Source organism: Nymphalis io, chromosome 9 (genome assembly GCF_905147045.1).
Source record: "Nymphalis io chromosome 9, ilAglIoxx1.1, whole genome shotgun sequence".
Classification (NCBI taxonomy): Eukaryota; Metazoa; Arthropoda; class Insecta; order Lepidoptera; family Nymphalidae; genus Nymphalis; species Nymphalis io.
In genome coordinates, this window is record NC_065896.1 from 2,552,351 (window position 1) to 2,777,840 (window position 225,490).

Below are 225,490 nucleotides of genomic sequence, written 5' to 3' on the forward strand. Positions count from 1 at the left end.
TAACCATTATTTAAAGTAATGCTTAATAAAAAAAACATACGTTTGCAGAGTTGATGATTTCCGTGTAAAATGTTTATTTTATAGTCTTAAAAACTATGAATAATTGGCAACAAGCACGAATTACTTTAAAAAAAAGCTATATTTATATCAGGCTAGGTCGTTGAGAAGCCATTTAAATTGAAGTTTATTGTAAGTGACATAAGTGCACAAAAATTATTAAAGAATATTCGAAGTACGCTGTTATATACTCACAACCATAATGTCTTTTTTAATGCTTGTTTTGTGGTGATGACAAACGGAATAACACCTGCCAACTGCTTATTAGTCTTAATGCTAGCTCGTGTGCCAACGCTCATTACAAAGATATGAGCTTCCATTAAATGATATTATGTCATATCCATATTTCTGCATTGACGATGTCGTTAAAAATGTAATACTCATATAACTAATTAATGACCAACGATTTAAATTATATTTTTTTGTTACAAAGCTGAATAGAACCGAAGTGTTTTTTTTTTGTTTGTTTTTTGAACTGCGGTTCTAATTAATTGGATTTTAATATTTGGTAACTTATTAAATATACACTAACTATATTTGTCTTATTTAAATAAATTAAGAAATGGAACATTTAAATCAAATGTTTCTTGATAGTATCAAATGACAATACCTTTACGTGCAATAGACATCAACGCGTCCACGTGTCACGGAGAATAAGTAGCGAGTTGGAAATAAATGCGATCGCCTTCAAGATTACAGAGGAAGGAATTGGACAGACATTTAGACTAATTTTATTTTAAACATCGCTCACGTGAGCTGTCTCGTATTTCTAGAGATTTTATTAATTTACATTATAAAATAGTACTTGTAACTTTTATTGTCCGACGAATTCATCTTTGACGTGGCATGAAATTTAAATATCTAAAAATGGATGCTGCGCATATTATGTGGTACATGATATCTGCCTAAATAGAAACAAATTTCCGGTTATAGTTTATGTTGTATTTGTTCTGTTAAGTTTTTGTAAAATTCAACATAAACACCAATTGTGTAGACCTGAATATATTTAGTAACAATATAATTTATACGAGTCAATTTCACTACAAATTTGGGGATTTTGTGCTTAAATCGACTTTTTAAAGATATTGATCGAATCTCTGAAATAACTTATGTCGAACATATAATATAATGCAACATAACTCCATCCCCAGACTTATATTATATATAAATATTGCTATGTGATGTTCTCAATTGGATCATCCCAGTAATTTACGAATGGTCATCATTGGTCATGTAACTGCAGTATCTATAACGTACTTACCATGTGTCGACCATAAAACCTTAACGACTAGTATTAGTGGAAGTGTTAGAATCTGTTCAGGGTAAATTGCTCGCACTTAAATTATTATAAACTAGTAACATTTTTGCTCTCTTAAAAGGCATATAAATAATAAAAATAATTTATAAAAAAATAATAATTGCAAGGAATATTTTTAAACTCTCCTATTTTCTCGATTATGTTCTCAATAATACGGTTTCTCCTTTTACAATTCACTTGAAGTCGGTATACTTTGTCTTAGTCTGTCCGTGCGTCCGTGTTGTGTCGTGATCTACAAAACAATAGTCTTGTTGGGCCAGCGGCGACTTCAAAGCCTACCTCTCTAATTTAAACTACAATGACAGTTATAGAGTACAATTAATAACTGAATCGCAATATTAACATACAAATAAATATCAGAATATATGTACATAATTGTATCAACCAAAATATTGTAGCCAAAAACATTATATATAATTTATTAAAAATGTGCGCCCGTCAAAAATGTCTTATTTGAAAAAGGAACAAGATTTATGTGTATTTATAAGTTAAGCATGTAATGTATGAAAATTGTGTATTTCTTATTTGTTGTTTGATTTCCTAGAAATGTTATCATAATAATTGAACCCAGTTGTGCTAAAATGTACACCACCCTAACTGATTGTGGAAATATAAAATTTAATTTTTTGAAAAAAAAATTTTTTTTTTCACGATATTTTATTCATGAATCTAACTTGGTATAGTTTGCAGCTCGGTGCATTCTGGTATCTCTGAGTTCAATAATCTTGATAGGTAATAATAATTATCAAAGGGCTCACAAAACCATTCGCTGAATAAACGTTCGAAGAAGAAATGAAGAATGTCGCCGTATTGCTGGGGTTTCCTAGCGGCATGTGCCTTCTATCATGCAATGCCCTTGGAAATCCCAAACGTGCAGGCGTCAATGTCGACAATTGAACTACGATAGAAGAAAATGAAGCCTGAACGAATATTTTTGTTAATATTCACCTATTTTTATGTATTATATCATAGTGCATTGATTTATAAGAAATTAAGTTTTTATATAGCCTGTTGTTATTTTTATATTAATTTTGTGTTGAATACTCCCACTCAATATCTCGATTAATCAAATGAATGCTTATTTTGTTGTTTGGCCTTTTATATTTTACAATTTCCCATTATTTATACAAAATTACAACAATGCTATTTTATTCCTTTTCATGTATTTTTCTTTTGTTTATCCCGTATTTTTAAAGTATGTTTACAATTTGACGTTGAATTGTAAACATACTTTAAAAATATTTATAGGTATTACTCATTTGTGTAATATGTGCGTGTTTATGCCAGTTATGACATTTACTCGTATATACATCATTTTTATATGTGTACTCAAATGGACATATATATTTAGAATTAAAAAAATAGTTAAATAGTATTTAAAATTTGCATTACGTAACTATTATGCATGGTGCATATCAATTTAAATTTAATTATATTTTCAACTTTTGTTTTTGAGTTTCATTTGTTTTTTCTCTTATATGTATAAAATACAATAATAAATATTTCAAACGTTTTATTAAAAAAAAATATTATTGTCTTGTTTTGTTGAAATCATTGGATAAATTGAAATAAACATATATTATCTCATCGATGCTCCAGTTTGCGAGGCGTAACTTCAATTGAAAATAATAACAATTTTTTGCAATGTTAATCGATACCGGCAGACGTTACACGAGAATGAAAGGGCGAGGTCGCCAATAAATATAACGAGGGACGATTCATTGTGAACACGGGGCTAAGAAATCATACTTCGTCTTCTGAAGTAAGCAACAAAACCATAAGACTAGATAACTGGAATAGCATACTTGCTTGCCACGTGTCGAAAACCTTTATTTACCATTGGTCGAACAGCTCGGTCCAATTTGTCTTGCTCACAAAGAAACTGGAATAATGATAAAGAATAATCTTGTGATAGATGAAATAGGGCCGTTATCTTGTTCAATCTTCCACAAAATATTGTCCACTTTTTTTTTTTTAATCTTTTTAAAAAATATCTTTATAAAGTAGATAGGCGACCCAGCAGATGGGCCACCTGATGGTGAATGGTCACCACTATCCACCCATGCGCCCATAGTACCCTGCACTGTAAGAAATATTAACCGTGCGATTGGTGGCGCGTCACCAATGCGCCACCAGTCTTGGGGACTAAGATGTTTTGCCTGTAGTTACACCGGATAATTTATTAGCCTTCAAACCGGAACACTATAATACTTAGTGTTGCTAATTGGCGGTAGAATATCTAATGATTGGGTGGTACCTGGGTAGATGGGCTTGCACAAAGCCCTACCACCCAAAAGATTAATAAATATTGCGTTGTCTTCTTAATTTTTTATCGGATGTTTCCAGAACACTGATCTGATTAATAAGGAATAATTATTTGTTATAATATGTTTTATCTTTTGTCTTGAAGTATTCGTTTTCTCCATTGACTTACTTGGTTAAGTAAGAAATTTGGTGTTATGTATTTTTTAAATATGATAATTATATAACATTAATTTATTAATGCGGCGCTAACAGTATTTTCATTGAAGAATCCCACTTGTTTTAAGCCAGAAATGATCAATATATGGATAACCCAGAGAACGATACACCCAATGTAACATCGAGGTTTAAGATAGTTTGGGTCAGTATTGGGCATTTGCAATGCAAAGTAGCACATACGTGCTAACTAGTAGCACGATACGTAACGGACGTTTTAGAACAGATCCGTGTTTATTTTTCTTATATTGATTGTTGCCTCGAAAAGATCTCTATGTAGCGATAAGGCCGTCAAACTAGTATGCTAATTAGGTTTTATCCATATGTTATGTAATTCTTTTTTAATATTTGTCGTGTACAATAAAGTATTTTCTGTCTATAGTATAAAGATAATTTTGTCATGATAACCTCCATATATTACATTTCATTTTGAAATAACTAAATCTGAGATACCGAGGTCCTGGGTTCAAGCCTCGGGTTGGGCCAATTAATTGTAATTGTCAATTTTTTTCAAGAAACGTGAGTAACAGGACAGGATTGCCATCCCATCGGCTTATGTGAGAAATAAAACGCACATATATGATCGCGCACACATTTATATACTTTAATATATCTTATCGAATTTGGTTATTGTCCAACAAGAATGGCCATCGTGATCGTTTAGAATATCATATTCGTTTTATACATATATTGTACGTTAAGCTGATATGCATAATTTTCATGATATTATATTAAACAAGGTTTATTTTATTCTATTTTTATTTATTTAATACCTTATTTCACAGAATGTATTTTTATAACACAAGTGTAATTGTAAACATTTACAAGACCATGAATAGTATTTCTAAAATTGATGTTACTTATTTTAAATATTAATAAAATCCGAAAATATTTTATAGATTTATAAATTGAGTTTAATTAATCTTAAATAGTGATATTATAATATCCTATTTATTTATTGATGACATTATTAAATATGAAAATGAACAACGCTGCATGTATATAGACATTTTCAATAAAAAATATTTACAAGAAAATCAATCTATAACATTTAAAGCGTCTATTAAGATTATGCTCTTTATTGAAATTCAATTGAATATACAAGAAAAATATTGAAATTAAGTATATTGCCTCTTAATTTCAATATTTTTCCTAACAACATTTACGTTTTTCAAATATTATCTGTACCACACACACATTATTACTACCACACATATGTGCGATTAAATAAAACAAATTTTCACATCAACATCAATTAAATTTATTAATCCCAACTGTCAATTTCCTTGAACGCTTTCACGCATTCCACTTTGCTTTCACTGTCACTGTCAAATCTGTCAATAACCACATTCGTCTCTTTCCTTTTGGATATTGTTGTTTCTTTCGCACAATCACTGTGTTTTCTTCGTCCGTTCGAGACGACGAGCTCAGCTTTTTTTGAAGGCGGTTCCACTTCATCGATCTAAAACATTGATTACAGTTAATGGTACAATGTAAATTTTTTTTTTATAAAGTAGGAAGGCGGACGAGCATATGGGCCACCTGATGGTAAGTGGTCACCAACGCCCTTAGACATTGGTATTGTAAGAAATGTCAACCATCGCTTACATAGCCATTGCGCCAACAACCTTGGAAACTAAGATTTTATGTCCCTTGTGCCTGTAACTACACTGGCTCACTCACTCTTCAAACCGGAAAACAACAATATCAAGTACTGCTGTTTTGCGGTAGAATATCTGATGAGTGGATGGTACCTACCCAGACGAGCTTGCACAAAGCCCTATCACCAGTGAAATTACTTCTTAGTTAATTAAAATAATAACATTTATTATCTATATCTTGCTCTATAGTATAAATGTACACTGGTCAAAATAAATTTTTACTTGAAGATTTTTTAAGAATTTTAGTTACGTCCAATCCAGTTGTAAAGTTACGAAGGTAAATTTTGCAACAGATGTTTCGATTTTAAAATTCCATTTTTTTATTTAATGATGTGACAAGCCTGTTTTTCATGTAATACCTGTCGATGGAAATAATACGGTGAGAACCAGTCGTAACTATTGAATAAATTTGCGCGCAGAAATCTTTTTTGTATTCGACGTTTTTACAGTTTCGTTTGAGAATTATAAGTGCTTTATACCTCACACCTGTTTCTCTCAACGACACATACGCTACGATTCAAACCTCCTATAAGCCTAATATCATAAAAAAAATATTCAGACGTTTTCAATGAATAGAGAACACTTTCGTGTTTGTAAAGTCGTTGTCGTTTTAAAGTAAAGTAAATAATATAAATGCGACACAGCTAGACTTAGGTGTCTCTCCTTTAGAGAAAAAGGCGTAAAACTTGTTACGATTCAAAAAATCGTATATAATTTCATTACGCCGCTATACTTACACGCAAGATCTTTCTCTCAAAATAGTAGTATTACCATAAAACCACTTCCGACTTGACGAAGGTGTTGATCTCAGAATCGATTATATACTTTTAAAAATATCAAGGAATACGTATTTATTTTTTAATTTGTATCAGTGTCCAAACTCTCAAAATAATCTCATTATTCCCTCTATCGCAAACGAAGACAATCGAAAGACGTAAGAAGTGTTAAAGAGTTTTATTAAGTTACATCGACTTCTCAAAACCCTAATTTTACATTACGTTTTAGAAGAAACAATGAATTTTGCAAATAATTCATATACGGTACACGAAACATGACAATAACACTGAAATTTATATCATCTTTCTTATGTTTCCTTGACATTTTTGGTTCAAAAAGCTACGATTACTTCCTCATGATTACCAAGAGGCTTCACGCGTAATCGCGCCTCGTGAAATAATATTGCATATTTGCATAGTTGTGTAACTCAATACCCAGAGCCGTACTTGAACAGAGAACAGAGTAGAATGTATTATGTGTGCTTACCTGAAACACGCCGGAAGCGCACCTCTTGCGAGCCGGCTGCGCGTCTGCTAACGATATACTGTTCGACCGCCCTCGACTCTTCTCCGGCGACCGGGCCGCATTAGGTTCGCTGCCAGTATCTAATTATTATAATAAATATAAATAATCAATTAATATTTAAACACAAATAATACAATATAATAAAACAAAAGATTACATCGCGTCTAGTTCAGATGTCGTTTTTTAATTTAATTTAATTTTCTTTTATATGACATTTCAAAAACACAAAAACGATTTGTTCACAAATAATAAAATCACTAATAATTACAATTATATAATTAAATGTATTTTTGAACTCTGTCAATATGTCCTTATCATAATTTATATTTCTAATGTAAAGCCACAAAAAAGAAAATAAATACTTTAACGGTTATACGAAAGGTGATCCAAAAGTAATTATAATCGTGCGTGTGTATGTGTTTGTGTGGTGTGTGTGTGTGGTGTGTGTGTGGTGTGTGTGTGGTGTGTGTGTGGTGTGTGTGTGGTGTGTGTGTGGTGTGTGTGTGGTGTGTGTGTGGTGTGTGTGTGTGTGTGAGGAATAATCAAAATTACATTAATCATAATTATTAGATTAATTTGTCGAAGTGATGATGAAGCGAAAATGTACACACAAAATTTAGTTAATTTTAAAATTCTAAGGATATACATAATAGCTTAGTGGAAACACTACGTCACCCCGGTCCAACTGGAGGTGTAACTGGACAGAACAACCAGAATTACAACGACAAAGGTGAACATCGTGAAGGCCGCCCATTGCAGTCCCTCGTGACCGTTATGAGTTATATGGCAACATTTAGCAGATTTTATGCAACGAACTACATATAAAAGATAACCTTGACGTTTGATGGAAAGTCCATACGTAACTCGGCACTAAACATACTTATCATTTTATTTCCAAGACCAAACAAAAATCTTACTACACAAATCAAATAAGAAAAGTCTGCTCGAACAAATGATGAAAAAAAAAATGAGGCAAAGACTGAATTAAAGTCCAGTTTCATCAAGACAATGCACCTGCACACTAGACTATAGTTACGATGGCTATCATCCTAGAAACAGGCTTCGAACAGCTTGATCACCTACTCTATTTTCTAGATCATTTATTTTTATCTCGGCAAGAAATTTAAAACAAGGCATTTAAACACCATAGGTGATGACCGCCGTGTATTGATAATATTAAAACAAGTACAAAAAGTATTCTAGGGCAAGAAAAAAGGCAAGTGAGATGTATCGAATCGTTTGGAGACATTATTCTACATCCTCAGTATCATTATTCATTACATTTGAATCACCCCTCCTAAATATCTATTAAACATCAAAATGCATCAACTAGATATTTATTATATTATTAATTATAATATATTATGTAACTAATAAACAAAAATGAAATCTGATTATTCTTAATTATATTATAATTAGTAATATATTTATATCAGAGTATAATCTACATGTACGTATAGAAAACGTTATCTAATTTATACTTACAAATGGATTTCCCTTAAGTGTTAATTTTGAATGCAAATAAAAAGCACATAATTAAGATTAAATATCACAAAGACTTTATTGGGACCAAAAATCCTTTTTGGGATCGAATTATAGTAATTGTGACTTTTTTAAATTTAGAATCTATAACGGAATTTAAAACTTTTTTTCCTGAATTTTAAAGTTAACAAAACGATAAAATACCTTTAGAATGAATAAATGAATAACAAGCTTACAAAATGCAAATGTATTTTCTTTTTATGAATTTATTAAAAAATGAAATGTACATACCTCGCCGGGCTAACGCGTTGTCCGGTGAATACCTGTAAAAAATTAAATTTTCGGATAAAAACTTAATAAAAATGATAATGTAATTTCAGTGTCAGACCATAAACGAAAATAAAAAAGGAAGTATTCCCGTGGTTAATTCTTTTTTTTTTGTGCCTAATTCGATTACATTAATGGGTTTTGGAGGTAGGCTTTAAGGCAATGTGAGCAATTAGTTTTGTTTTTGTAGTTAAAGAAATACAATAAAAATATGAAAATAGATATGAATTTAATATTCTGGTATTAATGGTTGTTTGTAATAGAAATTGTTAGCTGGAACAGGCGTAGGAATGGCAGCTTCGTTTTTGTGTAATCGCACATACGAGTATGGTCATTGTTTTTTATAATATTTCTGAAGTCTTATAATATATGCAATTATTTGCGTACTTCCATTTAATATTTTCCATACATAGTGTCTACATAAATTTACGACAATTTATATCTAAATACGTTATAAGTACTCGAGAAACATCTTATAGAAGACAAGACGAGTGTTTCTTATTCTTTAAGGGGCATTTGATACTATAGCGAAATTACCTAATAGCTGAGTTTCATATCCATCTTATAGTGTGTTATGTGTGTAGTACGAGATTGACACGGTTACCAAGATCAAGATCAACATAAGAAAAACAATGTATATTACAATATAACATCAATTAATTAACCCGTCAGTCTATGCGATCGTTTTTGCCTAAAAAAACGTTAGAATCAGTTAGCACTTAGCAATCACATAATATTTATAGTATTCGAATACCATAGTTTCATTCTAACATACTTTGATTTAAAAAAATATAATAAAGCACTGCTTTCCATGTAATTTCTTTAAATATAATTATTTGCACGATTACTATGACAGAGCAAAAAAAAAAAATAAGACAAAATTTTAAAATATATATATTGCATAAAGTATAAAAAAAGACGCACATATACATAACAATTTTATATATATTAACTATAAAAGAGTGTGAAATTCGGGCTTTAAAAAATATAAATTATACTAACAATTAAAAAGGACAAACTGAAATGTACTATTTTACTACCGACATAATGGTACCATTAAATTTTTCTTTGAATACAATTACAGATATGTAATACGTAATTACTTGTTGGTTACACGATTATAATTATCGACTATATTGAATAGAATGTAATTATGGTGCGATAAATTTTTATGATAAGTTTCGCGCCATAAAGCGAATCCATAGACTCGTATCGAATATATTTTATTGGCGTACTATCGATATCAACAACGTCTCGCAAATAATACGTGTGGTTATTTTTAATCTATATTATAACTACAAAGGTAGCTGTCATCCAGTTTTAATGTTGCAAAATTAAATCGAACGAATCCCTTACAATGTACGTAATTATTTTAACTACTTATCCAAAGATCAAATCGAAATAGTATCGTCAAAACCGCCATTTGATGCCCATAAACATGGGAACATTGAGAAGAATGTATGTTGCAGAGTTAAAAAGCTCTACCACCAGTACAATGCTTTACTCCAGTTTATATAGTTACCATCAATATTCATGGTAATAATATTGTTTCGGTTATATATCATAACTATATGCAGAGTCAATTTTACTATTTGAATAGTAAAATTTTTAGTAAAAAATATTTAATGTAAAATAAAATCACAATTCTTAATTTTAATTTTATTTATGACATTATATGGAAATTAAATTCAATATTTGTAAATATTAAACGAAAATTATAATAATTCGATGTGCACACCTTAAATATATGTATATCTGGAGTACACTACATTTAAGTAATTTCAAATCGATTTTATTAACACAACTCCAATCAATATATGTATTATTATAAAATATACACAAATCTTATCATCTACGAAAGAATTATTTATTTAGAGGGTTTTCTTGTTTAGTGTACTTTTTTAACTTTAAACTCTAAAGCATCACAGTATTCAGTTGCTGGAAATAATTTAACCTAAGTGAACCTCGTTTTTTTCTGTTGATCATAGATACACATATGTATTCGTGTTCGAAGTGTGAAGCACAAGACGAAGATTTATGATTAATACAATTATCTAAATAATTATAAAACGAATATAAGAAAATTTCATTACTTTTTTTTTCATCTAGTAGTGTGTGGTTAAATAAAAATCTACCAGAACATTATATTTATATACAAAAAAATAAATACAGAAGAAATAACAGATGCTCATTTTCAAATATATTATACATTTTAACGTTTTTTTGAAAGTTTCATCGTTTATAGATTTTAATTTCGTTTATAGTTTTTAATTTCGTTTATAGTATTTAATTTAATTTAATTTAATGTGATTGATTCTTTTGATTGGTGTGAATTTGAATTGATTTGATTTAATTCAGATTTTTATTATTGTATTTTTTGTCTTTTTACTATTTATTTATATTTATGATCCTTGTTTGGTCGAAATAAATGATTTTATTTATTATTAATATAGTCGCTTTAATCGTAAGACTAAATGAAAATGGCCGACTTTAATAAATAATTAAGGATTATAAGTAAAGTTCCGGGTAACAACAGTCGAGCGTTTGATTGTGCTCTTTATCAAATGTCAATTAATTTATACTTACAAGAATTGTTATAAAAAACTGCATATGGTATCGCTATGTATTTCAATATAACATTTTTTTATTATATTTTACGTAATTAATTCAAAAACTTTGAATATTTTAATATTCAAAAACTTGGTATGAAATGTCATACATTGTTTAGCTTATAATATTATTCATATCGTTCAAAAAAACTCCTTATGAAAGTCGGAATGTTCAGAAAAAAGTTCGATACGATGTACAAATTGTATTGTTAACCCACAGTCCTATAGCTCATATTTATGTAAACTAGACTAGAATTCCACAGAGTATGAACACATTAAACAAAAACTCTTTCAACCTTTATAAATTCTTAAGCACTTCGGAAGTGCTTCAATTCCAGACTATAAAAAATATTGAAGTTGGTTTTCTTTTTATTTCGAACCGACATTGAGAGTTTACGCTTTAATTTTTCAAGGAATAGAAAACGTGTCGATGTTGGTTTAATTGGTACCAGAACGCATTGGCTAATTGTGGTGTTGGACACACTAGCGCCTCGCATTCACCTGTCACGATACAGGGACATACCACCAGTGAGCCAAATTACTTCGCTTCGGTCACGACCACAGCGCTGATTCAATGTTAAGAATCTAATAAAAGTCCATTTAAAAGTAACGTATCGTTTGAAAAAGTTTTACGTGTGTTCAAGTTATTTTCTATTCGAATTATTATTGCTTTATCTACGTCTTATTCTCCTTACAAGAGATAATAAGGCAGTCAACGATAAATCGCAAAATTAGATACTTATCGAGACAGTTTATAAGTTGCAATTTAAAATGAATGGTTCATTGTTAATACTCGAGTAATAATCAATCCATATGGAGAGGATGTAATGAGAAAAATTATGTTGAGCAAATAAAATATGAGTTTTTTCTTATATTAGCAACTGTACTTATCACGATCGTTGCGTTCTTACAATTAGCAATTAAAGGTACTGTGTTCTCTCACATAAAATCATCGAGACATTGGATATCGTCTCAAAGCTCAACGGGATGGTTCATTTATCAAACATTGGACCAAATAAGGATTGTGGCGCGCCTGCGCGGTGACACGCGGTGAAGCGGCAATTGACTTGTAACTGCACTTTTTGTTTGAATCTACTAATAAAATATATTCAAGAGTGACGTTCGTATATTTATTTCGAAATATACCTTCTCCGGTTTCTATTAAATGACAATGAAACGGCAGCGCAATAAATGATAAATGACAATATCTCGTAATGTGAATTTTTCTTGATATCTCGTATTATAATTTGCAATAATGTTTTATACGCTAATTTAAATAATCTTTTAATATCTTAACATACAAAAGCAAATAGCAAAATCGGAAAAACTGATCGATTTTACTTTATCAGAAAAAGCGCCACAACATAATGTGTATTCGAATGAATTCTAAATTCGAACTTCACTAGGCTCACCTAATTGTAAGCTCCATTGACATGTGCGCGCCATACTTTTGTTTTCTGATGAACCACGGCCACATTATACTCGCTAACGCCAGTGCTAACACCGCATTAGTCCGTGTTATCTGTCACCGTGTGACGCCCGGGTACACTGTTTACGTAACTTATGCACATACATCAGTTTCAAAACAATACCCGTTTGACGTTTGTCGGTATATTAACCACGACGCCATTAGATCGCTTTTCAGACTGAATATGGTATGTTTCGTAGATACCTCATTTAATGGCACTTTTAATGGTGAAATGTATGACTTTGCTGGACATGTTTGAACATGTTTCTATAATAATATTATCTTTTTTATCTTCCTTTTAGAATTCTGATAGGTGTTTTAGTTAAAATAATTGAATATGTTCTTCAGTGCTCTTTGTGTTATTATATAAGCTGACCTAACCGTTCAAAGAATACACTTGTTAACATTCTTTTTGAAATACAAAACGAATATCTAATTGATTTTGTATTACTAACTTTAAGAATATTAATTAAGATAATTTAGTTTTTTCATTATATTAATTATAGCATTTTCTATATATTAGCATTATCTATATAATACACTCAATTATATTGTATAAAAAATAAAATTATACATACAAACTCTAACAGCCCGCGCTAATAGCTAGGTTTCCTGTTACTGCATTCTTTACAATGAGCCAAAAGGAGAAAAAAAGAAGAATCAAAATTAATCACTTTTATCAAACAGTAGTGTTTCAATCCTACGACTTTTTTAAAAAAAGCAACAATTTATTAGTTACAAATATTCTACAAACTCAATAAGTCATAAAGTGATATTAGTTTCTATTTTTTTTTATTCATCCGATGCCAAATAACATTTATTCGATACTTAAATATTAACAGCGTAGATAATATGAAATGGAACCACATTTGATTTATATTAAAAATACACATACAAGGTATGTTGATAGAAACTTAAATATAAAATTATAAATCGCACTCAAAATACCACTCCAATAGATGTTGATCTAATAAATAGACGCCTACGCTCCAAAATTACGATATCCAATACTCCCAGAGCGTTCGCGACACAACAGGAAGAGTTTAAAAACATCGTTGTAATCCAATACGAAATTAGTTAGGCAAAACGCCCGTTAACGTTTACGATGGGTCTTTTAATTCGCTACCAGTATTTATTGTTACCGTGGCTACAGGGATATCGCAGCAGTTAAATCACAGCTAACAACGGTGAAGGTCGGGCTTACATGGACGCAATTCCAATTTTGGCACCAAATAAAAGGACTAAAGGTAATATGGTAATACCGTGGTGTTAGTGATATTGCTATTATGGAGTACAGGTCGTACTTCATCCCTTTCTGAGCATTCACGATTCGCTTGTTGCGCCCAACACAATAATAGGTGGACTTTCTTATCTCAGTTCATGGAATGTTCGAAAAGAGAACGACAGATTTAGTGCATAATCCAACATTTGCATAATAATAATTCTCTTGAAATTATACTTTCTAAGACTCATAAATTAAAAATACACTTCGCACTTGACAATAAATATTAATCTCAAACCGGAATACGTCAATTACGTTTGATGGTAGAATAATTAATTAATGGTGGTGGTTGTGGTGTGGTTTTAAAATATGACAACTATTGCAGTGTTTTTTACCTCGTTCAACTTGCTATTGACAAGAAAAAAATATATTACTTAAAACAATTTTAATACTGAATGACATAATATTAAATATATTCCAATTCAATTAAATTAATAACTTAAATCATCCTAACTTAATCTTTTATTTAATTATCGCGACAAAAAATCATCTAATTTCATACATAGAATACTTGGGACCTTTTTGGTAATGAATGTCAGTTACAATCGTTCAAATTCAATGTTTCTTTTAATTCTACGCACGCGTAGAATGTAGGTCTATATAACACGCTTATATCGTAATACATACACCTCTATTGGATTACCCGGCGAACGCCAGTAAAACTCCCAGTTGGCAAGATTTTTTACGCCATCTTCAACAATGATAGTTATATTTGAAAAAGTATAGTAATTCGGGTATTTATTTTGTCGGCATATAGCCTCCGCTGGATGCTAGTGTCGCGTGCTCTCAGTCGATCATGGCAACTTTACATCTTACAGAGTTAGCGTTACCTAACTCGTTTATTTTTTACGCGAATTTTAATGCGACAAACCGGACTCTTTAATGATTTTCGCCTTATTCATCAGGAGGCTTATTAGAACAGCTCGAAAAGGGTAAACTTTGTTTTTCTAACCGAGGATTGTGATGTCTCTGTCGTATCAATTACACTTAATTTATGGCCAATCTCCCTATTACTAGTTTACACTGCGGTGACGCAATAGGGCGTCCATAGTAAGAAGGTTTTTTTTAGATACCCGATACGTATAGGAAAATTCTTAATTGCGCCAAATATGTCTCAGAAGTGTTTTTGTCTCATACCATAATAAACGAATATCCGTTTCGCCTATGGACACTGCATCACTAATTAGATTAGTTACAGAATAAAAATAGTTCTTAATGAAAAACTACCAATAAAATGAATGAAGAATCAATTGGACGTCTGAAAAAACATTCCCAATGAAATATTCGCTTAATACCTAATGTTTTACTCTTAGTAGATATTATATGGCCATTAGCCAATCTAATGTAATGGAAGTAATGGACTAATATAGGAGAATACAAGTATATGGCCGTATAAGCTACAAGTAAATACAGTAGTAAATTCATCCGTTACTCGTTGTCGGAGAGGCCGCGCCTTATACGCACAGATCAGACGCAATAGGCAAGACGTCGGCATGTCGAATAGTTTCACACGTCTCGACACAGACATCGTTGAATCTCAAATCCGTTTCGTGTTGTCGCCTGCCTGCTGTCATCGTCTGGTACCTAACGGAGCGAGCTATCCTCGAGAATATTCACTTTGCACAAACGCCGACCAGATCCTATCGCAAGATCTCATTAGCTAATGGCGGCCTACAGCCAATTACACTGAGTGACGTGTCCGGGGCAAATTGTGCGCCGACGCCGCGTATTTGGGCCTTCGGAGAGCTATTCCATCTGTCAATTCCGAGCAGGCAATTATCACCCGTAATAGTTTCCTTGATAGCACAAAATACTATGAATAAAGACGCTCGTGGCTTACTCTCAATGTACCATCTCAAGCGAACACGAATCTGTCCTACGTCAATTAAATACCACGTGTCAGTGCAAAGAGGTTTTGCCCTGTCCTGTCGTAGTCCATCTGTAGATCCAAGCACGCGTTAGTGATATCACGAGTCTCATCTGTTACTTACGAACGATGGAAATAAAATATAATTGGCTGAGACATTACGATTCATCTACAACGTCAGCCAATATAATAACGGACGTTATATAAAAAACTTGGTATTAATAAAAACGTGTTCTATTCCGCAAGAGCGCAGACGTATGTTCGTATTATAAAGAGGTGGCTCGAGTACGGGACACTATCAACGGTGAACATCCAAAGTAAGATACAAAGTCAAGTTAAATAAATAAGTTTTGCGTGAAGCCCTCCCAGTTTCTATTCAATCGAGTCTAAAAACAGGCGTGCGGTCACAAAGGCGTGAAACTGATGGTGCGTCGTTAAGATGCAGTCTTATAACACTAAATCGCGGGCGTTGTCGGGTGGCGCTATTAGTACTCCGTCAAGTATAAAGAACCTGTACAAAGCTGGTGCAATGCGCAACCGCAGGGTTATCTTCACCTTTCGTCTTCACGCAGGCGAAATACCTCGCCTCTCTTTGAGAAATTAGCTACTTTGTTAGAACTTAGAAAAGCTTAATGGTTTTGTATGCAAATGTTGTAACGTAATGGAATCGAATTTTTTATCTAAAACGTAGTAAGATTTATCTTGCAAAATAAACTATTTTAAGAAGAACAAAAGCTTTAGCATATTTATACAAATATTAGTAGCAACCAGTACCAATTTCTATAAGCATGAAGATATTTAACGATAATTAAATATAACACATTTAAATAAAACCTACAAAGACATACATCGAAAACAACATAGGATATTTTAAACCAAAAGCGCGACGAAAAAGATTAAATACACCAAAAAATTGTCACCAACGAAAGTCATGTATCAATAGACGGTCTGACAAAAGTTCCACCAACCAATAGCGGTAGACCTAACGACAAAACACACGCATCCATCACGGCAATCCGATATTTACCGTCACCAGACCACGGATTATTCATATTTGAGTTCAGCAATAATTTCAGTGAATGCTATCTGCGGTGTGTTAATCCGACACGACAGAAAGCACAGCGGAACGTACTGGGTTTCTCAATGCCTTGCCTCAATAATATTCAAGTGAATAACTGGACTGGAAGAACTAAGCGATACCTATCATTGTAACTGTTAATGCTTTATTTGACTCGACAAATTTTAACGCTCTTATATCGAATGCAATGCTATTACATCTGCCGGTGATATCGAGTACGAACTTCCAACCAAAAGAAATTTAACGTGGATTTATTTAAAAATATTTCAACATATTTTTAATAGCGCTTGTGTTCGCTTAGTGGTCGAAGATCGACCACTGAGCGATAGAAAATTTGTTTTGTTCTCATGTTTCGAACATATTTCTTTATAGAGAGGAGATTTTTTTTTATATTCATCAAATTTGTGATTATATATTCATCTCGTGCTTGAAGGTGAAGGAAAACATCGTGAGGAAACCTGCATGTGTCAAATTTCACTGAAATTCTGGATGACTGAAATGCGGGTTGTGGACACATGTGTGGCACATGTGACCACAACCCGCATTGGAGCAGTGCGGTGGAGTAAGCTCCAAACCTTCTCCTCAAAAAAATGGGACCGGAGGCCTTAGCCCAGCAGTGGGACATAATAAAACACAATCAAATTTGCAATAATATCTTTCCGCGAAATATTAAAAACAATATTATGACACTAATAGATTATATCAACTTTAGAAATAGTTTATAATCGAACCCAAACAAAAAAACAAAACCAGGTACCTTGAAAGATGATGTTAAGAGTTGTGACATATTAATTTCCAGTTTCCACCTGCGACTTCGCAAGTTTGTTAGGGTATAAAAAAGAAGTCTGTATCCTTCCTTGTTCCTACCAAATTCCTACCAAATTTCATCAAAATCGTTTCAGTAATTTAGCCGTGAAAGCACAACAGACAAACATATAACAGTATTGATAGAAGTAGTTCAAGTGGTACATAACTAACTTTATCTCATATGATAGTGTTAAATTATCAAAATAAAACCTCGTAATTTCATATGTAATAAAATTTACATCATAAGAAATTATTTATAAAGTTTTTATATAAATTTAATCATGGCGGTTGGTACTTTATGCGTGCCTAGGAAATATATTGTATAGTATTATACCATTTTCAAATGTAAATACTAAGATGGTACTTTAAAAAATTTATAACCAGCTACAAGTTTGTACTGGAAATAAATTATTGAACACCTTTATATAACAGATACGGTATGAAGTAAATGCTGTTTTATTCAATACATTGCAAAGCTACTCCCACACGTGGCGCGCGCATAATACGAGGGGTATATCGCGATGACTCAACGTGCAGGGAGCGGACAGTATTTCACATAAGATCATGCGCGTCACGAAGGCTTAAATCAGTGACTGTTACTACCGCAAACAGCTATCGGAGGCTGGAGGCGAGAATCGCGACCCAGTTCGCGGCGCGTGCGCACCCTTACACAGAGCAGTGAGTAACGCAGACCGTACGCAACAAATTATTATTTATGCAAACATATGTACATATATTTTATTTCATATATATTGGCAGTAGTCATCGAGTATAAAGTTTTACGAAACACTTTTTTTTTAATTATAATTATATCTCCACGGACGTGCGTTCCTTTTTTATATTGTCTATAAATTAATTTGCGATATTTTAATGTGCCTGCACATTTCTATTATCAGGCATCATAATCGAAGTTTAAGGATTACAAATTGATGACAATATAACAGTAACAGGATCTTGTATTTACACGATTTTTTTATCATTACATATCAAAACATAATTCACATCCAGGCAACTTGTTTCTATACCAAGTTACTCTGTACCCTAAACAAGGTAACCGCGAGATAGCATCGGCACGAGCGATGCCGATGAAACTCGAGTGTTTACGAGCGATCGACGCGTGCCACAATTGTTTCTTTAACCGCTCCTTTTATTTATATGCGCCGTGCCAAACTTTGATATGCCAGTCGCCAGTCGCTAATGCATTGCGGACTGCCAATAAATCTTATAAAGGTCGGAAAAGATAGGGATAAAGTGAAATTGCAACTCGAGATTTACTGTAGTGACATTTAATTACGATTAAAACTAAAGCCGAGTACAAATGTACCAGTGGTCTAGTTGTATGTTATTGCAATATTTATTATGGGTAAAATTATAGCTTCCCCACTGATTTTGCTAAAACTTAAAAGTTTTTTTTTAATAATTGTATTTAAATACTACCTCTATCATGAGTATAAAACAAAAATCGGGAGTCACTGGCTGGGCTTTAATTTTCTCATTTCACATTAAGTTTATTAACATTGTTATGTTTTGATAACTCAATAGAGAAACTTAGATTTTTTGGAAGTATTCCATTTCTAAGCGAAATAAGTTTAATACAGAGATTTAGCAAAACAATTCTCCTCAGAGGTAGCACAAAGTAAATGAGAATGGAATATCATCGCACGTGTCGCTCTATGCAAATGCGGTGCGCGCATTAAAATGCAAGATGGCGGAAGCGCGCACGCGAGGTCGCGGGGTCGCGTACCACGCGCCATTGTCCAGGCCGATGGTGACCACGTAGTTTTGTGCACACGGGTCATGTTTTTAAAAATGAACATTATTAAATGTTTAGCTTTTCATTACTCGAAGTCAAATGTATTATAAATAAAATTTTAGCTTTCAGGCGCAATCACGGCACATCATCGTCATCCTCAAAATTAATATACAAGTGAATGATTTTATCAAGTAAATTAACTTAAATGAAAGCCATAATATAAATAAAAAGTATTTTCCTCTTGGTATAGAACCAATCATCTATATCAAAGTCGCGTCAACTTTTATAACTATCATACTATGGAAAAAAAATACTACACACTATATTAAACTATAATTTACGTAATGCTGCGAAGAAAAAATATCATCTAGTCTTACTGTTAGAATTGTGTGTAACACATACTAAATTATAACATAAATAATATAATTTTCTATTTGTTATAAACATTTTAATTTTTAAAATTATTATTTTTGTTAACTCGTAATATTGATATATTTTGCAACACCTATAATTAAGGAGACACTCGATTTGTATAACGTCATGTTTAAAGACTCATTTGTATTTATTAGTGTACTTCTTGTTGGTCTTGATATTATATTAAATAAATAACTAAAATTAGAGCAATGAATAATTAGTAAATAACGCAACAATCAATATTTTCACTCTCCACCTAAAATATATCTGCAATCAGTAACAGCCTGTTAATGTCCCACTGCTGGGCTAAGGCCTCCTCTCCCTTTTGAGGAGAAGGTTTGGAGCTTATTCCACCACGCTGCTCCAATGCGGGTTGGTAGAATACACATGTGGCAGAATTTCAATGAAATTAGACACATGCAGGTTTCCTCACGATGTTTTCCTTCACCTTCAACCGTTAAGCACGAGATGAATTATAAACACAAATTAAGCACATGAAAATTCAGTGGTGCTTGCCCGGGTTTGAACCCGCGATCATCGGTTAAGATTCACGCGTTCTTACCACTAGGCCATCTGCAATCAATATGTCCCAAATAGCTGTTAAGCGTGACCACCCTACAGATATCCTCTCACGATCCGTTAAACCAAGGCTTACAATAGCTTCAAGTAGAAAGCTCAGTGAAACAAACCCAATCGAAATGCGACCGAATATATTATATCGCTCAGTAATTATGTATTTATATACGTCCCATAAAAAGCATTCTTAATTTATTTAAGTTTATTTCATTTCCTTGATCTCTTCAAGGGAAAAAATCATGATAGTGAAATTAATTATTTAATAGATTCATAAACATGACTTGAATTCCGATTATGTGAAAATTCAGTAACAATCCCACAGTTGGACATCTTTTCTTTAGGAAATACTTTTGTTTATATATATATCTGTACAAATACAATTTTTTTTTTGACTAACGATATCAATTTATTGAAAATTTTGAAGAAGCCTTAAATTTCATTTAGTATAAGTTATTTATCTGATTGATATATATAATATTTACTTAATCATGTCAGATATATATTATCCAAACATTTATCAACAACTTGCTATATATTTTGACCTGAAAACAGACTATAACATCTGATGGGTGCCTGCATAACATATTCATGCAATTGGATTACATCAGCGACACAACATCACGCTCACAGATAATAAAAAGAGTAGTAAACTAAATTCACAAATTAATATGACGTAGGAAAAGAAACGAATTCAGTTGAGGCGATAGTGCGGTGCAAATTTTATTACAGGCGCCTATTTTTGAACGTAGCAAAACCAGTCGAATGGTTTAGCTATATTCACAACACAGGCGTACCAGACACCTTTTATACCTGAGACTTTGAGTAACACGATACCATCTACGAGACACCTACGAGACTACAATACAGACAGTATCGTCTTTACCCAGTGCCGCCGATCTCACGGGACCCTAAAGTAAAATTAGCTTACATTAATAAAAATAATAATATCCTGGGACATTTTTCACACACGGCCATCTTATCCCAAATTAAGCTTGTACAGAGCTTGTACTATGCAAACCAGACAACTGATATACTACATATACTATTTTTCTTTTGTAAATACATACTAATATAGATAATTACACCCAGACTCAGAACAAACAGACATGTTCATGCACACAAATATCTGTCCTGAGTGGGAATCGAACCCACAACCTTCGGCGTGAAAGGCAAGCATCCACCAACCACGCCAACCGGTTCGTCAAAAAGCTTACATTAAAAATAATTTCATTTCTTTTCTATTCTTAGGTAAATATATATATATGCAAAAAATTACTGTGAATATTATTAAATTGAAATGGTAATCGAACACCTGCTTAAATTATTTTAGTTATCTTTTTTCGAAACGGTGAAAATTTTAATAATAAAAATACCTATCAATATTACACCATCTAGCGGTCGCCTACACAAACTACGCTGTACTTCCGTAGGTATGTAGAACTATTACACACTATACTATTCCTACCAAAAAAAGTCGACGCTACTTGTTGGGGGGGGTACCTCGGATGTGTCAAAGATAAAGAAAGCCGATCGGATAGTGATGAGTGTGTGAGAATTTTATTTATTTACCATAGATAATCAGGTGTTAACGGTTCGTTAGTGTTTTAATTAAAAGTATATTTGGCATCAGACCGAATACAGAAGATTCAGTCAAATTATTCGGCTTGATAAATGCACGTTCGAAAACTAGCACACAAACCGCAAAAATGCAGAAAAAATTAAATTTTTGTAAATCATAACCAAGCACTCATTAACTTCGGTCATAATATATATATATTTTTTTTATTTTAATATATTTTTTGGTTTGCAAATAATGAGTAAGTGTTAGTCAAGTTGATAAAGATTATTAAGTCGTGGAAAAACTACATAACAAGTCGTTGATATTAATTTTATTAGTTACCTGATTTTGGTTTCATATAAAAAATACATATGTTACTTATCATTAAACTTTCAGATAAATAAATAGTGTAATTATTACAAGTACGAGGATAATAAGCATTCTTACCTGCCTTCATATCGTTTGTTTAATCCATTTCTCATGAGGTACGAGTGTTTCTCAATATCATATATGGACTAGTAAAATATGGATATTCTATGGGTGTATCACACAATTTCTTAAACAAAGCAAAACAAACCAAGAGAAAATAAATGTCACTCATACCTCGGATCTATATACCTTGATACATGAAGCTTTATTTACCTAAAATGAACGTTCTTCCTTCTTGTTTTAAATATTTTAATTGTATCGGGCTTGCATCAGTAAGTTATCTAGTGCTTGAAAGCAAACTAGGGCTATGAGTAAAGGCCATTAAAATATGTTTGAAATAATTGCCATGGCAGCCGAAAGGATTCTCGCAGACCGCCTGCACAATTTTAATGTGCTAGTAATATAAAATTTACACTCCGGAAGGTTATAATGAACGAATGGTGTAATTATTATAATTTAATAGTGCCCATAAGGAATGATTAATGATAACGATTTTAATGTCCATGTTTGACTATTATTCTTAATGAGTCCGTGCAACTTTCAAGTCGCAAGACAAATCAATATGAATAGTTAGTTTTTTATGATCTCGTCATATAAATTCGCCATTGTAAATTACGAATGCGATGTTTGAATTTAATGTATCTTTCGATTTATAGAACAAAACAAGTTTAAATTTTCGTTTTATTATGCATCGATGACACTTACTATCTTCTAAATTACATAAATTGCAATCAACTTCGTTTTAATATATAAATACATAGAATCAAAGTTTTTAAGTAAACACAAAGTAAAAATATAGTTTTTTTTTTTAAGTAACAATTGTAAGGCTTAACTATGAAAAAAAATTCCTTTTAGTTGACAAATTAAAAACGACACATGACACTCATAAGCGACACACATGCATTACGTATTAATTTATTTAAGGCGAAAAATTAAAACAAACTACTGCCAACTCAATACTACAGTGTTTTATGGTAACAATAATGTCCTCCAGACCGATTTCGGCCACGGCGGCCAATCTCAAGAGAAATTAGCTAACTGCGCAGGAGACATTATAGTGCACAAGTGTGTGCGCGAACACAGGTGCACTCCCTATTCCCTAACTCTCATAATCCAATAGGACGGCAATCCGACACGACCGGAAAGAGTTCAGGCGCAGGACCAACGGCTTTACGTGCTTTCCGAGGCACGGGAATGAACAAACTTACAACTTCCAGACTCCGGGCTGCTACTGAAAATTTCCTAACAGAAAAAACCCAATAACGTTTTACTAGCCCGACCTGGGAATTGAACCCAGGACCTCCGGGTCTGCGGCCTTACACCGAGCCACTAGACCAACGAGGCAGTCAAATTATTTTATTAGTGACCAATATTTAGTAATAAAGTAGTTTACCAATTATCTTCTATATTGAAATAAAAATGATTCAAATATTACATGTGGTATAAAAATAAAATCGTTTTAAGTTAATAAATTATTATAAAACAGAAAAAATACAGATCAAGTAGTATAAAGAGATATCAAAGAGTATAAACAGGAACGTTTTATTGATAATACTGGTCGAAGTAAAATTATCAGTTCACTGGTGGAGAAGTAAAATTATCAGTTGCAAGTATTTATTTTATGATTTTAATGGGATGAAATAAAATGGGATTAGAATGATATACGTTGGAATTTACTATCAATTAATAAATATTAAATTTTATTGAAATACCAAAATGACGGGTAACTGTTTATTAAAATACACTTAAGTTCACCATGAGAAAGCGATTCGATTGAAATAATAAATAAAAACAGATAACACGATTGAAAAAATTACTACGTACAGTCTCATAACCTTCTCCGACGTCTCCTCGCGACGCTCGCTCTGCTGCTGCGGACGACAAAGACACTGCTATACATGTTTATTTCACAAACAACAGTAATATCCGTTAACGAGATAAAATTTAATATAAATGTACAGCCATTTGATATATTAATGTCCATATCCACAGTATTAGATGCCATATTCGCAATTGTCTATGGCCAATGACAATATACTTTTTTATTTAAAGTTAGGCAGTCTAATGAATAAAAAAAAATATTTTTTTATGATATATAGTTTCTTCTTTCATTAATTAAATACTTACATAGCATATATCATTATAACATACAAATATACGAAATGCTCAGGACTCTTATTAACTAAGGCAGATAGGTAAAGAATGACATGTCACGATTGCTTAAATTAAACATCTCCAAAAAGACGGAAATTTTCTCAAACAAATATTCAAAGTACAAATGAATATAAATTTTGCAGCTAATATAATATAGCTCAAAGTACCTTGTTATTGAGCAGCTTGTACGTGAAGTAAGGCATGATGGAAATCCTGTTGTTGCTGGCGAACACCCGGGTGACTGTCTTCGCAAGGTCTCTTCTAGATAATGCAACTAGTGCTGACGTCTCATCCAAGAATTGAACTGTGATTTGGCCTATTTTTTTTTTTGGAAAATTTAAAATATATTTAATAAGTAATATCTCTAACAAATACTTATTACCGTTTAAAAAAAACTTATAATTATAAATTTTAATTCAGAACAGAAAATTTACTGGTGGCGGGGCTTTGTGCACGCTCGTCTCGGTAGGTAGGTAGGTACCTCTCATTCATCAGATATTCTACCGCAAAACAGCAGTACTTGGTATTGTCGTGTTCCGGTTTGAAGGGTGAGTGAACCAGTGCAATTACAGGCACAAGGGGCATAACATCTTAGTTCCCAAGGTTGGTGGCGCATTGGCTATGTAAGCGATAGCTAACATTTCTTACAATGCCAATGTCTATGGGCGTTGGTGACCGCTTACCATCAGGTGACCCATATGCTCGTCCATCTTCGTATTCTATAAAAAAAAATAACGCAATTCTTATGGATTTTGCTGAGTATTGTAGTTTAGGAGCTGGCTTATAATCACTTCTGTTAACATTGATTTTAGGTGAAACCTGTATATCATTTTGTATATTCGGAACCGAACATTCTACAATACGTGTATCGGAATTTTATCAATTATCCAACGTTCAAATGAGGTAAGACTTTCTTCGCATTGTTTTGTTTCGTGCGCCTCTTTACGTTAAATATGTTATATATATACGATTCATCTTTTATGGCTCCGTTACTTTCATATCAATAATGATATTACCTTATATCATATAGTATATATATACATGTCAGAGATAATAAATTGAAGCGGGTATACGACGTCACTAATTAGAATAGCAACACCACACAACGTGATGTATGTTATGCAGGTTGGTCGGTTGTCAGACGTCAAGTGTGAAAAATATAAGACGGGTGCCTATTTTATTACAAATTATTTTTTAAAGACTAGTCCTTCAGACCGATTTCGGCCACGGCGGTTACATCTAACCACTAGACCAACGATGCAGGCTATATTAATTACTAACACACTTTGTCATCGTTGTAATGTTCACGTAAAAACTGCCAACGATACTTGCGGTAGAAGTTTGAAGCAACCCGAGATATGGGAGGACCTCCTCAAGCACCGTCGCATCCCTGTTTTAATGGCCATTCTCAAGTCGCAGTCACGTATAGCGTTGCTTGTATGTGAGCAGTATCGGCCTTCCGGATGAAAGAAAAATAATATCTTACCGAAAGCGCTAAAAAGTTGATTAATGTCATTCCTCTGCCACTCCTTCGGGAACGTTAAATGAAACACGTGGTCCCTGGACGGCGTCGCTGTAACAAAGATACGAATTGAAATATATATACATTTACATAATTAAATTTATTTTAAGCTACATGTGAAATATATATATCAAATCTGATCTGACGTTTTATTTATCTTTTCATTGAAATAAATGATAGATTTTAGGTACGTTTTACGCACACGCACACGAAGATACGATGGGTATATATACGTACGGTCGGGGCCCGCGAGGTTGATGTAGGGCGAGTCCTGGTGCGCGGTCTTGGCCAGGAACAGCTTGTTGAGGAACGGGCGCAGCGGCGGCGCGTCGGCCGCGTGCACGCGCGCGCCGCGCTCGCCGCGCATGCGCGCCAGGTGCGCCGCCATCGACAGGAAGCACAGCCCCGTCACGTACGCGTCGAAGCCCGCCTCGTGCGCCTTGTTCTGCGCGCACGTGTAGCCGCGCCCCTCCGCGCACTCTGCCGGTCGTTGTATGGAAGATCAGTACGTTCAAGTAGCGGCCAGTAAACGTCCCCCTGCTGGCTAAAGTAATCCTCCCCACCTTGTATTACTCTCCACCTCCCCCGCTCAGGTCTAATGCCAAAACTTCATCCCACATACGCAGGTTTCCTAGGAATATTTTCCTTCCTCGCCGAACACGAGACGAATTTTAACACAAACTAAGCACATGAAACAGTGCCACCTGAATTCGCTACCGCCCATATATGAACTACGAGCGTATGGTAGGATGATACGATTTGATTTTAACTAAGTAATTTTTTTTTATGGTATGGCGGACGAGCATATGTTCCACCTGATGGTAAGTGGTCACCAACGCTCATAGACATTGGCATTGTAAGAAATGTTAACCATTGCTTACATCGCCAATGCGCCACCAACCTAACTACTAACTAAGAAACTAAGATATTATGTCCCTTGTGCCTGTAATTACACTGACTCACTCACCCTTCAAACCGGAACACAACAACAACAAGTACTGCTGTTTTGCGGTAGAATATCTGTTGAGTGGGTGGTACCTACCCAGACGGGCTAACATAAAGCCGTGCCACCAGGTAATTGCTCGCGTCTTTATATATTATTAAATATTTACACAATGTATGCCTACACCCTTAAATTCATGATCAACGCAACAATACATTTTGATCAACAAAACTAATTACGAAAATGGTAATCCTATAAAAAATACATTACGAAAATACGTCAAAGTTTCGATGGAACTGTATGCCCAAGTTCAAAATTTGTAAACAACAACTATTGTGAACACAAATAAAATTGTAAATAATTAAAATATACTTTTTTTTTTAATTCGATTATTTTTATTGAGTACTGGCCAAAAATAAAATAATCAAAAGCAAACAACTTACCGACTTTTGGCAGTGCGAAAGGTGGTTCTGAGAGCGTTGACAGTAAATGCTGTAGAACACTAGAATTCACCTTGTCTTTGAATGGAGGCAGACTACACATATACTTAGTGTCTAATATCCTGAAACATTATACAATTGGAAATTATTACGAATTATTATAATATCTGTATTTAAAACTAAATGTTTAAACAAATATTTTCATCAATAATTCATTTGTCATTAAAAAAACAAAGGGAATCAATAGTTCTGATGAGAATATAATAATCAGAGTAAGCTAACATTATTATTAATATTGCTAGATAACATCTCGTTACCTACATTTGCCAAATAAATTTACCTTGGGAACATACAATGCGTGAACTCTTTAAAGGATGAGTAATCAGAAGGCAGCGGTTGGAAGAAATGGTTCAGTGTATGCAGGACATCCAGTAACATGTTGTGGCCTATCACCAACTTTTCCTGAAATAATATACACTTGTAATTATAACATAAAAATATTACTTCATTCAGACGTCTGTAATTTAAATTATTATTTCACTTCTGATTCGAGTTGGTTTAACATGAACTGATGGTAGGTCTGAATATGAGATCTTTTAGAGGAGAAGTATCTCGTTTAGAGTAATTTAGCCTCTTTGTCATTCTGCAACATTTACTAATTTGCTTTGCTTACTTTTGTTTTTTCATATATAATTCAAAATCTTTAATATTATTTATAACAATCAACTACACTTCTGAAAGAAATACCTCAGACCTGAGAACTGGCAAAAAAATAAGTTTTTTTTTATACATATGTATGTTTACAATAATTATTATTTATTACTTTAATGTTCCCGTTGGCGATCGTCACTTCTCCACATTTCTCCAGATGATGGGAGACATGGACAAAGTATTTGTATTTTATTTGCAAATATAACTTGTTATTATATAAAATTATGTTTTTCAACAGCTCTGCTTCTTTTGCTGCGTTATTAAAAAAAACACGATTAAGATATAAATCGCAATACATCCAGCTTACCGACTGACTAATCATTCTAGCAACCTTCGAAAAACCAACCGCTTCTTCAAATTCCTCCCACTCCTTCTCCTTTTTCTGTAAGTTTCGATTTTCACCCATATTATCGGGTGTTAACCGGCATACTCTTAACACCCTGCAGGAAAGTGTTTCTCTCTTAGTTTATGTGATATTATCAAAAAGAATTATTTTTAAAAAAACATAACAATATAACAGGTACAATACATTTTTATGAAATTTATTTTAGTGTCCTGTTTAGGCTTTTGTGAATAAGTCACTACTTGTGTATTATAATTACTGTAAAAATAAAGATAAACTTTAGATTTTAATATTCCATGCCTTTTGATATACTATATACTCAAAAATAATTCTTGATATATCTTTATTTATAACACAAAACAATACAACTTAACTACTTATATCCACTAAATTTTACTTCCAAAGTTGAGACAGCAACTTAGCCAACATTCATCAAAACGCCATTATTCATGAATCCATAATGAATATAGTTTATGTTAGTATTATATACTAAATAATAAATGTTTATAAGGATTGTTTTTTTTTATTAAATATATTTGTGTTTAAAAAAACAATTACCTGTCCTTATTTTCTAACACCTTTGTCTCAACAAATGCCTCGTTTTTGAACCTTGCCCCGAGCTCTTGGAACAGCAATCGCCTGATGAATGCATTGCATCTATCAATCTCCATTTCATCTGATGTGTTGTTGTCTAAAAATTCCCGGACTTTTTTGCTGTGAAATAAAACATCACATTATAACAATTTGTATTTATTTTCTTTTTTTTCTAAGCATCAAAGTATAAATTTACATCTGCACACAGATCATATTGTATAAACCCAATGTGCACTGTTTAAATTTGGAAAGTAGTAGAAGTAGAAATCTATACTCTAGTATCAGTGTTGTCAATAATTTGGACATTTACACAACTTTCGCAAGCCTATTGTCAATTTAACAAAATGACAACTGTCAGCATTGCACCACATAACTAATAGATTACATAGGAAACCCGACAAATATGATAAATAAACTATGAAACATATAGTGCTGGTATATGCGAGCAAACATATATTTATAAATTATAAATACATTATATATTAAACATTATAAATGAACTCATATTTAACTCGGCAATCGCTTTTGTGGCAGAAGGCCACTGGAATTCTAAACATAGTAAAGCTTTTAGCAAGTTGGCGTCCAAGACAGGTGGTAGACCGTTGAGGCTAAGCCAACACGCCTATCATCTTTGTACAGTTCTAACTATAGCACCATCAGGTATGATGGTGGGGTAAACCCGGTAGGGTTAGTAATCCAAATATAGTACCTAATTTTTTAGATTTTCTTGACATAAAAAAACTTTCTAAACACAAAACCGGAAACATGCTAAGACCAGTTTTGTTTGCAATAAGTTTAAAATTACAAACTGTTTACAAATTTACTAATAAACAAGGCAATACCTCCTCAAAATTTAATCTTATAGTATTCCTCAAAGATCTGTGTTAAGTCCATTATTCTTTATCATTTTCATGGCTAATCTAGCCACAGACATTTACTACACTGTATCACTTGATGCATCAAATAAAAACTATAAGTTAAAAGTATTTCACTTACCAAATCTCTTCAATCTGATTTCTCTGCTCAACAGGAATAGTGATGGATTCCTGCTCAGAATTATTCCTGTTTTGTCTCTCAGTCAAGTTCTCTCGCAACCTTGATTCTATAGGTTCTGTCATATATGAAATGCCTGAAAAGGGTTTATCACAATATTATTTACAAAAATTTTATAATATAAGTAACACTTTGGCTGCCTTGAACTTGAACTGCTACAGTTAATTAATTTCTAATAAAACATCATGACAGCGTTCAAGATATTCATAATTTAGTTTGGATGAAATTATTTTTGTTGCTAACATTGATAATATTGATAATTGTAGAAGTTCGAAACAAAGAAACAAATTTCGTACATTTAATCATCATAACAAGTCTCTATTGTTCACATATGAATATGTTACCATTACAAATTTACACAGGTTTAGTAAACATCATCATGATGAAGATTTTAAATCTTTAGTCTTTAAACAAAAAGTTCTATTGGTGTTCTTTGTTGTCTTCGATAATTGTTACCATTTTCCAAAAAATTTTTTATTCCATTCTGTATTTGTATGAGTGAGGGATTACTTGATACTATATTGTTTTTGAGGTTAAGGTTGTTTGTTTTATTTTCCTTTATTATAAAAAACTGTGTCGAAATGGAATCGTTAGGAATACATAAGACACTATTTACATATCCACTAATAAACAGAATAATGATTTAATGTGGGTCTTGGTTTCTTTCTTTACTTTTCAAAAACTTTTAAATGATGGGCTGTATCCAAAAAAGGTCAATGTTCGAAATTCTTATTACTCTCTAACCAGACCTTAACTAAAACATAAGTAAATAAGGGCCGAAACTCTGCTTTCATTTATAATAGCAATGATATACTCCCTTTACTTATAAATATAGTAAAACTCAAATATTTGCTGTATATCCGTTTATAAAAGAATCCAATAAGTGTTTTTAAATTCCAATGAATATATCGATGTAGTTTGTCCTCTCAAAATTGGTACAAAATATAATGGAAGATTCATAAATTAATATATTTTAGAAATAGTAGTAGTAAGTAATTATACCTTCTTTGATAAGTTTGTTAAAATCAAATCCCTGTGCCGCCAAAAAGTCCAAGCTAGAACTTTGACACAAAAACATTTTTTCGGGACCAGGGCGACCGCGTGGAAACAAATAGAAGTTATAGGCATCATTCTTGTAGTGTTTTTCCTGTTCATCCCAGAAGAAAGCGCAAAGACCGTACTGTATTAATAAAAAATCGGTTGACCCATTCAATAGTGTTGTATAGTACTCTTGAGGGGAATCAAATATAGAAACATCTCGACCGTTAATTAAGCCTGTAAATTCTGTATCTATCACCAAAAAATCGGCTTTATTTATAGATTCGCTTATTAGAGGTAATGTTTCTTTGAAATCTGAAAAAAAGTGTTTACTGTGCGATCAAATATATAATAATAAATAAAAGGTACTTTATTTAAACTACTCACTTTTTCTAGTAACCTCCATTGTTATGAGTTATATTTTAAAAACATAGATATAAATGTAATTCTGATATTATAAGCGATTGATTATATTATATTGTAAATAATATTGAGCGTATACAAACGAATTGTCGTCCCAAGTCCTAACACACTGCACAAGTGCGCTAAATACAGGTAGCACAATACTCTTTGACAAATCACAAATGTCAATTATTGACACTTCGCACCTAAAGCCTCCATTATACGCTGTTCCTCATTGGGACAATCTCGTCAGTACAACAACAATATAAATTAAAAAATGTTATTTCAACAATTATTTTAGTTAAAATAAAAATATCAAATTCTAATTTTTTTTATTCTAACCTAAATAAAATTTTATTCAAATAAGTTCCATCCATATTTGAAAGAAATTCATATTTGAAAGAAATATACAAATTATCATATACTAAGTAGATTACACTACTATTGAAAATTTAAATAATTTCCCCTTTTGAATATATTCTAATTATCAACTATCCAGCTATTATTTTAAGCTCAATCTAAAGTTTAACATCTTTATAAAGTAGTCGATAAAATAAATAAAACTAACAAATGATTTATTCTGAACTTTGAAATAACTTGTAAATACATCAAATTATTTCCTTCCATCGTTATACTTTATTAAAGAATTTTGAGCATATGAAATAGTGTAAGTATATAGTTTAAATATCTAAATTTTCTAAAATTTCATCTTCATTGCAGTTTAGGTGGCTTGCATAATAAAATTGTTGTCAAGCATTCACGTACTCAGGAAATAAGTTCAAAAGTTTTAAGTCAAGTCAAAGATTAAATAAATAATTTACAAGACAATAGAAAGTACCTGTGATCAAGATTAGTGATGTCGGTCGAACTGACGAAAAGTGCAATATATCAATATATCAGTCCATTCGTGACTAATGTCATCCAGACCTTGCCATGAAGAAGTAAATATTTGTTTCGTAGACAGAGAAACTTTTTTTAGCAAATTACATACAATCTTAATCAATGATTATGAACAAACTAAATTCTGCAACTGTAAACTAAAACCAGAGTTACCAAATTGAACCGTTCTATTTTAACAGTGGATTTACTTTTTTCACCTGGATATCAGTGTTTAACGTTTCATTTTTTTTTTAATTACATACAGCCATTTTTTTTTCTGGTGTATATCTACGCTAGTTGAGTGCAAATTAATATTTTTCCAATGTCACGTATAAGAGAGATGACACATAATAAGAGATCAATCGTTTTTATATGTTGAAGTGTTTAATGATGATGAGTAGAAACTATGTAATACTACAGTAGACATCTAGAACAACATTATAAATAAATACCTCCTTTTTTTTTCTTTTTTTTTATAGAATAGGAAGGCGGACGAGCATATGGGCCACCTGATGGTAAGTGGTCACCAAACGCCCTTAGACATTGGCATTGTAAGAAATGTCAACCATCGCTTATAGCCAATGCGCCACCAACCTTGGGAACTAAGATTTTATGTCCCTTGTGCCTGTAATTACACTGGCTCACTCACCCTTCAAACCGGAACACAACAATATCAAGTATTGCTGTTTTGCGGTAGAATATCTGATGAGTGGGTGGTACCTACCCAGACGAGCTTGCACAAAGCCCTACCAGCAGTCACAAGCAAATATTATTCGATAAGTAGAGCGTCATAGACCTTAAGTTATTAATAATTTATATCGCATTTTACGAAATGGGTAACCATAAAAATACGAGTTTATACATTTTTAATATTTCTTTATTACTTAAATAATATTTAAACATAACATTAATGCAACCAATTTTCAAGTTAAAATAAAAATAAACTTAAGCTTTTAGGCACTCTGTGCTGTGACGTTTGTTTTAAACAATCTCTTTTCATTGGTCTACTATTATAACGACAGGTCCTAAACACGTCTTGAATGAAACACTACGTATGAAAAAGGGATCCAAGTCCTTCAGTTCAAATAGAGATTGTATAAAACGTAGTGTGCACCAATATTATGAACAATAATAATAATAATAATATTGACTAGATAATTATTTATTGCATATTTTGTTCAATGTGTCGAGTAAGTCGCTCGTAAGCTGCTTTATTTCTATATAAATGTATATTTGATTTAACCTTCTTCAACAATAGTTGAGGGTCTATATCACTTAATGTTATTAGTGCATCTGAAACAAAAAAATATCTCATTTAGATATAAAATAATATGAAGAATAATTAATAAATTAATTTAGTATCTTATAAAAAATCATATAAGTTAAATTTATAGCAATAAACTAGTATACATTAATTAAACTGATAACCACTTTTTAATCTATGCCACTAAATAATTATAGTACTTTTTTAAACAATGCGCAAAGTTTGATGCGTCATCTGTACTTGAAACTTTACAGACGTCCTTAAATACTCCATTTATAATGTAGTTAGTTAGTGTGTATATATTATAAGTTTAAAGTGTAATAATACTAAAAATGAAGGGCAAAACAATTTTGAAAAGAAAGAGAAACCTTATCCTCTTTTATTTAAAAAATAATAATTATGTTAACAGATTTTTTTTCTGATGAAAGACAGACAGAAGTTTCTACATTACGTAGTTGGATATAGATAAGGTGTATGCTATGGGCAGATATCTCTTACCCAGCACTTCCTTCTGAAATGTTTCGTCGTTATCGTCGAGGTGTATGAGCAAAGCGCTGTACGAAGCGTCGATGTGAGCTCCGAACACGGCGGCGTCGTAGAGCTCCGGACGAGACTCGAACAGCGTGCACAGCGTTTGGACGGCGTAGGATCGAACCTTGTCACTGCTATCGTCGAGTCGTTTGATCACCACTGAAATATTTTAAGTAATTATGTTATAATTCGTATGTGTATAGTGATATTATAAAAAACAAAAGTATCATAGAAGTAGTCTGGGAGCCGGACAAGGATATATAAATAACGGGATTTAAGGAAAAACGTTGATGCGGATGATGTCAAGGCAATCAGCTCGCCTTTAATACTATAGACAATTTCACCATTTTTTGCTGAGGTATTTCTTCCGAAACAGTGTTAAATTGTCAATCAATAAGCTAGTGCAAGGGTTCTGAGACTTTGCGCCACGCAGCATGCGAAAGCGATCCCGTGGCGCTCCTCGTTAAGACGGAAAGGGTACCGCTGGTTTTTCGATGTTCGGGGCGCGCTCGACGCCTTGGACACCGGCGAGCCCCACATATCCCCCCACTAAGGTAAGGCGTTTCTCCAGCGTTAAAAAAAAGGCTTCTGAGATGAGGAAAGATTTTGATTTCGGCAATAAAATTCATACAAATGCTTGGCTCACGACTAGTGACCACTGTCATCACAAACTATACAAACGGCAAAACACACTCGTATGGGTGTGTTCTGTCATAGTCCGTGTATTTTGTTATGTAGATTTTATAGTTCTCAGGCAAATAGTATTAGAGACGTCAGTCCACGTCTATCATACCAGTTATAAGCGGTCGAAACCGGCTTGAAACAAACAGACGAAACAAAACACAACCCGATAAATACATAAAATGCTAGCATATTTTTATTTTTCCACATCAGTCATTTCACTCATTGGATAGTTTCAAATTAATTTTTGTTATTTTATTTAAAAAAAAAAAAAAAAAAACAAATTTATTTATGCGCTGCAGTAGCACTACACTTATTCATAATCAAAGTAAAAACTGAAATTCTGCCATATATGTATTTTCCGCATTGGAGCAGCGTGGTGGAATAAGCTCCAAACTAACTCCTCAGCAGTGAGACATTCACAGGCTGTTACTGTAAAGTAAAAACTACAACTGGTGTAAAAAAATACTCTAGACTTGAAATAACCGGCGAAACGAACTGAGCTAGTTTTCTTTGTCTTACCAAAATATAGTTTATGTAGTATTTCAGCGGTGAAGCGATTTCGCGGACGCGCCAACGTGACGAGGCAGCGGATAGCGCGCAACGCGTGTTGTCTGGTCAGCGACGAGTTGTCGTCCGTCAGGCTCACGAGCAACGGGACCAATTGGTCTAGGAAAGGCACCAGAGACTCTTCGTTTGGGAACAAATCTATTTTCTGAAACGAGTTAATTATTTTGTATTAATTAAATTAAGCGAGTGTCTTTTAAGATTCAAATGATAATATAAAATATTATAAGAGACTCCTTGAATGAAATTTCTTATGAAATTAATATCTCATACGATATAGTCCATATATGTATATGGGATACTCAACACAAGATTATATAAATGATAAAAAGCGTAGAGTCAGTATTTGTTAATTTCCAAGTAGGATATGCATACATTTCATTGCATTTCTTTGACTCATAATTAAAAGCGTGAAAGAGAGTAAAAACTACTAAGTTTCTTGCTAATTCCGAACCGGTTTGATGTGATAAATCTTTTAAACTATACTAATATTCTAAATGCGTAAGTAACTCTGCCTGTCTGTCCGTTACGCTTTACCACTGAACCGATATAGATAAAATTTAGTATAAAGCATGAGTGAACTTCAAGGGTACTTTTTTACATAAAACCTGCCGCTCTGCCCCTAGCACGCAGGCGAAACCACAGGCTGATACTAGCTAGAAATATTTGATGAACGGTCTAATATAACGAGCATGAGTGTACCTCGTCCGTGTGGGGCCCCGCGTCCTGCAGCGCGGCGCACAGGCACGCCGCGCCCGCCGTGCGGATGGCCTCCGCCGTCCTACCCGGGGACCAGACGAGGTTTGGCAGAATCACTTCTGCAATGTTAAGTACCGGTGTACGGCAAACCGTGGAAATGTATTCATTTTTTTTGGATTGTCATTTAATCCTTAGCTTTATTCTAAATATCAAGTCACTCATCATGATGTTAGTTAAAAATCAATTGCAAAATTCTAACTTCACAGACTCGACATAAATGACAGTTAGACTATTGCTCTTAAAAGTAATGTTGCCGATATCGCTTCCAAGATGGAGATATGTCATACCATATAACATTTTCTTATGTTATAGGTATAATCGGACGAGCAAATGGCCTGATGTGAGGTGGTCACCAATGTCCATAGACATTAGCGATGTAAAAAAATTTAACCATTGCCTCAAACTAACCTTGGAAACGAAAATGTTATGTCCCTTGTGCCTGCAGTTACACTGGCTCACTCACCCTTCACATCGGAACGCAACAATAATAAGTTTTGCTGTTTAGTGGTAGAATATCTTATGAGTGGGTGGCACCTACCTAGGCGGGCATGCACAAAGCCCTACCACCTAAAACGCCAATTATTAATTACGCAAACTTAATTAACACCATTAACGTAAAGACGAAATAATTATAATATATAATAAATTTATTTATTCTCTCCCACAGACAATAATGTTTAGATTTTTTTTATATATACATATATAAATACAGTTATATGTGGGAGACAGGACCCCAAACTAGGTTGCCCTGTACTAAGGGCAACCTAGTTTGGGCTGTATTTTATAGAAAACAGGAGAAACACTAAAGCTTTTATAATATATTATATAGTAAATGAAATTAAAGGCACATACCATCAATAACAATCTTCAAAAATGCTTCCAACTTGTCCTGATCGCATTTACTGAAGTTGGTCTGTCGTTGCAGCAGCACGGTCGAGAGCGCGGTGAAAATTTTCAACTTCACTTCCGGATCCAGTTTCGGCGGAGCGAGGCATTCCTTTAAAAGAGGAGCGATGAGGTGCAGCTGGGTTCCCATCGCCGAACCTGTTTCAATAACATATAAAACCAATTAACTTACTTTTGTTGTGGGTATGACATGATCATTTTTTATAATCTGTTACTATTTTAAATTTGAATAAAATAAAAATCATTATAAATATATAGTCTCACTGTTAAAGTCAAAATAACGTTCGAAAAATAACGATCTAAAAAATATCCTTCAAATGGGAATCCAAATGTTTAAATTGGGAGATTATTTTATCGTGCAACTGACTGATACAAAAAGTCGCGCTAATCTGAATTATTGTTTTTCTTTTAATCTAATTCACTGCTGGACGCTAAATATATAGTAATTTCCTTTTACTGTGAAGTGCCAACTTTAGATTTGAAATGCAAATGTTCCTTTAATACGACGCGGCTCTTACTATTAAGCACATCGAGTTCATGTTCAGTGTGGACCTTGAGGACTAACAAAGTGTTAATAAAAAAATCATATCTAACAAGACATCTAACGTAAGACAAACCATATCCAACAGTAGTAATGGGATATAAGCAATGGGAATATTCCCGACAATATTGTCTTTGAACGAATTAACAGAAATCGATGTTACAACTTAAAAAAAATCAAAGCTTTAAAATGTATATTTAAAATAAGTTATATAGAGGAGAAGAGGACAAAGGAATTATAACTTGTAATTCCTTAAGTACGTTTTTTAAATTATAAGTAACGCACCAGCGTGCAACATCACGCACTCCAGCAGACAACGGTCCGGGGTGAGAAGGTTCCAGGTGGAGGCGTCGCTGGTGATGTCGGCTAACACACGCTGAATATGCTTCTCGTATAGAGAAACGATTGTACTTCCACATTTTTCAATGCAGCGAAGTTTATCCAAGTTTGCTGAAATAAAACATTTTTTAATAATAATAATAATGATATCCTGGGACATTTTTCACACAAGACGATCTGATCCCAAATTAAGCTTGTACAAAGCTTGTGCTATGGAAACCAGTCAATTAATATACTACATATACTATTTTTCTTTTGTAAATACATACTTATATAGATAATTACACCCAGATTCAGGACTCAGGTCTGTCCTGGGTGGGAATCGAATCCCCAAACTTCGGCGTGAAAGGCAAGTATCTACCAACCACGCCAACCGGCCCGTCTAAACATTTAATGCTATGCCATAGACAATAAGCAAAGCTTTTTAAAGTATCGTGTTGTTTCTGATTGATTTAAACAATAGAGTATTAATCATTTTTACAAAAAAAACTATCAACCTTATTTATGATTTTTTTTTAAATCTCTAAAAATCCTAATCCGCGAGAATAGTAAGTAAGTACATAAATATTTGTACTTTTCACACAGTGATATATTAGTTAACTTCATACAGGAGTTTTTGTTCCATATTTCGAATAGTTGATCAGATTAGAGACTTTGTGTATGGAAAAATGTTTTTTAACAGAAATATATCATAATAACATATCGAGTATATTTTACAGGAATTAACTTCTACGTCACAATCGTATAAAATAAACCTAGCCATAATTCTATGAACCTTTAAGCATCGGCATTCGGCAGTCGAAATCCGTGAACATTTTCAAACATCTATTATTGGTCTACAAAATTTATCTGACACTGATTATGTCTAAAACGTGTTCTCACGCCTCGAGCCAATCAATTATTCGATTTAGCGAATTTAAATAAAACTTGGTGCTCAATATAATAATTACCTTCTGAGTATTATATACTTACATAATGCCATCAATTGTATTTTATCATCGCAAGGCATCGCATACACGGTGAAGTTTATAATAAATAGCTGTTCGGCTACTGACTTGCAGTCGTCTTTACAAAGGTCCATTAACGCTTCGGTAACGAAGATCAAGTTCGTCTGATATTTTGGCTGAAATTTAAAATAAAATTTTAAGCAAAAACATAAATAATTTTATTACAAAATACATTGAGAGCATTCGATCCTACAAAATATATAGACTGAATTTATACTCTCTACTCTTTTTTTTTTTAATTAATAATAATTAGAATAAATGGTTTATATGATATGACAGCCTCGATATGATTTATTTGGCAAGCTGACACTGACACTATATATAGCATCCAAATTTTGAATTTACTTTTTAAATAAAAAAAAAAAATCATTCTTAGCATATTAAAATGTCATGTAATTTAGAAAATTAATGTAGGAAGAGAATGTCCCTCACCTTCCTGACCCGACACCTGTCAGGATCTGCCAATTCCTTACACAACTCAAACATAACTTTCTCCTTAACCAATTCTGCCCGGGATCCTTTCAAAATATTGGCGATTATGAAGAGAGCGCTCCACGAATCCACCTCGCCTTCGACGAGGGGCCACCAAGTGTCCGGTGTCATGAAGTATCCAAATAATTCAGATGCACGTTTTACCTGCAAATTATAATTGTACTTGTTTTATTGACAAGCAAATTGTCCCACATTTGATAATATTTTCAAACACTATAAATATAGTCATAATTATCATAATCATCCGCAAGCTGAGACCTACTGCTTGGTATGTCATCTTGCCCGAAACACTTACACACTATCCAGAAACAAGAAATGCGATAAACAATAATCTTAATAACTCATAAATATCCACTTTCTGAAAAAAGGTATCCTATCTAAAGGTTTTAAGGTTTACTGGTGGTAGGGCTTAGTGCAAGCTCGTCTGGGTAGGTACCACCCACTCATCAGATATTCTACCGCAAAACAGCAATACTTGATATTGTTGTGTTCCGGTTTGAAGGGTGAGTGAGCCAGTGTAATTACAGGCACAAGGGACATAAAATCTTAGTTCCCAAGGTTGGTGGCGCATTGGATATGTAAGCGATGGTTGACATTTCTTACAATGCCAATGTCTAAGAGCGTTGGTGACCACTTACCATCAGGTGGCCCATATGCTCGTCCGCCTTCCTATTATATAAAAAAAAAAAAAATCTCCTAAAGTGATGCGGAGCTCGTCGCTGGATACAGGGACTGAGGAAATCCCTGGGTTTAATTGACTGAATACATTGGCCGCTATATCCGACGGTAGATCGAAAACTCATGTGTCAATCGGGATATGATTTGTTCATGTTACATATAGATAGCGATTACAGTTAAGATCAATGTGAATTTATATGGTACAGTCACAGTCAATAAAGGTTGATTTTTTAAAGTTACAACCCTACAAATGTGTGTGTATGTATGGCTTCTAAATTATTTGCTTATGTCTGTCTCTGATGATAAAAATTATCCTGAAAACTAAGAAATTCCAAGTGCCAGTCGTCAAAAAATTATAAAATATAAAATTGCTTTAGCTCATGGTTTCTAGTTGTGTCTATTAAATTTTTTAGAAATCATATAGATATTTTACCTCCCAGGTCCTTAAGTATTTTTGCTACTCACTTCAAGTACGACCCTCTGATCGTCGTCTGCGGCCCCACGATGCAGCACGCGCAACACTGTGCATGCATGCTGCGTACTGCCCCCCTCCGCGCAAAGCACCAGCCAGCACAACAACTGAGCACAGCGCAGTCGTGCGTCGGCTTGCCAGCCCTCCATCTCTATTGTTTATATATACATAAGCTCACAGGTTACGTAAAGTGATGGAGATGTTACACATAATAATAATAATAAAATCATTTATTTCGACCAAACAATGATCATAAATACAAATAAATAGTAAAAAGACAAAAATTACAATAATAAAAATCTGAATTAAATTAATTTAATTTTAATTAACATAATGAAACTCCAGAAATTAATATTTAAGGATATACTAAAATAGTAGTAGTTCCAACACAACATGCACTAACTTACCTCGACATATAGCTGGGACTATCTTTCCAATATTGCTCTGGACCAAGGTTCTACATCCAAGATTAGGACGTTTAACATCAGGGTAATGTGTTGGTATGTCCTTAAGGAAATCAGTTTTCTTTTTCAGCTCCTCTTCATTCTCATCCAAATACTGTAGGCCTATGTCATTCCATAATTTACTTGCAGTCTCTCTAATAACAGTCATGACATCACTCAAACTGGAATATAATTACAATAATTATTGATAGATAGGAAATTGCAAAGTTAACTAAGTTACTGCTGTACATTTACTTTATTATTTATTTATATTTATAGTTATATTATAAATATATAAATAATATATATATATATATATATATATATATATATATAATACATTAATTATATTACCCATCTAACACAAACCTGGTTAGCAGCAAAGGTATCATGCGATGCCAAAAGGAATAACGATCTTTATAAGATACCATCCAGTTACCAACTTCCATAGTAACTTGCAGTCTCACTTGAGTATTCTCATCAAAAAGTTTCTCGGCCAGGGGAGTGATAGATAGCTCAAAACATTTTACATTGCCCGCCATAACAACAGCTCCTATTGAATAAAATTACTACATGACATGATTTTTTTTTAATAATAAATATTTCATAATCAAATGAAGTATTAAATATACTATACCAATAGCTTTAATAGCTCCAACACGCACTCTAAAGTGTTGATGAGCAAAATTTGATAACAAAGGCTTAACATAACTCTCAGATTGGAAATGAAAATCTCTCTGTAGAATTTTTGTAAGCATTATTATACATTCAGATGCTTCCAACTTTACTTTAGGAAACGTATCGGTACAAGTTTTAGTTAGAATACTTGTAAAATCATTCATAAAGGGCCCAAGAAGACATGTTCCTTTGTATTTTTCCAATATCTTATGAACAAGTTCAATTAAAACTAATCGAATCTCTTCTGCATCTTCTATGGTCTCTGCAGAGCCGATACGGCGCACAATTACAGGGAGTATATAGGTTAAATAATAATCATTCAATGGCAACTTGTCTATAAAATTGGACATGATTAATATTGCTTTCTCCCTGCACGATTCAGAAGCATCTGAGAAACTTTTTAATACATAAGCATAAATTTCCGAAAAAACAACTATCAGATCGCAATCCTCATTCAACGGATTTTCAAAAATCTCTTCATTGATTTTTATTAATGCCTGCCTTCGTGCAATTTTCGAGTCGCTTTGAAGTGTGGTTATATATGGTTCTAATGCGCCTCTAGGATTATCCTGTAGTATTGGTTTTATTTCCGTCATTTTTTTGACAATTTCAATATAGTCCTATCTCTCTTTTATATTTAGCAACTAAATAAATGAAATGAACTTTTCAATTCGAAAATTAATGAGGTATTGACAAACAAATACATGTTACCATGACAACACAATGTCAAATGTCAATATTAAAACGAACTGTAAATGATAACATATCTAATTGGAAATCCTAAACACCCATCCATAATAATTATTGTACAAATTTTTATGAAAGCGTTGACGATGTAACTTTGGGCTAAAGATTATTATAAATATTTTGTACATTGTTCACCCGAATTCATTCGAGAGGAGAGAGACCACAGTTCAGTCGCAGCCATTGCGGTTTATGTCTGTCCACAGTCCGCTATACCACGTTTTGATCTGGATTCAGTTGCCATCCATACTCGTTTGTTATCGTTATTATATATGGGCGTTTTGTTTTTGTTTCAATACTTGAAATAGTATCGTATCGTACTTATCGCTAATGACAGGCAATCCTGGATTTACTACCAGGCTAAGTAGGCTTGAGCTTTCAAGACATGTTTCCAGTTCTTTGGTTTATCCTTTCATTGTAATTTGTACATTCTTCATTTTAAATGGATCAAGTGATTTCAGATCAAATAATTTTATCGTTTTTAATCTAGTATGTTGACTAGCGCTTGTTAAAAATGATGAAAATTGGTAAATATTCATACATGCGGGCTTATAACAATAAGGGTGAGGTTTCATTTTGATCTCGACGTGCAGTGGGTAATTGAGTGAAATAAAGTCAGGCTTGGGCAAAATGTAATCAGATTAATAATTAACGATTACAAGTACGATGTGTAATCGTCAATCAAAATTAGAGATTAAATTTGATTAATTGAGAACAGGATGCACTGGGATACACTGAGTTACTTGACAGACTCACTCACTAACTATATCTACTTTTTTGATTACTTTCGTTATACTGTAATAAAATGAAGTAGTAGTTGCCTCTTCTGTCCTAAATGTCAACTATACTATAAACACTTACGAGGGATAAACAAAAAAGTGTTGTTTTAAACGGGGTAAAAAGGTCAAAATATTTTAATTATATCATATTTTAGCTGTGATAAAGCGTGAACATAACTCATATTAACAACACACAACCTTTAAGATACTAGTCTAATTATATTAATATATATTAATTATATTATATATATTTTTCTAGTAATATAAATAAATATACTAAATTATTGTAATACTTCCTTATATACTATATATATGGTGTAGTATTTCCATTTGCTAAAACAACGATATATTTGGCATGATTTACACGTGAATATGCTACATATAGTTGCAATTAGGTAAAGCAGCAGTAAGTAATAAAATAAAATTACAACCCTTCTTATCTAATATAAGTATTAAATGATAAAGAAAACATTGGTTAATAGTTATAGCTATTAAGTAACCCTTTTTCATTTATCTATATATCTATACATATAAATAAAATTGAAGTGTATGCTGTGATTTCAAAATAACTGCTTCTTTTAATTAAAGGCTATTTGCGAAACCTAAACAAGTATTTTTGAAATTTTTGTCTGTCTCTCTGTCTGTTGGTCAAGGCTAAGCTATGAAATGGCTAAATATTACAAATTAAAATAACTGAATTATTATAAGAAATATTTCAAGGTTCCGTTTAATCTTTATTCATCAAAATCGACAACCGTCTATCAAAAGTTGTAAGAACATACGTATTTTTGTTGTTATTTATACACATATAATGACTTGTGTACAATAAATATATAATATTAGTTAACATTCAGCTAAAAATACATATACGAGTTAATAAAAATCGTATTATATGTGTGCATGAAATGAAACTTATTCGTAACACGAAAACGTGCACCAATCATAAGTCGCCAAGTAAAGCTGTCAACGTCTTTAAATGAATGGACGAGTCTTCTGGCATATCACATCAGTTTAATTTTACTATTTTACTACCTTGCATTTTGTGAAAGTTGTATTTAATATTTTGAGTTGTAATTTTTTTTTACAATGAATAAATTCAGTGTATTTTATTCATTACTCTTTGTAGGAGTTCTACAAACAGTTTTAGCATTAAAAGAAGGCGAATGCGAAGTCTGTGTGAAAACTATTGATAAATTTGCAGCCACGTTATCAGATGACGTTAAAAAGGAACCAAAACGTATCGAAGTTGAGTTCAAGAAATTTTGTAAAGGTTCAAAGAATAAGGAGAATCGGTTTTGTTACTATTTAGGAGGATTAGAAGAATCGGCGACCGGTATACTCGGCGAACTTTCGAAACCCCTCAGTTGGTCCATGCCTTCTGATAAAATCTGTGAAAAACTGAGAAAAAAAGATGCTCAAATTTGTGACCTTAGATTCGATAAGCAAATTGACTTGAACAATGTTGATCTTAAGAAATTGAAGGTTCGAGACCTTAAAAAAATTTTGAATGATTGGGATGAAGTCTGTGATGGATGTATTGAAAAAACTGATTTTATCAAAAGAATAGAGGAACTTAAACCTCAGTACATGGGTAGATCTGACTTGTAGTAGGACAATTCAATTTATAGGTAAGATTCAATATTAAATCTGTTTTTGTCTTTCAAAGAATCCCAGTAATTTAAGTGGAAATTAAAAGTAGATTTACAATTTTTCACTATATTGATTTTTATCATACAGAAGTATTTATACATATTTTTTCATCATCATTACATCATATGATATATTCATAATTAATTGAAATTAGTATATGTGGATATATATTAGTGATCATAAATATAATTTTGTTTTATTATTATTTATTGTTTCAGAGTAATAAACAGTTTTGGACATGTGATACCTCATTTGGGTGTGTAAATCAGCATAGGAAGTCCAAGTGAATAATAAATTATTGCATAAGACGTGATTCTGTGGGTGTATGCATGAGTGTTGTATGCATTTATGGTAGCATAAATTACCAATAAAACTAAGTAAATATTTTTTTCATATACCTTTGTTTTATTCAATCCCAAAAAAAAAAAATGTATTGTATTTTTAATACCTTTTTTCTATTTATTTTTTACTTTGTAGGTATACTAGCTTTCACCCATGTGTGAAGGGGCTTATGACGTTTTTTGTATCCCTGACAAAGTGTGAAAATTCAACAATGTTTGTTTAAGTCATTAAGATGTGAAATCATAATAATACAATTTGTATATTCTTATTTGTATCACTTTCACATTTATATTACTAAAGATTGATAAGTCATTAAATTAAATACATTTTATCTGGATTAAAAAAGGCAAATAAGCCTTAATACCAAAAAAGACTGTTAGGTTTAAATATGTAGTTAAGAACTTTATAAAAAGATAGTTGCAACATCTAAATAATAAAATTACTGATGATATTCATTTGGTATAACATGAGGTAATTGTGTTGTATTGTGTTTTTTCTTGGGTATAATATTATAATCGGTTGCATACCTATGTACTGCAAATAATGATTGGAAATTATTATTTGGTTAAATATACAATTAAAACAGAACTTCGATAAATTTTTAATGTAATTTATCACATAATATTATAATGAGGGAAGGTTTTTTTCCAGATTCATTGAAAAACCACTAATTTAATTTGTTCCTCAGGAAACACTATTCTAATGTCCAATAAAATCGATGATTGAGACGACAGTCACATCATTCGTTTTTGGCAGTGTCAGTCACTTAACAGTAGAATATACTTTTGATAAGCCACTAGAAACCTTAACAGTATGCTCCTGTGAAATCTGGGTCGTTCTAAGCCGGAAAACATTTTTTTTTGCAAAATTTTTCATAACAGTTCATTACTTTGCAGAAATGTTTCAATAAAATAAAATTTGATGGTAAAATTCTTTATTTTAGCATTTAAAATTTGATCAGTAGTGGTTCAGGTTTAAAAGAAAAAATAGTTTGAATCTAATTTTATTGTTTTTAATATTAGCATCCTAGATTTCCTTCATGCACATTCTTTAATTTAAACATAAATATAACAAATATTGCATGGCATAATATTGTTGTTTAATAGTTTAGTGGTACTTGTAGTTCCTGTGGTGCTCTGAAATAAAAAAAATATATAAGTTACATCACATAAAACACAAATATCATTAAAAACACTTGTTGTAAGTTGTTTACTATGCTTTATAAAAAAAATATTTAAACAAATTAATTTAAGCATTATTAACAATGCGAATATGGCGTAACTGAAGCTTTCATATAGAGGCCAAGGATACAACTTTAAGTTAAATTTCAGTCAGCTGGATAAAAATATCTCGCAGGTACTTCAATCGACATATAGTAGGCAGGCAGTGATTTTTTCAATGATAAATAATTATTTCATTTTTTTTTAGTATACTATGATGTAGTCTTAGGCAGTATAAAATTCAAAATATATTACTTACTCATTTTGCCGTAGTTGATAACATAGAAGAAAGTCATTGATCCAACTAGCAGCTGGAAAAATGGAGCAATACCGACTCTCTTGGGCTGAACATACTTATGTTGCCACCTCCACCAAGCTTAAACAAAGTACTATCAATTAATATCATACCAATGTGCATTACGATGGTATGGAAGAATAAAATTTATAACCTTGAAATTATCAAAATATAAAAAATATATAATTAATACCTCTACTGCAAGCTCCCATAAATGCTGAAGGAGTCTTGCTCCGACGACCAAACCATGCTCCTACTTCATTCAACTTAAGTTGTCCGAAAGGAGTATCAGCTGAAAACAAGACAAAATTACATAATCGACATTAAGTACGCAAAGAAATATTATTTAATTTAATACTTACGCTTTCCATAAAACCGGGCCGGATCGTAAGGCCCATGGACGCTTGGATTGTATTCTTTAGGATAATCACCGAAAGCCATCGTTATTCGGGTGTAAACCGAATTCGATTTATCGTGGAAAAATGTATTGCAGTATTCCTAATTTGACTGCACAGATGTGATTATGACAATTGACAAATAGATAGACTTTGTCTATAGATGTTATACTATTTAAATAAATTTCTTCAAAACTAGTTAAATGAAATTGTCGTATATTTATATACGGCAAAAGTATTTTTCTTTGTTTATATTATTATTTATAAATATCACTAAACATAATGAATAATATAAATATAATTGTAACATAACTATACTCAATATGTATGTCATTTAACTGGCAAGTTTGTGTTAAAATATTTTTTGATTATCTGTTCCAATAATTATTTAGCAGATTTCATTCTTCGTGATTGTGATATTTCAAAAAATATTATTTACATTAATAAATAATATCAAAATGGTTTTGGAAAGTACTATGATTTGTGTGGACAACAGTGATTATATGAGAAATGGAGATTTCCTTCCTACAAGATTACAAGCTCAACAAGATGCTGTTAATTTGGTATGTCACTCCAAAACAAGATCAAATCCAGAAAATAATGTTGGATTGCTGACTTTAGCAAATGTGGAAGTTCTGGCCACATTAACAAGCGACGTTGGTCGAATATTATCTAAGCTTCACCGTGTTCAGCCTAACGGAGATATAAATATTTTGACTGGCATAAGGATTGCCCACTTAGCACTTAAACACCGTCAAGGAAAAAATCATAAAATGCGCATTGTAGTTTTCGTTGGTTCACCAATAAATACTGATGAGAAGGAACTTGTCAAGTTAGCTAAAAGACTAAAGAAAGAAAAAGTCAACTGTGACGTCATCTCTTTCGGTGAGGATGCTGATAACAATCCTCTTTTAACTTCCTTTGTAAATACTTTGAATGGCAAAGATAATACATCTGGTGGAAGTCATTTAGTTTCTGTACCTGCCGGTGGTTGTGTTGTTCTCTCAGAGGCTTTGATCTCTAGTGCTGTTATTGGTGGGGATGGTGCTGGACCATCAGGTTCTGGTTTGTCACCTTTCGAATTTGGTGTGGATCCTAACGAAGATCCAGAACTTGCTCTTGCTCTAAGAGTTTCCATGGAAGAGCAAAGACAACGTCAAGAAGAAGAGTCTCGACGTCAACAGGCAAATGTTGAGGGTGAAGAGGGTAAAACTGCTGAAGCTCCAAATACAGGAATGGAAAGAGCTATGCCTCTAGGACGAGAAGCTATGGAATTGTCTGAAGAGGAACAGATTGCTCTTGCTATGCAAATGAGCATGCAACAAGAAGCACCTCAGACTGAGGAGAGCATGGATGTGTCTGAAGAATATGCAGAAGTAATGAATGATCCAGCATTTCTGCAAAGTGTATTAGAGAACCTTCCTGGAGTTGACCCACAGAGTGAGGCCATACGAAATGCTATGTCTACCATCAAAAAGGACAAAGATGAAAAAGATGATAAAGATCAAAAAGAAAAAGATGGAAAAGGCTCAGGTTCAAAAGAAAACTAAAGATACTTTTCGATTTTTTTATTTATACAAAGTGCTGTTGGTAATTTTCAGAGCCCACTGTAATATCATTGTCACTTTTTAAGTTTAGAACATAAATATATTGATTTACAATAAAAATGTTTATTTCCATGTTATCCAGTTTAGTCCCTCTATTTTGTCATATTCTGTAAGGAATTTCAATATTAATTAAAATAAAAATATTGCATATGGATATTACTATTATTCTTTATTCATAAAACTTTATATCATACTTGAATCATTCCAATATTTTTTAGTCTTAAATTTCTTCATTGCTTCTAATAATTTCTCATTTCTTTGTTTTTCTCTCGTTGGTTGCAACTTTGACAAAAACATTTTATCAAATTCTGTTGAAGTAACAATTAACACTTATATGTATGACATGTCATAAAAGGCTTATTTCTATTAGCTTGTGTGAAAATGGGACTGAGGCATTCATTTTTAACATTTGTTTGACTTTTAAATCGAGCTAATAGCCTGAAACCCTTCCGAATTCATGAGAATGTGGTCTCAGCCCATATTTCACAAAAAGAATAGAAAATAATTTTAATCATGAAATTCAATATAATTACTGCCTCAATCACATGGGTATATATTATATTGCTACAAATTGAGTAGGTACCATTGTTTTCTTGAGCATCTTTATTTTTGTTAAGTAACAAAAATGAACTCTTGATATCTTCTAACTGTGGCTTAAAACTTTTACTGCTGTGATTTGCAACTGAAATTGATTTATTAAATATACCAATTATATATATAAAAAAAGAAATCCAAACACTAATTTAATTTTAAAATAATCATGATGTGTAGGAACATTTTCAAAAAAGAATGTAAATATTTAGCACAATTGGTTAAAAGGAACAAATAAAAGCATGTAACAAAGTATTATGTGCAATATCACACAAATAAAGAAAAATTAAACTTACATTTTTTCCCATTAATTGGCGAAGGCTTACCATCTCTGCTAACCGAGGACGTCCTTCCTCTTGCATGTAAACTTTCGCGAGATGAAGATGTTGATTTCATAACAGCTAGAAATAAGAATTACAATAATTAGATAATATAATTCCCTTTCTTAAGATTTCTTGTGGTCTTGTTTACATAGTGGTGGAATTAGACAAAGAGAGAAGATAATATGAACTGAATATATTGTACCTATTACAATCGGAATCATTTTTTTTGTACTACATCTACGAAATGGTAATCTAAAATTTCTTTTACATATTTGTTACCTTCAATATTTTTATCATTTTCCCTTGATGAACTACGCTTTTGAACAACTGGTAGTCGACTGTTGCTTAATTGCCTCTTTGACGTAGGTGTCTCTAAAAGTTTAATACTGGTATATATATATATATATATATATATATATATATGCGTCTTCGATATATATCACTACCTGCTCGTTTCGATTTCATACTGTACAACTAAGAATTTTATTTATTGAATAAAAAAAAAAGAATACAGCGCCACCTATCGAGTCTAAACCATCCAGGCTGGGTACCTGGATTATTAATTATCAGAACCAAAAGACAATCCTACACATGAGAAAGGAAAGGGATATAAAAATTTTCAGTCTAGTAAACTAATTTGTAGTTTAACTTAGAGATGTAAACGGAATTGGTGCTATTTATATATTTATATATTACATTACGATAGAATTTTATCTTTACAATATAAATGTAGTTAGTTATTAATAAAGTAAATAAAAAATATTACTATACGTATAATTTAAGATATACCTATGTATGTATGTATAAATAAGCTGTATTTTATATTTTTATTACCACCATCTTTTCTGTCTAACGATTGTCTTCTTGAACTTGAGCTACTCCTTTGTTGCGTTATTGGTTGTTTAAGAGCTATGCAAAAACAGAAAATGATTAAATGTTATTTTAAATTTTAGATTGTCCGGCACGAAGGACCATCGTAAGTAAAGTTTTTTATTATGATCGACTCAATGTAGTTACATGAATTATAAATAAGTATAATGATATCGCGTAGTTTTTAGACCATCAGAAAATAATAACAATAAGATAATTATTAAGAAAAAATAAACATTTTTAGAATACGTAATCCAATCTTAATATATTGATTGTTAAATTTATTACTTTTAATAAAGTATGATCTCTTTTACAAAAATCTCTAAGTTTTAATTATATTAAGATATCCTTACGTTTGGTCAGAGGCATCGTTTTCGTAATTGAGCTCTTTGGATTGGATCTCGAGTTGGAACTAGTAGAAATACCAGGGTTTTTTTCCCTACTTCCGGATACAGTATTAATAGCTGTCCAAAACAAATAACCAACTGCGATTATTGTTATCATTAACTGCCATTGCAAATGCGAGAGACAGGCGACGACGTGATGGAGCTTCCAAAAAAGTAAATGGTACAATATACTCGTCATAATGTCTAGCATTCGAATGTTTACTGAAATAAAAACGTCGATATTTGGTATTTTTTTATAATTCTTACTTATTCAATTATTTTGTAATGAACCTTCTAATTACCATACATTAAACAGAAGATATGAACACGGCTAACCTCCAGTTTCTGAAACGCTGGTCAAAGTCAAATGAACTAAATTAGGTTTAATCTGAATGGTCATTGATCGACGGCAACCGATGCTGCAGTGAACGATGCGAGATTAGCAAATCTGACTACACATCATTTCAGAAACTGACGGTACCAGAGTCTTTAATAAAAACTTTTGTGCTATACAGTCTAAATTAAAACAATAATAAAAAAATAATTGAGTTATTATTATTATTTGTAATTTTATAAATTATTCAGTCATTCGACATTCGACATTCGACAATTGCAAACGGCTGTATGTAATCGCTACGCAAATAATTATTATAAAACAGTATATAAGTCGATAATCGGGAGTGAACTTTTGAAAAATAGTTAAAGTTTGTGTTAATGACAATAATTTTATGTGTTAAATTATATCTAAATGTGAATTATATAAATTAAAACTACAAATTTCAAATTTTATTTGTTAAATTGCAATAGTAGTGTGCAGTGTTTGAAGTGAACGCGTAAGCGACGCTTATTTCCCGGCGCTTATGACCTTTTGGTCGCTGGTTTGACTGCAATTCAACAATCGGTCTGTTAAGCAGAGTTACTCTTAGCTTTTTTTCTACCTACATTTTTTGTGATAATAATATATATGCAAAATGGATTGTAAACATTGTTCAGAGATCGTAAGACCAGAAGAAATGATTAGATGTACGGCTTGTCAAAGTATGTATCATTACTCATGTGTTGGTATAAATGAAAGCGACTTTAAAAAGATTCTGCCTATGAATAAAGCTAAATGGAAATGTCCAGTTTGCAAAATATCTAAGAAAAATAATATAAGTCCAAAATTAAATATGATCTCTGATAAAATAAATACAAATCAAGCCCAAATCATAGATATTAAATCGTTGATTGCACATTTTGATGAGCGCTTCAATAGTTTGCATTACACAATGGAGTCATTCAAATCTTTTATTACTGATGAATTTAAAAAGCTCTCAGAATCTGTTACTTTTTGGTCTACAAAAATTAATACGATCGAGTCTTCCATTAATTCTGTTGTTGATCGAATGAATGATCTAGATAAGGAAGTTACTAAAATAGAAAATTATGAAACAGAACTCGTGGAGTTGAAACTTAAGCTTAGAGAATTATCGGAAAACACTAACAGTAATGAACAGTGGGTGCGTCGCTCTAATATTCAAATAAATGGTATTCCACAAAATAAGGGCGAAAACTTAGTCCATATTATTAAGACCCTTGCTGAAAAAAGTGGTTACCCCATAAATTTTAATACCGATGTTGATTTTGTAACAAGGGTAGCGGTAAGGAATGATTCGTCTGAAAATAAATCGCGTCCCATTATTTTAAAAATGCAAGCACGTTACAAAAAGGATGATTTTCTTTCATCGTTAAGGAAGTTAAAAAATCTGAAAGCATGCGACATTGGTTTTTCAGGCAGAAATAATCCTATTTACATAAATGACCACCTGTCCACTTACAACAAGGCTCTTTTGAATGAAGCTCGACGAAAATGCAAAGAGAAAAGTTACTTATTCTGCTGGGTTCGAAATTGCACTGTTATGGTTCGTAAGACTAACAATTCACCAGTTATTCACATTACTTCCAAAGAGTGTTTAAACAAAATTTTATAAGCGTTATTAATTTGTTGGTTTATAATATTAAAGTATGTTACTTTGTTCAGTTTTTTAAGAATATTTTTTGTAGTTTTATATTTTTACTTGTTTTCGTTAATATTTTAATTATATTTATTAAGAAAATTAGGCTGATATTGTATTGTTTTATGGACTTGAAGGTATGTTTTAATTCTTATCTGGCATCTAGGTGCATTGAAAAGCTATTTCTCTTTAATATTATTACTCACAATAATTATAATTTAAAATATATATTACTATGTACTTAAATATTTATTATCAAAATGTTAGAGGATTGCGCACTAAAACTTTACAGTTCTATTTTAATTTGTTAAATTCCAATTATGACGTAATTTGTCTAAGCGAGACCTGGTTACTTCCTAATATCTTTGATGAAGAACTCTTCGATTCACGCTATAACGTATACCGGAATGATCGTGACTATGCACTTCTAGGGGTAAGTAAGGGTGGTGGTACACTTATAGCAGTACGTCGTGGCATCTATGTCGACATGCAACACTCTAGGACACCAATGTCTCTTCCAGGTGCTGATATAACTTTTGTTAATATAGTGGTCGGACAGGGTTTAAGTAAACAAAAACTACGACTTTTCTGTTGCTATTTCCCTCAAAATCAACACCAGAGCGATTCTGAAGCCACATTTTTTGAGTTCTTATCGGATTTAAATTTGAATAACCCTTTTGATAAATATATTGTTGTAGGAGATTTCAACATGGGAGATATTGTGTGGTCACATAACTCTGAAAATACGCTAGCTATCCAAAACCCATCCGAAAATAATTTAATTATGCAACTATTTGCTTTTATGTGCTTCTCTGGCTGGTGTCAGTATAATGGGATTTTTAATGGTAATAATAGACTATTGGATCTCGTTCTGTCTAACTGTAGTTGTTCGGTCGATAGAACAACACCATTATCTTTGCCTGAAGACGTTCATCATCCGTCTCTCTCTGTGTTGACGGATATTATGTTGAATGATTCAAATTTACGTTATGCTCCTCGAATTGTTCGTCGCTTTCATGTTGCTGACTACAACGCAATTAACAATGAGCTAAATAATATTGATTGGGTGGAACAATTCGAAACATGTGATATAATTAACGCAGTAGATAAGTTTTATTTAATAGTTAATAATATTGTGGATCGCTTTGTACCAGCTAAAACAGTATACGATATCAATAAATATCCTGTATGGTTTAGCAAGTTTTTAATTAAATTGATTAAAAAGAAATTACAAGTGCATAAACGATGGAAAATTTATGGTCATAATAGTGACTATGACAAATTTGCTGACCTTCGACACAGAACTAAATTGATGGAAAGAGAGTGTTATAATGTCTTTATTGCTAGGGCTGAAGATAATATTCATCACAGTTCTCGGAAATTCTGGTCATTTATAAAATCAAAGAAAGGTAGTAATAATATACCTGACACCATGTTTCATGACAATACGGTTGGCTCCAACGGCCCATCGATCTCTAATCTATTTAGTAACTACTTTAAATCAGTTTTTGAAGTAGAAGTGAATCAACCCGAGGTTGATTATTTAAACAAGCATAGTAGTCAGTCCTTAATTAGTACTATTAATGTATCATGCCGTACCATTGAAAGATATCTCTCAAAACTTGACTCGTCTAAAGGCAGTGGCCCAGATGGATTACATCCTATGTTTTTAAAACGATGCAGTAAATCTTTATCAATCCCTTTACATTTACTCTTTAACAAATCCATATATTCAGGCATACTACCACCTGTTTGGAAAAAATCGCTTGTTGTTCCCATTTTTAAAAATGGAGATAAGCATATTGTCAAAAATTATCGTGGAATATCAATGTTATCTATCATACCTAAATTATTTGAGAAGATTATTTACGATACTTTGTTTCCTTTAATAAAACCTCTGCTCATTACCCAACAACATGGATTCGTAAATAAAAGATCAGTTGAGTCTAATCTTGTTGAGTTTCTCGATGTTGTTCTTTCAGCCATGGAGAGAGGACATCAGGTTGACACTGTGTATACCGATTACTCAAAAGCATTTGATAAAATTCCACATACGCTATTAATTAAAAAACTTGCATATACTGGTATACACGGCGATTTGCTAAGATGGATAACGTCGTATCTCCGTGACAGAACTCAAGCAGTCGCTGTCAAGGGACACATTTCTAGTTTTGTCCCCATAACATCTGGGGTTCCTCAGGGCTCTCACCTCGGTCCCCTATTGTTTAACATTTTCATTAATGATATACTAAAAAATTTTCAAAATCCTGACATACTTCTATATGCCGATGATACAAAACTATTTAAAATCATAAAAAGAAGTGATGACTGCTCAAACTTGCAAAATGATTTGGATATTTTAGTGCAATATTGTTCATCTAATGGCCTACATCTTAACTTTGAAAAATGCAATGTAATAACATTTTCTAGAAAAAAAAATCCAATTTTATTTGATTACACAATTTCCAATCATTTAATTAAGAGGGTAACCGAGGTTAGGGACCTAGGAGTGCTTCTAGATTCTAATTTATTATTTGACAGGCATGTGAATAAAATTATCGCAAAAGCTTACAGTATGATGGGTTTCATATTTCGCCAGGGAAGAGACTTTAAGCATATCAATACATATAATGTGTTGTATAACTCGTATGTAAGATCTAATTTGGAATTCGCTTCAACGGTTTGGAATCCACAATACTCTAAGTATGTTATGGCTATCGAAAATGTTCAGAATAAATTTATTAGAAGATTAACGCGTAAATTTGGGTCCAATGCTATTAATAAGCTTAATATTTTGTCGCTTGAGAAACGCAGGGAATGCAAAGATCAGGTTTTTCTTTACAAAATTGTAAATAATTTTGTCGATTCAATGTACTTAGTCAACAACATTTATATCAAGTGCTCACATTCCATTGCCCGTTCAAAACATACCTTTTATGTCCCAATGTGTAGAACGAACTATGCTAAAAATCGCTTTTTAGTAAGAGCATGTGACAATCATAATAAACGCTACACTAGTATAGATATATTTAACGAAAATTTATTTAAGTTCAAAGAAGCTCTAAAAGACTGTATTTGTCAGTAATATACTTATCGTTTTTTTTTTTTTTTTTCTGTTTTAAATTATTTTTAATACTTTATTCATATATCTTAATAAATTGTTAAATAACTTGTTATCGTTAGGTTCACTCCATGATTGTTTGTATAAGTGGAAACTTTGTTGGCTTAAGTGAAATTTATTTTGTTACTAAATTTTATGTATTATATTATGCTGTATGTTTCCCAAATAAATAAAATAAAATAAATAAAATATTTTAATTTTTATCAATTGTATGGTATTACTATAAATTTCATACGCGAAAAATTACTGAACTTAAGATGGTAGAATATTAGTAATTGTAGTTGCAGATAAAATAAGAAAGTCGAAGAAAATTTACGTACATTGATTTGCAAATCAATCTAAGACGACGGATTTTTAAACCACTCCTTAGTTATTTCTACCCATGCATATTAAGATTACTTAAACATACATACATTACAGTGCCTTAAAATTAAGTATTTTTTTTAAAAAAATCAAGAATAAAAGAAATCAAATACTAACACGCTCTTTGTTGATGTATGACTCGTGTATTTGAAGAAGCTGCATTTAATGTGGGTCTGTTTTCTGTTAAAAATATCAATTTAAATTCTTTTATTTTGTAATCTACGTAGTAACAAACAAAGAACAAATGCTTAAACAAGTTATAATCACTTTATATTACATATAAAATAATTAATTGTTTGAAAATTGTAGTATATCAGTTGTCTGGTTTCCATAGCACAAGCTCTGTACAAGCTTAATTTGGGATCAGATGGCCGTGTGTGAAAAATGTCCCAGGATATTATTATTATTATATTATTTTTTATAAATAATAATTATTAACTCAGTCTTATGTTCTTACAGCGTGTTTTTTTTAGATACTTGTCGTGCAAATTTTCTCAAACATTCACGCAACAAGACTATGTAAAAGCAACAACAAAAACGGGACAACTAGTTTTATGTGTAAACTTATGTAATGTTTTATTGGAAATTTATGATAACTTCGATCACCAATTTATAAAATATCACTGTATTTTAAATAAAATCAATTTTGTTTTATGACAAACGTTAGGTATTTTCGTACCTTTGCCCAACGTAGGAGTTCGAGATCTCGTTAGACGGGAGGGTGATTTGTCGTCGCTTGCTGTTTTAAAAGTTATAAATATAATGAAAGATAATGTAAAGTATTAAATAGATTATTACCAGTTTACCATGTTAGATTACACACGCAACAGTTCAATTACCGCTCTTCTTATTCTCTTATGTTTGGTAGGTGAGTGAGCCAGAGTTATCATAGACATAAGAGACAATCTTAGATCCAATAGATAGCGGTAGCGCGCATTGATGGATCTTGCAGATTACAACGCCACTATATTGTATTAGATGCGGGGATTTTACTTGGTGGTAGGGCTTCGCACAAGCCCGTTTTGGTAGGTACCACACACTCGTCACATATTCCTTCGCCGAGCAGCAATATTTAGTATTGTTGTGAGTGTAACAACAAGCACAAGGGACATAACATTTTCGTTTCCAAGGTTGGTGCCGCATTGGCAATGTAAGGAATGGTTAACATTTTTTACATCGCCAATGTCTATGGGCGTTGGTGACCACTTCACATCAGGTGGCCCATTTATGTATTATTTAGTGGCATGGCCAGTCCGCCTAACTATTACATAAAAAAGTCTTACATAGTTAAGCAGATAATTTACTGGATGAATTTAATATGCCTCGTAATTTTCACAAACAAAGTACTAAAATAATTTTTACATTTGGAGTTTTTGAACTTATAAGTTGCCTTATAAACTAACACGAAAAATTCTTATTGATATATATACCCGACGAAGTTCTTGAGCAGAGTTCTTGACGGAGAATCAGCTTTTTATGGATAGGAGTCATCAAAGGTTTTCCGTAACCGGAATTAGGTTTCGTTTCTGTGTTGTTACAATTTTACAAATTAGGACAAACCAGTAGCGGATTTACATATTTTCCAAGTATAGGCTATACTTGAGATTGATATTTTGTTCCTTTATTTAGATTCCACAAAAAAAAAACTTATATTGGTCGCATGTACAGTGAAAAGGATATAGGAAAAATCATTGGTAAGCTCTTAAGATTGGTTACGCTGCCTCAATTGTAACAAAAATAATTAAAAAAATGGAGATCCCTAAATTTGCCGACCCTCAAATCTGCCACCTTAAGCTCAAGCCTACTCAGCCTGCTAGTAAAACCATCACTGGGACAAATCAAACTAATGCTATTATTACTCTGGTAACGTAGAGTAAACTATAATTTTTAATGATATTACTTGTATGGTAAATAATTGGATAATTTCGGTCAACTTAACGTATAATCAATATATCATTTGCTCAAAAAAAGATAACTTACCCGGACAAGAAAAAGAAAGGGCCTTCTTGTGCTTATTCAAATTTTTATTAGTTTTATTGTTACTGGCATCAACTAGGGAGAATCCAATTGTGGGAACCTTATTGCGCGTCTTAGAATTTGCTAAAAAGGCGGTTAAAAATTATTACCAATATAAATTGTTTTTTTAGTATGAATATAATAATAAATATAGATATGCTTATATTTTTTTACTAAAAATTTTGCTGTATAATCTCACTTTACTTATAAACCTTGTTTAGCGGGCGATCAGTTAAACCATGCTGTGCTGTTTCTTCGAATGACAAATAAATAAAGAAAGGGAGAAATTTGTATTTTAGTTCATAATTAAAAAGTCGCTAACGATAAGCAAAGTTTATAATCATCATCAGATTACAAGATTAATCATCATCATCAGCTAACTATTACGATAACTAGGTGCACTTTTGTTACAAAATTAAATTACATTATTAAAATATTACACATACTATCCGCGTGATTATTATTGGATGATGTTTTATGATTTTTTTTGACATCTTTACATAAATTCGACGATTGACTTGCTGTCCGAGCTGTGAAGTGGATAATATAAGATATAAATATAAGAAGTGTTTATTTATTTTTATATTGTTAGAAATATACCGAACTAGTTAAAAAAGACAGTATCGTCTTTGTAAGATAACCCTTATTCATAATTTCATATTTTCTCTTTATATATTATTTGACAAATTACAAATAAGACTTACATTATGTAAATTGAATGGTATTAAATGTTTTTACAAAGTTTTATTTAACTTAAAATGTTGGTTTAATTTGGTCAAATCTTGCAAGCTGAATTAGTATCTTCCTCTTACCGTACGGCGTTGAAAATATACATTTTGGTTCAGTTTCGATGACAATTAAATTATATATTAAGCATGAATGATTGACGGTGGATTGGCTTTAGACGAAGGAGCTTCTCAACGGTCAATAGCACAGACAACAAATGTGGTATACAAAAGTTAATTAAAAATTTAGCAATAATTATTTTATTATATACTTACGTGTGGCATCTGAACCTCTTTCAGGAGACTGTGGAGCACTATCCTTTGATAGAAGTTCTGTTTATTTAAAAATTATAGTATATAAATATTGTTGAAAACAACACATATATTTTGATAATTTGAATCGGAAAAAGAGGAATAAAAAAATATTAACTCTAGTCTGTGCATGCATTTCCTAGAACTGTTATTATTTATTATTAATGCGATAAAATTGCCCGTGGTTGGCGTTCAAATAGTTTTTGGACATCTTTGCACCCATTGCCTCCTGGCGCCTACAGCGACCTCTCCTCTAGCTCTACTCGAACTGCGCTGTACGACACGTAATACACGAAATCCATAACTATGTATACTAATATTATAATAGCGAAAGTAACTCTGCCTGTCTGTTAGATTTTCACGGCTATACCACTGAACCGATTTGAATAATGTTCGATATGAAGATACATCTTACTACGCTCCTCCCCCTAGCACGCGGAAGCCGCAGGCAAACAATAGTAATACATAAAAAGGCTTACGTTTAGGCAAGAAACTTCTTGTAAAATTTTTAGTCGGCGAACCGGATGTACTCCGTTGTCCTCTCTTTCGGTCATCAGATAAGCTACGGTACCTTTCTTGTCTTAAGCCTATACGTGATATAGTAATTAAATTTATTAATAAATATTAATTTATTTATGTAATACATACTTTAATACATAAGGCATTTTAGTCAATCAACATATAGATTACTATTATAATAAGTAAAAAAGCTCTAAAGCTCACATAAAAAAGGAAATATTTTTAATAATTTAAATCCCATTAAAAATGTAAAGATTAATTAACATGATAATGTCTATGGACGGTGACCACTGAACAACAGCTAACGTCGAATTTGACACTTAATTTATTTTTAGAAACATAAAGAACTAACGAGATGCGTGACTCTCTCTGTACTGTGCAGGAACGCGGGAACCACAAGATGGTGATCTCTTCCGTTTAACTGCGAATTTATTTTGTTATATATTATATACAATTTAATAGTAATATAAGGTGAATTACGGGAAATTAAGTGAAATCTATAATGAAATTAGATGATTGTCAATATTTCTATAAAAAATAGGAAGTAATTTAGAGCATCGAGAACGCTCAAGACGTCAATACAATTTGATATATAGGAAAATGCGTATATACGCATGTAGTATGAATGTATGTATAGTATGAACTCACGAAGCATTCCTATGAACGCACGCAGCATATGCGAGACAGCTGTTTCAAAAGTGCACGATTTGTTTGGGTGCGCAAACACGGCGAAACTTGGCGGGAGACGATCGCATATCGCCATTGGTTACTTACGATCGATCGAGTATTACTTATGGCCTACTAATCTTTTAAAAAATCGCCTGTCTTGCACTATATAAATTAACTGACGTCAATATCTAGTATGTGTTGCTACATCGAAAACCAAAGACAAAATGGCGAAATGACAAAGAGTCACCCCGTCCGCACCTCGCACGGAAACCGCACTCGCGAACCAACCGCTAATTATGCGGGCGACGGTCGCCAAGTCAGTGAGTTCATAGCCTTAATTGGTTTCTACACGTCGTGTGTTTATTAGGACACTTATACACTATTTTATAAAAGACATTTTAACTCAACATTTAAAAATATTTATTTCTGGTTTTTATATGACAGCCATTTTTTGTAACACTACTGACGTTTTTAAATGATTTAATCTATTATATATAATGTTATGATGACAAATATTTTTTTAATGCACTATTGAATGAGATAATATAAATAATTCATTATTTTAACAAAGCGATACTAAATCAAATCAACTTCAACGTGAACAAGTACAAGAATAAAGTTTTCATTTAAGCTGCTAATGTAAAACTAGCTAACTTTAAAACTTAAAAAAAAAACTAAACCCTAGCTGATAATATTACGATCGTTATCTGTAATATTTTCACCATTGCTCTGATGGTCTGTGTTCATATTGTCTGTGGTTCCATTTTGTATGTTCACATTCGTGTCTTTTTCTTTATGGTTGTATGTTGAATAATTTCGTTTAGAATCCAACGTGGGTGGGGTGGGGGATAATCTCTGCCTCTCCTCTTTCCGCGCTCGATTAGCCGCTTTCAATTCTAGCTCTACACAGTGTTCGGCGAACATCAGCTGTAGTGGGGCGTACATGTGTGGAAGGAGTTCTAAGTCGTCCATTGTTATCTGAAAATATATAAATAATAATGTTTTGTTTATGTTTATTTTCCTTTCGTAAATTTTTCATTTCTAAACAGAGAATGGTATTGGCATTGGTAATTTCAGCGATATTAAAGGCAGCCTCGGATTAATGCCTAACCCTGAAAGGCAACGGCATACTTACTCCCAACCAAAAATAATATAACCGCTTTGGAATGGGATGAGGGGTGCCTCAAATGTCAAAGTCCCTTGGATGTCTGTATTCAGGCTTGATAAAAGGACGATAGCTATTATAACGAATGAAATGAATGGTATTTACTATTAATATATAATACGAACCTGCATATTATCAAAAGCTATCCCGACGGTGTTGTTATCGTTCAATATATGCGCATTGAGTCTGGGCAGTCGCGCGTATCTCTGACTAAAGTGCGTTAAAATTGTGTACTTGGCGTTCATTTCCCTCCCGATGTTTATGGCCTGGGAAGTAGTTGAGTGCATCTTTATACGCGCTTCCCCCGCTAGTTCGTCTTCCATTGTCGCCTCGTGGATTAAAAGTGTTGAGTTTTTACCTACAATCATGTTACATTACTAACCAAATTATAATTTATTCGAGTAGGCTTTTACATGCACTTTTGAATCGTCATTATATGTCGGTATGTACGTAGATTCTACCGAGCATAACCGGTAAGTAACTCAGTAGTTACGAGTAAAAAAAGCATTGGGAAATTATAAGTTGTTTTTTTTTAGTGTGTTTACGAAATTTTTTATACTATTAGATCGATTCACTGATGACTTAAGCCTTCATCAATATATTTTCTACACTTGATTCCTAGAACATATATATAATACTTAATATAGCATTACATTAGGTTTGATATATGTATGTCAAAGTTTTGATAAGGATTAAGCAATGTGTGCTATTCCACATGTGATATTTTACATAGAAAGGAGAATATCTTACACCAAAATTATGAAACCTCATCAAAATTCGACTACAGTACTCCGTTATACAGACAGACGTTAATTTATAGAAATGTAGAGATGATTAACACAAATATAAAAATGTCTCATGTGAAAATTAGGTTATGTCAATTGGCTTCACCGATTTCAACGAGTTCCGGGCAGGGGATGGTGTCCCCGGAGTAGGTGATCTTGTACTGCTGGTCCACGTCGATGGCCACTCCGAAGGCGTTGGGGCAGTGCGCCACGTAGCACGTGCGGATGTACTGCACGCCGATGCTGGCCAGCACGGCTGACGTCATGTTGCTCGTCGCCGCATTCGTCTCCGAGCATTTTCCTTCCAGCTTTTTTTTAAACAAAAACATCAAGTAAATTATTTCTTTAAAGTCTTTAATGGGTGGAGGTTTGTGAGAGCCAGTCTTTTTGTTATTCTACCAGCAAACATCAACTTTCTATTGGTATTACTGGTTTGAAGGTTGAGTGAACCACGTGTACCTTTTATTTAATTAGATACACAGTAACAGCCTGTTAATGTCCCACTGCTGGGCTAAGGCCTCTTCTCCCTTTTGAGGAGGTTTGGAGCTTATTCCACCATGCTGCTCCAATGCGGGTTGGTCGAATACACATGTGGCAGAATTTCAATGAAATCAGACACATGTAGGTTTCCTCACGATGATTTCCTTCACCGTCAAGCACGAGATGAATTATAAACACAAATTAAACATGAAAATTCACTGGTGCTTACCCGGGTTTGAACCTACGATCATCGGTTAAGAATCACGCGTTCTAACCACTATGCCATCTCGACTCTAATTAGATATACAACAGATAAAAACATCTTAGTGCCCAAGGCAACACATTTACGGTGTAAATAATCGTTTCTAACTTTTACAGTGAGTGTCAGTGAATGGCGACGATCCCTACATCAAGTTTACCTGCCAATTTAAATCTAATGCTTCCACTTACCAAATCCTGATTAGGTATCAGTGTAAATTCATCGCGAATCCTCTCGAACTCCTGGTCGTATATGGACAGCCAGGAGACGATCTGTCCAGGAGCTAGAAGGTACACAGGAGTTCCTTCTTTGTTCACTTCTTCTAAGGCCTGACGACGCGCTTGAAGCAAGTCTATTAGACCTGAAACAAAAAATAAATGTGACCGAATATAAGATAAATTACCATAATATTATATAAATATAAAATATAAATTTGACGAGCCGGTTGGTGTGGTTGGTAGAACACTTGCCTTTCACGCCGAAGGTTGTGAGTTCGATTCCCACCCAGGACAGACATTTGTGTGCATGAACATGTCTGTTTGTCCCGAGTCTGGGTGTAATTATCTATATAAGTATGTATTTACAAAAAGAAAAGTAGTATATGTAGTATATCAGTTGTCTGGTTTCCATAGCACAAGCTCTGTAGAAGCTTAATTTGAGATCAGATGGCCGTGTGTGAAAAATGTCCCAGGATATTATTATATTATTATTATTATAATAATAAATAGAAATGTATGTATTTATGTTTGTATTGTTTTATGCGTTTGAAAACTTTTCGATTATGATGAAGCTCAGGTAAGGTATACAGAAGTTCACGTAAAAGTGTAGTATATAAATATATTCAATATTGTATATAAAATATTACATAAATTATTTATTTTCTATTCATTATGGACTTTTGACTGTGTAATCGAATTGAAATATTAGAAGGCAAATGTAATTATTACCGATATGGTGGTCTGCGTGTAGGTGAGAAATATATATTGCCTTCAGTGTTCTCAGGAACGCGTTGACTTTCTTCGGTCCAAAGAAGCGGACCAGTTGTCCGAATGTGCCTTCGCCACAATCCATCAACATTGACCTTTGTTCACTGGATAGAAGAAAATTACCAATAAGAATATAATATATGTCATCCTTGTAACAAAATGATAACTAATTTCGACCACACTTTACACTTGCCTCGTAAAAATTAATAACAACAAATATTTTTTAGTATTTTTCAATAATAAAATTATATAAAAAAGAACTAACTCAATTTGTAGAACAATTGCGCTCGTATTCCTCGTCTTGCTGGGTATACAGGAACCGGTTCCCAGGAAAACGACCTTCGGATACTCCTTATGAGCGCCGTTTTTCTCGTATCGTATTTTTTCAACTAGTTTTCGGAATTTTTCTAGACTCTCGACGAATCCGTCCACATCCATCGCCTCCTGGATATACTCTTGGATATGAAGCTTCGGCTCCGCTGATCTATCGGACAGAACTTATTAATATCACAAATCGAGGGGGCGGCGGGGGGGAGGGTGCGCGTACCGGTCGAGCTGCCGGCGCGGGCGCAGGTGCAGCGCCGTGAGCGTGCGCGCGCCGAGCGGGGCGCGCGGCGCGGGGGCGGCGTCCCCGCTCCAGCCCTCCATGCTGATGATGTTCTGGAACTGCGCCTCGGCGATCTACAAACCGCTTCACTATTCCACACCCATCATGCAAACTGACCTCCCGCTACGGACATACGCTATCTACGGCCGGGGCTCGTGATAAAGCTTCGTGCAGTGCAGTGGTTTAGTTACTCGACTTACGGAAGAGCCGATCAAATTCAAATTAACTAATTTGTCTCAAATCTGAATGTTCATCGGTCGGTGGCGGCCGATGACCGGTGACCGGTGATCGTTTAGATTAAAGTTGTCGTTTATTTGAAACCCCTGACGGAGGTTGCAGTCTCAAAAAATATTCCATATGTATATAAGTCACAGACAAATGACAAAAAAAATAATTAATTTTCGCAACCATGTTTGGGAATAGGTCAAATATTACTTTGTAACATAAGGTTTATTTAACTTCAATTACACAGATAAGACAAAAAAGTTTGACATAAAAGCAGTATATATACAAACTATATAAATAAGCTACGAGTCAAACCCGCATTAGCTGAACAGGTTACTGTCTCAGCCCGATGCTGCCATGCTGATTTTTATGCGAAGCCTTCTAGAAAAGCTAACAACTTGTCTCATTTAATTACCATTCATTAAAATCAAACACAGAAGAATTTCAATTTAATATTTTAATTAAAACATATTGACTTCACCAGAGCCTTCTTTATTATTAATTTTTTTCATCCTAAATTTTTAAGCGTTTGCATAGTATTAGAATTTGAATAGTCTTGTCCTTAATAATATTTAGATGTTGGATTTTTTTTAAATCCAGTTTACCATAGCCAGAAGGTTTATGTATAACCTAAAAAATTATATGGGGTATGACATAAGTCACTTGTGTATTTATCTGAAAATAAGCTAATTATTTTTCTTTTTTATGATATTGTTGTAATTACATTTATAGGTCATACATTAATTACGATCATACTTGACGTTGAAGCACAAAAACATTAAACACACAATACATACAAGACACGAGCGGTCTCACCTTGTTCTTAAGTTCCTCGAGGCCCCTGAGGCGGGGCCCGTCGAGCGCGGCGCCCACGCGGGGCCCGGGGGCCCACAGCGCGGGCACGCTGGCGTCGCGCAGCAAGGGGAACATTTCCTCGTCCAGCAGGTGCAGGCGGTGCTGCGAGCGGTGCACGGCCTCCGACCCCATGCACGTGTTCTGCGCGTTGAGCACCAGGTGCTGCGTGGTCGCGCCGAACCGCGACATGAAGGCGCGGTACCTGCCGACACAGTCAAGTCGACTGATTTATTCTGATATACTACTGAATTTCAAATCTATATATATTTACTGGTGGTAGAGCTTTATGCAAGCTCGTCTGGGTAGGTACCACGCACTTATCAGATATTCTACCGCAAAACAGCAGTACTTGGTATTGTTGTGTTCCGGTTTGAAGGGTGAGTGAGCCAGTGTAATTACAGGCACAAGGGACATAACATCTTAGTCCCAAGGTTGGTGGCGCATTGGTGATGTAAGCGATGGTTAACATTTATTTATTTTATTGACACTTTATTGCACCCAAACTTAAAACTAAAAATAACAATTTTTAAACAAACAAAACAAAGGTGAGGTGCAACAGGCAGCCTTATCTTTACAATTAATTATTATATATACAATTAATTATTATATTTCTTACAATGCCAATGTCTATGGGCGTTGGTGACCACTTACCATCAGGTGGCCCATATGTTCGTCCGTCTTCCTATTCTATATAAAAATATATATATATATAAAAGCATAACTGACTGACGTATCAACGCACAGCTCAAACTACTGCGACGAGCACCATGAAAATTTGCTTACGGATTTGTTTTACACTATATGTTAACACTTAGGAGGGATAGACAAGATTTATTCTTTTATTTAATAAGATTAGAGAAATAAGTACAGAAAAGAATTACTTGGGGTGATTAAGTACATGCGGAGGCGTATAGTGTACGACAACGGCTGGAATGTTCTCTGGCGGGTTGGTTTCATTTTCATAATGAGCATCAAATTCTGATTCTCTCAAGTACGATAGATCGGGAACTTCCAATACTGAAACACAAAACATATATCGACGTTGACGCACTTATATAACAAACCTTACATTTACAAATTTCATGCAATTTGGTAATTGTTCTGCTGTTCTGCTTACGCACTACAAGCAGTTCTTGATTAATTTACCGCACATTATTCCACTGAACTAGTTATAACCAAATTAATTTTAATTTCGAAGTTCCGATTACAACTTCCATAGTCACAGATAATTCAAGACCAATGATATCGCGTCCTTCGATATCAAAGTTGTTTATTTGGGTTTACTCCTCTTGTGGTCGGAATAGGCTATAAAGAAAATAAGATATCACTTAAATACCAATAAAAACTGGGCCGGGATCATCTGGTGTCTTCACGTCTTGTGACCGTACGAGTCTACCATCGGGTAGAACCACATCTTGACCACTCTTCAGCTGCCCTAATAAAGGCCCTGGTTTGACACCCAATTCTACACATTTCTCTAGAACAAGTGTACCAAGACGTTTCTGAAAATTAATAAAAATTATATCAATTTACAAGAAGATTTATCAATACTGTAGATCTGAGTTAACTGAACTAAAAATCTTCTGATAATCACCATAGGCTGCATAGAAAGAGATTTTAGAAAAAAAAAATTAGTTACTGCCGGTAGAGTATTAACTTATACAATAACAACAATTTAGTATATTGCAATATGGAAATTTATGTATCTATACATACATAATATATGTACAATATTAGGGGTATATACTAAAATAAAATTCTTACATAAGAACATATTTGACAGTCATCAAACGTAAAAAACATGTGTGCTTAAAATTAAGTGAATAGTTGAATAATTTATTACCGGTTATTTATCAAGATTTCATTTCTTATGACTTATTGCTTATATAGTTGTGCAAATGTGATACATTATTGCAGAAAAGTGATTACCATAAATTAATTAACATATATCAATGATGTAATAAAAGAAACAGTCATCTTAAATTTAAGCAATTAAAAGTTATTTAATATGTTAAATAACCAATCAATATTTTTTAACTTATTGCTATTGCTATTTACTGCAATTTTTACAAGTCAAATATTTTTTTATTCTGCATAATTGAGACTACTTAAGAGGTTAAGTGGCATCATATATTAAAAGAATATTAACTATGATTTAGAAAACTCACCTTCAAAGTACAAATATATGCTACAGTGCAATGACTTTGTTTTTGTAGTTCATGCAATACTTTCTCATTCTTCGTCATTAGAGGATCTGAAGTGTAAACAAGAATCACTGTCAATTAATTTAATATATATTTTATAATATTGTTATAATAGATAATAAAGACATATTCTTCTTTGAATTATAAATAATATTTAAAATTATAACTAATTTTTTTTATATTCTACGTACACATACATTCCTATTGGAGTTTTGAAAGTAAGTACACGTATTTACATTTATATGTATTTTTAATTAATCAATAATGATTATTATCATTCAATGATATGAGTGACTAGATGATTAATATTTACCTTTATTACATATTTTTAGTTTTGTTTTTGGAGATTTATTTTTCGGTTCTTCTGGGGGTTTGGCTTCCCTTCTGTAGTAGTCAGTGTCATCATGAATGAACTCTTCGAATTTACCACCAGGACATTCATCACCGAGTTTTGGTTTCTTTGCGGTAGGTGTTGAATCTGTTTTGAAAATATTATCTTGAGGTCCCCTTTGAAAAATAGACAATATTGATTGATCATTAAAGTAAACTATTATTAATATATAACCTCTAAATTCCAATATGACAATCTCTGAATACATTTGAACTTATACAATAACAACAATTTAGTATATTGTAATATGGAACTTTATGTATCTATATGTATATAATATATGTGCAATTGCCTCGATTGCGACTGCCTCGTTGGTCTAGTGGCTTGACGTAAGGCCGCAGACTCGGAGGTCCTGGGTTCGATTCCCAGGTCAGGCCAATAAAAAGTTATTGGGTTTTTCTGTCATAAAATTCTCAGTAGCGGCCCGGAGTCTGGAAGTTGGTAGTGTGTTCATTCCCGTGCCTCGGAAAGCACGTAAAGCCGTTGGTCCTGTGCCTGAACTCTTTCCGGTCATGTCGGATTGCCGTCCCATCGGATTATGAGAGTTAGGGAATAGAGTGCACCTGTGTTTGCGCACACACTTGTGCACTATAATATCTCCTACGTTGTTGGCTAAACTTTCTTAAGATTAGCCACAGTGGCCGAAATCGGTCTGGAGTACATTATTTATTATATGTGCAATATTAGGGGTATATAATAAAATAAAACACTTACATAAGAACATATTTGACAGTCATCACATTATCTTCAAAATCAACACTAGGGCTGCACTTTGCCATAGTAACATTCATATCTTTCATAATCACAAACCTTTTTGTTGCATTGTATAATTCATCCTGAAACAAAAATAGTTAACTTTTGTGTATATAAGCACAATGAGATTATATTCTAAATGTTTGTTTTATAAAAGTAAAGTTGTACTTTTTAAAGTAAACTCATACTGCTATGCCTATTACTAAGCATAAGATGAATTATAAACACAAATTAAACACATGAAAATTTTGCATTGCTTGCCCATAGAAAATGGAATCTTTTATTTACATTTTCAATCCGCAGGATCATCTTGGCTCTTATAAAACTTTAATGAAACATAATTACCAGTCCATCAGGTCCATGTAATGTGATATTTGGCACACCAACATCCTGGAGTGTGAGTGAGAGTCCAGGTAGCCCACCAATATTCCTCCATGTTTTGTTAGTGATAAAAATATGGTCAAGTTTTGAGAGTTTTACTCTGTGTTCATGAGCAAGTCTCTGGCTTCCCTCTCCACAGTTAAATAAATAACTGAAATTATTTTGTACTATGTAAGTTATTAAGAAGAAAAGCAGACAGATCAATATACATTTTTCAATTATTTGTAAAAATGATGCAATTTCATTCTGTCCATAGTAAGACAGATTAATTTTTATATATAATGTTCTTACCGTTTTTGATCAGTAAACAGATAAAGGGTATTAGGAGCACCTCTAGCCCCAGAGCCAAGGACTTGTAAGTATACTGTACTAGGACCATATTTTTCTGCCTTTTTACTTAATTGTTGCCGTTGGCGTTGTGCATCGAAAATTCTTCCACTATTAGGTTTCGGCATGCTGGCTAGAAATCCCAACAATTTCTTACTACTGTCTTTGCTGTAATAACGGACACTACTACTTACTATAAATACTTTAGTAACTGTTATTATTTTACCGTACATGTGTTTGGAGGTTATTCTTATATTGCCAGAGTTTACGAGCATCCGTTAGGATGGCTTAGAGTAGGCTTCTAGCTTGCTCATTTAACCATAATTTTATATTTTTAAAAACTTCTGTTACAAAAACATTTTTAGATTTGGAACAGTTATTTTTGCGTCAGTCGATTTTTAATGTTTTCTTCTGTTATGTCAACTTATATCTTGACTTGACTAATTACTATGACATTGACATAAGTATTTTCTTATTATTAAATTTGAATATGAAAACAACGTGAAAGATATTTACTTAAAACTAAAATAATTTTGTAATATTATACAAATAATACTTGATCAGATATACCAAATAATAATTTATATTAGTTTTGTTCATAACATTTTATTCTACAGCTTTAGTTACCAGCTAAAAAATAGGAGTAAATGATAATTTTAACTGTAAACATCGAAATCGAAAATGGCGTTCTGTACAGCTGTGGGTTGCGCAATTTATATGTAAATGTGTACGAAAATCTTAATAAAATTTATATTTTGTGTGCTATAAATAATCTAGACACTGAAAATGTTTCATATGCGTAATTTTTGCGGTCAATATTGTATAGTGCTTTAGTATTTTTTCGTTAGTGTAAACCTGTCAGGGACCGTGTATTTTTTGTGTTGTGGTGATGTATTAAAATGATAAATAATGAAACGAAAAATAATACGGCTGTGCAAATAATGTAAAAATGATGGCTGTGTTATGGGTGATTTTAATTTTGGCTTCAACGGGCCTTCAATTGGTACAAGGATTGCCTGTTACCCCAGTGCTGCGGGTCTACTACTACCCGCACGGTAAGTCAATTTATTAGAAAACAATGTTTTTTTCATTTACTTTGAATAGAAAATAATATTACACTCCATAGTGAAACATTAATTTCATATATATTAAATGTAATCGAAAATAACTCTTTTTAACATAATCTTTGTTTAATCTAAATACATGTGGGTAGTATTTGCATAAGTTGAAATTTCTAGTATTCGTAATTTTAACGACAATACGGCACTATTTTAATTCATTTTTTAATTTTTAACTTTTTTTATTTGAAGATATAGACTATTTAGATTATTTTAAACAATGAGTATGAGAAAAAAAATTGTTCAACAATCACCAATTGTATAGCTATTATTTACGTTTACGATTAACTAAGGTGTATATTTTCTAATTGTAAATATATATATATATAACATGACTAATTTTATATTAAGTTTGAATAGTAAATAAATAATTAACAGAATAAATCTCTAAGTTATTTGCTATTCACTTTAAGGAACCAATCTTATTGACAATCACCTGAATCAAAACAATTATGTTTTTACAGAGTAATTTGTGTTTGTGTTTAATCAAACAAATTACTTATCAATATATAAACCAACATACTTATTATAAACATATAGTTTATATTAGTAATTTTTAAGGTTTAATTGCTGATTAAAATTGACCCAGTACTGCTATTGTTAAATATAAACTAGCTTTAAAATATTTTTCCATTAATGAATTTGATAGAGACAGAAGTAGATGTAAATTGTTTGCTAGGTCTGGCTTACACAGTACATTTGATGACTTACAAAGTGAATTTTTCAACCTCTTTAAAAAATGTGAACCTAAGCAGTCACCATCCTGTCATTATGCAGCATGTTTTGTTTCTTATTGATTGTGATTCTTTCCCTTATGTGTTTTATTCAATCTTTAAGTTGCTTAAATGATTTAAATGTTACAGAAGCAAAGGTGTCCGAGGATACAGAAGAATGGAATTGGGAAAAATTGTACACATCACTGGGGGCGCTGGCAGTGTTGCTGACTTTTCTAGGACTACTAGTTGGTTGCGCCTGGTGCTTCAGGCATAAAAGCTGTAAGGTAAGTCACAATTAAGAGTTAAAGGATTGTTATGTCTACCTTAAGTGTAGCATACTAGTATTTAAATTAGTGTTTAGTAACAAATGGTCTTAATTTTTTATCTATGGTATTCTTTGTAGATTTAGGTCATGTGTCTCATTTTCTATTTATTTTTAATAAAATCAATCATTATTTTTTTAAATGCAGATTGTTACAATAATTTAAAAATAGGTATAACTCAGTTAACATTTTTATATATCACTAATAATATGATTCCTTTTTTATAGTAAATAACATTTAATTGATCTTTGCTTAAAAGCAATTTAATATAAAAAATTAGCAAAACATCGATAGTCACATTATTGCTAGGAGAGGGTTTTAAACTTATCTAAAGATGTCATGTTTTGTTTTAATGTATTTCTGATTGTGTATATAATGAGAACAGCTAATAAAAGCTAAAATTATGTATCTAATCAATGGCGGACGATGGGTCATTGCACTGCGTACCGTCCATATAATACGAGTTATCATATTATGCATGCCTTCAAACTATTAATGGGCCAATCTGTGATATCAAATGCGCTTACGCCCTTGACTGATAATATTTATGAAGCTCCTCTTAACTAAAAAAAAAAATATTTTGTATGAAGTCTTCAAATAATTTATTTTAATAGTATTTAGATATAAAACGACAATAAAATTTATCGACAATTTTATAATAAGAATTTATTCTTCAATTCATACTTTGATTATTACTTAAGCCGTCCGGACATATGACGCAATAGACAACCTTCAATCGATATTCCATTCTTATTATCCATTGGAAGTACAGGGGCTATCAAGTTTCATGTCTCAGAAGGGTCAGTACCCACACTAATTAATACATAGTCTGCCCGACTCATTAGTCCAGGGACAGCCTGCGACATTAGTCATCGTAAGCCAATATTTGGCACCATCAAGATCTATTCTTCGCGATGATGCATCCACGTCAGTAAGAACGTAAAATATCGAATGTTTGTTAGTCATTGAATATTTATTTCAGTTTTTATTACTTGAAGCTATGATATCGTTGCGATGTATTTATATTGTAACTTTATTACCAAAGAACGTTTTGTATGTATATCCAACGCGTGAAAATCTAAGAAAATCTTTCTATTTTACCATATTTAGAATTTTTTGATACGCTCTTTATTATGTTAAAAATGTTTAAGCTTTTATATATCGTTAGAGGACGATTTTTGGCCCCTACTGCAGTTGATGTTATGCCGTAAAAGATAATAGGCACACCGATAGTGCAGATTAATTAAAATTTAAGCGATCCCAGCTAGCAAGCTGACCTAAATGTTCTACATTTGTCGCAATGTATTTTTTAATAAAATATTATATGAAATTAAATCATATCATGAGCATGGATGTACCGTTTTGTTGTTATAACAATTATATTAAAGCTGAAGCGAAGCTCGGTCACCCATGGATTTATAATTAATATAGCCAAAATTGCTATTAATTAGTGTTTATGTCGTATGTCTAATTATCGAACCAATGCATTGTGGGCTAAGCACTAAATTCTAAATTCGACGGTGTTCATATCTTTGAAAGGGAAAACTGCATATTGTCTTCATATGAACGAAGTCGTAGGCGCAGTTCCCCGTGATATATGTTATATTAGAGTAGGTAAATTCGACTTACTTATGCTCATGACTTGTGTATGTATGTAAATTTATTTTATTTCTTCATATAACGAAGGTGGAACCTTACTAAGGTTTCAGAACGATACGAATAAGATAAACGTTATTATATTATATGTTATTGCTTACGTTCTATTTTTATGTCACATGTAAAGTATGTAGATTTTTTATACCACTAAATTTACATAAGTTATTAATTTGTGCATAGATCGATATCGCTTAATATCCTGGTCAAGAAAATACCTAGTAACAGCCTGTTAAGGCCCCACTGCTGGGCTAAGGCCTCCTCTCCCTTTTGAGGAGAAGGTTTGGAGCTTATTCCACCACGCTGCTCCAATGCGTCTCGGTAGAATACACATGTGGCAGAATTTCAATGAAATCAGACACACGCAGGCTTCCTAACAATGTTTTTCTTCACCGTCAAGCACGAGATGAATTATAAATACAAATTAAGCACTTGAAAATTCAGTGGCGCTTGCTCGGGTTTGAACCCACGATCATCGGTTAAGATTCACGCGTTCGAACCACTCAGCCATACCAACTTTACTATATTTTTTAATTAACTGGACCGTTAATTTAGAGATAAAACACGGCCTGTATTATTTCACCAGCTTATAGTGTCGTTAAAAATGATAAAAACCTGGGAACAAATGACATTTGGCAACCTAAAGAAAGGTGCTCGTCTTGAACAGCCTAAAGAGTTTCTATGATACTCAATTTTCACCACACATAACTTTTATCACCATGACAATATGATCTCATTACCAATTTTGTTTATCTCTTTGCTGTTATCTTGAGCGGAAGAATATACATAAGGTTTTTATAATAAATGTGATACGTACTCTAGCAGCATAAAGTATATTATGTTTGTGGTTTTTATATATTGACTTTGTAAATATATGGACTGCGAAATGTAAATATATATACTGACTAATGTGCTCCCATACAAATACGATCGCTGTTTATATTATTTCAACATCAAAATCGAAAATATACTTAATTCAAGTAGACTCTTTCTAGATATTATAAATCGCAATATTACAAAATAAATTAATTTTAAAGCTACCACCATTTCGTAATGTAGATTTTACCGAAAAGAACAAGCAATGTACTCGTAGTAGTTTTTCATAGTTATAAATTATCTTCAGCTATTGATTCTACAGTAAATTACTATACAATTACAGATATAACACGGTGACGTCAATATGTCATGCTTACTAGTACACCGGATACGTAGCGGTAAACGCAGTTTTGCTTGTAATTTGCTATTCGTTCGTCTCGTATTATTTAGTTATGTCCACTTCCTAACCGTCGATTCGATTGTATGAGAGACAAAAGAGTGATGATTTGAAAACTTTCATTCTATTACAAATAAAAAACTTTATCATTCATTACACCGATTATTATTAGATATATTAGAAAAAAAGCCGAGATGGCCTAGTGGTTAGAACGCGTGAATCTTAACCGACGTTCGTGGGTTCAAACCCGAGCAAGCACCACTGAATTTTCATGTGCTTAATTTGTGATAATAATTCATCTCGTGCTTGACGGTGAAGGAAAACATCGTGAGGAAACCTGCATGTGTCTAATTTCATTGAAATTATGCCACATGTGTATTCTAATTCGCGGTGGATTAAGCTCCAAACCTTCTCCTCAAAAGGGAGAGGAGGCCTTAGCCCAGCAGTGGGACATTAACAGGCTGTTACTGTTACACCGATTAAATGCTTTTCGACTCTGTTGTAAAATGTTTGAAAGATAAAAAGAATATTCTTATTCTACAACATCTACTTCGTCCTCTTAGAATAATAAACATGTAGGATCGTTATTACTTGTATATAATTTCGCTCTTATATTTTATTCAGGTATTGAAATACGAATTATAAGGTACTGGCCGAAAAATGTGCGGTGTTCGAGAGTTTTTTTACATGTTTTTTTGCACGCAACCGTAACCGTCCTACGAATGATGAACGAAAATTGTATATGTATGAGCTGGAATAACCTCAAAACGGTTCATGTGCGCTAGTTTAACATAATAAATGAATTATGAACTGACAACTATTGTCCGTCGTAACTCATAATTGATATAATTCCGCAGTCACTGTTTCAGGCTTATGTTCTCTATTAACTAATGGAACGTTACTGGAAAGCGTGGTTTAGGTATTATTTTTGTTTTTCGTGGTAAAGGAACGGTCTTTGTAATATACTTTAATTAATTTTGGTGATAAGATCCATTAAAGGAACAAAATGGAGTTCGTGTAATATACAAAGTAGAATTTAATATAGAAATAATTTAAAATAGAAGTTGTGTATATATTAAAGGTTTTGCAAGTTGATAATAAATCGGACGTTGTGTGAAATAAAGTAAATAGTGGTAGAACAAATAAACGCTTGTTGATTACTCCTAAATGAGTCAGTTCCTGCAGCCACCTGCAAGTACATTAATTGAAGAGCAGTCGCAGATCATTTATGTACAATAAGTTGTATCTTAACAAAACCACTAGATAGCTTTCTTCAGATAGTTAAAACGTTATTTTTCAGTATGCTCCGTGTACATTACATTGAAAACTGTTTTAAATTATCCAGTGGTCGCCTCGTAGTATTATATGCTATTTAATATTTAAAAGTATTAGATAGATTGTTCTCATTTCCAATGGTATTACAATTAATTTTTGGTAAGGTATAAAATCCGAAAACAAGAGTGCTATAAAGCTTATGTAACTTTTTCTTTCTATGCATTACATTGCCAATTATTTGAAAAATATGAAAGATAGGAAAAATGAGACTTGATTGGAGAATCGTGCTCAGTACGGCAGCAAAAAGTCCATGCGATTATCAAAAAACGGTGTTGGTGTTTATTTTTTACATGTGTTTGTCTTTATTTAATAGCTACCCGTTCCGGCTACGCACACAGAACACTTCACCAAAGATTTATCGAATGAAGATTTTAGGAACGCATAAATAACAACATTTATTTTTTATCATACACGATATATAATGTAATTTTAACACATAGATCATAGTTTTTGCACTCATACTCCATGTAAATTTTAATTATGCCACACTCCTCCGTGCGCGTAATATGCTTGAGAAGTGTTACATAGTTTTATCTTCATATATTAATATAAGATTATATAAAGATTGTATCCCAATTAAGTACGATAAAAAGATCGGTTATTTCAATTTACATAATTTTCTTTTACAGCTTTTCCTTTCGAAATAAAAAGTTGCAAATCTATCTAAAAGATATTTTGTACTGAGATGAATAATGTCAACGACCGACGTAAAATATCTGGGGCACGACCGATTTTTTAGCGAGAAGCATAATGGGTTAAATTTTTGCTAACTTTTATTTTTCCGCTCATTCTTAAAAAACATTGAAAATATTTCTCTAAATATAACATTTAACCTCGGCTAAATCTGGTCTATATCAAATTAATTTTCTTAATAGTATTTAAAATTAACCCAAAAATTCTTGAACGCAAAATCTCAGATGGTTCACATTTAAAAACCTAGACTATGTGCGAGACATTTAGATGACGTGAAACTAATTTATGGTAATCTTTATGATGCGGGAAATTGGTTCTTATGCGATTAGGATAAAGAATTATTAAGTGAAGATATACAATGGCGCTGATAGACGTTGCAGTGTGAGCAGTGGCGCTTCGTGTTGGCAGCATGCCCAAAGATCTTAGACCTCCCGTTCCACTCCCGGTTCTATAGCACTCAGTTTCAACCTCCCTATTACTACTTTTACTAATGCAAGGGAACAATATCGCGCTTTCGACCCAGCGATGTATTATTCCAACGCATTGCTAACGGGTTGGGCAAACACAAAGAACGCAGATATGCACCATGTCACCGTTGCGCCTTGTGAGTTGCGACCTACCACCGCTGCGGTTCGAGCGTGATATACAGATATATAAAACTATGTCATTAGATATATTTATGCACTCATTTTTAACTTGCATAGATGTTCTATTCTTAAAATAATAAGCGCGCTAGGGTTTACACGTGTATTATGGGAGATCAGCCGGAAATTGACATAAATTGAACGTAATTTAAATGAATACAGACAAACTTATCATTCATGATTATACTTTATGTATTTTGCTTCAATTATTTTTATGTGTTTTAAAGTAAACGAGACCGGAGTACACAAACAAATAGAAGATAAGTCATGTGAGATAAGATTATATTAGCTTCTTGTTAGCATTGAGGTAGGTCACACGCATCAAGGTCACTGGACAGACAAACTCTCAAAATGGCTTCGCGAGAAATCAACGTGTATTGAGGTCACTGAAATAAGATTATTGTTATTCAAAAGTATTGGAATATAATCGCGTTTTTTTATAATGATGTAAAGTCAGTGTCAGTTTTAAAGATCTCAAATAAACAATGTCAATAAATTGTAAACACCTATTTTCCCAGTAAATCCCGTAATTTATATGCCTATGTTGTTCTCCAGGCTACAGCTATATCAAAATTCGTTTAGTAAAGTCGTGATGAGGTAACAAACGAACTGACAGAGCTACCGCAAAACAGCAATACTTGATATTGTTGTGTTCCGGTTTGAAGGGTGAGTGAGCCAGTGTTATTACAGGCACAAGGGACATAAAATCTTAGTTGTTACATAGCCAATGCGCCACGCAATGTTGGTGGCGCATTGGCTATGTAAGCGATGGTTGACATTTCTTACAATGCCAATAGCTAAGGGCGTTTGGTGACCACTTACCATCAGGTGACCTATATGCTCGTCCGCCTTCCTATTCTATAAAAAAAACCTACTTTCGCATTTATAATATTTGTAGGAATTTCAATCAACAGCCAATCGTTGTCCACTGCTGAACATAGGCCTCTCCCAAGGTGCGCCAAAGCTCCCTGTCCTCCGCCTTCCGCATCCAGTTGGTGCCCGCCACCTTCTTAAGGTCGTCGGTCCACCTGGCTGGAGGGCGCCCTACGCTGCGCTTGCCGATTCGTGGTCTCCACTCTAGGACTCGTCTGCTCCAACGGCCATCGGTCCTACGACATACGTGACCAGCCCACTGCCACTTCAGCCTGCTAATTTTGCAAGCTTTTTTTGTATTATCTGTCCTAGGTAGGTATATTCACTAACAACTTCGAGAGGTTTCCCCTCGACGTATATCGGTCCCGGCACGACATGCCTATTGAACATGACCTTGGTCTTGTCCAAGTTCATACCGAGACCGACACACCGGGAAGACTCGCCTAGGCTACGCAGCATTTCGGTGAGTTGTTCCAGCGACTCTGCTATGATGACGATATCGTCGGCAAATCGAAGGTGTGAGATGTACTCGCCGTTTACATTGACTCCATACCTAGTCCAATCCAGCGTTTTGAAAACGTCTTCCAACGCGTTGGTGAACAGTTTCGGGGATATTACATCCCCCTGTCTCACCCCTCTGCGCAGTTGGATCGCCTTCGTCTTACAGTCCTGGATGTGGACAGTCATTGTAGCGGCGTTGTACAGACATCTCAGTACCTCGATATATCTCCAATCGATATGACATCTCTGCAATGAGTCGAGCACTGCCCAGGTTTCGATGGAGTCGAAGGCTTTCTCGTAGTCCACAAATGCCATACACAGCGGCTGATTGTACTCTTCGGTCTTCTGCACAATCTGCCGAACAGTATGGATGTGATCCACGGTGCTGTAGCCTGATCGAAAGCCGGCTTGCTCTGGGGGCTGGATCTCGTCAAGTCGTCTGGCGAGACGGTTCGTGACGACTCTTGAGAACAGGTTATACACGTGACTCAGGAGGGAGATTGGTCTGTAGTTTTTCAAGAGGGTTTTATCACCTTTCTTGAAAAACAGTACCACCTCACTCCCGCTCCACGTTTCCGGGGTCTTGCCATGTTGGATGACGGAATTAAAGAGGCTTGCTAGCTCTTTCAGGACCGGGGTCCCGCCTGCCTTAAGCAACTCTGTTGTGATTCCGTCATCTCCCGGAGCTTTGTTGTTTTTAAGCTGTTCTAGAGCCGCCCTAATCTCTCCTTGGTCAACGACCGGGAGCTCCTCGGAGTAATGGCGCATAAGAGGGGCGCGCTGGTCATCAATACTGATTCCCATGGGTTTATCCGATCTTGAAGAGAACAACTGCCCATAAAACCTCTCTACTTCTCCGATAATCTCAGGCCTAGAGGTAACGACCCCACCATTTTCAGTTTTAAGTTTTGTCAGACGCGGCCTCCCAAACTTGCGAGCGAACACTTTCGATCCCCGATTTTGCTCAATCGCAGCCTTGATGGCACGGGTATTGGAGCGTCGGAGATCGCGTCGCGTCAGCGTTTTTATTGTTCGGTTTAATGCCTTATCTGACAAAAACGATGGTAGTTCTCGTCGTTCTCTCATGAGCTCGAGTGTCTCAGCAGAGAGTTTTGGTGCGTTGTCTCTTCTCTGTGGCGGAAAACACTTGCGGGATGTGTTTTGCAGTATTTTGACCAGCGTGTCGGTTCTCTCATCAATGCTGCTTATGGTTTCCAACGCGGTGAATTGATTTTGAAGTTCCATTTGGAACTTTTCGGAGCCTTGAGCAGCTTGCAGCATGGTAGGTCGGAGAGTAGACCTCATCATTCTCGATCTTTCGGCTTTTAAGTTGATATTTAGAGTGCCTCGAACCAAGCGGTGATCACTTCCGGTATTAAACCTGTTGATCACTGAAACATCTCTAAATATGTGCCTTTTATTCGAAATGATAAAGTCTATCTCGTTCCTTGTCACGTTGTCGGGGCTTCGCCAGGTCCACCTCCTCTGAGGCTTCTTTTGAAAGAAAGAATTCATCAAAAAAAGCCCCTGCGCTTCGAGAAAGTTTACCAGCATTTGCCCCCTGTGATTTCTGCAGCCCAAGCCGTAAGGTCCGACTTTCGATTCACCGCTATCTTGTACTCCCACTTTAGCATTAAAGTCTCCCATAACAACATTGTAGTGGGCCCTCGAGGTGTCGTTGAGGGCCTTTGCGATGTCCTCGTACATCGCTTCGACCACATCATCAGAGTATGTCGAAGTTGGCGCATATACCTGTACAACCTTCAGGGAGTACCTGTCGGAAAGTTTTAGGACAAGGTACGCTACCCGGTTCGACACACTACTGATTTCCACAATGCTGCTAATGAGATCCTTTTTGACTAGAAAACCGACACCACCCTGGGAGAGGTTATCACCTTCGCGGAAGTAGAGTAAGTTACCGGACTCTAGAGTTATCGTGTCCTCCCCCTGTCTTCGGACTTCAGATAACCCCAGTATATGCCAGTTTATATGACTTAACTCTACTTCTAATTCGGCGAGGTGATGGTCCAGCCTCATCGAGCGTCCATTATACGTTGCCATTTTCAGTCGCTTTATACGGTAGCCTGCCGTGAACCGGTGATTCTTAGCACCCCCTGCCCTGCCGATACCGCGACCGCTACCTTGGTCGGGCCTAGCGGGCTTGCCGGTAACTGGGGGCCTTTTTTTGGGCGCATCTGCCATTTAGGGAGGGGTTTGCCCATACTCGCCGCGCTGGGCAGGCGTGTTGGCGAGCGCAGTAGGGGGTAAGATGTTTATGGGAGGGGGGACGCTGCTGCCCATCCCCCCTTTTCCCCGTCCCTTAGTCGCCTCTTACGACACCCACGGGATGAGATTGGGGGAGTGCTATTCTAAGCCGGTACTCCACGGCGAATTTGTAGGAATTTGGCGGGATTGATTCAGTGTGTAAATACATTCTTTGATGGGTTATAATCGTGGGTTATTTGCATGTGAACGACGCCGAACTGCTGGTGTTTTTTCCCTCAACACATCATGAAAGTGTTTTAATTATCTTTTTCCCTCCCATTTGTTTTGAACACATTCGTCGAAGGTTTTCGGAAATTGGTTATTCAATACCCAATTACGAAGTTATCGGCGCTTGCTTTCGTTCAACGTTCCGTTCCATTTAACAGCTGAGTGTTATGTAACACGAACTTCCTTTACGGCCAGACGAGCCGTTTAAATTATATTACCGGGATACCTGTTCTTACGTCGAAAAAATCTTTACAGTGTATTAAAAGAAATGTTTATTTTTTTTAAACAAATAAAAAATTTAATTCGGATGTTGATCCAGTTTTATCGAACTTCTTTAGAAGTATTAATGTTGTAAATTTTTAGCATTCCGAAGCATAATGAAAATTTATTTATATTATACTTCACATACTTATTTTACTAATATTATATAAATGATCGTTTTGATTCTTCGTTATCACCGGATTCTTGCAAACACTAATAATACCATTTATGCAATTTTTTTATTTTAAGATAGTTCAAAGTTTCGGGTCGGACATGAGCTTTAAAAATAATATATTATAATGCATATGTTTTGAGAAATAGCTAATTGTGTCATCGTCGGACAGAAATTTTTCGGTCTGGGCGCTCTCCGAGCGAACGCTGCCAAAACTTTAACGAATACGGGAAAACTTTGTATAAGCGATTTGTTGATCTCATCATCAAAATGACTACAGAAAAGTTTGCGGCAGCACATAACAATTATCAATCTTTTGTATATTGATAATGTGTCTTATATTAACAATTAAATTTTTAATCTTATTAAATCATACGTTAGTCCAATGTATTTGTGACGCAGTGCTTATCTTCAAATAAAAAAAAGAGAAATATCTAATTGTTATTTGGAACAGTCTTTAAACAGGTGCGTGCCGTCAGATGTACTAGTATTAGCCAGAATAGCTTGTGTAATTGCAATTGTTGATAATGAAAAAAATCGCTTTAACCCAATTACACTAACCTGACTTTCCGACGCTTAATACTAACTTACGTCGTTTTGACTACGCCGGTATAAAAATGGTTTTAACATACATTTATGGAAACAAATTTTCAAAACAAACTTAATAAAACAAATCAATAAAAAAAAAACAAAACATACTCATCATTTGAGACAACTCAAAGTTTGTGTTTGCCACACAAGGACTTGAAACACTTCGTGGAACTATTAAGATTTTCCATCATCGCTGGTGAGTAGGCAGGTACATAGGCACAAGGGACATAACATCTTAGCTCTCAAGGTTTGTGGCGCATTTGCGATGTAAGGAATCATTATTATTTCTTACATCGCCAATACATAGGCCAGTGGTGACCATTTATCATCAGGTGGCACGTTTGCCCTTCCGCCCTGTCAAACATGTATCAATCATTATTTAGCAGACATGTTTTCAATTGAAATTCAATATCCATCTCGACCAAAAAATACTTAGAAACACATGAAAGTTTCTGTTTTATTTATATATTGCAAAGTGTAGCAATTAAACGTTTTCTTTATAACTCTTTTCTATTCTCAGCGAATCGGACACTTCAGTGACTTAACCATACGTTTACTAGAGCTTTTAGCGCCCCCCGTCCTTAGCCATAATTGCGTTGTTCAGACGAGCTTACAGTACGATGAAGCTAGCGAAAACCTATGTATATAAACAATACATATGTATCTGGTACGTTGCTATACCTAACTTAGTAATTAATTATTGAATACATAAAGCTATGTTTACTATTCAATTAGTCCATTTGTAAAATCACATGTATAATTTTGGTATAGGTATTTCTCATTAAAATTTTGAACAATAGCGATATTTCAAATAACGTAATCTTAGATCTTAAAGAGATAAATAGATCTTCCACTTATGATTGCAATTAAAGAACAATAAAGTACCCATAGCAAACAAGGAGCTCTTAATGAGTAGAGTTATCAACACTTGAAAGGGAACACGTGCTTCTACGTCGTAATTATCATGCGCGTGAGCGTGTGTGAGTCAGCGCATGATGCGCTCGCGTCGTGCATTGAGAATAGGGCTGCAAAACTGAAAATACAGGAATCCACCTACACCGCTTACGAGAAACAGAAACTATTAATTTATATTTATATGCAGCATTATTGTGACCTGAACAAATCGGCAACGACGGCCAATTATAAAGAATAGCCAACTGCGCAGGTTATATTAATATGTTCCTCAAGTTTCTGCGCAAACACAAATGATAGTCTATTCTCTATATATACTTTTATAATCAGGTCGTACAGTAAATCGAAACGACCGGAAAGAGATCAACGGCTTTTCAAACGACATCCCTTGGCTGCTATTGAGAATATCTTGATAGAAAATGCCCTAACTTATCGGTTCGAACGAAAATTTGTTCACAGGCCCTTGAGATCTGCAGCCGTGTAAACTACTTGCTTAATTAATGAGGCATTAAATTGTTTTTTACTAAAAAAAAGTACGCACAGGATATCGTAGATGTCTAACTGTCCGGGCAACCCTAACTACGCGACGTTATTTCGTTTCTGGCTGACGCGCTGAGTCGCCGTAATGCAAGATATGATTGCATTTAAGATGAGCCTATTTATAAGCATTCTTATCTCGTTGCGGTGACTAACGATGTTTGGTATTTGATCGTACTCTCACATTAAATAACTACATGTTCGCTGCTTTTTAATTCATATATATACAACGAGTGATATGTTGCTATCTTATTTGACAGTGTTTATACAAGAAAAATATCCATCTTTTTTTTAATAATATTTTATTAAATTATAAAAATATAACATTGATAACATTATACATAGTTTGAAAACGAAAAATCCAATTGATGTGGTTTTCACGGTGAATATTACTAGTCGTAACCTGCCCCGTGAATGCCACAAAATATTCACTCAACCTAATTAATCAATGAGCAATAAAAATGGAATCAATTGTATATGGCACAATTGTCCATTTACTGAAAACTCATATGACATCGGCATGTGTACGTGGGAATATGTCGGACACGGGATGGTCATCACAAATGTCGCAATCCTCTTTTATGAGTCGCCTTGCCCATTTACGTGCCACTAGGGACCCGCCCACGGGCCCAGCCATATAGAACTTTATTCAAATCATGTATATACATTCTTGTTATTTGAAAATATAGTAAATAAACATCTGATACTCGCCAGTGTTTAAGAAGTTACATTAAGTAAAGTTTTTGCAAAACAAAAGAATTCAAAAGAGGAATTCCAGAATTACATCAGCGTGGTTAATTGTCAAACAGCCAAATAAACACTCTAATTTTCTGATTTATAATATATTTATCTTAGAATTTTATTATTAACCGTAATATATGTATTGTGACGTTCGCGACGAAGCTATAGTTTCTTAAATATTTCGCATTTAAAAATCTCAAAGGACGTCAACGTCCACATCGCTATTTCAATTATTTTGGCACGAAAACAATGTCATTAATATTGATACTATTTTTGTATGATATTTACGTTTATATATCAACTGGAGATGCATTATTCCGTTCATGTGAGAAAATTACTTTATCATTTTTGATTTTTTAACAAGTAGGTACTTCTGTCATGTCCAAAAAAGGCGTCAGAGGTAATGAATATAAAAAGTGGTAAAAAATAAACTAAGTTATCGAGTACACTGAAATCGAGATGAGATTATAACCTAAAACTATCATATTTTTACCGAAATTTATCGTACAGTTTAATTCGCCGTTTTTCGTTATAATTAATTAGATTTAATATTATAAATGATTTACATGGAACTTCTCGTCAAAGGGCCCTCGATTAAGAAGAAGTTATGTAGTTTGTTACGTTACCCAGCGATGTATATTATAATTACATATACACATGCATATATTTAGACATGAAATTTCCTTACGATATATTTTTTTTATTTAACTTGTACAAACAAAAATTAAACACGTTAAAATTTACGTGATCAGTATCCACTGGCTGGGCAATCTCGGCTCTAGTTCAATCTTAAGGTTACTTAAAATTATTTTATTTTATTTTATTAGCCATATTTACATTTTGTTACGATAATATTCAATACTGCTATCGTAAGTATTCATTTAAATTCAAGAATTAACGTCAAACGTTAAAACGCAATATGTTTAAAAGTAATAACAATGTAATAAGACAATATTATGTATGATCTTTCGCTAAAATCGAACGTTTGTTCTTGACATTTTACGTCAACATCGTTATTAACTGTTTACAATATTTTACTGCGAAAACGTTCTTTATCTTAAACGCTAGTCGGAACTTCTTTAGTTTTCCTCAATTATATTTATTTTTCTTATATATATATAATATATGTATATTCAAATTCTTATAAAGTAACACAAAACGCGCACTTAGAATACCTAGTTATATACTTTCTATTATTATTAATCCTGTGGACATTTTTTAATGTTTTTTGGTTCACAGAACAAAATGAAAAAAAAAAAATGCACTGTTACAGTTAATTTTGGGAAACATACAAATGATTTCATTTTTCTAAACTTGGCCGATGATCGTGGGTAACCTCGGGCAAGCGCCACTGAATTTTCGTGTGCTTAATTTGTAATTATATTTCATCTCGTGCTTTACGGTGAAGGAAAACATCGCGACGAAACTTGCACGTATCTAATTTCACTAAAATTCTGTCACATGTGCATATCACCAACCCGCATTGGAGCAGCGTGGTCGAATAAGCTCCCGACCTTCTGCTCAAAAAGAGAGAGGAGGCCTTTAGTCCAGCAGTGGGACATTCAAAGTTACGGTTACGGTTATTAATGTACTAGAACTGAAGTATAACGAAATGTCTTGTTTACGAGTAACAAGAAGTATAAGTTCACATACGACATTCATTCACATTGTGTGCAGATTGTCACAGTAAACGTTTACTACACCATTGTTCGCCGTTGATGTTAGTCCCTTGAATACTTTATACTATTGTGTTTCAAAATGCCATCGATTGTGTCTATACTTTTTTTTTCTCTGATTGTATAACTGTGACTTCCTTACACGTTATGTTTTTATTACGATTTATTAGATAACTTTCTTTGATCCTCCATTGTCTTCGTAACTCTTTAAGTAATGTAACAAACCAATTAATTATGTAAATACAAAAGCAAAGCTTCAAAGGCGAAAAAATGTTTATATTGCTGTGTGTGTGTGTGTGTGTTGCGTGTGTCGATAGGATGACTACAAAGTTGGTGTTACCTACTCAGAAGAACTTGTACTAAGCGCCAACACTGTACAAAGTTGCAGTTTGTTTTTATATACGTATACCGTTTAAGACATAATCATAATTTTCCAATTTTCATCTACTGAAATTTAATTTTTAATATGATAAATAAACATAGTCATTTGCATTTTTTTTTAAATTCATTTGTGGATTTTGTGGACTGGTAAGACTAAGGTTTTGCGCGTTTCATTTGTTTCATTAGGCCAGCGTTGTGGAATCATCTCCAAACCTATTCCTGAAAAGGAGAGTAGTCTATAGCTAGCCAGTAAATAATAATACTATACAATCTACAGTTGATCTTAACTCTAGATCGGATAGAAAGTGAAAGATAATGGTGAAAGTTAAGCGCAATATGATCGTTGTTATACTTATTTATTTCACATTTAATTAATTATAACAAATATTTTCTGTATTGCATGTCAAACTACGACATATTCATCAAAACTGTTCTGTACCTTCTTTCTGTCAAACGATTTTCTTTTTTTTTTGTTTGAAAACAATTTTTCTCAAATATTCAATTATGATTAAGGTGCAACGAATTTCGACCACATAAACAGTAACCATTCAAAGGATATCTTAGTAATTCATAATTATAATAGAATTATTTTAAAACCGACTTAAAAATTAAAGCCCCTATTTTTACTCATTTTGTTTGTATTTTTGCAATTTTATTTTAGTTTATTAAAACATGACCGATTTTTATGTTTTTTTTTAATGACGTCATCTAAATACTAACTTCATATATTGTACAGGTAAAAAAAAACCTTTATTAAATAAGTATAATGATGCACATGTATACAAACCGTAGTAAAGTATACATTTCTAATTATCACAGGTTGTATGAAAGAACAAAGAAAAGTTTCCATCTAACCAGTGGACATAGCCGCGAAAGCCTAGCGGCACTGCTTGAACTAGTTTTGTGCACCATTGTTACCATTTTTTAACTTAATTGCTTCGGACGACAACGGTTACACATTTTTATTTAGGTTTTATATTAATTTTAAAATAGAAAAAAAATTGTATATTTTCTTAAATGATAATTTTGTTTTACCAATTCGTCTAGAAATAATGTTTAATAGTTATTCATGTATTTATTATACATCGTAAGATAATAATATAGCACAGAAAAACAATAGAAATAATAAATGTATAGTAGGGGCGGTCTTTTGGCTAATTAGCAATATCTTTCGGATAATGTCATGTAGTAATATGAATTTGAAGGGTTAAATAAACGTACCAATAAAAGGTATGGGAATACAAATGAAGTAAGGAATACAGTACAGTACAGTAAAATCCTGTGCATGTCCCACTGCTGGGCTAAGCTCCTCTCCCTTTTTGAGGAGAACGTTTGGAGCTTATTCCACCACGCTGCTTCATTGCGGGTTGGTAGAATACACATGTGGCTGAATTTCAGTGAAATTAGACACCTGCAGGTTTCCTCACGATGTTTTCCTTCACCGTCAAGCATGAGATGAATTAGAATAACAAATTAAACACATGAAAATTCTGTGTGGCTTGCCCGGGTTTGAACTCACGATCACGGTTAAGATTCACGCGTTCTTACCATTGGACCATCTCGGCTTATTTTTAAGTAATACAATGAAACGAAAAAAAATACTGTTATCATTTACATTATGATAGGTAAGTAAAATTATGACAAACTTTAACAAAACTATGTACACAATAAATCTACTTTCTATAACATTAATTAAAGATGTTAAACAAATCTACGTATATATACGTCAGGTCATAGGCGCGTCATCATATTATCTCTTTATGAATATTTATTCTTTGTATTATGTAACAATATGTATTGTCGAGAGTTTGAATTTCATCTGAAATATCAAGATATTTTAGAAGATTTACGATCCATCTGATATGTTTACGTAAAGCGTGCGGTAACTATTGTGTGATACCATTGGGTACGGGTCGAGTTATATTCGTGCATAATAAAGTATACTTCATTATTAAAAAGATGAATAAAATAGTTATTATCTCCTTTTTAATTAATTATAATTATAATTTAAGGGTAAATAAAAGTCAAACATAAATCATCTACCTCACATGATGCTGCCTCCATCACAAGGTTGTGTATCATTGTCTCTTTCCAAGCGCAACGCGACTTATGACTAAGGCTAACACTTAACAATTTTACTTCCCGAATATGAAATGGTCTCCTATATACAGTTACCACATGTAATGTACATTTAGACAAAGCTGCAAGTACAGCTAATGGCGCTTCTCGTGACGTGCGTATAATTTCCACGTGACGTAACGAGGATATTATGACGGTCCCTAACAAAAGAGTGACAAAAGAGGTAAGGTAACGTGCTGACAGTCAGCTGTGCCCATTCGCACGGAATTGCGTGTGGTAAGCGGGTACTTATTGATACAAGATATACTTGTTCAATCTTCACACTGCCCATTGTATCGCTTTGTTTCAGATGTTGAACTTGCGAATTAGAGGATATCATATAATCCTCAGTTGTTTTAAGTTCCTAAGTAATAAAATCGACTAAATTTATTTATTCTTATCCATATGTATTAATCGCTCATCGACAACTCAGCTATGACTTTTATACTATTTAATACATTTAAAAACTTCTAGATCATTGGGACACTTTATTTGTGATCATATTTTTATTTTGTCTGGCGTTCAATATAATTGCACCGAGTTTAGTCAGAACGTGATACATTACCAGTAGCCGAGATTATCAATAGATATTGATTTTTAATAACAAAAAAATATTAATGTGAAATTGTGGGATTAATTCGTAAACCAAACATAGACCACAACATTGTATTCGTTTTCGCTCGCTTCGCGATTCGCTCCTGCACTGGTATTAAGGCGTGGCTTACACGAATCAAACGGCCATGAATGCTGAAATGCTCCATTATGTTCTAGCCAATTTGAAAACTATGACTCATCGTTATCAATCTTATGTCTATGGTCAAGGTGTTTCCCGCACCTCTTTGAACCTAGATGACGTCGTCGTACGTCGTATTACATTTTGTATATTTTTACGCTAAATATATAACTTATCAAACAATCAAACATACATTTTTAACTATCATAGCGCGAATTTTCATTTTGAACACAATCAGTACACAAAAAGTACAGTAAGAAACAAAATCTGTTTGTAAATTATCGATCCCAAAACATAACTCAGTTGATCAGTATTACAATTCAAATTCTCACGCCGTTCGTCCAAAGACAAAAAGTTTAAATTGGCTCATATTCTTTTCATTCTTAAGATATCTCGCAATTCAGGATCTTCTTGCTCTTTTCATCAAGCAAAAGAACCTTTCATTCATCTTCAACTCAACCTCAATACTCGACAAGGTTGTCTTTGTTACTATAAAATACTATACGTTTTATGATAAAACCTACATAAAAAGAATTTTGTAATTTTATTTATACGCTAATCATGTGACGACAAAACATACTTGTCATCTCTTTCTTTTTTTTATATTATAGGTAGGCGGACGAGCCATATGGCCCATATGGCCACCTGATGGTAAGTGGTCACCAACTCCCATGGACATTGGCATTGTAAGAAACGTTAACCATCCCCTACATCGCCAATGCGCCACCAACCTTGGGAACTAAGATGCTATGTCCCTTGTGCATGTGCAATTATACTGGTTCACTCACCATTCAAACCGGTACACAACAATACAAAGTACTGCTGTATTGCGGTAGAATATCTGATGAGTGGGTGGTACCTATCCAGACGAGTTTGTACAAAGCCCAACCACCAGTAATAGGTATAATCGTTACATAAATAATTGTCGTCTGCTATATACGAACGCAGGGTATATATTTTTAGATTAACTTTATTCTAACCATTTGATACTCGTATTTGCATTTTTATAACACCCAGGATTTTAAACTTTGATATATCTTACTGTTTAAGACACGATTTTCACTATTACTGCTACGTTAGTGTTTTGTTCAAAATCATTATCTTAGATGATCATATTTTTAAACATTGGTTTCAATTTCAATTTGTTTAACATCATGAAAAGCTCGTTGAAGGCACGTATAATAGGAACCAATTACTGTGTGCAAAACGCAATACTTGTTCAAATTTACACTTACATCATACGATTACCATATTTATATCATTATTACCGTGAACGTATGACGCTTAACAGGAAATTTTAAACAGCTTGAGTGATTAATATTTATTCATTTTTCTTGATTTTAATAAGCAATATCCTGTAGATAAGTTAATTTATTTTTCGCTGAGTCACAGATTATAATGCTCATAAATATCGTCATAGTAACGTCAGTTTGTATTGTATGTTTTTAAATTACACTTGAGTTTTCATGATCTTTTCCGTATAAGTGGACGTTTGCATGAAGTTTGAAATAGCATACAAGGTATCATACTTCATTATTCAATATTAATATTAGTGAATTAAGAAGAAGTAAATTCGCTTTTTTTTTAAATTTTTCGAAATATAAATTTATTTCAGTCCTGAAATTACTACTACTATTAATAGTATGTTTATATTATGTTTTATATTTGGAAGCATTAAGGAGAAGAAATTGTCACAGAATAATTTAAAAAACGCATGACTTAAAACCAAAGAAAAAAATGCACATTAGCACAGATTCTACAAGCGGATAGAACGCTTGGTTTGATACTAATTATGTTATTATATTTGCTTATAGGTTTGCATTTCAAAAAATATGACGTGTAAAATAAAGACTTGGGATTATAGCTTTACCGATAATATTTTTTCTGCAAAGTCAGGACGGTTAGATAGTCACTTACATTCCTGTGACCTATTTATGTATGACTGTAATCTAGGATGTCAGGTTCGAATCAATGCGAACTTTCACAACGAAAAGCCCGAAAGCGCCCCGTGTTACCGTTATTAAGACCTTTTTAAACAAAGATATTTTTTTTCGTAGTCGTATATCACTTTTAGGAATTATATAATTTTGTTCTGTGAGATTATTTGTTTTTTAATATAATAAAATTCAACTATTCGTTTTCGCGTGCTGTTTTTTTATAGAATAGGAAGGCGGACGAGCATATGGGCCACCTGATGGTAAGTGGTCACCAACGCCCAAGACATTGGCATTGTAAGAAATGTTAATCATCTCTTACATCACCAATGCGCCACCAACCTTGGGAACTAAGGTGTTATGTCCCTTGTGCCTGTAATTACAATGGCTCACTCATCCTTCAAACCGGAACACAAAAATACCAAGTACTGCTGTTTTGCGGTAGAATATCTGATGAGTGGGTGATACCTACCCAGACGAGCTTGCACAAAGCTCTACCACCAGTAAACCAGTAAAGTTACGCGAAGCGTATAGGAGAATATTTAAAAACAATTACTTCCACGAGTTAATTCATGTATACAGCCACAGCCTCGTTTCGGTTTCTGTATGTACAAATGATTATTTTTTAAGTCAATAAGTGAACCATGATTGTTGTACTTTTAACATTTATATATACATATATTCATCGTTTATTTTCTCTTGTCTGCAGCTGAGCGAAGAAACGGACAATCAGGTAGTGGCTCATTCTAAAACTTTGTTTTTGTGTTGTTTACTTCGTGTTGTCTCTGTTAATTGTGTTGCTTGTTTTTTTAAAACAATTAAACTTATTGTTTTTTTATATTAATAAATAAATTTTTATATTGAGAAATAATTAGTGTCTCCTATATGAAACGAATTATATTGAATATCTACAAATTTAGTATCGTAGTTTTATTAAGGAGTACTATTTAATCTATGTAATGCATGTATATTAAAAATATATTAAATATTTTTTACCTCTTATATAAAATAATGCAAAAGCGCCGCATTTATGTTAAAATTGTATATATGTCTAAAAGTAGTCAACTTGTATAAATATCGCTTTATACACGTTTTATTTTCTGTTCGTGTTAAAGTACTGCACAATTTTCAAATTATTGCATTAAATATAGTAGACTCATATATATGTATGAACTTCAACAGCTCTTCGATTCGAGTGTATCACACCTCCACGATGTTCGACACTCGCAGCCGCCCGACTCGGGCTTCTCCGAATCAGTCAACAACAACATCAACGAAGACAACAACAACGGGCCCATCTCACTGCGAGAAATGCAGAATATCGCAAACAACAATGCCGCTGTGTATATCGTTAGTGAGAACGAGGAACGAAACCGCAATAGTAGAGAATCGATGGTCGAGTTTGAACCTCTCCCGGCGAGGATTCGAGTACTTGACCCCCTCGAAGATTGTGCTGATTGGTTTGGTAAGATTTTTTACTAAAAATAAGTCACAAGTAAAAACCTTCTAAAATATTTTTTCTCTAATTCATGTACTTAAACAAATGCCATTTAGTATCCTAATTGTACCTATTGACCTGTACCTGCGCCATAAGTCTGTACGAAATTTCAATTTAGTCTTTTAGGTGGAACTGATTAACAATTTGATCATCAAATTATGCAATTTGACGATACATACATAGTAACGTTTGAAGTTAATTAAAAGTTTGTTAAACAATATTAATCTCTCAGCAAACATATTACAGCTCTAGTAGCAGACATATTAATACAAGTAGAATCGTACATGTAGTTTTTAACTTACAAGAAATACATATAAGTCCCAACTTCCAGCATTCGTCTATTTGGTCGGCTTTTATGTAAAAATAACAATGAATTTTGTTTGAATATTTTTCATAACTACTCTACCATATGTACATAAGTAAGTAAAAGCAATTATCGTTATAATAATACGAAACATACATTGAGATAATTGCTGAACCAAAACCATAACATGTTGTTGACAGCTGGTGAAGATTTTCCAAGAAATCAATTGCAGTATCTTCGAGAAATTGGGCGCGGATGGTTTGGCAGAGTACGTATAAAATCTATTTTTTTTTTTATAGAATAGGAAGGCGGACGAGAATATGGGCCACCTGATGATAAGTGGTCACCAACGCCCATAGACATTGGCATTGTAAGAAATGTTAACCATCGCTTACATCACCATTGTGTTGTGTCAACATCTTAGTTCCCAAGGTTGGTGGCATTTGCCTGTAATTACACTGATTCACTCACCCCTCAAACTGGAACACAACAATATCAAGTATTGCTGTTTTGCGGTAGAATATCTGATGAGTGGGTGGTACCTACCCAGACGAGCTTGCACAAAGCTCTACCACCCATATTCTAAATAAATCTAATGTATAAAATGCGTTGATTTCAACGAACGTGATTAATGTTTATGGTATTCAAGGTGGTGGAAGGCGAAACAGAAGATGGGGCGGGCACCAGTACAGTTGCCGTCAAAATTCTTAATCAGAATGCAAGTCTTGAAGATAAAGCAAGGTTTTTGAATGAAGCTCGTCCATATAGAGACATGAACCACGAGAACGTCTTGGGATTCGTTGCAAAATGCCTCCAAGAAGATCCCTGGATACTTATATTTGAATTATGCTCCATGGTAAATTAAATTTATATAAGAAAGTAGTAGAAAAGTCGAGATGGCCCAGTGGTAAGAACGCGTGAATCTTAACCGATGAACGTGGGTTCAAACCCGGGCAAGCATCTCTGAATTTTCATGTGCTTAATTTCTGTTTATAATTCATCTCGTGCTTTTCGGTGAAGGAAAACATCGTGAGGAAACCTGCATGTGTCTAATTTCATTGAAACTATGCCACATGTGTATTCCACCAACCCGCATTGGAGCAGCGTGGTGGAATAAGCTCCAAACCTTCTCCTCAAAAAGGGAGAGGAGGCCTTAGCCCAGCAGTGGGACATTTACAGGCTGTTACAAAAAAGAAAGTAGTAAATTTATAGAAGATAGTAGATTGTTATTATCAAATGTTAATGTTTGTTTAATTAAATTATCTTTGCAGGATCTACAACAGTACCTAATAGTGAATCGACCAAAGATGGCCATTTTAAACGAAAGCGGGGTCCCATTGCAACTCATGTGTGACGTCGCTTCCGCTCTCGCCTATATGCACTCTAGGGGATTCCTATACGGGTCGGTATCATGTGATTTGATAAGCCATACATTTACAATATTTTATTTAAAAATTATATGTATTAATTTAGTTAATTAAGTTAATAAAATTAAATGTTCATCGCTTCTAAACTTTCGTATATTTTAAAATTCTACAAACGTATTTAGAACGAATAACATAAAAAATATTTTTAAAAACAACTAAATTAAATAAATTCCGTTAGATGCCTGTGGAGCGGCAACGTACTGGTCCGCGGGTCGGACAGCCCGCGCGCTGTCGTGGGCCACTACGCGCGCAGCGAGCCGCAGACGAGCCCGCGGGCGCCCGAGGCCGCGCGACAGCCGCCCGTGTGCACGGTAACCTCACACATACTTCAATGTTGCCTGGCTCTTATATGTATATGTATATTACATATTAGGAAAACTCCTCCTCGATCTTCTAAGGAAATAATGTTTACATGTAAACATTATTTACAGCATTATTATAACAGCAGTGGGACACTCACAGACTGTTACTGTTGGTCATCATGAGAGCAGAAATGAAAATAATGAAATTAACGCAAATAATTTGCTTGCACATTAAAGAAAAGAAAAAATAACAAAATAATTTTTTGCATTGGGAATTTTAAAACTACTATCTTTTATTCGTAGCTCTCGTAATTAGAAAGCCAACGGTAGCTTCGCTTTTAATTTCGTATCGTAATCAAATATTACTGAATATTGAAATATGCTTAAACTAATCTGACGACAAATGAATGTATGCGTCTAAATTAAATGTAAAATATAGGCATTAGTATTTTTATGACTACTATTAAATATTTGAACAGGCGAGCACCGACATATGGTCACTCGGGTACCTGGTGTGGGAGGTGTGCGCGTGGGGCGCCGCGCCGCCCGACGAGCCGCCGCCGCCCGACCTGCCCTGTCCTTACCGGAACCACTTGTAAGCATTGCACACGAAGCCTATACTCTAAACAGAAATCAGGCCTATGGTTTCAATTCTTTTCTATTTTTTCCAGGTATCAAGTGATGCAATTGTGCTGGAACCCCAATCCTGAGGCGCGACCGACGGCCGTTCAAGTACACGCTCTGTTGAATCACTTACATTATACGCATAAACACACTAGCGATGCCACAAAAGACGACGGCTACGCCAGTAGTGATTTTGAAGACCGGTGGCAGAGACTCAAACCTAACTCGATACCAAAAATAGATGAGCATGTCGCTATTGTCCACGCCCCGTCCACATCTATGGCATCACATTTTACAGGCTCAGACCAGGAGTTTGATAATGGACAAACCATCCAGGATTCCCTCAGTGTCGAAATGGATACAGCCGTCTCTAGATCTAGCAGCATAATGTCAGAACAAGATCCTCTCTCGATACAAATAAAATCTGAAAGCTTAACCAACCTTCACGGTTCTCTCGAGGATGTGAGAAATATCTACCTCACGCACAACGAAACACCGGCTCTAGAATGCCATCAAGGGAACATAAACCTTGAAGAAAACAAAGAGAAAGAACAAGATCGCTCAGATAGCTCTGTTGATCCTTGGCTTAAAGATATAATTACTGATAGCCAAGATGATGTGAGTTACTATAAGGATGTTAGTGATGTTATTAAGAATCTCGATAACATATTAAATTCAGAGAAAACTTCGAGCTCAGAGTCGAGTCACCAAGCTAGTCCTTCAAGGGATAATTTGAGTTTGGAATGCAAGAAAGATTATCCTATGCCCACTTCGATGGTCAAGTCTCCAGGGATCAGTAATTTTCAAAATATTCTTGAAATGGGTTTTGCTGCAGAGTCCGATCTAACAGAAGAAGATGATGGAGATCGCGATACAATTGGCACACTAAGCCATTCATTCGAACGCCATAGTGATACTACCAGCCAACAAACCCTCGAGAATATTACACCGGAAACGCCAATTAAAGGATTAGATATTTCTGAAAATATTGAAATAAAACAATTTACTGATATTGAACTAAACCATAGTAAAATAAATGAACCAGAAATCAATGATATGCATCAAGATAGTGACCTGCCAAAAGAAAATAGTATAGACAGTAGTGATAGTAAAGTACCCAAACTAAAGGAATTATGTGTAGCCTCAATACCTAGTATAAGTGAAACCATTGAACAAGTGATTTTTAAACAAGACTGTCAAACATCATATTATGATAATAAATTAACAGATAATAAAACTGATAGTACAGAAACCAAGTCAGTAGATATTAATGAAAAAAATGTTAACAATGAAATAGAAAATAAAGAACATTTTTTTACAAATATTGACACTGAAAAACATAAGGAGGGGAAAAAGCCTGCAGAAAAAGAAACAATATTGTCTGTTATAGAAGGACCGGAAGATAACAAAGTGTGTGATACTGTATTGTTATCTGAATGTGATTCTTCCTGTAAAGAATCACGTGATGATTTTACATCTTTGCCTGTTACTAACGAAATCTTGCCCGGTGTTAATGATAAACCAGATTTAAATGATTATAAATTTGATATCACAAAGGAAATAAACATTGCAAATAATGTAGAAATAATTGAAAAAAGTGAAAACATATTTGAAGGCATTTCAGAAAATATTACACATAACCAAGAACCTAACAGTTCATTGCCGGAATTCTTGTTAAAATCTAAAGATAATTGTGACCTGGAATCGCCGTTACTATTTTTAAATAGTTCTCCTATAGAAACAAGTGAAGATACGAGCTTACAAGTCAATAATACGAATATTACGATAAGCAAATGTCTTACACGAGATGATGATTTTGCCAGTTTAATAAATAACTCTATACAAGAAAATCAAAATGATTTTAACAAAATTGAATCAAGTGCAGTGCTTTCAGTAGATAATTGTAATCGATTTAGTGAAAGTAGTAATAAAAATAATTTATTATTAAATGAAACAACTAATCCTGTTATGATAATTCAAGAATTGTCTAAGACTGATAATACTGCTGTCGATAAATGCGATTCGATAAGTAAATTAATGAATCTCGAAAATAAAAATGAGTTAAAATTTACAAATAATGATTTAAGTAATAGTCAATATGATAGAAATATGGAAGTCTTAGAACCAATCAATAATGTTTTAAAATATATAGAACAAGATAAAGAGCAACCTGAAATAGTACAAATCGTTACAAACGTAGAAGTCTCATCTCCTATACAAAACCCTTCTTGTCTAGTGGATGTTAACGAAGAATGTGTAAACATAGCAGATAACAATATTCAACCAGCATTTGAAAACGTGTTATTACCTGAAGAAGTACAAAATAGAAATGATAGCGATGTGTTTATTTCACAACCTATAACAACAAATATTATTGATGATGCAACCCTTAGATTAGAAAATGTTATAAGTCCTAAAACAGACGTAACAGTGAAAGATGAATTGAGTGATAGTACTGTATATATGGATCTCACTAAAAATACTAATGGTAACATTTTAAAAGACTACAGCGCGGATGATACTGTTAAATGTGTTATTAAATCTTGTCTCGAGGCATCTCGTATTGAATCGTCTTGCTCGCTCGTTAAAAATGATTCAACGGTGTACTTAGATCTCCCTAATATTATAAGAGAAACTTATAGCTTTTTGCATGCAGAAAAATGTATTAGTAGCCAACAAATAGAGTTTAAGGATAAGATATGCACAAGTACACCTAAAGGAAGTGATACTTCCACAGATAATATTCAGGAAGTTGATGCAAAAACGACAGATATATTGTCGGAAACAAAAGTCCCCGATTATGGTCTCGGTGTGACACTGACAAAATTAGAACAAAAATATGTACCAGAAAACATAAGTCCTTTCGAATCTCCTTCTAAGAGTCACCATACGGATACCTACGATGAAAACAGTTCCGTTGTTTTAGGACCATTCGAGAATTGTACACTCGAATTATATAAAGGAGTAAAATCAATTGCGGAACTAGCTGATTTGCCTAAAGAAGAGCTGCTAGCGTTTTCGTCGAATTTCAGTGACATTAACCTCGAAACGCCATCGCCATTACGAGACGGAAATTTTCTTAACGAAGTTCCGGATCTTGTCCCTGACGAATTGCATTTCGATCAAATTGCAACAATAAGCGAATCAAAACCAGAATCTCAATCAAATGATGTGATATCAGAAGAAACTGAAGACCAATCTTCGACCGAAAAACGCGTCTCACCTTTAACTCCACCTAATTCGCCAGGAATTTTTCTCGCATCGACATCACAAAACAAATATTTAGTTGATATAGATATCAACAGCCCAACTCAGGAATCTAGCGCTTATCAAGAAGCGGTAGATTTGAACCAAATAGACCTTCTAATGACGACAAAATTAGCAATGGCGGAGAATGAAAATAATTTAAACATCGAATATTCTGGACCGTTAACTGAGGAAGGTTTGACATTAGATAACTCAGTAATAATGCGAGATAACGATGCGATACCGGAATCATACTTGGCTGGTAATGGAGGATCAGTGGAGGACTTGGGAGAAAACCTTGTTATTGATGAAGAAAGAATGAAAGAATTGAGAAACGAGTTGGAATTGAAATTGCCATTAGCGCAGGTATATTAATTACATATTTGATTATAATATTGGTATTGTTTTCATAAATTATATTAGTATTTTAATAAAGTAACACGATAAAAACACATGGTTAAACATTCAATAGGTCATATAATAAAAATAACAAATTTTCGAGAAATTTAAATGGAATCCACATTAATAATAATTTAATGAAGAATTCAATTCACTATATTTTATTATAATATTGGCTCTACAGAGTACTTTGTTCAAACAGACATGCCACATGCTGAGTCATGACCACATTGTCTCAAATAATCATTTATATTTTAAAATTGTACAATGTGAGTGCTTCTTATTAATTACCCCATCAAATACGATACTTTATTCTTATAAAAAATGTAATGTCATTAAAATCATAATCAGGTCTGTATTTCTTTGCCTGAAGTTTTATTTTCATGTCACATAAAATATATGAAACCACATTTATATTAGGTGGCAGGCATAGAACCAGAGGTGGAGGGTGAGTGGTCGGAGCTACCGCCACCACCCGAACTGGTGCTGACGTATGGCGCACTTTCACCCATCGCAGAGGAGACGCGCATGCAACTCTGCGCGTACGAGAACGACGATCAGTGTGAGTTTCTCAAAGAACGTAAAATAGAATAAAATATTATTATGTTATATAAATGTTAAAGGATTGTTATCCCTTGTACATGCATAAACGTTTTTAACTTGACAATTAATGACTTATAATTCTGTAGGCTGTACAAAATTCATGTGCCTGTTAAGAGAACTATTCGAAATTGTCATAGTAACCCTTCATGCAGGGAATACCTCAATTCGTACCGAATCGTCGGCAAGCTATCCCGAACCCTGCAACAACTCAACTGACGAGGTGACCGACTTACCCACAGCTGCCAACAGTGTTCCGCAACACTCCACTTACACTATCCATTCAAAAGATCCATCGAACTACACGTACACGGTGCAGAAAGAAGCCATTAGCAGCAAGGAGTAAGAACTTAACTGTTTTGGGTGAATAATATTTTCGAGAACATCATTCGATCATAATTAACTATTTTTTCTTTTATTTATAGAATAACAATGTCTGCAGATAGCTTGAATGCCAGCCCGCTAAAAAAGATACAGGAAACCCAATCGCCAATAGATGACAGAACTTACAACAAAAACGAAGACGAAAAAGAATCGAACTGCGAAAGACTTTCACAAGTGTCCCCTTTTCTTCTCAGCCCCACAACGGAAACGTCCGTCCCCGAGAGCTCTGATAACCCGATCGGTCTGTCTACGTTCTCTAAAACGACAGTACCTACAGATGCTAAATCCTCTAAACCATCCGAAACCCAATGCTTGTCGAAAGCTACAAGTATCGATTCGTGGTGTTCGAACGACACTCTCTACAACGTAGAAGAAAACTTCGACGATCTCGCTATGGATCCTGATGTTCCTCTAGATTTCGAAACTGAGATTGAGAAAGATAAAAGTGAAAGCGACGACACCCTTACTCATAACGAGGACGAGAAGGAAGCGAGCCATTGCTCGACCTATATAATTCACGACAGCAAATCCGAAGTGTGCGGTACATTTTCACCAGATTCAATAACCGCCAACGACAACTATACGTACACTAAAATGAGAACAGACGTGGCGACTACCACGCCCTCTGTTATAACGAAATCAGATTTAAATGATTCTACAAAAAATACTCAAACAAAAGATCTAGCGTACGGTACTCTAATGTCTGGACACCCGTCTTATTCTAATTGCACTACAGAATTAGGGTCCGGTATGGAAGAAGCATGGAAACTTCTGCAGCCTGAATTAGTAAGAAGATCACCCATAGGTGACGAAGTCAGTTTTACGCCACCTAAACAGGTTGAGAAGAAGGAAATTAGTATAATGGAAAGTCCGCAACTAACATCAGAACCACGTATTAAGAAAATGCATAGCGTGGAAATTACCTGTTTAAAAGATGATTCGGCAGAGAGTAACAAAAGTGACACCTCTGAACCACAAATTGCTCCTGAAACAAATAATAGCCCTAATATTTATTTCATGAATATGGCGCACTCCGCAACGAGTACACCTTTTGCTGTAAACGTCGAAAATAGTGAAAACATAGAATCAATACCAATTCACCTACATCACATCGAAGCAGAAAATAGTGAAGGCATTGCTAATAATGTCCCAAATTTTCGATCATTTTTTCAGTCAGCTGAAATCCGACCGCAAGATATTTCTTCAAACGTAAGCAATGAAGCTCAAAGCACCGAAATTTTGCTAGAGGGAGAAAGCAAGACATTAAGTCAAGATAATACTAGAGACATGGCATCAAAAAATCCCTCATATTCGGATTTCGAAAACTCGGCAACGACAAAACCACAGGATGTCTACACGAGTGAGAAATCTTGTCAAAGTATGGAAAGTGGAATCAGCTCTGAAGAATTTCGCCATTTTGAAAATTCAGTAAAAAACCGCCCTCAAGACCTTTCTTCGCTAATCGACGCTAGCTCTCTTCTACTAAACAGCGAAAGAAGATCTAGTGAACTAGTCATGGGCAGTCTAACGAACACAGGTTTTGATCTCACTAGTCAATCCGAAAGTCAAACGGTCAACACGGAGCCAGAATCTCTTGTTTTTGTCTCATCAAATTATACAAATTTATTAGAATCTCATAATGTAGACAGTAGTCAACCACTAAATGTATTTGTTACTGATTTAGATGCGGAAGAAGAGACGGAACAACCACATTCTATTATTATAACCGAAAGCCCTTTAACTGCATCTAAAGTTAGTCCTAACAGAACTTTCGACTCGCACGCAAAAACTAATCGTACGGATATGAATTACACATATGATTCCCATGCGAGTAGTTATCAGCCAATAAAAAATATATGGCAAAACGACAGTTTAAATTCTGAAAAGTTAAACGGAGAAGGCGAAAACAAAATTGACAGACAAATCGAATCTACAAATGATCTTGGTGATTGTTCTTTAACGAGCAATTATATAACTATTGAACAAAATGATCCAGAAATGTCGTCGTCGCAAAGTGAAATAATTTTAAAAGATATTGGGACAACTAATTTAACAGACCAGAAAAATCCCGAATCGAGTACCAAATGCAATGGAAGCAATGAAATGTTTGCTATCGTAAATTTTCTGAACGAAACCTTTGAAGAGCTGGTGGAAAGCAATGTTGATGATAATGAGATCGGTAGTGATATCAACAAAGACGTTCAAACTTTAAATTCTAAGAAAGTAACGGAAACCCGGTCAGAAACAGAGCCGCTCAAAGAGGAGCCTGTCGAGAAAGAGGCGTCTTGTAATAATGGGCAGTGCGATAATACATTTTTTCCCAATGGGGTTTCCCAGGAAGAAAAACAAATGGCTTCAGTAACGGATGACTTTTTAAAAAACGAAAAAAAATTTTGTCAGCTCGATTCTTATTTCCCCCTTCTAAGCGATATTAGATTCACAGGTAAGTGTTTCGAAAATTCATTAGATTTCTTATTTTTTAGCGTCAATCCATTATTTGAACATTAAATAAACTTTTATTCAAAAACAATCTTCAGGTCCAGCGACAGAAATAATGACTACATCGTTCACTCAAGATTCCCCAACAGAACCCACTTCTCCTGAGTGCGAGCAAAACAGCAAACCTGATCCATCAGCGGAAATACTAAAAGAGTGGGACAGCGATAGCGATTCGCATTCCACGAATTCATCTAGCGGCGAATTTATTTGGAAGGTCAGTGGATGCTATATTTAATTTTGTATAAAGTTTTGATTTTACGTAGGGAATGAAAGCTTGCGGTCCTTGGTGTGTGCATATAATTATTTTTATTTTTTTCTGATAATAATAAATTAATTCCCAGATTTAAAATATAAGTAGTTTTGTGTTAGTTAGCTAAATTTTGATATTATATATATTATTATATACTTTATATGACAAAATGTAAAGTGTGTGTGGTGTGTAAAGTCTGTGTGTGTGTGTGTGTGTGTTCATGTGTTGTTGATTAGAAGGTTGTTTTTTAATTTCTTTTTTCCAGAGCTTTGGGTTCAGTGGCAAAGGTTTTGTAAAATAACTACGTAACGAAATTTATTTGGAGTATTTATTTTTGTACAACTTATAATTTGTTCTTTTTATTTTGACTTTGTAAATACATATAGATTTATTTAATGTGTCACATTATAAATCCTCCAGATGAATAATAAAACTATTGCTTTATAATGTCAGTTGAAACCCCTTTTTATAGAAGGTCCTATCTTAGTATAAAAACCTATAGTTTACTCTTACAGACATGTTCAATTACGACGTACTTCATTTAGAAATGATTAAACATTTACCTTTAAAAATATTAAAAAAAAAATATTAAAAATAATATTATATATAACCCTCGTCGAAAGATATTATGCTATTTCATCTCCAACGATTACATTTATAATCTGTATTTGTACATGTCTATATGGTAACCCCGTAATGGTGTCGGTGTGCCTGCATGTAAATCTGTCTGTGTGTGGCGCTTAGGACGGCGACGGACACGAGACCGCGGTCGTGCCGTCCACGCACTTTGACCACGTGAGTACGTCCCTTGTATAGATTGCCTGTACATACCATTATTCATTATTTTGTTTCAGTATAACCTGTAGGATGTAACATCGTAGTTGTTAGTTTCATTATGATCAAATTGTCATGCTTTATTAGTATTATTATTTTTTATATATATATATATATATATATATATATATATATATATATATATATATATATATATATATATATATATTTTTTAAATGTTATAAAATCATGATGTTAAAACTTTTCATCTTAGAACGCATTTTGTAAAATAACAATTTACATTTAAACTTTAAGCTGAACATCAATGATAATAATTCTAACGTACAACACTGTATGTCTTACGCTTTGCTATAGTTCCGCCCTCATCCATCTGTATTCGCCTACTTAATTTAAATGATATGATTTGGCATAGTTAATATATTTGAATAACTACTTATTTTCTGTCATTAGTAAAACTTCGTTAAAAATGTTTATGAAAAATTTAGGTAACCTAATAGGTATGAAAAAAAATTATGTGATTAGTAATACATGACGTACGATGCAAACAGCAGCGTGACAGCGGGTCCCAGCCGAGCTGCACAGACGAAGGTGCAGCCGAGGGCGAAGCACCTTCCTCTGCGTCCGGAGACTCCGGTTCCGGCTCAGAAGGCGACGAGGTGGAGTTCGTGCCTTCCTCATGGGACTGTCTCGCCGCGCCCTCCAAATCGTCGCTCAGAAGCATGGAACAGCCACAGGTCAGTATCTCGTGTTTGTTGTTTGGTATGACTTGTGCGAATATTAGTGTCACGAGTCATAACAAATTTAAACACATATTTAAGGATGGAAGCGACGCAAGCGAAGCAATAACGACTTCAACGACGAAACATCTGTAAGGCAACCTGTGCGACCAAGCAAGTTCCCAAGGATAAAGAGACTTCGCAGTCGCTTGGTCGCGCAGGTGTGTTCAATTATATACATTTATATTTTATGAAAGATCTTTTTAAATTTATTTTATTTATTTTTAAATATCTGCTTAAAGTAGCTTCGTATTTCCAGAAATAGCTTATTTTATCTTATGACTTCTCAAATACTTTTACCTTTATTTAAAAATAACCGAACCGTATTTTCAAGGATAAAAAGTAAATCCAACCGACATCTGGTATTATTCCATCTACACGACAAATGAAATAATATACATAAGTACAAGGGTCTGATTTGGTCCGTAACTATCAGGACAACAAGAAGCGAGTGGTGTTCAAGCGGCAGAAGTACCACTGCGTGTACGAGTACCCGCGCGAGGCGCCCGACGCCGACGCCGACTCGCCCGCCGCCTACCTGCCCGACTACTCCACCTACTCCGGTTAGTGCGACGGCCTTGCAGATACGCTTTGTGATCATTTTATTATACTCAATCGAATACGTCCGATAAAATAAGTGCATTCATTATTGATTGTCTATTGCAGAGTGGGACCCCGCGAGCGCCGAAGACGCAGAGTTAGGATATGGACAACTGTTTGGAGCTCCGAATCCTTTAGACTTATTTCCTCTACGGGCCGGTATCGCATTCGGAGCAGGTTTGTAATACGATACATAAGCTGTTTAAAAAAGTAGTAAAGTTATATTAACAAATTGTTCTTGACGCAGATTATGATGAAGATTTCTTCATATCATCATCGGCACGTCCGTTCGAAAGCCTGGGTGTCATGTCTACCACCAGCCAATTTTTCCCTGGCATGCACTACAAGCCGACCCTCGAACGCGATCTGTCCGACGAGCTGAGCGAGGACTTCCCTCCGCCGCCGTCGCCCCTGCCACCTCCTCCTGCTCTTGTGCAGACCGAGACGCCCTTCCTGGACTTTACCACCCCGGACTCGGGAGTGGAAGATATCACTCCAGGCTCGTTGACCGACGACGACTACAAAGTGAAGAAGTTGCCGGACAACGAGGCCGGCCAGTGCTGGCGCTCCGTCGACAGCGCGAGCTCCAGCGAGTCCGTCAGTCCGAGCTCGCCCGGCGGGGAGGCGCTCGGCGGGCTGCGCCACACGCGCGACAAGCTCAAGCTGGACCTGCCGCCCAGCCCGCACGTGCCGTCCCCCCGCCACGCCCGGGTCTTCAACTTCGTGCTCGACAAGCCCAAGCGGCCGCGCGACGACCGGCCCGTCGAGCCCGCCACGCCGCTCGTCATGAGCGACGAGACGCCCGTCGTGGCCGTGGCGCTGCCGCTCCCACGGGACAGCGACGACGTCATGCCCGAGCCCACCTTCTCGACCTTCGGGAAGACCGCGCACTGCAAGGCCGGCCAGGCCGCCGACGCGGAGAAGAGCATCGTCCTCACCGACGAGGTGGAGCGCGCCGCCGCCGTCGACGAGGCCAAGGAGGACGGCCCCGGGAAGGTGGAGCCCGTGCGCGGGGAGGGCACGCTGCTCGACAGCGGCGACGAGGACTCTGGCATCGAGAGCAGCTCCAAGGCTACACTCGAGCGGGACGAGCCGCCGTCTCATGTAGCTTAAATAGGACCGAATAGATGTAGATTTGTTATCGTTTATGTGTCCACGGTGTATCGGCTCGTGCTGTACCAGTCAGGACACGGGGGGCGACGGGACTGAGGATTTATAGGATATCGGAAGTTATCCTCGCACCTCGGCCGAAGTGTTCGATGTGAGCGACGGCAGTAGTGAGTCCGTCGATGTGCTATGATAATGCCATTATATATTAAGATTATCAACAATCTTAAAGTTATAAGTGTTTCCTATTCGTATTTCAGTTTTTATTTTGCATGACATTTTTATACATATCTGAATTCGAACGTTTTATACGGTTCTATTAAACTGTACACAAATATTAAGGCGGCGTCTTCTAGGAAACTAAACAGCGATGAAATCATTAGTTAATAATACATAATAGTCACCAGTGATTCTTTCAACACAACTATGGTACAAATAGCCGTGAATTATTCTAAATATATATGTAGATATAGCGCTTCGATTATTATTATACTGATTATTTAGGTTAAAGCGAGCCGATCCTTTGGCGACCGCGACAGCGGCCTACTCAGTTTTATACAGCTTCTATAGAGTTTCTTATACTTGTTAGGAATTTCATACGTAAAGTTTTTATTATTTCATAAGTTGTAGTGATTTTGAATATTATATGTAATTTAACATTATATTCGATAACATGTTTTATTATTAAAATGTGAGAATGTTGCAATCTCTAATTGGCAGTAGAATTAATTGAAAAATATCTTTATAAATTATGTATTTGATAAAAAAATACAATTTATTACACGTACATACATACATACATACATACGTACATATGTATCCGAACAAAATTTAAAATCGAAAATTTATCGTTCTTGTGACATTACATATACGCACAATAAACCGCATCGTGTAAAATTAACCTCATCGAAATTGAGGGTGCAGTTTCATTATTATGGCGTTATTTTAAACTTCTGCTTTCATTATCTGTTTTTTGTTTTTTTATTGACGTTTATTTGTCGCTTTAATAACATTGCATGTTTTTTTAACTGCACCCAACATACATACATAACGTTCAAATTTCAAAGCCAATTTCTAGTTAAGTGAAAATTTTTATTAGATAAGGTTTAGATATAAAAGCGATGGTGACAGATCATTGCGTATTTATGGATATCTCGGCGACACGACACACTCCATGTAACAATTTTTACTTGTATACAATTTTAACACACTGTAGTCTTAGATAAACACGACATTTGGAAGGTCAGAAGGGTATATAATATATTGATGATAATTTTCAATAAAATCCGCACGTAATTATTTATTGTCGCGTGTGCCGCCGAGTCGCCAATAAGTGTGTGCCACGAGATCGAGTCATCAAATATGCAATACGTCCAAATGTGAACCTCATGTGCAATTCTTCTCATTTCCATATCATCGCGTTTTAGTTGTTTAGTTACTGCTGTAAATATAATTTAAAAAGTTATCGAAGATGAAAATTTTTTTATTAAGGAAATTTATTATTCGTAATACGTTTTTATTGTTCTGAACTTATTTTTTACAGTTTTTAGAATGTTTCGTTAATGTACAGGTGTAAATACGCGGTAGATGTTCATTTTGTTGCGATTACAATGTAGGGGTATTGATTGGTTAGAATTTAGAACGTAAAATTTATTTCCGAAATTAACTCGAGGTCGGCAGGCTGTAGCGCACTACAGCGCTTTAAAGCGCACCTATAGGCGCTACTGTCAAAAGAGTAAAATAATTTTTATAAATTATCTATTACGTTTAGAAATGTTTCCAATACGATGGATTTGTTTAGATTACCTTTATAATGAAAACAAGGAATTATTTGAATGAATTGTCCAATAATAATTATGGTATTTATTGTTTGTAAGTTGTTGTTTTGTATGAGCCGGCGGCAGTATTTAGTGAATGTGAACGCATTGGAAGTCTTTTCATATTGTGACTTTGTCGAGTCTTTAAAAGTATTTATATGAAAAAAATAAATAATTAATAAAACTTGTGACTTCATAAGACTTTTATTTTTATCCTTCACTTATTTCTACAAATATCGAAATGAAATCAAAATATTCTTTATTATATTATTACTATATTTTAATAAAGCATCGGTCGAGACTCAATAGAACAGTTGAATATAAGAGTATTATTAAAATGGAATGCATCATCAGTAATCCCGTATCAGGCGGCCGGTCGGGGCTCAGCTGCGGCGCCAGATGATGACGAGCCCCGCGGCGTCGCTGGTGGCCAGAAGACTCTCGTCGTAGCTGAAGCTGACGCCGAGCACCGGCGACGCGTGCCCTATGATTTTATATAATTTCAAAATGTCTAAAGATCACTGGTGGTAGGGCTTTGTGCAAGCTCGTCTGGGTAGGTACCACCCACTCATCAGATATTCTACCGCAAAACAGCAATACTTGATATTGTTGTGTTCCGGTTTGAAGGGTGAGTGAGCCAGTGTAATTACAGGCACAAGGGACATAAAATCTTAGTTCCCAAGGTTGGTGGCGCATTGGATATGTAAGCGATGGTTGACATTTCTTACAATGCCAATGTCTAAGAGCGTTGGTGACCACTTACCATCAGGTGGCCCATATGCTCGTCCGCCTTCCTTTTCTATAAAAAAAAAAAAAAAAAAAAAAAAAAAATTAGATATCTGCTGGTCTCTGCCGTCGATGGACCCGACTAACGATGGACGAACTAATCACATGATAATAATAAATTTTGGCGGAGTTCGATGAGTGACTTCAACTTGTTAACTCAGGCTCTCATTGCACTTTCATCAAACGAAAGTAAAATCAAGAGAGAAATCTGTGCATGCAAACAAACTGTAACCCATAGTTCATTATCTTATGAGATTATCTTAAGTATGACAGTGTCACCTTGCAGCTTGTTGACGACGGAGTGGTGCCGCGCCTCCCCCTCTATGTCGAGAAAGTACACGCAGGCGTCCTCCCCCCCGCTGACCACGCACACGCCGCGCCGGAACGACATCAGCGGACAGAACGACGACCGCACCGCGAACGACCGGTGCTGCGTCGAGAAGCGCTTCTTCAGCGACAGCAGCCCTTCGCGGTCCGCGACTCTGCGGGACATGGCGAGTGACGCGGGACCGCACGTACTAGTTGGAGGGTTTCGTGTAAGGCCTTCTCAATTGTTACATCTACTATTTTAAAATCCAACATCGACACTTTAGTATGTTGTTCCGGTTTGAAGGGTTAGTGAGCCAGATAGTGAGTAATTATAATGTCCTCCTGACCGATTTCGGCCAATCTCAAGAGAGATTGGCCAACTGTGCAGGACATTATAGTGCACAAGTGTGTGTGCAAACACAGGTGCACTCTTTATTTCCTAAAACTCATAACCCGATGGAACGGCAATCCGACACGACTGGAAAGAGTTTAGATGCAGGACCAACGGCTTTACGTGCTTTCTGAGAAACGGCCCGACTAATTATAAGCACAAGGGATATAATATATACCCATTACAGTGTCAGTGTCTATGGGCAAAAGGCCCGCTACTGGGCTTGGCATGTTTACCTTAAAAGTAATTTTAAAAAGAATAACGAATGAGGGTCCTCAGCAAGTTACGAGGAACTCTCGTGATAAGTTGCAGCCAGCAGGGCAGTGTTACCGGAACAAGTAGAGCGAGTCGTCGGCGGCGCTGACGAGCAGCGCGGGGTGGCGCGCGAGCCACGGGCTCCACGCCAGGCTGCTCACGGCGCCGCCCACGCAGCAGCGCCGCAGCTTGCTGAGCGCGCCGCCCGCGCCCGACATGCGGTAGCTCACGATCACGCCCTGCGGAGCGCGCACGGGACACTCGCGGCCGGCCCCGCAGCGGCGGGACTGGCGCTCGACTTGGACTCCAGTCGCGCGTGTCCCATTGTCACAATAAAACAAAGTCAAAGCAGCGCATTCGGCGAGGCCTTGGGACGATAGGACCCGAGTATCGACTGATGTAATGCGAGCGGACCTGCCGCATGAGCTTTGTTCTCAAATAAATTCGTACATATTTAAAAAAGCCTCGGTTATAAAGAGTTTATTTTAATACCTTATCATTCGCTGCCCAAAACATTCTTCCACTTGACTCGCACGCGATCGCCGTCACTCGACCGCCTAAGATACTGCTGCCTCCTAAGGAATTAGATTTAGTTTTATCATCACTTACCCGTTTCGCTAAAAATGACATTCTATAATTTATTTATTTTTTTTATATGCCCCGGGATGGCAAATGACTCTACTCCACCTGATGGTAAGTGGTAGTAGAGTCCAAACGCGACGACGGCCAGTACAGTCGGGAAGAATGTTCTGTACTAGCCGTCCCCGCCTTGCCGCAAGATGCCTCTTCACGCCTCGTTTGTAAGAGGAGTTCACCCGAGTTGTAAGAGGAGGGGAACACGTGAGCTGGTAAGGAATTCCATTTTTTGGTAGTGCGACAAAGAAAGGAGTTGCCAAATTTCTTTGTGCGCGATGGAATTGATGTCACAGTTAGGCGGTGACATCGAGAACCAGCTCGCGTGGACTTAAGAAGGAAGGGGGAAGCAGGAATTAGAGAGAATAATTCCTCGGAGCACTCGCCGTGATACAGTCGATAGAAAGCGCTCAGTGCTGCTATCTCGCGACGCAATTGTAAAGGTTCAAGGGTGTTTGTGACCTTTACGTCGCCAATAATACGTTCTGCACGTCGCTGCAACCGGTCCAAGGCCTCCAGTAGGTACTTAGCGGAGCCATCCCAAAGGTGCGAGCAATATTCAACGCAAGACCGTACAACAACATATGTTTATTTTTTTCAAATAAAGAACGTACCTCTAGGATATATTCCCGTTGACACGTTGAGGACCTCCACCATTCCCCTTGCGTTACCCGCCTTGAAGTTCGTTAAGGGATTACTGGTATATATGTATATGTGAATGAGTTAACATTGCATTTGCCTATTGAAGACAACGCGAACTGTATTAAAGTTAACAACATAAGAAATGGAAATCAAAGTTCTGCTGCAATAGTCCTAGTGAATGCGCAGCATCGAAATATTCTAAGCGTCGCAGGTACTCAGAAACGATAAAAACAATCACGTCTAAATCATGTCGTCAAATGAAAATAAAAACTGAAACATCCAAAATATCTTCAAGACTAATAAATTAGGATAAAGTCATCCATGACTCTAGGCATAGCCCCAATCGCTCCTCTGCCTTTACTTATCCTGCTTTTAAAATCGTAAAGTGGCAACTCGTGCGGCGTGTAGTTAGCGTCAAGGATACGATGAGCATGTTGTTGTTGGCGGGCTGGAAGGCGCAGCACAGCAGCGGCGCCGCGAGCTGGTCGGGCACGGCGCGCAGGCGTCGCGCGCCGCACGCGTCCCACACCAGCAGCAGCCCGTCCAGCGCGCACGTCACCAGCACCTCGTTCGACGCGGACCAGTCGCAGCCTGCCGCCGTCATGCAGTCGTATATATTGTCAGTTATACAACTATTTTGATCTACGATTCTTTTCGTAAAATCATCTCCTTACCCTTATATTAGGTACCTACCTAATATTCAATTGAAGGTCAGTAAAAAATGTCTTTTTCGTAATAAAATAAGGAATCGGTTATCCTACCCACCCGTGACGGGTTTGGTGTGCCCTCGCAACACGAAGGAGACGCGCGGGGGCGTGGCGGTGACGTCACACACGGACACCGTCCCGTCGTGCGACACACAGCACAGCTTGGTCCGATCGTTGTTCGCGAACTTCACCATGCTAACTTGGTCTGTGTGCTGGTTGGTGAATCAAATAGGAGAACATTAAGATAAAATGAAATGTTAAATTATTTATTTGCACATTGGCCTCTAGAAATTTCAATGTTGCTGCAAAAACTACTTGCCATATGATTGAATAATAACAATATCTTGGGACATTTTTTTCACACACGGTCATCTGATCCCAAATTAAGCTTGTATACTATTTTTCTTTTGTGCTTTTTTTGTAAATACATATATAGATAATTACACCCAGACTCAGGAAAAACAGACATGTTCATGCATACAAATATCTGTCTTGGATGGGAATCGAACCCACTAACTTTGACGTGAAAGGCAAGCATCCACAAACCACACCAACCGGCTTGTCAAGATGAATCATATAAACATAATATTTATGTTTCTTCTGTAGTGTCCTAGTTAGATTGAAATTCTCAGGCTATATATAGGCTTCGAGTAAATGTAAAGATTAATTTGTCAAATGTAAAATATTGTATTTACTTTAATATTTCTGAGGTACTACCTGATCAAATATGTGATGTACTCCAGAGAATGCATAATTTTCAGAGATAGTCATGTCATTCTTTTTCTTGGCATTAATTGTAATACTTTCGTCCACTGGTAGGCTAGCCTGAAATATTTACTTTTCTTGTTTATTGATTCTTATATTTAATTACACATTGCCATTCTGAGATCGCCCAGTGGTAAGAACGTGCGAATCTTAACCGACGATCGTGAGTTCAAACCAGGGCAAGCACTACTGAATTTTCATGTGCTTAATTTGTGATTATAATTCATCTCGTGCTTTACAGTGAAGGAAAACATCGTGAGGAAACCTGCATGTGTCTAATTTCACTGAAATTCTGCCACATGTGTATTCCACCACTCCGCATTGGAGCAGCGTGGTGGATTAAGCATCAAATCTTCTCCTCAAAAAAGAGGAGAGAAGGCCTTTAGTCCAGCAGTGGGACACTCGCAGGCTGTGATGGTATACTTTTTTAGCATACTAAAATTACACAATTACTATCCCTTAAGACATTTTTTTTATATGAAGATAACCAAAAAAATTTAATAAGATTAATTTCATAGTAACAGATATCATGGTGTGTTACTCTCTTAATAAGTTTACAACAGATATTCAACAGTTAAAATGAAATATTTATGTATTTTAACTTACTCTACTATTTGATCTTTGTCGAGATGAGGATGAACTGATAGATATATTATCCTGAACCCCATACCTTCGCTGCAACAGCTGACTTCTAATATTTATGTACTTCTTGATTGTTTCTATATCCTAATGAATATCATAAATTAAATGAAATATTAGTTATTTATAATTATAGTATGAAGAAAAAAATTGATACAAACAATAAAAAATATTAATAAAATACCTTAAATTTTGAATTTTCTCTAAGAAGCTGACTTCTACGGCGTATATATAAAGTTTCTGAAACATTAAATCTATAAACAATTGATACAAGCCATCAGATGTTATGCATTTATGATTATTATATTTAATAAAAAAAGCGATATCAAAAATATAAGCAAGGCGTAAGCCTGGTAACTCTTAAGTGATTTCAAAATAAACAACATACTAAAGTTTGGATTCCCAGGAGCTCTGTAAGCATTAAAGCGCGCATCCAGGGCAAAAATCTGCTGCTGAAATGCCGCAGCCATGTTTATGTACTATAAATGATTTTTATTTTAAGAGCATGTTATAGTTGTTATGCTTTTTAGCTTTTAATTGAGAAGAACAACCAAATTATCAAAGTATATTTTTAGTATTATCAAATTTGACAGTGACAAAATGATTATAGACGTTTGGTAACAGCTGTTTATGACACAAGAATTACGTCCTAAAATAACTAACTTGTTTTTATAATACATATTGTCAATAAAAATCCAATTTAATATCTAATGATATTTATGAGGCTCCAATAATAAATAAAGTGCTTCAAAGATCTTGTGGCAATCCAATGTTATTTACTGGGGTAAAGAAGCTTAAGGGTTACCTATTAATGACATTTCTTTACTCTTAGGAAATACCTCAATGCTTATTAATTTTTGTCTCGTGAATGGAAATCAGGAATAGCATTTATTTTTCCAAAAAAATGAGTATAAAACGAAAACAGGCCTTATAACTCATCACTATTTTTAATATTTAATACCTTATACCAAACTAAATATCTCCAACTTTTGTTAAATGTAATTTTGAATTGCTATTAATTTAACATAAATCGTACTATGTTAGGTATTTTACCTGACGAATTATTCGTACCAATAAAATCACAAAGTGTATTTCAGATTATTTTATTATAATTATATTCTGCATTCATTAAATCAATTTGTCGCAAGTTGAAGTTTTCATTAACATCAACCTTGCTTTAATCTCCATCATTATCCTATATATTGATTGCAAAATTATTTAACAAGAGATTAACTGTCCTTAATTGTTACGCCGGGAAATATCCCGGTGTGACAATGTTTCTGCATGCTTCAGCCATTTTTGGAAACAACTAAACATACGCACTTAACATAAGCAATCATCCGAAGAACACAAAGTATACCTCCTGTTAAGTATACTATATATTTAATAAAGGCCATCGATTATTATGGATGGGAAATTAGAATATCCAATTAGGTACGATATCACTTATCTGTTACAGCGACTATCAAATTATTATGATACTGGACAAGATCTCGATAATAATTGCGATTTAGGCCACGCACCTAAATATTCTTCTCGGGATTTACTTATTTATAAAAAAAAAAATATAGTATACGTAGGCGGACGAGCATATGGGCCACCTGATGGTAAGTGGTCACCAACGCCCATAGACATTGGCATTGTAAAAATGTTAACCATCGCTTACATCACCAATGCGCCACCAACCTTGGGAACTAAGATGTTATGTCCCTTGTGCTTGTAATTACACTTGTTAAACATGCATTAGGAACATGGAAGGGTTAATAATTAACAAAGTATAATATTATAATCGGTAAAAATTGTTTTTATTTCCCTTTCTTTGTACATAAACTAAATCGATCAAGCCTTTTTTAAAGTCTTTAACTATAAAAATTAATAGAACAAAATAAATATTATTTAACGTATTTACTTATTCAACTAAACTAACCTATTAATTACGTATTAATTAATAAGCGACCTTAACAATATATATTTAATTTAAATATTGATGAATGGAAGTAAAATATTAATTCCTTTCCTCCATTACGTAATAATTAATTTACATAGTGACTTTATATAAATAATCTATTATACATTAAAAATACTTATATTATTTAATACTACTCGAACGAGTCACCGTAACTCTCAACTCCCTTTTCCTCATCCACGTGCAAAATAGTAGATTATTCGTCGTTTTTGTCCAAAACCTCTTCTTGCCAAGCTCCGCCTAAAAAAGTCCATCCTGTTTTTTTAATCAAACCTTCTGTCATTCTTCTTTTTTTTATTCCCTGAATGTCTATTGACATTCTAAGTAGACAGTTATAATAAACTCACCCTTCAAACCGGAACACAACAATATTAACACGTTAACAGTGTAGCTATGATTATGGAGATAACTCCATAAGTGTAAACGCCAATTGGGGATAATATGTTTTGTTAGGTGTAAAAATGATATACATTATCATTGTTTTTTAATTTTAAGACCCCTTCATATGAAAAAAAACCATCTGGACGAATGAATCATCCGTGGGTCATACACGTATGACCCACGGATGGCGGTTGGCCAGATATCTAAAACAACGTAGAACAGACTTTTGCGGAACTGTGCGTAAAAATAGACGAGACCTTCCCCCTGATGTGGTCAACGTAACTCTAAAAAAGGGTGAAATTGCAGTAAAACAGAACAGTTTTTTAACTGTGTTGAAGTGGAAGGACCAACGCGATGTACTGGTTATGTCAACATGTCATAATCATGACATGCAAATGTCTACTGGATATAGACCGATTTTGAAGCCTAAAATAGTCATGGAGTATAATCGTGGAAAAAAGGCATTGATGTAGCAGACCAGCTCGCCAGCTACAATTCCCCTGTGCGCAAAACTTGCTTTTGGTATAAAAAAATTGCTGGAGATCTGATGTCAATTTGTGTGATTAACGCAGTATTGATATACAAGGACTTGAATGCACAAAGCAAAGTGACTGTGCTCAAAGGTCATGAAATAATAATTAAACAGTTACTGAGCCTTCAATTTCCTGCACCTTCTGATGGATTATCTACACCACAATGTTCTAGCCAGCCAGCTAGATCTTCTAGATCTAGCCATTCCCTCACAAAAATTCCAAGACGTGACCCAAAAAGAATCTTCAGGAAACGTTGCACTGGCTGTTACAAAGTTTTTATTGAAGAAGGCCGTACAGCAGCGGAATCAGCCCGCAAAGCAAAAAAAACTGATATGGAGTGTCTGGGGTGCCATAAAGCTTTCTGTCTGAATTGCTTTAACAGGTGCCATTAAAAATAAATACGAAAATTATAAAAATAATATAAAATCAATAAATTAGATTAACATATTATTGTTTTATTTTTGCCCAAAATACACGCGACCTTTTATAGTGAAAACTGGCAACCCTTATAAAAAGGTAATCGGGTTTTCACGTATATTTTTTCTTTAGTTCATTACTCACACGTGTAAGTTCATATAAGCATATTGGCTCATACGTGTACAGAGTTACAAACTTTAAACTTGGGAAGGGCTCATGCCCCATTGATGGGGCATTCACGTACGGTGAGTTGCTCAAAATGCCCCATCGATGGGGCATGCACTGTGAACGTGTTAAGTAATTCTGTTTTGCAGTAGAATATCTGATGAATGGGTGGTACCTACCCAGGTGATCTTGCACAAAGCCCCACCACCAGCAAAATAACAAATATATAATATCAAACTTGAATAGAATTTTATTGATCTGTAGAAAATACGTACTTTTGATTTGCGATTATATACAGATCATTCTTAGATAAATGATTTATAATATAAAGATCGCACTCATAAGAACTTTAAATACTTAATTTTAAATAGTTTAAATAGAAATAGTCCATAGTATTTATGATATTAGATGAGCATGAAAGTGCATAATAATTACCTTATTATAATTACATAATAAATACACCAGTAGAAGTAATAGACTTTATTATTTGTTAATTTCAATATCTTTAATATAATAACTTATGAGATATTTTAAATTTAATTAAAACAAAATATCATATATTCGACGACAATCGTTCAGTGCCCCTTTTTTATATAAAACTATTTTTTAACTTTTTTTAACAAACACTACCAATGACGTTCTGAAACCGATTATATTTTTATTAAATCAAATACAATATAAAAATATGTAATTGTTAAACATATTAAGTGAAGTGCATGAATAAGTATTTCACACATAGCATTTATTGTACGATCATCTATACCGTGTATAATGCAATCTACCGCTTTCTTACCAAAAGTATTACATGCATTTAGTAAATTATTTTTATCATAGAAATATTCATCTAAACAATCTCCTACCCTCATTCGTTTGTCAAGCATTTCTGTTGAAATGACACTGAAATTAGTTTCGGATGGAAAAGCTTTACGAAGTAGTGTTTGCCACTCTGACCAGCTATATAAAATAGTTTTTTGACTATTATACCATTTTTTAGCATTACCCGACAATTTAGATAAAGCAAAATGTACAATATGAGATTCACTCCACCCGTATATTTTTGCACACTCATTTACTTTCGATGGCCATAAATTAATAATATGTAATTGTTATACATATTAAGTGAAGTGCATGAATAAGTATTTCTTACATTCGGCCATTTTGACTATTAAGTTTGTCCTCAAACTTACTCCTACTCCACTATTTATAAGTTGGCACCACACCTCTCATTAATGATTATGCAAGCATTGACTACAAAGGTTAGCACCTCACCCCTCATCGCATATTGTGACCGTGTGAGACTTCCCAACCACCACAGTTCCAGTCGACTCCCACAATCATAAGGTTAACACCTCACCCCTCATCACATATTGTGACCGTGTGAGACTTCCCAACCACCACAGTTCCAGTCGACTCCCACAATCATAAGGTTAACACCTCACCCCTCATCACATATTGTGACCGTGTGAGACTTCCCAACCAAACTCAGTTCTCATTTATTTTGTTGGCATTTCACCCCTTTTCACAAGTGTGACCGTGTGAAACTTCCCAACAACAAATAATTCATCTTTACATCAATCATCTTATTTTTTTTTACTATTCATATGAATTCTATATTCTTCTTTTTAACTAATTTTCTTATCCAAATTTCAATAATATAATTTTAAAATTTCAAATCCAATTATGTAATTCACAATCATACTTTGTTATAATGCATATTTTCTTAAAGATGTTAAAATATAAATGAATATTTAAAAGTTAAATATTTTGTAAGAAAGCAAACTCTTCAGCTATATAAAAACTGTTACAATTTGTTTACAGTATACACCATTTACAATTAATATCATTTCATATTTACTAGAATATCTTTACGTATTTTACGAACGTCTTTAAGAAATTTCAACAAGTCTTCAGGCTCTGTAAAACGCGCGGCCGACGTACCAGCATTTATTGTACGATCATCTATACCGTGTATAATGCAATCTACCGCCTTCTTACCAAAAGTATTACATGCATTTAGTAAATTATTTTTATCATAGAAATATTCATCTAAACAATCTCCTACCCTCATTCGTTTGTCAAGCATTTCTGTTGAAATGACACCGAAATTCGTTTCGGATGGAAAAGCTTTACGAAGTAGTGTTTGCCACTCTGACCAGCCATATAAAATAGTTTTTTGACTTTTTTGATTATACCATTTTTTAGCATTACTCGACAATTTAGATAAAGCAAAATGTACAATATGAGATTCACTCCACCCGTATATTTTTGCACACTCATTTACATTCGATAGCCATAAATTAATAATATGTAATTGTTAAACATATTAAGTGAAGTGCATAAATAAGTATTTCTAACATACATAAGTTAGCTTTTCAAGCAGCTGTTTGAATATGTTATTTAAATTATTTAAATAATATTAATCTTTATTTTTCACGTTTTGATGACCAGCTGGTAATGAAAATTCAGATGTTGATATCGCTGCGCTTGGTAAATTGTTTAGCCAAGACTTAATCTCGCATTAAATTATAAATTTCAATTTTCCCTACTTCTAACCTGTTATCTATTTTGTCCAATTTTAAATATTAGTAGGTATTACGTAAGCTCTTGCAATAAGGTAAGAGTTATTAGTTATGAACTTTAATAATATTAAGAATTATTTTTCTTGTTTTTCTCCCGCGTAAGATAAAATTAAATGCTTAGGGGGTAATGAGCACCTCGTAATATTAAAGGAACTGCTGCATAATGCCGCTCTTTGGCTATTCATTACGCCCACTCGGGCGCGTCCTCCGCCACGCGCGCTGCTGAGGCCAGCGATTTCCCGGAATCCTTATTTCCGATTCCGAAATACTCAACGCAGTGATACCGAGAAATCTCAACGGGCGTTATTCTGGGGCAATGCCGTGTAAAACCCGAAACACGTAGCTTTCTAGCGAGGTGGCTCTGCCGTTATAAATAATCAGAATGCGTGAAAAGAAGTCGCTGACCCACGATTACCGCCATATTTATTTGTACCGGGAAGAAATAATTTTAGCTTACAAAAAGTTATCATAAAAAAAATCTAATTTAGTTTTTTTTTAGTTTAACACCTTTTTTGGATGCCATGTGTTTCGCCCCACCTCACTTTTTTAATTTAAAATAAAACGATAGAATCCGTATTAGGTAATGTATTAATCATTTCTATAACGGTCGATCGTTATCGTACACAGCAGGATATCAGGATTTTTGAATGCTCATTATTAAATTATTATAAAGAGGAAAATAAATAAAACAATCGAAATTAATTTTAAAATCTCATTTAATGACATGCCACGAAACATCTTAAGTCATACAACAATCGTTTGTATTCAGAAGTTCACACGAGTTTCTTGAACAGACATGTAAAGTCAATTTGAAACTATTTACAAACATTTAATAACTACCAGACGGATTAGTTCAGCGCGCTAGTACATTTATGAGATTAGTTACTACATCCTATTTCATTAGTCGTTTAAAATTAGCACGAGTTTATTTAAATAATCGTTTCACATAAATATTTTAACGATCAACAGTTTACTTAGAACATTCGTATCAACCAATTCATCTCGAATGTTGACTAAACTATATTTACTTAAATAATAGTAAATATTACAAAAGCATCACGTTGACTTCGTTAAAAAAAATGCAAAGTGTAAAAAAACTATAATATTTAGATCATTTAAATCAATCAGTCGAAAGCTTAACATAATTCTAGTATAAGGCAAGTATTACTAGATACACGACATTAAGATTTATAATTAGGTTTATACAATACAATTCAAAAATCAATCATAAGTATTACTACTATGTACATGATTACATTTTATTTGATCAATATTACATTTATAATATCAATTCAGTTGCCGTTTTGATTTCCAATAGCAGTTTAAAGCTTTCTTATAACTAATCAGATTTTAAACTTAACTCTATGGGCGATAGGATATTAAAATGGCATTACCCGTGTTACTAACACAGGATTACGTTACAAGTCACTCGAATGTGATTATAATTAAAGATTAGTTCATGTAATAAGCATCTACTATGATAGATGTGAGTTATCATTGATCATGGACGAATGCGTTAGGGTTACCACCTATAACAGTACGCAAGACAGTATCAGCAACAAATATATATCTGTTTTTTTTTGTTTCACATTTTAAATTTATTTATATCGAATTGACTTAATGACATAAAAATATTAATATTAAATTTAATGAAAACAATAAAATTAGCATAATAGTGTAGCCCTTATAAAAATTAAATACGCTTACGTCTATGATTAATTTGTTTCACTCGCAGTAGACACGTCCATGCAATAAATTCTCATTATCTTTTGATTCAATTCAAGTTTCTCTAAATATGATGCAATTTCAAATCTGTGTTGAAACGTATCGTGTACATTACTTGAATTAAATGTAAAAGCTATTACAATGAATAGCTATATAGTTGCAGAAAACAAAGAGTACCTACCACGCTTCTTTATATTTATTTGTAGGAGTATAAATACTTATTTATATAAAGTTTATTAAACAAACAAATAGTCAAATTTCATCTGGGGCGGCTAGTTCGAGGCACTAACAGTACCCGCGCCCAACTCGCATACAAATGCGATAGAGCGATAAACAAGGCAGCGTCGTATCACCATTTTCGTATTATCAGCCACATCTGTTCGAGAAGCAACCTCAAAATAATGTCCAGAAAGTATAACAACAAGTTCTAACGGCATTAAAATCATATCATATAGACAGAACAAGTCATATACATGATTTGTATAAGCACACATTATTTTTAAAGCGTTTTACATATCAATCTATATGAATAAAGCTATTTTGCGTTTTATATTTTTAACAATTTTTTTTAAGAATTTATAAAAAATTTAAACCGTTCCAAGACCAAAACACGCTATTTATAAAACTTTTATACCGGTCACATCATCACGCGTTATCCGTTAGACATCGTGACATAAAAACCTTTCAAAAAACGTAACGTGCTACGAGTTTATTATTATCTGTGCATGGAAATAAAACACAGCAATACGTGCAAACAATGCCAAAATTTAATATTATATATATATATATATAGAAATAAAAATAAGCCAATAATAATAAAATTCTAACATACCCACATAACAAAATCATTATTTTTTTCTACGTAATAAATCACAAGTTTATTTATTTCGTAGAATTTATATAAGCGAAATGAAGTATTATTATTCAAATATTTTAACTTTTCCACTACACTATCGCTTGATTTTTACCCCAACCCTCAAATAACTGACATTTGATCTTTCTAAAACATTATATATATATTGTATACTTGCTGTAAAATATACTTATCGATCTACTAAATATAAGTCATAATTCCAAAATTAACTGAGTAAATAGTAAAAATATTTGCCTTTTTAATTAAAATAATCGGTAAAAATCCGAGTAATTTATACGAAAGAATAATTTTATACGATCCATTAAACGTCTTACGGAAATAATATAACAAAGTCAATTTTGTAAAACCAAGAAAATTTTAGGCGCTTGTTATGATATAAATGTATAATCGAGTTATATATAAACCGCGACGAAGACGACGACGATTAAACGTATACAGATATATATTCTTTCTTCTCAATTCTGGAAATGCTAATCACACGAACCAGTTGATAGTTTGCGGGGACTGTTTATGTGAGCGCACCTTCTACGAAACGAAAGCGAGACAGCCGCTAGTGAGAAATGTGATTATCGTAATAACCTCTCGGAACCGGACCCTTTCCGATCTTCGTAAATAAGAATCATTGAAGTGCTCACTACTGACGGTGTTATCGATATTCTAAAAAACTAAATTTCCCAAATGACCTTTTAATCACTAGCGAGAAGCATTTTAAAAAGGGATTAGCGTTATCGATCCGACGTTCAAGCTTCTAAGAAGTCGCAGCGATTAGAACGTACGAAACAAAAATAACTAGTATTCGAAGTATCGATGGTACGAGACGCCTTTTATCTATGAACATGATAATTACATTAATATTTAAACACAGAGTTATAAGAACGTCTCATAGGCCATAGTATCATTTAATTAGTTATTTTTAGATTTTTTATCAGCACTCTTTTAAAACCTTTTATTCCCAATCTTCGTCGCTTGATGATCTCTGCGGTGATGATTGTTCGCCGGGCTCGGGTATGACGCTGGCCAAGGTGTGGAGAATCGAGCCGCCAGATCTTTCAGCGCCAGATATCCCTCGACGACGCATCGAAAGTTTGGCGTGTAGATCCGCCATTAGATCTCCGCCGACTGGCTGTTTGGAGCCCTGCCAATAATACATTTTTGATTAAAATAATTGAAAAAAAAAATGTTATTTTTGTATAACAGATTTTCTGTTCCTAAAATGATATTTTAAACAACTTATATGGCCGATTGTAAAACATTTTCATTCATGTACTTAAAAAAAATTAAGATCAATCTCCATTCTATTTTATCTCTAGTGGTAAGTTGATAACCAGAGTTCGAGTTTAACAGATACGCTGAACTAAGGAGACGTTAATATTACTATATAAATGTATTGTTATTCAGTGTGTGATTTCTCTTGAATGTATCGTATGATATAAGGTCAATGGCAGGCGTAATCAATAAGTGATAACAATTCATTATAATTATTGTAAATATAAAAATAAATAATTCCAAGAATTTGTAATCAACATAAATTGTAATTGACATGCAATATAGCAAATTGGACAAAAATCGTATCAGCAAAATTAATAATGTTAAAATAATAATTTTCACAAATAAGATTTATAATGTATTTGCGAATCTTACACTTAACCGTTATCTGTACCAACTTATGACGGTCGACTAAAATTTTCCGATTGATACGACCCGTAGAGGTCACGACGAGAGAGCTTCCTTATAAGGTTTTGTTGTTCGAATGTGTTCAAACTCACACGGATCCCAATATCGCTGTCTCTTTCATACGAGCAGCAGGATAAAGCTCAATTGAATAATTCAAGTAATAAACATTTGGGACTGAACCAGCTCTTCCTTTTTAAGGCCAACTCGCTGGTATTTCAACGAGCGCTTACCGAGAAGCAAGCGAGCCGGAAAAAATAAGAGAGCAAGAGGCATTCTACGTAGTGCAAAATTTAAATTCTTCCAATGTCATGATCATACCGGAGATGCATCGTCTGGGCTCTCGAAAGAACTGCTTTGGTTACACGAATTGTTACGCGCGTCATTAATGTTAGGCTCGATTATTGCAAACGATTAAAGAGACATCAATACAATAACAATACTTCTAAGAATATAACATAACAGCAAACTGAACTTACTATTTACTATTTAAATGTTTAATACAGCAATTAATTTACGGGTACAGCCACGTGATACATTATTTATTTTTACAATTGATAATCTAAAAAAATGTATATTGTTCGTTGACTTGTTTGTTGACTTATAAATTAAATAAAAATAATTATTTAGGTACTGAATAAAGTAACTGAGCTGAGATGTTTCGAATATTCTAAGTAGAATCTACATAGCGAACCAGTTCCTGCTTAGTCTATACTTTAATGTTTTACAATTTTTATTGAAAAATGCTTATTGTGATTTAAAGTTTTTTTTACACGAACCATAAATATACGTATTAATAGCTATGTACATCTATTCCTCGCAGTATTTAAACATAAATACAAATTTAAAACATAGTATTGTCATCAATATAATTCGAAATTGTATGATATCTAAAGAATATCTTTTCTAGATACCCAGCAGTTTTTGTTATACCTATACCCCATTTAAAAATATAAAAGTTCTTCAATGCACGTGACTTATAAATGAAATAGTTAATTCGATTCGGTATAAAAGTGTGTATTTTTTTGTTAATAGGATATTGTGTGGCGCACTGGTTATTCAGAGTGGGATCAGTTGCATTGAATGGAACAATGAGCGTTCAACCTGGCTCCGAGGTGCCGGGCACTAGTTCAGTGTGGAGCGTGAATTCAAAGGAATTCCAAATAATCGATCAGCTTTAGAAAATACTTCAGTAGACGGCTTTGCCTTCTTTGTATTAGTTTTGTTCGCATTCCAATCATGAGTAATGCTTATCTGCGCATTACACAAATCGAATTAAGAAAATTTTTCGTATTTGATAAAAGCGACGAAAACACAGTGATATTTTTTTTTAGTTATAATGTTGTTGAGTAAAACCTTTTTAGAGATTTTAAGACAAATTTACACAAAAATCCAGTTAAATAGGTTTCATACATCGTTTGTCTGTGTCTGTGTGGGTAGTTTTAAATTTAATTAACTACGCACGCAACGTGCCAAAGGTTTTCGGTTCCAATTCTTAATAAATGAAATATCGGTAATGACATATACAAATATTATGACAGAACACGATTTTACAAAAGAAAGAATAACGGTTTGTGACCCGATCAATTTGTCAAACCAATACTACCTAACAATAATTGTCAGTAGATCTTACGAAACGCCCTACGATTTTTGCGCAGTTTTAAAATAAAATATTTTGAAAGAAAAATATTAGAGAAACAGTAACCGGAATACCAGTTTATAACGTATAAATACTCATAATCAAAATTTTAAAATGACCAAAATATTTTAATTATTTTTCGGCTTCGTGTAAGCCCGGATTTACCACCCACTCATCAACCTTAAAACAGCAATACTGAATAATGTTGCATTTCGTTTTGAAGGATGAGTGAGCCAGTGTCACTAGGGACGTAACATCTTCGTTCCCAAGGTGACAAGTTGAGGAGGTTAGTGACGCGTGGCGATGTAAGTAATGGTTAATAGTTCTTACAATGCCAATGTCTATGGTGGCCCATTTGCCCGGCCGCCTACGTATGAAATAAAAAAAAAATATTTCGTTAACTAAAACAAAATGACTGCTGTAAGTTTGTCTCTTTATAATATTAGTAGAAAAAGTTTCATTTAACATTTGGTATGGATAACATAACAAAAATAATAGCTCAGGACTATTTCGGTTTCTTTTTCTGGTAACACATTTAAAAAAAAAACATTTTGCTATCTAATCCCTCGAGTTCTTGTGTAGAGACGTCTTCAGCGAACGATTTATAAAAACAATGAAACGTGTTTCCGTGTGTCCGAATGAAACTCACACATTCCCGGGAAACGAGCGACAAAAGGTTGCTTGCGAGAAATGTGGTGATGAGTTGAAGTCGTCAATTCCGTTTATCGGTAAGCCGATCGACGTGCACCTTTCGTTTGATATTCAAGTACGTGCAGAATTGTTTATGGCTAGCTAAATATTTACTTATAAAGTTATATTTCGTCAATATTATGTGCTCAATATCGCTAAATGAATAAATAAATTTACATATATATGCCAAGATGAAGAAGGCCTAGTGGTTACAATACGTGAACCTTAACCGATAAGCTTCAAGCCCAGGTAAGTATCACTGAATTTTCATGTACTTCATTTGTGTTTATAATTCATCTCATATTCGGTATAATCATCAACAAACCACTTGTGAACCGTGTACTAGAATAAGCTTCAAACACTTATTGACAGCCTGTTGCATTTTTAATTCTTATTTTAATTTCAAAATAGAAAATGAGAATGATGTAATCAAGTATGGTTATAAACGGTCTTAAATAAAAGTCTACCTTTAATCTAAGTGTTATTTAATTAGTGGCAAGTTCTAAATATATTTTTTTTGTTGGATTTTGTTATTTTTCTGAGATTATAACATATCGATATAGAATGTACATTTAAACACTATTTTACATAATATATATACATTTCAGCCGAGATGGCCCTGTGGTAAGAACGCGTGAATCTTAACCGATGATCGTGGGTTCAAACCCGGGCAAGCACCACTGAATTTTCATGTGCTTAATTTGTGATTATAATTCATCTCGTGCTTTACGGTGAAGGAAAACATCGTGAGGAAACCTGCATGTGTCTAATTTCACTGAAATTCTGCCACATGTGAATTCTACCAACCCGCATTGGAGCAGCGTGGTGGAATAAGCTCCAAACCTTCTCCTCAAAAAGAGGAGAGGAGGCCTTTAACCCAGCAGTGGGACATTCACAGGCTGTTACGGATATAATTTTCCAGCTACCCTCCGCTGCATACATATGTACATCTTGCGGATAAAAACAAAATCTACTTCGCCGAAACGTCAACGCATCCGCCGTGTGCTTACGATTCCAGCATCTTATTAAAAACCGGTCAAGTGTGAATTGTTTTCACGAGCCAACCGATGTCATTGTAATAATTATTTTTTTTAAATTAACAATATAAAAAAAAAATCCATACGAGTAAAAACTAAAATCGAGTACCTACCTACAAAATATAACTTCCAGATAAAAATATGCAAAAGGCTTTTGATGAGTCAGCCGGCGGTGAGTCGTAGAGGGCAACTTTTATCAATCTTGATAAATTTTTAATTACGTTTATGCGTTGTATGATAAATTACGCAATTAAATTTCTATTAATTTAATAAATTAAATCAATTAAATTGTTAGTGCTAAAACTTTTAACGAAGACGAGATACGATCATGTTTTGCATTCAAGTTCCCCATAATGTAATACGAACGCATCAGACTTTCCAGTAAACGCCGATCTTTCATCCATCGAATAGTTGAAACGGCAGTTGTTTTATTTTAATTGAATGGCGAACTCTTTTTACGCTTAACACGTGTAACGTAACAAACAATGGGAAGTGATACTATTATCAATGTGCTATCATATCCATTATACTAGAGTTTCTGAGAAGCCGAACAGCGTACAATTATCGCGGTTTCCTTGAACCGACCGTTGTGATCGTAATTACATGTAGACTGATGAATTCGTTGTTTTGTACCAGGAATAGAAGTTTCATAAAAAAAAAATAACAATGATCAAACAACAAGAAACATTACATCAACAGTTTAATATTATAATCTTGAATACCGAGAATAATACAAAATTGATAAATATCGATTATTTAACGAAATAGAAGTATGCGAGTTTTATTAAATGTAACAAAGTTTGACGAGCCGGTTGGCGTGATTGGTAGAACACTTGCCTTTCACGCCAAAGGTTGTGGGTTCGATTCCCACCCAGGACAGACATTTGTGTGCATGAACATGTCTGTTTGTCCTGAGTCTGGGTGTAATTATCTATATAAGTATGTATTTACAAAAGAAAAGTAGTATATGTAGTATATCAGTTGTCTGGTTTCCATAGCACAAGCTTTGTACAAGCTTAATTTGGCATCATATGGCCGTGTGTGAAAAATGTCCTAGGATATTATTATTATTAAACATTGCTTATAAATGTCATTGGAACAAAAAAAATCGAACACGTACACATTTGCATATCTGACTAATACATAATATTAAACGCGCACCGCCGATGTTATTCAGAGTTGAATAGAGTTTACAGATTTCGCCGAATCCTTAATGTTCTTGAGATAAAAAATTAAATATATTTAGAAGCGAATCACATTATAAATTATCTTATCCAAAACTTGAACGATTTGAATGTTAATTAGTGTTTCAATGAACAATTGTAGATTTTTCTACATAACAAACGATGTTAGACGACTTCGATATATTAAGAACGTACGTAGATTGTGTTTTATATATTACATTTTACAGTCTTATTAAAACGATAAAAATAGTGAGCCCGGGGAGATACGTTTATCATGTAGATAAACTATCACGTTGTGATAATAACAGAATAGATTGCGCAACACATAGATGAGCATCGTCAGCAGATTCTGAACGAGAATTGAACATTATTATCAAATGTAATAATTATAGTTTTTCATATTTAATAGTTATGGGATAAAAAATGCTGTTTTAGATATATATAAATAAAATATTAATATCCACTTTTATGTAATCTTTTTTTTTTATATATAAATATAAACAAAAAGTCTATAACGGAAATGTAATAACGCAACAGTAGCATAATACAAATACTATTGTTTAAATGAAAAAGAGAATTTATTAATTACCTTTGTCGAAGTAGATTCAACAGCCGACTTGAGTTTGGCGCGACCCACGCCGCCCGCTTGTCGTATTGCTGCCATGAGGCTGGAGTGCGCGTCGCCGGCGGCAGGTGCGGGCGGTGCAGAGCTTTGCGAGCGCTCGACCCTGATGGAAATTTAACAATATCAAAATATCATAAAATTAAAACTAAATATTTAATATATTTGGGATAATATTGTTGTTATTGTATGACTTTCAATCTAAACCTTTCTCTTAAATAAATGTCACCCAGTAACTGCACAGCAAAAACACGATATCAATACAAATATTATAAATCCGAAAGTAAGTCTGTTTGTCTGTTACGCTTTCACCACGGCTAAACCACCGAACCGATTTCAATAAAAATAATTTGATATAAAGCTAGCTTGAACTCCAAGGAAAGACAGGATACTTTTTTATACCTATCACCAAACCCTGTTTTTGGACTGTCTACATCTATGGTTTCAGAAAAACTTACTCACCATCAACATAACAAAAACAAATTATATAATATTTAGCTCCAAAAATTAAAAAAATCGATAAGCACCAGCCTTTATGCATCAATAATAATAAACCATAAACGAGAGTTCATTCAGAAAAGTATTTGCGATTACATATAGATAACCTCCTTTCATGGGACATACATATAAATAAATTATGTTTAAAAATATCAAATTTAATAGCTAGACTTCGAGGTAATATTCGATGTTTTCCGAAATCTGTACGATATCTTATATATAATTCAATGGTTAAACCTCACCTTGAATATTTGATTGAAACATGGGGAACTTCTGCAAGTTACTAATTTAAAAATATACAAATAAAACGAAACAAAATCATAAAACTACTTTTTCACTATAATTATCGATCTCCTACTAAAAAAAGTGTATAACGAAACGGGGTTGATGACAATGTCCCAAATATATAAATATAACACGTGTCTATTAGTGCAAAGATTCTGAACAAAAAACATAAACACAAAACTATTGTTCACAAAAATAGGACAAACATAGAAATCGATAACTAAACGGATAAATAATGTAAGTCTCATACGACCAAGAACCAACTACGGTAAAAAAAGCATATTGTATGAAGGAGCACGGTTATACAACGAACTACATAAGAGCATTAAGGATATTCAGTCTTTAACTTTATACAAAAAAAAAAACCCTAAAACACCACATCTTAAAACAGTTCTCTAGGCACTGAAGTATTTGCATTTGTTATAAATTTGTTTTAAGAGTTTAATTTAATATTATCAACAACAAATTTTCTATATTTTTATTTGATTATTGTATTTTTCTTACAAAATTTTAATGTATAAATTAGTTAAAGAAAATAATATCAAATCCATCCAGCTTCCAATTGCTATAACACAAACGATACATAATATTGCATCTTGTTTTGTCATACCCACATTATTTTAAGTGAAGAGTCAATTTGTTGTTCTTTATTTTTGTGTACCGCCCGTATGTTGTATATATAATATTTAAGTATGTTAATCTTGTTTTCTCAAATATTTAAAGTGCCATAAGCCCCTCACCTAACACGCGGGCGAAAACTAGTATTATTTAATAACATTTAAGTATGACTTTGACGTATTTTCTTTTGCAAATTAGTATTGGCTTCAAATGAATGTTTGTGTTCTGTTATTAAAGTAAAATACTGGAAACTAATATTGTTATTAAATGAAACATATAAAACAGTTTTGAAAAAAGCAAATATATTTCTTCAAAGCGACACGAGCAGATGAAGTTGCTAATTAAATGGAGTCTGACTGCGCTTCGAAGCAATGCATTTGAAATGCAAACAGAATTACTTCTTGGGAATGACATTCTTGCATCTAAAACTGTATAAAGAATTTTGAGAATATATGCGTCTTTGATGACATTTTCCGTGCTGCAAGAAATGGCAATAAAGAGTGCCATATACATATTATGTGAATTTGAAATTGCATTCTCTTATAAAATGGTAAAACGAAGCATATTAAAAGTATTATCATACTAAACGTAACAAAGAATAATGAACAAAAATCAGAGACAATAAGACAACACAATATTGCAATATCATGTTTAAATATATGCGGGACGAGTGTGATACTCAGAAATCGATATAATTAATTTAGTAAACAAAGCGAAGGTCGCTTGTGACACCTCGTGAACTAGTATTTAAACAATTGGCAAATACCGTTTATGATTCATGCGGGTAGATTTAGTTTTTTTACTGGCATATGTATGATTCTGTACAATCGGGATCTCATTAGGCCGTGCAGAGGGTCCTTGGGCATCTTACGTTTGGGGCCCAAGGTTGCCGCGTTTCGGCATTTCGATTACCTATTTGATTATTATAAAACTAAAGGTAGTTTGGATACTAATTAATTTTATGCATGCCATGACATGTATCGTAAGACAAAGTACAGTAATATTACCATAACTACGTCTCGATATTTGGGTCGTTTAAAGATGTGTCTTCACCTTCTAAGTCGGGCCTCTTTTCTCGGGCCTGTTGTCGGGCGAAATCCTTGAACTCCATTTCATCAAACAAACGTTACGTGCCAAATAAATGAATACAATGTTAATACGTAGTTTTAAAATGACTACGTTCACGATTTAATAAAATCATTTTATTAATAAAAAAAGTATTTTATGAGAAAATTACAAGGAACGTTTTTTTTAAGCAAGTCCATTGTTGAAGTTGAAAGTGAATTGAATTTAATAAGTTTTTTTAAAACTACCGACTATGTATAGATTTGACCTTCATAAGGTATCGATCAAAGCTAGTTAGCTAACAGGCTGCGATGTTTTTCATTCTGTCTCGTTTTATACTGTTAGTCACGATGCTGATGGCGCATAAATCGATTAACCGTTACGTACTATCACGGTCCTACTGACTTAATGCTCCCGAGAACTTGTACTGCCGACGTTTAGACGTCTGGATTTATGTAACACTGTACGATTTATGCGATACAAGGGTTTGTATACGATTCAAAACATCAATAAATTGCAATTTGCGGGAAGAACGAGGGTGATTTAGAGAACCTTATAAATGAAATCAAATTCTATTGCTTCGTTTGTCCAGTGAATACCTTATCAAGCAGTAGACACCATGGTGCTCAGTTCAAGCCCTATTGGGCCGATATAAAGTTATTGGGTTTTTATGTCAAAAAAATCTTAGTGGGACCCTTAAATTTTAAAAAAACAGGTTAAGCAGTCGGTCACGCTGCTGAGGTCTTTCCGATCGTGTCAGATTGCGTCCTATGTTTATCCTACGTTTGGCATACTTGTGCAATATAAGATCATACTTATTTAAAATTGCTATTTATATTCTGTAATGAAATGAACTTTTAGCTCGTAACTTAATGTGGGAAAAGTTCAGATAATATAAAACTATATAGTAAGTATCGTACAATCAAATTACTAGAATTTGAACAGGATTCGATACACGACAAAAGGACGTCCCGTCCGCAGCTCGATATGATAGACCTGACCTATCTCGTTGCGGACGTCCTGCAGCATTCTTTATTTGGTGATTATTAGGTAATATCTATTTCAACAAGAAAGATATTACCGTCACAGCAGTCAAATAAAGCACTAATTTTTATTTATTTTAAAGTCTTCACCAATTGGTTGCAGTTAAATAAAAAACGTTTTTGTGAAATAACACAATTATTATTTAATTTTATAAATACCTGAGAGATAATTTATTTTTTGCTAGTGCACGGTAAACGTTTAAAAATTCAAAAATACATATGGAGATTTCAATTATTAAACGTTTCAGGGAATAGAGGCGAGGCAATCTTCCATAAGCTTAGAGCCTACGTACCAAATCCGCTCCTGCATACACGATAAAGTACGTTTATAAGTTAATACATTTTTGAAATGTTATGTCAATGTACTCGGAAATACATTTCACGGTCGTTTTAAGCTAATTATAAAATCATAACAGTTATTAAAAACATTGTATAGTAAAAGATTTGTAGATCTGTGAAATGCTTACAGAAAAGTATATGAATATAAAAAGTAGGGTAGTCCGAAAATAAGCAGTGGGGAATAGACGAGTTATGGCCTCCGATTAAATGAAGTACTAGTGTTTTTTTTTTTTAATTTGATATCGAATCCGTTTTATAAGAAACTAAGGCACATACGGAAATACTAGGTATTCTTTGATACTAAAAGTAGCTTTAAGCAGAAGTGCAGCGATTGGTTATGTTTGTTACGGTTACGATTGTTATAAATGTTTAATGTCAATGCCGGTAGTGGTGTATCACAAAGTTAATTTAAAATGATCATGAAATTTATTCTCACAAGAGATTATTATACAAAGAAGTCAAACAATTTATAAATTACAAAATTATCAAAAACTAAACTAAAAATTAAATATACGTAAAAAATATTATTATTAAAATAGCAGATGATTCGTGAATTTCGTTAATGGAAAATTTGTAAAAAGGATAAAACATACCTAATTGTTCATTTTCTGCCAAACGAATTATGTTAAATATTAAGTAATGATAAATAATAATGTCCTCCAGACCGATTTCGGCCACGGCGGCCATTCTCGAGAGAGATTAGACAACTGAGCAGGAGATTATAGGGCGTGTGTGCGCTAACACAGGTACACTCTATATTCCTTAACTCTCATAATCCGATGAGACGGCAATCCGACACGACCGGAAAGAGTTCAGGCGCAGGACCAAAGGCTTTACGTGCTTTCCGAGGCACGGGAGTGTACACATTTCCAACTTCCAGACTCCGGGCTGCTACTGAGAATTTTCTGACAGAAAAACCCAATAACTTTTTATTGGACCGACCTGGGAATTTAACCCAGGACCTCCGGGTCTGCGGGCATCAAGCCAAGACTACTAGACCAACGAGGCAGTCAAGATGATAAATTTCAATTTTGTTAACTAATTGTGTTAATACTTGTGAACTTAAAGGTGACCGAAAAAAATCAATAACACATTTAGAAACAATATGATTACACTGTATGTTATATGTATTGGACTCGCATGAGTGTAAAGTTTCTGTATACAAGGTTCGACGGAAACGTATCTGACACAAAAAGGTTTAACTTCTGGCACGTGTCGTGAATTGCGCGCGTTTTATTTATTTTATTTATTATATATAAAAGCAGTAAATAAATAAATATGATTCAGACGTATACAATATTCGAAGAAATAAAATTAAACGACCAGTTTAATGTCCTGATTTTTTTTAATAAAACTTTATTTGGAAATTTTGTAAGAATTGCATTCCTATTTCTTTTCATAACTTAAAAAAAATTAAGTTAACATATATTAAAGTACAAACAAATAATATTTTGAGTCCGCAATATATTAAAGACATATAAATATTAAATTTTCGTCTGTTCACGAGGTATTCACATTGGCTCCGGTCCAAGTCGAGTTGCACTTTGATAAATATGCATCGCTTGCTAATTAAATTACGTCTCGCAAATAAAGTTGTTACTGCGAAGGTATTATTAAAGCGAATAATCTAAACATTTACATGGCACACAAACTTGCTCTTATAAGTTAATAGAAATTATTCAAATAGTTACAACTCACAATTAAGTCAGTTACTATAATATAAGTATATAAGTAATTACGGCAAAGGACTCCTCTCCTCTTGAGGAGAGGGTAGTTATACACAGTCAACATACTAAGGGTACGTAACGTCACACGTAGTATTAATATTATTTAATATCATCAATTTTATTTGTATAAAATACATACATAATAAATATATAGCTCAAGTCAATGCGTTGTTTACGTGACATATAAAAACGAAATATTTATAGTGACCTAATAAAATCTATGACATTGGTGTGATCGTTCTCAATAATCAACAGCACATACGAGGAAGCGGCACTAGATTTAACCTTTAAAGGACATAGTATGAATCGACTAGACATTGACAGTGAAGACGAAAATAGAAAACTTTCCGAGTGCACAACTCTCTACAAATGGTTCTGGGAACGCGGATCACGACAGCGCCGTGGAACATAGACCAACAGAAATAGCAGTTCGTGAGAAATACTCGCGAACGTTTCCTTCCTCGACTACTAAATTTTAATGACATGGGCCGTTAGCCTCGTAAACTACAAACTAAATACAAGATATTTATATACGTAATATCTATCGTAGATGTTATTGTCCTTTATTAAACAATCTTAATTCTGATAAAAAATAATCACATTTAATATTTAAAAAAAAAAAAACTTACACGAGATTCAATGTTATTTTAATTAGAACGACCTAATTGACGTGAAATGACGCCAGTGTTATCACAATTAGATACGAAGAAGGTTTTATTGCGACAGATGCCTAAGGCACACTATCACTTTGAAGCTATGATTTTAAATATAAAAAAAAAAAACAAATGTATACATATTGTAACAAGTTACAACAAAAATATATAACGAACTCTAAGACGTTATTTTGAAATACTTATTAATAATATTTAAATAAACAGCAATAACTGCTTGAACTTTTGTAAGCGCAGTTAATAAATTTATTATGAAACAAGTTTTCAATTCAGATAACTTATTTATCGCATAATAAAAACATCCTCGAACACTACGAAGGAATAGTTATTGTTCCGTTCCGTGAATAGATACACTTACAACCACATAGACAACATTGGTTAATTACAATTATAACGTCAGATACTATATTTATCCTCTTTTTTATATTTCATGAACAAACTACAATATTAAATAAAGAATTTCTTAGTAACAAAGGTATAAAGTAGCAATTAAATCGCTGACTCTGATAGTACAATTTATATTAGTTTCGGAGTCGGAGGCCCACCACCAGTGTTACTAATGTAGAAAAAAACCCTAGATTTAGATAATACTGTAAACAAATTGTGTACGTGATTCTTTTAGGTGTAAATAAAATTTTATTATTATTATATTTTTATTTTACATTTTCTCTCTTATGAGGTAACAAAAATCTAAACACACGGGCCGTAGCCAAGCGCGAGTAGGTCTAGGTGATTGTATAGGAAGATGAGATGGATGAAGATTTATTATTAAAAATAGAAGCTAATTGTATGAATACGGAAATGCTGGTAAGAAATATTTGTTAAAACCGTTCTCATATTAAAATCCTCTACATCTAATATACATATTCTATTAGAAAGTTGCAATGCAGTCTTCTATGGACTATTATTTAAAAAAAACACGTCTGACAAGTTACTAATTTTTACGCAGAGCAATTCCACATGACCTTGCACAAATACGTACCTAAAACCTAAAATGAAATATATCTACCACCTCATCAGATATTCTACCGCAAAACAGCAGTACTTGGTATTGTTGTATTTGAAGGGTGAGTGAGCCAGTGTAATTACAGACGCAAGGAACATAACATCTTAGTTCCCAAGGTTGGTAGCGCGTGGTGATGTAAACGATGGTTAACATTTCTTACAAAGCCAATGTCTAAGGGCGTTGGTGACCACTTACCATCAGGTGGCCCCCCATATGCTCGTCCGCCAACCTATTCTATAAAAAAATGAAATACTTCAAGATCATAAGCGATATAAATTCCACCTTAAGCTTTTAACAGACATACCACGAAGTGAATGTGTTAAACATTACTATAGTTTCACAGTATAAACGAAACCTGTTCAAATAAAGGTAAAAACATCGCGTGCTCGTCTAACTATAATGATTGAAGGCAATTAATTATATAAGGCCTGCTGTCATTCATTGATTGATTCTGTAATTATTTAGATAAAACAGAACCTCTCAAGATTATCTTAAATAACTTCAAGTGCCTACGTCATATTCTAGTTATAGTTCATACTTTGTATAACTATAATAGTTTATAACTTATTCCATTTTAAAATACATAATGTAAGGTTATGTCTTTTTTATACAAAACGGCGGATTTTTATGTGGGTTTCACCATCGTGTTGGTAATTTATCTGAAAATGTTGTGTCATATAAAACATTTATATTAGAGGAAAAATATACCTGTATTTATATAGATATATTTATAAAATATAAAACTACTGGTTAGTTATAGCTCATTCTTTATTTGAATAAAATTGGAACATTTTAAAATTGAATCGTAATAATTTCATACAGCAATTTCAATAAACGTTGTAATACTCGATTTAACAAATTGACCGATCAAACGTCATTCATGCCACTTGGTAGCAACACTTAAATTCAATTTATGTAGGGGTCAACGTGCCTCATTTCCAATTGGAAATAACAATTGCCTATTGAAATACACCAACCGGGTAAGTAACTCTCAAAAACTGAACCGCCTGTTATTTAATAAACATATTGTTTTATCGTCGTATAATACATCGTAAAATATTTTTGGATAATTGTCTCTGAGATTTCAGAGACATTATCCAAAAATATATAATTATAAAAGCAATATATTGACGATAAAACATTATCAAGAATAATCTGAAAAACAAAACATCAGTAAAAGTGAAAATAATCAATATTTTTTTCAAATTTGACCTTGTATGAATGAAATTTGGAAATATTGCCGCAAATTCGTGGTCAGCTAGTCAAAATACATAAGTTTACGAAATTTCGATTAAAAATAGGCTTCTTTCTCATATCTATACGAACGAGAAAAACTAAAAGTAATTTATGTTTACCCCCAAAACTAATTAAGCGGAACGCTATTACAGGCTTTTAATTTTAAAATACCGAAAAAATACGTCAAAACAACCGCGGCTTGTTATCAATCACCCACGCACACGTATTATTGTTGCGCGCGCGCAATTTGTAAGCTGTTCTCTGAATTAGTTCGGTGACGTCATCTTTATAGAAGCAAAGATAACGACTTTATTAACAATATTAATAAAGCACATACTTCATAGACCACTAATTAATATTGTTTAAATCAAAATTATAACCCAATATAAAAAAACTAAAAATCTAAACTTTTTCCAAGCATTTTTATTAATTACTTATTATTAATCGTATCCTACATTATTTATTATAAAATTTGTAGTTATGCTTATTTAGAATATTTTATTTATTTATTTCCAAACGTATGGAGCCAGTTAAAAATAATTATCATATTATCATATTGATGTACCGGTTCTCATTCCCAGAATGTGACCATAATATTGATACCATAAACAAAGAAATATTCTATCTGGTTTGTCAAGAAATAATAATTGACTTGTTTTTTTAGAAACGATTAACATTCTAAATTGTTATTTCTGGTAAAACATATACTCGTTTTAATATTTAACGACCATAATTCGAGGAAATATTATTGGCATAAATTATAGATACCATATTATTTTCTATATATAATTTAGTGCGAAATTACTTCGCAATAATAGCGAATGTATTCAAATACATTTAAATAAAAACAATATTGCGTTTACAATTTATTTACATTACATTTAAGCACGTAATTTTTTTGTAGTCTATATTATATATTCAAACAAAACGTTCATTTACCGATCAACTGAACATTTTTAATCTCCCCTATAATTAAACGATATTATGAGAAATATAGAACTAATTAAAAGCTGAGCCTGTCACTGTCACAAGAGCGTTACAACAAATTCTAAGAATTGTCAACAAAGCCAGAAAACCCTAACTACAAACTGTCAAATGAATCGCCTTTTAACGTTTTTTTAATTAGACATTGCAGCACCATAATTTATTAAATTCTGACAACCTTATGAGATGGACCATTTGCATTCCAAGCATTGTAATGATGCTGATTCATATCAAGGTCGTTTTAAACAATTAGACAGTAAAAGGTATTGGGCCATAATTCAAAACTGATGGCCCATTTACGAATTTCGGATTCTTGTACGTGAAACGTATTCCTGTTATTTGTTATAACATTTTGTCAAAATATATTACTTGGTATATAACAGATAGAATACATACATAGTCATAAGATTAAAGTTTTTGCTAACAAATAAAGGAAACAAGTCTTTCGACAGTATTACACACTAAGATTTTTTTTTTTGTTATAAAAAATTATTCCGATAAAAATGATAAAGTACGTACTGAAACAAATATTACAAGTACAAGACGCTTAACAACATAACGCCATTCGCATATTTAAAATATATAACGATAATATGTCACTAAATATATATTTTTATCAACAAAAACATCGTTGGTCTCGAGTAAATATCCGGGAATCGAAACGTTATAAAAAGTTAATCGGTGAAGCGAGCGTGTAAGACCGCTAATGATGCCGTGTCGGCAGCGGCGGGTTGCATGTGATTGATCGACCAGAGGCCAATGCCAAATGAGGGTCGCCCAGTCTCACCGTACGGAGCCGGCGCTGCATCATACTCGCTAACCGTTGCCGTAGCCGACAATGTCATATTTAAGGACATATCGCGACAACATGCCAGGACCAACTTATTAATTACTGAATAAATATTAAAATACAGGTGTGCCATTTTTTATTTAATAACATACGAACAAGCAAATGGCAATATTGAATGACGTAACTGATACATTTGTTTAAATAAATAATTAAACCATTTCCTGTTTAAATAATATCAACATAATAGTTTATTAATGTATTTATTTAAATTATAAACTGAGCAATCGTATTTAACATAAACTAATATTTATAATATATATTTTAGTAAAGTTTTCGTCGGAACAATAATACTGGCGTAAATTCCATTTCATCTATCTATATAATTTGACCAAATTAAAAATACTGCTATACCTTAGAACTAAAAGGAAATGCAATTATTTCAGTTCATATTACAGTCCTATATTATTGAGTTAAGTAATTATATCCCTTACGGTGATTATTCTTACGATATACCAGATTTATGTTCAATATTGCTTTATGATAACAATGTTTAATTAATCCATTAAGGATATTCAGTCTTTAACTTTACATAAAAAAAAAACATTAAAACATCACATCTTAAAAGTTTTCAAGGCCCTAAAGTATTTGCATTTGTTATGATATTGTTTTTAAGAGTTTCATTTAATACTATCAGCGACTAATATTCTACATTTTAATTTGATTATTGTATTTTTCTTAAATATTTTAATTTGTAAATTAGCTAAAGACAGTAATATCATATTGCTGTCTTATTGCTATAACAAAAACGATACGTAATATTGCGTCTTGGTATTGTCATACCCTCATTATTTTAAGTTAAGAGTTTAACTTGTTGTTCTTTATTTTTGTGTACCGCCCGTGTGTTGTATATATAATATTTAAGTATGATAATCTTGTTTTCTCAAATATTTAAAGTGATTTGTATTCTTTTTTTTTTTTTGAGAAATAAATTCTCAAACCGTAAACGTTAGTTTAAAATTAATAATTTAATTTTAAAGGTGTAAAATATTTCCAAAACCTCGTTTAAATTATGAATGTAAGCAAATGAAAAAGCTTAAAACAATATTAAATAAATTTTATTCCATTTATAATAAATTAAGAAAACACATCATATTTTTAATAAAATCTGCGATCAAAATTATTAGGTGTAAATAGAAGGTAACCGTCTAAGTCAATTACTCTAAGGCCGAGAAATTCTTTAAGATTACTAATTGGATGTAAAAAATTATTAGAAATAACTATAGAAAGGAAAAAATGTATTGTTAATAACTAGAACAATTCAATTTCCTTATTTCGTTCAGCAATTACACTGCGATAACACTATCTCCTCAACTCCTACTTCTTGTGAATCGATACTTGTTCATTTTTAATGATAACATTATATATAATAAAAAGTAAGTAACTATATAAAGTATTATTTTATCTTTAAACTGATGAAAATAAAATTTCGTAGAACATCTATCGGATATATATATGAGAATGACGAGTCCATGAAATAACTTATCCGTTACTGTATTATACATTTGGATTTAATTGAAAACATTCTGATCAGATGGCTTGCAAGGCAGCAGACAAGGTTCGAATCTCATATCTCCTGCGTAGATTAGTCTTAAGATCGAGAAGTCGCTGATAAACAGCGTGAATGAAACCCAAATTTCGACCAAAACGCGTCAGATAAAATTGTTTTCCAGTTGATATACTCTTTGAGTTAGACTCAAAATATGCAGGCATAACAGCATTCACACAGACATTTTCAAAAATATCTACACTGCGGACCTGAATTAAGATTTGTTAAAATTGAACGTAGGAAATATATATATATAATGATTATTACTAAAAACAAAAAAAATACGATATTGAAAATTAAACAAAACCCGCGATACAGTAATGTTGTATACCTACCCCCCTTTTGAAGTTGTTCTAAAACATGTATACATTACGTTCGAATTATAAGAGCAACTTTATATTTGTTTTAATTATTAAGTGTATTTATTGGTTAAGCCTTTGAATATTACATTTTTTTTTAACTTATATACAAAGAGTAGCCAGACTAAGCCACGTGAATGCTGAACGACCTTTACATTTCAAAACATAGACCGTTTACAACTAATAAGAACTGAAACCTTATCTTGCCTCCCATACGTCATTAAAGTCAAACACGAGTGTTATTTGTACAAATCAAAGTTCCTACGAACATACGCACGCGATTTGTTTTCAAAACCACTTCCATTTTGCGAATACGGTGAAATCGATTTATTTTGTAAACCAACCGACAATCATCAACAATGGCGTTGATTCGTCATAAAACTCCTATTTTCAAATCATGTTGTTTGTTTTGTATTATTATTTATTATTATATTATTTATTTTTTCTATTAAAAATACTATACTTAAAGAAAGTGGGTAGTAAACATAAATCTTTTTTTGTGATAACACGGGACTACACTAGGATTGCGAGACAGAATTTCTTAGAAAAGCTATCTACTTTAAAGATCTGCAAGACGAACTCGTTGAAAACAGCAGAGTATATTTAAAATTCCAATCCGGTCTTTTCCCGCGTATTTTCATGAAACTTTAATATGTTAGATGGCGCCGTTCTTGTTATATCATTATTTATGCATACGGTGAAATTTTCATCCGGGTTTTATAAAGATCAGCAAATCGTATACGTATCTTATTCTGGCACCAGCCAAGTGTGTTAAATTGCAAACCAAGAGAAGACTCGCGTTAATGATTTTATTATTCTGCCATTAGCAGAACTGACATGTTTGTACTGTAGATTATTTAAACCGAATTAAGCTTTTACATATTTTAAAGAAGATGCATTTCGATGTACGAACTTTTAAATAAGTTTAATAAAAAAATAAAAAATAAAAAAAAATCCTTGACAGTAAGTTAACATTTGATAATTGACCTGCATTTAAGATTTTCTGTACTAAATATTATCCAAAGGACGTAATTTCATCATGATTTTTAACTAAGAACTCGAACGTAGAAAAATCTAGAACCGAACTCAACAAATTTAACAGATACGTAATTCTAATATATAATAGTTTGATCAGAGGTTACAAGCTAGCTATAGTATTCTCATTTTACGGCTCTGAATACAAGTTTTTTTAAGACTCGTCCACTTTTAATGGCAAAGCCTCACTTTTATATTTTCGAACTTTCTTAACTCGGTTAATAATTTACCTTTTTTTCTAACAGTGGACGGATTATAGCTTAAGATACTAATTTTGTAAGTACAAGGACATATTATTATAATAATACCGTATACTAAGTAGAACTACATTTAGATTTTTACACATCACGAGAATAAAGGTGTTATGGTTTGTTACATAAGGTTATAATGAGGGAAACAACTCGTTTAGAATATTGTTACAAGAACTATCAACGTCGTACAGGGAAGCGAAGATTCCTAATAAACGCGTAAACATTTTGGACGTGCGTCGTATTAAAACTGGCTTATGTTCGACTGTACAAGATGTATCCGTTTAATATTCCATCGACGGTCTAAGCTAGGGTCAAGTGACCCATAACTCTAATCCGACTCGAGTGGAACATACAATTTACATTTTTCTACGAAACCCTTTCTATTACACCTTCCTTTTGTGGCTAACGATGCTACTTACAATTCATGTAATGCAACATCTATTGCAGCCGGTTTACTTGAAAAATGTACGTTTCACGAATGCCAATAACATATTTAAAAACGCCGCTTATGTCCAAGCAATAAATAAACGTATAAATATAGCTTTTTAAATCTTTCTAAACTACTACATATATCTTGGAACTACAACTTTTAGGATAATGAGGTTGGTACTGTGAATAGAAATATTAAGTAAGTACTAACTTTTAAAAATTTTTTTTTTTTAAACTTTGGAAGTTTAGGAGTTTATTCCAGTTTAAAAGCTGACATAGTCAACACGTGCTTTCAAGTAAATGGAAAAACGCAATCGTTGCTTCAGGTGAATAATCTATGATTTTTCCGAGAATGTAGAATCAGTTTATCTTTACCGTGAAGCTACGTTTCAAACCGGTCATGATTAGAGAGCTAGCTCGGATGCACCCCGGCTCCGTATAATCTGATAAATCTTACTAATTTCCTCATACCGTTTCATGCAGCACTGACGTCACTGTTATAGACATTATAATTTATATTTGTTAAGATTGAAGGAGTACGATAATAACATTAGGAATTCACTTGTTTGAAATAATATTCTGTTTTCAAAATATTATTTCAAACAAATTATACATTGTATCTGCTATATTAAATATATTTTGTATAAACAATGTTTATAAACTTAGTTTAACACGTTTTGCAAGTTCAGGAAACAAAAATAAAAACGAATTATAATTCTTCAGATATATGTAAAGAGGAAAACGAAATCAAACTACATCGTGAATATAAAAATTACCCAAATACAAAAATGGTGAACGTAATTTAAATAATTTATAGGATTTATAAAAACGACTTCGGTTCAAGGTTTAATAATTTTGCTGAATCATATAAAAATTACCGACATGTTATGCGGGTTTACTCACGAATGTTTTCTTTCGCTTCCGAAGACACGTCGAAAAACTCTCGAGATACAATCGTGCCTGAATTGAATCGTAAACTACTATTTAGATCTATATTATAGCAATTCTAATGAAACATGAAAAAAAGGTAACATTAAAAATCTACCTAATTTTATTATTTGATCTTTAGACAGACCCTGCCTTTGTGTATGTATTTAGAATTTGTGAAACCTTTTATTGCGTTACGACTTTTGCAATCTTTGTAAACGACAATACACGCTAAATTTCCAAATAAAATAAAAAAATCTATTTGGAATTTGTATAAAGCCGGAACGGGACAGGTATGGGTGTAAAAATATAAGACGGGTCTTATATTTTTACGATTCGAACGAAGTATACTTTTCGAAAAGCAAAGAATATAGTCGTTAATCTTATCCGTAACTAAATTAATGAGAGCTATGTTAGTAAACCATTTTTTTACGTGCGCACATGGTGACTGGAATGCATATAGAAAAAGTCAGGTATGAGATAAGCGAGTTCGACATAGGCCTCGAAATTTTACGATATTTATTTAAAAGCTTACGTCAAAGACAAACATAGAAAGACGCTTCATAGATTATAATATTTATTTCATTAGACAATACTAAATTGAATATTATATTACAGCGTAGTAACCACGAAATTCATTAATAGGTTTATTTAAAATACATTAAAAGTTAGTAACATGATAAGTTAAGCAATTAATGAGGTTATTAAGCAATATCAAACAACTCCTTCGGTGTTTTTTTTATAATTAAATTTAAAAAAATATTTAATTTGAATATTTAATTATATGTTACTTCGCCCGCGTGTTAGGTGTTAGTTAAAAAAACTAAAGACTATATCCTTCCTTGAGAATCAAGCTTGGGTCATGTCAAATTTCATCAAAATCGGTTCAGTGGCTTAGCCGTGTAAAAGACAAACAGTTAAACTTACTTTCACATTTATATATATACAAATAATTTAGTAACATTCGCAATTAACGCTGTACCTACCCTTACGAAACGATGGATGTTCAGCAAAAATATTAAACTAGATATAACCAATAAGTCAGACAATACTGTATATCCAATATGTTAAAATTCAGTCATTCTTACTCACGTACAACCTATTTTATATATTAGGACTTTATACTTTTTTATGTATAAGGTAATTGAATTATTTGTTTAAATGTAATGTAAATGATCCACTTATAAAAACCGGTTCCTTGTTTTTGTTATAATTTTTCGTTTCATAAAAATATATTATAAAATCGTTAAACTTTTCAAAACATTAGTCACAATTAAATTATTCACTAAAAACATTTGAAGTTAAAATAAGTTTACAAAGTTTTCTACAGTTAAGATTTTATCGTTTTTACTAACATAGAATTATTAAACGTATTTGAAGTTAATTATAATTTTTTTCGATATTTTATATTAATTAGCTATTAAAAAACCTATAAGCTTATGTCTTTGTTGCTGTCACAGACTAGACGCTTTTTTGCACTTAATCAAAAGCGCATGTCGTGTCTACATCAAGAGAAATGTAATCTATATATATATATATATATATATATATATATATATATATATATATATATATAATTTGAATTTTTTGATTGTCATTTCAGATTTGTAGACCTATAAACATAAAATAAAAATAAATAAATAAAGAAATTTACCTTTTATTCGATTTTGGTGTTTCGGTGAGCTCCATAGGTGGTGGCGGTGGCGGCGGTGGTGGTGGTGGGGGAGAGGGCATCACTGGCAAGACCGGGACCACCGGAGTCGGTGGTACTGGTGGGGCATCCGGGATGTCCGGCGTCTCTACATCCAACTTGACATCGGGCAGTTCTTTTAGATCCGGTAGCTCGGGTAATTCCGTTTCTAGGATCGTATTGACCGGTACCACCGGTGACGTAACAGCCGATGGAGCGATCGAACCATCGTCAGCGTTGGAAAATTGGACATCCCCAGCGATTCCAGGTAGATGAGGAAGATCAAGCGGCATGTCCAGTTCCGGTACCTGTTGTTGTGAATATTATAATGATCCGACTATCGTTTTCTAGTTTATGTTCTAGATGGGCGTATTATGTAACAAAATCCCATTACTCACGTAAAACTTTAAAAGCAACTTTTATATTCATAAACTAATTATAATCTTAGTCATATAGTGGAAATGTAAAGAATGCAATGATTACAACATAAATTTAAAAAATCACACGGACAAAAATTAACGTCAAAATGGGAAATACCCTCTTATAAAACAAGACGTAGTTTTTAAAAACAATATGTTAAAAAAATGACAAAATATATTAAAAATGATAATAAGAATTTTATTTAAACGATTAATCATCAGTATCATTAAATGTTAATTTATTGTCACAAGCAACCAAAGTTTTTGCGAAATTTCTGCTCAGTCTGTTGTTTGGCCGCGCACATATTAACAGGTGAAGTTAAATAAATACTTGTAAATAAATATGAATCAAATTTTCACTTACCATTCCCATGCCTGGCGCGTACATGTATTCGTCGATTTCTCTCTTCAAAACGTTTTTGTTCATTATCGATGGCGGTGCATCTTCTAATAAGCTCTTCTGAACATCTGTATTCACCCTCGGTACATAAATGGGCGTTCTGTTCGGCGTGACCAAATACGGACTCTCATCAGTATTGTATATTAGAAGATCGCCTACATTCGAAACTTTATCAATAACAGCTTTAAGATCGAAATCTGATTTTGGTTTCACCGATTTAGGTTCGACAACTTTCACGTGGAAGAAATGAAGTTTTTCCTATAAAATAAATTGATACGTAATTTGTATTCAATAAATTTGTGAAAAAAAAACGGTAACAAATTTTGTAGTTACCTGAATAGCTTTATCATTAGACTGCCTCTGAGATTTCCCACTTAGAGTTACTTTTTTACGTTCATAATTATAGTGATTTGTATCGAAAACAGACTGATAATGGTCATGTGATATTGACGCTGGATATTTAGCGCTAGAGAACACTTTAATCGCTTTCTGCATACCAGCAAGTTTCTCCACTTTTGTTCGAGAAACATTTATTCTTTCCTGAAGTTCACGAGTCTTATCTACATTCAGATTGATTCTCGCCATTACGCGTGAGAATACGTCATCAACTATTCCATTCAGATTGTCTAAGGTGTCAGCTATCTGTATGACAGTTTCTTCCATACTTAAATCGTTTGGTATTAAATTAATTTTATAAATTCCCTCCATTACTACTGTCTTGTTTTGAGTTTTGAATTATCAGATTCTGTAACAAACATATAACTCTTAAGATTCCGACAATAACTAATATCCAGTACTTCCACTTTCAAAAAATCCATAAACGTCTTAATATTTTTTAATATAATGATAGCGTAAAATGTTAATCTTACCTACTTAATTCCATTGAAATTACCTAAAATAAATTAATAAGGCACAGAAATTATCACTAGATAAGACACCCAACATCTTGTCATGAAATATAAATTGTCCATTAAAATATTATACACGATAAAACTATATTTTTTTATTTACAATTCAGTCACTGTTAATCTATTTTTGTTTATCAGTTCTGTGTCAACTATTATAATCGCAATGATAGAATCAATTCTTGGTCGTTCGCGTGGGTGATTCGGCGAGTAACGTGTGTAGATTATCATTAGCGGGGTCAGTGCTCCAAGAGAAACGACAATAAGCATCCGGAGACATCGTCGGATCTAGTATGGCAGGCTCCTCGGCAAGTTGACCAGCTGATAGCATATTATTAAGATGTTTATTAATGACAACATCTTCTGGACTAACGTAGCCGCTCGAGGCGGATGGCTTCAATGGCACAGGGTTCCGTACAGTTGTCTTAAGACTAGGCAAGGAATCTAATGACTGCAGTTGAATATAACTATTGTCAGCGCAATGCTTCGCTGGAGGTGGCAAGGTAGGCATAGTAGGCAAGCTTTCAGGTCCAATTAACTTTGGAGGTGCAGATCCTAATTTAGAGAAATTCAGCATTGATCTCGCTTGTACTTCTTCTGGGAGAACGTAACCCGAAGACGGAGCGGGAGGATTTGGAACCTGGGATGGTGTACTAGTAGTAAATATAGGTGGAGGCAGACCAGCCATAACATAACTGGTACTTGCAGGCGTAGGCGTACTCTTTGTCAGAGGACCTTTGATTGGTGCTGGCGCTGACTGTACGTAGCCAGTTGCAGAGTTCACTACAGGTTGAACAAAACCAGTTATTGAATTCTTTTTGAAGGTTTTGTCACCGAAGTAAGGAGAATTTTCTCGCGAACTTTCTGCGTCTATCGTCGACGAATCTCCTTCAGGGATTTCGTTAGTAGCATCCTCATTGGCTTTAATGGGTTCTGGTTCAATGTGAAACGACGAATTCGAACCATCATCTGAAGTTGAAACTTGTCGATCGTCAGGTCCTCGTGAAGAGTCAGATAAAACAGTGCTATCAGTTTGATCACTTACACCACAATTTTCATCTTTTTGTTTTGAATCTGGCAATGAAACTGTAGTTTTGGTATTCGGTAATAACAGCATTTCATCAGATGAGGGTTTTTCTTCTTTGTTTGTAGGATTCCAGCCACCAAAAGTATATTTTGAAATATCTTTTTCAGGAATACCCAAGCCATTTGGCAAGACGGGCTTAATATCTTCCATTTTCCTATATTTCTTGTATAGTTTTATTGATCCGTAAACTATGCCTATTAGAGCAAATATTGCCATAAATATTAAAATCATCGTCAATCCATCCCTGCTTCGACAGGCCACGGTACTGGGCTCACTCCAAGGACCTGGATATTCATTATATGATTCATTTTTATCTCTTACAGGCAAAGTTACGTTTCCATCGCTTAGCACTCCGTGATACAAGTCATAGTCAAAATTAACTGCTCTAACTTCATAAGTTTCTGTTGAAACTACTCCTTCACAATGAGTAAGGGAAAATTCTAAATATGTTGTATTTATTATTTCCGGTTCCAAATCATCTATTACCCTTCTTATCTGATATTGATCGACTGTTCCACCAGGATTATCAGGTGCTTCCCATGTAAGCTTGTCGGGATTATTTTTAACAGTAGGAGCTTTTAATCTACTAGGAGAACCAATTCTTGTTCTTACAAATATTGCATCATTATATCGAATTTTTGAACACAGACCTATGGGAACATTGCATGCTTGCACAGTTAGAGAGTAATTAGTGTATCCTTGCAAACCTGTTAATGTTACTTCTCTTCTAGAAGTATCAGTTTCAGACACTTTATCAACATAAAATTCTTTGTTATAGTTGTAGATGACATATTTACCAATATTACCATTTCTTTGGATGGGTGGGTCCCATGATATAGTCAATGAATTATTTCTCACATCAAGTATTTCAACATTTATAGGATTAGTTGGTGTATCTTCGGATGTGGTTATTACTGCAGTAGCATTTTCAATATTTTTTTGTCCATAAATAGTCTTGAGGGCAAAAGTGAACTGATAAGTTCTAAAGGGTAGCAAGTTTTTTATAGTTACATCCATCTGTTTAGGATTAGGTATAAAAATATATTTGTTTTCTACTGATTTATCACAGTAACTACTTGTTTGAACGATTGGACAATAGCTTATATTATAGCCTGTTATAATTCCATCTTGAAGAGCACAGTCCATTACCCATCTTAAAGTTACATATGACTTACCAGGCACATCATAATTTAAATGAACAGGAAAACCATACATAACAAATCCATCCTTCGATATGTCACACTTTGCCCAGACCATGCCACTAGTTTTTGTGCCATTATTTGCTGATATTGCAAACTGATATCTGTATTCTCTTGGCAAGTCAATAACATGATTATTTTTTTTAGGATTAAGTACTGCAAAATCCATTCGTCCTGCACATATTTTCGTAGTATTATGTTGACACCAGAAAAGAGTATAATTATCAATATTCTTAATACCCACCCATGAAAGCTCATAGGTACCATTTTCATATGCTAATTTGGTAAAGGATGTTAGCTTTAGGTAATGTGTATCTTTCTCTTGTGGGATATAGAGATGACTACTGTTAGGAGAGGAACCATTCATATTAAATGACCAAACCGTCACATCCAGAGCATCAAGACTAGCATTAAGAATAACATAGCTCAGACTTTTATTTTTTTCAGGAAATACAGTTTCTGTTTTATTACCTTGTGACACCAGTACTTTATATGTGAAATTTGCACCAGCTTCTTCATATTCCTCGAGCTGTTTCCAATACACATATATCACTCTGTTGTTATAGTATGTGGCTTGATCAAATGCACCTGCAATCATATCAGGTGACCTCTTTGGTCTCTCACTAGCTGTATAGAATACTGCATACTCAAATTCGGACCAGAATTCTCTTTTAACTGCTTTTTTAGACTTTATGTACACTCTAACTTCATATTGCATATGGGCATATGGTAAATTGGTTAACTGAAATCTATAAGTTTTATTTTTCGGTGGGAGGTATGATGCATCCACTCTGTGAAACTGTGTAGTATTATCAATTTTAGCAATTTGATATTCTATGATATGATCCACCCCACATGTCAATAAATCAACAATATTATTAGGAACTCTCCATTTTAAGACAACACTGTGGGTACCATTCTTTACAACTTTTAAGTCAATAGGTGGATCTGGCTTGACAATCGAGTAGTGATCTATGGTGAAATTTTGTTTGTTACATCCAAATACATTACAAGCTATCAGATGAAAGAACTGTTCCTCTTCTTGTTGCCTGTACCTAGGCTGACTACTTGTATTCCACAGACAGTATCTGATAAATGTATTCTCAACTTTTTCGGCAATACATGGTGACTTTACAAAATTTCCATTAACAGAAAAGGTTACAGAATAATTTATATTACTATAGGACTCAGGACTAGTCCATGAACAATTTAATATATCAAGGTTCTTAGACAAACAGTTAAAGTCCGTAACATCAGCTGGAGGACTTTCAACAAGCACTCGAGCAACACATATTTTTCCCGCCTTATTATTTCTACAGTAGTAAGAATTTACTTGCTTTTCTGGCTTTTTGATGTACAATCTTCTTGTTGTACTGTTTACGATCTCAGATTCGAGGTGTTTACCAGCAAGTGAAAATTCTATATCATTAGACGAATAATTCTCTGCAATGCAAAAAATTTCTAATGGACTACCGTACGGGACAGGTATGTCACCCTGAGGATACACTGCAACTGTAATATCTACACCAAGACATTTTGAGAATATGCACGGTAAACTTATGAAACACTTTATTAGTATACACCAAATCCATGATCGAAACTGCGGTCCGTTCCTGGAACCACTACTACACTTCGTTCTTTTACGTGAATCTAAATCTGCCATAACTGAGTATTGTCCGAAACGCCTCTTGTCTATCACATTCCGATTTATAACATTAAACGTTTCTCTAAGCAAGTAGCGAAAAAAGATAAACACATTTCTTGTTTTATATTTTTATCACGAGAAGTCAATGGCGTACTGTCCACCCGAAACGTTGACACAAGGTTGACTAAGTTCGAGCTAACAACATCACTTTTATTTATCATTTAAACTGATCAGGTTGCTTCAAGTGATTTTATAATTCTAAACTTAGCGCATCGAGACTTGAAACCTCGAGAATGCATGTAAATTTAATACGCCTTGCTACTTACATAAAATAGAAAGAAAAACTTTGAAGTATTTCTGAGTAACGCCAACTTCACTCCAATGTCGATAGACATTAATCAATAAACAAGGAAATATTGCCAGGCCTCAAGAGAAATAATTACTAATTTTATCTAAATTAAAAACGTATTATAATATTATAAAAACACAAAAAAATATATTTATTGCAAGTACATTTAGATGTACGAAATAAAATTTCATTCAAAAACTTAAATGTGACATTATCACATTCCTGGACGAAAGTTGAATTTTTGTGTCAAAATGACATTTTAGTTACGAAACATTCGAAACATCAACACAGGACTGGAAATTTGTACATATTGATAAAATTATTGTTTTTTTCACTAATTTATCAAATAATTAAATAATTACAGATTCATTAAATATTTAAGTAAAAAAAATATTGACTAACTTTGTAACCATATGTTGATAAAATGATAGAAAGAATAGTTGTTACGGAATTGATGAAATCGTACTAATATTTGGAACGCACTTTTGAAATAATTGAAAGCTTTGTTTCACTATTTTAGGATTTTACATAATTCCATTTTTTCTATGTAGACTAATTATCTCGAGTAAATATGTACATATTTTATTTATAAATATAATGGATGAAAACAGCAAACAAAATCTGGGATACTCAACTAAAACAGCTCTTATAAAATTACGCGATGACATTCGAACCGTTATTGAAGAACATAAACAGAAAAATCGCATGGGGTATATATTTGTATTAAACCATTTCTTATATATGTCTAATTCCTTTATATTTTCTTAAATAAAGCACTTTCAGTTTGCAAATGTTCATAGTGCCGAATATCAGATTTTTGAAAAGGTTTAAGATAAAAATAAAACCTTTTATTTCAGATTTGGAATTGTGCGTAACATTATATCATTTTCATCTGAGAAAGTTTTGTTATCAGGAATTGCATATACTGTCACAATAATTAATATAATTTGCCTAATATTGACATATCTATTTGGTGAAACTTTATTGGCCGAAGGGTACTTATTATGGGAAGCATTATTTTTATTTATTTTACTTGCTATTAATTTCTTAATAGCTTTTAATGAAGAATACATATACAACAACGAAATACCTCATCGAGTTAAGAAAGTATTGGGTATGTGAAAATAATTTCTATCTTATTTTTACATCAAAATCATTTATTCCAACACATAATTATTTCATAAGTTCTTCTAATTCATGTAAATGGTGTCATTGTTGGTTTATCACATTTTTTGCACAGAAACTCTTGATGAAGCTATTGAAAAGTGCCTATGGAGGGAAAATCATTACCCACACTTATGTGCACCGTTTTCTCCATGTGTAATACTGCAGTGGACTTATAGGGATGGTATGTATAAATTGTATAAATGGATATTTTATAATACTTTCTTATTATTTCTCCTGAGCTTAACTGAAAGTTATTGCATGGAATAATAAGACCGCCTTAGTACACTACATTGTATTTATGATAATGTTCTTAGTTACTCAAAGAAAACCTGAGCAAAAATGTTGTATTAGTGTTTTTCTTGCTTTCAATTTAAGGTGTTGTTGTTAATCTGCCCTGGGCCCTTCTGGTGGAAGGTGATACTGTTGTCCTCAGGCCAGGACAGGAGGCTCCAGGGCACTGTAAAGGCTTACAGCCTGATGATCCAGAACTTTTTTTTGGACAAATTTTTTTATCAGGATCACAGGTATTCAATTATTTTTGTTTGATATAATTTAATTTTCTAGCTTTGTTATTAAAAGATTTTTAAAAGTTAAATAACTTAATAAAAATTATGTTAAATAATTTTTTATATATATTTTTCCTGTAAGATCTGAATTCATGATTGTTTTGATTAAAATTTTTCTTTTGCTAGGCAAAAGACCACTTCAGTATGCCACGAGTCCGTGCACCACATCTCAACAAAGCATACAAGATGTGTGAAACACCCTTTTTAAAAAATCTAAAATTAGCCTTGGAACAAGCTTCCACTAGGCCGGTAACAGTGTTTGAAAAACAGAGATATTTGGTGAGTCAAGACTTGTTGCCTGTTCTATGTGCCTGTTATTTTCAAGTCATTAAAATTGCACACTCTTGTAATTGTAAGAACCATAGAATCACAATTCATGTAATGAAAACTAAATAAACTTCTGTGTGGCTTTTAAACTGTGTGCTTTTATCGAACTTAGTAAATGCATTCCTAAAAAAATAACTTGCTTTTAATGCACTGCGCGTTAATCGTGCGTGAGCTTGCTCTGTGCTGTGATTGGCCATATGTAACTTTGCCTTTTAAGCAAATACTCACATTAAACATTTAGAAATTTCATTATTCTCTGTTACAGTGCACAGTAAAAATTTTAGAAGGCATAGTATTACCACTCGTAATATTGTTAATGGTGGTGACTAGTTTGATACGTTACTTATACCACTTGCCCGGAGTGACGCACTGGACTGAAGTATACTTTCTACAGATCATTGCCGCCTCACTGCCCTTATTGCAAATTGTTTTTCCCATTGCTTGGGTAACACTCAACTGCTATGGATTAGCTAGGTGAGAGAATATGTGGACAATTTGAGTAGTTTTTGGGTTTATTCATCACAGAAATCAAAATTATAGTGACAAATATTTTTCCTAGATTTAAACTATTATCAGAGACAGGACAGAAGTATATTCGTCCAAAATCATGTTCTATATCAGAAGATGCAAGCGATCCATTAATACAAGCACTCAGTGAGTCTAATCTCAAACCGCAAGCATTGAGAACTTTAGGAAAGACTTTCTGGAACATTCTTATTGGAAGAGAAGATATGGTGACTAGAACTGCCAACATTGTTCATGTATTGGGCTCATTATCGGTGAGTTTATTTAGTATGTAACATTTGAATTAAATATGACAATTAACAAAAATATCTTGTATACATATAGCTTGCTAGTAATATTCTTATGGATATTTGTATATAAATAAATAATCTTTATTTTCAAGGCTCTTTGTTGTGTGGATAAGAAAGGTATACTGTCATGGCCGAATCCAACAGCAGAAAAAGTATTCTTCTTAAGAAACTCGAGTCCCTTGTCCCACAACTCGAGTAAGACAAGCCTCAACGGGTCCATGGGACACCAGAGCCAGACGAATTTAAACCAAGATGGTGATGTTAAACAGAACCCTGAACCATCCACAATTGTTGAAGTATAAAAATTTCTTTCTTTTACACATAACTCAATATGTACTTAACATGTAGAGTTCAAAATAACTTATAATTAGTTACTTTACAATAAAATTATTTATTAAATGAAATACATTATTTATTTAAACTTGCTTAAGTCGAGGATATTTTAACAAAATTCTTCACAAAATATTTTATTTCTATAAAACATTCTTTTTCATAACCAAGCATGCACCAAATAAAGTGTTCGTACTCGTAATCGAATGCTGCGAACGTAAGTACCGATTAACCTTGAGAGGATCCTCGCCGACAGGTGCTGGACCTGACGCACGACCAGAACGCGCCGTTCCGCGTGGAGTTCGACGAGCAGCGCTGGCGCACCCACCTGGCGCGCCTCAAGCCGCTGGGCCTGGCCGCGCTGCTCAACACGTGCGCGCGCGCGCCGCGACACACGTACGCGCACTTCTGCGCGCACCTCACGTGCGAGGCGCACCACAGGTCAAACCCACTTACTCCTCTTAATATTTCCATCTATTATTGTTCGCACGGTGACTCACCTGCGAGGCGCTCTACAGATTACACATACTCTTCGCACGGAGACACCTACGTGTCGTGTCTACGTATCTCTTCGCACAAAGACGCATTATTTACTCATACGCATTTAGATTTCTCTTATCGTAATTAAATGGGAAATTATCTTTATTCCGTGTATAGATTTAGATTCGAATATAATTATTGATGGTTAGCGAATCCTTTTAAAGAAATACGTTCTATTTATTTCAGTGAGGACCTCGTTCCCGTGACGAACAGACGCTGTCTGTGCGAGCTAGCCAAGCAGATCGGTTTTACGGATGCGGTCGCAGAGTCTTATGACGTACAAGAATGCTTAGCCGTTTTTCGACACCTGGTAAGTATAGCTTTGTTAATTTTAATAACACTTTAATAATCAAACTTTATATAAATTAAAGCGAAGTTATAATATTTTATTCAGGATTCAAAAATCTTTTTTTTGGTTGCCATTGCATATTTGGACCAAAATGAAGTCCTTTACTTATATATAACAGTTCTCTGCTTTCGATTATGTTACGGTTTATGGTTCGTTCGGTAAAATTAAAAAGGAGAAATAGTTATCGATGTACATTTTCAAAATATAAAACAATATTTGTTTTCGTTTCAGCAAGCAGATACAATTCGGCGGGAGACACGGTTCGTCCGGTCGCTACACCTGAGCACGCGCGTGAAAGTTCCTCTGCCACATATGTTGGCTGTCATCGTGAAAGATCAATCCAATCAACTGCAGATGCTCACACAGGTATGCTTTTATTTATAAACCATATTAGAAAATTTATTAGATTCTATATTTTTTCTTATAATTCTTGCCTTGGTTTACTCGTTTGATTTTTTGACTTCATGAGTTCATGGAATCGAAACTTGTATCGAGAACAATATAAGTTATTAATATTTTCTGTAAAGAAATTCTTACAACCAGCTCGGATATATAGATCTTGTTTCCTGGACCTCGGTGCGCCAAAAACCGTCGGTTCCGTTCCTAGTTTCTAGGGCTGTGTCGGATTGCCACTAGACCAACGAGGAAGTCAAACGTCTACTACTACGTCTTAGATTAAATATTTATTTATGAAACGTAAAAAATATCATGCGAGAGGTCTAATGATCCTTTATATCCATTAAAATATGAACCGTTGAATTCCTAGTAATCCTCTCTAAGATTTGCGCACAAAAAAGCTCCTAATGCGAGTGCTAAAATAGGTAATTTCCGCGCGTTTTATATTTAGCGGCGTTTTTGTTACATTCAGGGAACCGCTGATATAATCCTGGACTCGTGCGTGGACTACTGGAACGGACGAGACCTAACACCGATCTCGCCGTCCGATCGCAAGAAGATCATCGATTTCTACCAACGGAACTCGCTAACGGCCTACTGCACAGCCTTCGCCTACAAGTAGGTAGCGGGAGCCGTAGAGCTGTAGAGCAGTGCCGTGAGCCACTAACGCCGCCCCCCGCAGGCCGCTGACGCGCGGCGTGTCCCCGGCGCTGGCGCGGCAGTACCTCGAGCTGCCGGCCGACAGCCGCGCGCTGTTCGCGCACGCGCAGCGCGCCTCCGCGCCGCACTGGGCCGACGCCGCCGCGCTGCACTTCCACTCCACCGGTCTCTGGCTCTTTCCTTTACTACTTTTATATCTTCCGAGAACGATTTGGGTACCGTGCGTTGTGACTGAATTTTATATACTCTACGACTTTTGTGTTAAATGCAAATATCACTTAAATATCTTTAAATATTATCTTATTTAAAGATATTTACGAAAAACTGAATTATGGGACTTCGACCTTGAATATCTCGAGAGGTAGACCCGAGAATTAAGGAGACTTTTGAGAAAAATCTTAGAATAATGAAACGAAGGCTTATACAAATTTTCAGCGTTAGTGTCTTTTATTCCGAGGTGAAATTATAAGACTGGGCTAATATGCGATCCACAGATTCGTTGCTGTTTAATGAAGTCACGGACGACGACGTCAGCGACGCCGAAGGATATTTCGACATGCAATGTAATCAGGTAAATTTGATAATTTGACTTGAAGAGTTTGACTTGAAGAGAAGAATTTGATTTGAAGAGTGAGTGGTCGGTCGAGGCACATATCAAGGTCGTTGTAATTTCGCTCATATGTAACAATTTAAAATTAAATAAAAATATTGTATTATTAAATTTGTATCACAGTAACAGCCTGTTTATGTCCCACTGCTGGGCTAAATCCTCCTCTCTCTTTTGAGGAGAAGGTTTGGAGCTTATTCCACCACGCTGCTCCAATGCGGGTTGGTAGAATACACATGTGGCATAATTTCAATGAATTTAGACACATGCAGGTTTCCTCACGATGTTTTCCTTCGCCGTCAAGCACGAGATGAATTATAAACACAAATTAAATTAAGCCCATGAAAATTCAGTGGTGCTTGCCCGGGTTTGAACCCACGTTCATCGGTTAAGATTCACGCGTTCTTACCACTGGGCCATCTCGACTTTTCATCAAAATGTCATCACAGTGTTAATATCTTAAACGCAAATGTTCCAATTCAAGCACCTAGTTATTAGGCTACTAGGCCATCTCGGCTTGTCATATTGTATTAATACGAGCATATTTTCTCCCGTACACGCGTTTTCGTCTATTCAATAAATTCAACTATAATTATTCATAGTACCGAACTGCATGTTTGTACATATTGTTTGGTGAGAATTAACACAAAATGTTAACATCTTCCTATTTGGACGCCTGTCGTGATCTGGTTAAATAATGGCTGGCGTGGTGGCTAAATAATCCCTATCAGCGTATTCGGTTGTGTTTTCATATCATGTATACGAGACGTTTTAATATACTCGTATTTTTTTTTATAGGATAGTAAAGTGGACGAGCATATGGGCCACCTGATGGAAGTGGTCACCAACGCCCATAGACATTGGCATTGTAAGAAATGTTAACCATCGCTTACGTCACCAATGCGCAACCAACCTTGGGAACTAAGATGTTATGTCCCTTGTGCCTGTAATTACTCACTCACTCACCTTTCAAACCGGAACACAACAATATCAAGTACTGCTGTTTTGCGGTTCTTCTACCACCAGTATCTATCTTGACTATGGTGTAACAGTACCGCCTTATTTGTTTTACATATTCAAGGACGAGCATCAAATACATAATATCCCCTATTACGGTCAGTTCAAACCACGAAGTCGCGCCCCACTGTTTATTGGGGAGAAAGCGCGGGTTGCGGGGACTTCATACCCAGCTTTTAGTCTTGAGAGCTGAATGTTCTATTGCTACATAATTACTTAAATTTTACATTTTTACTGTATCGATTGGGAAAAAGAGTGGGGCGCGGCAACGTGGATTAAACTATCTATAATATGGCCCTCGATTAACCAGACATGTTGTATAACTCAATACTCAAATAGTAATGACAACGACTGAACAGGTATTTATAGGTATGGTGACGATGCAGTACCAGGCGCAGAGCGACATGGTGGAACTTATAGAGCGTTTAGAGCGCTCCTGCATCCGCTTCGTGCATTTCAGCAAGGAGAACGAGCTGCGCTCACGCGTCTTCAGCGAGAAGATGGGCCTCGAGTCCGGCTGGAACTGTCACATATCGCTCATGAGTGAAAACCACCACAGGTAAGCTAAGACTTTATGGAGGGAGCGTGAGGACCGTATACAGAGACGACCAATTATTGTATAACTCATATTGACCGGAACTGGGTACCCTAGATAAATAACAAAAATGACGTCATTTCTCTTAACGTTTACGTGATTTTAAAGATGCATTTACTGGTGGTAGGGCTTTGTGCAAGCTCGTCTGGGTAGGTACCACCCACTCATCAGATATTCTACCGCAAAACAGCAATACTTGATATTGTTGTGTTCCGGTTTGAAGGGTGAGTGAGCCAGTGTAATTACAGGCACAAGGGACATAAAATCTTAGTTCCCAAGGTTGGTGGCGCATTGGCTATAAGCGATGGTTGACATTTCTTACAATGCCAATGTCTAAGGGCGTTTGGTGACCACTTACCATCAGGTGGCCCATATGCTCGTCCACCTTCCTATTCTATAAAAAAACAAAAAAATGATTTTACCAAAAAGGCAAATTTTATTTTGGGTCTTAAGCATTTCGGATTGACTAAATTATATGTATATGACCAAATTGAATTTGTCTTTTTAGAAAGGGCCTTCCGTATTTCATCAGCTATAAGATAATCCTCGAAACTGTTTAAGACCTGCCATAGTACGCAGTGCCGGCAATAGTCGTAATTAAAGCATGTTTTATACAAAGAATGAGATATTTGTAGGCTGAAAAAAAAGTTCACTTCGTAAACTATGAATATTTTAATAGATAGGAATACAGACTAGATGTCTAATTATATTAGGCAGCAAATAGTCTAAAGACAACTTATTCTTCTTTAATATAAGTAAAATATTTTTAACAATTTCCGTACACCGATATTAGTAGGATTAAAACGTTTCGCTAAATATTTATGTGTTACATTATTTTGTCGGTATGTATGTGTATTTAAAACTTTAATACATAAACTTTATAGCAGTTAACTGATATTAGCTTTATAAACATATTTATTATTAATAGGATAGGTACAAATCGTAAAAGTAACAATTGGAAATTTAGATATTCTTACAAAATAATGGCACTAACAACTGGCAACATTCATTAGTGGCGATTAAAAATAATACGTAAACAGGTACACCCGTCATTTTCATATAACACGACACATATTCTGACTCGCTTATTATTTTGAATTATAAATTTCTTTTTTAATAACCTTCATAGTTTTCTGGATGTTGTTTTAATTTATTTTCTAATGAAATATGTGTTCATATATCACATGCTTATTTAAATTAAAATAGAATAAAAAAAATAATGTCATTATTCATGTTGAAATATGTTTAAAAAAAAAGTGTCATTGTAAAAAAAAATCTCACATTGCATCTCCATATCATCTGCTACGACTTTTTTATTCGGTCTCTTCTTAACCAACCTGACATGATCGTGTAATAAATAAATGTAATTTATAAAAAAAAACTGTATTTTCAGGAAGTGTCGTTCCGTCATTTTTGTCCCTCTGCATGGTCTATTATTGTTTTCTACAACACATTAGATGTACCAATCCCTAAAATGTATGAACAATCCTAGAATATTTTGGTAGCTTCTTACTGATAGATAAAAAAAAACTTTTGTTTTTAATATATATGTGCAAACTTTAAGAAGCTTTTGATTTGCAAATTTTATAATTGTTCAGATAAAGCTGTCTTTCGTTGTCAATTGGATTCTGATTTTTTTTATAATTTTGTATATATTTATCTCGACGTCTTGGTTCTATATGTAACAGAGGGAAATACATACGTTAAGAATAATTTACATTATCGCTCTTAATTATAAAAATTGTAATTTACGATAACCCTAAATTTTATATAAAATATTAATTTTTATATAATTTTATTCAAAACGACAATTTATTTACTGCTTGAAAGTGTTATTCGCGGTTTTGTACATTTTATTTTGTTCTTAAAACTTAGCAAAAAAAAAAAAGTAACATGAAGCAATAACGAGGACTTTAAAGCGGTCACAATGGCATTATTGTTCCATGTTATTATTACTTAACTATATTAATTATTTTTCTCATACCTTTTGTCAAAACTGAAATAATGGTCAACAATTTTGAGTGTGCGGTGAGAGTGAGTGAGACAGTATTGTCGACAGCAAGCCGGTTTCGCCGCTGTCATCTCAGACTCTGCGAGGCCGCCATAACACCGCCTCGCAACTCACTAGGCCCGATACGGGCGACGCCTTTACTTTTGGGTTCGTCCATATCTCTCGCGCTTCACTAAATAGCTCGCTTATTTACTTTGATTGACATTTTGTTTTTTAAACGACCTCGTAGTTTACGTTTACTGCGATCAATAAACACGTTAAAACTCTAAATACATTTCTTACCGGTATAGGGTAGGTATATTTAGATTTTATACTCAAGCCATTATGGGTATATATAAATGATATTAACGAGGCTGAATCGAAAAGTGCGTTTATTATACCTACTCTTGACTCAAGTAAAGTCGTTAAGAGTTAAAATCACAGAAATATATGGAGAGAAGTGAGATAAAAATTTTAATTAATTAATAAAGTATTTGTGTCGGTGTTGTAATTTAAGTAAATATTTTTTTAGTAGTTTATAGAGATTTATGTTCTTATTGTCGCTGACAAGATTGCTGATTTAAAAAAAGTATAATCATTTTATGTTTTGATATTGATTATACGAGCTTTTTGATTCCCTCTTATACGCTATATCATTTTTTCAGTGACTTGACTCTTTTTAAAATTGGTTGATTCATTTGCGCTCCTAACAAATAAACCTTAGATTTACATATACCATATATTATGCACTACAAACAGTTCCTGATTAATTTATCCTTATTTATAATACAACACTAATCCACAACAATTTCGCCGACATTCGAAACGCATTTTTCATAAATTATCGTATATTATTCAATATCTAACATCGAAGTCGTTACTCTTCTCGTGGTTGAAATGATTTATATATCTGCGTGTCTTTGAATTGTTACTAGTGTTAAATTTGCACAAAAGTTCATTAAAAAAAGGTGAATATTTTGTATAATGAAAAAGTTAAAAATACATAAAACAAAATGTCAATTTAGGTGAGGAGAAACGAATGCATTTGTACATAGATGTAGTCAACAATATTTAAGAACTTGTTAAACGATTATGATAATACTTTTGCGTTGTTTTTATTTTAATTTAAAAAACTCCCCTAAACTTATCTTCGAAATCTAATATTTAGATTGAAACAAGACTAAACTAAATGTTCAAATGCATAAGTTATTTGTAGCTTCGTCTTAAAAATGCCACTTCTTCAATATATATGTACAAAACATTATCTTATAATATTTAGTTTACGAGCTATAATGATTAGCATAACTATGTATTAGCTAAAATCAATTATCAAGGAATTATTATATAAATGAGAAGTGGCATATACAAGATACTTATTAGCTTTGTCCTTAAATGTCGCTTAGCTTTTTGCGTATAATCGATTTATATTTTAATTTACATTTATGATCGGAAATTATAAATATCTTTACAAAAATAATAGATCGCCCTAACCCTGATAATGCATGAATCCATAAACGTTTCTTTTTATTTTATAATCTGTGTAATATTTTTAACACTGAACATCATATTCATTTCTAAATACTAACAACAGGTTTCTCGGTTATAACGCGATTATATACTTTCGTGTCTGTAGACGTATATATACTTATATACATGAATTAATTGCTTTTGGTACGAAGTAGAATTACCACAGAAGCACCTTGTATATATTAATACAGAACTTTTTCGTATGTCGAAGAGTTTAAATTTGTAATAATTACATCAAAGTAGTAGATTTTTTAATAAATATTATTAAGTAATTCATTAAAGTTAAAATTTTATCGACGTTTCCACTAATGCAAATGTTCAGTGGCACCATATCATCGTCCAAGGCGCTGTCAATGTCCGCACCAGGAGCGATTAACGTTGAGCACAGTACTGTTAAGTTTGATGATGAGACCAAGAAAACGAGGCATTCGATCACCACGCACAGCGGATTGAAGGTAATTTGAAGCTGAACGAATATTTAGAAAAAAAATAATCATTTTAGTACATACTGAATTTATATAGCAAATGATCTTATTCCATATTTTTAGTACACCCTATTGCACTTGTCATAAATAACATAGGTTTGAAGATTACCCTGCAATTCTTAACGTTAACCTGAAAACTTAATGAACAAGAATTCCTTCCCATTGCAAACTTGCAGCAGCTGCAGCGCGACAGTATAACGACGAGCCAAGCTTCGACAGACTCGCTATTAGACGGAGCGGCCCCAGAACCTGGGGAATCCCCGCCTGACGCATGCCGTTCGCTATCCTGCCTCACGGACTCAACTGATCACTCCGCGCCGCTTAACTTCGACATGAGTAATCGGGTCTGTACATAAAGACAAGCGCACTCAGCAGAGCTTTTTTATATACCACACTTAACGATCACGATCACTTCCATGTTCAATTAAAACACTTACCTTAGAACAATTCAAAAGTATACCGCCAGGATATTGACGGAAGTTCTAAGCTGAGGTATTTACAATAATAGCCCAAACGCTTCATTCTTTGCTTTATATCCTATGTGTACATAAATTCCAGTCATTATTAAATGTTCTATCCGAACTACATATGTATGTATAAACTACACACACACACACACTTGGTGGTAAGTCTTTTTGTAAGCCCGTTTGGGTAGATATCTCTCTATTACTCATCTCATATTCTACCGCCAAACAGCATTACTTAGTATTGTTGTTTTCCGGTTGGAAAGGTGAGTGAGCCAGTGTAACTGCAAGGGACATAATATATTAGTTGCCAAGGTTGATGGCGCATTGGTAATGTGAATACTAGTTAATATTTTTTACGACGCGAATATCTATGGGTAGTGGCCATTTGCTATCAGGTGGCCTATCGGCTCTTCCGTCTAACTATATTAGAAAAAGAACATATTGTGACTTAAATGTCTTACCATATATATGTTCATCATTCGGTGCAAGGCGCTTCTTGCGCCGCATATAATATTTGGCAGACGATAACAACGGAACCCGTCCTGATTAAGGCATTCGCTCCTTCTTGGGAACGTATTCACTGGTGGATCGGTTCATCGCGGATGAGATGCTTAAATATTTGAACCTCTTGCGACATTTACGGGTTGAGATGAAGTGGCTCATCAATATCAACATAATTATTTAAAAACCTATACCGAACCGAAACAGCCTGTGAATGTCCCACTGCTGGGCTAAAGGCCTCCTCTCCTCATTTTGAGGAGAAGGTCTGGAGCTTATTCCACCACGCTGCTCCAATGCGGGTTGGTGGAAAAACCTATAGTCAATTTAATATTCCAGAATACAAATAATAAAAAATGAAATTCGTCCTTGTAATGTTCGCCAGGCAAAACTGCCGCGAGGTATTGAAAACATTCGGCCTCATATAGAGCAAGTGGACAACGTACCACTACTGGTGTCACTATTCACAGACTGCACAGCTAATTCCGTTCAGCGAATGATTCAGATTATGCAGGTAAGAATTTTTAATTATACTAAAATTAATTATAACGATTTTAAATGTATAAAAGTTTCCATTAGAAGTTAACCATTAAAGTTTATTTATATTTAGGATTACGGCGAGGTGGTGTGCGTAATGGGGTCGACAGCTAACTGCCAAAATATGGAGATTTTTATGCAAGCTGATGCTAGGTAAGATTGAAAATTATTTATTTATAAACTACTCTCGATTTACATTAGGCTTATAATTCATTTTTCCTCTCATGCCAGCATAGCAGTTGAGCCGCTATATCCAGTTTTATGCCAAAAGATGCCGCCATATCAAGTACCGCGAGACTGCATTGGACCGATTGATTTAGCGAGGTCACTGAACTCTGTACCGTGCTCCCTATCGGTAATACATTAATTTAAAAATAAACTTTATTTGTAAAGTTTTTGTAATTTTTTTTTTTTTTTTCAAAAACAAAACGACGAGTAAAACATCTGTATGGAATAGGGATTTTCTTAAGTTTATATAAAATTCAAATTTGCTACGCTAATGTCTCGTCATGGCACTTGCCATAGGTTTAGTAATTGAAAATACTTTTTTCTTTAAAAAAATACTTACTATTGATGCACGCTCACCTTAAAGTTGAAAAACAAATGGCAAAGTCAGCCGTGCACCAACTACTGCAACACTCAGGTATGTAAGTCCATTGAACATAGTATATACATAAAAGGCTATGTTAGTCTCGGCTATGCATGGTGTGACATAATGCAGCAAAAGTCAGTTATATTTTACTTTTTTTTTAATATTATTTATAGTCTGTTTAAAAAAAAAAGTCTGTTTTTTGTTTTAAAAAAAAGCCGAGATGGCCTAGTGGTAAGAACGCGTGAATCTTAACCGATGATCGTGGGTTCAAACCCGGGCAAGCACCACTGAATTTTCATGTGCTTAATTTGTGTTTATAATTCATCTCGTGCTTAACGGTGAAGGAAAACATCGTGAGGAAACCTGCATGTGTCTAATTTCATTGAAATTCTGCCACATGTGTATTCTACCAACCCGCATTGGAGCAGCGTGGTGGAATAAGCTCCAAACCTCCTCCTCAAAAGGGAGAGGGGGCCTTAGCTCAGCAGTGGGACATTAACAGGCTGTTACAATACAAAAAATTACAATAGTCTGTTTTATATAAAAAAAATTAAGGTGTACATTTTTAGTATTTATTTAGGTTTGGAGGGTAATGATTTAAGGCGCTATGTATGTATGTAAGTATATTCATGTGTTCCCGTATAGCTTTTAAACTACTTTTCATTATTCGAAACGTCTTCATTGGCTATGTGACATCACTCTTAATTCGTAATGGCACCTAGACGACAGATTATCCTATATTTTAAAAAAATGGTTTTGATGTGCCGTTGTGTATGATTTCAAAGAATTTAATCAAAAATAAATTTATTATTAGATCTTGTTCGCTGCTTTTCTGGAATTAACTCGATAATTTATCGTAATCTAATAATACGTTGTCATGTAATATGATATATCATTATTTAAATATTAATAATGTTCATTTCGCCTGTTACACGATTTCCAGGTCATTCCGTAATACGCATACACATGTGAAATTGTGAACAGGTTCAAAATATAAATACAGGACAAAATATTATATTTTGTTAAAATTTTCTGAAAATTAGAAATAACATGATTAATATAAAAAATCCCCATATATAGACGGTGATGGCAATTGGCCAATTGGAATAACTGATTCTAGATTATTAAAGCAACTTTATAGTTTTCTTTGATTAGTGAACTAGATTGTTTCTTTCTATTATAAAAATAAATCTGGTTTAGCTAATGATATATGTACGGTACTGGTTCAGATGTCTCGTGACGCGGACGTGTCGCTGTTCGCACTCATCACCATGTCAAGACACTTCACCATGTGTCTTTGGAACAGCACGCAGTTCTGGATCTGCAGCTCCTGCTTCCTATCGTTGTTACAGGCGAGTGTTCGGACATTTTTATAAGATAATGAAGAATCGAGATATTTTATCATTCTTGACATTTCTATGAAATTATATCCCAGAACTTATTAAAAATCTTATCACATAGAAATCGACCGGGTCGTTGGTCTACACTCTCAGGCTACATATTTCTTGGTCCTGGGTTCAAATCCCGGGTCGGGCCAGACCAGACAGGTAAATAATCGGATAACACGCAAAGCCGATCTTGTGTCCATTTGAGGGAATAGAATGTGCACCGGCGTTTGCACAGACTTGGGCACTATAATCTGCCGTCCGCTAATATTCGTTGAGAACGGTCGCCGGGGCCGGAAATCGGTCGGGAGGGCAACATCGACTCGGTTCCGTCACAGCATGAGACATTGAACGAGCATCAAAGACGCTTAGCGAGGCGTCATGGGTTTTAACGTGAGCCCGTCCCGCGCAGCTGGGCTCGGTGGCGGTGTTCGGCGCGGGCGCGCTGAGCGCGGGCGGCGCGGCGGGCGGCTCGCTGGCGGGCGCGCTGCTGGCGGCCGCGCTCAGCTTCGCGCCGCCGCGCGCCGCGCTCGTGCTGCGCGCCGCCACGCGCCCCGCGCTCGCCTTCAACGCGAGGGTGAGACCGGCGTCCTATCGCTCTCTCGTTTATTTTATTACGTCTCTCTGAAAGTACCATTTCTAATACTGAGCGTCAACGGGAATTTGAATTCTATGAAAACGCTATCCTATGTGAATTATGTCGTTGATGTGATGAGGATTCGTTGATACTCTGCTAAAAAATATATAAACAAAAATATATCCTTGGTTATGTTATGTAATTTTAAAACATAAAAATAGTTACTCCCACTTGTTTGTAAAAGATTATAGTACTATCTGCTGATTTTTCTGTAGACATATTGAGGATCTACTTTTTCATACGAGGCTTTCGAGTACCTATTAGGGTTTTCACACCGTTCACCCAGACCGACAATTTTTTTTAGACTACCTTAACAAACCGAATGAATATTAAAATTAATTGCGTGGATTCGGATAAATAAACAATAACTATATGAGTACGACTTTTATATGTTTAGTGTAACAGTTTGTTAGATTCAATTGAAATTACAACGATTGTAACAATCGTAATTTTGTTTATGCATATTGATAAGTTATGTATATAATTTATTATCTATCGTAAACAGATGGCGCTGTTCGTTTTCTGGTGTTACGCGTGCAAGTTTTTACCTTCAGCGATTTCGATCCTAGTACTATATGGACTAACATTACGAAGCTTCTGCGAGCAGATAGCATCTTTTACGAATACCACCTCGTGTTGGCTGATATATCCGGTCAATGTTGGGAACTACTCGAGCAGTCAAGACTTATCGTTAAAGAGCTGGCACGGGTGGGGTGATGATTTCTACGACGGGTTTTATTTAGCGCAGCACATAACACTGGCGTTGATAACTTTGCATTTAAGTGAGTATTCTTTTTTAAATAATTAGTAACTATATAAACATATGTATCTAAAAAAATGTTTGTTGTTGCAGTTGTGATATCATTGTCGTTTATACATCGACATTCTTCCATCTGGCAGGGAAGATTCTGGACAAATTGGGTGTGGTGTGTGACTGTGGCATTTATGTGAGTGTATTTGTAATGTCTATTTATTTACATTAAATAGTCATTGGAAGCTTCTAGAATTTGTCTTATCGAACTGCCCAAAAAGACATTAATACAGCCTAAGTATGCAGTAAAGTTGATACATGATTATCTATATAAGTACGTATTTACAAAAGAAAAGTAGTGTATGTAGTATATCAGTTGTCTGGTTTCCATAGCACGGCCTTTGTACAAGCTTAATTTGGGATCAGATGGCCATGTGCGAAAAATATCAAAAAAAATAAAATATGAATATGTTTTCGTCTCCAGATTAATGGTCCAAAGCGTGTACAGCGCGATCATGCTGCGCGGCTCGTACGGCGCGTGCGCGGCGTGGGCGGCGTGCGCGCTGCGGCTGGCGGTGCGCGCGCCGCTGCTGGCCGCCTACGCCGCCTCGCTGCTGCTCGTGTTCGCGCTCAACGAGCTCATCAAGTGGCAGGAGCTCAAGTCAGTATACGCATACGACGGGGAAACAGTGCCGTGCACATTTATAAGCTCCGTTTTATTATTGCAGGAAGCAAACGAACAAATAATATGATAGGAGCATCAACTCCTTACATCGTTAATATGAGGCCAAAAATCTAAAATGTTGTCCCTTGTGCCTGTGATCATATTTGCAAATGCACCCTTCAAATCGAAACACAATTTCTGTACTATATATTGCTATTAGCCTTAGTGGCCTTGACAGCTTTGGGGGCTGAGTACTAAAAATCAGCCGAGAAAAGATGCCTACATTGGGTGTATACTCACTAAGACTAACGTCAGAAGAGTATTCTGTGGGAACGCTCCTCACCTTAGGACGTTATCGGAATAGTGGGTTATGCGGAGCGCGTGCAGTCGCCACGTCCACAAGCAGTTACAAGCGGACCTTTTGTCCGCTGGCGAGGTCGGAGTGAGTGTGGTGTTTGTATCGGTTCTATCGTCTTTGTCAATCAGGACGTGTTTAGGACGCCTCAGTCTGTTTGGTATGATTCCACTGCCTATATTAATGTATGTACATACGCCTATACGACACTACATACAAAACTACTCTTATTATAATAAATACACTAGTACAGAAAAAAATTAATTATTTATTTATTATAAGATGTGAAGAATATTATCCGTACTTATGCTCAAAATAATTTAAACATTGTCATTGCAGAGTTGACGCGCGAAATCAAAGACGGGCTCGATTAGACTTTGGAACCAAATTGGGGATGAACTCGCCGTTTTAGTCATCATCTTATCTAGTCAATTACACTTTAGAAAATTTAATAATAACGATGCCAATGCAATGGTTGAAGTTTAGTTTTAAGAGAAATGTTGTACTTTTTATGTACCTACCCACTATTTTGTACTTAATTTATTCAATGTATCTGTTACAGACATTCAATTTTTTAATAAATGGTATTCTCATAAATTTTGTTTCATTCAAGAATAGCAATAAAAAAAACATAATTTTAAACAAATATTTATTTGGACTATTTTATCTTGTGATGTATATTACGTATCGCCCGTCGATGTCGCTATAATAATAGTCGCAAAAATGTCACATATGGGTTAAGGCCATGGTTCACACTATTTAGGCCACTCCCAACCTCAAGTTAGCAATTGGGCACTATATTTAAGAGAAAAATACAATGTATCAACTTTTTGTGTCAAAAACTTTCAATGATAAATCTACTTCTTTCAGATACTAAGATTTTATTCTTGCCATAAATTAAGTGTTAATAACGATTTTTAATTACGAACTCTACAGTCTACACTATTGTTAGTTGCTAAACACTTGTACTTATAGGTAAGTAAATAATTATTTTCCTTCACTAGGAATCATCGGGTAAGTCTAATATTTCTTGGACAAAGGAAGCCACATCTGTTTCTTTTTGACTATGCTCTTGACAGAATGGATGGGTCAGCAGAGCGTCATAATTAGGTCTCTGTTTGTAGTCTTTCTTGAGACATTTGGTGATCATATCTTCAAACTCAGGTGTAAATTGTCCATTTGGAAGACTTGGAGGATCATCTTTAACAACTTGCTTTAGTTGCTCAAACGGTGTACCCCATGTGTTGTAGGGAAATTTACCTGTAGCAAGTTCAATCATAGATATTCCTAGAGACCAAACATCACTACGAATATCATACTGACCCGGATTGCCACTTGGGTCGATACGTTCAGGTGCCATATATGGCTTACATCCTGCATCAATAGTCTTTGCTACAGAGTCTACTAAATATCCTGAAATGCCAAAGTCGCACATCTTCACTTCTCCTTTTCGATTTATTAAAATATTGGAAGGTTTTACATCTCTATGTATGACCCTCAGTTTTGAATAGAGGTAGTGTAGAGCACTTACAACTGAAAATGCAATTTTGCCAAGAATATTTTCTGTTATAGTCTTATTATTCTTGTATACCTTAGTGTAGAACTTATCAAGGCTCATATCCATAACTTCCATGCAGATCCACACATCACCCTCTCGGAACATGGCACCATAGAAATGTACTGTGTAAGGACATGCACTGGCTCTCATTGAAACATCAAGATCCATCAACAAACGCTTAAGCTCCAGTGATTGAGTGTTAAATGATGCTGTTATTCTCTGAAATAGATAAAAATAATTTATTCCCAAAATTACTTTGAAGGTTATTTTTTAATGTTTACATAAAATTGTAACAATCCAACCAAATCAAAATTGATGTGTGTGAAACATTTAGTGATAGTAGCAGGCTCAGGCAAAGTCCTTAAGGGGCAGATATGTTGGCGGTGGTTACACATGTGACAATATTTCATTAGACATCATTCTCCCCCTAGCATCAGATGAGTAATAAATGCTTATCAAGCTCATGAATATTGTGTCATGTGTCTAGTATGTAGTCCATGACCTTTTTTCATTTATTTTATGTTACATAACAAATATTATATAATTGATTAAAATATATACATACCTTAACAGCCATTATAGTATTACTGGGTCTGTGGTGCATCTTCTCTACAATGCCATATGCTCCACGCCCAAGATCACATATCTTGACCAAGTCATCCGCATGAACGGTAAAAGTTTTATCATCCACAGTGATAGTGGTTTGTTTGTCTAGGTTCCTTGGAGGAGTTCTGTAACAATACATTCATTAATTCTTTCACTTTGTAACTACAATTGTAATCAGTAAATAAACATTATAAAAACCAATAGTCTAATTTTTTCTCCTGCTAGAAACTTACCAAAACCTATTTATTACTGTAACACAGGTTTTTGGGTTATGAGATTCTAAGAGAACAATTTTATTGTATTGTAGAACAAAAAAATAAAATTATAAGAATATAGTTATAAAAAATTAAACTATTGCTTAAAATGCTGTGTATAATTTTTGTGATCATTTTGTTTTTATTTTATTAATTTAAGAATAAATATGAAGGAAAGGAAATATGAATGTTCTATACTAAGCTATATAAATAGTAAGAACTTGGCTACATTTTTCAACTAAAAAATATCTATGACTAATAAAACTAAAACACAATATTATTTAATTATTGTAACTTTTAGTATATAAATGATATAATGCCAAGTATGTTAAAAATTATTTAAAGAGATAGTTTGCAACGTACAAGACAAAAATAATTTTACTAACACATTAACTTGTTCTTCTTGGGGTTTAAAACTGAACCCTGGTGGTGGTGGTTTTCTCCGGCCGGACATTTTTAACCCAAGATCTCTTGTAGAACCTGGTCAAACTTGCAAATCCTAATTAGACCCAGCGCTGTCGTGATGTGACGATTGTTATAATTTATTTTTTTGATGCCATAGCGTTTGAAGTGAGCGTGATAATAAATAAGCAAATGCTATTAAAATAATCAATATATGTATAATATTTTTCTACATTTACTAAAAATATGTAAATTATTAAAGAATTCACAAATCACAATCTCAGTACTTTTGTTTGACAGTTTAATAAGTGTTGCTAACAGAACTTCAATTAAAAATACCAAACAGTTAAATATTTTAAAAATATTTTCGAACTTGACCTATAGACGAAAAATATACATTCAATAATTGCATCGCTATTAAATATATATTTAAAATTATTTTGTATTTTGCCTTACAATACTGATAATAGATAATACATAGATATACACATAGATAGAACTGATAATAGAAATTTAGAGCATGAATCTTTAAAAAAAGTATATCTATGTATTATATACCGATGGCCAACAAAAATGTAATGACTTAAATAATTTAATTATAATTTGTCCGCACGCCTGTCATAATAACTGTTTTTTTTTAAATTGTAAATTAGTATTAAACTATAAGTTAAGTTTTTACACATTTTCTGTAATTATTAATCCGTATTCAGATTACTATAAATTAAAATTGTCTTTTACATTATATCCATCGAATGAATACTTTATAAGATATTATAGTACTGCAGCCCATGACCTAAACCTAGTTCCATGAGTATCCCAGATGATATATATGTGTATATATATATTCACGAGTTCAATTTAATAATAAAGAAAATGAGAAGTGCTTTAAAAAAACATTTAATTTTTTTTTTAAAGGCTTGTCCAGGTTTGTCGCCTTGCAGCATATATATATATAAAATTGAACTCGTGCGAAGCTCGCTAGCGTTGAATAAGGGAAACGTCCTTATTGAATTAACTTTTAAATATAGGTAGTATAATTAAAACCTCTGTATAATATTATATAAACCATTGTTTATTTTGTAGAAAATTTTATAGCTCTTACAGCTTTTTTGGCTGTTTTGATTGCCTCTGCTTGGATTTTGTGTCGTTTTTCTTTCTCAGCTAATCCCACAACTACATCATGATGTAAAGCATTTTTAACAGTTGATTTAGCAAAAAGTTTACTTAAAACATAATCATCATCACTACATTTTTTATCCTTGTATTTTTTTTGTTTTTTGATTTTAACTCTTTTTACTTTTACCAAATTTTCGATTTCACAATCTGATGATGAGTGACTTCTTTTTCTAGAGTTATATTTGTTTATTTTGCTGTTGTTATTCTTAACACATTCTAAAGTCTGTTCACTTGCACTTGCAATAACTGATTCTTCAATATTTTGAGATTCAATTGTTAACTTCATTACTTCAATTTTATCTTGATTATTCAAAACTTCTTTAAGTTCCTTTTCTTCATCTTTATTATTCAACATTTCTTCAAATTCTTTTTCTTCATCTTTATCTTGATTATTTAAAACTTCTTTAAGCAAATTTTCTTCATAATCTTTTTTTGTATGTTTGTTTACTATATCTAATTCAGAAAGAACATTTTCAAATGGAGTGTCAGTAACTTTATCATCAACAATATTAATTTCTGGTAATTCAACCTTTGGTGGATTAAGAAGTGATTCTCGTTTTTTCTTATATTTTTCACGAGGATCTTCTTGCCCTGCTGATGTTATATCTAAATCTCTTTTTATTTTCTTACTTATTTCTTTGGCTTTCCTTCTCATTGCTTCTAATTTTCGTTTAGAAAATGATAAGCTTTTGTAAACATTACTTTTCCCTTTATCAGATAATTTATCTGATAAACTGACTTTTGTATGTTTAAAAAGTGATGCAGTTTCTGTATCTCCTTCACAATTCAGATCTTCAAGCGTAAACAAGCCTTGCAATGTACTTGTTGTTAAAACATTTTTTTGGTTAGGATCTATTAAAATCTTATTACTAAGAAAATTTTTAAAGATCTGTCTTTGATATATTTTTTCTTCAATAGTGCCAGCAGATAGCAACCTATAGACAGTAACATTTCTTTGTTGACCAATTCTCCAAGCTCTTTCTTTTGCTTGATTATCAGTAGCTGGATTCCAGTCTGGATCATAAATAATAACTCTATCAGCACCAGTCAAATTTACCCCGAGGCCACCAACTCTTGTAGTAGCAAGAAAAACTAAAAACTCTGCATTCTCATTAAAGGTTTGAATTAAACTTTGCCTCTGACTTACACTAACACTGCCATCCATTTTTAAATATTTGAAATCATGATTCTGTAAATGCTGCTCTAATAAGCAAAGCATTGCTCTAGATTGTGAAAAAATTAATGTCCTGTGCCCCTGTTTCAACCAAATTTTCAACAGAGAGTGCACAACAGACATTTTACCAGATCTTTTCCAGAGACCAAATGTTTCTTGATCTATTTCTTCATTTTCTTCATGTGCTTCATAAAGATATAGGTCAGGATGATTACATATCTTCCTCAGTGTTGACAATGCAACTAAAACTCTAGCTCTTAATGGATCTCCATATTTTGAGTCTTTATCAAGAATGCTTCTCACCGTACTAGTCATGAGATAGCCCATATACAAATCTTTCTGCTCTTTTGTAAGAGCACAGAAAAGAACTTGTTCATTCTTCTCAGGTAAATGAATATGTTCCTGTACTTCAGCCTTTGTTCTTCTTAACATATAGGGTGTAATCAGTGCCTTAAGAGCTTTAGCAATTTCCAAAGCTGTTGCTTCTTGGTATTCTGTAGCATTTGCATATCCTCCTTGTGTTATAGGAACAGCAAAGTGATCCATAAATGCAGTATAAGTTCCCAGAAGCCCTGGTGTCATAAAATCAAAAAGAGACCATAATTCTTGCAAACTATTTTGCATGGGTGATCCAGTAATTAACAACTTATGAGGTGTATCAAATTTTTTAACTAGTTTACTTACTTGAGTGTCAGGATTTCTAATTTTATGTCCTTCATCCAAAATAATGTAATGCCATTTTTTCATCAATAAATCTTTTATATATCTAACCACTCCTGCATATGTTACCAATAATATACCATGTGAAGAATGAATTTCTCTTATAAGTTTATTGTGATTTCCACTGTGGGAACCAGAATGGTGTAGTACAGCTATTCTAAGATGTGGAAACCAGTAATGAAAATGAGATACCCACTGATAAATAACAGTAGCTGGTGCCACAATGATTGAAGGACCAAGTCCTCCCCAGAAGCCACTCTCTGTTTTAGATAATCCAGCAATAAAAGCAATGATCTGAACAGTTTTACCTAAACCCATCTCATCCCCAAGCAATCCTCCAGACTGAATCTGATGTAACTCCCATAGCCATTTAACTCCGATTCTTTGATATTTATACAGTTGCTTCCAAATGTAGTTTGGGACACAGAGACCATTTTGCAGTTCATGGGTTATGTCATAATCTTTATTTCCATCTAAAATATATTGTATATCGGCAGAAATATAGACTCCATCATATTTTCCTGCAATGGATGATTTAATACTATTTCGCCATTTGACTATTCGTTCGTTGTAAAAAGTTGAATCACCATCATCTATAATTTTTTTAATATTTTGCTTAGTGCGAGAACTAGAAGCTGTACTGAAAGTATGTACATCTTCATCTTCTTCACAAGATGGTACATATTCACTGTCTTCATCGGAATGTTTAGCCACCGATGTACTTGCCTGTAGACATAACTTTTGTTCCAATTGGTCACAATCATCTTCATTGCCTTGGGAACTCTTTTGCTTTTTTGAAATCAGTTCTGCAACTTTTTTGCTTTTTAGAGATATCGAATCATGTATTTCATGTTTTGATTTGTGTTTTTTTTTTGCGAGCGCCAGTTGTGTTTCTAAATATTTATTTATTATTAAATCAACCATTTTGAATAATTACTTTTAAATTATCATTAATTTATTACATTAACAACGAATTTTTTGTAATTATTAAATTGACAAATAACTTTACTCAATTACTGTTTGATTAAAATTCAATTTGATGACAATCGACTGACATTACCTATAACTACTATAAGTATAACTTACGAGACTGAGTTACCATCTTTGTTGCAAGCCCGATCCTAGGAAATAAAATAACATGTAATTTATATATTTGTTAAAATAAAATTTATCAAAAAAATTGATTAATATAAATCATATATATACTCTTATTTAGGTTGTATCCATGTTTTGTGACTTATTTTTCTTTGTGGTGTACAATGAAGTATATAAAAATATATACGATTTAACTTGGCTCGTTATGTACATATAACGCATTCGCTTCGCGGCTCTCCATGTCACTCAGACGTTAGTGTATCTCTCAACACACAAATGTGGATATATCTGGACTAAATAAGTCCAGGTAGATAAAATATTTAGCGTGGTACTGTTTGTCGAGCCAGTTGTGCCACACCTTATGTTACCTTACCTTAATATGGTCGAAGGAGATAATATACTACTAATTTATCTGTTAATTTATTATTTTCTTTACGTGTTCCAATTCACTTGGAATTAAATGTCATAATATTGCTTTTCTTTGTGAAAACGATGTCGGTATTAAAGTAACATTTATTTAAAAAAAGGCCATTAATAAAACTTAACCAACTCTTTTACAAGTTTAATAACACTGTGAGCCAATAATAGCTTGCAATATCGTGTCTTTCAAAAATTATAAGTCTGGATACTGTTAATACCTGTGCTTCTTAAAACAGAAAAATATTTTTAAAAAAATTTAAAATTATTGTTGTTTTTGAGTGTCAACTGTCATGTCAACCGAATGTGACACCGACAGACATTGAGACACGTGCTTTTTCCAAAAACCAAAAATTATATTTTCATTGCTTAAAATTCTTAATATCTTATCATATAAGAAGTAGGGTAAATAATATAGATAAAAGTTTTTCTAAACATTTAACGCACATAAAATCACTTATAACCTAACGTGCTTAATACATTAACGCGAAAATGCAGAAAATTAAAAGGAAAAATACAGATGACGATGGTTCTCCACCCAAGAAGAAAATACTTTTTAGTGGTCCTAAGAGTGAAAACAAAAAAAATGGGGACAATAAGTTTAAGGATAAAAAAATTAGTTTCGATAAGGCAGGCACTAAGGGCTTCAAAAAATTCAACAAACCTTTTACAAAAGGCAATGATTCTAAAAATAAACCAGTACAAACTCAAGGTAATACTGAAAAACCTAAATGGTCAGAAATGAAAAAAGAAAAAAAGAATCTTAGAACAGAGCGACGCAAGGCAAAGGCTACTGCAGAAATATTTGAAATATCTCACAAAGCAAAACTTTTAGCGGCTCAAATTCAAAGGTAAAATATTTTTTGTAATATTTATTGCCCCATTTCAGTTGTTTTATAAAATATGTAGTACACTGGCCGCCAAAAAAATCGACCCACCCGTATTTTTTTACTTACAAAGTTGTTATCTTAACTATGCGACGACCTAGGTGGATTGTTTTACTTATGGGACTTACATTTAACATTTTATTACCCACTTGATATTGATTTGGAGGAGTTGTAAGTGTTATTGAGGATATTTGGAATATTTTTAAAGTATTGATAAGAAAACGTTACTTTGTGCACAAATTGCATGGTTAGTTTATTTCCAGTTCTTAACGCGGAGATCTCGGTTCGATATTTATTATTGATTAAGTGTATGAAACTTTGTTGAAACAATAATTTTAATAAGTTTAAACATAAAAAATGGATACTACTGAAGCAGAAGCTGCTCAAGTCGTAGCTCTTATTCATGAGGGGTTAAGTCAGCGAAATGTGGCTAGAACACTAAAATTAAGTCGTTCAGCGGTGCGAAGAGTCTACAAACGCTACTTGGAGACTGGGGAGTATCGCCGGAGACCAGGATCTGGCAGGGGGCATGTCACGAACCCGACCGATGACCGTTTTATTGGTTTGACGTCTTTAAGAAACCGACATCTTTCGGCTGTTGACGTTCAAGGCAGACTCCGAGAAAGTCGTGGAGTGTCTGTGAGTGAAAATACTGTAAGAAAAAGACTTCGAGAGCAAAACTTAACCCCTCACAAGCCAGCAACAGGACCAAAACTCACAGCATCCCATCGACAAGCAAGACTACAATTTGCTAGGCAGCACGTCGATTGGACACTGGACCAATGGGAGACAGTATTGTTCAGAGATGAAAGCCGAATGTCTCTAGTAGGCTCTGATGGACGACGTAACGTCATGCGAAGGCCAGGAGAACGCTACTCTCAGTGTTGCATTCGAGAAACAGTCCGATTTAGTGGAGGCTCTACAATGTTTTGGGGAGGTATTTCTTTGACGGGACGCACGGAGCTGGTTTTTTTCCGTAATCGTGCTGTTAATGCTGAAACTTACATAACGGACATTCTGGAGCCTCATGTGATGCCTTACGCTGGATATATTGGGGATAATTTCCAACTTATGCACGACAACGCACGACCTCACGTCGCTAGAATTGTTAAAGACTATCTCAGGGAAGTCGAAATTCCAGTTATGCAGTGGCCAGCCTATAGTCCGGACTTATACCCGATAGAGCACCTCTGGGACCAGCTAAAACGTACGGTTCGAGCACGAAATCCAATTCCAGAAACCCTGAATCAACTGGAAGCTGCCCTAACTGAAGAATGGCAACGGACCCCACAGGAAGACATTAAAAAGCTAATCAGGTCGCTTAATAGGCGTATGCAGGCAGTGATTAGGTCAAGAGAAGGAAACACTCCCTATTAAAGTAAGATTTAGGCACCCAAATTTAAAAACAAACGGCATAATCGTTTTGTACACAAAAAAATAAAATTGCGTAAAATTTTGTGTTTTCGTGTTTTGTCACATATTTACTTAAAAACCTATTTTTTGCGCACTATTTCTGTTTTTGTACAATCCTACAATTGCATTTTTTCATTATCAATCTTAAAAATATAAATATGTGGTAGCTTAAAACCATACGATAGCTTTTTTACAAAAAATGTAGGTGGGTCGATTTTTTTGGAGGCCAGTGTAGTATATTTCATCAAAGCCGAGATGGTCCAGTGGTCAGAACGCGTGAATCTTAACCGATGATTGTGGGCTCAAACCCAGACAAGCACCACTGAATTTTCATGTGCTTAATTAGTGTTTATAATTCGTCTAATTCTGACAGTATAGAAAACATTGTGAGGAAACCTGCATATGTCTATTTTAATTGAAATTATGCCACATGCTTATTCCGCCAACCCGTACTGGAGCAGAGTGGTGTAATAACCTTCTCCACAAAAAAGGAGAGGAGGCCTTAGCCCAGCTGTGAAACATTCACAAGCTGTTACTGTACTGTATATTTCATACTTGTGGCCCTATTGTTTGTATCATTTGTATGTATGTATATTTCTACCAATCCTAAATATGTTTTTTCTGTTATAAAATACATAAGATTACACAAAGTTTTGTGCAATTGAATAATTTTAAAAAAATTGTTTAAATTTAAACATCATTTTGGTTTTTTTTAGGAAAGTAGTAAAACCTGAATTCCGAATGCAAGCCTGTAAGGAATTACATTCTTTAATCAAAGGGCAGTACAAAGCAATAGCTCTTACTCATGATTTAAGTAGAGTAATTCAAGTCTTGCTTAAACATAGTCCAGAAGATATAAGAAATGATATAACTGAAGAACTTTTGGATCTGATGGTTCCCATGATGCAGTCTAAATATGCACATCACTCAGTTAAACGTATTCTAAAATATGGCACAGATTATATACGCCATGAAGTTATTAAGAAGTTGTTTGGTCACATTGTTTCATTAGCATCTCATACAATTAGTGCACCAGTCCTAGACTATGCATATGGAGACTTTGCCACTAAAAAAGAGAAGATACACATGCAACAGGAGTTTTATGGAGATATGTATAAAAATGTATGATATTATTATGTAATAATTTTAATATTTGTAAATAATTTAAAATTTTATTGCAAATGTATATAATAAACATTATATTTTAATAACTTTATAAATTATTATTTCTTTCTACATTTCAGTCAAAAGATGAAAAGGTTAAGACCTTAAGTGATGCTTATAAAGACAGCCCTGAAATGAAATCAGCAATTTTGCAGTCTTGCAAAGCTAATGTTCAAAAAATTTTAGATAAAAATTTACATGATAGTGAGTAAGTACAATAAACAAAATTGGACTATAAACAGCTTATTTAAATTGTTACAAAATACTACACTGTTTTTTTCTTTTTAAGGTTACTTCATTCAGTATTGTATGATTATATGAAAGAATGTAGTTCAGAGGACAGGGTGGAGATGATTTCAACATTGAGTTCACTTATAGTGCCACTAAGCAATTCGTTGCCTGGTGTCAATGCAGCGAGTATGTGTGTGTGGCAAGGCACCAATAAAGATAAAAAGGTGTGGAATATATAGTAAATCTGATGAATAAATATATAATGTGATGCATTCTATGCATGATAAACAGTTTTGTAAGAATCAAATAACCAATCTCAAAAGCTGTAATATAATATATTAAGTGAAATAATTCTTTCTTCTGACAATTAATGTGTATAATTTTTACAAAATTACTTATCATTTGCAGACAATATTAAAAGTAGTCAAGGAGCATGTGGTACCATTAAGCAAACATAAAACGGGCTACAGGCTGTTGTTAGCAATTTTTGATTCAGTTGATGACACAGTTTTGGTAAAAAAAGTGATTGTTTCCACCCTTGCTAACAATCTTAAAGACATAGCCAAAGATCATTGGGGAAATATGGTATGTGTATAAATTATATTAAAACCAGAAAAATATTTTAATAATTCTTTTTTGTAATAAAATAAATTAATTTGTATTTCTATGACATAGACATTACATTGGCTTGTCAAGCCAAAAGATCCAGCTGCCTTCCATCCAAGCTTAATAAAAATTTTAGATGAAGGAATTAAAAGTGGTACATCAAAAAAAGATGCAGATATACGTGTTTCTGAACTGAGAGAGGCAATACTTCCAGCACTGAAGAGTGATATTGAATCAGATCCTGATTTCTGGCTCAGTACAAAATCTGCATTTTTGTTAGTAGTAGCTGTGTTGTCTATTGGTATGCTCCTATTATTGTTATAATTTTATTATTAACAAATTCACTGCCAAGCTCATTAAAAAAAAATCTTAATACTTAATCATTTCAGTTTTTAAACAAATAAGTTGTAATTAAACATTTGTGTTTATATTTCAGAGACATCAAAAACAATATTAGAATCACTTGCTAAAGTTATTTGTCGGTCAGACTGGGTAGTAAAAGCAAATGATAAAGATGTTTTGGCAATAGAAGACGCAGGGATTCACATGTGTCTGAAAAAACTAGCAATATTGGATAAGACTGCTTCAGACACATTGGGAGATGCCATTTGTGAAAATATTGAAGATGAATCAGTATGTATAATATTTTTTGTATGAATTTAGTTTTATTTATTATACCTATTCATAAATTTATTTAATAACCATATAATGAAGAAAATCTGGGATTGACATCTGTTCTCAATTTCTGAAAGTATAGTTTACTTTGGTTAGTAAAAGATTTAATTTTCTTTAGAACATTAAAGTCTAAAAGTTACATATCAAAATAATATATGCCACTATTCTAAAAGCTTGATGTGCACTAGTATTTTTTATAATAATCCTTTCTTTTTTAGTTAAAAGCTTGGCTACCTACAAACCGAGGATGTTTCTTCCTATTAAAATTAATTGAAAATAATAAAGAAAATGTTGCCAAGAAACTTATTAAGAAGATTGAAAATCATACCAATATTTTGAAACAGCAATCTTCAGAAGGTGCAAAACTCCTTTTGCAGTGTATTAAGAAATAATAAACTTTTCTAAAAATCACTTATATTTATTACTGAATTCGATTTTATTATCACATTTAATTACAACATTACATTATTTAATTAACCCTTAGTTTAATTATAACCATATTTTCCCAATTGGTTTATCACCTACACTATCAATAATGGATAATGTCTTCTGAAATAGTTCCTCTTGAATAATTTCCATGGACCTGAAATAGTACAATTGGATGCAAGAAGTAAGTCACATTTAAAGATTTGTAAAAATGTTTAATAATAAAATAAATGGTTACCTGCTTGCATCCAAAACCTCCCAATTTTCTTCTTTTAGTTGCATATACATGTTCTTTACTTTCTTTTGGAAATCTAATACTTCATACCTAAAATATCAATTCAAATCATGTTAAATTTTTATTATAATTAATTGTACTGAATAGTACCAATAGACATAGGATTTTAAAATATTAATGTAAAAAAATAATATTAAAACATTTAAAAAATATATATTATTGTTATGATTAGTTTTACTTTTACTAATCATGAATCATAATTGTCTATTAAAGTGAATAATTTAGTTCAAATTTTCATAATGGCAAAATTAATAATGGTTTGCCTTGTTTTAATTTTAATATAATAATATTAAATACTACACAGATGCTAATGATTTAAAGTCATTAGTGCATAACTTGATATTTCAAGATATTTAACATTATCCATACCTCTCATTTCCAAAGCCATTTCTTTGCTGAATATTCTCTAATGACATGTTAAGGAAAAATACATGGTCTGGTTTTGGTAACCCTGAATCGGGAACTTTGCACCAATTTACATCCAAGTCTAAAAAAAATAAGAACATTTAAGATATTTAAATAATGATTCTATTCTATTGTACAACAACATAACATGTTTACACATAATTGACTTGAGTAAATGCAAATTATGAGTGCAGTGTAAAAGAAAACTGACATGATATTGCGGATGAACATAACAATTTGGCATGATATAGATAATAATAATTAGATTGTTATAATAATTAATATTTTAGCAAACTGTGAAGTAAAACGTAATGTAGAAAAGATTATATTCTACCATATATGTATCTACTAACTTGCACTGGAGAGTTTGTGTCTATCAGAGTAAACATGAGGAAAAGTATTAGCAATCATGTATTTAATAAGGATCTCCAACAAAGGATATACACTTACAAGTACATTACATTATGGAATAATGTTTTAAAATATGTGTGCTCCTTCAATTATAGGCAAGCACATAAAATAACTAGACAGAAATTAAAAAATAAAATGAATGTTACATAGTTGTACTCAATAAATAAACATAGGGACTACAAAAGTTTAGTTTAGGTAATTTATAACATTTTAATTCTAAGGATACATAAAATCTTAAAAATGTAACTATAAATTAATTGTTAAATTAAAATATATTTAATTGTTAGGACAGATATCTACATACATATATAAATGTTATATATATATATAAAAGTTGCAAACCCACAATATGTCCAAATTTCAATAAACATCTTACCTTTAGCAGCAGAGAATGCAACACCCGAATAACAATATCTGTCAACAATTAAAGTGGTACCACCCTCTAACATCTTTATAATGTTATTTGCTTTTTCCCATCGGTTTGCAGAAAATAAAAGATGAATTGTTTCATCTGATAACTCATTCTGTAAAGAATATGAAGAATAATAATAACATTGATCAGTATAATTAAATTATTTACATATTCAAATGGATACTTAAAAATGTAATCTAATATACATACCTTTGATTTCAAGTAACTGTTAATAACTTTTCCGATTTCAGTGGACCGATCAGGAAAGTTTGTGTATTCTGCTAGTATTTTTTTGTTTCTCAGACATTCAACTAAAACGGAAATCATATTTAGACCATTATTTTTCGTTAATACACTTATTTTCAAAAATAAAATATAAAGTACAAGTGAGGTTATTTGTAACTTTTTTCATACATTTTAAAATGAAATTATTAAATTGTTGACATTAATTATATGATTCATGATTTTGTTCTAATAATTATTTAGTACAATTACCTAATTTTTTACACTGTGTAGTTTTACCGGTTCTATCAACGCCTTCAATGACAATTAATGCTCCCCGTTTTAATACCATTGTAATTTTTTAAAATTTAAGTTTTATTTCAGCAAACTTGAAAATGCAGTACAGTTAATTATAACGAATAGTTGTTATAAATTATAAACAAGTTCTCAGTTTTAGCTATTATTCTTACGCCTTAAAAAAAAACGTAAAAGTATAATCGCTATAACCTTTAAAAATAAATAAACAACATTTTGACTTATGTCATTTGATTATAGATTCACAAAATTCAATTACAGATTATTACCGATACTTGAATTATATTAAAACAGACAATAAAATCGAAATGGGGTAACGTTTTTTCTATAATTAACTGTTTATGAATTGTTGTGTATTTATCTGTTGTAATGGAATTAAAAGACTTTATTTTTTGTTAAAAATAGTCGTTATTAATATATACTTTGCTATAGGCGCTTAAGGATTCGAAACGAACGAACGTATGACTTTAATATTATTGTACTCTTTCAATTTTATATTATTTCAGAGTTTGGATTAATTTCATTGTACATGAAATAATATTATACAGTTCGTGTAAACACAGCATTTGATTAGATAGTCAATACGTTTGAAGTATGTTTTAGGGTCTACAATATTTATAGAAATGTCAGACGGTAATTGTCACAATCAAATCGCGCAAAAATTGACAGCAGACCGGAAGTTCTTATCAGATCGAAAGGTACCTATAGGTACTAGTTGACTTTACGTTGACGCTACGCGTTTTTCTTTGTTTTTATTATTGTGCTAATATTTTATTTAAAAGTTTCGTGAAAATATTGAACTATGAAAAAAGGATATAAAGTTACAGATGTGAAACGGGTTAAAAAAATTGGGGTAGCAGCTGAAAATCTGGAAGAATTAATTGAAAAATCGCGCAAAAAGTTAGGAGTAAGTTGAATTTAGTGGAAATACGATAACAAGGACATAATAAACCCGATTTAGTTCAATTTTAATATAAAATTTGTTTCGTTTGAGCCATAAAATAGCATTGATCTTTTAAAACGGTAATTATAATAAATATGTCAAGGCCAGATTCCCTTGACCTAATTTGTTAGCCGTGACCTAAATCACGTTGTCGGTTTTTAGTTCAATGTCAGCTGCGCAGAATGCCGTCTCTATGTAGCCGAGGACGGGACTCATGTAGATGATGACGATTATCTAAAAACTTTGCCACCACAGACCCTATTTATCTTATTACAGGAAAAAGAAAAAATGGTAACTGGTATGTTTAAAACTAAACAATGATTGGAATGTTAACATAATTATAATAACATTAGTATATTATATATAATTAGTATCTATATTATATATATATAATAATGAGTGCCTCGTTGGTCTAGTGGCTTGATATAAGGCCGCAGACCCGGAGGTCCTGGGTTCAATCCCCAGGTCGGGCCAATAAAAAGTTATTGGGTTTTTCTATCTGAAAAATTTTCAGTAGCAGCCCGGAGTCTGGAAGTTGGAAGTGTGTACACTCCCGTGCCTCGGAAAGCACGTAAAGCCATTGGTCCTGCGCCTGAACTCTTTCCGGTCATGTCGGATTGACTTCCCATCGGATTATGAGAGTTAGGGAAAAGAGAGTGCACCTGTGTTTGCGCATACACTTGTGCACTATAATATCTCCTGCGTAGTTAGCTATTCTCTCTTGAGATTGGCCGTCGTGGCCGAAATCGGTCTGGAGGACATTATTATATATACTAATGTTATTTATATTAAAAATATTTAAAAAGAAATTAATAATTCTATTCAACTGTCATATACAACAGAGGATTTAGGCTTACTTAAAAGAAAACAAGTTTTACAGTTCTTAAAGCACAGGCATAATATAGTATAAGTATTAAATATTTGTTATAATCAATATCATTAGGATATAATTTTTTTTAAGTAGCGTTACTTATGATGATAATGAATACATTTTAATTAATATATAATATCCTGGGACATTTTTCACACACGGCCATCTGATCCCAAATTAAGCTTGTACAAAGCTTGTGCTATGGAAACCAGACAACTGATATACTACATATACTACTTTTCTTTTGTAAATATATACTTATATAGATAATTACACCCAGACTCCGGACAAACAGATAAATTCATGCACACAAATGTCTGTCCTGTGTGGGAATCAAACCCACAATCTTTGGCGTGAAAGGCAAGTATTTACCAACCACGCCAACAGGCTCGTCGAATTATACTTAATACTTTGCTTTAGAAAGTGTAACTGGACTAAAATACTGAATAACATATATAATTTAATTGATATTTTTAATATTTCCTATTTATATATTTCCTTATAGTGGTTTATTCTATATTTATTTTAGATTTTGACTACTACTACAATATGATTCGCTCCAGCAAAAAGGATTATATAGATACTGGATTAGCTGCTAAAGATTTCCTCAGTACTAACTTCAAAGAAAAATTTCAAGTATTCCAGAAGTATATAGCAGCAGCTAATGATGCAAAAACTATGCTTAGTGAGCGCACCCAAGATCCTGCTTGGTTTGAAGGTATTATAATTCTTTTATTAGAAAAATTTTTTTATTAGAAAAATTATGTTAACCTATTTTAACATGTGGTCTTTTTATATTAAAATAATTTTTTTACTAATTCAATAATAAATTAATTTGATCCCGACTATTAAATGTTGGAAATAACAATCAGTATAAAGCTGATGTACTTATTACCCTAACCCTAACAGCCTGTGAATGTCCCACTACTGGGCTAAAGGCCTCCTCACCTCTTTTTGAGGAGAAGGTTTGGAGCTTATTCCACCACGCTGCTCCAATGCGGGTTGGTGGAATACACATGTGGCAGAATTTCAGTGAAATTATACACATGCAGGTTTCCTTACAATGTTTTCCTTCACCGTAAAGCATGAGATGAATTATAATCACAAATTAAGCACAATTTAGTGGTGCTTGACCGGGTTTGAACCCACAATCTTTGGTTAAGATTCGCGCGTTCTTACCACTGGGCCATCTCGTACTTATTAATATACTGGATTAATAAATTAATATAATATGTTTATTATATTTAGGTATAATTTAAAATGTCTTGAAGTTTAAACAATAAATTTTGTATGTAAGCTTTAAAGCATGGTGGTTTAGTACATCTGTGACGAATGGAAGATTACGCAAGCCATTTAATAAGATAATATAATTGATCAAACTATTTGTAAATGAATTGTTTATTGTAGTGTAATTTTAAATATACTTTGTACACTCATTATTCATATTGTCTGTTTCTTGACTTGATGACTTAATCTGAAACATTGTCTCTATATTTCGAATTATTATAATTATATGGGTTTATGATTTTCCTTTATAATAATTTGTATTTAAGGCTCGTAACTCAGTTTTTAGTTATGGTTTTAACTTAATTAAAAGTAGTTCGATTAATATTTGATTGAAAATGATTACTAAAATATATATATTATATTAAATTTGGATTTTAGCCGTGGCATGTTAACAAAGTTGCAACTTTTGGGGACACAATCTGAACTTTAATATTATGAAAGTCTTTATTTCTTAGATAGTAATTCAAAGAAGCATAAGTGAGTTATAATATTTTATTTGATGCCTTGTGGGCTTTTTTAGTTCACATTTTTAATCAATATCAAAAAAAGAGGAGGTTTTGGCTTGATGTGTGGCTTTATTAAACTGCAAAACCCACTGTATAAAATATACTACGAAACTAACTACAAGCTAAAAAATAATTAAAACTGTTATTTGCAGGACTTGAGCCCTCTGAAAAAACTAAAGAGCAGTCCATGTCGAAACGTGTAAAAGAACGCATGCGAGGATATTTTTATAAAACTAAAAGTGCTTTGCAATCATCGGAATTATATGTACACTCCAAAAATGGACGAGGTAAGAAACTAATTGATCAGTTCCTATTAGATCTACGAAAGCTTCTGGAATCCAATAAATACAATGAAGGTTACTTCAATAGACATGATAATACTACACGTATGTGTAACGAAAATGGACTTTTTGAATGCGGTGGACTATGGAATAATAAGAGATGCATGTATGACGGTGAACACGTTATAAATCCCTACAGAAGTCGGGAAGAACGTATTATTTTTCAAACTTGGAATCTGGATCATAAAATTGAATTATCTCGATCAATCGTGCCAATGATATTGAAAGCTATTGAGAGACTAGGCCAAGCAGCAGTACAGTGTATGTCTTGCAAAGAAATTTCTGGGGAAGGTTTAATTGAAGCTGATAGATATTATTTACAGATATTTACGCGCGAAAACTTAAAATTGGTGCATATCGTTTGTCATTATAAAGGAAAACATGACATTCAGTCCGATGTATATACGTTATGTAAAAAATGTTTTACTAGTCATAACATTGAATATCATTAAATGGTAATGATGATGAATTTTGCAAATATTTTTCTATGCTTATAGATTTGCATTTAATTATATTTTGCAATTATAATTATTTTATTATAAAGTAACTTATCACATTGTTATCTGACCTTTTTACATGGTCACTCATTTTGAAATAATAAAAATAATTGAGTAATGGACTTACAAATAAAACTGCAATTTAACGGTGTACCATGTTTGACCAAATACCGTCGAGCTATATACTTGTAAAAACGTGGCTCGTCAGTTCTGGTTTAGATTTTACTGGGTTCGCCTAACAATTTCTGTAGACCATTGGTTCTATGGACAGTTATTGATAATTTGTGTGCGACCAGAATTAACTTTTTTCTATCTATCTTTTAAATCACTATGGCGTTAACGCTTTCATTTTAAAATATCGTTGTAATCTGCCAATAGTCTATAACAAAATAATAATATAATAAAGTGCCAAACTACGACTCGGACGTGGTTTTCTCAGCAAGAATTGTTGTTCTTTTAAGCCGCAGAATATGGTTCGTATACAACAATATAATATCTGTTGATACCAAACAATTTTGCCATTTCTTACTGTAACTCTTCAGAAAACTTTATATTTTTTGACTACTTATGCTTAGTATGAATTTTCGTGATATACAATGTATATTTATTAAAATCGATTAAATCTATTTGATTAAAAAAATTACTCAACAAATCATGTTTCATATATGAAAAAAGCACTTTATATATTGTGTTTATATATACCTACATATTCATAAGCCAGTACTAAGATAAAATAGCCAGAAAAATAATAATTTACGAATCTTTTTCCCTTATCTGTGGGAAAAGAATGTACCATTATAATAAAATAATAAAAATATATAACATCTATAAGATGTCAGATGTATTTACTACTAAAATATCGTAGTAGCCTTTTAACATAGTCATTATTTAAAAATGTTATTATTAAAAAAGTCTCTAAATTTTTCTATTCCTTAATTGATCTCCTCTACCCTTAGTTAATTAGAATAAGTGTATTTATAATCACTTAATATAATTATTATTAAATAAATATATATTTTTTTGTTGTATCTGTATTAGTCTATAGCCTATTCCAACCACAAGAGGAGTAAACCCAAAAAACAACATTGACACCGATATCATTGGTCGAGATCTTGAATGATATTCACTATGAATTCGCGAAAAAATGCCGTTTGCAATGTCCGCGAAGTTGTAATCGGAACTTTGAAAGTTAAATTAATGTAGTTAAGTGGAATAGTGTTGTTTTATAAATAAAGATCAAGAACTGTATAGTGCGTAATACAGCACAACAATTAGAAAATCGCATGCATTTTGTACATGTATGCTTTGTTTACCTTTACTTCTACTCCGATTGGAATAGGCTATATGTATATTGTTATTAACGGTTGTGTAAATCAATTATTTGTATATTGTGTTAACTACATATAATCAATGAATTGTTTGTGATATCAGAACATTGTTAATGATAAAATTATTTAGAACATTTTTTTTATAATGTACTGTGTACAGCCAAATCAGCTTGAAGACATTTTTGCGTTTGTAGTAATGCACCAGCAGATAAGTAAATACAAAACTTTTTATAATTATTAATCATTAATTTAACAATTTTTTTTTTTTTACTCTATATATTTCGTAGTCATCCTCATCAGCGCTTTTATCCGATAAATCATTTATGTTAACTTCTTTCTGATATTGTAATTTATATCTAAATTCTTCTTTCTTCTCTGAAATTTCTTATCTTTTTCTATTGAATTTTAGATAAAAATAAGAAATGTTCATTCCGCTACATTTTTATTCAGCTAATCATTATAGCATTTACATTCATTGTGACTGCGCGTTTTTTAAAGAAAATAATAATAAACTCAATAAATTACACATTAGGTAGCTAGCGCAAACTGCTTAATTCCGAATTAAGTCACTGTGTGTTTGTATATATGTACACTACTACAAACGGAATAACGTCTCTTGGCTGTTTTATTTGTACCAAATTAATTAAAAATATTACTAAAGGGATGATAAAAAATTGCATAAAATAATTAAATTAATTAAACGATAATTGTTTGAAACATTTCAATATAATTATCAAATCGTTTGGGAAATTGGCATTTATATTTCGATCATTGACAATAAATAATTTTGATGATCAAGTTTTAATTTATCGACCTTTATAAAATTAACAACCTCAACTTGTATACAGGGTTATAGATAGCCATAGAAAATTTACTATTTCCATACGAACTTTATTAGTGATGAGCTTATTCAACAAAATAAATTGAACTGAAATTAAATTTATTTGTATCACATAGGAATATTAATTATTGTTGTCTGCCGACTTTTCTAACCTATTAAGTTATATACATTAAAATTAAATAAGTAACATTTTGTTACAACAACTTCAAATTTCTTATATCCTCCAAACCACTGGTCAAATTTACAAAGTAATTACGATATTTATTTACAAAATCTCTTAAAATGTACATATTTTTTAACTATTTCCTTATATTTAAAAGAAAGATACAAGATTTCGGACTTTTTAGAATGTATGATTCTATAGTATATTGATTTAAGATATCTTTTATAATTTAGTCAGCGAAACCCATTACTTACGACTTGATTAATATAAAACATTAACGTTTTTTCAATTATTTATTATTTAATGTTTTATTCGCTAAAATCTTCCAGAAATTGACTATATATAGATGGCTTACAACAAGATCCATGTATTGAGCGGACAAACGAACAGACGCGAAAAGCTACTTTGTGGTGTACTATTTCAAGATTGCATCAATAAAAAAAATACTAAACATGAATTCATAAACAATATATCAGTAATTAATAATAATAATAAAAAAATGTTCTATTTTATTCTTAAATGTTATAAAATCATTGAAGCGTTAAATATTTATAAAAGTTTAAATAGACAACTAATTGTAATTATATATTTTTATACCATAGAAACGTATATATTTTATCTTTTTTTTTAAGTCGGAATTTGTACTTCGTGTTTCTATGGAATTGATTAATATGTAATAATTGTAATATGTAACGACTTAATTTGTTTTATATTCATTTTAATAATTAAGTTTAAATATTCCTAATTATTACGATAAATTATGTACTACATATAAAAAAATATTTTATGACAATCTAATGTAATTAAATAAATATTTTATAATAGCAATATTAGATAAGTAGAATACATTGTTATTGTGATATTTATATTAAATTTAAAGAATATAAAATAACATTTCTCAAAAATCGTATAAATTTAACATCAATCATTTAAAACTTTTAGGTTCGATTTAATTATTTGTTAATTTTCTGCTAATTGTTATCTGATTCAATTGAATGAAGATTTAAAACAAAGTTTTCGAATTAAATATTTTGATGTCAAAGCAGTATTTAAATGTTTAACGTTGTTTGCCTTTTTTATTGAAATAGAGGCTCTCAATTAAACGCAAGATCTATCACAACTAATTTCTTTTTATATATATTTATGTTTTTTTTATTGATTCCTATGTAAATATCACAATAAAGTGACATTTAAAACATAGTTGTGAACGTAGACGCTTCCAATGTAGCTTTAGTGATTGTGTGTAGTATGTAGACGCGAACATTTTCAAAACATGTACACGTTTTTAAAATAACATACGTTCTGGTATACATTTTGAAAAATTAAATGTTTTCATGTGTATTGCAGACATTATGGTTGGTCTAAATGTAGATAAAAAAAAACACAATTTCATTTTAGTTTTGTGAAGAAGTTCTGTATTCCTCAAAATTGACTTTTGAATTGATAATGTTCAGCGTATTGAATAGACTGTTAGTGTAGAGTTATCTATATACAGTATTGACATTATTACCTCATCCTTTATGTTATTAAATGTGGATTATCTGCATGTTATGTGTACATAATAAATGGTATATATTTGAACGAAGTATTTTATAAATTTACCTATCCTTTGCTCGTCTATAATTTTAGGCGCAGGATAACGCCTATATATGCTTTTCAATGCACTTGAGTAAAAACACTACCATTTCAAAACTCGGAGCCGCTACGTCAACTTTGTTGAAGAAAAAAAACCAATAATATTTTATTGTGCCCGATTGGGACTTGAACCCAGGAGATTGTAGTCTAATAAGCTGCCACTCGACTAGCAATTAAGCATCTTCGTACATTCATGATTAGAATGACTAATACTAAATACCGTATTAGCAACTATTGATAATTCAATATCGGATACGGATATACATAATATGCATATTTACTGGTGGTAGAGCTTTGTGCAAGCTCGTCTGGGTAGGTACCACCCACTCATCATATATTCTACGCAATACGGCAATTCTTGTTATTGTTGTGTTCCGGTTTGAAGGGTGAGTGAGCGAGTGTAATTACAGGCACAAGGGACAGAACATCTTAGTTCCCAAGGTTGGTGGTGCATTGGTGATGTAAATACTATTAATTTTTAATTTTTAGTCAAACTATGTGCAAGGGCAAAAGTAAAGAAATGGTGTAGTAATATTGTATTCAAAAGTAAAACAAAACTTATTAATTAACCTGACTTAACTCATTTTTTATTTGGGTAAAATGTATTAAACAGAAGAATATAGTAACACTTTATTATATATTCAATACATATTTTGAGCATTTCACATCAAAGTAAACATTGAAAAAACACTTACATATTTAAATTTATATTAGTATGAATAGTTTCAGTGTTTTTGCGAATTCAACCAACTATTATTGTTGGTATTTGAAATAAGTGGATTTTCTATGTGAATGTAGACCAGCTTCTTACATATCTATTATATTTTCACATAGTATTTATCGAATTATTTAAGTATAATACCAATCTTAACTTTTAATACATTATGAAAAACTTTAAATATTTTTAGTTTTTTATAATGTATTAAATATAGATTATAAATAAAACTAGGTATATAATTAACATTAATGTGAAAATGTTATGTGTTTTTTTTGTCCACTTCAATTGCCCCATTGGTTTAACTTAAAGCTATCTTCTCTTGCGACCTGGATTCTTTTTGTTAGGATTCCTTTGGCCCTTGCCAGCTTTGGGCTTTTTAGCTGAGAAGTTAGTAACATTGCCACCCTTAGCTTTGCCTTTTCCTTTAGCTGGTTTCATATTTTTCTTTTCTTCTGACCTCCTAAATTAAAAAAAAAATGCTTTAAAGCTGATTCCAATTTTTAACATATTGATAAAATGTAGTAACAAGTATCATTTTTAAGAATATTAAAATAATATATAATTATAATTTTTGAGTTTTTCAGTAGCCCATTGTTTATTTAAAAGAATACAACAAATTAAATAAAGGTGTAGACTTACTGTATTTGTTCTTTATTAATATGTTTCGATACTGCTTTATCCATGTCAATCTTAGGTCTCTTGTTCAGAATTCTGTCTATAAGGTTAAGATTATTTTCTTTTTCAGCCTGTGGGGTTGGTATTGGTGCTTTGCGTTTCCTTTCTTTGCCTGGGATCAGTTCATGGACACCTTTACCTCTCGCTTCTTTTTCTTTTGGCAACTTATCTTGGAATTTACCAAGTGATGCAGTAGAAGCCTTTGCCACAACTGCTGCAGTTGATAGCTGCAAAATAACACATTTAAACATCCATATAGTTTAAAAAAGATAATTTAGACAAGTAAAATAGATTTATTGAATTGAATGTTAAAATTATGTCATTGCCAAATCTAGTCAAATACAAAATGAAATACTAAGTTAAATTTGTAATTGGTGTTAACAAAAATATTTTTTTTACCTGTGTAGCATTGGCTTTATCAGAGGTGACAGGCAACCCAACCCTAGGAATATTGACTTTCCTAGACCTAGCTATATTTTTAAGCCTTTGCAACTCATTTTTAGCAACTTTCTCTGATTTTTCACTTGCTTTCTTTTCATACATATCAGTCATTGGATCCACATGCTGAGGAACTTCTATAAGCCATTCTTTCTCTTTTTCAGCAGCTGCCTTTCTGAAACTATACCAAACATATCATACATATTAATTATACTATAAATTATGCAACTCTTATAATTGGAAGAAAATAGTGTAATCTGTATTATACATTAATTATTATATATACATAAGTATTATAAAAATCTTACCCATAGAGTGGCACCCATTTCTGTAACTGTTCATCCCACTTCAGTTTGTCTTTCTTTTGCTTTGTAATTCCCTTTGCCTTAGCAAACTCTTGCCACTTAGTTAAAGGTTTTGGTTTTGGGACTGGTTTTGAACGTGGGAGAATGGTTGTAGGTTGTGGTAACTTAACTACTATTGCTTCATCAATTCTCTCTGTTGGCAATTCCCATATTTTATTGAGAAGCAACTGTGTATTGTCACGAGTCAAAGATTGTAAATATGCATCCCTTAGACTGTCAGATCTAAAAATATAATAACAAATTGATTAATATTATGTATACAATAATTAAATATTCATGTAAATGTTATTTGAACTCAAATATATTACTCACTTTAATGATTTAGTATCGAGATCGTTTGTGTCAAAAGCTAACAAAGTTCCGACATCTAATTCTAACTCTAAATGCTTCTCGACTGTGATAGGTTTATACTTTTCCGCCTTCTTTTGTTCTTTTTCCAAGATTTCATTCACAATATCCATTTTAAATTATTTTATATGTTTATCTTTGTACACAAATATCACCACTTTCTGGCCAAAAAATTCACGTTTTATTTCTAAATGTACCAACACGTGTTATGGCCTATGTTACGTTGTAGAATTTCTTTTTAATGGGCGCAAAGAAAAACTTTTATCTTAATTTTCCTGGTAATTAACTTTATTTCATGTTTACTATATATAAAATTCTTGATATTTTTAACATATTTTTACGCACAACATTTTAAAATAACCTTTAAATCACGTTGAAATGTTTTCAAAAACGTCAATTTAATGACATACGTCGTTCCATTTGCGCTTAGTCTGTGATCTGTCAAGTGTCAACTATAGATTAATGTGACAAGATTGGTATATTGAAATTATGACTTATCTAATGCGAAAACTGATTAAATATGCACTTATTTAAATAAAAACAGAATGAAGCGCTAAAAAAGATTTTTTTTTTACTTTCGTGCAAAAATTATACTACTGTCTTTTAAATATTTTTATATATCATGTCTTTAGAACCGTAACTAGAACTCAAATACATACAAGACAAAAATAAATTAATGATCCAACCTTCATTCAATTTGTAGGTACCATCATACCATGTCATTTAAGCAGTATCGATTGTCAATGTCATGCCTAAATTTGTAAACAAGTCTTCAAAGATAAAAATTCAACCCATAACACGAATTTTAAATAAAAATTATTGCTAATATGACCGGCGAATCAGAAAGGAGTCACTGTTTTAAAATAGAAAATAAATTTATTGTTAAAAGTGGTTGTAAGAAACGTATGTGGAGATCGCTTAAACAAATATTAACTACTGAAAGAACACTACCATGGCCTAATGATGCTGTTTTATGTAAGTTCTTAGTAAAATAAGAGTGTAAAAAAATAACGTTTATATGTAAATGTTACCTCTTGCAGATTTTTCAATTAATGCACCACCTACGTTTAAGCCAACTAAGAAGTACTCGGATATCTCTGGCTTGCCAGCACCTTATATAGACCGTCACTCAAAACTGTACTACAGTAACGCAGAAGAGTTTGCGACTGTAAGAAGCTTACCAATGGACATCACTGCTGGATACCTACAACTGAGAGGAGCTAATACAATTGTTGGTTAATTTTATCTAATACACCCATTTATGCATTATCTAAATAAAAATACTCTTAAATTTAAAGTGTGTTTCAAATAATGTATAATAATTGGTGCATCAGCAGTCAGGCCAACATGTATATAAATTGATATTTCCATCAATACAGTTTAATAATTTAGCTACAGTTTTACCTGATTAATTGGAATTACACACTTGTCTACTATCTTCGCCTATACAATAAGTAGATACAATATTAAATGCAAGTATATACATATATCAGAAAAAGGCGTTTTTTTTAAACATAAATATATAATTTGTTAAGTAATAATAACTTTAATAAACACCACCTAGTGACAACCACAAACCATCGCCTTCGCTAAACAATGTCAAACTTTTCAAGAAAGAAGAGTTGGCTCTAGCCCTGCTCTGAGTCATTAACAGGCTGATACTTTAAACATGTATATTCTCATTTACAAAAATTAATTATCTGTTAAAGATGAAATATTAAATATTTATTTAAAAAATGATTATTGTGGTAGTGTAATTTTATTCGGTCTTATATTTTAATATAATTTAATCATATAGAAAATATAACAATGGTATTGTTAAGAAAACACTAATGTGTAAAATTTATTTATTAAAAAATTATGACTTAATTGATAAGTTAACAACTAATAAGCCATTTTTTGCACTCCCTTGCTTAAACCACCTGCCTCCTTTGTGTTCTTGCCCTAAAGCTGCATATAAAAGTCTGCCATCACTTGTAAATTGCATATGATTTACAAATCCATTTTTTGTTATGCTAAGCAAAGGTACAATATTTTTGTATGAATCACTGACTTTCCATAATCTTATATAATTATCGTAAGAACCTGATGCAAAAACATCAGAATTTAAAAGTGTAGCTAAGCTTGTTATCCAGCGTGGGACCTCATTCTCAGAACCATGTGCTTCGGTTACAGTACATAATGGCTTTTTCTTTAAAACACTCCACAAACATATTGAACCATTGTCACTGCCAGACACAAAATGTTCTTCATCTAATAGTTTCACTTCATCGAGACTTCCCACTGGACCATTAAAAATCAATTGTGATTCCTCAACTATTTTCCATATCCTAACAGTGGTATCCCGACCTCCTGAAGTAATAGCTCGTTCCCTTGTTAATGCATCAATAGAAGTTATAGGTGATTGATGACCAAATAATGTTTCCACATAAGCCATTTCATCTAATGACCAGATTCTTACTGATCTGTCTTTGCTAGCGGAGTACAAGTCATGTGTGTTCTTTCTAAAGACTAGACCTATAACCATGCCTTTATGGCCTTTGAATGTGTGTATGTGTTTCAATGTATGAGGGTCCCAAATTTGAATGTTTGGTGAAGAATCAGAGGTAGCTAAATATTTTGAATCCGTTGTTAATGCTACTGAAGTTATACCTCCTTTTAGATAAATGGAATGTGTTTTATAAGTTAAAGAGCCAAGTCTTCGTTTTTCTCTGACACTCCATTTAATAATTGTGCCACTTTTACAGCCAGTAAAGGCGAAATCACCCTCACTGCTTATACATAAACATGTGAGTGATAGGCGATGTTCCTTAGTCCGTATGAGTCTTATATCACTATCTATTGGAGCAATATATTTATCGGCAACTTCTGTTTTTAGCCTTCCTCTCTGCTCCAGGTAATCTTTCTGCAAACGTTTTTCGATAGCTTCGTCTAATTCTTTGATCTCCGAACGCTTAGCTTCTTCCTTTTCTATTTCTTCTAGATATTTCTTTGCAATTCGCAACTTTTTTTGCTCTGCTGTTTCGTGGTCACTCTCTGATTCCTCAGCTTCAGAGAATTTTTTAAGATCCAAATCACTATCTGAGGATTCTTGTCCGTTTTCGAGGTTAGGAGCATTTGGCTTTTTAGGTTTTTTCTTGTTTATTTTTTCAATCTTTCTTTTGTGAACTTGTCTCGATTTCCCTTTTAGGAAAAATGATGAAGACATTTTGTTTAGTTTTATTTATAAAATGTTCTTATAAAATTCACAATTTTATTCGATTTTCAGTGCAGGAACACGTTGATTTGGCAGATGACATCTGACAATAGCAGAAGTGTCAACGTTGATATTGCTTATGACATACGGTACATTACGATATACGCGTACATTTAGGAACTAGTGGACAGTTTTAAGTTCGTTTTCAATTGGTGGAAACATAACAAAAACAGTAAAAACATCCTTGTTCCGTTGAGCATTATAGTAACATTTCTTATTAAAATAATCCTCAATTAGCTAATATCCATGGTCATTCCGCATAGAATACTTACATATTTATTGAAATTAGGGGTTATAGTTTAGGCAGTAGCAGGGGATGAGGGATCGTGCTGTAGAAATCCCGTCCCTGCCACCGAATTGATTCTTTAGACACTGCACTTGCTATAATACAGGAATAACAGGTCCTATAATTGGATAGAAAATGTGTACTTGCAAATGTGACAAAGCTCAATTAAAATTTACCGCCACTGATTTTTTTATCTTTAAGCCTAGATTACATTTTTTTTATTAAAGTCAAAGCGATGAATAAATTTATCCTTATGTAGTGCTTGTTGAATAAATCTTGGCACTTGATCCTTTTTATATGGATTAAAATGTTAGTACTTGTTTTACTTACTTCAAAGTATGATTCATCATATCAAGATTCGAACTTCACACACAGTTTACATATGTACATAAACAAGTTTTTTTCTACATTTTATAGTTTGGAGTGTTATTCAATAGCTTCCAGGAATTATAGATTTTTTATTTTTATATTCAATTTGCAATATTATGAGAAGTAAATAAAAATCAATAATATATCTATTATGTTTATTTTAGATAAAGATTTAGAAACGAGTGTTGTCTTCTGAACCAGGTCTTCCATCCACTTCGCTCCAACTTCTTCTCTTTTGTTGAGTAGTTAAATTTTTAAGGAAAAGGTTTTTTTTATTAATTAATACAAATCTTAACATAAAGAACACAAAATTGTGCAATTTTTGCAGAGTAAGTAAACCTTTTCCTTAAAAAGAGGTAATATCAGATATTAAAATATATGTACTTCTAGAAATTTAAAAGGCAGGGAGGGAGAGAAATCCTGCATCGTTAGAGTAACCTAGACGCACGTATCTGCAAATCACAGCAATCAGCACAGGAAACTGCCACAGCAAACAGGCCAGCGAGCAGCACCGGCCTGCCAAACAAATCCACACATTACCCAATATGCAAATATTGTTTTTGATTTCTATTTCTTATCGTGAAATTACAATATCTATGATTATGCTCTTTAATGTAAACACACATTCTAATAATTACAACTAATCTCTAGTTACATTCTAATAGTGGGATAGTTGACATTTACATAATTATACAGATTCTAACATAGATGTAAAACTTCATGTACACATCTGTCTGGACCTAATTATGCGTGACTGACTTGTTTTGCAATAAATATAAAAGATTACTCATAACTTATGCTCGGCAACAACAGCAATTCAGCAGTTGTCAGCAAACTGCAAAACCCCCCTCCCCGCAAACAGCCTCGCTCCCCGCATACTCCATGCCCTGAGCATACCAACATTTCTGTTAATATTGTAATGCTGTGGCTAAACTTTAATTTGATGTGAATGAAGCTTATGATACATATTAACTTAGTCCTAATACAAAATTTTGCAACAAACATGTTAACTTGCACAAATTTCAAAATTTGTAATTTGTTCTGAAAACCCTATAGCTTACATTTACAAAATAATAACACAAATTGAAATTGATAAACATTGACATGACTTTAGTGCTATTTACCAAGTCTTGAGGTTGTCCTATAATATGCCCAATTTAACCCAATTTGGAGAACATGATCTTCTGATTTTATAATTTAACCTGAAATAACATCTTACGACCATTACAGTCACATCGAAGAGTTAGAGATTAATCACATTCTAAAAAATACATTTTAATGAAATCTCATAAACTTGATTTGAACTTAACATTTATCTGTTTAAATGAAATTATCACACTAAAAGTTTCAAACATTCTAAGTAAAAAAATATATAATAATACAATTTTGACAATATTCATTTATAATTCATCAGCTTTAAGTATGGGCAGTTAGTTGAAAAATGTAAGTGATAACACAATGACAAACTTGTACATGAAAACAAAAAAAATTTTTAATATACAATCATTAAAATAAATTGAAAACTTAAAACTAGACGTTTTGTTGCAAGTTTACCGCTATGACGTTCATAGTTAGGTCTATATTTCTTATTGTTTAGGAGTGTTCTAGTACCTGGGCTGAAGGCTGCCAGCTCAGAGGCAGGGAGCACAACCTTTCAGCTCACTATGGTACTCTCAACCTGTCAAGAAATTATTTCATATTTATCAAAATATAACGATGTTATTTACTTAAAAATTTAATAAAGCTTGTTTCAATGTCCTGATATATTTATAAAATAAATATGTAAAATTAAAATTATTACAAGCCTATTGGGATCCACTAAATTTTATTGTATTCAGTTTGTTTGTTATGCTTTCACATTTTAAATACTCAATCAATCATCATGAAATTTTGGATCCACATTGTTATGGATGCAAAAAAGGATCTAAAAATATCTTATATTGAATGTATCATTTTAGTATTTTAAATTAATATATGCTACTATAAAATAATAAATGTGACTTTAGGAAACTGAAAATAATACTACAAAAAAATCTTACACAGCACTTCAATGTCTGGAACGGGAGCGGCTGCGGCTGCGGCTACGAGACCTGCCGCGCGAGCTCTTGGAGTCCGAGCGTGACCTGGACTTCGAGCGCGACCGGGAGCGGCTGCGAGAGTATGAGCGCTTCCTGGAGCGGGACCTGGATCGACGACGTGAACGAGACCGTGAACGCGAGTAGCTAAAAGAAATACCATCACACACTAATTTATATAGGGTTCATAAAATGCTGCAGTCACACGAGAAGACTCTGCCGTTCTGTAAGAATTGTTATTAGCTTACAACTACATTGGTCATTGCATACGGCATCACTTACAGTAGCTATTACACAATTTGTTTTATATTTATATAATATTGATATTATTTGAAAAGTAATTATTTGTAATATTTTTCTATAAATGTTGTCCATGCAATTAAAAAATGAAGATTCTATTGAAACTGTTTTATACCTTCTTCGACGGTCGTATCGGCTTCTGTATGGTGAGGATGGACGGCCATAACGCGCCATCTGAACACGAAGCTCCCTTCCATCTAACATGCGTCCATCCAGAGAGTCTAATGCTTCTTCCGCATCTCGTCTATCATAAAACCTACGAACATGAAACCATTAAGCTGACATAACCTAGGTTATTCTTAATATAACAATTGCTGAATCATAGCATCATATTAGTTAAAAGCATATTCATCACAGTTTATATACCTGACAAAAGCAAATCCTCTGCTGTCTCGAGTATATCGGTCTCGTGGGATATATATGTCGCCGACATCACCACACCTTTCGAAAACGCGACGCAAATCTTCTGGGGTTGTTCTATAGGTAAGATTATCCACTTTTAGTGAAACCATGCCATCAATACGTGGCGGCGGTCTACCGTAACTCATTTTGAAGATTTAATAATCTATCGTTGTTGTAAGAAACCTAAAAACACAATGTTCAAAAATAACTATCACAGTTACAAAACAAAATGGCGGAACTAGTAGGATTTTTCACAAAACTGAGCGTCCCACAAGCTAGTTCTTTCTAGAATGGCAAGGGAACGGAAGTGATAAAATGAATGTTAGTTACCGGACGCACGAGTGAATGAACGCTTTAACATTATTATTGTTGGCAGAATTGATTCGCACAGATTAAAAATAAATAGGTTCTATGAAATAAATGTTATTTGCCCTTTAAAGAGTATTCTCTATGTTACATACGATTTTATTATCAGTCCGAGAAGATTTAATTATAAACGTTATCTTAACAAAGGATTAATTTGTATTTTTTCTATTTAGTTCATTTTAATTTGCTGATACGTATGTGATAGCTACTATTTTGTTTGAACCGTATCAACGAGTTTTGAAATCGTTGCTATGGGTACGAAATGAATTATTTTATTTATTTAATTAAATATTAACAAAATTATTATCGAAGTAAATTTTTGGTTACAAAAATGACAGGAATTAAGCAAGTCAGAAATAAAAAGTTGTTACCGGACTTACGAAAAGAGGGTGACTTGGGAAAAGAAATTGTTTTATCAACTAAAAAAAAACACGGCGTCCCAACTGGGTCACGGCTTTTTTCACATCATACTTTAGCCAGCGTCAGAAAATTGAGTTTTTACCATCCTTTTTTGTAAGTAGGAAAAACGTGCCATTTTTGCTTAAATATTTTAAAGGCTTTGTAAAAAATAGTCGTATTAAGTTATTTACAGCCTAAGATAAAAATTATGGTGATTTGAATAGTGTAAATGTCGCTTAAAAAATAAAATACCATTTTTGCCAAATACACGTATTTCGATACAAATAAAAAACTTGTGCATTGTTTATTTAAAAAAAAAAGTTTTTCCATAATCTTAAAATACAATTACAGTTTACCACATGATAGTCTGGATCTAGTTTTAGCAGCGACCTATAATCAATCGAGTGAGCATTTTGCTGATAAAGAAGATTTGCATTTGCAAGCTGAAACAATCGGTTGCGATACTTGGCGCCGCCTGAGGAACACCTACGATAAACTACCGCCAGTGGTTATTCCTTTGGTACGTACAAAAAAATATCGCAAACCAAATCAGTATTTGATATGCTTGGTAAATAATATGGTTGCCTTAATTATTTGTTATTGTGTCTGTTTTTATTAAATTTGTACTTTTTAGGGTCATCCAATGAAACGAGGTGGCATCACAGAACGAAAATCACCGTTCAGTGTGAAGCTCATGAACTCAGGAGTTCACTCTTCACAAACGAATCCCGGATACAGCAGACAACCGGCTGGCGGCGCAATATTCTTCTATTAGTTTTATATGAGCTGTTCCTCAAAATAATATTAAAATAATATACATGTTAGAAAGTAGATAAGATTTGCGATTTAGTTTAAAGCAAAGTTTATGTACATGTTATGAAATCTTATTGATTGAATCTCAATTATTAAAATGTTATTACGTCATAAACATTTTAATAGAAATGACTGTGTAATTTGAAAAATGAAACTTGGCAGTGTGGTAGTTATTAATATATTAAAAACAAACGAATTGAAGGTTTTTTTTTTAAATAAAGCTATTACTAAACTTTACCTTATTTATTCGAATAATAAAAGATTGCGAAATTTTATAAAGAAGTTTCTTCATTTTATAATTATGTAAAATTAATTAATGTCACAGATAGGTTAAGCCTTCTTGCAGGAGTATGCATCTGGAGTCACGCCGCTCCAATGCGGTTTTGTTAAAGTTCACGTATTCAAACTACAGTGCCATCTCGTCTATATTCATCTGTCTTATTTCAAATCAAATTGATTGACTAATTTTGATAGAATTTAGCGTAACAAAACGAGCAAGTAACATAACCTAACTTGCCTAAAATCGGTTTAAAAAACGGTTTTGATCGCGGGCAAGATAATTTGATATGTGTGTCTTTGTAGGTTGTCTTTAGCAGCCGAAGGTATTTTTTGAGTCTGATGTAAGCCCATATTAAAGTTAAATTATCTAAATATATAAATATATATTAATAGAATAGGAAGCCGGACGAGCATATGTGCATGTGGTACCTACCCAGACGAATTTGGACAAAGAGATATCTATATCTCTAAGATTCTATTTTCATCTATAAGATAACAAAACTTAATAATATTAGAATAAGATAAAGGGTCCAATAAATTTCATCAGATATTCTACCGCAAAACAGCAGTACTTGGTATTGTTGTGTTCCGGTTTGAAGGGTGAGTGAGCCAGTGTAATTACAGGCACAAGGGACATAACATCTTAGTTCCCAAGGTTGGTGGCGCATTGGTGATGTAAGCGATGGTTAACATTTCTTACAACGCCAATGTCTAAGGGCGTTTGGTGACCACATACCATCAGGTGGCCCATATGCTCGTCCGCCTTCCTATTTTATAAAAAAAAAAAATTGGGCCTGATGCTCTTTCTACATCGTAAATCTCCCAATAAATCTATTGTCTGCTGCAACACAAAATATATAGAATTACAAATCGTACAATATCATGTGTTCTTAAATAATACCTATCTGCTTAAATACATAGGCCAAAAATATTTATCGTCACTTCTTTTAAAATAGCATATATGACAGATGAAATTAGGCATAACGCGAATATTATATCTTAAACAATTTTTTATCAAAAATTATATAAATGAATTTTATTCTATTAACTACTCTAAAACTATAAATTTTAATGGATTTTGTTAACTCACTCGGTTAGTAATATACAATTTAAATTATTTTAAATTAAATTTGATAATTTTAATAATATTTTTATTTAATTAAGATCTAGATTCCGCAAATGACAAATGTAATCGAGTACGATCGTGGTATTTGTACGAACAGTATAGGTCGTTGGAACAGAATCAACTAGACGCTGCCCAAAGACTGAAGAATAAATCATACCAAGATAAGATTTTAAAACAGGAACTTAGTGAGAGACGAGCACGGCGCAGACTATGCGACCAGTTTGGATTATGTCAGAGTGAATCTAAACTAGACAGGAGTGTACGCAGTGTACCTTCGAATGTTTACCTTAATGATGATGACCTTTTTGAAAGCTTTAGTGAACTTCACGATGAGTATGAATTGGAAAACTACGAAGACAATAACAGTCACGATTCAGAAACTAGCAATGAAATTGAAGACTTTACAAGTGTTGCTAACATAAAAGAGGCTAATACTGCGAATTTGAATGATGTTGCTGAAAATGTTAAAATTGATAAAGTGGATAATGATATAAGAGAAGAACTGGAAACTGTCAAGAAGAACATTGCAGAAAATATAAATTTACAGTTAGAAACTGTGAAGGAAAACATAAAATGCTTGGAAAAATACGCTAAATTTGACGATGAGGCGGAAATATCAGATGTAGACGATGTTACTATAAATATTCCCAGAGAATCAGATGTTAATTATCTTACTAACTATAAATTAAAAAATATTAAGGACGATAACAGCGTGCTAAAAGTGTGGGCGAATTTTGTTGACTTTGCCTACAAGATGATTCATTTAAACCATGGTATGTACCATTGTATTTATTGACGAAAAAAATGTTATTATTATCGCCTATACCGTTACATAAGTAATAACTATATAATTTACCTATGTGAAGTTTTTTGAAACGTAAGAAAAGATGATAAATATTAACAATGGCCTTAACCGATGTAAAAATAAAGCCTATTGTTATTGTTCAGAGTTTATATGATTACATAGCTTGACATAGCGCATGATATACGGGATACTGTAAATCTCAGTCTACATTTTAGGTTAAAAGTTTAAATCTTACGAGTTTGACTTAGGCGTTAAATGTTTCTTTTCGTTTTTAATTACAGGTAACTGTTATTACGAATACAGTTCGCAAATACTCACAGCTGTGTTGGCATGCGATGTTCTCTTTCGCGGAGTCAGCAGAATATGTATGTATTGTGTTTGTATAAAACCGATTAAGCATTTACTTATTTAGGGTTACTTACTTTTCTCATGTATCATGAGATAGCAAACTTAAATATATTCACATCGTCATTAGAGATTTATACAAATTATTCACTGATATCTGATAGTCATTATATTTCCTGGCATATAATTGTTAATTATGTCTTCCTAAACGATTACGGCCACGACGGCTTTTCTCAGCCGATACAAAATAAATGTGAAGAAGATATTATAGTGCCCAAATTTGTACGCACTTGGAAAAGCTTTGGTAGACTTACTATTATCTCAGTCATTATCCGACAGGATGACAATCTGACATCTTCAGAGAGAGTTCAGGCATAGGACCAACTGTTTTACGTGCTTTTTTATAGAATAGGAAGGCGGACGAGCATATGGGCTACCTGATGGTAAGTGGTCACCAACGCCCATAGACATTGGCATTGTAAGAAATGTTAAGCATCCCTTACATCACCAATGCGCCACCAACTTTGGGAACTGAGATGATATGTCCCTTGTGCCTTAAATTACACTGGCTCACTCGTCTTCAAACCGGAACACAAGAATACCAAGTATTGCTGTAATGAGTGGGTGGTACCTACCCATACGAGCTTGCACAAAGCTCTACCACCAGTACTTTCTGAAGCAAGAGATTGTAAAAACTGAATTGAGAATTTTCGACAGAAAAAACCCAATAACACTTTACTGGCCCTACTTATCATTTCACTCAGAACCTTAAATCTATGCAGCATTTCCACATGATGCATAGGCAGGCAATTTAATAAAATGTACTTAGTATTTTAAAATTTGATTTTCTTTTTGAATAATAACACAATTTTAGGTAATTATTTGCAGACTTACGTTTCACCGATAAATTGTAGCGATTCTGAAACCTCTTTTATAGATAATAAAAAAATAAAACGAAAAAAACCAGTTCATTATGAAAAAAAGAACAGATGCAACTGGGCCACGGAGGTAATTATTGTAATTTCTAATCGTACTAGATGTGCAATTTGTGTTTATAATTCATCTCGTGCTTGTCGGAAAGCATCGTGAGGTGTTTATGTGTCTGATGAAAATATTCCACATGTATATCCACATTGCATTTTAGTTATCTACAAATCTTGTCTTTATAAAGAAAAAAAATACTTTAGTCAACAGTGAGACATTTAGAGGCTTTTATTTACTTAATTCTAGTTATATTAAACTTTATTTCAATATTTCCATACATGAATATTATATTTTCAGCTTCACTTGGCGAATAGAAATAAACATAGCAATAAATTGCGTAACTGTAACAAAAAATATCATTCGGATTGTGAGCGATATAACTGTTGTAAGAACTCATTTGAAAACTTCTTAAATGATGTCAAATGTCGTGGTACCAGTGAACCTTTACGCAGTACATCAAAGCTTTCAGGCTGTAAAAAATACAGCGAAAAATATATTAAAAAACCACGACAATTTCTAAGAGAGAAATGTTCAAAAGTAAATTTTTGTAAATGTCATCGTATTAAGAACTGTATTAATCCAATATTACAACTTGTCCGATATATCGAAATTTTACTGCAGGATATTATAGATTTATAAAATGTGATGCCTTGTTTCATTTAAAACTTATTTATAAAAAAAAAACTGATAAATTTAATCAATCAACTTTGTCTTTGATTCAATGCGGCAAATATTAAAAGGCAAAGGACATCACCTATTTTGGTTCAAAAGAGAAAGTGTCGGTTAAATAGTAGTAGTAAGTGTCGAATAGGGTACAATAGAAAATTAAAAATACTAACAAATATTTAACATTTTATTACACATCGCCTGTACAACAGATAATTTATGCTGCAAATACACAGATTGTAGAATACTATCTATGATTATTATAATAAGAAAACCTCTCCCATATATGTATTTAGGTAATAACACTTGAAAAGGAAAATAAAGCAATTTTAAGAATATCATATCCATATAATTTCGCCGTGCCATTTCAAAATAAAATTATATTATAATTATATGACTGTTGTACGAAAAAAAAACATAACATACATTTATGTATGGCGAAATTAGATTGGCGCCATATTGTTTGATTCTAATTTTAATTCAAATATAATCATCAAATGTTACAACATATTTCATGTGATGTTATTTTTACCGTTACGAGGTATGTTCTCGTTTGATTTAGTATTTAAATACTGGTGACCAAAAATAGTATTTATGAATACATAACAAATGACAAAAAAATATGAGTACCAAGTGTGCAAAATTTTAGGCAAAATTGTTGGAAGTGGTTTTAAAATTTTGTTGCAATAATAATAAAAAAAAATGTAATAAAAAGATGTCGATGGCCCTTCAAATACAATTATTTTATTCGTTTAATCGTCGGAAAGTTGATATTTTTTATTAAAAATTCTTACTAAAATCATAAAATCTAGATTATGGTGTAGCGAAAGTGCGTCAAATTAAAAAAATAAAATAATTATAAACCAAATTTGTTTATCTATTACATCGAACACAAATTGACGAAGTGCTAAGCTTTCTTATCCTATTTACTATTTTTATAAAATGATTATATTTATTACCTAATAACCGTACATTATTAACTCTACTTGTGCTGAACACATAACATGTATTTATTTGAACTAGCATTTGTGTTAAGCATTGACATTAGTTTGTAATTTAGCAAAAACAGTTTTATGGAATTCAAACAAAATAGGAAATAATTAAATAGAAATGTAAAAAACATAACTCTAAATTAGGCAAAAAATATAATTTAACAAAAATATAGGAATGACATAATGCGTTTTAGGAAAAAAGTCCTTTATATGCTTGCAAGTGAAGATTATAATTTTCTTATATGTAAGTAATTTCGATTAATCATCAAATAACACATAGCCCACACATATCCTATGCATGTATATTTTTTTTTATTATAATATGAATAATATATAAAATTGACTCTACTAATTCTTACTTGTGATCTCAAACAGCATTCTCGCTTTGTATAACATTATATATATTATATATAATGTTTGAAATTTCATTATAATACATAAGGCAGCATTGCCTTATGTAATACATAAGGCAGCATTGCCTTATGTATGTGTCCGTGGTGCTATTCGTTGAACAGTTATTATGACAAAAGTGTTATATAACTATGGTGTATTATATTTTTTTATTTGAATGACTTCCTTATTCACCTTTTTTCCTATGATGCAGAAATCACTTGTAAGTTTCTTATAAAAAAGTAGACACAGACAAGTGCATCCATTAATTATGACATTAATCGGTTAAATTCTAAGTCACCATGCAAATAATACATATTTATATTATTTACGCCTAAAGTTTTATTTCAAGTATTTTATTAAGTTAAGATACATTAAATATAAACATCATTTTTTAATTTGAAATATTGTAACACATACATATGTATTATAATTAAAATATTATCTTATGTTTTTATTGTCACTTTAAATGTAACAAACAACGATTAAAAATGACCAAATAGTTTAATTACAAACATATGTTCAAGTTTCTACCGATTTCATAAAAAAATTTGAAAAATTAAATAAATAATAAAATATACATTGGTGACATATGCACTCATCTGGTCCGAATTGAGCTAATCGTTCAGTTTTCGGGTGGGTTGTCAAAGTAGTCTATCTTAGGCGCCTGCTTGGGCTGGCTGCGAGCCGCCCACGCGTTCGTCGACGTCAGCGTCGCCCAGCCACCTGATGACCTGACAAAATATTTTATACTAAGTTACAGCACGACACAGGTCGTCATGTGATGTCAATTCGTTCTTTAGTTATGTTTATTAAAATTATTTGGTTTTACGCATAGAATAAATGCACATATCATACAAGTCAATCAACAGTGGTCCTTTCCAATATTTTGTGGTATCCATTAGTATAACTGATGGATAGAGGAAGACTTACTTGGAGGCGGCAGAGGTTTGCGCGTGCGCGGAGGGGGGCGCGGGCGCGGCGGGCGCGTGCGCGGGTGCGCGCAGGACGGGGCCCGGCACGCGGCGCTTGCCCGCCTCGCGAGCCAGCACCTCCAGCACGCTCATCGCCGGTAGCCAGGACTGGAGTTACAGAAAACAAATTATCAAATATTTTATTAGGCAGACGAGCAAATGGGCAATATGGGACAACCATGGACTCGAAGAAGAAATTATCAAATATTTTTCTAGGTAAATCATTTGTCGATTAACTGAAAGTGATGCTCATTTACTTTTACTATATTATATGCTGTTGCTGTAACAGGTACAAAAAAAACTTTTAAGAAATTAAGGAAATAACAACCTTTTCTTTATCAGCTGTGGCAACAACGTTTCTGTTAGGTTCTGCGTCATATGCGACGCTCTCGCAGCCAAAGTGTTCGCACAGCTCGTGGATGAACTGTCGCTTCTGTCTATTCATTGATGGGAATGAATGGGCACGAGTCTTCTGTTTGGACTGTAAAGCAAATAAGTACTTGTACATCAACGTCTAAGGTACTTTTGATAGATTATGTATAAAGATTGTTTGTATTTTTTGTTTTTTGTGTAGTAAGTCAATTTTTGAGACTAGAATACCGTCGTCGGTTTACCTTCTTGGCTAGCTGCACGAGGTCAGTGAGTCGTTCGTGCACGAGCTGCGCGAAGGCGGGCTCGCGTGCAGCCGTGGTGCGTACGTGCTCGCTGTAGCGCGGCGCGAGCTTGGCCGACACGTCAGGGTTGCGCAGCTGCAACGCCAGCGCCAGGCGGCGGCTGCGCGCCTCCACGAAGCACTCCTCGTCACACTCTAGCCTGAGAGAGAAATATTACAATTAATATTTTTTTTTTCTCATTTTTGTTTGGTCAATATACTATCATTTTATTTAATTTTAATACTAGCTTAATTTCGTTTATTTAAATCGAACGTAACAAGTCTCCAAGGAAGGACCTACCGTCAAATCGACTCGTTCGTTTAAAGGAGTTGCTCAGAGTATATACAATACACATCATAGTAGTAAAATATAATAAACATTAAATACAAAACTGGACCTAGCCAACCAGCATCAGATTTATAAAGAACCGATGACTATTCGATATAATTTATAGAACGATAACTTACGTTTTAAGCATTGCACTGGGACGCTGAACTTCAGTCAAATCCACAGTACCACCCTCTTGCATTTTTGATGCTGCTAAAGTGCTCACCATCCTTAACAAAACATGAATACTATTATTATTTTTTTTTTTTATAGAACAGGAAGGTGGACGAGCGTATGGGCCACCTGATGGTAAGCGGTCACCAAACGCCCTTAGACATTGGCATTGTAAGAAATGTCAACCATCGCTTACATAGCCAATGCGCCACCAACCTTGGGAACTAAGATGTTATGTCCCTTGTGCCTGTAATTACACTGGCTCACTCACCCTTCAAACCGGAACACAACAATATCAAGTATTGCTGTTTTGCGGTAGAATATCTGATGAGTGGGTGGTACCTACCCAGACGGGCTTGCACAAAGCCCTACCACCAGTATTAGTATATTATTGTGATATCGACCCCTCTCGTAATGTCCAGTAAAATATATTATGTGTAAACAGTCCCTGTTTTGGGTAAGTAATATTGATGTTTAGTCTTAGATGAGCGGTTAGCAGTTATTTGATAAGAAAATATTATTATTTATCTCATAATTTGTAAATATATGTCAAATAACTCTGATACTACTATATACTAGAAAAATAATACTAGATAAAGGTAGAGAAAAAGGCATTTGAAATTTATGAAGAGTTTTGAAATGTTATCTTGATGTAGTCAATGCGTAGATATGGACCCACTTGGCATAATCTCTGGCATTGTCGCAGCAGGTGCGCTCCGCCTTGCGGCGCCCGCACGGACACGTGGCGCACACGAGGCGCTTGCACGGCGCCCCGCTAGGACACGCGCCGCCACCGCCCGAGTGGCACGCCGCAGCGCACGGGTGACCGCAACTCGGACGCTTCTCCGTGCACGCTTGCGTGCATCTAGTACGTGTATTTAGATTAGAAAGGTAGACGAGCAAATGGGCAATATGAAGATAGGTGGTTAGCTTCGCCAATACTCATTAGCATTGGGGATTTGTTGGCGGTGTAATAAATAGTGAATGCTATCCAATCACAGTACCCACCTATGAAACGTTTTTGCTTGCAAAAAGTCTTACCAACGATAAAAATTATACTTGTAAAAGTATAACCTATATATATATTTTTTAACCTATCAATTATTGTAAATGTAATCAAATAGTAAATGGATGAATGTAATAAATACTCACTTGCCAGTATCGCAGGAACCTTTGTGGCAAGTTTTTATGCATGTGTGCTTTCCACATGGTAGGGGCTTGCCACATGGCAGACCGCACGAAAATTCCTCTTGTGAACAAGGAATGGTTTTGCGTTCCTGGTGACAAATTTTACATTTTGTAGCAATCATTTATTATGCTTAAATTCAAAATTAACGCAAAAGTAACTTAATTTTTTTTGTTGATTACCTGCTGAAGGGTGACAGTAGATTACGTCTAATATATCACGATATTTGAAATGATGGTAACCATAATTGAATATAACAATCACATAAATGATTAGATTGAATTAAAGAACAGGAGTTTATATTCAAAAATCAACAATCTATATAAAATAATTTTATTTGTTCAATCACCTCGTGCTTTCCGTAGCACATCTTGGTGGTGAGCACGACGCAGGGCGGACAGTCGCCCGAGTGGCACGAGTGGTGCGGCGGGTGTCCGCAGGGGCGGACGCGGCGACACGGCGCGCTGCAGGCGGGCGGCTTCGTGCCGCAGCGCACGGGCGGCAGCACCACCTCCGTCCCGCACTCGCAGCGGAGCTCCTCGAAGCCTGGGTTCAATGAGATAAATCGATAAGTTCATGTTTTCTTATTCAATAATACCTGTTACCACAAGTAATCTGATATTATTTATTATATAATTATTTGTTTTTTAGTCAAAAATTGTACATGTGATAAGAGAAATACATATGTAAAAATATTGACAGATTTTCTTTATCTGTATAAAGACTGAAGACATTTTATTTTATGTAATTGTGATAAAGTAACTGCACACAAGCTTGGAAAATGAATTTATTTATCTGTACATGAATCCTTAGATAATCAGTGTCATTTTTTATTGATTTAGCTATGTTTTCTATACTTACTGACTCTAGGACATGGCGGACAGTGTCCGGTGTGACAGAACTCCTCGCAGCGGTGCAGCTGACAGGGCAGCGTGCGCGCGCAAGCTACGGCACACCGATGCGTCTGCGCGTCGCAGCACACCGTGCGGCAGCGGTGGCGCCCGCACGACAGCTTCTGTACAGGCCATTCAATTAAGCTTTGAGAGACTATTTGAGATTAATGACTACATTATCACTATTACATACTTTATACAAGACTTATAAAAACAATATATATGGTAAAAATTTGGAATATAATACTTATAATTGTATTTTTTTATTTTAATAATCTTATTTTATAAAATAAATAAAAGTAAAAGTAAAAGTAACAGCCTGTGAATGTCCCACTGCTGGGCTAAAGGCCTCCTCTCCTCTTTTTGAGGAGAAGGTTTGGAGCTTATTCCACCACGCTGCTCCAATGCGGGTTGGTGGAATACACATGTGGCAGAATTTCAGTGAAATTAGACACATGCAGGTTTCCTCACGATGTTTTCCTTCACCGTAAAGCACGAGATGAATTATAATCGCAAATTAAGCACATGAAAATTCAGTGGTGCTTGCCCGGGTTCGAACCCACGATCGCCGGTTAGGATTCACGCGTTCTTACCACTAGGCCATCTCGGCTCTAAAAAAATAAATAGATTATTATAAATTCATTACTTTCTAAAAAAGAAATAATTTAATGTAATATCATCTGCAGGTCAATCTGAAAGTTTGAAAATTGAACTAATTTTTTAGCTAGATGCATATTCAATTTTTTTAATAACATAAAATTAAAATAATAAATTATAATTATCGGCACCGGGCGGATTTCGCCCACGGAGTCCAATCTCAAGAGACATTAGGCAACTGTGCAGTTAATATTATAGTGCACAAATGTTTGCGCAAACACAAAAGCACAGATTTCCTAACTTTCAAAATCCGATGGAACGTCACTCTGAGGCAGTCAATAAAAAGTATGCATTGTAAGTAATAAATGACACATAACATATTTCATTTACCTTATTGCACTTTCTCTGGCACATCACATTATTAACCATCTGCGACAGGTCTGCGCAGGGGACTTCCCGGTTGGAGTGACCGCAGCGACATTGCACCGGCGTGGTGTCAGGGCAGACGCGACAATTACCTGAATAGATTTTATATATTAATTAAACATTTTTTATTTATTAATTTAATCACTGAGACCGTCAAAAGAATTATGGAATGTACATTATTGAATACTTATTGTTATGTTTAATGTTGATAAAAAAGAGTCCTTCCTAAGTAAGAGAAAAATATATAATATATATATCCTAATTGTGTATGTAATTTAACAAATTCATGGCATTTTTTAATTCTTGCTCACTTTCGTATGAAGTAGTACTTTAGCAGTATTAGCACTTTTAAAAAAAAATTAAGGACATGAAAATTCAGTGGTGATTGCTCGGGTTTGAACCCATGATGATCGGTTAAGATTCACGCGTTCTAACCACTAAGCCAACTCGGCTCAAAATAGGTTAGTTTTAAATTATTTATTTACCTTCATGGCAACACTCTTTGCAGAAATGTTTATCTCCAGCAGGACCACAGGGCAGGGGCTTGGCACAAATATTACTACAAAGTGGTATTGGGTCTGTACAAGATTTACGCTGATCTTTGCCTATTCTGAAATAAGAGGACAATTACTTTTGAGTATTATTTTGTTTCGTACCAATGCCATATTTATATTATAAGATATTGAATAAGTTATATATTACCAAGACAAGCATACTATTATTATAGAAAATAATGATCTAATATAGAACATACTAGAAATAAAGTAATACTAAAAAGTTTCTTTTATTTAACCAAAATGATTTAGTCAAATGAACTTTGATCTTGTACACATATGTGTCTGTGCAGATTCAAAATTTCATTTAGTTTCATAAATCCTTTGCGCAATTTTCGGAACACATGAATAACGGTTAGTCAGTCGTCGTGTAACTCACCTGGTGTTGCCGCAAGGGCAGGTGGGCACGTTGTCGGGGAGCAGCGGGCAGGGCGGGCAGGGCGCCGCGTGGCACGGCGCGCGACACACGTGCGCGCCGCACGCCAGCACGCGCCCGCACGGCGCCGCGCACGACCACGTCGCGCACGCGCCGGACTGCGCCGTGCACGGCACGGAGCGAGACTTTGCCGCGGGGCAGTGGCACACTGCAAACGATCAACTTTGGTTGTATATTGATGATTCATATTATTTCTTTGTGTTTTTTTTAAGCATTTACCACACAATAGTATGAATGTACACCTATCTCTAGAAGTTTTTTATTTCAGGATAGTTGATCACATGCATCATAATATGTTTTACCCTAAAATAATGTGCCAGAACAACTTAGGTTTAAAGCAACCTTTTGTCATATTCATTATTTGAATAATATCGTCTTCATCATCATACTTTTCCATCCACTGCTGGACATATAGTAAAATGGCACACCACTTAGCTCTTTACTGGTGGTAGGGCTTTGTGCAAGCCCGTCTGGGTAGGTACCACCCACTCATCAGATATTCTACCGCAAAACAGCAATACTTGATATTGTTGTGTTCCGGTTTGAAGGGTGAGTGAGCCAGTGTAATTACAGGCACAAGGGACATAACATCTTAGTTCCCAAGGTTGGTGGCGCATTGGCTATAAGCGATGGTTGACATTTCTTACAATGCCAATGTCTAAGGGCGTTTGGTGACCACTTACCATCAGGTGGCCCATATGCTCGTCCACCTTCCTATTCTATAAAAAAAAAAGAGTCTTCAGCTATTTATTTAATTTAATTTTACATATTTTTTTTATATAAAATTTTATTTTACATATAACAAATAAGAGAAACGAGGGCAAAATAGCAAGCACAGAAATTAGATGTGACAAATTGACTAGAAAATAAATCTTTCTATATTTTGTGGGTTCAAAACCTCGCTGAATGTTTAATTACTTTATTTGTATTTAAAATTTATCTTGTGTATGCAGTAAAGTAAAACTCCTTAAGGAAACCTGCGCATGTCAGATGTTTCTGCCGTATGTTTTACTTGGGCTTTGTGTAAGTATGTCTGTGTAGGTTCATCCCAGTTACAGTAACAGCCTGTGAATGTCCCACTGCTGGGCTAAAGACCTCCTCTCCCTTTTTTGAGGTTTTTTTTTTTTAGGTTCATCCCACTAGGCACATATTATACCGCTAAACAGCAATACTTATTATTTTTGCGTTCCGGTTGGAAGGGTGAGTGAGCCAATGTTACTATAGGCACAAGGGATATAACATCTTAGTTACCAAGATTGGTGGTGTATTGGTGATATATGAAATAGTCAATATTTATTACAGCGCCAATATCTATGGGCGAGGTGACCACTTACCATCGGGATAAATACCCGCCGATATTTTAATGTTCAAGTTATTTTTAATACATATAATGCATAATATAAATAACATTTAATTCACCTTGGGTAACAATTTCTTCACAAGCATCGCAAGGACCTTCATGGCAGTCTTTTGTGCACGAGTGCACCCCACACTCGAGTTTGCGATTACATTGACGACCGCAAACTTGTGCCAATTTGCTGCTGCAAAGTATCGAGCGTGTCTCTGTGCCACAGCCGCATTTCCTGTATTAGCATATTTACATTAAGAATAAAAAAAATAATGAATAAAAATGAATATCTTATTAATATTTTGGACTTAATATAAGAAAGTATAATACACAGTGATGTATATAAATTAGAACAAAGTGACAAAATAAGACAAATATTTTAATGTATTTACATGGCTTGTAACTTACTTCTTAATAGTTGCTTGACATGGTGGGCAAGGGCCAGGATGACAAAGCAATGTACAAGGATGTGGGCAGTTCCTTGGCCGCTTACACGATTTTCCACAAGTGTGAGCTCCACTTGAGCCTCTCTGATATTCTGGGTTGCGTACTGCTCCACACATACATCTATATTCAACCGGTATGACTTGATTTGTATTCTGGCAAGCTGGACAGCGCCATTTGCCTTCTGCAAGAGATAATGGAAGTATGTAGTAGTAAAATGTTGAATTCAATTTTGTCCCATCCTAACTCATATTTTAAATGTCAAAGTGAGTTTCTTATTTATTTGTTACATTTATTCATCTTAACTACTTTAACACCAATCTTAATAAAATTTTGCATACACTTTGTAAAAGGTACAAAAAGGGACAGGTAAGGTTAGCATATTAGGTAAGGGAGCACAGATTTTCTTCATATTCTATTTTCTTTTTAAATGATAACAAAAAAGTAATAATTCTTTAAAGTTTTTCATACTAAAAAACGTTTAAACAATATTATATAACAATTTTAGAAAAGGATTCAATAATACTTTCATATAATATAAAATGTTATTTTATAAATAAAATATGAGTTATAAAATGATTGAGTTTATTTTCTATGAAGATAATACATTTAAAATATATCAAAAACAATAGAAAATATATGCCAATAACTTACCAACCAAACTGCTTATGGCCCACTTCCTTATACAGCGGAGGTGCAGTACATGGTAGCAGTTGCTGCAGTACCAAACAACATCAGTTTGTTTCACTCTTTCACAACACACTAGACATTCAAGCGTTCCTTTATCTAATTGTTCACTAAGACGTTCGCGCTGGGTCATTTCTGTATTTGCTGAAATATGCAATATGTAAAAAGTTTTACACACATAATCTACACAAGTACTCATTTATTTCATTTAAAAAATAATTATTGATACCTCCTGCATTTGTAAAAGGCTTTTTTCCTCTCATTGGACTTGACACATTGTCTTTCACTTTTTCTTCCCTATGATATGCATATGTATTGGCATATTGTTCATCCTCAGTACTATTGCGTTCCACAGCTCTTAACCGCTGAGTGCCTGCCCATTTGCGATTTCGTGATCCCTCATTTCTACCATTTCTAACATCTTGACTTTCTTTAGGCAGTGTACTGTTGTAAAAAGTTCGACCTACATCAGACTCTTTATTCTTAGCCTTAGGGTTGGATTTTGATTGGCCCCCTTCATTTTGCATGCTAACATCATCATGAGCATTTGTCTCATGATTAAAGCTGTTGAAATCGCTGTTACGATTGTTTGTTCTATGATTATTAGAATCTTGATGATTAAAATCTTGATTACGGTAGTTAGTGTCTTGGGTTTGATTATTATTAGTAGAACGATTTTTGGATTTGCGGTTCCGATTGTTTAGTTCATTGGGACGGTTTGATGAGTCTTTATGCATTTTAGTAGAGCTTTGATCTAAAGACTCGGGGTGGCTATTATAACAGTCTTGATTACGAATTTTTGACTCACCTTTATTGGTTCGATTTAAATCTTGATTTTTAGAAAATTTTTGCATCTGACTCGTTGTGTCATTACTATATGAGGTACTTTGTTGAGAGCTATGGGGTTTTTCTCTCCAATTGGTGGAACAAGATGGTTTTGAATAATTACTGGATGGTTTACTTAATGCACCACTCGATGAACTTGCTTCTTGTGAGGACTCATTGTTCTCATTGTGTGGACTGCTCGGAGATTTCGATTTGGAACTTTTGGGCACAAATTCAGTAGCAGTTGGTGTTAGCTTTGATTTAAAAACCACTTCATTTGTGTAATTATTTTTATCTGAGGTCACCGGGTTATATTGATTATGCATGTTTGGTTGATAAGTTTCCTCATTATTAGGAAAATTGGCAGTGTTTGATCCATAGGCATATTCTGCCTGGGAGCTTTGAGGTGTGGTACCATTTTGATAACTGGGTATATTGTTATATTGAGCATTTGGATAGTTTTGATATTGTATATTATTGTAGTTAGCGGGATTCGCAGGTGGTGGATTTGAAATTTGCATTTGAGATAGAAATTCATCAAAACTAACATATTGATTACTGGGGTCATATTGCCTATTCGGATTTGGATAATAAGCTTGATACTGGCTATTATAATCGTTGTTCCAATTATTAGGTGCTTGGTACTGGTTATAAGAATAAGAATTATTCCACTGAGACATTATTACTAAACAAAATAAAAAATTATGAAATATGTCAATTTAGCTTGGGTATGATCTTTTTAGATGAATATTCCAATATTTTTAGTGTTTTTGGCCAAAGGCCGAGGCCTGAGGTCTCGTCGAAATGTGTCTCTGTACTCTGAAATTAATTTTAAATGAGATACGTTATTGTAGGTCTGAATTTGAGATCATTAAATCGACATGTGGCACTTATAAAGATATTCAATGAATTGAGTTCACTTACCAGTTATCCTTTCGAATGCCACTTGACTACATATAAACAATAATAAATAAATCAAAAAATAAACTAAAATAATTTAGCAAGTCAAAAATATAATAACTTTTAGACGATGTGACAAGATGAGTCGGATTCTATTAAATTGGGGGCAGGGAGGGGAAAGTCAACGTTGACAATATACTTGACATTAGATTTCTACGAAGCGATTCCTATCAACGCATAAAATATACTAAGCCATGTTATTTGATAACATTGTTAAAGATGCGAAATATAATAGCTTTTATTAATTAATATCTGTGACCAAAACAGTAGAGATTTGCAAAACGTATACTGTAAACTTATTTTATTATTAAGTAAGACGTTTTGCGACTTCTTTCGCATGGACTTATCATTAGATTGATCAAGATGTGTGACAAAAAAAAATATAAATAATATATTAAAAATATTATATTTTTATGTTTTTGATTTGTATAATTATAATGTTTTGTTAAAGTTCGTTTATGATAAATTAAAATTCTAACTTGTGTCGCTTCACTTTATTAATTTTTTATCTTATAGAATAAATTAAAACAACTTCCACATGAAAAAGTATAATGCATAATACCATTTTTTTAACGATATTCGTGCTAAAGACTAATTATTTCTACGTTCATCAATGTTATAAGCTCCGGATAGGACAAAACTGTGAAATTATATGTATCGCATATTTTTATGTTTACATTTTACTAATTCATTGTGTTTAGTATGAAAATTACGAACGGTATTCGTTTATTAAATTGTTTTATTTCGAATTTTAATCGAAGTTGCGAATAGAAGAGGTTTTGTATTTAATTAAAGTTTTAAGCATTCGTACCTCCTTGTATTTTAGACTAGTCATGTACCACTCTGCGTTCAGCCCTTATTGTTTAGCCTTCGTTCAGGGCTATCTTCATTTTACGCGCAGAATCGCAGGTTTCATAGTATCCTTGACACACTTTATTTCATTAGGAATATGAAAATTAATAGTAGATATATATATCACACGTTTGTTCATATGTGAGTTTAAGTCACAGTGCTCATTAGTTGTAATGGAATGGGCTGTATAGCAAGCTCGCAACGCGTAGATGTAACAACCATGCCTACTACTGTGAGTACCTACCTATATTTTAAATATGTTCTAGTAAGTGGGTACATAATATAGGGAGAATAACATTTCTTGCATTATAAATGCATATCCCTGATAACTATAAAATAAGACAAATATTATTTAAATAGTTAGCGAATGAACATAAAAAATATTTAAGAAATTTATTTTTGTCACTAACGGTTGTTGATAGTCACAGATTTTATGGCAGGATGACACTGGCAAGGAGACTGTACTGACCGCTCTTGTAAGACTAGACCAAGATATATCTAGTAGTGAAAAACACCATCCAGCTCAAAGACTTGCGGTTGTGTCTGCAGAACTTCAAAGTATACAACAGGTCAAAGCTTAACATATATTAATAAATATAAATTTAAAGTTTTAAATTTTGTGATGTATGAATATATAACAATTGTTTTACTGTCAATATTTTAGGAAATTAAAGAGTTTGAAGAAATAACGAGTCCAGTGGCTAACGCAGAAAGTTATGCCAAAACTATGCATCAGGTAAGCTTTCGTAATGTGTTTGGTTGAGTGTCAAGGTTTTGTATTTTTTAAATTGATACAGCTCTAGTATTGTCACATAAAATATTTGTTTTAGATGTTCGTCAATTTAGATCTGTACAGACGTCCAATGTTAGCGTCAGAAAATGAAGATTTTGTGGCTAACGTTAATAGAAAGGTAAAAACAAATTAATAATGTTATATAATTCTTTAAAATTGTATATTATATGTCGTATAAATTCGTAAATATATATATTTTTCTTCATTATTTTCAGGAAATGCGTAAGCTTGAATTAAATTGGCTTCGGTTACGAGAAAAGGAATTACAAAGTGAAAAACGATCACTGCATGCACAATTGTTGCGTATACGTACTATGTACACACACCTGCAGCAATTGTTGAGTAAATATTATTTCATTTATTAATTTTTATTATTTTAATACAATAATTACTTAAAATATATTAATTGTGTATTATCTTTCTTTTTATTTAATTTTTTTTTTATAGAATAGGAAGGTGGACGAGCATATGGGCCACCTGATGGTAAGTGGTCACCAAACGCCCTTAGACATTGGCATTGTAAGAAATGTCAACTATCGCTTATAGCCAATGCGCCACCAACCTTGGGAACTAAGATTTTATGTCCCTTGTGCCTGTAATTACACTGGCTCACTCACCCTTCAAACCGGAACACAACAATATCAAATATTGCTGTTTTGCGGTAGAATATCTGATGAGTGGGTGGTACCTACCCAGACGAGCTTGCACAAAGCCCTATCACCAGTAAATTTATTTATATTTTATATTATATAATTTTTTATATTTTCAATTAATATAATTATTTGAAAATATAAAAAAAAATCTCATCATAATTTACCAAAACTTTGGTTACCTATATGTTACAGTCTTGTAAAAATAAAACTCCGGTTTATTTTTGGTATAATTAAATACAATAAAAAAAGGTTGCATATGGAGCGAAAACCAACGTCCAGGAATTTCGTTGGAAGTTGCTTGCGAGCGTGCGCTCGCGTTTCGCGATGCGCTCGCTTCGGTCAGTGCTCGCTTACGAGCATCTGCTGAAAGTGCTCATACAGCGCTGAGGCTGCTAGATGATGCATTGCCAGCTTGGAAACTAACAACAGTGGGCAAGTAAGAATTTTATTAATTGAAAAAAGATGTTCTTACTGATGACAGTACAGTTTTACGGCAATCTGCTTTCAACTAATGTTCTGCAGAAGAGTGCTATTTTCGAAACTTAAGAGCAGCAAAATAATATAATGCCTACCTTTTTTAAATTCAAAGCGCTGTCAATTGACAATGCAGTGTTATCATGGTGGCACAAGCAGTGCCTAATGGTTTTTATGGCACTATTAATCATAATTAGTTCGTAAATGCTAATCTGATTTAGAGTTATCGCTAATACGTTACTTGGATCTGGAAGGTCCAACAAATTATTAAAAACTTCATAGGATTTTATAATATTTATTTTTTACTTATGTATTAGCATTTTTTACATTAATCTTAGTTTTTCGTTTTGGTATTAAAAATAATAACTTTTAAAAGTAAAAACTTTTTAAAAAAAATATTTTACCTACCTAGGTAACTGAATAAATGGGGCACCTAATGGTAAGCTTGTACTTTTACCAAGAGATACTGGCATTACACCAATACTGGGATCAAAATGCTAATTTCCTAGTTGAGACAAGGAAATACCGTCTCACTCACCCTTAAAACCAGTACAGCAAAACAAATTATTGATGTTAAGCAGTGGAATGAATGATAATAAATGTTAATAAACGACCAACAATCATTTTATTGGTAACATGTCTTTTATTAAATTTTATATTAATTATTTTTTTATTGCAAGATTGTTAGCCTACGTTATGAAATTTTTAAATTGCATGCATACACTGTGTATTTTATAATCTGCAATACAATGTCGTGAAAGATTACATAATAATTATAATCTTCTTAATGTCAATTTCATAAGTATGTTAACATCTAAGACAAGGTAATATTAAGTTTAAAATAAACACTAAAAAAATACACTTGTTTCATAGACTTTGTTTACTAATGTTTGCATTAGAAGCGGATGGGAACGCACACGCGCATGTTCGGACACATGCAGACTGCTCGTGCACGCTCGCTGCGGGGAGCGCGGCGCGCGCCGCGTACTGGTCGCCACAGCTGCGCCGCGCGCCGCACGCGCGCTCAGACTCGCCTTGGATTACGCTTTTACGGACGCAATGCATGACTTTAAGTATGTTCTAGTTAAGTTTGTGTTGATTTAATTTGCAAAATTACTGTTAGTTTGCTCTTACGAATTTAACCTTTAGATGACGTGACTTTATTCTACTCACTACTGCAATTTAAAGACGTAAGAGAAAAAGGAGATCGTTCGCAAAATTAATATATCAATGATGTCGATCATGGAAAAGAAGAAACAAAACAAAGGGTCAATTGCAGACGCTAGTAACTACCTATACTTCGAAGTGTTACTTTATAAAATAAATTGTTTTAATTTCATTTTATGAATTTGCTAATTAGAAAAAAAATAAAATAAACAGGTTTTAATTGCATGCAATAGTCACAATTTGAACCACGGAACGCTAATGTTACCACTGCTGTAGATTAATGCATCGAATTAACTTTTGTCTCATAAGTATGTTTTAGATATTCATTTACAAAAAAAAACTTTGTTTCAGATATCAAAGAGCAACAGAGGCATTTTTACAGTTTAAGGAGGCTTTAGTCCAATTAGTCAATTCTATACATCAGGTAAATAATAAATTTACTTATCTTAATATTATCATTTGGATAGTTTTAATTATGCTTTTAAACGTTTTGTTAATCAGGTACTTTTAAACAACGCTGAAAACTTAGCTGTGGCTGAAAAGGAATTAATGGAAAACAGACGACAACTCAGAGCAGCAAGAGTGAACGAAATAGTCAAAAAAGGTTTAGCTGATTTGAAATATGAGTCATCCACACTTGCCAGTTTAAAAATAACAGTTAGAGAATAAATGGTTAATGAAAGTACATTTATTAATATCTTGAAGGTTATATTATTTTTAATTTGTCATCAAATTTATCATTCGCATTTTATTTAAGGTCTATCTTAATATATTATATATCTTCGTCTACGCAGTTCACGTATATTTACACTTCAGATCGGGTATAGTCATTGCGTAAATAATATTGAACATAAATTACAATTAGATGAATTATTTAATGACACGGCATTTCAGGGTCATTATTTTTAAGATCGTAACACAAACACAACAACCACTCAATATAATTATTATTACAATAAGAATTGTTTAATATACATATATTTTTATAAAGAGGAAGGTGGACGAGCATATGGGCCACCTGATGGTAAGTGGTCACCAACGCCCGTAGACATTGGCATTGTAAGAAATGTTAACCATCGCTTACATCACCAATGCGCCACCAACCTTGGGAACTAAGATGTTATGTCCCTTGTGCCTGTAATTACACTGGCTCACACTCACCCTTCAAACCGGAACACAACAAGTACTGCTATTTTGCGGTGGAATATCTGATGAGTGGGTGGTACCTACCCAGACGAGCTTGCACAAAGCTATAAGATATATGTGTGTTGCTAAATTATTTATCAATAAACGACTAAATTCATTTGTCACGAGTTTGTCTTATAACCGAATATTGTGGGTTTCTGTAAATAAAAGACATATTTATATAAAACACAATCAAATTTTATTAAATATCAAATATTGTATTGTCTAACACGATTCCTTAACTATCATGTTTCACATCAATATATAATGGCATAATTATAATATGGTTAATACATTTCAAGACGAAAGTATAGATGAAAGATTTCAGGAAAGGATAGGAAATATTCGTTAAAATTAATTGAATATGCAATGTGATGTAAAGATTGATAGAATTTTTTTCTAATTTATATTGTCATGAAGGAACGAGATTAAGATTATGGTAGCCGCACATAAAATATAAATGCTCTTGATACAACCAAAATATTACAGACAGAGTAAATAGATTTAAATATATTTTAATTAATATAATCGTAGATGAGGTAATTGGTGAAAGAAACGAAGAATCGAAAGAATGAATAATTCTAATAGAAAATACTGAAATACTGAAACACTACTAAAGAAGAAAGCACGAAGAACACACTCACGTCATAAATACAAGTATACTTGACACAATACATGGGCTTATATGAAAAATCTACGAAAAATGTTATATATGATTATGACCAAATCTTACCATGGGTTATATTAGCGCTTACAATCTATTAATATATTAAGGTTTGTGCGCCAAAGCCCTAAGTTGATGACATTTTAAGCATTTGAATTTATGCAATGGACTGAGGACGATAATTCTACTGTAGATGACAACCTATTTCAGTTAAGACGATTTATATTTAACACTGATATGTGATATGATGTGTCACGTCTTGTTTGGTCGCTACTTAGCTCTGTCTATCTCGATATCGCCAGTACTTCAGGTTACAAAAATATATACGAATGAAATGAAACTAAAACAATTTTTTGTTTTAATCGTAGAAACGTATTGTCTTAAAACTAGAATTGTCATATCAAAATATAATTCGTTAATAGAAATAATGAAATTTATTATTATTTTAAATGTTATATGAAAATAATTTAAACAAATTTATTTTTAATGGTTGAGTAGACAAATAATCCATGATTATAGTATTGAACTAACTGCAGCGTCATCCTACACATCGCGTTACTGTTGACCAGCTCTAAGCTAACACAGATCCTAAGCTACACATGTAGCTAGAGCTAGAAATATTGTCAA

General features: G+C 33.5%; 23 protein-coding genes across 40 annotated transcripts; 10 read left to right on the forward strand and 13 right to left on the reverse strand.

Moving 5' to 3' along the window:
- Positions 1–5,098: 5,098 nt before the first annotated feature.
- On the reverse strand, positions 5,099–31,827 carry LOC126770445 (poly(A)-specific ribonuclease PARN-like). Of its 2 annotated transcripts, none has more exons than XM_050489822.1 (14): positions 31,652–31,827; positions 31,229–31,579; positions 30,170–30,302; positions 29,138–29,293; positions 28,544–28,676; positions 27,866–27,987; positions 27,529–27,647; positions 26,380–26,622; positions 26,107–26,193; positions 24,788–24,936; positions 24,291–24,334; positions 8,590–8,621; positions 6,778–6,896; positions 5,099–5,315 (listed from the first exon to the last, which is right to left on the reverse strand). In XM_050489822.1, the coding sequence occupies exons 1-14, from the start codon at positions 31,668–31,670 to the stop codon at positions 5,118–5,120; spliced, it is 1,905 nt and encodes a 634-aa protein (XP_050345779.1). In that variant the 5' UTR covers positions 31,671–31,827; the 3' UTR covers positions 5,099–5,117. The 2 variants fall into 2 exon arrangements, with proteins under 2 accessions (XP_050345779.1, XP_050345778.1); XM_050489821.1 differs by having other exon boundaries at positions 24,291–24,337.
- Positions 31,828–33,415: 1,588 nt separating this feature from the next.
- LOC126770444 (dynein axonemal assembly factor 5) lies at positions 33,416–42,596 on the reverse strand. 2 transcript variants are annotated; one of them, XM_050489819.1, is made up of 12 exons: positions 41,863–42,596; positions 41,595–41,778; positions 41,190–41,407; positions 40,776–40,933; positions 39,573–39,776; positions 39,106–39,256; positions 38,080–38,244; positions 37,200–37,391; positions 36,291–36,406; positions 35,544–35,736; positions 34,308–34,499; positions 33,416–33,838 (listed from the first exon to the last, which is right to left on the reverse strand). In XM_050489819.1, exons 1-12 carry the CDS (start codon positions 42,497–42,499, stop codon positions 33,708–33,710), a joined length of 2,541 nt encoding a protein of 846 aa, XP_050345776.1. In that variant the 5' UTR covers positions 42,500–42,596; the 3' UTR covers positions 33,416–33,707. The 2 variants fall into 2 exon arrangements, with proteins under 2 accessions (XP_050345776.1, XP_050345777.1); XM_050489820.1 differs by having other exon boundaries at positions 41,595–41,794; positions 41,863–41,880.
- Positions 42,597–44,384: 1,788 nt separating this feature from the next.
- LOC126770457 (mesencephalic astrocyte-derived neurotrophic factor homolog) lies at positions 44,385–45,471 on the forward strand. Its single transcript, XM_050489836.1, has 2 exons — positions 44,385–45,054; positions 45,295–45,471. Exon 1 carries the CDS (start codon positions 44,513–44,515, stop codon positions 45,032–45,034), a length of 522 nt encoding a protein of 173 aa, XP_050345793.1. The 5' UTR covers positions 44,385–44,512; the 3' UTR covers positions 45,035–45,054; positions 45,295–45,471.
- Positions 45,472–46,405: 934 nt separating this feature from the next.
- On the reverse strand, positions 46,406–47,473 carry LOC126770460 (putative ATP synthase subunit f, mitochondrial). Its single transcript, XM_050489839.1, has 4 exons — positions 47,296–47,473; positions 47,127–47,225; positions 46,898–47,014; positions 46,406–46,554 (listed from the first exon to the last, which is right to left on the reverse strand). The coding sequence occupies exons 1-4, from the start codon at positions 47,372–47,374 to the stop codon at positions 46,526–46,528; spliced, it is 324 nt and encodes a 107-aa protein (XP_050345796.1). The 5' UTR covers positions 47,375–47,473; the 3' UTR covers positions 46,406–46,525.
- A 222-nt stretch (positions 47,474–47,695) lies between these two features.
- LOC126770450 (26S proteasome non-ATPase regulatory subunit 4) lies at positions 47,696–49,089 on the forward strand. Its single transcript, XM_050489829.1, has one exon. It carries the CDS (start codon positions 47,787–47,789, stop codon positions 48,876–48,878), a length of 1,092 nt encoding a protein of 363 aa, XP_050345786.1. The 5' UTR covers positions 47,696–47,786; the 3' UTR covers positions 48,879–49,089.
- LOC126770879 (ribonuclease Z, mitochondrial) lies at positions 48,928–70,660 on the reverse strand. The gene is made up of 30 exons (XM_050490487.1): positions 70,207–70,660; positions 69,880–70,066; positions 69,496–69,617; positions 68,704–68,897; positions 68,355–68,440; positions 67,523–67,688; positions 67,068–67,203; positions 66,148–66,388; positions 65,047–65,180; positions 64,765–64,983; positions 64,461–64,603; positions 63,705–63,874; positions 62,881–63,082; positions 62,115–62,347; positions 61,508–61,802; positions 60,508–60,576; positions 60,116–60,223; positions 59,601–59,657; positions 59,046–59,129; positions 58,564–58,683; positions 58,014–58,109; positions 57,263–57,322; positions 56,701–56,763; positions 51,073–51,327; positions 50,684–50,758; positions 50,129–50,221; positions 49,823–49,927; positions 49,519–49,617; positions 49,130–49,243; positions 48,928–49,042 (listed from the first exon to the last, which is right to left on the reverse strand). The coding sequence occupies exons 1-30, from the start codon at positions 70,515–70,517 to the stop codon at positions 48,999–49,001; spliced, it is 4,281 nt and encodes a 1,426-aa protein (XP_050346444.1). The 5' UTR covers positions 70,518–70,660; the 3' UTR covers positions 48,928–48,998.
- Positions 70,661–70,917: 257 nt separating this feature from the next.
- LOC126770441 (uncharacterized) lies at positions 70,918–108,681 on the forward strand. 8 transcript variants are annotated; one of them, XM_050489814.1, is made up of 20 exons: positions 70,918–71,297; positions 72,224–72,360; positions 92,570–92,593; positions 93,043–93,325; positions 93,863–93,930; positions 94,312–94,518; positions 94,934–95,064; positions 95,268–95,400; positions 95,871–95,986; positions 96,063–97,837; positions 97,913–99,627; positions 100,081–100,222; positions 100,416–100,602; positions 100,686–103,087; positions 103,182–103,357; positions 104,138–104,188; positions 104,737–104,922; positions 105,401–105,527; positions 105,631–105,741; positions 105,812–108,681. In XM_050489814.1, exons 1-20 carry the CDS (start codon positions 71,192–71,194, stop codon positions 106,675–106,677), a joined length of 8,943 nt encoding a protein of 2,980 aa, XP_050345771.1. In that variant the 5' UTR covers positions 70,918–71,191; the 3' UTR covers positions 106,678–108,681. The 8 variants fall into 8 exon arrangements, 7 of the variants coding, with proteins under 7 accessions (XP_050345771.1, XP_050345766.1, XP_050345767.1 ...); XR_007669457.1 differs by lacking the exon at positions 105,812–108,681 and adding an exon at positions 105,007–105,125 and having other exon boundaries at positions 96,063–99,627; positions 105,631–105,709; XM_050489809.1 differs by having other exon boundaries at positions 96,063–99,627.
- Position 108,682: 1 nt separating this feature from the next.
- Positions 108,683–114,192, reverse strand: LOC126770449 (WD repeat-containing protein 13-like). The gene is made up of 11 exons (XM_050489828.1): positions 114,004–114,192; positions 113,800–113,855; positions 113,583–113,702; positions 112,929–113,036; positions 112,270–112,423; positions 111,929–112,095; positions 111,477–111,537; positions 110,722–110,804; positions 110,305–110,468; positions 109,554–109,756; positions 108,683–108,972 (listed from the first exon to the last, which is right to left on the reverse strand). The coding sequence occupies exons 1-11, from the start codon at positions 114,083–114,085 to the stop codon at positions 108,872–108,874; spliced, it is 1,299 nt and encodes a 432-aa protein (XP_050345785.1). The 5' UTR covers positions 114,086–114,192; the 3' UTR covers positions 108,683–108,871.
- A 6,162-nt stretch (positions 114,193–120,354) lies between these two features.
- On the reverse strand, positions 120,355–151,700 carry LOC126770443 (WASH complex subunit 1). 3 transcript variants are annotated; one of them, XM_050489818.1, is made up of 6 exons: positions 151,639–151,700; positions 146,810–147,221; positions 146,441–146,734; positions 145,622–145,965; positions 129,066–129,204; positions 120,355–123,390 (listed from the first exon to the last, which is right to left on the reverse strand). In XM_050489818.1, the coding sequence occupies exons 2-6, from the start codon at positions 147,182–147,184 to the stop codon at positions 123,202–123,204; spliced, it is 1,341 nt and encodes a 446-aa protein (XP_050345775.1). In that variant the 5' UTR covers positions 147,185–147,221; positions 151,639–151,700; the 3' UTR covers positions 120,355–123,201. The 3 variants fall into 3 exon arrangements, 2 of the variants coding, with proteins under 2 accessions (XP_050345775.1, XP_050345774.1); XM_050489817.1 differs by lacking the exon at positions 151,639–151,700 and adding an exon at positions 147,346–147,610; XR_007669458.1 differs by lacking the exons at positions 120,355–123,390; positions 129,066–129,204; positions 145,622–145,965; positions 146,441–146,734; positions 151,639–151,700 and adding an exon at positions 147,346–151,625 and having other exon boundaries at positions 146,930–147,221.
- A 253-nt stretch (positions 151,701–151,953) lies between these two features.
- On the forward strand, positions 151,954–169,498 carry LOC126770736 (transmembrane protein 94). 2 transcript variants are annotated; one of them, XM_050490262.1, is made up of 27 exons: positions 151,954–152,371; positions 152,519–152,775; positions 152,902–153,009; positions 153,204–153,352; positions 153,521–153,673; positions 153,987–154,195; positions 154,281–154,500; positions 154,629–154,832; positions 155,123–155,307; positions 155,593–155,716; positions 155,987–156,121; positions 156,624–156,769; positions 156,834–156,976; positions 157,306–157,382; positions 158,795–158,994; positions 161,090–161,188; positions 162,870–163,002; positions 163,209–163,376; positions 164,383–164,511; positions 164,608–164,687; positions 164,766–164,889; positions 166,356–166,478; positions 166,924–167,088; positions 167,654–167,930; positions 168,002–168,095; positions 168,384–168,560; positions 169,258–169,498. In XM_050490262.1, the coding sequence occupies exons 1-27, from the start codon at positions 152,259–152,261 to the stop codon at positions 169,328–169,330; spliced, it is 4,065 nt and encodes a 1,354-aa protein (XP_050346219.1). In that variant the 5' UTR covers positions 151,954–152,258; the 3' UTR covers positions 169,331–169,498. The 2 variants fall into 2 exon arrangements, with proteins under 2 accessions (XP_050346219.1, XP_050346220.1); XM_050490263.1 differs by lacking the exon at positions 161,090–161,188.
- Positions 169,499–169,550: 52 nt separating this feature from the next.
- Positions 169,551–172,043, reverse strand: LOC126770737 (dual specificity mitogen-activated protein kinase kinase 6). The gene is made up of 3 exons (XM_050490264.1): positions 171,723–172,043; positions 171,042–171,207; positions 169,551–170,695 (listed from the first exon to the last, which is right to left on the reverse strand). The coding sequence occupies exons 1-3, from the start codon at positions 171,788–171,790 to the stop codon at positions 169,919–169,921; spliced, it is 1,011 nt and encodes a 336-aa protein (XP_050346221.1). The 5' UTR covers positions 171,791–172,043; the 3' UTR covers positions 169,551–169,918.
- A 746-nt stretch (positions 172,044–172,789) lies between these two features.
- On the reverse strand, positions 172,790–175,810 carry LOC126770919 (DNA excision repair protein ERCC-6-like). The gene has a single exon (XM_050490529.1). It carries the CDS (start codon positions 175,730–175,732, stop codon positions 172,811–172,813), a length of 2,922 nt encoding a protein of 973 aa, XP_050346486.1. The 5' UTR covers positions 175,733–175,810; the 3' UTR covers positions 172,790–172,810.
- An 810-nt stretch (positions 175,811–176,620) lies between these two features.
- On the forward strand, positions 176,621–181,707 carry LOC126770916 (protein penguin). The gene is made up of 8 exons (XM_050490526.1): positions 176,621–177,171; positions 179,337–179,742; positions 179,865–179,992; positions 180,074–180,239; positions 180,424–180,600; positions 180,691–180,922; positions 181,058–181,254; positions 181,515–181,707. The coding sequence occupies exons 1-8, from the start codon at positions 176,813–176,815 to the stop codon at positions 181,686–181,688; spliced, it is 1,839 nt and encodes a 612-aa protein (XP_050346483.1). The 5' UTR covers positions 176,621–176,812; the 3' UTR covers positions 181,689–181,707.
- Positions 181,697–183,819, reverse strand: LOC126770917 (uncharacterized). The gene is made up of 6 exons (XM_050490527.1): positions 183,741–183,819; positions 183,456–183,556; positions 183,210–183,357; positions 182,387–182,504; positions 181,961–182,047; positions 181,697–181,879 (listed from the first exon to the last, which is right to left on the reverse strand). The coding sequence occupies exons 1-6, from the start codon at positions 183,817–183,819 to the stop codon at positions 181,786–181,788; spliced, it is 627 nt and encodes a 208-aa protein (XP_050346484.1). The 3' UTR covers positions 181,697–181,785.
- A 645-nt stretch (positions 183,820–184,464) lies between these two features.
- LOC126770880 (DNA fragmentation factor subunit beta) lies at positions 184,465–188,182 on the forward strand. The gene is made up of 4 exons (XM_050490488.1): positions 184,465–184,689; positions 184,888–185,023; positions 186,126–186,314; positions 187,542–188,182. Exons 1-4 carry the CDS (start codon positions 184,585–184,587, stop codon positions 188,180–188,182), a joined length of 1,071 nt encoding a protein of 356 aa, XP_050346445.1. The 5' UTR covers positions 184,465–184,584.
- Positions 188,183–192,825: 4,643 nt separating this feature from the next.
- On the reverse strand, positions 192,826–195,143 carry LOC126770986 (ribosome biogenesis regulatory protein homolog). The gene is made up of 5 exons (XM_050490624.1): positions 194,703–195,143; positions 194,334–194,612; positions 193,987–194,206; positions 193,552–193,814; positions 192,826–193,372 (listed from the first exon to the last, which is right to left on the reverse strand). Exons 1-5 carry the CDS (start codon positions 194,849–194,851, stop codon positions 193,222–193,224), a joined length of 1,062 nt encoding a protein of 353 aa, XP_050346581.1. The 5' UTR covers positions 194,852–195,143; the 3' UTR covers positions 192,826–193,221.
- A 305-nt stretch (positions 195,144–195,448) lies between these two features.
- On the forward strand, positions 195,449–196,035 carry LOC126770748 (INO80 complex subunit C). Its single transcript, XM_050490283.1, has 2 exons — positions 195,449–195,713; positions 195,779–196,035. The coding sequence occupies exons 1-2, from the start codon at positions 195,566–195,568 to the stop codon at positions 195,976–195,978; spliced, it is 348 nt and encodes a 115-aa protein (XP_050346240.1). The 5' UTR covers positions 195,449–195,565; the 3' UTR covers positions 195,979–196,035.
- Positions 196,036–196,575: 540 nt separating this feature from the next.
- On the reverse strand, positions 196,576–198,038 carry LOC126770730 (U3 small nucleolar RNA-interacting protein 2). Its single transcript, XM_050490254.1, has one exon. It carries the CDS (start codon positions 197,944–197,946, stop codon positions 196,597–196,599), a length of 1,350 nt encoding a protein of 449 aa, XP_050346211.1. The 5' UTR covers positions 197,947–198,038; the 3' UTR covers positions 196,576–196,596.
- Positions 198,039–198,790: 752 nt separating this feature from the next.
- Positions 198,791–201,727, reverse strand: LOC126770866 (serine/arginine-rich splicing factor 2). Of its 4 annotated transcripts, none has more exons than XR_007669497.1 (5): positions 201,391–201,727; positions 201,140–201,280; positions 200,689–200,832; positions 200,261–200,327; positions 198,791–199,536 (listed from the first exon to the last, which is right to left on the reverse strand). XR_007669497.1 is itself a non-coding variant. In XM_050490473.1 (4 exons), exons 1-3 carry the CDS (start codon positions 201,570–201,572, stop codon positions 200,697–200,699), a joined length of 459 nt encoding a protein of 152 aa, XP_050346430.1. In that variant the 5' UTR covers positions 201,573–201,727; the 3' UTR covers positions 198,791–200,327; positions 200,689–200,696. The 4 variants fall into 4 exon arrangements, 2 of the variants coding, with proteins under 2 accessions (XP_050346430.1, XP_050346428.1); XR_007669496.1 differs by having other exon boundaries at positions 200,689–200,871; positions 201,391–201,725; XM_050490473.1 differs by having other exon boundaries at positions 198,791–200,327.
- A 291-nt stretch (positions 201,728–202,018) lies between these two features.
- LOC126770862 (protein CFAP276) lies at positions 202,019–203,187 on the forward strand. The gene is made up of 3 exons (XM_050490467.1): positions 202,019–202,305; positions 202,543–202,711; positions 202,826–203,187. Exons 1-3 carry the CDS (start codon positions 202,124–202,126, stop codon positions 202,964–202,966), a joined length of 492 nt encoding a protein of 163 aa, XP_050346424.1. The 5' UTR covers positions 202,019–202,123; the 3' UTR covers positions 202,967–203,187.
- A 1,088-nt stretch (positions 203,188–204,275) lies between these two features.
- Positions 204,276–207,187, forward strand: LOC126770861 (uncharacterized). 3 transcript variants are annotated; one of them, XM_050490463.1, is made up of 5 exons: positions 204,276–204,376; positions 204,448–205,182; positions 205,496–205,579; positions 206,434–206,567; positions 206,841–207,187. In XM_050490463.1, exons 1-5 carry the CDS (start codon positions 204,355–204,357, stop codon positions 207,180–207,182), a joined length of 1,317 nt encoding a protein of 438 aa, XP_050346420.1. In that variant the 5' UTR covers positions 204,276–204,354; the 3' UTR covers positions 207,183–207,187. The 3 variants fall into 3 exon arrangements, with proteins under 3 accessions (XP_050346420.1, XP_050346423.1, XP_050346422.1); XM_050490466.1 differs by lacking the exon at positions 206,434–206,567 and having other exon boundaries at positions 206,841–207,045; XM_050490465.1 differs by lacking the exon at positions 206,841–207,187 and having other exon boundaries at positions 206,448–206,567.
- Positions 207,188–208,673: 1,486 nt separating this feature from the next.
- On the reverse strand, positions 208,674–219,180 carry LOC126770708 (protein shuttle craft-like). Its single transcript, XM_050490223.1, has 17 exons — positions 219,040–219,180; positions 217,520–218,934; positions 217,258–217,434; positions 216,568–216,787; positions 216,231–216,394; positions 214,755–214,959; positions 214,307–214,431; positions 213,786–213,913; positions 212,767–212,920; positions 212,255–212,451; positions 211,872–211,996; positions 211,399–211,584; positions 210,686–210,775; positions 210,180–210,378; positions 209,894–210,046; positions 209,525–209,673; positions 208,674–209,325 (listed from the first exon to the last, which is right to left on the reverse strand). The coding sequence occupies exons 2-17, from the start codon at positions 218,793–218,795 to the stop codon at positions 209,217–209,219; spliced, it is 3,657 nt and encodes a 1,218-aa protein (XP_050346180.1). The 5' UTR covers positions 218,796–218,934; positions 219,040–219,180; the 3' UTR covers positions 208,674–209,216.
- A 967-nt stretch (positions 219,181–220,147) lies between these two features.
- LOC126770881 (uncharacterized) lies at positions 220,148–223,817 on the forward strand. The gene is made up of 9 exons (XM_050490490.1): positions 220,148–220,159; positions 220,356–220,496; positions 220,592–220,663; positions 220,758–220,838; positions 220,936–221,062; positions 221,623–221,809; positions 222,747–222,920; positions 223,366–223,438; positions 223,516–223,817. The coding sequence occupies exons 1-9, from the start codon at positions 220,148–220,150 to the stop codon at positions 223,681–223,683; spliced, it is 1,035 nt and encodes a 344-aa protein (XP_050346447.1). The 3' UTR covers positions 223,684–223,817.
- Positions 223,818–225,490: the final 1,673 nt, after the last annotated feature.

Coding starts and splice junctions, on each gene's coding strand:
- LOC126770919 (XM_050490529.1), bottom strand. CDS start 175,732: ATGGTTGATTTAATAATAAATAAATATTTAGAAACACAACTGGCGCTC.
- LOC126770879 (XM_050490487.1), bottom strand. CDS start 70,517: ATGCTCGTAAACTCTGGCAATATAAGAATAACCTCCAAACACATGTAC. Junction 56,764..57,262: donor AACTCCTACGTTGGGCAAAG/GTACGAAAATAC, acceptor TATTTTTAACAG/AAAACAGACCCACATTAAAT. Junction 50,222..50,683: donor GTTAGACAGAAAAGATGGTG/GTAATAAAAATA, acceptor TTAAACTTTTAG/AGACACCTACGTCAAAGAGG.
- LOC126770444 (XM_050489819.1), bottom strand. CDS start 42,499: ATGACGGAAATAAAACCAATACTACAGGATAATCCTAGAGGCGCATTA. Junction 41,779..41,862: donor TGGAGCTATTAAAGCTATTG/GTATAGTATATT, acceptor TTTATTCAATAG/GAGCTGTTGTTATGGCGGGC. Junction 38,245..39,105: donor AATACAATTGATGGCATTAT/GTAAGTATATAA, acceptor GTTTTATTTCAG/CAAACTTGGATAAACTTCGC.
- LOC126770880 (XM_050490488.1), top strand. CDS start 184,585: ATGAAAAAAGGATATAAAGTTACAGATGTGAAACGGGTTAAAAAAATT. Junction 184,690..184,887: donor AATCGCGCAAAAAGTTAGGA/GTAAGTTGAATT, acceptor GTCGGTTTTTAG/TTCAATGTCAGCTGCGCAGA. Junction 185,024..186,125: donor AAAAGAAAAAATGGTAACTG/GTATGTTTAAAA, acceptor TATTTATTTTAG/ATTTTGACTACTACTACAAT.
- LOC126770450 (XM_050489829.1), top strand. CDS start 47,787: ATGGTTTTGGAAAGTACTATGATTTGTGTGGACAACAGTGATTATATG.
- LOC126770881 (XM_050490490.1), top strand. Junction 221,063..221,622: donor ACACCTGCAGCAATTGTTGA/GTAAATATTATT, acceptor CAATAAAAAAAG/GTTGCATATGGAGCGAAAAC. Junction 222,921..223,365: donor GACGCAATGCATGACTTTAA/GTATGTTCTAGT, acceptor ACTTTGTTTCAG/ATATCAAAGAGCAACAGAGG.
- LOC126770449 (XM_050489828.1), bottom strand. CDS start 114,085: ATGGCTGCGGCATTTCAGCAGCAGATTTTTGCCCTGGATGCGCGCTTT. Junction 113,037..113,582: donor GACAAAGATCAAATAGTAGA/GTAAGTTAAAAT, acceptor TAAATATTTCAG/GCTAGCCTACCAGTGGACGA. Junction 109,757..110,304: donor GACTCGCTCTACTTGTTCCG/GTAACACTGCCC, acceptor CATGTCCCGCAG/AGTCGCGGACCGCGAAGGGC.
- LOC126770443 (XM_050489818.1), bottom strand. CDS start 147,184: ATGGAGGGAATTTATAAAATTAATTTAATACCAAACGATTTAAGTATG. Junction 145,966..146,440: donor ACGCGCCAGGCATGGGAATG/GTAAGTGAAAAT, acceptor TCACAACAACAG/GTACCGGAACTGGACATGCC. Junction 129,205..145,621: donor ACACCAAAATCGAATAAAAG/GTAAATTTCTTT, acceptor AATTTCCATCAG/GGTCGAGCGCTCGCAAAGCT.
- LOC126770737 (XM_050490264.1), bottom strand. CDS start 171,790: ATGTCCGGCCGGAGAAAACCACCACCACCAGGGTTCAGTTTTAAACCC. Junction 171,208..171,722: donor CAAGAAGAACAAGTTAATGT/GTTAGTAAAATT, acceptor GTATTGTTACAG/AACTCCTCCAAGGAACCTAG. Junction 170,696..171,041: donor ATACTATAATGGCTGTTAAG/GTATGTATATAT, acceptor TATCTATTTCAG/AGAATAACAGCATCATTTAA.
- LOC126770457 (XM_050489836.1), top strand. CDS start 44,513: ATGAATAAATTCAGTGTATTTTATTCATTACTCTTTGTAGGAGTTCTA.
- LOC126770445 (XM_050489821.1), bottom strand. Junction 30,303..31,228: donor TAACAAACTTATCAAAGAAG/GTATAATTACTT, acceptor AACCCTTTTCAG/GCATTTCATATATGACAGAA. Junction 29,294..30,169: donor AATCAGATTGAAGAGATTTG/GTAAGTGAAATA, acceptor TTTATTTCACAG/CAAAAAAGTCCGGGAATTTT.
- LOC126770708 (XM_050490223.1), bottom strand. CDS start 218,795: ATGTCTCAGTGGAATAATTCTTATTCTTATAACCAGTACCAAGCACCT. Junction 211,997..212,254: donor TGTGCTACGGAAAGCACGAG/GTGATTGAACAA, acceptor ATTTGTCACCAG/GAACGCAAAACCATTCCTTG. Junction 209,326..209,524: donor CAAACCTCTGCCGCCTCCAA/GTAAGTCTTCCT, acceptor ATATTTTGTCAG/GTCATCAGGTGGCTGGGCGA.
- LOC126770862 (XM_050490467.1), top strand. CDS start 202,124: ATGACAGGAATTAAGCAAGTCAGAAATAAAAAGTTGTTACCGGACTTA. Junction 202,306..202,542: donor AGTTTTTACCATCCTTTTTT/GTAAGTAGGAAA, acceptor ATACAATTACAG/TTTACCACATGATAGTCTGG. Junction 202,712..202,825: donor CGCCAGTGGTTATTCCTTTG/GTACGTACAAAA, acceptor TGTACTTTTTAG/GGTCATCCAATGAAACGAGG.
- LOC126770861 (XM_050490463.1), top strand. CDS start 204,355: ATGGATTTTGTTAACTCACTCG. Junction 204,377..204,447: donor GGATTTTGTTAACTCACTCG/GTTAGTAATATA, acceptor TATTTAATTAAG/ATCTAGATTCCGCAAATGAC. Junction 205,580..206,433: donor TCGCGGAGTCAGCAGAATAT/GTATGTATTGTG, acceptor ACACAATTTTAG/GTAATTATTTGCAGACTTAC.
- LOC126770736 (XM_050490262.1), top strand. CDS start 152,259: ATGGATGAAAACAGCAAACAAAATCTGGGATACTCAACTAAAACAGCT. Junction 155,717..155,986: donor TAGCCGTTTTTCGACACCTG/GTAAGTATAGCT, acceptor TTTTCGTTTCAG/CAAGCAGATACAATTCGGCG. Junction 156,770..156,833: donor TGCACAGCCTTCGCCTACAA/GTAGGTAGCGGG, acceptor CGCCCCCCGCAG/GCCGCTGACGCGCGGCGTGT.
- LOC126770917 (XM_050490527.1), bottom strand. CDS start 183,819: ATGGTATTAAAACGGGGAGCATTAATTGTCATTGAAGGCGTTGATAGA. Junction 183,557..183,740: donor TACACAGTGTAAAAAATTAG/GTAATTGTACTA, acceptor TTTCCGTTTTAG/TTGAATGTCTGAGAAACAAA. Junction 181,880..181,960: donor GAGGTTTTGGATGCAAGCAG/GTAACCATTTAT, acceptor GTACTATTTCAG/GTCCATGGAAATTATTCAAG.
- LOC126770441 (XM_050489809.1), top strand. CDS start 71,192: ATGATGGCTGTGTTATGGGTGATTTTAATTTTGGCTTCAACGGGCCTT. Junction 103,088..103,181: donor AAGCGATATTAGATTCACAG/GTAAGTGTTTCG, acceptor AACAATCTTCAG/GTCCAGCGACAGAAATAATG. Junction 105,528..105,630: donor CGACTACTCCACCTACTCCG/GTTAGTGCGACG, acceptor TGTCTATTGCAG/AGTGGGACCCCGCGAGCGCC.
- LOC126770730 (XM_050490254.1), bottom strand. CDS start 197,946: ATGTCTTCATCATTTTTCCTAAAAGGGAAATCGAGACAAGTTCACAAA.
- LOC126770916 (XM_050490526.1), top strand. CDS start 176,813: ATGCAGAAAATTAAAAGGAAAAATACAGATGACGATGGTTCTCCACCC. Junction 179,743..179,864: donor ATGGAGATATGTATAAAAAT/GTATGATATTAT, acceptor TCTACATTTCAG/TCAAAAGATGAAAAGGTTAA. Junction 180,240..180,423: donor GCACCAATAAAGATAAAAAG/GTGTGGAATATA, acceptor TATCATTTGCAG/ACAATATTAAAAGTAGTCAA.
- LOC126770986 (XM_050490624.1), bottom strand. CDS start 194,851: ATGGATATTGTGAATGAAATCTTGGAAAAAGAACAAAAGAAGGCGGAA. Junction 193,815..193,986: donor ATAAAGCCAATGCTACACAG/GTAAAAAAAATA, acceptor GTTATTTTGCAG/CTATCAACTGCAGCAGTTGT. Junction 193,373..193,551: donor ATTAATAAAGAACAAATACA/GTAAGTCTACAC, acceptor TTTTTAATTTAG/GAGGTCAGAAGAAAAGAAAA.
- LOC126770748 (XM_050490283.1), top strand. CDS start 195,566: ATGACCGGCGAATCAGAAAGGAGTCACTGTTTTAAAATAGAAAATAAA. Junction 195,714..195,778: donor GCCTAATGATGCTGTTTTAT/GTAAGTTCTTAG, acceptor TACCTCTTGCAG/ATTTTTCAATTAATGCACCA.
- LOC126770866 (XM_050490471.1), bottom strand. CDS start 201,572: ATGAGTTACGGTAGACCGCCGCCACGTATTGATGGCATGGTTTCACTA. Junction 201,281..201,390: donor AGAGGATTTGCTTTTGTCAG/GTATATAAACTG, acceptor TCATGTTCGTAG/GTTTTATGATAGACGAGATG. Junction 200,872..201,139: donor CGATACGACCGTCGAAGAAG/GTATAAAACAGT, acceptor TATTTCTTTTAG/CTACTCGCGTTCACGGTCTC.
- LOC126770460 (XM_050489839.1), bottom strand. CDS start 47,374: ATGGCTTTCGGTGATTATCCTAAAGAATACAATCCAAGCGTCCATGGG. Junction 47,015..47,126: donor TATGGGAGCTTGCAGTAGAG/GTATTAATTATA, acceptor ACTTTGTTTAAG/CTTGGTGGAGGTGGCAACAT. Junction 46,555..46,897: donor TATCAACTACGGCAAAATGA/GTAAGTAATATA, acceptor TTTTTATTTCAG/AGCACCACAGGAACTACAAG.